This window comes from Pseudorasbora parva, chromosome 2, assembly GCF_024679245.1.
Source record: "Pseudorasbora parva isolate DD20220531a chromosome 2, ASM2467924v1, whole genome shotgun sequence".
NCBI classification, from domain to species: Eukaryota; Metazoa; Chordata; class Actinopteri; order Cypriniformes; family Gobionidae; genus Pseudorasbora; species Pseudorasbora parva.
Genome location: NC_090173.1, coordinates 27,630,136 through 27,874,805, shown reverse-complemented (window position 1 = coordinate 27,874,805; position 244,670 = coordinate 27,630,136). Strand labels below are relative to the sequence as shown.

The following is a 244,670-nucleotide window of genomic DNA, read 5'->3' as shown; positions in this document are numbered from 1 at the left end:
CTTCGTTTCCTTTCATACGCATATTGTGAATGCAGGAGACAGGAAATACAAGCTCATGGGAATTTTACTATGGTTGAAAGTTTAGTCAATTCTGCCCTGCAAATTTGTTTCAGTTAAAGACATGCACCCATTATAAAATTGATACTTCATGCCGTGACCTGATTTTAAAAGAACACAAACTTTACATCTCTAGGATTTCAGCAGTGCAGTGAAGTGGAGTAGATTGTATATTTTTACATTTTGGATGTATTATGTTCAATTGTGTTTTTAAAGAGGCCATATAATGCCAATTGGTATATTAATATAATTCCATAAGTTAATATGATTATTTAGTGTTTTAATGAAGACTTTTTAAAATACTTTAATAAATAAATTCTCAGTAGTATTGTAAAAAAAAAAAAAAAACACTCATTTACCTGGTCAAAAACAGCTCTGTTTTCACCAAGCCATTTGTGGTCTTGAGACTTTAATGAGCTTTGCTCACTCCGCCCCTCTGTTCTGTGGGGCAGTTTTTTAACCAAACTACGTGGAGTTCTGCCTTGACAACAGTTGAGGGAATATTTTGGAGAATGTCAACGGGAGTCTCTGTGGACTCGAACAGGACGTTTCTGAATGGTTGGTTAACATAATGTCACTTTGTATGTACTGGAAGGGTAACCAAAAGGGTCTTCTTTGTCGCATCTTCCTCTTTATTATGTGCCAAATGTTTTCTATGGGTGAAAGATCTGGACTGTAGGCTGGCCATTTCGGTACCCAGATACTTCTTATACGCAGCCATGATTTTGTAATTGATGCAGTATGGTCTTTCATGTTGGAAATGCAAAGTCTTCCCTAAAAGAGGCGACGTCTAGATTGGAGCATTTGTTCTAGAATTTGGATATACCTTTCAGCATTGATCGTGCCTTTCCAGATGCGTAAGCTGCCCATAATGCAACCCCATACCATCTGTGGCACACACACTCATGCAACCCTATACCATCAGAGATGCAGGCTTCTGAACTGAGCGCTGATAACAACTTGGGCTGTCCTCTTTAGTCCGGATGACATGGCATCCCAGTTTTCCAAAAAGAACTTTAAATTTTGATTCGTCTGACCACAGAACAGTTTTCCACTTTGCCACAATCCATTTTAAATGAGCCTTGGCCCAGAGTAAATGCCTGCGCTTCGGGATCATGTTTAGATATGGTTTCTTTTTTGACCTATGCAGTTTTAGCTGGCAATGGCGAATGGCACAGTGGATTGTGTTCACCGACTATGTTTTCTGGAAGTATTGCTGAGCCCATGTTGTGATTTCCATTACAGTAGCATTCCTGTATGTGATGCAGTGCCGTTTAAGGACCCGAAGATCACGGGCATCCAGTACGGGTTTCCGGCCTTGACCCTTACGCACAGAGATTGTTCCAGAATTTCTGAATCTTTGGATGATATTCTTCACTGCAGATTATAAGAACTTCAAGCTCATAGCAATTTTTCTCTGAGAAACTCTTTTCTTATATTGCTCCACTTTTTTTCGCCGTAGCATTGGAGGATTTGGTGATCCTCTGCCCATCTTGACTTCTGAGAGACACTGCCACTCTGAGAGGCTTTCATGAAATCCAAAATGAGCCAATATTTGGTAAGACATTTCAAAATACCTCACTTTCAATGTTTGATATGTTATCTTTATTCTGTTCTGAATAAAATATACATTTATGAAATTTGTAAATTACTGTATTCCTTTTTTTATATTCACAATTTGTACAGTGTCCCAACTTTTTTGGAATCTGGGTTTGTATTTCAGTTTGTATTTGGATGCAAATCATTATCAGATGAGCCACTAGCACAGCTTACCCCGAAGCATCTGCCACACTTTATCTCACAGCTGCTGTTTTGGGTGAAATAATTGGCATTCATGAATTTAATCACTTTTCATTTGCTTCGTTACATCCCAATTATTTTACTCATTTTATTGGGCTCTTTACACCAATCACTGAACTGCACACACAGGATTGTGGTGTGTCGTATTTGATGAACAACATATTTACTTTATGATGATGTCATAAACTGACCACAGTAGATCGATGTTAAACAAATATTGGATTTGCCTGTGTGTTGGTGCTTTCCTACCCCCATATAATCGAATAAAGGCTCCTTATTGGCTTTGATGGTTCTATGAAGAATCTTTTCATTGGGGAAAAGTTCAAATATTCAGAACAGTTCTTTGGGGAACCAAAATGGTTCTACTTTGGCATCGCTATGCAAAAAAACCTTATGGAGCCTTTATGTTTGAGAGTTAATACTGCCTGCTATATCTTAGATGTATATACAATATATATTTAGCAAATGGAAGAAAGGAAAACATTGTACTGTATGTGGAAGCAATTTTTTTTATTGTATTAGTGAGGGTTACAATCTGGCATGTATACATTCAATCTCTTCCATATAATTTCCTAGTAACAAAAGAGAAGTGAGATGGAGATGTGGTCTCTTGATTTGTCCATGCACAGCACATCAGCAACATTTGTTTTCTTGTGGAAAAAGTACATGCGAAACTGGCCTCACCTGACCTGGATAAAACTGGTTGTCCTTAAACACACCAGACAAATGAGGTTTTTATTTGGCTGAGTTTATGGCTGAGTTTTTTGTTTTTTGTTTTTTTTTAAATCCAGGAACAAAAGTACAGATCATTTTGGCATTAGTATAGGAAGGAGGAAATAAATCATTGAAATGAGAGTATCTCTCAGCTGCTGTCCAGTCATGGTTCCCTTTGAGGATGTGCTGTTTCAGGTGAGAAAAGCTTTACAGGTTAGCCCTGGCCTACGACACAATCTTCTCAGAGAGCTGCACGAGGCCAACGTCTTCTCTGCCCAGTATTACCAGTCTCTCTACAAGAATGGCGAAGTTGAAGAGCAGTGCTTGTGTGAAGTCGTCTGCAATGATGGAGAAGATCTGGCCAGGAGACTTTCTTTGCCTATCTGGCAAAACTGGGACATTAGCCAAGGCATCTTGGATTCAACACTCAGAAAACAGGAGGATTTGGTTCCTTTTGGTAAGTTAGCATTTTTAATTGCTTTTATTTTGCCCTTTCTGTATCTGGTCACTGTTTATTTCTAATATTTATATAATTTATATGGAAATGTTCCATTGCACAAAACTTTCTAAAGGTTTGGTAACCCTTTACAATATGGGTGCGCTGATTCATACTTATATGCACAGATAATCATGAGTTCATGTATGAATCACTAAACCATTCATTAATGATTGCCACATCACCATTGCCTCTTTTGCCTTTGGCTCTTGGCTTACTTTGTTGGGGACACTAAATATTATGTAACTATAATATAACTGATCCGCCAGCTTTGACACTATATGAGAACTAAAGCTGGACGATGACATTACGGTTTTCTCCAGAGTGGCTGTACAGCCGAATCCAATTCTGCTGCATTATTTTCCTGTTACCACTTTGAAGCTACTTTGAAACAATCTGCATTGTAAAAAGCGCTATATAAATAAAGGTTACTTGACATCAGCAACTCATAAATTGTCATCATGGATTCATTCCCTATCAAATTCTACTATTAACCAATACAGTAAATAAATGTTAATTACGGCAATGGATCAAAGCCATGTATTTGAACCTCCACTTGTTTGAATGAATCATTCTCATTAGCTAATGATTTGCAAAGATATCATGCTATGATTTTACTTGTTGAGGCACATGACTATTAACTTATGGTAATGTCTCATTATGGTTGTGGGTTTTTGTCATCCTGGGACAGTTGCACAGTGAATGTGATGTCAAAAAATGTGTTTGAAGGACTATTGTCAAATCCTGTCGCACCACTTGCACCTGAAGTAGACACAGTATTACAAAATAACAGTTTCTCTGCGGCGCATGTTCTAAGAGCCCCAACTTTTGAACCCTGGACCTCATGCTTCACCCAGAATTATTCCGGTGCCATAAACAAGAAGTCACAAGTGTGGATGTCAAAACCATACTGACATATTACTTAATAATGTTAAGTAAATAGTCATGTCATAGTCAATAGTCATGTGTCTCAACAAGTTATGTCACAACAAAATATTAGCTAATAATTTATTTAAAAAAAAAACACCTAGAAGCTGAAATAAATGACTTTGGCCCATTGTGGTAATTAACACATTTATGTACACTAAGTTTCTAAATGAATCCATGAAGGCACATTTAAATAATATCAATTAATTTATGGCTTAACCCTTTCACACGTGTTATTGTACGCTTCAGGGACAGACATGACTGATCACACCGGTGTGATCGTACATGCAAAAGGATTAATCTTTTAATCAGAAAGACTCTTTATTGGTTGCTGATGCGACAATCATTAGCAAATAGTTCATTCTTATAAACTCAAGATTATCTGTGCATTAAGCATGCATTAATTAGTGCTCCCATATTGTTAAGCGTTTCTTAAGATTAATAAAATGTTCTTTACAGTAAGACAAAACGGTTCACTGAAAAATGGTTTGTCTGTGGCATCGCTGCGCAAAAAAGTCCCCATGAAATCAAAAAAAGACTTTCTTTCTTTTTTCTTTCTTTTTTCTTTTTTTTAAAGAATGATGAAATGATTATAATAAGTTTTATTTGTGCAAAAAAAAAATTTAATACATCTTCAAAATCTTTTTTTTAAAGAAAGTTAACCTCCTCTCCCCGTCTGAATGATACCTGTTCTCTTAATGACGTGTTTTGGCAGAGGCTGGGAAAAAATATTCTCCACAACTGACTAAAAACTTGCATTCAGATCTGCCTCCATTTAGTTAGCAACACCCAACTCCTAAGATCCGATGAATTCCAATGGGACGATATCAAGTTCCACACTCCCAAAGCTATTTCACTCAGATATATGTGTCATAACAGGAAAGAAAATACTAACTTAAAAAGAACATATATGAAACTAATATGAATCTTCCATTCAGTGCCGACTTTAAGATGTGCCACTTTTAACATAGACTGTCCTCTAGGGAAGGAGAAGTACATGTTTTCTAGTGATAAATTATTGTTAACAAGCTGTTTAATTCATACAATTTAATTAAATGTAAAATATTATTTTAAATGAATCCATAACATTATCCCATGATAGTAGGTTCTAGTAAGTGCCCTTTAAAGGACAACTCCGGTGAAAATGACCGTACACTGTAAAAAATTATTTAGAAAAAAAGTTACCTGGTTGCCTTAAAAAATTTAATTGATTGAAATTAAAATTTTGAGTTTATACAATGAACATTTTTTGAGATTCGAAAAGCTTTATTAAAAGATTATTAAAAGATTTTTTAAGCTTATTGGGTAATTGTGTGTGTTTTATTTCTTTCCCAAGACGGCTCCTGTCTGTAAACGTGTAATACACTGTCTTTATAAAATATCTTTTTATTAAACTGTTTGTACACTTACAAAGTTCTCAATGCTTCGGTTTGCATGTACACTGTAAAAAAATATTTAGAAAAAAAGTTACTTGGTTGCCTTAACATTTTGAGTTCATTGGAATTAAAATTTTAAGTTAATACAATGATTTTTTTTCTTTGTAAATGATTGATTTCTAAAATATTATTAAAAGATTTTGTAAGCATATTGGATATAATTGTGTTTTATTTCTGATGACGTAGTGAAACATGCCAAATAGTGCTATTTTCATGATATATCAAATTTTTTATGTGGTTCAGATACAATAATATTTTGAGTTTCTATTTATTAAACAAATTTCCTTCACTGATTCAACTAATTTTTTTATTTCAACGAACTCAAAATTTTAAGGCAACCAGGTTACTTACTTTTTTAAGTTAAACCAACAAAAAACAACACATTTATTTTACAGTGTAGGGACCCTCATTATGCTACCGTGTTAGTGTGAGGCTATTTTGAGCTTTGTTAGTGGTATTAACTAACTATTAACTTAAGAGATTTAATTTCATTTACTCTGTGCCCCATAGACAAGCGTTATAAGCTAAACTGTTTTTAGAGATAAAACTCTTTACATTCGATTTTCATGAAAACGCATCCCAGAGAACGATCTACTCGGTAACCATCTGTTAATTACCCCTAGGGTCATTTCTCACCGGAGTTGTCCTTTAATTTCAGATGTAATTACATGCAGGTAAATTTTAAAATGTGAGTACAATGTAAAAACATAATAATAATAAAAAAACTGCTGCTAGTGTTGTAACTTTTTTATATTAATTACATTCAAAGAAAATATTTAAATCTCAAAATCAATCACATAATACAGTAATTTCATTGGAAATTAATTTAAATGGCTAGCTCATTAAAACTTCTTTTACTAACCCTAATATAATTACAAAACCCATATGATTTATTTTCTTTCATAATAAACATGTCAAATTATTCTATATATTCAAATATGGGGCATGTCACATCAGGTTTAACATCAAAACACAAAATGCTATTACATAATGCGCATTCCATGTGCCTGTCGCTCCAGCGCTCGTTCAGTGAAGTTTGCAGCTAAATACAGACTGTAAGGACGCACTTTCAAGCAAAATGGAAATACTTGTGTGAATTAGTAACATTAACAGATAAGGATAAAACCACTGTTCTTTATATAGATCAGTGCATATAACCATGAATGTTTTGCACTGAGGACGCACACACATCTTTCAAAGCGCATGACGGTATGATAAACACTAAATGCATTAGCTTGAAGCTTAAAATTAAGAATTCTCATGTTATTCATCCATCAAGTCGTTTAAGAATCATTGAACACTGTGGATCATTATGAGAAAATGAAACTTTTTTTGACATTTGATGCATGTAAACCTCTTGTTGTAGACCTCCAAAACTAAACTAGGAATCTTTAAAGGACAACTCTGGTGGAAAATGAACCTAGGGGTATGAACACAAGATTACCGAGTAGCTCATTCTCTGGGATGCGTTTACAGTAAAATCGAATGTCTCGACGAGTCAAGCTACGAACGCTGTGCTAAGTGAGCTGGTCGATAGGAATTAAGTTTGCGAAATCTAATTACATGGAAAAAATGTTTTTATTTATTTATTTTCTCTGTTGCGTTCAGTGTTTTCTTCCAGAAACAACGGACCATATGAGATTCCAAGTCACAGTTCATCACTTAGCACTGCGTTCGTGGCTCGACTTGTCGAGACTTTTTTCCAAGATGGCTCCTGTCTGTATAGAGGGAATGCACGTGACGTCACCGTCAGCTGGAGCGACTGGAGTGATTACGCCCCGCTGAGTGGCAGAAAGACTGAGAGGCAGCACTGGTTTACAGCGTGAATGCAGCAAAAACACACAAAACCAGGCCCGGCGCCAGAGAAGGGGGGTAGGGGGAGGCTTGTCCACGGACCCCATGGACATTGCTGTTTTGAGCTTTGTTAGTATTAATTAGTGATTTAATTTCATATATTTTATGCCCCATATACTAGCATTATACGCTAATCTGTTTTTAGAGATAAGACTCTTTACATTCGATTTTCATGCAAACGCATCCCAGAGAACGAGTCTGTTCAATACCCCTAGGTTCATTTCTCACCGGAGTTGTCCTTTAAGGTTCTATAGAGTCAATTACATGGGTGCGTTGCTACTCCCAAAAGGCAGTAATACTCCCTGACAGGATGCACCTGTAACTAGATCTCTTGCATAAACTAGAGTTGCTTTCTAACCACGCTTTTATGTGTGGTATGGATTCTGAAGTTTTTTTTTCTTTCATGGGGGTCGCAGATTAAAAAACAAAAGAACACCGGAAGATGTTATGGTTCAACTCAAAATAAACCTCTGTAACATCTACAGTGTATTAAGTATTCACAGTGCTTTTTCCACATTTTGTTGTTGCTTCCTCATTCCAAAATGTATTAAATTCATTATTTTCCTCAAAATTTGACAAACTATACCCCATAAGGACAATGTAAAAGAATTTTGATGCTATAAGCTTAGCACACCTAGCCTGACGTGGTCATACTCATTTCTAGTCATAGTATGAGTCTGAAACTGCTCCATTGGGCTGTGCTTATGGGGCGTGTTTCAACCGAACCAGGAAAGACATCAATTGGACAGAGCTACAACCAATCAGAGCAACGAAGCGACGCATTGTCAAATGTCAACAGAGCTCATCTGCAATGTGTTGCCCATGGTGTTGCCAAGTCCGTGTTTTTTTTTCCGCGGGTTGTTTTCTATGTCCGCGGTTTGAAGCGACTATTATGTGATATATAGACCCATGAGTGCAAATTTTAGCAGGCAACCTTGTCAAAATAACACACATTTTACCCCCAAAACACAGTTTTTTTTCCGGAGAACCCCCCGAGAAGCTATTGTTTAGGGCTAGTAATTGGCGGGTTTTGTTGTAAAAACTTGGCAACCCTGTCTGCACGCGTGCTGGAATCATGCTGGAATAGAGGGAATGCACGTGACGTCACCGTCAGCTGGAGCGACTGTGATTACGCCCCGCTGAGTGGCAGAAAGACTGAGAGGTAGCATTGGTTTACAGCGCGAATGCAGCAAAAACACACAAAACCAAGCCCGGCGCCAGAGAAGGGGGTAGGGGGAGGCTTGTCCACGGACCCCATGGACATCGCTGTTCCGAGCTTGAAACAGACTTGATAATAGCATGCAATTTTCTCACTCATCAAACCACCAACCTGCTGCTGCTGCTGCTTCTGCTTTAAGACGAAAACGCTGCCCATAACTGCTTGTCTAGGATGTAATCCTTCGTAAGAATTCGTAATAATAGTATATTATTAGCGAAAAGGAGCTAGCAAATGATCCAGTGTGTATCTGTATTTGCACTCGTCAAATGATTACATTTCCAACGTGTTTTTGCCTCGGTGAGTAATGTAGCCAATCACAGACATGTTTGTAGATTTCTACAACGCAGTTGGCCAATCAGAGGAGTTGAACTTGGAATCCACTCACTGCTCGAGTGTTTGTTTGTCCGGGTGCTGAGTTCAGTTAACATGCGTGTCTCTGTAAGTGCAGACATTGTGAAAATAAGAGCTTCATTGTATACCAGCTTCACTGCGGAAATCTGTGAGATTGCGTTTATTGAATGAGTGACAGCTTTTAGTGATTATAAAGGGAGCACTTTATAGCACGCTTCATTTTAAGCTTTACAGCATGCTGTCTGGGCAATATAATTATTATTTATTTTTTATTAATAGGTCTTATATTCAGAATTTGAATAAAACTTTTGTTTTTCATTCGTGACAAGCTGACCCATCCACATATACAAGCGAAATTCACTCGAAAAATGTGATGACTGATCAGTTATAAATAATCATGTCGAAATCAGGCTCATAAAAATGTCAGGAAAACACGATTCCTGGCTGCATGTCGTTATCCATGGATCACTGAATCTGTGCTAGTTGTAAGAACCCCTATAACGAGCCCAACCTTTAGTTTAAACTGATAATTGTTTGCTATACTCGCGTTTTCCTCTAATAGCTGCGGTCACGCAGCAGCTCTTCTGCCACTCGGCCCCGGCTGAGGGGGCGTGTTCCGGCCGGAAAGTGGCATCGATGATCGATGCATTCCCTCTATACACGATCTTTCCCGGTGTTGTAAAAAAATAACATAATTTAATGATACACAGAGTACTTACCCAACATGATCATCATTTCTGAGAGAAATAGTGAAGGTGAATGCATATACAAACAAGCTCTCTGTTTAGAATATAATCCAAGCTCCTTTGATGACGTGCATGATTACGTTACTGTTGATCATCTGTCCGTCATCGTCTAAAGTTGTTTCTGTTTGGGGATAATTACTCCTCTATAGAGCAAGGCCAGACCGAACTGCCCGACCAAAAAACTTTGTGGGCGGGGCTGAGTTCAGCTGGCATCCAGGCTATAGCACACCTATTTTTGTCAGTTTCTCCCATTTTTCCTTCCAGGACCTCTCAAGCTCCATCAGGTTGGATGGGTAGCATCGGTGCACAGCCATTTTTTTTTTTAGATCTCTCCAGAGCTGTTCAATCAGGTTTAAATCTGGGCTCTGGCTGGGCCACTCAAGGACATTCAAAGAGTTGTAGCCACTGCTTTGTTATCTTGGCCCTGTCTAAGGTCCAGCACACTCTGGAGCAGGTTTTCATCAAGGATGTTTCTGTACAGTGCGGTGCCTGGTTTCCTTCAGACATGACAGTTGCCATTCACGCCATAGAGTTTAATCTTTATTTCATCAGACCAGATCATTTTTTGAGAGTCCTTCAGGTGCCTTTTAGCAAACTCCAGGCAGGCTGTCGTGTGCCTTTCACTGAGGACTGGCTTCCGTTCGGCCACTCTACCATACAGGCCTGATTGGTGGAGTTCTGCAGAGATGGTTGTTCTTCTGGAAGGTTCTCCTCTCTCTACAGAGAAATGCTGGAGCTCTGTCAGAGTGACCATCAGGTTCTTGGTCACCTCCCTGACTAAGGCCCTTCTCCACCAATCGCTCAGTTTGGCCGGGCGACCAGCTCTAGGAAGAGTCCTGGTGGTTCCAAACTTCTTTCAGTTACAGATGATGAAGGCCACTGTGCTCATTGGGACCTTCAATGCTGCAGATTGTTTTCTGTACCCTTCCCCTGATCTGTGCTTCGATACAATCCTGTCTCTGAGGTCTACAGACAATTACTTGGACTTCATGGCTTAGATTGTGCTCTGACATGCACTGTTAACTGTGGGACCTTACATAGACAGGTGTGTGCCTTTCCAAATCATGTCCAATCAGTTGAATTTACCACAGGTGGACTCGAAATAAAGTTGAAGAAACATCTCAAAGATGATCAGTGGAAACAGGATCCACCATGGCAAAGGCAAAGGCTACTTATGTACATGTAATTTGTTTTTGTTTTTTGTTTTTTTAATTGCAAAGATTTCAAACAAACTTATCACATGCCATTATGGGGTATTGTTTGTAGAATTTTGAGGGAAATAATATAATTTAATACATTTTTGAATATGGCTGATACATAGCAAAATGTGCAAAAAGTAATGCGCTGTAAATACTTTCCGGATGCGCTGTAACTGTAGTCCTTCACTGTAAAAAAAAAAAATTCAAATCTCCAATAGAAAATTTTCTAGTGACTGATAACAACTAAATTTTTCAGTTGGCCAAATTGAATTTCTGTCAATTCAATTTAATCAATTCACAGAAATTCTATATATCCACCTGAAAAATGTAGATGTGATAAAAAAAAATGTTTACAGTGTTTTTAAATATATAATATGAGTTGACGGTTTATATTTTACTGTAAATCAGGGTTTATGTCAACAAACCAGCCTGCGAGATGGTTTCTATGGGCAGTGCTGTTACAAAAGGAAAGCAAAAAAAAGCACCAAAAAAAAGTCGGCCTACTTGTCATGCATACCAGTCTGTGATTGTGCTTTTGTTTCACTTTAGAAGGTTGGCATGAGATATTTTTTGTTTTGGAGATGCAACTTCACTGTAAATGGCTGGATTTACAGAGGGGTTTTTGTTGTTAAAAGATATTTAATATGTTTTCAAATGTGAAGTCGTAACCGCTGTTTTATAAGACCTGTGTGTGTGTGTGTGTGTGTGTGTGTGTGTGTGTGTGTGTGTGTGTGTGTGTGTGTGTGTGTGTGTGTGTGTGTGTGTGTGTGTGTGTGTGTGTGTGTGTGTGTGTGGAAAAAAAGGTCACAACTGACAATGGAAAATACCTGCCACTCCAGGGTGGAGCAAATTCCTTATTGTATACGTCCTTAAATTATGTAATGCTGATATATAAACCAATTTGAGCTTTAAACGTGTTTGTTACTGTAAAGTGTTTTAATATTAACACAGTTGGTACAGTGGAAGATCACGATCAGGGTAAAACACAACAGTAAAATAATTCCTATATCATCATCATTATCATCATCATCATCATCATCATTATTAACTCAGTCATTGGGATTAGGCTATTTTATCAATATCATCTCCATCTGCACCATGCATAGAACAGATTTACTATGCGACAGGGGAAGGTGAGTTTGGTGTACGGCTAACCAACCCAACCTTGTTTCACATAGTGAAAGTAAAAGTAGAGGCACAGTCAGAGAAAGTGCAGGCTGTTTTGGTGTTTGCCAGACAATGCCTCACCCAGTGTAATCTGAGGACACGCCGCGCGCTACAAAGCAGTTTTGCGTCAAAAACTTAATGTAATGGAATAATATTTATCAGTAAACATGGAATATCCCTATGAAACAGGTAAAGTACAAAGATTTTAATTTATTATATAGTTGTTGTTTTTTTAATGCGTTTTGCGTCGAACTTATTTTACTTTGCTCATTATGTATAATATGCAATTATATTATAATTTGACACAGGATAATTTGAATTGTCAGACAAATATTTAAGAAACGGGCTTTTCTTCCCGAGTTATTTAGCCTACAACATGTTGCGGGTTGCGCGCCCACGATATGCGTTTTACTCAGGAAATTTTAACGGCATAGGCTATTTATGTCATGATTAAAAACATATGTAATATAATGTGTCACTATTTTACAACAGATGCTGAATTGCAAAATATTGTCCCAGACCCAATGTCTGAACTCTTACCTGGTGAGTAAGTAGCCTATATAGCCTAGTAGATGCACAATTATTTTAACTTGGTAAACAAATGTAGTTCCAATTTGGACAAACAAATGCAGAAACAAATCCAGTTTGTCATTTTTTGAGTTGAGTTTTCAAATGAGATTTGCCTTTTGTTTTCACAGACAATGTCATCTTAGAATATCTCGAATCCATTCAGAGTGAATCTGAAGAAGCTTTTGGTCAGTTTCAATAATTGCTCTATTTAAGTGTGCAATTCGTTACATAAAAACATGTATAGGCACCATGAAGGCTAAAAATAATTTTCTTCCTTGTGTCTTGGCAGATCCCAACTTCCTTGATAACCTCAGTTTTCTATGTAAGATTCTCTAACATAATATTATTTGAACAGAATTACATTTTTCTATATTTGGGGGGGAAATGAACAACCAATGACTGTTCATTGATGCATTTGCATCACTGCATTAAAAATAAAGTGACATTTTGTAATATCTTTCACAAATGCTTTACAAACAACAGATGACACAGACACAACTTGCACACAAACTGGCCAAGCACTAGGCCATGAAAATGCCTCTTTGACAAACAAAAGGTCAAGAAAGCGAAAAGGTAATGTTATTTTCTCTTAGGTGTCCTCTTATGAAATATCTGTATTGAATCCAGTAAGTAAAAGGTGTGCTTTCTATTGATAGTTGACCGACCTTCAAACAAAACCTGCATAGATACTGTTGGCAAACCCTTGTACAAACGCAACAAAAAAGGTATTTCAAACACACAATCAATGCAAACTCTCCCAAACAGTAGTTTTAAAAAGTTTTTTTGTTGTTGTTGAAAGTTTTAGAACTGTCTACTTATTATTAAAAGGAACAAAACATATTTTGATAACTGTATGCATAACTGTAGCTCTCATAATATTGCAAACCAAAAGCATGTTTCTATTTTAGCAACAGCCTGCCTTGAAAGCCCCTCAAGAGGTTCAGCTCTCATTACATCTGAGGGTAGTTTCCAGTTGAGTTCAAACACTCTCCAGAATATTGTACGTATTCCCTTCAGCCACCATCCTCTGCCCTCTAGTGGTGAGTTGTTTTTTGTGGGTATTTTTCATACTGAATATGCATTTTATAAGATACTATAGGCCTTGTCTTTGAATATTGACCACGAGTCTTTGCATCTTTTAGGTGGTTCAGCACTACAGTTCTTCCAGAGCATCTGCCCTTTTACACCGCCTCTGATTAGCACTGTGGTTCCGACATGGCCCACATATGTGCTTGGTGAGTGAACAATAAAAGCATTTTTAAACACTTTTAAACACACCACTGCGTGTGCCTGCATGTTTTGTTTTAAAAAAAATCTTTTGTCCACTTTATCTGTACTTTCACATTTAATCTCGGCAGTGTCGCCCCAGCATGTGAGTCCAGGCACACAGATACTTCCTCTTTCACCTGGTAAGTTAAGCCTCTCAGGCAGAGTTGTCAAGTATGCAGTTTTCCTTATGAAGTTAGGCTACTTTTTAGACTTTTGATGTGGATAAACTTTTATAAACTATATTTGACTGAAACACTAGTAGGGAGCTTTGAGTGATCCTTTATGTAAACAGACTGTTTATGATTACTATGTGAAAACTATTGATTTGTATGTTATAATATTGTATACAGACTGTTTATGATTACTACGGATTTATATTCTATTTATGAATTTTTTTGAGTTTTGATATTTGAGATAGGGTCATTGTGGTAACTATAGTTTTGGGCTATTTTTGATCGGATATTGATTTCAATTTGGTATGCAGACCTGGCATTCCTAGTTTCAGCAATACTGTGGTGTGTGATAACAGAATTCTTCCTTTTCCAGCTGATGGCACAGTTGCCCCACCAGAGCTTACGGTTTCTGTACTCCCAGTCGGCTCATCCTCAGACCGTGCATGCAAGAGTTTGCCATCAGTATCTGTAGACACAGTTTCCCCTATAAAAGGTGAGTTCAGGGTTTGAGGGAGCTCGATCTCATGAAAATGCGTATAAATAGTACGAGCGTATTATACGCACGAACCACACACCCCACCACTCCCATCCTACCCAAGAGTGTGTCATACACGCCATAAAGTGCGTATTATATGCATGCGAAAAACTGCGTACCATAGACACGCCAAAACTCATCTTGGCGTATACATTCCACGAGATTGCACACTTTATTGATGCGCATGATACGATGTGATCGTGTTGGTTTGAGGACAGGAGGACATATGTGTCTGTGCTTGGTTTCATTCAAGTTTAGATAAAGAGAAACAAACTAAACAAAAAAAGTCTATAGAATCGTTTCGATTTAAAAAATAATTTAATTCTTAATTTAATATGATGATATTTTGATTTAAAGTCATGTTTAATTTTGATAGAGACATTCTGGCAATATCAGAGCCTCCAGGGTTAAAGCATGTAATTTCTGCAGCACTAGCATCCCCAGTCGGAAAAGTAAAAATAATGACAGATTTGTGTTGAAGGGGGGGAAAAAATATGAGCTTGGAGGAAAAAAGTTTTATTTCAATGCTTTTGCATTTGTTGGCAAACGTATTGTGTTTATTAGCAAAATTATTGTTCTCTCGAAGATTATGTTCCCGCATCAACATTGTTTCCCCCAAGAAACTGCATTTGCTCCCAACAGTATTTTACTCTCCACCTCATATTATGTCCATCACAAAAACAAACAAAAAAATGTAGCCTGCGGTGGATATCCAACTCCGCCCACATCCAAGTGTGACGTCAGAAATCCCCCCTGCAGCTAATTACACTGGTTACAGTGATGGGTAGGTTTAGGGATAAGAATTTGATGAAGGCAATTAGTATTTATTTTATTTCATTGGCAGGTAGGTTTATTGGCCTGGCCTCTGACAGCACACTTGGATGTAGGCAGGGTTGGACGGGACGTCCAGCTGCAGGCTGCAGCGAACCCTATTGGAGAAAAGGGGAAATCATTCTATAAATGAGGAAAAGAAGAAAAACCTTCTGCTGGCACACATCACAGTTAAATAATTATTCGGGATTATACACATCCTGACATGATTTTGCAAAACGTTTAGAGTAGTCAAGAGAGTAGTATTCAGATCATAATATGTCGGTCACATTTTTTTGAATTTTTTTTTGTTTTGTGGAACAGCTTTCTCTTGTGAGTAAACATAATTTCTATTTGTTTAATTTTTTAATATATTTTTTACTCTAAGGTATTATCATATTTTACAACAAAACTGGTCCATTTGTTACCAAGGTGAAGGTGTTATTAAAGAAGTACTATTATTTATACGCGTAAACTTAAAAAAATTCACTGTGCTCCTTTAAAGCTGCAGCCTGTAACTTTTTGCTCTCTAGTGGTTAATAAACAGAACTGCATGCATCTTGCGGAAGAACATTGCAGCCGGAGCTACTTCTCTCTGTTTATGTCTATGGCGGATCACGCAGGGACTCTGCTCCTCCGACGTGGTACCTACCAGTCTGGCCTGAAATAGTCCCAATTTAAATACTTATTATAAGTGTACCGTAATGATTCAGGGCAAGACAAAAACACAGTTTGGAAAATGGATTCATGTTGTACCTTCTCATTATATCATATTTGTAAATCTTGAACACAAAAAAAGTTACGGACAGCAGCTTTAAAGGTGGGGTAAGTCTTATTTCAAAACCGCTTTAGAAAAAGGACACGGGCCGAGTGGAATACCAAACTTGTAGCCAATCAGCAGGTAAGGGGCGTGTCTACTATTGATGGTGAGAAGAGCGCTCGCTCTCGCTCTGTGCACGTTATTATTCAAAACACACGAGTCACACATGACGGACATTAGCCGAGAACTAGTCTAATATAGGCTGCTTGAATATGCTCGTGTGTCATGTTCACTTGTTAGTCCATTTGCGATCGTATTGTGTCTCACTTCAGCGATGATAAAGACCCGTTCATTTCTACACCGTATGGAGCATCTAAATCTCCTCACTGTGTGCTTCAAGCATCAGCTCACACAATGTCTCCGACAAGTAAGATACTATACTCCTAATTTATGTTTGCTTACTCTTTTCATGATCTATAACCCTTATCCAGTCATAATTGTAATATGTCGTTAGCTGGACTGTCGTGCTTGTGTTCTATAGAGTTGTTCATGAGAACAGTTTGATCGCTATCTCTAATCTTGTCATAATTGTAATATGTCGTTAGTGGAACTGTCGGCTCGTGCTATAGAGTTGTTCATGAGAACAGTTTGTGATTTTGTGATCGCTATCTCTAATCTTGTCATTATTGTAATATGTCGTTAGCTGGACTGTCGGCTCATGCTATAGAGTTGTTCATGAGAACAGTTTGTGTTTTGTGATCGCTATGACTCTAATCTTGTCATAATTGTAATTTGTCGTTAGCTGGACTGTGTGCTTATGTACTATCGAGTTGTTCATGATAACGGTTTGTGTGTGTTTTTGTGATTGCTGTAACTCTAATCTTGTCATAATTATAATATGTCCGTTAGTTGGACTGTCGGCTCGTGTACTATCGAGTTGTTCACATGAACGGTTTGTGTTTTTGTGATAGAAGGGATGACTTTTTCATTGAATATTCGACCTGGATTAGATACACACAGATTCTGCCATAGCCGTTGATGCCTCTGGGTTACGTATGTGTGGGGCGGCGCTATTAAAATAGGGGCGAGACCCTTTTGGGGGTAGGGGCGTGTTTGTTTTGGTGATTTGAAATATCAACAACGGTTACCAGAAAGCACTTTCCCCACCTTTAAGTAGATTAAACAAGACAATTTAAATAACATTTCTTTACACAAACTGTGCAGTTTATTGCTCATTTAGAGTTGTAGAGGGGATGGTTAACCTTTTATTTGAGGAGAGATTCAGTCTGTGATTGCTTTAGGAAAAAAAAGGAAAATTAATATTCCCTGTAAGCAGAGAAAGGGTTTAATTTTTATAAGAATTTGTTTCTTTTTTGTATGGTAGGACTGTGCATGTACTAACAATTCTGTTTTGTTGACAAAGGACTCAGTGGTGACAGAATGGTCTGCTTGTTTGTTTCACTAATTACAGAAGGAAACCCACAAAAGAACACAAATTCCCCCCCACCTTCCAAAGCCGAAAGGAAAATCCGCTCAGAAGCACCAGGTAATAAACCAGTTTAATCATAAATAGCCTGAAGGACTTTATTAGACTATAGGAAACATGATGCATGTTTGTTTTACAGAATGTGTTAAAGACTACATAAATCACGTCAAGTCCCGTGTGAAAGATGTCTGCTGCACTATGTGTGGGGGATTGGGAATCGAATCGCACTATGTGGATGTGCAGCCGATCCAGAGGAAACTCCTTATCAAATCTGGCAAGAATGCAAACAAGTGTCTTGAAAAAGAGCTGGTAGTCCTCAGTGATTCAGAGCGTCAGAAAGCAAGGCTGGACAGAAATCAGTTGTTTCATAACAGTGATTCCAGACCAAAACAGTCTGTCGCCCTTCTCGGAAAAGCCGGAGTGGGAAAAACCACGTTCATTCAGCGTTTATGCTTGGACTGGGCGAGCGGCAGCCTGCCTCAATTTCAGTTTGTTTTTTTGCTGAACTGTAAAATGTTAGACCTCACACAATCAAACTATAGCTTGAAAGGCTTGCTGTTCGATTTGTCTATGTCCCCTCGCTGTGAGGACTCAGATTCTGTGTTCAAACACATTCTGTCCTGTCCTGATGAAGTTCTCATTATCTTTGACAGCTTTGATCACATAAAAGACTTTGAGGGGCTTCTTCAGTCCCCTGCTAAATCACACACAGACACTAAATACACTGTCAAGCAGCTGTTTTCGGGTTTGTTCCAAAAGGAAATCCTCTCCGGCTGCACCATTCTCATTGCCACGAGGCCTAAAGACGTTTTGAATCAGGTGCTGCGAAAAATCGACAGCCTTTTGGAACTTTGTGGCTTCTCTACGGAAGACATTGAGCTGTACGCATCAAAATATTTTGAGGATGCTTCCCTGCAAGAGAGTGCACTAAAAAAGATTAAGAAACAAAGCTACATATTCAGTTTATGCTCCAACCCGCTAATTTGTTGGACTACCTGCTTCCTACTTGAGCACCAAGACAGTTGCGGTGACGGTTTGCCTTCAACCCTCACAGACTTGTACCAAAGAGTGACCTCCAAGCATCTGCAATTGGCTATTCTTGGAAACAGCTCATTATGTAAGAAGAAACAGCCAGACATCTTACAATTGTGCAAAATGGCTTGGGATGGATTCAAGAATCACAATACATGCGTAAACCCTGGCAGTTTAACAGAGCTGCTGGGCTGCGCTCTTAAAAGCGGCATACTTGTATCCTATGAAACATCTGAGCGCCAAGAGAACCACTTTGCAGACCTCTTCACTCAGAACCTCCTGAGCGCTTTGCACTTGGTGCAGTCTAAACAGGTGAATGAAAAAATGGTGGTGGCAAACAGCATCGTCCAGCAGAAGAAACGAAAGGTTCAGGGGGAGTCGCAGGACTTGCTGCAGAGGTTTGTCACGGGATTGGTCTTCCAGAAGGCATCTGATGGAGTAAGCATTCTGGAAAGCAGTGTCAACATAAAGGCCAAAAGAAAAGCTGTCGAAGCCCATCTGGAGAGAATGAAGCCTAATGGTTTGGTTCCTGCCAGGTTATTAGAACTGTTTCATTGTGTTTATGAGACCAACAGAGCCAAATTTGCCAAACTGCTGCTAAAAAACCTGCCTGACAATCTTTCATTCTGTGGGGCGCAGCTTTGCCCTTCAGACGTGTATGTCATATGCCATCTCCTCCAACATCCCAGCGCAATGAAGCGGACCTTCTCCATTAACTTGCAAGATACATGCATTCCCATCAGTGGCCTGAAAGAGCTTGTGGGACTCAAATGCATTCAATCATTCTGGTGAGAAATTGTGCATCGCTAAAAGAAGAGTTCACCTAAAAAGTTCACCCTCTCTTCTGTGAAATACAAAAAGAGAAAAGTTACAATTACAATGATGGGAAATGTAAAAGTACCGTACAAGTAGTCTGTATGATTCATGCTTCATACAAAATATTGAGAATTCATTAATTTGGAAAATGGCACACACATTGCATTGACCAACCATTGATTTTGATATCAAATAAAAACTTTTCTGCCTTTGTATTCTACAGAAGCAAGGATGTTTGGAAGAACCAGGAAGATTTGATGAACTAGTGCTTTAAGCAAAAGGTTTTCACTTGCATTTATTTTTCCATTAGGGCACATACAGCAGACACCATTGGCTTATGGGAGGACTTGCATCAAAGCAATGATGAACTGAATCTGAAAAAAGCCATCGAGAAATTCACCTTGAACCCGTTCAAGGCAACACAAGGTTATCACATAGAGAGCCTGCCTGGCCTTGTCCGAATTCACAGAGAGAAGAAGTTACCAATGAGGTACAGCATCAAATTTGTGTTTGATACTAGGATGTCCAATGACTGTTGTTGTTTGTCTATGTTTTTCTATTCAAATTGTAGCAGACAATGGTGATGTTGATAAGAAGTATGGCTGTATTTTCAGTGAATTTGTGTCTGCGCTGGATAATGGTGTACCAGCCCTTCGGCATCTTCAGAGACTAGAATTTGAGTAAGCGAATCTTATCTTTTCCTGCTTCTGTTTTCCAGCTTGTTTGCTTTTATCTTGTATCTGTTCAGCGTTGGTTATATCTGGTGGTGCTCTGTATTTCAGGCTTGGAGTCCAGAATGGTCCTGAACATTTCCCTAATCTCATAGAGGTCCTGCCTTCTCTGCAGTCTCTCCAACATCTGGAGTGAGTATTTAGTGGTAGATTTCATGATTATGTGGACCGGAAAAGAGTGTTTAAGTGTTTTTTTTTTTGTGTTTTTAAGATTTATCTTTTTTTTTTTTGTCTTTCAGTCTTGAGAAAAACCAAATAGGAGACTCTGGAGCTGAGAAGCTATCTGGCGTTTTACATTTTTTGGCATGTCTGAAATTGCTCAAGTAAGTTTTGAAACGTTTATGCCCTTAAAAAATAACAAAAGCAGTGTCTGGAAGACTGCATTTTCCAAATGATTATAACTTGTAGAAGAATTGTGTCACAACTGAACTGTCCGATGTTCCAATCACCCAGTCTGTCTCAAAACTTCATTGGAGATGCCGGTGTGGAGAAGCTGGCTAAAGCTCTGGCATCAATTCCTTCTCTTCAGAGCCTCAGGTATTAGTCATTCCCAGAAATAGCTACATTTACATTTACATTTAATCATTTACCAGACGCTTTTATCTAAAGCGACTTACAAATGAGGAGAGCAAAAGAAGCAACTAAACAAACAAAGGCAACAGCATTGAAGTGCTTTAACAAGTCTCAGTTAATCAATTTTTTTTAAAATAAACAAACAAACAGTTCACGAGTTCAGACTTACATCAATTAAATAGAGTAAAGATTATGCATATTTGGCTTGCTGTCCGGGGAGGGCTCCGGGCTTGGAAATTTTGCCCGAACCCAGAGTAGAGATAGGCAGGTAGTTCCACCGGGTGGGAACGGTCCAAGAAAAAGTTTGTAAAAGTGATTTCATTCCTATTTGGGATGGAACCACGAGGCGTTGTACACATAGAATAGAATAGAATAGAATAGAATAGAACAGAATAGAATAGAATAGAATAGAATAGAATAGAATAGAATAGAATAGAATAGAATAGAATAGAATAGAATAGAATAGAATAGAATTTATTGTCCCATTACTGGGAAATTTGTCTTAGACATCATGACGCGGCCAGTATACAATACAACATACATACATATAAAATACAGCATTATATCTCAGACATAAGATTCTATATTTAAGATTTTGACCGCAGTTGGCACAAAATTAATTTTTGTAACGATTTGACTTATACTTTAAAACCCTAAATCGTGTCCCTGATGGTAACAAATTAAAATACATATGCAAAATATGTGTCATCAGCAACAATTTTTTTTAGCTTGCTTAAAAATAGATGCCTCGTACAGCTCTTGTATAATTTGTTTATCTTTTAACCCTATAATTTTTTGAGCAGTATGTAATAGTGATTCCATACCTTATTCAACTCTCAAATACAGATTGATAACAGTACACCTAAATATTGGATTGAAGAAACCTGTTCAATAATATTACCATGTATAACAGATTATAGTCCAGATTACACATTGGTTCTGCAGATGACTCAAACCTAAGAAAGAAATCATTCAGGTCATCTGCTTTTTCCTGGGCATTGCTGGTTATAAGCTTTTTAAAAGCTATACACTGTAAAAAAATTATTTAGCTAAAAAGTTACCTGGTTGCCTTAAAATTTTGAGTTAATACAATGAACATTTCTTGAGATTCGACAACCTTTATTAAAATATTATTAAACGATTTTGTAAGCATATTTGGTAATTGTGTGTGTTTTATTCATGATTTATCACATTTTTTATGTGGTTCAGATACAATAATATTTTGAGTTTCTATTTATTAAACAAATTTCCTTCATTGTATCAACTCACATTTTTTATTTCAATAAACTCAAAATTTTAAGGCAACCAGGTTACTTACTTTTTTAAGTTAAACCAAAAAAAAACAACATTTTTTTTTACAGTGTAGTGGGTGCCATATTGGTAACAATCTTCATAGCATCCCACAGTTTTCTAGGGTCCCCATAATTAAAGTTTTGTTCTATAGTATCCCTATGTTTTTTAACAAATTGAATTCCTTTTGGACTAATTTTAACTCAATTTTGTCTTGACTAATAAAAGCCCACTTCTTCCTGTTTAAGCACTTTTTTTAACATCTTTTGTTATATAACTTTTGTTATTAGTAAATGCATTCTTCTTCTCTACAACTGTGTCTAAATGTTGACATAAATTAATATAATCTGTCATGGTTTCTGTGGCAACCTTAATGTCCATTTCATGAAAGAGTTCCCAGTACGTCAAAGCAAAACAACCTTTTTAAGTTTCAATGCTGTCATCAGAACAAACAGAAACTGTCTTTGTCTGAGTGTTAATCCTTTTTAAAATGGTCTTATAAGTTGGCATCAAGTGAATCGTGTTATGATCACAGTTCGATGTAGGGGGTTTAGCCTTGGCAACATATGTGTCCTTCACATTACCATAGCATTTATCTTAAATCTTGTTGCCTCAAGTTACACACTTGATGTACTGTTCATAGCCTGGAAGTGAAAGTTCCAGTCTGCAATGATTAAAATCTCCAAGAATAAAAATCAGCGCTCCTGAAGTACACTTTAATTGCTTATTGACACAGTCAGATATGCAGCTGGCCGATCTAATGGCGTTCCCACTTGGTGGAACATACACTGTGCAGATAAAAATGTTTCCAAATTCTTGCAGAAGATAAAAAGGCCTCAGTGATAAGCACACTTCCACATCCGAAATGCACACTGTTTCTCTCACCGTATATTGGCTGCACCATCTGTCATTTATATTGGCACAAATGCCACCGCCTCCTGAGTTTTCAGCCCTGTCTGCTCAAACAAGGCAAAACCCCTTAAGTTCAACCATTGAGCTAGGGACATCACTGTGGAGCCAAGTCTCTGTAAAGACCATCAAACACGAGTCTCGATACTCATGGCAAATCCTTGATTTTATACGGAGCTCCTCTTTTTTGTTCCTTAAAGACCGCACATTGCTCAAAATCATGGACCGCATGCAGCGGTGCTGGATCAGTTACAAGGGTTTGATAGTGCATGCTGGAAGTCCAGCTACAAGAGCATCACAGTAGTCCAGTCTGGAGAGAACAAGAGCTTGAACCAGGAGTTGTGTGGCCTGTTCTGATAGGAAGGGTCTAATCTTTCTAATGTTGTATAAGGCAAATCTGCAGGACTGGGCTGTTGCAGTAATGTGGTCAGTGAAGTTTAACTGGTCATCAGTCACAACTCCAAGGTTCCTGGTTGTCTTGGACGGAGTGAACTGAGCTCAATGGAGACATTTTGCAGAAGTGCTGGCTTGTTTGAGACCACAAGTAGTTCTGTCTTTGCAAGATTGAGTTGAAGGTGATGCTCCTTCATCCAGCCTTCACCTCACATGTCTGTCAGGTTGGCAGCGATATGAACACTGACTGTAGGGTCATCTGGTTGAAATGATCAGTAGAGTTGAGTGTCATCAGAATAGCAGTGATAGGAAAAGCCGTGTTTGAGAAGAGAAGTGGTCCAAGCACTGAGCCCTGGGGAACCCCAGTAGCTAGATGATGTGACTTAGACACTTCACCTCTCCATGACGTACCTGAGGTAGGACCTACCTGAGAGGTAAGACTTGAACCACTGGAGTGCAGTTCCTGAGATGCCCATCTTCTTAAGTGTTGACAGGAGGATCTGGTGGTTAACTGTGTCAAAAGCTGCAGACAGATCCAGCAAGATGAGTATTTAGGATTTGGAAGCTGCTTTTGCCAGTCTCCGTGCTTCAGTAACCGAGAGCAGGGCAGTCTCAGTCGAGTGGCTGCTTTTGAAGCCAGATTGGTTGTTATCCAGGAGATTTTTCTGTTCAAGAAACATGGTTGAACACAACTCACTCAAGTGTCTTTGCAATGAAAGGGAGAAGGGATTACCTGGATGATGCGATGGCACTCATATTGTGCCAGAATGCCTACCACACACCAGCTGATTGGTGGAGAGGAGAAGCCAATCAGTATATGGGCATGATTAGGAGGCCATGATGGACAGAGGCCAATGGGCAGATTTGGCCAGGATGCCGGGGTCCTACTCTTTATCGAAGGACATCCTGGGATTTTGAATGATCAGAGAGAGCCAGGACCTCGGTTTAATGTAAAATGGCTGCTGGTTGTAGCACTGTTAGTGTCCAGAACAGAGAAGGTGAAGGGAGTGAAGATGAAACCATTGTGGATATGCGAGAGGGAGAGAGCAGGTGCAGTTTACGCTGAAAAGTAATCTGCGGAGGAGTTTGTGTTGTGTCAGGAGTTTAAGAGTGATAAGAAAATGGTCTGAGGTGTGCAATGGAGTAACTAAAGTGTTGTCCGTGGAGCAGTAGTGTGTTTAGACAAGGTCTAATTGTTTTATTTTTAAAGCTGTATCATTTTATTAAATAAAACATGAATTTTGGAACTGTTTAGAAAAACAGCACTGTTTTGACACAATTATTCCATTTCCTCACTTCTAGTCTCTATGGAAATGCAATTGCTGACAGTGGAGCTGAACACCTGGCCTTGGTTTTACCAGACATGAAATTCCTGCAGGACTTGGAGTTAGTACTTATCCAAACTAAGTTAAAGTAGATTTACACAAGAAAAAATTATTTCAGTCATTTAAGTATCAAAGTCATTTTTGACATTTGGTTTATCTTCTATTCTAATGATTGTTTTCAGTTTAAATAAAATGTAAGGAATATTATTTATTTTATTACATTATATTATAAACATGCATTTCTTGTTATTTACTTTCAGTGTAAAGTTCAACAAGTTCACAGACATTGGAGCTACAAAGCTCAGTGCTGCTCTGAAAAACTGCTCTGGAATGAAGTTTTTGGAGTGAGTCACTAATCTTTAACATCATTTGGGACTTATTTTAATGTAGTGGTCTGATAGGCCAGTGTATTAACTTTTACTTGCATAATGTTTTTCTTGTATTAGGTCTAGCATCGCTCACATAGCACATTTGAACTAGTTGATACACATAAAATCTCGCAAATCTACAGTCCGGTTGACAGACAGAAGTTAATATCTAAAATCTGACCATAGCCACTAAGATTATGCAATACGTCCATTATTAAAAGCTTAAATGCTTTTCATGATATGCAAATTATGTTGTTTTTTTGTCCTCCCTCATTAGGCTTTGGAATGACTGTATTCCATGTGGAGTTTTTGAACACCTTCGTCTTCAAGATCCACGGATAAGACCACTTTGACATATTTTAAAATGGCCACACATTGGACACTGTTGCAATAAGCAAGGATTTTTTTTGTTTTTGTTTTTTTTACAAAAGCGTTATTCACTATGCAATTCAATACTTCATCGATATTTGCCAAGGAGGACACTAAACTGCAAAAAGTTTTCCACTTTCTCACTGAAATTACTGTACATGTGACACTTGCACATTCTGACATTTCTGTGGATACTGTTTCTCAGCACTAATCGTACTTATTGTTTGTTTGTTTGTTTGTTTACAATAAACATGAGTTCTATAAGTCTGGTTTTTATGTTTGTGACTGTCAGATAAATCAAACAATTATAATTTGTTATTACTGTTCAGTTGTGGTTTTATCTATCTATCTATCTATCTATCTATCTATCTATCTATCTATCTATCCATCCATCCATCCATCCATCCATCCATCCATCCATCCATCCATCCATCCATCCATCCATCCATCCATCCATCCATCCATCTCTTATATAATAATAATGGTCATTTATCTGCAATGATAACTACAAACATATGCTAAACAAGCTATCATATGTAACATGTTAATATATTTTATATTAAATTAAAAATAAAATATCTAATTTCTATGGCTGAAATGGGAATCACTGATACAGAATGCTTAAGTGAATGCTATTTTTAAAGCATTTATCAATTTCATACAATTTATAAGATAACTAATTATGTTAACTACATTTAGAAGACAACTCTGAAATTAAAAAACTAAAATGTGAGATCTTTTGCAAAAACTCAAAAGAAATGCTAATACTTTGTTTATAAACACTTTAATTAGAGAACTTTAAAAAAATGTTAAGCATGTTAATGAAATAAATTAATTTTAAGATAAATCACGGTCGCACCGCATTACATTTTTTAAGGCCACGGCCAATTCATCTAGATGAAAAAACAGTAAAATCACTTAATTTGAAACTTTTAAATTAATTTATGTGTACACAACATTCGTAATGTTTGAACAATTGCAATAGATATTGTTTTTTGTATTTTAAAACTGGCCAGTTGAACATCATTGTTCGTCACTGACCCACATATCACATTTCTAAGAATTTGACACGTGTTTTAAAGCTAGGATAGGTTTCAGAGAGGCTAGAGAAGTATGCTGTGTTTTTGTAATATGGAAACCGATATTTGAAAGTCAAATGTGACACCATGGCAACACAAATTCAAATGAATCATTTATTAAATATATAGAGTGGGTAACTGAAACTCAAATATATCATTTTCAGGCTGTCACAAATCTGTGGTTCCAAAGAGAGTCTTATATAAAAAAACTCAGAACACCCTGTTTGCCTCATGACGTATTGCTCATTTGAATATGATTAAAGGGAATGAAACCATGCTGAGGCAAACCATGTATACATAAGGGAGTTGCCTAAAGGTAATAACAAGCCATTGCATGGCTGACACAGAATCCTGCTTGAGTGCTGAATGCCAAACTAAAAATAAATAGGCTAATGTAATATTTATATCCACAGTAGTGATTGGTGCCCGAATTTGATCTCTGAAGAGACACTAACTGGCGGCTCCATGGAAAACCACATAGTCCATTCGGTTTATCTGTTCCAGGCAAATATTCCATGTGGCACGATGGCTTGTTTGCAGGTCAGTTGCCTGAACCTGGACAACCTGTGGGGACACGACAGTTAATGCATTTATTTTTTGCCTAAAAACCTAAAAACCATAACCTAAAAATTGACCTTAACATTACTTACTTATTCATGAAAGTCTTTTTTATATATATATAATTTGACCAATTGCATCCTTTTATGTCTGCAGAGATGATATATAGCTCCCTTTGACAATGGTTCTCCTCCAGTAACCAAATTACACCTTCCCCACAAAAGCTTCGACTAGGATTGCCAGTCATATTAATTTATTCCAGATATCCCTCAAAAACATCCAGCTCAGTGTCTGTGTCATAGGGAATAGAAGCTGGGTCAGAGAGAACACCCAAATCCACCAGTGCCTGGTCCATATCCTCTGGCAAAAACACTATCCCTACATTAAGCACTATGTATTCCATTAAAAAGGCATAATAAAGAATCAAGACATTGACAAAAAATAGCCCGAGATAAAACATATATGGAAGCTCGTTGATTAGCGATTCCACTGAATCTAACCGAGAGTAAATTGAATGTGTCATAGACTCCAAAACATATGATCCAGTCTCTTTGAACAGACTGAAAGAATGAAACGCATTTGATCAGACTTTATATGAGACAGGACAGTGTTTCTCTATCCATGTCAATCCAAATCGCAGTGATGCAACTCCCTTTTCAGCAGTATCCCCCTTACAATCCGTTCAACACATGTATGTTTCCACTATACAGCAAATAAGTTAGTGAAGAACAGCATCTTTGAATATTCCAAGGCCGCGCGCTGTTCTTTGACATAAGGACAAAAATATCTCAAATCCCTCGTAAAAGGCAGGCGATGCATACAATTCAGAAATAAAAATCATCCAGAGGCTCGGTGAAGCTTTAAAACGCGTGAAAAACAAAACAAACGGCGCTTTCTCATGACTTCACCAAAACCCTTGCATTCGCACGGAACCATGGGACATTGAGTCTGCCATATTCTAGTGACGCGATGAAGTCTCATAAAAGGACTTCAATAATAAACTACAAATCCCATAATGACATAAAGCTGAAGTTGGGGCTGTCATGAGCCATAGGGCGACAGGTATGTTTTCATGTGAGGTTTCTGGGCCTTCACTGCTGCGGATATGGATCGATTTGCCTAGCAAATTGTGTTAAAAACATACCGTTTTGGGAAATAAAAACACCTAAAAATGTTTGGCCGTTCAAGGAGCTGGGTCGGAGGACAGGGGAAGTCCAAAAACATCCATTCTTTGGATCATTTGAAGTAAGTTTTTATGGACCCTTTGCAGCTAATTTGCTAGCGCAGCTCGTGCAGTTTTAGCTGTTTAATTCAGCCAGGTATTGTCATTACTGTCGAAAGTCACCAATAGTCTATTTAGAACATGTATAAATGTATATTTCGCCTGACAGAATTTATTTACGATTTTAAACTGATCGCATAGGAGCAAAACTGTGTGTAGCTGGCGTAGACTTGGTGTCAAATCTAGTGAGCTGCCTACCAATACATAATTTTGTGACATTGGAGATGCACACATGTTGCCTAAAAAGCTTTCTATGTAAACAACAACTCACTATATTCTGTGCCACAGCTGTAGTTAACATACGGTAACGTTAATATCAAGATTTGTTGGGATAAAATATTAAAATAGTTACAATAAGTCTTATTGAATATAACGTTATCATTAAAAGTATTTTTATATTATGCAGAAATGGTTTATGGACGTTACTTTCTCAAATACGTTACAAATAAGTTAGACGGTCATAATATGAAATATATTGTGGCATTTAAGTAGTATTTCTTTTATTATTATTGTTAATTTTTCTTTAGGTATATGTACCATGTCCTAACAAAGAACACAACCGTGACTGATAACAACAGAAATCTGCTGGTGGAAACTATACGCTCCATTACCGAGATTCTCATCTGGGGTGATCAGAATGACAGCTCTGTCTTTGAGTGAGTTTCACATCACTTTGTTATTTTTGATTTGAAGTGTGTCCACATGCTAGATTTGCAAATAATATGACAGCATATCTAAAATACAAAATCATATTTTTCATAACTGTAAGCATCATCCTCTCTTTGTAGCTTCTTTTTGGAGAAGAACATGTTTGCATTTTTCCTCAACATACTACGGCAGAAATCCGGACGGTATGTGTGTGTCCAGCTTTTGCAGACACTCAACATCCTTTTCGAGAACATCAGTCATGAGACTTCTCTCTGTGAGTAAACCCCCAGACAAAGTTAAAATTGTATGCATTTTTTAATGTCCTTAATGTTTGATATGTTGTTTCTTTTCTTTTTAGATTACTTGCTGTCCAATAATCATGTTAATTCCATAATTGTGCATAAATTTGACTTTTCTGACGAGGAAATTATGGCCTACTATATCTCCTTTTTGAAGACTTTGTCTCTGAAACTCAACAACCACACAGTACACTTCTTCTACAATGAGGTAAGGTGCATTTGCTGGGACAATTGTCATTTTTCAAATGATGGTTTATATACTGAAAACAGAAAGGGGCTTTTATTTTTGGGTTTGCAAGCATTTTTTGTGTAACAGACCACTTCCAGGAAGACTTAACGGTTCATAGTGACTTTGTAAAACCATGTTTCCTGTGTGTTCATGCAACTTGAGCAATTACGTTCTTTCATTTTGGACAAATGCAGGCCAGCTCTACGTTTACAAGTTACAACTGTTTGATGTGGATCGGAAGCTGACAAATGTTTCAGGGCTCCTTTGTATAGGGGGAAGTTATTGGTGTACTGTAAATGGTTGTATTTTACCTCAATGTGTTCTTTATTCCGGGGCACCTTTGATACTGTTAATCATTGGTGTCAGGAATAAAGAGGGCCTGCATGGAAGGATTCGCTCTATGAGAGATCTGATGCTGCGATGATTATAAAGACCTTCTCCTAATGTAAAACTGAAGTAGAGATTGCTAAAGTATCATGTAAACCAATGCATGTTACACACCACTTACAGAAAAATATCAAGACTGCCATCTGTTAAAGACCAATGAAGCTTATAGAATCAGCTTGAATGAAGAATATAAACCCAGATCAGTGTAATGTATCTGAATGACATTAACAAAGCAAAGTTTTGGGAGTGACAACTGCATTTAGTTGCTTGAGGAGCCACATAAGTCTCTATTGAACTCCTTAAGGTTGTGATAGTGATAACCATAGCAACATTTTGGCATCTCATGGTAAACAAGATAAATGGAAAAAGTTGAACTAGTATTGCTCACCAAACTTATGAAGCAAACTGAGATATATTAGTAAACAAATTATCACAGTATAAAATTATATCACTGTATGAAAGAATAAACAAATATAGTATTCTAAATTCATGATTTTCTCTTTTTATTACTTTTTAGTAATTTAGAATTTAGAACTTGATGGACACTAAGAAAAGAAAAAAACATTTATATGATAGATAAGTCTGGCACCAGTATTAAAATACATTGGGGTTTAAAAACAAAATTAAACTAGTGCCACGCCAGCTCTAAATTTGAACTGAAGGAGCCCCATTATAAATTATGTAGTTTACCTGTCACCGCACATCAGTTGATTGCAAACATAGACACAAAAAACATTCTAAATGCCATTTCTTGGCTAGTTTGCATGTTGTCTGTATTTTCTTTTCTTTTTTTAAACCTAGGCACTGACAGCCATATATTATTAGGGGTGTCCCCGACTAAAGATTTACACATTCGAATCAGCAGGAGGTTAAAACTATTTTTATTTTCATTTACACACTGCAGCAACATCTTTTAATAAAGTAATTAAAACTACCTGCCAACTGACAGACTGACAATGGCTTTACCTGCCTAGAGAGGAAAATAACTGCGTTTACATGCACATTCTTAAGCCGATTGTGCCTAAAGGGACGCACACCGGACACAAAGCTCAGCACCGCGTCTCGGGTATCTTGCACCAGAGGTGCGAACTCAATTTTGAATCAACTTCTGACAGAAGAGCTGCACGATGGGTGTATCTTGTAGCACAGGATGAAATCAGTACCTTGACGATTTGTTCAATTCTATGTGTTCGAATTTTAAAGGCGCGGTGTGTATATATATAATGTGTGTGTGTGTGTGCACACGATGCCATTAAATAAACCGTTCCACCACATCCCACAGATGCTCTATTGGGTTGAGATCTGTTGACTGTGGGGGCATTTTAGTACAGTGAACTCATTGTCATGTTCAAGAAACCCATTTGAAATGATTCGAGCTTTGTGACGTGGTGCATTATCCTGCTGGAAGTAGCCATCAGAGGATGGGTACATGGTGCTCCTATTAATCCTTTAGGTGAGTGTATATACAAACCCGATTCCAAAAAAGTTGGGACACTGTACAAATTGTGAATACAAACAGAATGCAATATTGTGGAAGTTTCACATTTCAATATTTTATACAGAATACAACATAAATGACATATATCAAATTTTTAAACTGAGAAAATGTATAATTTTAAGGGAAAAATAAGTTGTACATTTTTATTTCATGGTATCAACACATCTCAAAAAAGTTTGGACAAGGCCAAGTTTACCACTGTGTGTATCCCCTCTTCTTTTTATAACAGTCTGCAAAAGTCTGGGGACTGAGGAAAAAGTTGTTTTAGTTTAGGAATAGGAATGTTGTCCCATTCTTGTCAGATACAGGCGTCTAGTTGCTCAAAGATCTTTTTTTTGTCGCATCTTCCTCTTTATGATGCACCAAATGTTTTCTATGGGTGAAAGATCTGGACTGCAGGCTGGCCATTTCAGTCCCTGGATCCTCCTTCTACGCAGCCATGATTTTGTAATTGATGCAGTATGTGGTCTGGCATTTCATGTTGGAAAATGCAAAGTCTTCCCTGAAAGAGACGACATCTGGATGGGAGCATATGTTGTTCTAGATATACCTTTCAGCCTTTTCAGATGTGTAAGCTGCCCATGCCACACGCACTCATCCAACTCCATGCTATCAGAGACGCAGGCTACTGAACTGAGCGCTGATAACAACTTGGGTTGTCTCTTTAGTCCGGAAGACATAAAGAGCGTCCCAGTTTTCCAAAAAGAACTTCAAATTTTGATTCTTCTGACCACAGAGCAGTTACACATTCGTATTTTCCAACTACACAGTCCATTTTAATTTAAATGAACCTTGGCCCAGAAAATACGCCTGCGCTTCTGGATCATGCTTAGATATTTTTTACCTATATAGTTTTAGCCATTAACGGCGAATGGCACAGTGGGATGTGTTCACTGACAATGTTTTCTAGAAGTATTTTTCCTGAGCCCATGTTGTGATATCCATTACAATAGTGTTCTGGTATGTGATCTAAAAGCCCGAATATCACAGGCATCCTGTATGGGTTTCCGGCCTTGACCCTTACACACATATTGTTCCAGATTCTCTGAATCTTTGGATGATATTCTGCATGATGATAACTTCAAACTTTTTGCAATTTTTCTCTGAGAAACTCCTCTTATATTCTTATAGAAACTTATATTCCTCCACTATTTTTCACTAGGGCTGTGACGGTGGCAGTTTTTTTTTTTACCACCGCGGTGGTTATTGATCAACCACAGGCGGTGGCACTGTGTTTGTGGGGTTCGGGGTGGGGGCTGAAACTGAAACAATTAACTAAAACACTGCCCTATAGCCTACTTATCACACAAATAGGAAATATATGTTTAAAGAAAGCTTGAATGTCTGCTTTTAAATAAAACAATTCACATTTTAAAAATATATATACAGGTCCTTCTCAAAAGATACGCATATTGTAAAAAAAAGTTAATTACTTTCCATAATGTAATGATAGAAATTAAACTTTCATATATTTTAGATTCATTGCTCAGCAACTGAAATATTTCAGGTCTTTTATTGTTTTAAATACTGATGATTTTGGCATACAGCTCATGAAAACCCAAAATTCCTGTCTCAAAAAATTAGCATATTTCATCCGACCAATAAACGAAAAGTGTTTTTACTACAAAAAAGTCTCCGGATGTTTCTACTCCAGACTCAGTCCACTGCTTCCGCAGGTCCCCCAAGGTCTGGAATCGGTCCTTCTCCACAATCTTCCTCAGGGTCCGGTCACCTCTTCTCGTTGTGCAGCGTTTTTTGCCGCACTTTTTTTCTCCCACAGACTTCCCACTGAGGTGTCTTGATACAGCACTCTGGGAACAGCCTATTCGTTCAGAAATTTCTTTCTGTGTCTTACCCTCTCGCTTGAGGGTGTCAATGATGGCCTTCTGGACAGGGTCGGGTCGGCAGTCTTACCCATGAATGCGGTTTTGAGTGTTTTTTGCGGTTATGAACCAGGCTGGGAGTTTTTAAAAGCCTCAGAAATCTTTTGCAGGTGTTTAGAGTTAATTAGTTGATTCAGAAGATTAGGTTAATAGCTCGTTTAGAGAACCTTTTCATGATATGCTAATTTTTTGAGATTTTTTGAGGGTTTTCATGAGCTGTATGCCAAAATCATCAGTATTAAAACAATAAAAGACCTGAAATATTTCAGTTGGTGTGCAATGAATCTAAAATATATGAAAGTTGAATTTTTATCATTACATTATGGAAAATAATGAACTTTATCACAATATGCAATTTTTTTAGAAGGACCTGTGTATTGTGAGATTTAAAAAATGAGGCTCAAACATCTGTAAACAAACATGCGTGTGAAACATAGTCTGCTAACATTGAAATAAATTAAATAAATATCAGAGATAATAAAGTGAAATAAACGGGTAAATAAGAAAGTTACATATAAAACTATAAATCGTTGCAACTTTCAAACAGAATTCGTAACATGCAGGGGAATAAAAACTGCGGAGCGGCGCGTTCTCCACCACCAAATACGTTGCCACGTCTCTAGTCAGCATTTTCCACTTGTCACTCTCTCGTTTGTATTTGGCTTGCTTGGCGAAAGCCTCTCCAATACCAACCTGACCACCAACCAAACGGGCGTTTGCGTTCACAGGACATAACTTGTAAAAACCTAGATGGATGACAAGATTGGAGAGATGGCTCTTGAGATTTGATGTGTTCGCCCATTTAACACATATTTAGTTTTTACAAATCTGGCAAAAGGCTTCATCCTTATTTAAAGGTTCACCTTTTTTGTTTGGCACAAATCCAAAATGATCCCAGATCGGTGATGTAGTAATTGGTCCATTGCTCAACACAAAATTAATTTGCGGAATGAAGAAAAAAATGGATTTGACCGGGCTCAAACTATGGAAACGCCATATATGGCATGAGGTAGAATTAGTGAATAAGCTATTTTAAACGCTAGTCTAAAAATGCATACAGATAAAAGGTACAGCTTATAAATAGCAACTGGTATTGCAAATTTTATATTCTATTTTTTTTAATATTCTATTCTATTCTATTTTATATTATATTTATGTGCATATGCCTTTAATGCTAATGAGCTTTGCAGATCTCGCTCTGTTCTGTGGATCTGAGAAACACAAGTGTAGCTGTTGCCCTTGACAACAGTAGAGCCTAAAGAGGGAGTCTCTGAGGACAGATCTGAGCAACTTTATCAATTTGAACCGGAGTTGGACCCAGGTCAAGATGACAGCACCAACGAAATTTGACAATTAAGGCTAAACAGGACGATTCCGACTGGTTGGTTAATGTAATGTCACTTTGATCTGTCTTTATGTACTGGCAGGGCAGCCTTAGCGTAGTGAGATATAAATGTTATGTGTTTACTGATGTATAAGGTAGTTTATTGACAGATTGATGCTACACCTAATGCCAATAAAAACTTTTTTTCTGTTAATGTCAGTTTATCAGTGATGCGTAAAGTTATCTATGCATTGTAATAACTGTTACAACATGATTTTTTTTTTTTGACAATAAATAACAGGCACCGTTATAAACCATCTAACGTTACATAATGAAGCTTAGTGTAATGTTACCACGTCCACGTTAACTTTAAAAGCAGTGTACACCATAACGCGTTGTTCATTATAAACATGGGATTATGAATTATATTGAGAACGTCATAGATAGAAAGCATGCCGTAATTTAACTTACCCACTTAAGCCGCATTCATCGTGAAGCGTTTCAAACTACACTTTTCTGGAGGGGCAGCAGGAACACACATAGCTGGTGAAAATGATGGTTGTGTACAGGCACTGCCAACACGCATTTCCATACAATCAGCTTATAAAAGTACATGTACCATTATATGACCCCTTTAAGGGATGCAAGTTATTTTACCTTTGAACACCATAGTTGACTCATCTCCTTTTATGGCGGGCTCTTATGCAATTCTCAAAATGTCCACAAGATGGCGGCATTTATCGGTGACTCCAATATTACATTATATAACCGATTATTGGAAAATGCTTAAATATCAACTGATATATCGGTCGATCACTAATGTGTAATCATTTCATGCTGTGATGAAATCCAAAATGAGCCAAAATTTGGCATGACATTTAAAAATATCTCACTCTTGACAGTTAATATGTTATATATATATATATATATATATATATATATATATATATATATATATATATATATATATATATATATATATATTCTATTTTGAATTAAATATAAGTTTGAGATTTTTTTATTGCATTCCTTTTTTCTTCACAATTTGTATAGTGTCCCAACTTTTTGGGAATCGTGTGTGTGTGTGTGTGTGTGTGTGTGTGTGTGTGTGTGTGTGTGTGTGTGTGTGTATAAATGTGTATATAATATTTTAATTGATAAAAAAAGACGATAAAAAAATTACACTTTCTAATTTTTTCCATCAAAGAATCATAAAATAAATGTAGGTAAATCTTTATTCGTGTATCCTTATTGCATGTTACGTGTACTCACTGTAGTAATAAAAAGTAAATGATGCATAATTACTTGCAACTTACTCTTCATACTTAAATGTATAGTTACACTGTAAGAAGGACAATAAAGTGTAGCCGAACTGTATCATGGTTTCACAAGAAATATTACTTTGTAATAATAAGAAATGTTTCCTGAGCAGCAAATCAGCATATTAGACTTAGATTTCTAAAGGATCATGTGACACTGAAGACTGGAGTAATGATGCTAAAAATTCAGCTTAACCATAAAATTAATACAAAAATGTAATGCTACATTAGGAAACTTATTTATGTTAAAAGATTTGGTATTTATACAAAGTGGATTTAATGTATATGCACTTGTCACTTCCTACATTTTTCGGTATTAAAAAAAAGAGGAGTCACATCTTTATTGAGGTGCAGTGTGTGTGGACTATATATAACACAAATTGGATTAGATGCATTTTAAACTTATTTAGCAGTCAGTAGCATTGCATTCAGGGACGCTTTTCAGTTTGTGATGTTATGCACATATTTCATCTGCTCTTAGAGACATCCTGGATTCACATAAGAGAATAAAAGTACAGGTTTTGTGTATTTGTCACCAGTTGCAGTTCTCCTCTCTCTGAGCTAATCCTCCTTGCTGATGGCCTCACTCTCTGTCTCCCATGCTTCTAGCACACTAATGATTTTGCCCTGTACACGGAGGCCATTAAGTTTTTCAACCACCCAGAGAGCATGGTCAGGATTGCGGTCAGGACTATCACACTCAATGTGTACAAAGGTGAGTAGAGCCCTGACTCAGCTGCTGCTGCCGCACGATCCTTCTCTCTGCTGTCAATCGCTCTGTCATGCCTCTGATGCATGGGCATGCTGACGCTGCTCTCCGCCATCTGTGAGTAACGCACACTTACATTTAGCGACCGCTGCTGACCCTACACTCATGCACGGGCATACTGGGGTTTCACTTGGATATGTATGAAGACAAAAGGGCTTTCGCTGATCCGTTTCTCTGGCTTGAGCTTTACATAAATCTTTCTTTTCTTCTTGAATAACTGACATTTCTTACTATCTGCTTAGCTTTTAACCTTGGAGATTGGTTTAGCTTATAAGCAATCAGTGCCTGTGGAGATTGTTGAAGTCTTTAGGTCAAACTGCCATTGGTGCATGTTATTAAAGTTAATGCGCGTACTGTGACCCCAAATAATATTTGGAGATGTAGCCAACACTTACAAATGTTTGAATGCATTACATTAAATAAACAACTTTGTTTCTTTAAAGTAAATGTCTGTTATTGTTATATTTTATGCATCAAATACAGCTGCAAAAACTACCCTACTGGTTAAAAACAAATCTTACAGAATAAAGATTTTGTTTTATTTAAAAAGTAGGTAAGCAAGAACAAATCTTATGATCATGATCATTTGGTTGTAATTTATGGCTAAAAAAAAAAAATTAATTAACTACTGTTAAAAAGTTTGGGATAAGTACAATTTTGAGTGAAGGTGAAGGAAGTGTGACACAGGCTTTGACAAATTCAGCTATGACATCACAGGAATAAAATATGAAAACAGAAACCATAAATATTTGAAATTGTATTTAAAAAATTTGTTTGCTGTATTTTTGACAACCATAGTGTAATAATATGCAACCATAGTGAGCATAAGAGACTTATTTCATAAACATAAATTAACTGACCCCAAACTTCTGAACAGAAGATATAATATGCATATTTTTTGTTTTATGTAATGCAATGACATTCCTTCATTTTTAAGTGTCGCTTAAAGGGTTAGTTCACCCAAAAAAGAAATTGATGTCATTAATGACTCACCATAATGTCGTTCCACACCCGTAAGACCTCCCTTTATCTTCAGAACACAGTTTAAGATATTTTAGATTTAGTCAGAGAGCGTATCCAGATGTGACATGTGACAACTGATATGTGACATCGGTTAGTTAATTAGAATCTAAGCATCGAAAATACATTTTGGTCCAAAAATAACAAAAACTACGACTTTATTCAGCATTGTCTTCTCTTCCGCGTTTGTTTTCAAACCTCAAATAAAGATTCAAATGGTCATGAATCAGCGGATTGATTCATGATTCTGATTGTGTGTCAAACTGCAAATCACGTGACATTGGTGATCCGAAATCATTAATCAATCCGCTGATTCATGACCGTTTGAATCTTTATTTGAGGATTGAAAACAAACGCGGAAGAGAAGACAATGAATAAAGTGGTAGTTTTTGCTATTTTTGGATCAACATGTATTTTCGATGCTTAGATTCTAATTACTTTAACTACTCTGATGATGTTTTTATTCCCTTTCTGGACATGGACAGTATAGTGTGCATACACTTAGATACGATGTCGGACTAAATATAAAATAAACGGAGGTCTTACGGGTGTGGAACGACATTAGGGTCATTAATGACATAAATTTCATTTTTGGGTGAACTAACCCTTTAAGTGTTACTCTGCGACCACATGGGGTACAATTGACGTTATTGATATGGTAGCTCAGATGTATAATTATTTTATAAATGCACTGAATTGATTGCAAAAAAGCAGTTAAAATCCCTGATTGTGTAAATGTGCAGTGTGGTGGTATGGTTTACCTTTGCTTTTTAACATGTCCTGGCACCTTCATGTGGCTGGTTGATATGTCTGGTGTTTTTAGGCTGTTCTTGGCTCCAGATGTTCTTTTGTGCAGGTTTAGTGCTGGCCACTAGGTGGTGCGATGGTTTCATCTTTTGGCCTCTAGTCTAGGGCCCAGAGCTCCACTAGCTCAGTCCATTCATCCTGTTTAACCCTTTGTCTGTTCTTCCCCTCTCCCTCTATGGTGAATCCTGTGTGCCTTATTCCAGTGTCATGTAAGTTGGTCAAATTCAGAACTTTTTGTGCCATGTGTATTGCATGTTCTTTTGAAATGTTTTCACACAGTTGCTTCTTTTGTCTGTATACACAGAAGGTTTGCAATTCACACACTAATAATAGTTAGAAAAATACACTTATTTTGCACTGTCACACATTGGTGCTTTTTTTTAAACTCTTTTTTTGGCTTCAGTGGTGATTTTTGTAAGTTGTATTTGTTTTATTTGTTTTAATATGCTTGATGTTTATTGAGCATCCTCTAGTCCTCTTACTGATCATTATAGCATCTATAAACCTGTATCAACCTACATTATGATCCATCCACCAACTCTTAAATTATTCCAAACCTCACAAGACAAAGATAAACAGGTCCATTTTATATTTACATTTTATTAGTGGACTTAGCTGCACTCACCCAGAACCCTATTCCTTTTCTACATATTTTACTGCATACCATGAATTACACTCCCCTACATGCTTAGAAACATTTTGAACATCTAAAACTCTCAGCATGCTTAGTACAGGACTTATTGCATAAGATTATACATAGTCCAACTTAGCTTATTTTAGTGAATCTGCATGTAAAATGCCATTTGACATAACCCTCACATCACACCAATGACATTGCACATTGCTCTGTAATTAACCTTCATTCACTTTTCCATCACTTTGTCTGCCACTGTTGTGTTATTGGTTATACTAAACCTCACAACTAAACCTCCTTTCCTGCGAGCGTTACTGTGGCTGTTATCTGATCCCTCTCCCTTTTCCTGAGTAACAATGTTCTTTTTGTCCTGCCCCGCAGTGGACAACCAGCACATGCTACACTACATCCGGGACAAAACGGCCGTGCCGTACTTCTCCAATTTGGTCTGGTTCATCGGAAGCCACGTCATCGAGCTGGACAAGTGTGTGCAGACTGATGAAGAGTAAGGTTTTCATGACACTTTTTTTTATGTGGTTCATCTCGGCACCACAAGGTGTCACTATAGACCACAGTTGATCACTGTAATTTACTAAACCATCTGAATTCAAAACATTGCCTGCTCATTAACATACACTCCTGAACAAAATCTTAAAACCAGGGGATGCATTGCAAGTTTTACACATTTCGCACTTGTGGATCATAACCAGCTGATGAACGGCCTGTTTGAGTTTAAATGCAGTTTTCAATAAACTGCCTACTCTCTATTTTTTGTCTCTTGCTCCTGTTTCTTCTTTTGGCATTTTGAAGCAGCGCTTACAACCCGGTTATGATCCACAAGTGCGAAATGTGTAAAACTTGCAATGCATCCCCTGGTCTTAAGATTTTGTTCAGGAGAGTATATGATTAAAAATCAAAAAATGAATTCTTTATCTATTCTCATCAGACATAAAAATAGAGGAAAACTCAGCGATCTGGTAGCCGAGCACCTGGATCATCTCCACTATCTGAACGACATTCTCATCATCAATTGTGAGTTTCTCAATGACGTGCTGACGGACCACCTGCTTAACCGCCTGTTCCTGCCCCTCTACGTGTACTCTCTGGTCAGCCAAGAGCAGGTGAGGACACAACTACGCGTGTCTGAAAACCAACTAGCATACGTCTAGTAGGCCTGTGTTTTTTCCAAGCTAACTTTGCAAAATTAAGACACTACAGCAGCAGCCGGGAATTTATGGCTTGCCCAGGTCTCTCACACTTTACCAACAAATATTCAATAAAAATTAGACATATCAACCTTACTGCAGAAAAAGCCGCCTTCACAATTCCTTTGTTGTACCGAAGTTAATAAATAATTAACTTTAATTAAATGTAGAATAATAATATATCAGTGCTGTTCACAAGTGTCATGACAGAAATCAATGGCAACCCACTTATGTTTCTATGGTAACCTACATTACGATTCAAGCAACTATGTAACGTGTGCATTGCAATGGCAAAAATAATGATTTTTAGAACAGCGAACATTTAATCTGTATATAAAAAAGTACAAACCTTAAACATAACCTTTTACTGAAACTGGTTCTCTGCTGTGCCAAGAGAAATTTCGAAACATTTCAAAGAGTACTTTCGCTTTGGTGGCGGAGGCCTTAATGTCCTTGTGTCTTATTTATGTCAATATGATAATTCACACAGCTTTCAGTGGACGGGACCATCTTAAGTTATTAATAAAGATGAATGACAAAGTAAAGAGTGGGGTGTGCTTGATATTAAAAATAAATATTAAAAGTTCAATAAGCAAACAAGAACTAAATCCACTCCTAACAGGATGCTTTCTGTGCGTGCACTCTGAGTCGAACACAGACAAATATAGTAGCCTTTGTCTTTGGTTGCACCTCTTATGTCAAAATGCCAAGATGTTTTAGCCTAGAAATTTAGACGCACCCTAGTGGCAGCAAATCTAATCTGCCACTAGTGTCGTCTAGCAACACTCAATACACTTCTGGCCAAACTCTGGTTGTGCCAATCACATCGTGTATAGAGTCGGTGGACGGGGCTTAACATAATGACGGCAGAGTTGCACTTGCGTGCTACTAGTAAACACAGAAGCTGGGCGAACAGCGGTCTTTCGAATCCGCTTTGACCGCGACTCTGGAAGACTTGGAGTTAAGCTTTTCTCTGAGAAAAGAACAAAGAACGGCACTGAAGTCATTCTTAAGAAGGCATGATGTGTTCTGAGTTTTGCTGACCAGATACAGCGAAAGTTTAATCTGTCAATGAGCTCCGCTTCACGTTGCTCTGGTTGGTTGTAGCACTATCCTATTGCGTGCAGAGGGAGTTTGTAAGCAACCGTTTATCCCACCCCTCGGATTGAGCCGTCAATGGTGAGTTTCCAGACCAAACATCTTGATGTGGGTCTGGCTTGTCAGGCTAAATGTTGATGTTTAGTATTTGCGTAAACAGTCGATTTAATTGAATATGGATCTAAGAATCATATTTTATATATATATATATATATATATATATATATATATATATATATATTAGGGGTGTAACGGTACGCGTATTCGTATTGAACCGTTCGGTACGAGGCTTTCGGTTCGGTACGCGGTACGCATTATGTACCGAACGGTTCTTGGATTAATTAAATTTGGAAAATAAAAAAGTGTGTGAAATATAATAATATGCGTTCAACAAGGTAGCCCAATAACCAAAACGACGTAACAGCCAATGCCCCTGACACCGCCGAAGTGAAAGAAAAAAAAAACACCAAATATGTTTTAGGCTGCTCAGTCAGGTGCTCGCTTACTCAGTAGGCTACGCGCTGAATGCTCGTGGCAAAATGGCTATTGCGTTTAACAAACCAGAAATAGAAGATCCTCCAATAACCAACAGGTCTGGTGTTTGGGTGAACTTTGGATTCTTTGTTATGATGGTGTTGGCAAGAGTGATGGATTAAAAAAAACAATGGTATGTCGCCTTTGCTGATGGTAGCCTACAGCAGCAGGAATAATTAATGTCATGTCAATCATCTCATTTACGCCGACAACAAGACTATAAAAAGGAGAAACAGCCACAAACTATCCCCGCAGCATTTAGACAGACATTCCAACTTATTCAAATGGCAAATCACCGCGGCGAGTGGTCCATTTATTGCCGCGGATATGAGACCTAACGCCCGTTTCACACATACTCCGTCTGCATCGCGTGTGCGGTGCGTATTTTTTTTTCCGTACCCATGTTAACGGATGACAGCGTTCACACAGATGCTGTCCGTCAGTCCGTTCCAGGAGCTTTGCGTCTGCAGCAGTGCACGGATCGTTTTCGTACCGAGTCTATTTTTTGCTGCGCTGCACTGCTGCATTAAAGTGATAGAACATTGTTCGCATTAAAATAAACATGTACTGACGCGAAAATCTAGTAATTTCACCACAGATGCATATCATTTAAAATATACTCTTGTTTCAAAGTCAATACATTGCTTTTTTTTCTCATGTAAAGCAACAAAACGACACCTTACCTGGCATTTAGGTTAAAAAAAAAATGCCATACTGGAGAGCACTCATACTTTCTTGGAGGTGAAAAGCAAAGTTCTTTTTGACCTGCAGGATTTCTTTTAAAAGTGTGTAAAAACGAAAGAAAAGACGAGAGTCGGCTGTTTTTGAATAGACTATTGTAAGTTTCTAATTTAAAATGTTTGTGATTTAAGGCTATAAACTATGTTTAAATGTTTTGCCACTTGTATGAGCTAAATCTAAAGTATATAAATATGAATAAATGAATTTAATAAAATGTTGTTTAAATGTAGTAGGCTACATAACCTAACTTCTATTAAAGAGTAAACAAAGATAATTGGAATTCTGACGAGGCATGTTCAGTAAAAACTTTTGGATTTTAAATAAAAAATAATGAATCAATGCTGTGTTTGTGGTGTGCAACAGCTAATCAGTTGCGGACTGCAAACGCAGCATATGTGAAAGCAGGGTGTGGGGCTCCTGCAACGCACACGCAACGCAACACGCACCGCACATGCTAATGTAAAGAGCTAATGTCTTATTCCTGTAACTACATAGAAGATGGGTAAAGTATAGCTCCATCATTGTTCAATGTAAAAAAAAAAATCATACTTTGTTAGTTTTAATAAAAAAATAATAAAAAAAGGTAATTTATCTGCCATTTTTTTCTTTTTGCTGTAGGCCTATCTAAAACATACCGAACCGTACCGAACCGAACCGTGACACCAGTGTATCGTATCGAACCGAACCGTGAATTTTGTGAACCGTTACACCCCTAATATATATATATATATATATATATATATATATATATATATATATATATATATATATATATATATATATATATATATATATATATATATATATAATATATACAGCACAAAAAACACCAAAATAAACGGATTTAAAAAAACATGCACTATAATATTGCAAACTGCAATATAGGTTCACTATATTTAGTTAATTATTTTACTTATTCCTGTTGAACATTTATGGCTCTAGTGAAACCATAAAAGTGAATGGCTTCCAATAAACTTTTACTTTCTCTTTTAGAAGTGTTGGGTACAACAATCTTAATAACTATTCACTTAATCTTTACAGCATTACAGAGAAGTTGAGGCTTCATATGGTCTGTGCAGTTTACTTATGATAAGAGACATCCTTACTACACTGCAAATATAAACATAAAAATTTATAAACTAGTACCATTAAAAAGTTGAGGATTTTTTTATGTTTCTCAATAAAGAAGTCTTATCTTCTCCAACGCTGCCTTTATTGGATTTAAAATACAGTGCCATACTTCAGTGTCACATGATCCTTTAGAGATCATTCTAATATGCTGATTTGATGCTCAAGAAACATTTCCTATTATTATCAATGTTGAACAGTAGTGTATAGTAGCATGGTTATCCAAGCATGGTGATTATGTATGTGATGATGATGCATTTCTGGCTATTTCCATGCCATACCAACTTTTTTACATGCGACATGATGACAATCTTTTTTTTTTTAGTCCGAAGACCGCAAGATCAACCCTCAGGTGTCACTCTACCTGCTGTCACAGGTACAGAAACATACTTTAGTTTTGTTGAGACTTGCAATGTCTAGAATAGCCACGATACACACAGTGTGAGCTGCACTCATGTGGTCAAGTGACAACATATGATGCCCCACTGTCATAGGTGTTCCTGATCATCCACTACCAGCCACTCGTCCACTCCCTGGCCGATGTTATTCTGAATGGAGACTTGTCGGTCTTCACCGTGCAGACAGAGCAGAGCACTCACAAGAGTTCAGTGAGTACATCTGCCCATAAGCATCTTCATTTAGAAGTTTAAGAGGTAACCAGATGGATGCGGGATTTATCCCTATAAAATCCCATTTTATGAAAGTGATTCCTACTCGATTAAAAATGTTTTTTTAAAAACAATTTTTTTTTTTTATACAGTCTTTTAATTGACTTTGGCACTGTATTATGAACAGTTAAACACTTAAAACAGTAACAAACTCGAATGATATTACTGAATTTGCAATCACTGTTTTTACAAATATCTTCACACACTTCTGGCTAGGGCTGAGCGCTATCATATCAAGATCACAATAAAATGTATGACAATAACAATCATGAGCTCTAGACAGTTTTACTACAGGGTGTCCTTGGGGTCTTAAAAAGTATTAAAAGTTGATAAATCCATTTTGGGAAAATTAAGACCCTTGAAAGGTATTAAAAAGTCTTAATCACAATTTTATGAGGGATTAAATTTTGTTCAAGCTTCGTCAAAAGAGTTTGACTCCAAAAAGTATTCATGAATATATTTATTTTTATCCCAATAAGTATTAAAAAACAACAGGGTGCTAAGTCTGAGAGCTTGGAGCATGCGCGCCAGCGATGGAAATTAGCACCCGCCACCAGCCAAATGCGATTTTGAGTTGTGGTGAGTAAACTCGCTTCACCTACCGAGCATACTGTTTCACCTCTTTGTAAACTTTGTTTAATGCATGCGAGTGCTGCCGTATGTTCGCATATGCCAGTCGCTTTCCCCGTAATCACCCGCATGAAGACGCAAATAAAGACTTGTCTCTGTGCATCATCTCACAGCACGCATCTATTGAGTTCTCTTTGAAGTCTTGCGATTAAATGGACAAACTCTCACAAGAAGTATGTCAACATGTCCATCTTGATGAGTATCCAAGCTGACATAGGCTGCGTCCGAAAACCTAGGCTGCTGACTCGTTGCCTCGCTGCCTCATCAGACAATGACTTGTAAGGCAGTGTTTTGTGCATGAAGGCATCTCATGAAACTAATTTTGGACAGACTTCTAAGGCAATGTAACAGTTTAATGATCTACAGCAAAATAGAGAGAGCTTTGGTGAGAACTAAACACATACTGTGCCTTGCCATTTCTGGCTTCCAACATAATGATATGAAACTGTAATTTTTTGTGAAGAATCAACAACAAGTGGGACACAATCATGAAGTGGAACGAAATTGATTTGGATATTTCAAACTTTTTTAACAAATCAAAAACTGAAAAATTGACCGTGCAAAATTATTCGGCCCCCTTAAGTTAATACTTTGTAGGCGCCACCTTTTGGACTTTGACTTGGCCATTCTAACACCTGGATATGTTTATTTTTGAACCATTCCATTGTAGATTTTGCTTTATGTTTTGGATCATTGTCTTGTTGCAAGACAAATCTCCATCCCAGTCTCAGGTCTTTTGCAGACTCCATCAGGTTTTCTTCCAGAATGGTCCTGTATTTGGCTCCATCAATTTTAACCATCTTCCCTGTCCCTGCTAAAGAAAAGCAGGCCCACACCATGATGCTGCCACCACCATGTTTGACAGTGGGGATGGTGTGTTCAGGGTGATGAGCTGTGTTGCTTTTACGCCAAACATAACGTTTTGCATTGTTGCCAAAAAGTTCAATTTGGTTTCATCTGACCAGAGCACCTTCTTCCACATGTTTGGTGTGTCTCCCAGGTGGCTTGTGGCAAACTTTAAACAACACTTTTTTTCTTCTTGCCACTCTTCCAGAAAGGCCAGATTTGTGTGGTATACGACTGATTGGTGTCTTATGGACAAAGTCTCCCACCTCAGCTGTAGATCTCTGCAGTTCATCGAGTGGTTCATCTAGGTCTTGGTAGATTTGCAGTGGTCTGATACTCCTTCTATTTCAATATTATCGCTTGCACAGTGCTCCTTGGGATGTTTAAAGCTTGGGAAGTCTTTTTATATCCAAATCCGGCTTTAACCTTCTCCACAACAGTATCTCGGACCTGCCTGGTGTGTTCCTTGTTCTTCATGATGCTCTCTGCGCTTTAAACGGACCTCTGAGACTATAGGTGCATCTCAATCAGCTTCCTAGTTCAGTAGTCAGGGCACTAATCAGGGAGTCAGCCCATTGACTTGTGTCCTAATCAGTGCCCTGACTACTGAACTAGGGAGCTGATTGAGGCGCACCCTATCACAGTGCAGGTGCATTTATACGGAGACTTGATTACACACAGGTGGATTCTATTTATCATCATTAGTCATTTAGGTCAACATTGGATCATTCAGAGATCCTCACTGAACTTCTGGAGAGAGTTTGCTGCACTGAAAGTAAAGGGGCCGAATAATTTTGCACGCTCAATTTTTCAGTTTTTGATTTGTTAAAAAAGTTTGAAATATCCAATTTCAATATTACTACAGTAGTGATTTCTCGCTAGAAATGACATCAGAAGTATAATATGTTGGTAAAAATCGTACATTTACACACAAACTTACCCGCAAACGCAACTTCTGGACGCCATCTTTTTTCCCAGCTCAACTGTCACTGAATGGAAAGCACAGGATTGTGGGATATCAAAGGCAGCGAAGGACACATACGCTTTAGAAATCGATCAGATGAAGGTATCTCAGGAGACAGGAGACATTAGATTCGAACGCAGTTTGATGCCTTCCTGCCTTCAAATGTGTCCTCCGAAGGTAGCATTTTACAGGTTTCGGACGCAGCCATAGTCTAAATATGCCTTAAGAGAACTGTATAGAGTCGAGAAAGTCAACGCATATCCTTCCATTAGGTCTTAAAGGGGTAGTAGCCTTTACTGCTGTTTGTTTAATGTCAAACAAAAGATAAGGACATCACTCACTGCTCTTGATTGAATAGATTTTGTAAGTTTAATAAGGATTAATCTTTTATTAAACAGTTAAATATGCAGTTATTTTACATTTTATTACTTTATTCAATTTCTGTACCTTTCTGCAGGCCAGTAGGCCTGTGCATTATTTTTGAATGTACACATGAGTGAGGTCAAGTTAAACATTTTAGTTTGAACTTTATTTTATACTGTGCATTGTTGTGTGCTAAATTATGTGCTAAATAAATATTTGCATAATTTGTAATTTAAGTTACACAGTCATAGCATTAGCCATAAATGCAATGGTACTTAGAATTGTCATAATTTCTTTCGGTGTTTCGGTTTTCGGCCTTGGTTTCTTCTTTATTGGTTTTGGCCAAGAATTTTGATTTAGGTGCATCTCATTCCCTTCTGACAATGTTCTGCTCGGTATGTCGTCAACACACTTCAGAAGATGCCAAAACAAATAGTTTTATTGTTGGGACTAAAAACCATAAAAATGAAAGCCATAAAAGACCAAAAATCTTTCAAATGCCACATCCAGGTAAAAAAGAGCGCGCAGAGCACAGAGCCCTACTCATCTAATGAAATGTATATCAGTTCATGGTTTGAGTGTTTATAAGAGAAAATGTCACCATTTCATTGAGACTTGAGATTAAATAAACTTCTTAAGTATTGTAGAGCCTGTAGTATTAATTTTCACGTGCAGTTACACATTGTCGGTTAAAAACCAAAAAGTGTCTGGTAAAAACATTGAGTGGTAGATTTTGAAAAATGTTCATTTCCATCCCTGGCGCACGCCGTCTACGGGTGATGTCACGTATTTTTCGAAATGCTCGGTTAGGTGATGTGTCGCCCCATACGTTGCGAAACAGATATGCAATATAAACGATACAAAATTGGCCTACGATAGAGATTTTAAGTCTACATTCTACTACAACTAAGAAATAAGCTATTTTCTACACTGGTTTTGAGGCTCTCTCCTGAACACGGGTTTTTGATGGGCGTGCTGCACTGGAGACTGTAAATGCCCACGGCTAGGATTGGATAAGATTTGCATATTTAATGAGCTTCAGCTCCCCTTTGAGTTCAGTTCACATGAGGGAAAGATTGTTTTGAAAGCGGCAACCGGGATGATTCTCTCACAGGGCTGGTAAATGTCTTTATCTAACAAACACAATGTTTTGTTTCTCATCCACCTGCGATTGATTGGAATATTATTTCTGTATTACGTGGCCCCACAATCTGTGGATATAAGCGCGAAGACACACAAGTGTGCAGTTTAAGAAATAAATATTATTTTTGCCGACACGATGTATGTTTTGGTAGCCTGTCTGGAAAACACATAGCCCTGGGACTTACATATAAAAAATATGTTTTACTCACATTGTTAACGCAATCTAGCTATCGTATCTGCATGCACAGGTTCACCTCATGTAAATCCCCGCCCAATCTCTCTGAAGGCTGTTGAAATTATAATGGATGGACACTGTTTTGACACAAAAGCTATTAAGTCTAAGTTTTCGTTATTTTGGGGCCCTTTAGAAGTTTTGACATGCTCTGACATTTGTGCTTTTTCAGTTGCTAATAAAAACATTAATGGCAAAGTCTAATTACACTGTATTCAACACAAACTGTACTACCATAATATGTGAGCAACATGTATGTACAAGCTTGTATTTTTGAGAGAATAATGTTTATGCATGGGTTTTGAAAAAAATAAAAAAATGTTTTAAAATTAAGGCCCCAAACACAGATATGCGGCCACAGTATTTTAGAATAATGGATGTGGTTGCCTATAGTTTGTGCTTCAAACTGATGCGGGAATCATTGAGCCAGCTAATTCACATAAAACAATACATTGAGTCAAATTTTCTTAGACACGTTTTCTTCACAAAGGCTGTATGCAAAGAGGCGTAAACGATCATGAATATATATAGGTATCACACCTGAGACCCAAAGGAATGCATAATGAGCTGCATAATGAATGAGCTTCAGGTATGTGACTGAGAGCTAAACAGGACAAAGGAAATATATTAAGTTGTAGTTTATATAGAATATAGTCAACAAAGCCACATTACAAAGGTCTTTTATATTTTAAATTATCAAAAGATTTGACTGCAGTGAAAAAATGCTCTTATGTGGCATTTGTTTCTTGTTTTCAGTCCAAATATCAAAAATGTAATCTAGATAAGTACAATTTTACTAGATAAGTAAAATGACATGATATTTATTCTTGTTTTCTATAAATCTAAATTTAGTGTCATTTTGCTTAAAACAGGCAAAATGATCTGCCAATGGGGGATGAAAAATAATCTTATTTCTGTTTGGGACAGAAACGAGACAATATTTCAATCAGAAACAAGAGCCCCGTTTCCACCAAAATTACCCGGAACAATTTGTACCAGGAACTTTTTTACAGGAACTTTTCTCCCCCCAGACCTGCAGCTGTCTGCGTTTCGACCGCGATCTAAAGTTCCGAGAAGATTAGGCAAATTAGTCCAGTGATGTAGGACTGCGCGACTGAGACGTTATCTAAACCGATCTGGTGTTTACATGTGATGACTTTCAATCACAATCATTTGGTCACATGCAGTTTGTCTGCCGCATCAAAAATGTCAACGCTGTTTTCTCCAGCAGCTGGAATGTGTTAACTGAGGCCATAGCAACTCTTAATGGCATTATATAAGCTATTTATTTGTTGTAAAGTGTAATAATCATGTCAGAAAAAAAAAATCTTCTGTCAGGCGCAGTTAAAGTAAAAACTGCCTGGGGCAATATACACTGTGTCATTACTCCAACATTATCTTCATAACTTACGAAATAAAAAGTTTACCCCTCAGAAAAATTTGCTTTCCTTTCTTGTCAACATGAGCACGGCGCGCGCTGTCACGTCATGTAAGGACGCACACTTAAAAGTAATCGGTCAGGTCGTTTACATGGTGAAAAAAAATTTATAACGAGTATGGAAGAGATTCAAGCTGTGCTGCTTTTGCTGGTTATGTATAGGTTTACTAAGAGGTAATTAACAACGACAGAAAAGAGCACTAATATGCAGATTCAGCAGCATATTCAGAAAGCTTGTAAAGCTAGATTTAAAATGACAATGTATATTATCAGCTATTACGGACATTGAACGTGAGATGGCTTAGACGAACGCGCGCCATCAGACAGAGAGCAAGACTGATATTTACTGAACGTAGACCGAACCTCGGAAAAGACTTTTAAAAATGCCTGTTGAAATAAAAGGCTGCATGAGCTAAGCCAATCAGCATGTTCAGCGCCCAAGTCCCGCCCTCGAAAGTTCCTGAACTTTGAAAAAGTACTACCCCGCGAGCAGGGCCGTTTGGAGGGGGAAATATTTACCCGGAACTTCATTTAGACCCTGGTTCCTGTGGTCTAAACACATCGAGTACCACCCAAAGTTCCTGGTTCCTGGGTAAAGTTCCTGTGGTGGAAACACGGCTAAGATTGTTTTTCTTATCCCATAGGCAGATCATTTAGCTTGTTTTAAGCAAACACTCGCTTAATTTGGTTTTTGTTTCAACAAAGCAAAACAAAAACACGTAAGTCATTTTACTTATTTAATAAATTCATCTTGATCTAAGAATTTTTAGGTATTTAGACTAAACAAGACAAAAATATTAAGAAGAGCATTTTTTCAGTGTACTTTTTTCAAATATTTTTCAAAGAAGTCTCATGCTAAAAAACAGTAGGCTTAATATTGTGACGTTGAACACAAGTTATTTTTTTTTAGTAAATACAAATAACTGAATAATTGGGTATGATGAATGTTATAAATAAAATATTTGTGATTTAAAAGTAAAACATCATAATGTAATACAAGAGTATAGGGTGAATTGGGACACTTTTTTCCCCAGTCATTTCAGTGACAACATTCTTCTGAATCGTTTGATTTTGTAATCTATGCGATACACACAATACTCAAATATCATTTCGAGTTTTGCTTTATTTATGAGATGCGGGCAATGCATGATCGCACCAGTGCTAAGGCTATACCATCTGCTATATTTGCTTATTAAAATAAGAAGCAAATATATTAAAAACATTGCTTAAAATTAAGATACAATTTATACAAAATGAAATATACAAATTCACATCAGTATGGAACAAAATGCGTTTGACTAGTAGGTCCTATATATAGCCTCTGAGCAAAAATTTGCAAACAAAAGCTTTATTGATATTTTACAATAAACACTAACTAATATGTCCAAAACAGGCCAAATAAATCTTGTCTAAACAGTCTTGTGTTTCGTGTTGCAGTAGGATTTATTTTTTTACTTTTTGCGTTTGATTCACAGACAGACACTAACAGAATGCTCTTACCTCACAATCATTGTTGCTCTTAGAAAAAAACAGCTTTTTCTGAGGTAAATTATTCCACAATCGTTCCTCACCACGTCTCAAACAGATAGAAAGTGTTGATGTGTTTATTTGATTTTATGTTGAGGGCATCACTGTGCTATCGCATGGAGCGTGTCAGTATTTGAATCAAAAGAACACGCACTCCGTGGGCGTGGCACATTAGCGATAATGAGGCACTCAAGAACGACTGATTTCTCTCCCTTTTCAAACAGATTACATAAACACAGAATATTTGTTTTTGATTTTATTTACATTATTTAAAACCTGACATTTCAACGTTTCTTTAGACATGTCTTATGTTTGTGTAATAAGTTTTCACTAACTTGGTTTAGTGTTTGATTAGATGTCTTTGACAGAGAGGCTGCAGATCGCGCATCATGTTTTTCTTCTTAATTTAGCAAGCACAACAATCTGATTTATTGAGACTTCATTCAAAAAATAATAGAAACTTAACAGATTATAATGATGTATAACACTTGCCTGAAGGAGTCTCTTTAGCACTGATAAGAAAAAACGTGAGCCTATTGCGCCGACGTACCTATTTTAACTGCGTCGGAATAAAACATTTCCTTGTTTTGTCATACAAGAATAATGTTGGGTAGAATAAGTACCCTATTTGAGATTGGTTGTATATAAATAAATCACAAAAATCCTGTACTAAATGGGCACTGCCTATTGATTGAGGTAAAGCTAATGTTGTTTTACACTCTGATTAAGTCCTATTACAGACCTAATTTAAGTATTTTGCGGGAAACATAAATCCGATCAGTTATCCAGATACAGCGACCACTTGATGTGAACAAATGTGAATACGCTGTGTCCTGATTGACTGATTATCCAAACTGCTTGATGGGATCACAGTGATCGCATGTTAATGCCACGTGTAATTGCAGCCTTACGCAGCAGAAATAAACACAACAACAAAGAGTCGGTCTGCAGGGAGCTGGCAAGTGAAAGTGAAATGAAAGTGAAAGTGAAACCTAACTTGTGCTACCCTCCAGAGCTGAGGAAATTGTTGAAAAAAGGTAACACAACCATAATTATATGGAAGTCGTTTAGGTTTCTTAAAAACACAGGTTAACGGGATAATTCACCTAAAAACAGACAGTTGACGGCACCGATTGACTTTAGTAGGAACATAAATGCTATAAGGGCCATCACCTGTCTAGTTACCAACATCATCTTTTGTGTTCAACTAAAGATAGAAACGTATACATGTTTGAAACAAGGTAAGGGTGAATAAATGATGACAGAATTTAAATTTTTAGGTGAATTATCCCTGGTTCACAAAACATGCTACAGTCAAAAATGCAAGACGAACATTTTACCAGTTTTTTTTAATAACATTTTTATAACTTGAGCGCTGCATTTTTAGAACACCATAAAATACATGAGATGCTACAAAAGAGGGACAGGGATAACTGCAAGTCATAATGGGCGTGCCGGAATATTCTAAAATTCAATGCGCAGAAATTCAGATCTTACAGAAAGTAAGCCAGTGGTCATCATCAGGGAAGAGTAAAGGATTTCAGAAAAGTTGAAAGGAGTACCATCTGATCATTTCATTTCCTATTTGTAATGGAATAAAGAGAAAAGATCAAACGGCCCTTTTATAATTTTTTATTTAGTTTAGAAATATCGGCTAGATTTCTCATTTTTCGTGCATGGTATACAAATCGCTGATTAGTGAAGATCATTTTGTCATATTTTCATATTTTGTCATTTTTTTTTAACATTATTATATTTTTCCTCAAATGTAATCAATTAACCCTCTGGTTTCTCTGGGCTAAAGTCACTGTCAGGATATTCTTCAAACTGGCAGCATTATCAAATTGTATATCATGATAAATCTCTATATCAATCAATATGAAAAAAAGTATCGTGATCATGTTTTTTTATTCATAGCAACTTTGCAATGCTTTATGTGAAGGTCAAAGCGGCACATGATGCTTAGTGCATTAAGCCCTCATGTGAGTCATATCAAAGGACATTTTGTTTAAAGGCCAGTTATTTCTGTTCTTCAATTGCAGGCACTTGTTAGTTCTGTCTTTCTCTCATAAGCTGTGAGGGTTTATCAGGCTGGGTTTACACTGCCAGTCTTAATGCACAGATCTGATCTTTTGACCATATCTAAAATAAAAAAATGATCCCGCATGTTTACATTCACTTTAGACATAACTGTTATCTGATATCTGTGTTTGCATTAATCCATGACAAAAATTATTCTGTTGGGGATCACTTTATACGCGTCATAGTAGGCCTGTATTAATCGATTAATCATCTAACGTTATGTTTTCATAATATGTGTGTGCAGAGCTGGGTAGTAACAGATTACATGTAATCTGGATTACATACCAGATTCCAAAAATTAAGTACATGCTATTAGATTATATTACGTTTTAAAATACTCATTATTCAGACCAGTTACTTTCTTATTGATGGCATGTTATTCTCACAATGGCAGTAAATTATTCATAATTCATTTATTCTCCCTACTACTTTTATTATCTCTTGAAATTTCCTTTATAAAAATGAAATACTGCTTGCATATTTTCAGAAGGTCTTCCAGGTTTGTGCAATTGCACACACAGACCTGACATTAGTCATGTGACTATAAATGTAAACTGAGCCCCATGCAGCATTTGATCACTGGATTTACAGAAATCATTTCAAAATCTGGCTAAACATTTATAGACCGGAAAAAACTACGGCTCGTTAGAGCTAGAATTATGAATTGGAATAAAGTGAGAGAGTGAGAGAGAGAGAGAGAGAGAGAGAGAGAGAGAGAGAGAGAGAGAGAGAGAGAGAGAGATTTAAATAAAGAGTTTTTATGTTTTTTGTGTGCCATTGTAATCTTAAGTAGTGTAAGCCTCACCCTCTTTTTGATATTTACTTGATTTTACCTCAAGGAAAGTTAAATCGATCTGTCAGTTTTAAAGTGATGAGTCAAATTAGCTTGCTAAATGTTATCACGTCTCTTGATCGCTTAAAAGATGTCAGTCAGGTACTATAGTCTCAATGTGCCCTTTTTTAAATATAAGATGCATATCAGACCCCAAAATAAACTTCTCAGAAAATAGGTAGTTTTTAAACGCCATTGCTCCAGTCTGTGGATGAGATGGGTGAAGAGGAGAAGAGAATTTTTTGCGGTTTGCATCTGCTCTTGTTATTTTCATGAGGGTATTTACACTGAGGTAAGGCAGGCAGATAAGATAACAGTGGTGTTAATGGGCTGCTTTGAAGTCTTCTGCACAGCAGACATCACTGCAGCATGTAGGTGGATGTGAGACTGATTGTGTAGTGCAGCCTGTAGCACATAACTTGTTTTTTCATTTTTATTTTTTTTTATTGTCTGGATATCAGAATCCGGGCCACACCGTGCATATTCACATATGCAAATATGTGCAATAAAAGCGTCCCGAATGTTTGCCTGGTTGAGTCGTTCTCTTGTACCTGACAAAAACAAAAAGCACTTAAATGTCAGATTGACCAAGTGAGGAGAGTGTCATGAGAGAATGTCAAGATTTCCACTAATCACGGTGTTATGTTAGTAGCATTTCACTGAGGAGTGTTTAAATATGTTTGCAGTGATATAGAAATGAGGCAATAAAAGCCACCGGTAATAATTATTCATTTTTGCTATTGCTCATACTTGGGTTTGGGGATTTGAGAAAACTTTGATGAATTCAACACTCTATCAACCTCTCAATGCACTAAAATGCACGCAGAGGATCTTAGCAACACATTCAAGTCAAGTCAAAATGTATTTCTATAGGAAATATAAGTGCTGAACAGTAAAACAATGAGCATATTAAAAGAAAGCACGAAAAGAAACAATGCAGGATACAAAATATAAACACATTATTCCCAATATGATAAAACAAAAAACAAAAACATAATCCTTTTGTAATCTAATCAAAAGCCAAAGAACAAATAAGAGCTGTAGGCATTGTGTTAAATCCACAAATAGCGCGTCAGTTGGATAAGACACTCTGTGATTGGTTCCCGCAAAAATATAACTGAAGCAGCAGAAATGAATAATGAAACGTAAAACAATATTGATAATAAAACACAATTCTATATTCTTCTATATAGACCAGAGGAATGGTGCAACACACTTATGTGAGTAAAACGTGTTTTTTATATGTAATAGTATTGCATTGTTATAGATCGTTTTGTTTATGTGTGTCTAACAGACTGAACATACCTTTAGCACGCTGGACGGGCTACCAAAACATTAGCCTGTTGGCAGTCCGATTAATCTCATATTATTCCTTTCTTGTTCTGCTATTCTCTATCTCTTGACTTGACACTTGAAGGGTGCGTGCGCACGTGTGTGTGTGTGTGTGTGTGTGTGTGTGTGTGTGTGTGTGTGTACACGGTTTGCGCTTATAACAAACGATCATGTGGGCTATATAATACAACAATAATAGTCCAATCAATCGCGGGTGGATGAGAAATAAATCATTGTGTTTGTTTGATAGAGACGTTCTTGTCTCCAGTGCGGCACAGCGTTTTGAAGAGAGCCTCAAAACCAGTGTAGAAAATACCATATTACCCTATTACTTATTAGTTATGATGTTTTTAATTAAAAAAACACACAAATGTCATTAGTTGACCTCAGACAGCAGTATAAAAAATTAAAAAGCCAGTTCATGACACCTTTAAATCAACCCTGTTGGTTCGGGGGCCCTAAGCTCAGGATTTTTTTGAATGACCAAGATCGGTCTTGCTTGTTGGTCCAGTTATGTCGTCCCATCCTACAGTCTATGGTCCCATCACAAAGTCATGAGACTTTGTTTTTTTTGTTTTTTTTATGCGCATCGAGGAATTAACTTAGTACAGGTGTTTTATATAGTCCCCGTCCACACAAAGCCAGAGCTTTCCCTATCCAATCTTTTTTCTTTCCGTTTCAAGAAATATCTGCTTACACACAAGATCACTGAAACGTATGTTCTACGTGGGGACACTACGTGATGTAGTATACATGCCAGGTCAGTATGTAGCTCTGTAATTCTGCCACTAAAAACAGAGAAGAAGAGTTATGGATAAAAGGGGTAAAGCAATGCAGACTGATCTCATGAAATGGCGTATATATGACACGCCAATATGTATGCCATTTTGCCGTGCTATCAAGACGCACAATCGTGTTTTAGCATGTTTATCAACGCCGTTTCATTCTATCCCCCTACACTGTTCCTACCCCTAAGCCTACCCATCACACACACACACACACACACACACACACACACACACACACACACACACACACACTGCCCCTAAACCTACCCATCACAAGAAACATTCTCCCATTTCAAATGGGATTATGGACACACACACAATGGTTCGTTTCGGCGTAGACATACACGCGGAGTCACAAGGCATAGACATACAAGCGGATAGCTCAAAATCCGTACAGATAACATGCCACTTGGCTTTAGAAAGTGGCATGTATGTTTACACAAAGTCATGATGTCATGTTGAGCAATGAAAGGAAGCGAGGCAAAATCTCACGATAAAATAACTATAAATATATTTGCTAATATATGTGTTTTATCAATGCCTATACCTACCCCAACCCTAAACCTACCCTTAAAATATTGCAAATACAGTAATTAAGTGACACATTATAGATGTGCGCATGCCCAGTGCCTGTACTTGTATCCCTTTAGTAAATGGAATGGAAATGGACTGCATTTATATAGCGCTTTTATCCAAAGCTTTTTATCCAAAATAACAAAATATTTATTGAAATCAAATGCGTTTCTGATGTGTTTATGGTTCTGTCGATTGCATGGTGATAAAGTTTCGCTAGTTGTTACATTGTTTTAACTGCTTGACCACTAATTTGACCTGCTAATGTTAGCGTCCTGTCAGCCTCAATGACAAAGTACATGCATACAACTGCTGTTCTTTCCACTGCTAAAGCATCTAGTCAACAAATAAAATACTTTATAATGATTTGGCAACATGTACTAAAGTTTCCTGTATTCACGCTGTATTCATTCCCTTTTAGTGTTTTAAACGTGAATCAGATGTGTCAGCACGCTCCGTGCAGCATTCAGTGATGCGTGCAGCCTCACTTGTTATTGTAAAAAACGTCCGTGATAGTTTTTTATTTGCATTATATAGCATGCTCACATACTAAATAATGCCAGCAGACCCATCTCAGAGCTCTTGTAGGCTGTGTAATGACAGCGCACCCCGCAAACAGGAAAATCTATCGGTATTCATTTTTGCCGATAACCGATTATTCCAGCTATCAGTGCCGATTAATTGGCAAAACCGATGAGTTGGTTGACCTCTATAAAATATCAATTGAGTGCTTTTTTATGCTTATTTTGCTGTTTTCATCCAGCTTATTTAAATTTGTATGCAATATCCCAAAATGCGCAAAAAAATAGGCTGATGGAAACATAGCTATTGATAATACCTGCATGTTTCATTTGCAAAAATGTATATATTTTTTTGACATTATAGTTCTCAATCACATTGTGATAACTTGATCTTTCTATGAAGCATCAAGACTTCTCTCGGGTGACCATTGACGTATACCGAACTTCTCCACTCATTTAGTACACTTAAACTCCGCCCCTCCACATTCAACCACAAGCGGTGGCCGTGCTAAAGAACCACAGTACTTTTTCATTCATTCATAGATTAAATAAGCCATTTGAAGCCAGTAGGTTATATAGTCTGTTGTTTTGAGGGACTTCTGCGGTTTTCTTAGACTTGTCAAACTAGTCTGTTACAAAATGTTAACGTTTATGGAAATTAGTTGTGGCCCACATCCCTAGTCCTCACCTTATTTTCATTTTTTGATAATGTTTCACTCGGATGCACACAAAACACAATACAAAAGAAAAGATCTTGCGCTACTTCTGCTTGATTGCGACTTGTAATGTAGAGTAAAAAATATAGTCTTACATATATTAAATAAAAAAAAGGTTGGTATTTTTGAAAGCTAGCATAGAGTTTGAATTGAAAAAAAAATATTTTGGCTGACAGTGATATGGTCACATATCTGCATTCCTAGAATGGTTATTAACAAGTGTATCTGCTAATAGTAGACGTTCATTAGTACTCCATCCTGTATTATTCTGATAAATGTATGTTTATCATCAGCAAAAAAAAAATTAAAGAAGACAGTCAAGCTGCCTTTTCAGAGAAACAGTCTCTCTTCTCATTTGTGTCAGTATTATCAAAAGCTATTTCCCCTTTCCCATTCTCTGCCCCTTTTTGCGGTCTATTTCTGTGTCTCACCTCTCAGGCTTAACCACAGCCTGCTCTACTTGACTCTTTTTTTTTCTTTTTCTTTTTCAAGCTGACGGTAATCTGTCAACCCCTGCTTCCCTAAACCTGTGCGACCTGTGTGACTGAAATTTCAGAGCGGTTGAAGGAAAAGAGGCATTTTAAAACAAAAATAATAATTGATCAGTTAAAAAAATATTTTGCAGGATTTGTTCAGTATATCAACACACATTTCTGATCTTCCAGACAGGTTTTTGTATTGTACAGTTAAATAAAAAAGTGAATAAACGGCACATTTCTGAAAGTAAATGGATCACGACATCACGACAGTAACATTAAGTTTGCGTGACTTCTGTGAAATGAAGTAATTTTGCTGACTTCTACATTTTGTTTTGGTTTGCAAAACCTCTTGACACCATACATATATGTGCTGCCATGTACTGTAAACAATACTCTTTCTGCATCTGCAAAACGTTTCCTGATTTTATTACCTGACCCAGCTGACAATAAAGTTGCTGTTCAGCACAGATTGGTTAAATGTTATTTAAACGCATTAGATTTGACATTGCTACTTTTGCTTTCTTTAATTTATCTATAAATCAACTCCACATGGGATGTTTATTAAAAGTAATGGGCACTCTTTGAATTAGCAACGCTCAACAAACATTGTATTTTTGTACAAAAAACATCAGATAAACAGCAGCAAAAAAGTCTCTCTGTGCAAAAACTGCATTCTGTAGGACAAATGTTAAATGTATGCTCTTTTATTGTCCTTGTACTGATGACAAGAGATTTTTTGTTTTCCACAGTGCACTTATATTTGGCTATGTGAGACAGCATTTCCATATATTTTGTTACATTTTCTCTAGAAAGATGAATCATCTGAGATGAATCATGAATTACTGATATTAAATTAAGCTCTGCAAGTTTAATTTTATCTTTCCATTTCTTACCAAAGGTCTCCTTTTAAGCCAAAGCTTTTTTATATTTTCATATTTTATTTTATTTTATTTTTTTATTTATCAGACCATCAATGTTTCGATTAGATAATACACAATCTGTTGTGGGACTGTGGCATGTTGTGAAGAGCTCGGTTGAGGAAGCCGGTGGGAATCCTTATGTAAATGCAGAGTTTTGGTCTGTCTTTTGCTGGGGCTCTCGTTGCTCTGATGTACAGCGATTTGCCTTACACCATCACCGCACTGCCTCTAACCTACTTTTCCTTTCCCGTAAGGCCTGCTAGTACCTGTGTGTTACCAGCAACCCTCTGACAGCCAAACACACACACACACACACACACGCACATCACATGACCTTCCTTTACCACAAGCCACAGGCAGAGGATGAGTATAGAAGAGACCAAACAGAGATGTCGGATGTGTATAGGATTTCTAACAGGTCCTTGTGCAGATGACAGGAAGTATGAAGTTATGTAGTGCAGAGATGAAGGGCAAAGCAGCTACCGTATTAGAAGCTTCCCTTGTTTTCTCATTATATGATTTACATACTGCACAGCGAGCAGGATGCCTGTGTAAGCAAAGTCACACCTGCTATGCAGTTTGCTGGAAGTGCACCTGTAGCCTAGTGGCATGCTTTAGCAACCCGTTTCTGGAAGTTCAACAAGTGGTTGTCACAATTCAGCGTTCTGGCGAATGCAACTTTTCGGTTGGCTTTTTCGGTCATTTCGGTTGGCTGAGGTGAACAGGACTCTCGCATCAGTCAGATGTCACAGACCTGTTGTTTAGATTCTTAAAGTGATGTCACACATATATGAGGGGATGCAACACGTCAGACGACCACACTTTCGCCTTTAGTAAACTCTAGATGTGTGTTTTTAGTATATATATATATTCAGCTTGTATTGACAGCAGTTGCACAAAGAGTGAGGACATCAGCTGCCTTTTATCTGATCAGTCTTTTCTCGTAAATGAACATCTCGTCTTGATGTTCATTGCACTTTGAATAGAATTTACTCATTAAGTCTGTGACCACAGGCAGACCACAGTTGACTGTTTTTTGCAAGTGTGGCGCCATACTGAGCGTTCCACTTCTCAGCTGCGAGGCACATGTTCTTTGTACCGTGTCACTGTGACCTGTTGTCTGTTTTTTTTTTTTATATGTGTTTAATTTGTATGCTACCCTAAAAGCTGCTTTTTCTCAAACTTGAAGAGAAACTGTAAATGGAGAAGCTCATCTTGCATTTTGAAACTGTAGAGGTGGGTTCTTTGAATCCTCGCAGGCATTCTTTGAAGAGAAGACCGAGTGCTTTCTGTGAGACCACGAGCAGGTGATTGTTCACTGTGTTTTCCTGCCGTTCTAGGAATGAATGTCTTATCTTTTGTGTGGTCGTCATGAATGATGTTGGGAGGTCCTTCAGTTTGCTGTCCAACAGCAACTGCCTAGTGCTTCATTTCACATGAGTTATTGGAGATCCTCGGAAACATCACTGCTGTCCGTACTGCACTTACCAAATGTGTCCTAGACTGTTTGGCAGCTGCTTCCTGTCTCAGCGCGGGTTCTTGTTTCTCAGAAGCCAGAGACTGTTTTCCTTTCACTGCCTCTAAGTTCTGCAGACGTTGTAAAAGCATCTATTGCTGTTATTCGAGATGGTTAATGTGTGAATATTTTGTGCAGAGATCAAGCAGCAAAAGGTTTATTTTGTAAATGTTTGAAAAAACAAATGTTTTTATATTTAAATGTTCCTAATAAAGTTTATTAATGTTAGAAAGACAATGCAGGTCTGTTTATTGGAAATCCTCCAAACTTATATATAAAAAATATATAATTCATATATATATAAAAAAATTAAAAAAAAAGTGTGTGTATGTACATGCATATGTGTGTGTATACATACATATGCATATACAAACACAAACATTTTTCATTATTTTATTATGAAAAGAGAACTTTTCATGAGCTTTAAAAATTGGACATATTAGTCATATGCTTCATCGACCTGTCATTTCATTTTAGAGCAATGCCGGTGTTCGTCGCTTCACCAAGCCCCTCGAAAGTCTGGAGCGTTCCCTGGAGATGAGTCGTCAGCGTGGGAGGAAGAGGGCCCAGAAAAGACCAAACTACAAGAATGTGGGCGAGGAAGAGGAGGAGGAGCGAGGATCAGAGGAAGGGCCGGAAGAAGAGAAGGAAAAGGCTAAAGGTACAGAGGCTAGTTCAAAGGCCAGCAGGACAAGTGGGGACAAGGAAGGTGAGTAGCACTAGATGAATGTCCCAGCATGACTGACTGACCCTCCATTCTTTGGATCACACCACACTTCGGCTGTGGCTCTGCTCTCAAAACTGACCTAACAGCTTTATCAATTTGAGTTCTTAAGACCCACTGTCCCACAAATATATTGTAAAACTTACAGGGAAAGCTCTCCCAAAAATGAGTATTGTGTAATTTACTCACCCTCATGTTTTTCCAAACTTATACAACTGACTTTCTTACATTAAATTTAAAATAAAACCTTTTTATTGTGATTGACCCAAGTAGGATATGGGTTGGAGCAATAATCGTATCAACCAATCAGATTTTAACTGTCTTGGTTTTTTGAATTTAACAATACTATAATTATTTCCCAATGATTTTAGGTAAAGGATAGGGTTTGGTCTTTGATTGTTTCATAGGAATGTTGCTCCATGACCAGCAAAGTGTTAATCCACAAACACGTCCTTCTTGGCTATATCAAGTTTTGCCAGTTGAGAGAGCACTCCACCTTCTCACGTCATTTCTGTGTTTTGACACGGTCACTTTGGTCCACATTCATTCTGTGCTCTCCACCTTTCCGATTGGGCAAAACCTCACCCCACCCTCTCCCCATCTTAATCTTGTAATCTTGTCATAATTGAGAGGGAAAGTGAGCTAAGCTCCATCTCCTGTCGTATTCACTCCTCTGTGTGATGATTCATTCATTAAGTCGTCTTTCCCCACTCCCCACATCTGACACACAGCCAGGTATAACTCATGATAAAGTTCATTGAAGTAACTGAAAATTTAGGAGTGAGAGTTGTCTTTGTAAACAACTTTTTTACATCCTTTTACCAGGTTTGCAAGTTAGTTAAGTGTTGAGAAAATTAAGTACTTTTTTTGTTGTTGCAAACTTTCAACCTGTGGGGTCCAGTGGTGTATACTGTGTGTATAATTCAAATAATATAATATAAAATTATTATTATAATATAATAACAAATAATTCTTCAAGCACAGAATTCTACCATAATGCCTGTTTTGTCTAATATACTCATAAGAGCAGTTTTAAATTAGTTAAATAACGTCTTAAATTAACTTAAAGGGTTGTGGAGAAAATGAGAAATGCGCGTGACAGCACATCAGATCCGCGTCATGTTTGTAACACAAAAAATTGTAGCTTTAATAAAGATTCATCTATATTTAATTTATAATCTATGCGGTGCATAAATACTGCAACACACATCGCCACAAATGAGTAAAGCAAGCCAACGCAAATGTCCATAAATTAAACTTAAAATAAAATAAAAAATTTCAAATTATCATCTTCAATAAAAATGAATGAGACTAAATGATCTTAAATTGTTTTATATCTGTGGATTTTATTATAGGCAAGACAAGTCAAGAGTTGATTTGAGAGGCTAAATTGATTAAACATGCAGTTAACTCACTGACGGCCGCTAGTCGCTTGGTTGTCACTTAAAAAAAAAAAACTTTAACATTTAACAAACAAAAAAATGCTCTAAACATTTTATTTTTCTAAATTAACTTAATAAAGAAACGAAATGAGATATAACTACTTTGACATTAAAAACAAAACTGAACTATTTTAATGGCTACAACAATTGAAAAAACAAAACAAAACAAAAACACGGGCTTCAGTCGGACTGGGGCCGAGAATTTTGATAAGCTGTCTGACACGGGCCGGGCTAGGGCCTCAGCGTCTCAGGCCAGGGCCGGGCTAGGGCCTAGATTTGAGACCTGTGCAGGGCTCTATATCACGGTTCAAAAGTTCTTGAAAGTGCTCCTTCAAAGTTTTATTCAAAGTTTGTATATATATATATATATATATATATATATATATATATATATATATATATATATATATATATATATATATATATATATATATATATATATATATATATATATATATACATACATACAAACCCGATTACGAAAAAGTTTGGACACTGTACAATATTTTATTTATACTAAAACATGGATGACATATCACGTTTATACTGAGAAAATATATACCGTATTTTCCGGACTATAAGTCACACTTTTTTTCATAGTTTGGCTGGTCCTGCAACTTATAGTCAGGTGCAACTTATATATCAAATTTAATTCATACTGACTGACAAGAATAAACATATAGCTGCGAGAATGTGCTCTATGCTGCTCCTGTAGCCTAATATTTACTTATAGACAACAACTTAGAAAGACTGAACACAAACAAAATGCCCCCATAAAGAAAATCTTATTCTGCAAAATACAAACAGCATGTAGTAAAATATGCAGCGGAGAACGATTCACACAGCGTTCGTCTCGCGCGGCTGAGCCTCTCCCGGCAGAGAGTTAAAGCGTCTGTGGACTCGTTCCTTCAGCTCTGGCCATCTTGCTTACAGTCCGCAAGTAGATTTCTTTTTCTTCTTCATCACAATTAAAGTAACCTCTGCTTTTCGCCAGTCCCTTACAAGTTTCTCACTCACTTCAAACTTTCTTTCTTCTGCTCGGGTTATGCAGTGAAGCGGGCACGAGCGAGTGCACGCGGGCGGGTGCTCGCATGCGCGCGCGGGGCTCCAGCTCTGTCCTAATGCGACTTATAGTCCAGTGCGACTTATATATGTTTTTTTCCGCGTCATGACGCATTTTTTGACTGATGCGACTTATACTCCGGAGCGACTTTATTAATTACTTATAGTAATATAGTCCGGAAAATACGGTAATTTAAAGGAAAAAATAAGTAGATTTTAAATTTCAGGGCATCAACACATCTCAGACAAGGCCATGACAAGGCCTTGTTTACCACTGTGTGACTTTTTATAACAGTCTGCAAACGTCTGGGGACTGAGAAGAAAAGTTGCTGAAGTTTAGGAAAAGGAATGTTGTCCCATTCTTGTCAGATACAGGCATCTAGTTGCTCAAAGGTCTTCTTTGTCTCATCTTCCTCTTTATGATGCACCAAATGTTTTCTATGGGTGAAAGATCTGGACTGCAGGCTGGCCATTTCAGTCCCTGGATCCTCCTTCTACGCAGCCATGATTTTGTAATTGATGCAGTATGTGTTCTGGCATTGTCATGTTGGAAAGTGCAATGTCTTCCCTGAAAGAGACGACGTCTGGATGAGATCATATGTTGTTCTAGAACTTGGATATATCTTTCAGCCTAGATGGTGCCTTTCCAGATGTGTAAGCTGCCCATGCCACACACACTCATGCAACTCCATACCAGCATCAAAATGCTTCTGAGCTGAGCGCTGATAACAACTTGGGTTGTCCTCTTTAGTCCGGATGACATGGCATCCCAGTTTTTAAAAAAGAACTTCAAACTTTTATTCGTCTGACCACAGAGCAGTTTTCCACTTTCCCACAGTCCATCTTAAATGAACCTTGGCCCAGAGAAAACGCCTGCGCTTCGGGATCATGTTTAGATTCTTTTTCTGGCTTCTTTTTTGGCCTATGCAGTTTTAGCTGGGAACAGCGAATGGCACAGTGGATTGTGTTCACCGACAATGTTTTCTGGAAGTATTTCCGAGCCCATGTTGTGGTTTCCATTACAGTAGCATTCCTGGTGCTACTGTAAGGGATCCCCTGGTGTTGAGACTTGTATGGCTTAATATAACATAAATGATGTCTCTTACTGAATTATGTAGTAGAAAACCCATGAAAGATCTACATTTTTTTAAAAATCGATTTTATATTTGGACCATGGGCGGCGCCATTTTGTTTGCGTTCTAGGTTGATGACGTAGAGTGGTTGCACTCCTCAATCAGCTGGCGTTACCCGTAGCTATTTTTACCACAACGCAACTCGAAAATTATTTCAGAGTTAAACAAAACCAATTAATTGCTTTGTAATTGTACTTAAAACACACTCAAACATACATGTGCACACAAACTCGCCTACACAAGTCACAAACAGATAGGCGGGCGGGCACACACACCTGACAGACTGCGCTGTCTCAATCGAGATGTTGGGCTGCTCAGTCTCCACGACAGGGGCTGAATCCGAAATCGACCCCTATACCCTGAAATAGGGCATTATTTGAAGGGACGGCCATTTGTAGTGTTGTCCGACATCATAGTGGACATGTTCGAGTGCAGTCATTCAGTCTCACGTTGCACCGCAATAACGAGTGTACAGCCGATTTACAAACAGCTGTCTTTGATCCCCTTATTTGATCAAACACACAATTTTAAATAAGACATTTTTGAATATATTTTAAAATGTACTTTAATCCTGTGATGGTAAAGCTGAATTTTGAGCATCAGTACTTCAGTTTTAAAGGAAGTGTATATAAGATTGTGGCCAAAACTGGTACTGCAATTACTTTCAAAGTACTGTAGAGCAGTACAACCTCTCGTTTATCCCCTCCGGTGTATTAACAAGATTTCCTAATGTATAGTGACATACCAAGGCCATTTTAGGATTCATTGAAATACATTTCTTGTATACAGTTCCTTTAAGTGTCACTTGATCCTTCAGAACTTCAGTTTAAACTGATCAATTTTTAATGTTCCTAGTGTTGAAAACAGTTGTTGCCTTGTATTTTAAAGGTGTCATGATTGTTGTCTGAGGTCAACTAATGATGTATGTGTGGTTTTTACATTTAAAAACATCATAACCAATAAGTAATAGGCTATTTTTCACACTTGTTTTGAGGCTCTCTCCAAAACGCTGGGTTTTGATTGGCGTGCCGCACTGGAGACTTGGAAGTAAATGCCCACGGCAAGGATTGTATAAGATTTGCATATTTAATGAGCTTAAGCTCCCCTGTCAGTTCACGTGAGAGAGAGGAGAGAATGTTTTGAAAGCGGCAACCGGAATGATTTTCTCAGTCACAGGGCTCATAAACGTCTTAATCAAACAAACACAATGATTTATTTCTCATTCACCCATGATTGATTTGGCTATTATTTTTATATTGCACACAGCCCGTACGATCGGTCGATATAAGCGCGAACACACACACACACATGCACGCGCGCCGCCCTTCAAATGCAACGGTGATTTAAAAAAAAAAATATATATATATATATATATATATATATATATTTATATATCAGATCTGCACATTATACAGAACTATGCAATCAATGCATATGCTATCGAAAACATACCCTTGTGGCTTAAAGCAATTAAACCAAGTGGCTTCCCTATTTGAAAGAAAGATCTTTGACATTAAATAATTTCAAGGGAATCCATTAGTGTAACTTTAAACAGCTCAGATAAGTTTGGGTGGAGATCTTCCATGGCCAATATCTGACAGACATAATGCCATAATCCAGCGCTGCGCTGCTGTTATAATCTGTGCTGTTTGTGTTTCTGTTTTGCAGAAATTGAGATGGTGGTGATGGAAAAATGTAGGATCTCTGATGTTTCCACATTAACAGAACAAAACATTACAGACGAGGAGAAGAGTGCTGCTGCAGCAGCACGAACTGAAGGCCAGAAGAGCAGGTACACAGCCAACCAACTTTTTTAGACTCAGAAAATACATTTATGAAGAACTTAACCATTTTAAGAGCATCCACAAACAATTTTTTGGTCAGATTAAGCTAACCTCAAGTTTCAATTTTCTTTAAGGGTCAGTAAATCTGCTGCTCTAACTTTTAATTGAAGGGGAACTTAAGAAGCAACAGTTCGATCTATCCATTAAACCACTGCATTGTAGTACAAAATAGTGCTCTGAGTTTTAACAATGTTAACGGGTATTAACTTTGAACTGATGACCCTGCAATTGGCTTATGCTCCATTCCATTGAAGTGCAGCAAAGCTCCCCTGTTTAGATTGCCGTGCTCCAAGGAAAGAGAGCCTAGGACATGTTTAGACTATTCACAAGCCTTTCAAAGTGATATTTATGTCTTTTATCTAAACCAAAGCATGCCTTTGAAAAAGCAATATTCTTAGGTATACTCTGCTTGGACATGATTTAATACTTAAGAAGAAAAGTTTACACTTTTTATAGATATATATATAACTATTCTTAGTGTAAGGGATGGTAACTAGCATTTAGTCTGGATATGAGTGCGCCTCACAGCCAAACTAATTTCAACATGTTTTATAGACAAAAGCTTTCCTAGTAAAATGCCTTTCATGTTTGCAACACTCAAACGATACACTATGTCTTTACAAACTGTGCTTTGCCTATTGTACACATTGTGCTGTTGTGCAAACTTCAGACACAATGAAATGTTGATGTTGTTGTTGTAGGCCCTTTCTGGACATGTTCTATAACGCACTGGACTGTGACACAGAGGATTACCAGGCTCTGTTTGTGCTTTGTCTCCTGTATGCAGTGTCTCACAGTAAAGGTATATGATCTGTCTCTTCTCTCAAACAAAGTATGCAAATACATTGATAATCATGGGAATAAATGTAAAAGAGACTATATCAAATATCAAAAGTATTTGTAAGTATTATTCATGTATAGATTATTATTTTTTTAAAGAAAGAAATAACCCATTAAATTGAGAGTAAAGACATTTTATAATTTTACAAAAGATTTCTATTTCAATACAATGCTTTTATTGAATTTAAATTATGAAAATAATATTAATACATTATATTTATAATATTTCTTAATATAACATTTTTTTGTAGGGATGGCAATATGACCAAATTCTTATTTCATGATAACAATATATATCACACTATGGTTATTTTGTGTTATCTTATCTAATTGTGTTAATAAATAAGAAAATTGCAAGGAATAGGACTAATACAATATAACAAATATATTAATAAAATCAGTTAAGTTTTTCATGTACATTAAAGCTAAAAACCAGGCAGTCGTTTTCTCTTTTGTTTGATTCACATTAATAAAACAACAAAATAACAAAACAAAATCTTTAACAATAGACATATTATACCTTGATAACAATATACTATGTATTGTCATACCGCCCAGCCTAAACGTTGGTAATAATGAGAAATATTTCTTGCACTAAATCAGCATATAATGATTTTTTGAGCCTACCCAGCCTACCCCCTTTTTTCCAGTATTTGACAGAGAGATCTTTTCAATCTTTTCACTCTGCCACAAGGATCAGTTGGGGTCCTCTGGATGATGCATTATCATGTTTACTGTTATTACCTGCATTCATAATAAAAGAAGTCATGTTTGCAGTTGTGCCACCCTGACATTTGAGAATATGCTCAAGTTTTTCTACTATCTCAACAGCTTTAAATCTACTAATATTTGTACAATTTGTTTATAATAAATGTTTCAAACCTAAAATGGTGCCATAGTATTAGTTTTTAATGATTTGTTCAGTAGTTTTTGGCAAACAGTAAAAATTTTAGGGGTTTAAGATAAAATAATATGTATTATTTAAATCTACTGACAATGAATGTGTGTGTAATATTCAACCAATCACAATATTTATAACTTGGCATGTTTGCTTGCTACAGTAATCAATACTACAGTTCAATACACATGCATGATTTTAGACCGCTTTATAGTACCAACATCATGCTTCAACATTCTGCTCTTTATACCTTGTTTATGTGTGAATTTGAGTACAGGTATAAACCCAGAGCTCTTGGAGAGGATCCAGCTACCTGTACCAAATCAAGAGAGGAGCTCTTACAGTCTGGTGCTGGTGGAGAGAGTGATCCGTATCATGAGTCAGGCTGCTCTGCCAGGTACGTGGAGAGAGACACATGCACACAAACACATTCTCCATGTCTCACCTGCACGTTCTTACTCCACTGTTTTTTTGACTGACTCCAAATATAATCCTTCACTTGCTTGGACATGCTTATTAAATATTACACGATGCAGATTCCATCGATGTGCCTGAACTTGACTGTGCAGATCAAAACATTCACTGTCTATTCGGTGTAGACCTTTTACTGATATTTCAATCCAGTGGTTGTGCAACATTTTATGTATACACAGCTTAAGTAAAACTTATTATGTGTGTCATGTTTAGTAAATATCAGCTGTGATACAAGCATCAAACTTGTTTGTTGACTAAACTTAATAGATTTATAGACTTAATAAATGTATCTGGTTTTAATGTGCATTTCTTTTTCTTATCACCTGTAATAACTTTATCTGCCTTTGGAACGGTGTTAATTTTAGTATTATTTATATACTTTATATCATGGAATTTATTTGTATTTTGAATTAGCTTTTATTTTTTTATGTATCTATTTAACTTTAATTTGTATTTCAGTTTTAGTTACCAAGTAAATTTAGTGACTTAATTTTACCTATAAATATAGTTAATTTTTTGATTCAGTTAGTTGCTAAAGCAACATTTCAAATTGTTCGTATCTAATATCTATTTTTTTATTTAATTTCAGTTTATTTCAGTAATTGGAAATTATTTTTAATAGTTTTAGTTTTAAAAAATACAACACTGCTCTCAAATTAATTTTCTGATTATGTAGCCAAAGCCATAGACAGAGGAAATAATATAAATCGATACAAATAAAAAACATTAATTCGAGAGAAATGGCAGAGAGTTTATTCCAGCGCATGTCAGAATAACACTGCTTCAATTTTACCACTTTATGAGCACATTTTACATCGTACTGTTTACAGAAATCTCCAGGTTATTCCTATGGGATGTTCTGAAAAGCTTCCGTGAGTGTGAGCAAGAGGGCCAAAGCTTAGTGAAGTATCAGTTGTTATTTGAATGCCATTTTGCCTAATGCACATTTCTTTAGCTTTCTTGACCACAACCTTGAGTAACACAAACTGCTACCAATTTCCTCTAACCGTTGATCTCTTTCACCTTTGTGAAGAAGAATTGTAGCCAGTTTCTCCTTTCGGGGCTCCTGTAATTATTGTGACATTTAAATGTTGACTTGCTTCACATTCACATTACATTTACAGTACACGCATGATGGTAAATTGAGTTTTCTGAAAGCCCATCATTGCAACTCGGCTATACTTAGGATTAAATTGTATAACTGACTGAGTCCACAATTTACACATGATGAGCTATTGTCCTCATGTTGTATGATTCATGCCCTTTGTGCTTTTGACATTACCATTCTATGTCCATTGTGACACTAGCATGACAAGAAGCTAATCTCCTCTCTTCCTAAAAATCACAGAGATATTTTTTTTTAAGCAACACGTTTGTTTGCCAACATGGTTGTTTGGCTGTTGCTGTGGTTACACACATTATATCTGAGCTTTTCTGATACCCCACACTTCCTTTTTTAAGACATGTTTGCTAGATTTTCTTGCTTAATAATTGCATAATAGAAAATGCCACGTGTTTGGTCTGCTGTGATAATGGCACTTTTCAAATTCTAAATTTAGAAACATTAAGATGCGTTTGATTTTCCTTTATCAAAACTGTGTGTGTGTGTGTGTGTGTGTGTGTGTGTGTGTGTGTGTGTGTGTGTGTGTGTGTGTGTGTGTGTGTGTGTGTGTGTGTGTGTGTGTGTGTGTGTGTGTGTGTGTGTGTGTGTGTGTGTGTGTGTGTGTGTGTGTTTCAGATGGGAAGGTGCGTCTTGCCACCCTGGAGTTAAGCTGTCTCCTGTTGAAACAGTCTGTGCTGTCTGGCTCTCAATGTATTATAAAGGACATCCATTTGGCGTGTTTGGAGGTAAGTGTTTTAACAAAAAAAAACATCTTTTACCTTCCAAGCACTTAACTTTACTATCACATAATTTTGTTTTTGTAATTGATGCACAGAATGGGAAGCATACTAAACAGAGATATGATGATAAAAAAAATAAGTAGACAAATAATGATTAAAAAAATCAAATATATTATCGATGTCAGAGTATGTGAACGGAGTGGAATGGCAGCAGTTTCCCCTCCATGCTCTAAGCATTCAATAATCGCTACCCTCCGGGTTCACCATTTCCTGCTCCCTGCTCCACTCTTTGCTCACTGATATCAGAAAAACGCTTCGTCTTCACTCCAAGGAAATTTGCGGCTAAAGTAGGTTAAAGTAGGTGAACTGGCTTTTTACATTTTTTTATACTGTTGTCTGAGGTCAACTAATGACGTTTGTGTGGTTTTTACATTGAAAAACATCATAATGAATAAGTAATAGGCTGTATTCTACACTGGTTTTGAGACTCTCCAAAACACTGGGTTTTGATGGACGTGCTGCACTGGAGACTTGGAAGTAAAGGCCCACGGCTAGGATTGAATATGATTTGCATATTTAATGACCTTCTGCTCACAAATGCCCATCGCCGTCGTCATAAATTTTACATTCTTTCTGATTTGAGTGAGCCTTCTGCATCAAGCTAGTTTAAATGTGTTTAACATTTTATATTTTTTCTAAAAAAAATGCAGTTATATTATGGACCGTTGGCATAAATTGTACTCGTGATGAAGCGGTAGTAGAGTGCACTTGAAGTGAGTAAATGGTCACTCCATTCAAAATCATCCCACTCCCACTCCACTCCGCTCACATACTCTGATCGATGTCAACGAATGTGATTAAATTGTATAAACTACTATATTTTTGTAATTTACTCCCATAAAAAGATAGAAATTATTTTTAATCTTCCATGGCATTTCTTGTAGTTGTCTTGGTCTCAATTGTTGATCTCAGTCATCAGCTATTTTCTAAATGCATATTGGGGATTCATTAACACAACAGTTAGTTAATGGATTTTCCCTTACACCTAGCCTAGAGGTATAAGAGGGGTAATTATATCTGCAAATGTATGTGAGACAAAAAAAAAAACACCATTAAACTTATTTATCATTCTAAATCACATTAGTGAATCAGATTGCTTTTATTGGCAAATACATGACATGCTGTTTTGGAGACTGTTTTAGCAATGGATACAAATATTCCCAATGGCCTGCTTTGTGATTGTAGATAAAGACTGACAAAACACATGTATTTATCTTTTACAATAATTGAAAAAGATGCCTCTGAAATTCATTATTAAATTACAAATGGAGTCACAGTTTGCTAAATTGCTTTATCAACCTCTGCAAACAAGATTATTCAAGACTGATTGCAACATAATCTAATTTATTGGTTGATCCTTAACACATATGGTATGAACACTTTGGGTTTTCCCAGTCATTTTTCTTTTACATTGCGTAACAGTTTCTTTCATTCTTATTTTGAAAGCATGAAAGCAATTTACAATAAGTAGGATCATTTACTTGTTTATATTGTGTAACTCAATCATACCATGACTATGATGTTTTTGTTGTTGTTGTTTTAGGGTGCCCGAGAAGAGAGTCTTCACCTTCTGAGGCAATTTTATAAGGCAAGATGTTCTTATATTTTATTTCAGATCTAAAAACGTCACTTACTTACTGAAACTCAGGTAGCAACAGACATTCATCCTAATAATCCTCATTTACATTTATTAATTTAGCAGACACTTTTGTCCAAATGAGGAGAGCAATAGAAGCAACTAAAAAAACAAGGCCAACAGCATTCAAGTGCTGTAACACGTCTTAGTTAATCGAGCTGAGTACACACAGTACAGTACCGATACACTTTTTTTTCCTTGTAATTGTTTTTTTTTATTCTTGTAATAATCCCTTAGTCATCCCACTTGCAGTTGGTTTCCTTTAAAGTCTGAGGAAGAATTAAACTTAAACAGCTCTTCCTTAAGACTTTGGTGTTTTGATATTTAGGAAAATCCCAAAAGCTTTCTGTTGAGACATGTCAGCACTCTTGGTGGCTTATTCACATTGAGACATTTCTGTGAAAGCCAGCTACTATTAAACAGAACAGAGTACTTGATTTCCTGCAAGATTACACTAATGAGTTCAGCTTTTGTTTTAGCCACTCTGCTGTTTGTCTCAAGGGTGATTGATGTGTTTTCCAACTAATACTAAAGCACACTTTTTCTTTACCTTTTTATATTCCCTGAAGACATTTTCACTCTGGAGATTTGAGTGGCATGGCATGATCCGGTTCAACATGCATGAGAACAGCAGACAGTTTTACTTTCACAATTCAAAGAAATAATGCATTATTCAGGCTGCACATTCCAACCGTCGTTACCCAAAATGAATATTACGAGTGAGGACTGTAAACAATCGCAGCACTGAATGTTCTATTCTGGGATTATGAAGATTCCTGGGAGGGAATGTTTTGGTACCTCACATGTTTCTTGTGTGTGTTATTAATGGATCAGCGTGTTCCAGCTTTTCCATTTCTATTGTTCACACTACAGCATAATAGTAAAGTCAAAACTATACAATAACAGAAGTGAAAGCATCAAAATTATGCGGGGACCATAATTGACTCATACTGTATATGTAAAAGAGTCTGACTGTTCTGAATAATTTCTTTTTAATTCTGTATCTGCAGTCCATTCTATTTTCATCATGTCCCTCCCTTTGTCTTTCCCATGGGTCTTTTCATAGAACTGAGCATTGTGATTCATGTTTTCAAGTGCTCTTTGTATACCAATTACATAAAATAATTCATTTTCTTTTAATGAATTTGATATAATACTATAGTCATCCTAGAATAAGAAATATTTGTTTATGCAAGTTAAAAGGGTCAAGGATGAGGGTTAATGTTACTCAAGAGTTTAATTTGTATTTTAGCTTGCAAGTAATCTTTATATTTCCTTGAGGGGCAGTGAGATTTATTTATTTACTTATATTTTATATTTATATATATACTCACGGCGAAGTTTGTTTTTTGCATAGCAGTTGGAAATACTTTTGCAGCAATATACTGTTAAAGAACATTCAGATGCTGTCCATGCTGCTGAGAACGACGTTTAGATGAATATGTAAATGTGCGCTGCATGCTTTCCTCAATAACATAATAAGCACAACAAAATTGACAGAGAGAAAACAACAGTTAAGAAAGCATCTGTTTATAGCGTCAGCATCATGTCAACAGATGAGGTTATTTGAGACTATAATGATCTGGCTATGTGAGACTATAGATTGAACAAATCCCTTCTCTTTGCATGACATATTGACAATACAGAATAGTTATTTCAGCATTACCTGGCATGTTGTATTGGAATATTGTATTGTCATTGAACAGGAACTGACACATACTTTGGATTTCTTCACATAAAAACTGTCTACAAGCCTTCATATGCAAACTAGGGACTCAAGAAAGGTCTTGTTTTTAAAATTTGTTAAAAGCTGATCACACATTGGCAATACATAGAAATTCTTACATAGCCCCTTTAAAATGTAATTTATTCCTGTGGTGGGAAAGCTGAAATTTCCGCATCATGTCAGTCTTCAGTGTCACATGATCCTTCAGAAATCATTCTAATATGTTGTTTTGCTGCTCAAGCAACTTTTCCTATTATCATAAATGTTGAAAACAGTTGTGCTGCTTAACGTTTTTGTGGAAACATTTTTTTTAATGAAAATAAAACTTAAAGGTAGGGCAGGCAACTTCAGAGAGGCTAGCTTTGAAAGCACACGATTCCACTCTACCATTCAAAGAGCTCTCTAAAGCCTCCTTCACTACACATGAACGCACACAGCTGTGTCTGCAAAGCGACACAAGGCAAGCGATGGCATTAAATTACCTCGTGTTACAAAACACATAACATTACAGTAATAATGAAGGTAAACAACTTGCAGAGCTCTTACTTGTACTACCAGACTGCTGCAGATTAATTTAGACGTTGATAGTGTTGACAGAAACACATAAATCCGAGTCTGAGGACGTGAATAGCTACCGTGTAGAAAGTCATGGGTTGCCATCTCTTAATTATGGTTACAACATGGCGGGAACACAGCATAAGCTCTGGTGCAATTGTTCTGGTGCAGAAACTGTAAAATGTGGCTGCTGTTTGTGGCGCTGATGACATGTTTCTGCACGAGCAGGGTACAGGGAGGTATGGAAATGCATATATTGACAGGCAGGTAGGACATAATATTGGTCTAAATGCAATGATTGGACAAAACTGTTTTGTTCTTCTGCAGAAGATATATGTACATGTTTTTATATATAGACCTCTTCCAATTGATTGCTGTCAGGATGTGAAGAGTGTTTTAACCAGTTTAACAAAAAGTGTTTATTTAAAAGATTAAATGTTTATAAAATTGTTTTTTTTTATATTTGTAAAACCCCTACCTTTAAATAAAAGCATTTATTTGAAATAGAAATCTTTTGAAAAATTATATTTGCTTGAATTTAATGCATCCATGCCCTAATACAAGTATTCATTTTTTTCAACAACAACAAAAAAATACTGACCCCAATCATTTGAACTGTAGAATGTTCATTTTATGGGAATTTTTCTCACTAACGTTCCTCTTCCTGCAGGGGGAGGAAATCTTCCTGGACATGTTTGAGGATGAGTACAGGAGCATGATGGTAAGCCGCCTTTCTGATCAGTGTTCATATAAATGTCTTATTTTCAACACACTGTCTGTCATAACCTGATAATAAAGCAATACATCCTGCTTCTGAGGTGAGAGGAAACATTTGTTATCTGACATTTACTGGATTAGGAGTGGCTAATACACCCTACATTTATACTGCTTACTCTTACAAAACATTTGTTTCCTGGTTTTTCCTTGTTCCTTTAAGAAAAAAAGTTTTTTCTTAAAGAATTAGCTCACTAATTTTTCACTCATAGAGACAGAGCCACACACATCATAATATGAAAGCCAAGCCCACCGGGGGGGAAACAAACCACTGGAAACATCTCCATTGACTTTCTATTGCAGGAAGCGGCCTCCTTGTTATTTTTGACTTTTAACACAAAAAAAACTAACAATGTCTAAAAGCTGATATGTGACGAAGTGTACAGAAAGCAAGCTAAGAAACCCAGAACCAAAAACACAGAAGTGTTTATAAGCTGCTGACCCATGCAATAGAGACAGAGCGCAATTTGTTATATTACACTGAGAACTAGGTCCACTGGAGGGGATAATAATCAACGACAGGAAATATAATATGTAAAACCGACATTTGGATATTGGACAAAATGTTTACTGCACACACCGATATACTGAGTGTCAGGATCCCAAAATTGACCCATTCTTCCTGCTAAAGCTTCATTTTTGTCTCCTTAAACACTCTTTTTTGGGGTCGACCGCTTATATAAACATAGTTCTGTTTTTTAGCTTGTTTGCTGCACACCTTATCAGCTATCAGCTTTCAGACATTGTTCTGTTTTTTTGTAATAAGTCAGAAATGACAAGGAGGCAGCCTCACGCAATACAAAGTCAATGGAGAGCGCTGGATTGTTCTCCCGCCCCCCGCTGTGGGCGTGGCCTAAATACGCTCTGTCTCTAAGCTTGTTTCTTCCTTACATGAAACACAAAAGAATAAAAAATAAAATGCAGTTGTTTGCTCATTTTTCTGCAGTTAAAATAATGTTAAATGGAACTTTTAACATAAATATGTCATATAACTTCCGGATGACGTCCTCTACATTATGTAGTTTGACCATATGGACCATGAAATAGAATGGAATTTAAGGCATATAGTCCACTTTTATGATACTTTTATGAAGGTTTTTATATATATTGTTTCACAGAAAAAAAGTTTTGTAATGATGACGATTTAAACATGAAGTTGGATGTTGAATTTAAATGTTGTGAAAATGACTCATTTTCACACTGAACCAACAGATCAACCAGTGTTGGATATTTGTCCAGCAAAACTCAACAACTGCTAGAATTTGATTTTTGTTGGTCTAGAATCAACTAGCCCATTGAGTGATGTATTTGCTCTTTTTGCTCTTATTCTTTGTTTATGTGTTCTCTGTGTGTAGAGTAAACCCCTAAATGTGGAGTATCTTATGATGGATGCATCCATTTTACTTCCTCCCACTGGCACCCCCCTTACCGGCATTGACTTTGTGAAGCGGTTGCCCTGTGGAGATGTCGAGAGGACGCGCAGGGTCAGTGATGAACATATATACTCATGCTGAAGGTCTGAGATTTAATTTTATGGGTGGGTTTTGTCAAATATTTTGGCTTCATCCAGAAACTCCCTGAACCTTTACTCACGATCTTGAAAAGTATGTGTTTCTTGGCCAATGTTTGCACTTTTTGTATCCTGGGAAACATTCCAAAGCATTTTTGGAAATGGAGTTTGTGTTTTTTAGAAATCTAACAATGCCAGGCTTTTTGCAGTATTTGTAATATAGATTAATGACTTAATTTGGTTCCCATGCACAGGGCCGTGTTAAGTCTTTGCGAGGCCCTGGGCTAAGTTTTTGCTTATTAATTTACAAAGCATGACAAACAATACAGATTATTGTCAGCATTACAATACACCCGTTTAAACAACATTTTATTCAAACAATCACTTTATATTTACTTTATATTTATTATATATTAGCCTACGTTGCTCATGCAAGTGGCAAAATCTTTACCTATGTTAAAATCAAAAACTTTTTACATTAAAACTTACAATAGACAAAAAATCTAGTCTTTAATTTCTTTAATTTTTAAATCTTTTAAGAAATCCTGCAGTTCATAAAGAACTTTATTTCTCCACCTTCAAGAAAGGAAGAGAGCTCTCCATTATGTCTCCCTATTTACCTAAATGTTTTCTTGCTTTACCCAAGGCAAAAAGTTATTGAAACAGATTAGACTTTAAATTACATGAATCTGTGGTGATATAACCAGATTTTCACTTCAATGCATGTTTGTTTTAATGCGAATAACGTTCTATCACTTTAATTCAGCGCGTCCAGCACAAAATAGACTCGGTGTAGAAACGATCGATGCGCTGCTTGCAGACGCACCGCTCCTGGAAAGCACTCCACAGAAATCTGAAATCCGTTAACTTTGGGATGTAGGCTATAACAGGCGATCTATTAGTGATCAAACAATTTGCGTTGCAGATCTAAGCAGTTCATAGGAGTCATTTGTTGGACTAGCTACTACACAATAACATAGACGTGTTTTATTGCTAGTATCTCATCACATTTGAAGCGCCGCTAATGTAAATCGGTAGAGGAACAATTTATAATTTATGCATAGGGAATTTGGGATACACCCACAGCTGCCTGCTGGGGTGGCAATGGTCTTTCTGTTAGGTTGGCAGTTGAAACCCCGGTAGATCCGCCCCTGCCACTGTCATATTTTCTTACATTTTTGTTCGACATGTTGTGGTGACGATGTACTGGGTGTCCGCTGTGACTCGATTCGGGTGTGTGACAACGATGGTCAACGTACGCATAATTTCCTCGATCCAAAAAAAAAAAAAAGGATAACGCAAAAGAGAATTGTCTTGGGGGCCCCCTGGTGTTCGGGGCCTTGGGCTGCAGCCCATGTTGCCCATTAGGATAACTCAGCCCTGCCCATGCATTGTCGGAATGGCAATCAAACTTTGATATGACAACTCCAGATGAAAAACTCACAGAAAAAAATTGTTGAAATAATAAGTTGAAATTTGGATATGGATGTGTTCTTTGTTTGAGATACATTGATAATATTCAAATATTTGAGATATATATTATATTTAAATAATATTTCAAAAGATATTTTAAAAGTACAGTTGGTACTCAGGTAGGACATCCATTCCAGGAAGACTATAAATCTCGATAATTTAGGGATGCACTGATTATTATTCCGATTGCTTTTTTTTTTTTTTTTATACAAGAAATAAGGTCAGCACTGCATTTAAACCACAATTCAAACAATGATGCTACTCAAATGTAGCATTAGCAGTTCCTTTCATTTAAATTAAAGAATTAAATCAAAAACAAAATGCTCTGATATTAGCTTTGTAAAATTATTTTACATGAAACAGGCCTATCTGCACAAATCAAAAACAGCAGATGGCCTGAATGACAGTAGGTGGCACTTAAAGGATTAGATATCTTCAAAATGAAAATTTCCTATAAATTCCATGTCTTTCAATGCAGTTTCAGAAGCAAAGGGCTTCAGAGGCTCTGCACAATCCCAGCCAAGAAATAGGGTCTTATCGCGAAACCATCAGTTATTTAAAAAAAAAAAAAAAAAAAATATATATATATATATATAAATATATATATATATATATATATATATATATATAATATTAGGGGTGTAACGATACGCGTATTCGTATTGAACCGTTCGGTACGAGGCTTTCGGTTCGGTACGCGGTACGCATTATGTACCGAACGGTTCTTGGACTAATTAATTAGATTTGGAAAATAAAAAAGTGTGTGAAATATAATAATATGGGTTCAACAAGGTAGCCCAATAACCAAAACAACATAACAGCCAATGCCCCTGACACCACCGAAGTGAAAGAAAAAAAAAAAAAACATATATGTTTTAGGCTGCTCAGTCAGGTGCTCGCTTATAGTAGGCTACGCGCTGAATGCTCGTGGCAAAATGGCTATTGCGTTTAACAAACCAGAAATAGAAGATCCTCCAATAACCAACAGGTCTGGTGTTTGGGTGAACTCTGGATTCTTTGTAAGCTATGATGGTGTTGGCAAGAGTGATGGATTAAAAAACAACGGTATGTCGCATTTGCTGATGGTACAGCAGCGGGAATAATTCATGTCATGTCAATCAACTCATTTACGCCGACAACAAGACGATAAAAAGAAGAAACAGCCACAAACTATCCCACAAACTATCCCCGCAGCATTTAGACAGACATTTCCAACGGATGACAGTTTTCACACTGCACGCGGATGCTGTCCGTCAGTCCGTTCCAGGAGCGTTGCGTCTGCAGCAGTGCACGGATCGTTTTCGTACCGAGGCTATTTTTTGCTGCGCTGCGTTGCTGCATTAAAGCGACAGAAGATCGTTCGCATTAAAATAAACATGTACTGACGCGAAAATCTAGTCATTTCACCACAGATGCATATCATTTAAAATATACTCTTGTTTCAAAGTCAACACATGGCTTTTTTTTCTCATGTAAAGCAACAAAACGACACCTTACCTGGCATTTAGGTTAAAAAAAAGTGCCATAATGGATAGCACTCATACTTTCTTGGAGGTGAAAAGCAAAGTTCTTTTTGACCTGCAGGATTTCTTTTAAAAGGGTGTAAAAACGAAAGAAAAGACGAGAGTCGGCTGTTTTTGAATAGACTATTGTAAGTTTCTAATTTAAAATGTTTGTGATTTAAGGCTATAACCTATGTTTAAATGTTTTGCCACTTGTGTGAGCTAAATCTAAAATATATAAATATGAATAAATTAATTTAATAAAATGTTGTTTAAATGTAGTAGGCTACGTAACCTGACTTCTATTAAAGAGTAAACAAAGAGAATTGGAATTCTGACGAGGCATGTTCAGTAAAAACTTTTGGATTTTAAATAAAAAATAATGAATCAATGCTGTGTTTGTGGTATGCAACAGCGGATCAGTTTTATTAGTTTTAATAAAAAAATAATAAAAAAAGGTAATTTATCTGCCAATTTTTTCTTTTTGCTGTATCTAAAACATACCGTACCGTACCGAACCGAACCGTGACACCAGTGTATCGAACCGAACCGTGAATTTTGTGAACCGTTACACCCCTAATATATATATATATATATATATATATATATATATATATATATATATATATATTTAATTATATAATTTTTATTATATAATTATATATATATTATATATTATATATATAATTTTTTTTTTTTTTTAACCTCAAATGCGTGACTTCTGTGTTCTACTTTTACACAACGTATTATGCCAAAAGAGAAGCATAACACCAAAGTCACACATTTGAGGTTAAAAAAAAAAAGTTCTTTTTTTTTAAGATGGTTTCGCTAGATAAGACCCTATTTTTCAGCTGGGATTGTGCTCAGCCTCTTTTGAAACTGCATTGATTTGGACCTTTAGCCAGTTTTTGTTTTCCTGAAAAAACGTCATTTCTTTTCAAATGAAGACAGAAAAACATGAACATCCTGGAAGAGATGGGGCTGAGTAAATTATCAGGAATTGTTCATTTTGAAGTGAACTAATCCTTTAAGGAACAGCCATGATATGTTGTTTCCTATTTTATTTTATAAACACTACTTTGATAGGCATTACACGGGGGTAAGAGGTAAAGAAAATGCCATCTGAATACAGTTCATTTCCTTTCAGAGATGCATTCATATAAACTCCATCCCCAATTTAATATTTATAGATTTTTTCCAGTATTTCGAGTTTCACAAACCATGAGCTTGCTGCGCCTGGTACAGAATTTTCTCTTCTTGTTGTGTCCGTCTTCAGCGTGTCCCCATCTCTGGCCTGCGTTAACGTCCTGTTTACAGACTTTATAATATTTCTAAACAAACAACATTTTGGGAAATTAATGCAATGCAGTCCAGAACAGAGATCAGGCAAAATATAACAAAAACAACTGAACAGCCAATCGTGTGTTTGGAGTAAAAATCATCTGGCTCTGATTGATGGTTCCATTTAATCTCTAAAATAATTGATGCTCCTTAATGATTAATGAATTATTATAGCAGCTTTAAATTTTTTTTGTGCTTCCCTGCAGGCTATCCGTGTGTTCTTCATGCTGCGCTCGCTGTCCCTACAGCTGCAGGGTGAGCCAGAAACTCAACTTCCTCTCACCCGACCGGAGGATCTCATCAAGACTGATGATGTGCTTGACCTCAGTAAGGCCTTTAGAATCACACAAACCTGATGATACACTGTACTAATGAGTCGGTTTTGCAACTTGAGATTTTTATTGGCCCTGCCAATATTGTTTTCTACTTGCCTGACTTCAAAGAATATTTAAGGACAGTTATATATGTTTTAGCAGTATACAGTGTATATATTTTTTATTATTTGATTTTATTATAATTTATATTATTATATGATATAATATTGTTTATAAAATATTCTTATTTGATTTATTATATAAATTCCAGATTTAATGACTGCATCACCCACTATGACATTGTTGAGTCCTGGTTTTCTTAGCATGTATGCAGTATCAAATCTGATTTTATTCTTTTATAGCTGAAATCTTATGAATCCTACATCACTTATAACATCCTGTCTTATCTTTAAAAGTGTCACCGGCTCGTTTTCATGTGAATCTCATTTCATGCGATAACTTGTTAACTAACTTAAACAGAATTGTGTGCCATCTCTTCTTTTTTTTCAGTGGTATCAGATAAGATCCTTTTAGATACAGATAAAATGGCAGCACTTTGCTTGATTTTTTTTTTTTTTTTTTTTTCTTGTGAACTGTAACCATCTTGGTTTTGAGTTCCATGTTATGACCTTCCTCATTATATCTCACACTCAGTCACAAAGTGTTTACCACACATGATGAAATCACACTCTCGTCGCCTATGCACCTCTTTCATGCAATCTGTGGGTTTGTACTGTTAACTGATTCTCATTTCACCCCTGATGTGTTGCATGGAAGCCCCTTGTCTCAGCTCCTCTAGCTCAGTTCTTGTGTCCAGGTGTTCTGGTTAACTCAGGCCCTCTCACTTTGACAGGTAAGAGGGGGTGTGTGCAAGCAAACTGACTCAGACCTTCCACTGTTACAGAGGCCTTTGCTAGAGCTGGTGCAGCCACTGTGGGCAGCAGCCTTGAGCTCTTCCAGTATATCTCGCTTCTAACAGTAAGGCTGCTTGAGAAGCACCTACAGGCTGGGTCAGAGAGTGGGCAGAATGGGCCCTGGAAGTGTGAGCAGGTGGGAGGAAGCTCAGATTTGGCTGCCAAATCAACCCACCACTGCTTCCTGTCACAGCCATTTGTGCATAAAAGGGTTAATGCACAAGCTGTGACATCTGGATGACTGTTTTTGTGCTAGGTTTGAACCAGTTGATTAACTAGAATTCATTTGGTAGAGCAATATTCAAAGAAAATATTGGTCAAAGGATTCAAAAAATGTGAAATTTAAATGTGCAATGGATAAAGTTCTTTGTTTTTGAAAATGTCAAAATCCTAAAAAATTAATCATTTTGGTTCAGAATGAATCTAATGAATCGTTCAGATTTCTTTTTGAACTTTTTTTAAAATCCTTAAAGCAAAAAAATGTGTTTAATCTAATGAATCATTTAGATTAATTTGTTAATCATTTCTGTTTTGAAAAATTCAGTTTCCTTATAAATGAATAGGTTAGATTCAGACCAAATCTAATAAATCGTTTCAATGTAATATATATATATATATATATATATATATATATATATATATATATATATATATATATATAATATTTGAAAATTAAAAAAAAGTTCAAGATTAATCATTTGGATTCAGAAGGAATTCAATGAATTATTCAGACAAATTGGTAAACTTTTTTTTTTTGGTAAAAAAAAAAATCGTAAAACCTTATATAAGGCCTGCTACAGACTGTGATTTTGTCAATGCTATAAGATCATAACAAGTCACACTGTACAACATGAATCTAATAAAATTGGGTACGATATGTATTTAGACTGTACAATGATGACACATTGAATTGTAGGCTATGACGCAAGTAAATATAGAAGAAGAAAAGGTCATCAGCATACACTAGGGGTGAGCAAATAGAGCAAGTTGAACCACACTTTGGCTATTTGTAATGAGCGCTGGACAAAAAAGAGGAAGCAAAAGAGGAGAACATGGTTGTGGTCATGGCTAGGCAAAAAAGGCCAGGTTGGCCTGCCAATTTTATAAATGTAACTTGAGGTTAATATTTTTAAGTTTTAGCATCATGTTGTGTTGATGGCGCATTTTTATTGGCTAGTCAGTAGACTTAGGTTGTAGCAGCAAACACGCTGTAAAAATAATTATGTTAAATTTCTGACATGTCAATTATCGCTAGCTATCATTAGTCACAAGACCATGACAACAGCCACCACCGTTTAGGAGCCACGATGACAGAAATCATCTGGGACCACCATATTTCGTCTGGGACAGACCAAAATTGTACAATGTGTACGTGGTTTATTTTGCACTCCCATTCGTAGGTTTGAGATCCGAGTTTTTGAGAGCGCGAGTTTATTTTGTTTGTATCTGAGAGCTCTGAATAAAAACGAGTGAACTTTGCAACGTTATTTCTCTCACAAAATGCTTTCACCACAGCTAACAACAAACACGACATCGACATGATACAGTAAGAGCTTCTGTTGAGCATAATGAGCAGCGTCATTCGAACGTGTGATTGACCGATCCGCACATTATAAAGAGTGTTCTTTGATTGCTCTCTGTAGTTTAATCATTTAAATAACAGAATTGTTTCATGCTGCTAACAGAAATGACGGGAAGTTGATGGTTTTAGTCACTGGCTTGATTCACTAATGCTTTAAGACGGCCAGCTGCAAGACTTACAGTTTTAAACGATTTACAGGGTATCCGCGGGGTCTTGAAAAGTCTTAAAAGGTGATAAATCAATTTTGGGAAAATTAAGACCCTTATAAAGTATTAAAAAGTCTTATCACGGCTTTATAAAGTCTTAAATTTTGAAAGTATTTTGTTCAAGCTTTGTCAAAAGAGTTTGACTCCAAAAAGTATTTATGAATATATTTCTTTTCATCCCCATAAGTATTAAAAAACAACGGGGCGCTCAGTCTGAGATCGGCTCGGAGCGCGCGCGCCAGGGATGGAAATTAGCACCGCCACCAGCCAAATGCGGCTGATTTTGAGTTGTGGGGGGTAAACTCACTTCACCTACCGAGCTGTTTCACCTCTTTGTAAACTTTGTTCAATGCATGCGAGTGCTGTCGTATGTGCGCATATAACCAGTCGTTTTCTCCGTCATCACTCGCGTGAAGACTCGGTGTGAAACTCGCGCGCGCTGAGAGAAGATCTGACGCTGTGCATCATCCGAGAGCGCGCGCTTGTCACACAGCGCGCAAATATTGAGTTCTCTTTCTAGTCTTGTGCTTAAACGGACAAACTCACACAAGAAGTATGTCAACATGTCCATCTTGATGAGTATCCTAGCAGACATAGTCTGAATATGCCTTAAGTGAACTGTATAGTATGCACAGTCGAGAAAGACGAGCATATCCCTGAATTAGGTCTTAAAGGGGCAGTAGCCTTTACTGCTACCTGAGTGATGTCCTTATATTTAGTTTGACATTAAACAATGCTCTTGATTGAATAGCTTTTGTAAGTTTAATAAGGATTAATCTTTCATTTAAACAGTTAAATATGCAGTTATTTTACATATGATTACTTTATTCAATTTCTACCTTTCTGCAGGCCAGTAGGCATGTCCATTATTATTTAATATACACATGAGTGGGGTTGAGTTAAACATTCTAGTTTGAATTTTATTTTTCAGTTTTCAGCTTTGGTTTCTTCTTTTTTTCGTTTCGGCCAAGAATTGTGATTTCGGTGCATCCCTACTGACAATGTTCTGCTCAATGTTGTCAACACGCTTCAAAGATGCCAGAACGAATAGTTTCATTCTTGGGACTAAAAACCATAAAACTGGAAGCCATAAAAGACCACAAATCTTTGTTAAAATGTCAGTATTTCATTGAGACTTGAGATTAAATAAACTGCTTAAGTATTGTAGAGCTTGTAGTATTAATTTGTTAAAAACAAAAAAAGTGGCTGGTAAAAACATTGAGTGGTAGACTTTGAAAAAAGTTAATTTCCATCCCTGGCGAGCGCTGTCTATGGGTGACGTCATGTATTTTGTGAAATGCGCAGTTAGGTGATGTGTCGCCATACGTTGTAAAACAGATATGCAATATAAACAATACAAATTTGGCCTACGATAGAGATTTTACGTCCACATTCGACTACAACTGTTTATTAAAGGTTTGTTGCCGATTAGAACTTGAAGTGCGATGAGGTCTTAAAATATTTTGAGAAGGTCTTTAAAAAGTCTTAAAAAGGTCTTGAAATTAACTTCAGGATTCCTGCATATACCCTGATTTAGAAAGAAAGTCTGTGTGAACTTGAATGATTAGCTACACATCAGAACTCACTGATCCCAGATCAGGCATTAATGAACACTGTTTCTCACTGTTTGTGGCGGTGCTGTTGAGTCCATATGGTAAAGCCTGTGCTGCTGACATCACGACTGATAAACTGACTCCTTTCTCTACTAATTCTCTGGGCGGGCAAAGCAGGGGAAGGGGCGGTAACCTTTCCTGGTGTGACGTCATAACAGGAGAAGTCAAAATCAGCTCGTCTGAGCTCTCAGTTTCTCAAAGGCAGAGAAAGACAGCCTGAACTCGTTTTATACTGATCAAAATTTCTAGCGACTTGGGGACAACATTCAGGCTAGGGGAACTCATATTAATGTTGAAAACCCTCATAAAATAAAAATTTCAAAAGCCATGGGACTATTTTTAAATAGCGTAAAAATGAATGAATGACGAAGCAATATGTGGCGGCGGTTGTTGATTTTGTGGCGGACAGCCTCCAGTTAGTCTGTGTGGGAAAATGCTTTTTGAATCATTCTCAAATCTTTAGAGTTTATGCGGCTCAAGTACTCTTAATAAAGCAAAAGCAGGACAAACCAAAAACTAGTGTTTGCTTTTTAAAGTCAATTGTCTCTCAAATTAGTATGCTGATAATATAACTTGTAATGAAAAAATATACTTGAAATAAAAAAGCGAAATGGATCATTTTCTCTAGTGGTTTCAAACTTTTGAGCCCCCATCTATAAAGCACTTTGCCACGTAAAAAAAAAAAAAAAAACACCTCTAATTTTCCTATCTGGAAATACTCTTTTACAGCCCCTACTTAACAGTAACCGCTGTTTACAGCTGACATGTCTTGCAACCTCATGATTTGTGATAACACTGGCCTTTTGATGTCCTTTTTAATATGAATCCCGGAATGGCTCATCAGTGAGTGGATGGAACAAGCATCTCGCTCACAAAGGATGAAGGAGATTGTCAGACAGCTAGACAGACAGATCGACCTGACGTGCCACTGATCTGTGTTATTTTTATACTGGCAGGAAATGATTCATGGACACAACACAGTAGAAGCATCACAGTACATTATGTGAACTTGCATGAATTCTTACTGAATATTTTCCACTCATTGCATTTTTTTAATTGTTTTTATTTTTTTTAAGAACACATTATCGGCAACCATGTTTTTGTGTATTTTTGCTCTTCTACCTTCCTTTTTTGCACTCGTATACATAATGATTAATAGACATGACATGTGAAAACTTCCTGATGAAGTTCTCAGAAAAAGATTCACACCTTGAACACTTAGTCACATGGCAGTTTTGTATGTAACACCTCACCCCCACTTTGGGTACGTGCAGAAATCTTTTCTATTAATGGGATTTTGATAAAATATACATGCACATTACATTTTCTCTTGAAATTAAACAGGATGTAACCTGGGCCGCATTAATGCACAGGCTTACCTGGGCTTAAGCCCAGGGCCCTGGGCCCCGGGCTGGGGGAGGGCCCCTATGATGCCGGAAAATATTATAACCGGATTTTATAATATGTTGGCTGTCCCTTTAAAATTACGCTTTATCGCGTTGAATGTACATGCAGGCTTTGCAAGTCTGCTCGAGAAATTTCAGTCAAACCCTCTCACTCAATGAACCCTGCAATCAACAGTCACATTTGGAGTTTAGAGCTCAAAAAATCAAGCCCGACTCTACCGAGCCCCTTATTTTGTCCGGGCCCGGCCCGACACATTAGCTGTAATTATGAGCCTGATTTAAACCCGACCATTTTTCGATACATGGGTGTTCTAAAGAGAAAGATCGAGCCTGTAATGAGCGAAGCAGACCGGTGTGACTCCGCACAATAATCCGCAATAATCATGAACCCTCACCGGTAAAATTATGTTCACTCAAAAGACGTATGTGCAAACGTGTGACACTTCTGTTAGATTCCGAGAGAAGAGGACTCTTGAATATCACGCGAAAATGTGCCGCGCTGTGTATATCACTTCAAATAAAGCACAAAAGAAACTACCAACATGCAAAATCGTAGTATTTCAGTAATCAGTAATCAAAACTGCAAACTATAATAAAACTAAAATATTCTGCCATGTAATAGCAATATAGCCGAAGGCATAAACTGATATGATTTTTTTTAATGCACAAAACATGTGAGCACTGCAGTTATACTGAAATATAGGCGCTTATTTTGCTTTAACTTGTAAAGTAGTCTATACAAACAACAATGGATAATATTTAAATGCATCAAATAAAATGTTGACTTCTGTCCTTATTATATAATTTAAATAGATTCATATTCTTGCATAGGGATTCAATAGAGAACACACTTTTTTTCTTTTACTGAGTTTAATTTTTGACAGAACTGTTGCAATTATTTATTTTGCCAACTAAAGTCTTTACTTTACTAACATTCAGTCTTTACTTTCACAGTTGCAAGGTTTAGAAACAGTCCTTACAGACTAACTCAGAACTGTTGAAGAGTTAATTGATTATATAAAATTTAAAGAAGAATGAATAATTTAGGCTGACTGAGCAGGTTAACCTTTAGCTATAATGTAAGCCCATTGCCTGGAGGTGGGGAATCAAGGAACAAGAAAAAAAATTCCTAATTCACTCAATATTCCATGATCTAATTCACTATACTATCTCAATTACAATTAAGTACAAATTAACTGTATTCATTTGTGTTGTATGCACAAAAACAGTGCAGTATATAATAGTCATACTAATTTTTATGTTGAAATAACAAAGGTTTCTGTGCCACCGCAGAATGGTTGCTGGCCCCTGCCCGGCCACCCCTATAAAAAAAACTGACATTGTGTGACAGCAATGTCTCGTAATATAAAAGTAGTGCGCAAAACAGAAAAACAGCACAAGATAAAGTAGAACGTCAGAACAGTGACGGTGAAGGGGAAAAGGAATCACCACCGTGTATGGGTAGGTTGTGATATACTAGCAGGCTAGCAGCAGTAGCTAGATATGATAGTCTATCAAAATAATTAACTCCTTTTAAACTTAACAACTTAGTTAAGCTCCCAGTAGTTAACTAGCCACCACACTAGAGCTGTGGAATATAATTTTTTTTATGTATGGCAACGTTGATACAAAAGATTCTGCAGCTACATGTAATTAAATAGGCCTTATCATACATAATCCTATAATCTTAAGGACATTTTGAGACACCATGAATATGAACTAAAATGTGTTTTTAACATACTATCTCTGTATTTTAAAAAATATATATATTAAAAGCACATTTTAGTTCCTATTCATGGTGTCTTTAAGTACCTTATGGAAATTCACTTTTGTCACTTATATTTGTGTATTTTATATAATAATAATAATATAATAATAATATATTTTATTTGTAAAGCCCTTTTCATAGTTAAAAACAATCCCAGAGTGCTATATAACAGACCTATAGATTTGGATGTTTTTAAATACCATTTATTCCCATAAAATAAAAGGCTTTGTGATTAAAAAGATTGAATAAAATTGAGAATGATTCAATGACAAATGCATATGCGTCACTTGTTGCCACCTGGTGGGGTAAAAGGGGTGGGACCATGACTTTTAACGATTAATTAAGCAGGTCCAATGGATGAAGGGCCCCTCAAGAAGTAAAAGCCCAGGGGCCCCTTATAGTCTTAATGCGGCCCTGGATGTAACTATCCTGAGTCTATTGATGATTCAGTTTGGGTGGTCGGATTTTATTAACACATATGCAAGTATAGAGTAAGCGATTTGTTTTGCAGGAAACTACAATCATCATGTGCTGTAGTTTTTTTCTTCTTCACATTTTATTCCACTGCACTACTTTTCCATTGCTTTTTAATGTAAAAACACGCTGTTGCGGTCACATCTTAATGCAACATCTCGTTCAAGAGACGGCCTCCTAAACGCAGCTTTCAAGCTAAACGTTTCATCTTGAAATCTTGCATTTTCCCCAAATTCCACTGGCAGCGTGTCATGTTTTTCCCAAGCAAAAACATGTTCTGTGTAAATTGCCCCTTATTATTTTACTTTTATTATATTTCCCATGAAAGATCATGAAAGACCTAAAAATATCATGTTATTTAAAGGCACAATATGTAAGTTTTGGCGCTAGGAGTCGCTTAATCAAAACAAAGATGTAGCTTAATGATGTAGGTGTAGGTAACGCAGTGCTGAAAAATATATATATTTTATAATATATTTTATTGTATAAAATATGTTGTATGTTGGGGAAAGCTCTCTTAAAGGCGTACTTCAGCACTGGGAAGAGAATGTGTATATTAAACTGGGTCATTAATATAGTAGAAATGTGAAATTATTTTTTAATTTGGTGCCTTCTAGCCTGAGAAAAGCCAGAAAATGTATTTTTTGCTTATGTGGATGAAAGACAACAACTCCCTGAATGCTCTTGCTTCTCTGCCCTACGAGGCCACTTCCAAAGCCACCGCTTCTGGTTTAATACTTCACTTGCCCACCATGGCACCACCCCTACTGTTGTTAATTTAGTTCATTTAGAGAACAGACACTACAATTAAAAACTGAACGTGTCTGTTCAATATAATCTGAGTGAGCCGAGCGAGCCAGGAGTCGGATTACATTCATCACAAGAGCGAAGAGCTGAGGTAATCGTGGCCGCAGCATACATTCACTGGTCATGTTCAGTCTGATGCGTTTTCAGTTCATGCCTTTGGAAGCTTAACTTTCATAGGTATTCATTTGAAAAGTTGAAACACTCCGCGGTGTGCTCCGCACCGCTCCATTTTACATGAATGCCCGCAGCTCCCCAAGCCGAGTGCTATGAGTGAGATCCCATCCCCCATGGACGGGGTGAAAACATGGGAAAACAGCTCCTTCTACTGCCTGTAGTCTTTGAATGTCCTTGAGTGGCCCAGTCAAAGACCCAGACCTAAACCCGATTGAACATCTCTGGAGAGATCTGAAAATGGCTGTGCACCAACACTCCCCATCCAACCTGATGGAGCTTTAGAGGTCCTGCAAAGAAGAAAGGGAGGAACTGTCCCAAAATAGTTGTGCCAAGCATTTAGCATCATACTCAAAAAGACTTGAGGCTGCAATTGATGCCAAACGTGCTTCATCAAAGTATTGAGCAACGGCTGTGAATACTTGTGTATATGTGAATTTTTATTTAATTTTTTTATACATTTACAAAAATTTAAAATGAACTTTTCACGTTGTCATTATGGCGTATTGTTTGTAGAATTCTGAGGGAAATAACAAATTTAATCCATTTTTGATTAAGGCTGTAACATAATAAAATGTGGAAAAATGAAAGCGTTTTGAATACTTTCTGTATGCACTTTATTTTAAAGCTTTACGTCTTTATTGTTTCCATGGTTTGTACTGAAAACAAGAGTACGGCGACACTAGGACAAAGTCCTGAATGTATCATTATTATATTTGTTGAATCAAATATATAACAATATCACTTTATAAGTTATAACAATTATCTATTATAACTTTTACTAATCAACATTTTTAGAAGGGTCAATAAATGTACAGAATGTAGTAGATATCATTGTTTTGCTTTAACTTTTGTTAGCTATTCCCTATTGATGTCATTAGTGAGCAAATTCTTTTCTTAAAATTCCTTTTAATGTATTAGTCAAACTGGTTTCCAAATATTTCTGAATGAATTATTAAACTCAATCTGAATCAGAATGTTTTTATTTTTATTTTAATGAACTTACCCGGTTTCTGCCATTTATAAGCATTGAAGTACATTATCTCTGTTCTTTTTCCTATTTTAAAGTAAAACTTTGTTTTGAATCCGCCAATATGACCACATTCAACCACCCATGTAGTGCATCCTGAGTGCCCTTAGGATATGAGATTCCACAGAGCTGGTGTGCATTTGTGGCTTTAAAAATGCAGAAGTACTGTGCCTCATCTGTCTGATTAACAAGTCGTACTGTAACTACATGTGAGAGAGTATTCCTTGGTACAACAGCAAATCATTTTCCCCAGAGGCAACGTAATTCTTTGTCATTACAGTTGGCTACGCTTTAAAAGGAAGTGCTCTTTCAGTTCTGAAGTAATTCCTCAACCCATCAGTGTGACTTCTAAGGAAGTGCAGAGCACAAAAAGAAACTGGTATCAAGTCATAGTACCTCAGTTGTGACGATGCTGTTTCAGTTATTAATAGTTCAGTTGGTCTACCTGAAACCAACTTCAAACATTCATGACCTTCCTCCCTTATTTACCCCTCCCCTTCTTCCCCCGCCTCCTTCTCCGCCCACCCTAGATGCAATATACTGTGTAGGTCATGACTCATTGGAGTGTTTATGAAAATCCCGCATGAGCGCAGTTTGATTTCATGCCAGGTCTCTTTAATATGATTGAATTCACCTGGCACTGGCATTTTCTTAACACTTTGGAATAGGAAATGCATGACTGTAGTTAAAAGTGCAAGTCTTGATGCAAGCAAGATAAATTAAATGGTTGAATTAAATTTGAATGATTAAGTTTCTGAAGCATGTGATCAGAGGCTTCTAATACAATGTGGAATTGTGAGTGTGTTTTGAATGCTTGAAGTGACCACAGTGTTCCCATTTATAGACTGAACTTTGACCTTTATGACTTGTTTTACTGAAGTATGCAAGTTTGTCAAAGGACCCTTGGAATGAACTATCCATTATTCAGCCGTGAATTGTTTTTTGTCCTTTTTACCTTGTAGATAACAGCGACCTTATTGCTTGCATGGTGGTGAGTAAAGATGGGGTTCAAGCTCAGCGCTTTCTGGCTGTAGACGTGTACCAGATGAGTCTTGTGGAACCGGATTCAAAGCGTCTTGGCTGGGGTGTTGTCAAGTTTGCCGGCCTTCTGCAGGTATGCTTCATTGCCACTCCTACACTGCAAACATGATGCTCGAACAAAAAAAATACACTTTCGGCCCTTTTACACAGTCCCCCTCCTCAATCTATATAGCTTGAGTTTAAAAAATATTTGCAAATGTTAATATTCACATGTAATAATAAATAAAATACAGACATTTCTCTGCAAGAAGTTAGTGCAAAGATGTAGTCAACAAATAGTAATAATGTCCGTTTTAAATGTGAATATTAACATTTGCAAATGTTTTAACTCAAGCTATATCATTGAGAAGGGGGTGGGCCCAAAGGTCTGGAGCGACTATAAGGGTTACAATTTACCAAACAACGAGAATAGTTTTTGTGCGCAAAATTTTTTTTAAATAACGACTTTATCCACTAATTTATTGACGTGAACTCGACGCATTTGTCATCATTTACTCCCCCTTAAGTTGTTCCTAGACCGTATGAGTTTCTTCTGCTGAACACAAAAGAAGATATTTGGAAGAATGTTTCTAACAAAGCAAATAGAGCAACCACTGGCTACCATAGTATTTTTTCTACTATGGTAGCCAATGATTGCTCTTTCTGCTTGGTCAATTGTTGTCTGTTGGGGTAGTGTGAACATGAGTAATTTTTTATAAAATTCTAAATCCAACTGCCATCTTGTTTGTTGGTTTTTGTCTGTGCAGTGTGAACTGGCCTTTAGAAAACAAAGTTCCTGCATATTTTAATCATGCAAATTTTCACAGGACATGCAGGTTTCAGGAGTAGAAGACGACAGCAGGGCTCTGAACATCATCATACATAAGCCCACATCTAACCCTCACGCCAAGCCTGTGCCCATCCTGCAGGCTAATTTCATCTTTGCAGACCATATTCGCTGCATCATCGCCAAACAGCGACTAGCCAAGGGCCGCATCCAGGCCAGACGCATGAAAATGCAGAGGATAGCAGGTCAGGACTTGGCTGCTTACTAACTATAAACTACCTTGAAGCAAATGCCATAAACTATGTTTTTATCTTCTGTTTATAAATGATTTTTTCTCAGTCCTCCCAGCTGTTATGCAACATTTGGGTGTTGGAGTGGGGTCATTTGAGTGGAACTTTAGTTATACTTTAACATGCCTGAATAACATTTCAAATGAATAGATTGCAGGTTTATTAAGGTTAATCGCACCGATTCCCAGAGACATGGAATTTCCCTTTATCTTAGATTTTTATTGTAGCTGGAGAAAAAATGTTCAACAAAACGAAAGCCGCTTTTCCACTGTCAGGCCAGGGCTAACAACAGGCTGAACAGGGCCAATAGCCTGTCCTTGAGCATCGTGGCCAAACTCAAGCTGCGTTTACACTGTTGAACCAGTAGCACCACACCACTACCCTAACACGCCTCCCTGTAGCAAACATCACACAACCCCACCATAACACCAGCAAGGGGAATGAAGACTAGCTAGATCGCCAAAAGAACATAGCAGAAGCGTATGTTAGCTCATTACATACAGTCTTTATACTCCAGCATCGATATCTGACCTTTGATTAATGATTTCAAAAAAAGTTATGACAGTAATTTATTATGTCAGTACTGCACCCCTATTGAACTGCTTGCGTTTATTTGTGATCACTGGAATGCGCACAGACACTCCATTAGAGCTTTTAAGGTTGATTTCACACTAACACTTTTTGTGCGCACCTGGGTTTAATTGACTTGTCTTCCGAACTCGAGTGCGCACCCGCGAACTGGGGCTGTCATTTTTTTTTTTTTTTATCTAATTCGAACGAATATCAAATATCAAGCAATGTATTCGAATATATTCGAATATCTACGACAGTGTCATTATACCAACATTATCTTCATACCTTCTTACAAAATAAAAATTTTATTTTTATCTCTCAGAAAAATGTACTTTCCTCTCTTGTCAACATGCTTGGTGCATGTGAGCGCGGCGTGTGCTCTTCAGTGGTGAAGGCGCGCGCTGTGTACGTCATATAAGGACGCACACTCAAAAGTATTCCAGTCAGGTCGTTTACATCGTGAAATGTTTCGTTTGATCGATTCATGAAAAGGTTTATCCCACTCATCTTAAAACGATTACAATTTTATTCAGTTTGGGCATTTTTATTACGATTGAGGTGTTTATATGGAGCATTTTCATTCAGATATTGGACTTTTAAACCAATTCCAGTGCTTTATGTAAACGCACCCGACTGTTAAAAATTGCGGTACATGGCACTTTAAAAACCGGATAGTTTATTTATAGTTTGATTACGGATATTTCACGTCATGTTTGAATGCATATTCAAATATCGAATATAAAGTGACAGCCTTACTGCGAACTGTACCCGAGTCCACTTAAACAAACCTTTTAAGATATGATATGTTTGTCACATTTCTTTAGAAATATTTTTTTTTTTATTCGTTTGTGATCTGGTGATGTTTAAGTTCTGTTTTTCGTCTCACTATACTGCTATTCTTTTAACCAGAGCAATAGAGGAACTAGAGTCATATAAGTTAATGGGAGTTTATGTGATTTAACACTTATGTGGATGCAGAGATACAAATGCACAGGGAAAAGATATATTTTGAAACTAAATAAATACACTATTATAATTATATATGATTTATCTGTGGTCCCTGGTATTTTCATAAGCATAATGTATGTTTATTATGGCAATGTTTTGCATAAGTAGCCTTTAGTGTCACATATGAATGTTTTACTGCCTCATACGGTGATCAGAATCCCCATCGGATCACAAATCGGAAGTTATTTCAGACCCATTCTTGTTTGTTTTGAGCTGAAACTTGTTTTAAATGTCTTAAATGTTGAGATTAGCTGGCCCTCTGCTGAATCGGATAAATTCTGCCTTAATACCCACTCCTCAAGCCCCAGTTGACCCGCTTTAAAACCAAGGTATTCAGTGGGCCAAAAACCCCTTTCCATTGGCCCCAATGATGCCCAGAGGAGGCTCGATCAAGCCCAGGAAGTGACAGTGTGACTGGCCCTGACACGCACTCTTTTGGTCCAATACTGGAAATGTGTCACTTTTTCTTTATTTTGCTCATGTTCTCTTTCTTTCCTCTTTCTTCCACAAATATTCATCCTTAAGCTCTGCTGGACCTTCCTGTTCAGCCTTCCACAGAGGTCCTGGGCTTCAGCCAACCATCTGTTTCATCATCTCTGCCTTTCCGCTTCTATGACCAGTCCAGATGTGGCCCAGCCTTCGCCTCTGTAGATAAAGTTCCAGGTAAATATGTGTACAATAAAAGAGGACATCACATAAGATTAAGAGGCCAGCTGTTATCCACAATTCCATATTTTCGGTGGATTTTAGCAAGATAAGTAAAATTGCATCAGATTGATATTTAATAATTTAACAGCCTCTATTATTTCAAATAAAAGCTGTACTTTTACATTTTTAGCAAGTAAAGAATGCTTGTTACAACTGTTTTTAACATTGATAATAAGAAAAGTTTCTTAAGCACCAAATAGCATATTAAATGCATATTGAAATGATTTCTGGAGGATCCGATTTTTTATTATTTTAAAATGTTTACAAATATAAAGTAAATTTATGAGTTACTTCAACAGCTGTGCTCTGGTGTATATTATTACTGAAGTGAATTAAAAAAAATCTTGTATTTAATTGTAGTTTTTTAGCAAGCTGCTGCATAACTTAAATCTATCAAAAATGCATTCAGATATTCTGTATTTCTGTCATTTTTCTGGTTGACATGGTGGTAGATGAGTTGGGTCTTAATGTGAAATGTATATGTTTTAGGAAAGTGCTCACAACATCAGAAGTTCCTGCTTGTTAAGCTATATTTAATGTTGTGAAACATTCCCCTCTTTTGCATTTTTGTTTCTAAATGCTCACTCTCTTTGTGGAGATTTGCACAGAAATGTAAATCATTTTCTGAAAAATTGCACATCCTAATTTAGTTTTCCCCAGAATTTCTCTAGTGCTTCTCCAAGTTACAGTTCTGTTTTGTATGAGGTTTCTAGGTAACACTTCCTCTCCGCCAGCTGTGATTTTGAGCTGACAGTATACAGCCCTTATTTAGACTTTTGGTTCCAGACCAATTGGTAATTCACAAAGTGATGTGATGACATACATGACATATATAATCGCATGATTTTCTGTGATTAATCGCAGTATGCGCAAAATTCAATAATGAATACAAAAGTGCTGCTAAATGAACAAAAGTGCAATAACATATGATTTGCAAACACTTTAAACAAATAAGGTGCTTTTTACAGCAGTTAAAAGTTAGTAACAGTTACAATATTTCTTGTAAATATCAACTTAAACATTAATTTAATCAAATTAAATTAAATTGGTGGTATACATATTGATTCTGTAGTAATATTCTCATCAGTGTTCTGTCAGCTTTAACATAGGCTGACTGAAATCTGCATATTTGTGATATTCACCCCAGGGTGTTATTGAATTTTATAAAGGCCATTTTTTTAAATCTTGTATCTAAATGTATGCATCATCTTTCAATTCAATTCTTACATTTGATTAATAAATTCTGTTATAATAGTAAAGACACTATAGGCTGTTACCAATCAAATTAAATAATTTAAACTGCAAAAAATACAGCTGCAATAAATAATGTTATAAGATTGATGTTCTAAATAAAACATGCAATCATACTTTTAAAAGTAACCGCCAATAGAAGGCAGCAAGTGATTGTCTTCATGAGCGAGTCATTGAGTCGTTTATTCAAAAGATTCATTCACATCGCTGAATCATTTATTTACAAAACACTGCGCTGAGTGTTGCTTTCTTTTGGAACTATTTTTGTCTGTGAAATCATGGGTGAAATGGAACAAAAAAGTTGTTTGGATCTAAAATGTAAGTAATTTAATATTAATTAGGCTACTTGTTTATTGAACTAGGCTACACCATTCATGCTACACAATTCACGATTGCAAAGTCGACTTGTGTTATGAACAATATCATAAATCATAAATATCAACAACTACAAAAAACTCAGTTTTACCCCAGTATGTTTCTTCTGTGAGTTTATATTGCTGCTCAATTGTTTTGATTTCTCCACAAATGTCTCTCACAAAGAGACAGGCAGCGCGAGCCTCAACGCTCATCAATCGCTGTTTACATTCAATATAATAAAAACAACAAAAAAATCTGAATCGAATTCTCGCGTTTCTGGTTATTTTAACATTTTATTTGTCCCATTTGTCCCAGACAAAAAATGTCAAGCCCTTGGCTTAGGCTACAGACAGCACTGTATTCTCCTGTGACCAATGGTTTGTCTCTATGTGTTTTCAGAGGCAGTGAGCAACGGCCTTACAATATAATAATAAATAACAACATTAATGCGCGATAAAATAATTGTCGGCGCTAATTAAATCAGCACTAGGTAACTTTTCAACCTTCATCATATATTTTTTAAGACTCTTGTGATGATAAATCGACTTACAATAGGTTGAATGACACGTCTGCCATAGCCTGATGGGGTCTGTATCGTTTTTAATCGTACTTTTAAACTTCGGGTTTCGGGTAGTAACCCGAGAACAAAAAGAACTACAAAATTCGACTGCTTTACGGCATATACGTCACTTCCACCAACACCCACACTTCCTTAAATTCGGAGGTGCGAGCCCAACTTTGTTCGTCGGATAATATAGTCATGTCCGAAGCAGCAGAGACAAATAAGAAAGAAAAGGTTTTGTTGGAGGAAAGCAATAAGAGGAAACGAAAAAGTGATGGGATTAAAGGCAGGACGAGGATCAACATTGGACCAGCGTTTGCTCGTTGGCGTGAGCTGAAGGAGGCGTGCCCGACCGATGCTGTCATGCTTGTTACGGTGAGCTACCACTCAAACATTGAATTGAAGTATCATATAGATTCTGTAAAACGGTAACCAATAGACTACTATAATGACGCTGGCTTGTAAACGTGAGCATCGTGATTATTTGGCGTTTGAAAAAAATAAAACCCATGAAATTATATTCATATGACATGCTGAAACATGCCACTGACTGTAACGTTACCTGGGATGAAGACATTTTTCTCATGCGACGCCATGAGGAACTCCTCTTGCAGTGTTCAGGGGAACTGTTAGTGCTGCACCAACCCGCGGGACGCTTTTATGAAGTTATTTGGCCCGCACCGCACCACTGTATATATTTTTACAACCCGCCGCGCACCCGCGACCATTAAATAGACATACGGGTTCCGCGGGTTATGAGAAGACCCGCATCACTAGTTCAGGGCTATCAGGGTTGTCATGTCAACAAATGCACGCGCGATGGCATCCCCTGTTGTAGGATGACAGATCTTACGACAGTAGTTAACCACCTAAACTGTAGGGGGACCCCGAGAGCAAAAGTAGCCAAGTGCGGCTTTAATAAATGCGTTAACGCGATAATAACGCATTAACTTGCCCAGCCCTAGTGTGTGTGTGTGTGTGTGTATGTGTGTACATACTGACTTCAACCAAGAGCAGGGCTATTCAAATCTTGCCCTGGAGGGCCAATGCGCTGCAGAGTTTAGCTCCAAACCTGTTTAAACACACACACCTGTGATTTTCTAATGACCCTGAAGGCATAGGCTGCGGCCGAAAACCTAGGCACCTGATTCGTTGTTGCCTCGCTGCCTTATCAGACAATGACTTGTAAGGCAGCGTTTTGTGCATGATGGCACCTCACGAAACTAATTTCGGACAGACTTCTAAGGCAGTGTAACAGTTTAATGATCTACAGCAAAATAGAGCGAGCTTTGGTGAGAACTAAACACATATTTAATTACTACATTAATAATTTCTCGCTAGATATGACATCAGAGGTGGAAAATATTGGTAAAAAACAAACATTAGCACACAAACCAGTATGGTGATTTTGCTATTTTGGACTGCTGCCTTGAACTTGAGAACGCATTTACCATATGATGCGACCGGTGTGAGATGAGCCTGGTTGTGAGATGTCAGAGGCGCTACAATTCCCGTATGCTTTGCAACTGGTTAACGCTCTGTCAGAGCTCTAGGAGACAGTAAAGAGGCCACTTTTTTCAACCCATTCTCATAAATTCTGCATGTCTAGTGCCCTAGCGTCTTTATTGCTACCTGCAAGTATACTCATAGCAATTATAAGTGTCACAGAGAATTTTCCATTTTATTTAAATGGTATTTACAAAAAGTGATTGACTGTCATAAAATTTAAAAGTAATACAATGATTCCGAATTTAGTTGAATAATAAATATATTTAAATGTAAGTAATGACTTTGATCATTTAAATAAGTTTATTTTTGTTTTAGTTAGTAAAAGTTCTGAATGGCTGGTAACTTGAAAATTGTGTAGCCAAATTTGCTGGTGAGTGAAAAAGTTAATTTGAAATCCCATTTAAATTGGTTGGACAATGAAATTGAAGCACTGGCCAATATAGCGTTGAAGGTTTCACACCTATACATGTGCAGCCTGCTGGCCAGTCTTCACTGAATTTACATTCCATCAATAAAAGCAGAATGCAAAGGTTGGATTAGCAGGCCAAAAGCACAGCTCAGTTCAAAAGAGGACAAATTGTCTTTTCACTGGCTCATCTATAACCAGGACAGCAAGTCTTTGTAGTCTATGGAGAGCTATAGTATTCAGGTTAATGCGTACCACCATGTAGGGCGAACCATATCCAACAGGATTAACTGTCAACGCTGTCTAAAAGGGATGTCCAGTTAATAACCCAGATTGTATCCAAAAAACATAAAACCACTGCTGCCCAACTAACTGTAGATTTTCCAGTTTCTCCAGATCTAAATGTTTTTAAGCCATTTATTTTGAAAGGAGCAAGTCAGAAAATGTTTTTCTCCACCAGCATCACATAGTTACCTGGCTACTGTACTGTACTGTACTGTACTGTTCTTTTCTGTTCTGTAGTATCTGGCACCAAGATGTACTGTAGGTTGCCAGCTGGATCGGACTTGTTTGTTCAGCACATCCCACAGATTCTTGATTGGATTGAGATTTGGTTAATTTGGAGGCAAAGGTGTTGTGCTCTTTAAACCATTCCTGAACAATTGTTTCAGGGTACATTGTCCTGCAGAAAGAGGCCACAGCCACTAGGAAATAGCATTTCCTTGAAAGGGTGTACATGGTCTGCAACAATGCTTAGGTAGGTGGTATGTGTCAAAGTAACATCCACATGGATAGCAGGATGCAAGTTTTCCCAGCAGAAAATTGTCCAACACATCACACTGCCAACGTGCATCCTGTTGCCATGTGTTCCCTTGGCACGAACCTAGCCATCCACGTGATTCTTCCCTGAAGAAAATGTGATTAATCAGACCAGGCCAACTTCTTCCTTTGCTCCGTGGGCCAGTTCTGATGCTCACATCAGTGCAATGCACTGAGTATTCTGACACCTTAATTTTAAGGGGAAAATAAGTTTTTAAATTTCATGGCATCAAAACAACTCAAAAAAGTAGGGACAAGGACATGTTTACCACTGTGTGGCATCCCCTCTTCTTTTTATAACAGTCTGCAAACGTCTGGGGACTGAGGAGACAAGTTGCTCAAGTTTAGGAATAGGAATGTTGTCCCATTATTGTCTAATACAGGCTCTTAGTTGCTCAACTGTCTTAGGTCTTCTTTGGCGCATCTTCCTCTTTATGATGCGCAAAATGTTTTCTATGGGTGAAAGATCTGGACTGCAGGCTGGCCATTTAAGTACCTGGATCCTCCTACGCAGCCATGATGTTGTAATTGATGCAGTATGTGGTCTGGCATTGTCATGTTGGAAAGTTCATGGTCTTCCCTGAAAGAGACGACGTCTGGATGAGAGCATATGTTGTTCTAGAACTTGGATATACCTTTCAGCATTTATGCCTTTCCAGATGTGTAAGCTGCCCATGCCACACACACTCATGCAACCCTATACCATCAGAGATGCAGGCTTCTGAACTGAGCGCTGATAACAACTTGGGCTGTCCTCTTTAGTCGGGATGACATGGCGTCCCAGTTTTCCAAAAATAACTTCAAATTTTGATTCGTCTGACCAGAGAACAGTTTTCCACTTTGCTACAGTCCATTTTAAATGAGCTTTGGCCCAGAGTAAATACCTGCGCTTCTGGATCATGTGTAGATATGGCTTTTTTTTTTGACCTACAGAGTTTTAGCCAGCAACAGTGAATGGCAGAGTGGATTGTGTTCACCGACTATGTTTTCTGGAAGTATTGCTGAGCCCATGTTGTGATTTCCATTACAGTAGCATTCCTGTATGTGATGCAGTGCCGTTTAAGGACCCAAAGATCACAGGCATCCAGTATGGTTTTCCAGCCTTGACCCTTACGCACAGAGATTGTTCCAGAATTTCTGAATCTTTGGATGATATTCTGCACCGTAAATGAGGATAACTTCAAACTCTTTGCAATTTTTCTCTGCGAAACTCCTTTCTGATATTTCTTCACTATTTTTTCAACATTTGATATGTTATTTATCTTCTATTGTGAATAAAATAGATCTATAAAATAGATCCTTTTTTATTCACAATTTGTACAGTGTCACAACTTTTTTGGAATCATGTTTGTAGAGACTGTCCACTCCAGATCAGGAACACCCCACAAGAGCTACAGTTTTGGAGATGCTCTGACCCAGTCATCTAGCATCACAGTTTGTCCCTTGTTAAGCTCGCTCAAGTCCTAACACTTGCCCATTCCTGCTTCTAACACATCAATTTTGAGGACAAAATGTTCACTTGCTGCCCAATATATCCCACCCACTAACTTGCCATGAAAAAATAATCAATGTTATTCACTTCACCATAATGTCATAATGTGATGGATGGATGGACGGACGGACGGACGGACGGACGGACGGATGGATAGATGGATAGATAGATAGATAGATAGATGGATAGATGGATAGATGGACGGACAGACAGATAGATAGATAGATAGATAGATAGATAGATAGATAGATAGATAGATAGATAGATAGATAGATAGATAGATAGATAGATAGATAGATAGATAGATAGATAGATAGATCTCAGTATTTACAAAATGTATTGATGCAGATTTGGGTAGGATTGTGAGGTTTAATTTCACAAAAGTGAGTTCTCTGTTTAGGGAAACGGATGACTAATAGCTGTCTCTCAGTCCCTTTTGATGACGTTGTTGTTGGTTCATGTAAAATATATTGTGGTTCCCAGAACTCTTGGTGTGATGCCAAGTGTGTAACAAAGCCTGACATGTTCATTGCCTGTCACTTGATCACTTTACAATCATTAAGATTGTTCTCATTTGTCCCTAAATTTAAGAATCTGATTAGTGTTTCAGTTATCAGCAAGTAATTGTGTGTTTTTTGTATATATAATCTCTTTTTCATTTAGCTTTTTTTGGTTTTGAAAAATGATTTTTTTTGGAAGAGAGGGGGGAAATCGCCAGACTCAAACCCACACCTGTTCTATTAATAAGCCACAGTTCCTGCTTATTTTTTTGTTAGTAAATCCAGTTTAATATTATTATGGCAGGCAGGGCCTTCACTGGTTGTCAGTGTCTATATGTGACCATGTGTTGATCTATATGTGTCCAGGTTTTGCAGTTGCCCACGTTGCCCAGCACAACCCCACCTCACCACCTTCTAGTGGCCCCACCGGCCCCTGTGACTCGGCCACAACCAGCAGCGCATCCACACAGAGCCAAACAGGTAACACACACAATCATAAATGCCACTCCCTTTTGTACTTTTGCTCAACCACCCCATTTTACTATCAACTGCTTTCACTGAAAAACCAAAACACTTCACTCATGCTACGACAGAAACACATCCTCCTCTGAATCTAAGCACTTGCACATGTATATCAGGTTTGCAAAGAAGCAGATTGCACAATCTTTTTTTCAGACATAAATGATATCCTGGCTCCAAAATGATTTTCCAATCTATTTATTTTATTGTTTAAATAAAAAACAAATATGTTTTTGTTGGCCATGAAAACGACTTCTATTTTCCTTTGTATATTTGCAGCAAACAAGGCAGGTGATTTTCTAACATCATAATGTCTTTCTGTCAGTTGTGTTCTGCAAGTTTAACACTAGGTATGCATTTACACAAATCCTGAATAAGATTAGTGTTCTTAAGTTTTAACAATAACTCCATTGCAATTTACATTTATTCATTCTAGGTAGACATTTTATAATTGTCTGCGTTCCCTGAGAATTAAACGCATGACATTGCTATGCTTTACTGCTTGAGCTACAGGAATTTTGCATCGCAATTTATTGTTGTTTTGCAATCCCTAAAAAACTCACAACACTATTGGATTTATTGCGGCTTGACAATGAAGTTGCAATAGTCTTTTCTTTCATATTGTGATATATATCAGAATATATGTAAGTGAAATCGATTCTGGAATGAAGTAAAAAAAAATGTAGGGCGGGACTTGCCACTTTGTCCCAGTTTACAGTGTAACTTTCGTCATAGTCACAGCCTTGTAAATTAAGATTTTAACGGCCACTGCAGTATTATAGCTGTAGGATTAAATGCACATTCATCCCAAGAACAATAACTATAATGATAACTATAAATATAAAGTTTTAATAATCTTTCTTGAAAATAGAGAAGTCCACACCACATCTATAATGATAATGACAGAGGAATGATATTATTGGAATCACATGCAAAGTTTTTTTTTTTCTCCAGCTGATGAATGATAAAAACATTGACAGACAATCAGATTCAACGTTAAAGAGCACAAGCATTTAAAGTGGCACACAATAAAGTGCGTTGGTGTGTGGACACTAATATATTCGTTGTTCTTGGTGTGAATGGACCTTAAGGGTCATGTTTCTATACTCAAACCTCATACACTATAATTATTTGCTAATTCAAATGCATGGACGCATGATTGAATGTGTATATACATGCAATTACAGGAACTCTTGACTTCATCCTTTTGAGCACTTGTCAGCCAGACAGTTTTTTTTTTCTCATATTTAGAAAGAAATTCTATGGTATGCATCTATGGTCTAGTAGATCTTTAAGTGGAAGACTATTTTATGACTACCAGTTAAATGATCTCTCAAAGGGCCTCTCACGAGTTGATGTGTTTGCTGAGTAGAACAAGGGTCCCTGAGGGACTTTGTTCACCTCTAAGGTTCTGTGTAGCAACTGGCGGCTTCATCTCACTTTCTGCACTTCACCTCCCACACTGCACTTCTGGTGGTCGGGTGTGGTTTTGGAAAAACCTGAAAGCTCAAAAAAAACTTCACACCACAAGAGCCCAGGAACCAACCTGGTGGCTGATTCTCTGAACAGAGGAGTGGAGAATTGTGGCCTCTGTGAAGTCTCCTACAGATTTCTGTCTTGTGGCTTGGGGCGTTTAACTAATACGGTCATGGGCTTTTTATTGTTTCTTTCACTATGTATCTGTTCCTTTTATTCTCTGAATCACTATGATGATCTATTTTGAAATACAGTGACCTTTTGGAGTTTGTCTGAAGTGAAACTGTCCATATCATTTAATAGTCTCTAAAAAATTGACAAATAATCTTCTGAAGTCACATGAATACGTTTTTTTGAATAAGGGCCGCTGTCACAAACAGCAGTGTGAGCTGACCACATTCACTGTTAGTTAATGCCTTGTGGGGCGGGCGGTACATCTTTGAAGAGAAGTTCTTAGAAACAGCAGTGGCGGTATCAGATGACGTTTTGTTTTGAAGGTGTGGATTTGTGGTGAGACTCACATCCATTTCTCCTTCTGTCTCTGTCATAACAGACATGTACCGTGTAGTGTAAGTGTGGTTGCATGTATGCAACCTGCATAGAGTTAAAGTCAACAGGAAATCCAAATTGACCTTTTTTACCTTCTTAAAACATCGTCTTCCTGGTTTCTTTGTAGTGTATCAAAATGAAAAAAACAATGTTTTGCTTTAGATGTGCATTGGCATATTATAGAAAAATGGATTGTGAAGGGTGATTTAAGCTGAGTAAATGTTACTTTTTTATAAGACAGCTAGATAATGAAGAGTCACAATAAATAATTGGGAGAGAGAGGAGGAATAGGATCAATAGGACATTTTTCTTGCTGGACTCAAACCCAGTTCATATGCATGAGCACCAAGACTAAACATGTTTTGAGCTAGATTGCTAACCAATGAGCTATAGTTTTAAAGTCAAGCTGTCACCATAATCATACTTTGTTTCCCTATGTAGGTATAAAATAGGGTGCTTTGCATGTGATGCTAATTGATAAACTCCTTTGGCTGTAGGTTTTGCTCCATGCACCCTTCAGATTCTATGCTAAAGTAATATGTCTTTAGGATGCGTTCTGATCTGTCCCTCTGTTCTCTAGTCAGGTCGGACAGGGAAGGCCGGAGGTGCGTGTTTTCTCTGTCAGAGGATGACAGGCACGGTGGAGAATGGGTTTAGAGCTCCATGCAGACGTAACAGGCATGTCCGTGTGATGCTTTTACGTAGATTGACTATGCAGAGCTGCTTCCTTAGTTTCCAGTGACGGGGATTGTGCTGCTAAAATTGTGTGTGTGTGTGTGTGTGTGTGTGTGTGTGTGTAGATGTTTTTCTAGCTTGGTGGGGACTTCAACCTGAATGCACACTGACTCATGGGGACTCGTGTCACTGTGGGGACCTAAATTGAGGTCCCCATGGGTACAAAAGCTTATAAATCATTAGAGTTCTTTCGAAAATGTAAAAATGCTGAAAGTTTTGTGTGATGGGTAGGAGTAGTGGGGGATAGAAAGGTTTGTACAGTATAAAAAGCATTGAGTCTATAACGAGACCCCAGGTGTGTGTGTGTGAGTGTGTGTGCGCCTGCGTGTTAATGTTTTTCTATCCTGGTGGAGACTTCAACCTGAATGCACACTGACTCATGGGGACTCTAAATTGATGAATCAAATTTATAAATCATACAGAATGAGTTTGTTTTTCTTTTTCGATAGGTAGGTTTAGGGCTCGGGTTAGTGTAAGGGGAGTGTATCTATCTGTCTGTCTGGCTATCTATCTATCTATCTATCTATCTATCTATCTATCTATCTATCTGTCTGTCTGTCTGTCTGTCTGTCTGTCTGTCTGTCTGTCTGTCTGTCTGTCTATCTGTCTATCTATCTATCTATCTATCTATCTATCTATCTATCTATCTATCTATCTATCTATCTATCTATCTATCTATCTATCTGTCTGTCTGTCTGTCTGTCTGTCTGTCTGTCTGTCTGTCTGTCTGTCTGTCTGTCTGTCTGTCTGTCTGTCAATGTATCTAGCCATCTATCAATCCGTCCTGTCTGTCAAACATCTCAGCAAAACTTGCAATCTCACACATTTATCTATCACTGCACACACATTACAAAGAACCCTACAACGCTAACTTTCTCCTCCTCTGCACTGTGTGCATTACTCCCTTTGCCTTGTTTGTCTTTTCAGTATGAATAGATGTTTCTGCATGTGTGTAAGGTGAGGCATGTGCGGGATTAACCGGCCCTGTTCTCCCTGTTTCAGGACTTTCCCTGGCGCCTAGCCTCACCCCGGCACCGCAACCCACCATCTCCCTCCTGTCTAACAATGACGCCGAAACGCTGAGTGTGGACTCCTTGACCCTGCTGCCCCCCGCTGACCCGCCTCGTCTGCGCTCCTTCAGCGCCCAGTCCTCTGTCCAGGATGACGCGTCTGCAGACGGGGATGAGATGATAGTTGCTAGCCAAACAGAAGACGACCACACGGAAGCCACAGATGCACAGTCTCACGACGACAGGAAGGATATTCCGGCCATACCAGAGGAAGATGAGGCATCTCAGGATTCTGGCCCATTGCTTAGTGAAGAAACTGAGGATTTGACGCAGGTTCAGAGGGAGGAACCTATGACTCATCCCGAAACAGACTCTGAGGACAACCCAGACCTGGAGGAGGAGACCGCAATAGACTGATATGTCTAGTGTTACTAAAATGTAATAAAGAAATTAGGGCCAGGTTACTAAAGCAAGAAATGCATTGCACCATGCTTTCAGCTTTAGTGATTCAGGCCCTCAATAGTATTCGTGTAGTTGCCGACTGTGTCGTCACGGCGGTCAACAATACTTCTCTTTACATCAAGACCATGATGCATTTCAGAGGAAAACGGCACTCTCAGAACAATGACATTATTGTTCATCACGAGTGCTGCTTAAAGCACAGTGTTTTTTTGTGTCGTGTGTTATCCTTTCTGCTCTGGTGCTGAGGTGCTCCAGCTGTTTCTCTGCATGTGTGACTGTTTTGTGATTGTGTGCGACTGTTCGAGTGTGCGCGCGTATGGTTTTATGATGCCGAGCAGACGGAGAAAATAGCGTGTTCGTCTAAATACGAATCTTGAGTGGGTTCGTGGGGAATGCCCGCTTGATTTTACCAGTCTTAACACTGAGGAATGTACAAAGACTTCTGGGTCTATCCAGCGGTGCTCTTTTCTGTAGGTATATTTCATTTTGGTTGAATATTCATTTGCATTTCAACAGTGTTTTTTTTTTTTTTTTTTTTTTTTAAAGCCCTTTTGTGTCATTCTTTGGAGATTGTAAGGAACAGATACAGTGCTTAAAGTGACCTGTTTTAATTCATGAGTGCGTTTGAGATCTTTCAACCCATGAACTTTTGCTCAGTTTTGGCAGCATAGGAGGTTCCTCCAACCTTCCACTCTTGCTCCACCAAGCCTTTTTGTATAAAAAAAATGCTGACTCACTTTATGTCAGTTACATTCGAAAGTGAGTTTTTTTTTCATCAGGTGAATGAGCCTATTGTAATCGACTTTCATTATTGAGCGTTTATGTCACTGCCAGTCCTTCATGCGTTTGCTTGCTGTCTGGAACATTCGCCTGACAAAGGAAGATTTTGTTTTCTTTCACTTCGAGGCTGAGGCGACTTTTCCTGTTTTGTTTTGTCTTTTCCTTGTTTTAATGTTCTTTAACACTTAATGTTCTAGAGGTCATAAGGAGCTTGTGCTGGACACACTTAATCAAAGCCGGGTGTGATGTATTTGTGGTTTTGTTTTACTTTGGTGTGCGATAACTAATTCAAGACTCATTTATTTCACTTACAGATTCAAGTAGTTGGATTATCATCAATAATGGACTGAAACGGAAAATGAGTTTTCGGTTCATAGACAGCAGCACATAGAAGAGACCGCACGTTCTTGAGGTGTGGCACGTGTGGTAACTCTCTAAAGAAACGCACTCAGATTTAAGCTTTATCAACAGAGTTTGTAAAATATTACCTTGAAAGCAATACAGTTCATTCTGCATATATCAGTATTTTGAGGTTCAATTAATTGTAGAAAAGTGAGCGCAGAGAGCATCATAGTTTGTACACAGTGTAAAGATTTGTTTTGATCTAATGTTATAATTAATTACCAAGTCATGCAATAAATTATTCTGATTTACGTTTTGGTTGTCTTACATTTTTTTTATCTTTAAATCAGGTTTTATGTTGACCTGACAATTCATTAAACTTTAATCTGCCTTAAAATCTGTCCCCTATCAATAACACTGTTTATACTTACAGATATCCTGTTCTGGTGAAATAACAACAAGTCTGTAAAGTTTCCCATAGTCATTGTTTCCTAGAATAGGTGGGCTTCTCTTCTCTGTGCTTGGGTCTCTTGAGAATTCTGGTTGGAATCCAGTTCTTGTGATTTAGGTTACAACCTCAGTTTCGATTTAGAATTTAAAATGAACACATATAAATAAACTATATACATATATAAATACCATTTTTGGAGCTAAGCATATGTGTATTTTATTACTGTGATGACATTAAGTGAAATTCACATTCCTGTGGGAGGGGAAATTGCCAATATGGAAATAAAAAGTGAGGTTATTTTCTTTCTTACTGTGTAAAGTGGGCTGCTTATTAGGATGACTTTTGTCTTAGTTCATTTTCCATGCAATCGTACTAAACACTCCCGGAATATGGAGTGTGTGGTGGGGGGGGGGGGGGGGGGGGGTCATTGTTTGTCCGGAAACCAGTGATGAATTTGTGCAATACTGAGGAAAAATACAATTAATGTTTATTCTTTTTCCAAGATTTCGCATTAAATTAACCCCTGCGCTCACTTCCTACATTTCAACAGGTTTTTTTTTGTGTTTTTTTAAGCATAGATGTTTACAATTAGTGAACAAACTACATAATTCAATAGTCCCACTTCTGTTTATCAGTAGACTTCTTGGACTGAAAATGAATGTCATGCTCTAATACGCCGTGAACCGCTTTCAGTTCACTATTGATAAGTGTTTCTGTGAAAAAGTGCGCTCATATCTTGGTTTTTCATAAAAGCATCCATTGAATGAATAAACATGTCATTTGCCTTCAGTGCGGTTCCTCTGGTCTGAGAAACATGTTGAATTGAAACTTATTAAGAGCAGCTATAAATGTCTGCGTGCAGGCGGTCTCATGAGAGTCTTATTGGTGAGTTCTCTAGAGGTCTTGTTCCAGGAGCTTGTGCTGATAGTGTCTCATGCTTTCTACTGAAGGCAGCCTCACAGGGGTGTTATTTCTAAAGAACACACTCACTAACTTGTGGTTTGCAATACACGGCATTTGCCTGAGAGCAGTCATATGACTTGCCACAATACAACAACCTATATTTCACTGTTAAATAGATGAGATGGCAAGATTTTTGAGCGTGTTATGTTGCCAAGCCATCAGAATTGTAATTGTTTAATTAGTTGTGTGCCTGCAGGGTTTTTTTCCTACCTACTTGATTTGAATGTGGAAGGGAAAATTAAACATAGCAAATTAAACGTAACCACTAATAAACCTGTAGGAATTTCTTTCTTTGGCTGAACACAAAAAAACGGATATTTTGAATGTGTGTAACCAAACAGTTAATAGGCCCCATTGACTTATGTGCGCATTGATTTTCAATGGGGTCCATTAACTTTTCTTTCTGACATTCTTTATGATATATTTTTTTGTTTTCAACAGAATAAATAAATGTATACAGGTTTGGACAACTTGAGGGTGAGTAAATGATGACTGCATTTTCATTTTTGGGTGAACTATCCCTTTAAAGCAGAGGTCTTCTTCCTTGACAACACCTCGAATACAAAGGATACTTCAGCCTGTGACAGCATCGTAAGTTATCGTTAATTATGTTTATTTAGACACATAATCATTATAAAGCAATCTGTAACAAGTCAATACCATCACATATAAAAACCTTTTCTTTCTTATTTTGCTCAGGTAAGTGTGTTGCATCATTTGAATCCAATACAGAAGGCACAGCCTATTTTTTTAATTTTATCCTGTCTGCAAATCCAGTCTCGACTGGTGTCTTGTTTACAAACGAATCCACAGTTAAAATGAAACGAACAAACGCGCAATGTCTTACCCATTTGAGCTGGATCTTCATTAAAAATAAAGTTCAGCCTTGCATTGCTAATACTCGAATCCGAAGGCAGCCTGTTTATTGCTTGGAAGTTCGATCCGGTTTAGCTCCCTTTATTATTTAGCTATAACATGTCAATGCGCAAGTCGGTGGGCAGGGCTACAGAATCTGGTTTATTCTGTTACGCCGGTGTTTCACTGCACTCTGACGTCACAGGGAAGAACATTCATAGATCGATCGTTTGCTGAGCCAGCTGTCGGAAAAAGCGTACATGGAGCCACATATGATGTCGGATTTAGCTTAAGTGTTTTGAACTGCAAGAGGAGTTACACTTTCTTCATAAGTTGAATGCGGAAGGTGGTCTGGCGGTAGCTAGATATTTTACATTATGTTTTAAATATGGATATGTTTATTCCAACACTCACTAAAGATTTGCTTCAGAAGGCCTTTATTAACCCTTGGAGCCGTGTGGAGTATGTTTATGATGGATGCACCTTTTTGAGCTTCAAACTCAAGTTCACTGCCATTATAAAGCATGGAAATGTCAGGATATGTATTAATAGAATCAGAATGAAGTAACTCATATACACATTGGATGTCTTGAGGGTGGGTAAATCATGTAATTTTCTATTCTTTTTTTATACAGATAATCATCCAATGATTTAAAAACCAATTGTTTGTGTATTAAAAGGGGGTGATGATTACACAAAGGTGGTCTGTGTGTTCTGTCAGGGTGAAACAAATGTATCTCTGTGAATCAGTGAATTGGAAGTCCTGCCCACATATTCTCAGTGGAGGTCATGGGGACCTTCTACCTTGATGTGGGATGGCAAGATTTGAGTGTTGTCATAGTAACCAGTATGTGGGTAGCCATATCACTTGCCTTCCTGGAATTTAGTTTTGTGGTCTGAAACATTGTCAATTTACAAAAACCGCTCCCAGGGGTCTTTAGCATCATAACCATAAATAGATTTTTAAAAATTACAGTTTGATCTTGTTTCCTGAGTTGCCAGAGCAACATCTATCTAGTCGGTGAGTAGGTTTTGATGACATGCACTGCAGATAAGCCACTTGCCTTTTTGTTACGCCGGATAATGCCACAAATATAAACCTTCATTTATTTTATTTTCAAAAATATATTATTTGCTTCAAAAAATAAAATAAAAATTCCATTTAAAGTTCCAAATTTTGTGTCATTAAGGAAAGCATTTTGACTTTTATCAGTTGAAGTTCATGTGTTCTCTGTTCATGTGCACCCAAAAGCTCAAACCACGGACGTTTCTATGTACAGATTACCCACACAAGTGTGTGTGTGTGTATAGGTGTGTGCCCTTGTTTATATTACATTGTGGGGACCAAATGTCCCCATAAGGATAGTAAAACCGGAGATCACCTACATTGTGAGAACCAGCCAACGGTCCCCACTTTTCAAAATGCTTATAAATCATACAGGATGGTTTTTTTTGAGAAAGTAAAAATGCAGAATGTTTCCTGTGATGGGAAGGTTTAGGGGCAGGGACAGTGTAGGGGGATAGAAAATACGGTTTGTACAGTATAAAAACCATTACATCTATGGAGAATCCACACAAAGATAGTGAGCCAGACGTGTATGTGTGTGTGTGTGTGTGTGCGTGTGTGTGTTCTTGTTTATATTACACTGTGGGGACCAAATGTCCACAGTAAGGATAGTAAAACCTGTAATCACCTACACTGTGTCATTGCTCTCTTCAGCTTCATTCACAATGTAAATACATTCATAAACATACTAAATTATGTTTGTTTTTTGTTTTTTAAAGTAAAAATGCAAAATGTTTCCTGTTATGGGTAGGTTTAGGGGCAGTGTAGGGGGTTAGAATGGACAGTTTGTATGTTATAAAAACTATTAAGTCTATAGAGAGTCCCCACAAAGATAGTGAGCCGTGTGTGTGTGTGTGTGTGTGTGTCAGTCTTTGCATTTTGGAGGGTAGCGTTGTGGTTCCAAAAGGAAATACAACACTCAGGAGCCACGTGTGTGAGTGTGTATGTATGTTTGTGTAAATTGAGGCCAGATGAAGTTGAGATTAGGGGCTCTTCAAGGAAACACAACTGACTCTTTTCCTGGAAGTGACTTGCGCTTTCAAGTGTATTAATCACTACAGATGAGCGAGAGAAGACAGACTGATTAACCCTGTACCGCATCACCGAAATCAACCTCAGCAACCTAAACCTTATCAAACGAGGCTTCTGCCTTCGATTTCTTTAGGTAGTTTCCTATTTGTGGCAAATTCGCCTGTGAAATAAATATACAAAGTTAATTGGTAATCTGAGGGAAATCCCTCGATAAAGTAGCCAATTGGGCACACCAAATGATTTCCCCCTCACTTCCATAGTATGCTATCATGATTTCATCAGAATCAGGAAAAGTTTCTCCTCAGAGATTAGCTTCCATGCAATAAATCTTCTGACCTTTGACCTGTCATCCGCTGTCTTTGCTAATGATTGATTTGAGTCACAACCACGTCTGGTTCGAAAGAGGCTCACTTCCATTGTTCTACTTAGCAAGATCACTTTGCTTGAAAGAAGTCTGTCACAAAATAAAACACAGTCAGAGTGTTAACCTCTCGTCATGTCTTATCTGATGACTGTGCAGTACAGCTCACTTTTTTTTCAGCCTCGATAGGAATTCCAAGCAGTGATCTCTAAAGTTTACATGAACCCCTGATGCCGAGTATTGTTTTGTTCTTAGTCACTTTTCTGCGTAAGCCTGTCAGATGTGTCGCAAATTTGTATTGATACCATGTACTGTCGCCTCTGGAGAACAGGCTCCGCCCCATCACACTCCATCAGTCCTCACAACCCACTTCATTTCTTGTAAATGTCTGTCTGAGCCATGAGCAGTTTACGATCACCACAGCTCCGCCTCTCAACCACGCTACTACCTAGATTAATCAGCCTGCTTCAGTACAAAACTGTCAGGCCTAAACTTCCTATAAGTCCTCAGCTTCATGTCATTTCAGGAATCTAGGTACGCTAAGCCTGTAATCTAGTAAAAATATACCATAGTTTAAACGTGACATCATATTCTGAGAAAAAGGCAGGTTTCATGGCCATGGATTAAGTCAAGATAGGAATCTTGAATCTTGCTAGGCAAGGGTGAGGCTCGACCAATATGTAGGAAACTTAAAAGTTCTCACCTACGTAGCTTGATTCTAAAAAAATATATAAATTAATAAATAACTAATGTTGTTTATATCATCTTACTCATTTTTTTAAACTAATTTTTAGTTATCAAGCAGTGTTCACTAAGCCTTCCATTGAAATGTAATAGTTTAAAACAGTTAAGTAGATATATATTTTTTTAATGAAGGTCGATTATTATTTTTGTGTTTAATAAAAACCTGTATTCAAGCGTTTCCATTCGGGCCTCAGAGTGTATGAATCCCCCAGCAAATAAAGTAAAAATTGAGATGTTTTAAATTGTTTACAAATATATTTATTCTTTTTATAAAAATGATCTTGAAATATTTCTTTCTGCATGGCAGAAACGTGATAAAAGGAAAACAATATTCCTGTATAGTGTAAACATTCACAGACAATGTAAACTTTCATTGTGCAGTGTTCAAGACTGATATTCCAAAATGTGCTACGGTGTGATTCCTGCATCCTAAAACAGAGCAGGACCACGAGGAGGAGTCCATCAAGTATCTCCAGAATATTCCAGCAGCTCTTTAATGCAATGAGTCTCGTCTTCATAGCGGATGAGGGAAGGCATGGAGGAAGTTTTTGAGGATTGGGTGCACAGGAATGCGGTCGATGTCTTTTCCGTCGCATGTTTCGATAATCCGTCTGCGGCACAGCTGCTGCAGGGACTGCACTGGTTCTTTCCTGTAGGGCCTGACGAGACCCTTCTTCGGGGAACTGATGTAGTGTTCCAGCAGTTTGAAAAGACAGTCAAAAGATTCCTTGCTGCCGATCAGATTGAATTTGGAGTTCTTGAAGTTAATCCGGACGCTCATGGGACCGTTCGATCCTTTGTAACTCAGTGTAAAAAACACATCGCTCTGACGACTGTCCCGGATGAGGAAAGTTCCGACTGGCTCTTTCTTCAGTTTCTGATGTGCCTCCTCCACAGTCATGGGACCCCAATAAAAGCCACTCTCCTCTAGCATCGAGGTGGTCTTTGCGATGATCTTGAAGTCTCTCGCATAGTTGAAGGGTCTGAAATGGGTCTGGATAACAGCTGCCAGCTGGCTGGACTTTGACCTTTGGGATTGGGAGAACTCTGGGGAGGCTTCTGTGCTTACTTGGGGTTCTTCTGTGCCTTGATTCCCTTCCACTGTACTGTGCGCCACCATCCTACAGGAAAGACCAACCGGTGTGGTCTTCCATACCGTACCACAGGAAGGTCATCTAGATGAGACTCGTCTGTCTGTTGAAGAGCAAGTGAGGAACAAAGTTAATCAGCAGCCCCCTTCAAACCAAATCACATGTTGTGCTGAACATCACATAGGCCACTACAATAAACTTGCTTGTTTCATAACAACAGAAAGTAATACTTTTCACTCTGATGTACAGCTGGGTTTATTTGTACAATAACAAATCCCTTTCACGTCATTGTAGAGTTATAGGTGAGTTTAAGTTGATTTGGAGTATATTTTAGCATTGCTACATTATAGAAAGCATTTTTTTCTATTTTAAATGAGAAACTTTATGACATACAACCAGCAATTCATTTTTAATAGCGCTTTTTAAACATTTAAAGGGAAAACAAACCGTTAAAACCGTTCTTAAGAGTAAAGATAGCTCCGCCTAAATCTTACCGTTTTAGCAAATATGAACTCCTGGAGTAGTCAATACAACTTTGCCTTTGACAAACTCTCGTCGCCGCTTCCAAAATCAGTGTTTTTTTAACTCCCATTGATTTATTCCACCGTTATATCTCGATAGAGATTTTGCTCAGCGCACGACAGAAACTCTATTATCATCAGACTGAACTGACAGGCGCTTCTGAAAGCATTCATATAGAGCGCACAGCTCCGCCCATTTCCAGGAATTCTTACTTCACTTTCAGGTTTTTTTCTGTGAAATCAATTCAGGATTTAGCCCCTCCTACCTAAAGCGATAAGTATTCTTTCACTTCTCTTTTAAACATTTATGCGTTTCCAAAGGAAAAGAAGGGGGGAAAAATCCATTTATACCAAACATTCAAAAGAAGTCAAGTCACCTTTATTTATAAAGCGCTATTTAAAATACAAATGGTTTCAACGCAGCTTTACAGTGAAAATAATGCAACAAACTTTGTCAGTGTTGATTCATTTCCGTTGTATCGTCATTTATTTATTTAGCTCATTTATACAGCAGTTCTGGGGAAATCAGTGGTCATCTTCCAGCTCATTTCAGTTCTATTTCAGTGGTTGGGCAGATCTATAGCTAATATTAGTGAATATTGAGGGAATATTAAAGATACTTATGATCAACCTTAATGTAAAACGTCACGTGAATATTCTAATTCAATGTGTGTTTCTAGGCCTATTTCGAGGTCTATTCCCTCTGACTATAATATAACAATATTATAAATCTATAAAAATATAAGGCAGAATTTAAAAACAAAAAAACAAAAACAAAAAACAACAGCCTTAAAGGGATAATTCACCCATAAATGAAAATTAGCCCATTCACTGCCATTACACAGTTGAATTAGCCAGGACATTTTTTAATATAACTCTGATTCATCTGAAAGAAGAATGTCATACATAGGATGGTTTAAGGGTAAGTAAATTATGGGGTAATTTTTATTTTGGGTAAACTAGCCTATCACTTTAAGAAGTGTGTGTGTGTGTGTGTGTGTGTGTGTGTGTGTGTGTGTGTGTGTGTGTGTGTGTGTGTGTGTGTGTGTGTGTGTGTGTGTGTGTGTGTGTGTGTGTGTGTGTGTGAGAGAGACATGAGGACACAAATGTATGCATGTCTGCCTTTGTCCTGGTAATGTGACCCTGTGTCAGTTGACATATCAGCTGAGATCCCACAGTGGGTTAGTTCTGTAGCATTAAGCCGTAAATGAAACTCACGTTCGGCCCGTAAATCCACAGCTGCGGACCAGGCAAACATTTGATCCATAAGTTTCATTTCTTACAAACAGAGATGTTGCATGGCATGCGTATATGTATATATAGACACTCAGATGTATATATAGACACTCAGATATAGTAAACACTGCACAACTTACTACACAGGAAATATTCTGCTTTTTAAACATCATTAGGCTACATGCCTCCAGATTTTGTTTCATAGTTTTGCATGCAGTTTTTGGGGGCGTCAAAAATGCACATCAGATTCATTCAATATCTGCATGTGCTTAAACTCATTATGGCTCAGTAAAAGAGACCTGCATGTGACTTGAGAGCCCGTTTATCAAGAAGAATGACATCAGCTTTCATCAAAATACTTACTAAATACTAAAAACAGGTAACTTATTCAAATGAACTGTCCTGACTATGATTCGTTTGAATGATATCATTGTGAAACTGAAATTCCAGTCATGCAAATTGGGTGTATTTTCTTTACAATGACATGTTTGCTTTAGAGTAGAATTACTGGTTGTACTTTCGTTTCTCTTTTATTTCTCAGAAAGACACAAATTTACAGTTGGGCCACTAGCGGAAGATAACGTACTTGCACTTCCAGATACAAGGATCATAAAGAGGAATATAGTAAACATACAGGCATGTGTGAATTATCAGAGCTTTTCCCTGAAACAAATCTCCCCATCGGATGGAGGAACTGCTTGCACGTTAGGCACATTTTTATTCAATGACATTTAATAGCATCATCATCATCATCATCATCATCATCATCATCATCGTCGTCTCCATCAATCATCTCCCTGAGTTTATGCTATTTCCAGGTTTCTCTTCAGATATTGACAGTATTGTTGATGGGCCTGTATTTTTATGCACAAATGCATAGGTAGGTAGCCTACCTCCATAAGTCCAAATTACATGAGGACTGTGTGGAGGATGCAGGCCCCCAGAGATCAATTACATATTTGCGCAAATTCGCTTTGTGTCATGCAGATTAATCATATGCGACTAAATCACGTCTTTTTTACAGATCAAATTCACAGGCTACAGGAGAAATCTGCGAAATGATAGCAGCATACAATCCGTTTACACAATTGCATACACAAAAATGTCTACTTACCAAGTTCCTTTATGTTGAAAAGCAGTGTTTGCTATTCAAATTTTTATGTCTGGTCTGTTTCATCTTGCAGCATATTCTAGTGCCTTACGGGAAAATGAAAGTGAAAGCTATACGGCGTTCCGACATAATTTCCTATAGATGGCGCTGTTTCTCCTAAACTGAAATCACGAGAGCCGCTTTGTGCTATAAATGGAAAACAGGGAACGGGTTACGTCTGTAAATAGTGCTAGGCTGCTATCCAGGTTGAGCATTGCACAATGGTCGTTATATGGGCTATATATCTTTTTAATTTTAGGAATGGCCAACATTACGATAAAAATCAATCAGAGCATATAATGACGGGTAGACCCCCCCCCCCCCATGTAGTAGAGATGCTCTGAAAATCATTTTCACATCTTTATCTTGCAGGCTACTGCGTCATAATGTCTCGGAAAGTACATTATCACAAAAGCAATGCTGTCGTAATTCAGATATCAGATAAAGAACATAAACTGGTCACTTTCATTTTGAACTTTTCTTAAGTCACGTGATCAAAACCACTTGTACGCTTTCCCTGAAGAGTAGCCAATGTTTAGAAACGCTCCTTGCGTTGTTGTTAGCCCACCCGCTGTTAGCGTGACCTCGTTTCAGATATATGCTCTGCAACTGTCTGCTTTGGAACGGTTGCATTCAAATTTGATGGTTGATTTTCCTCTGACGAAAAAAAAAAACATTTCACCTACAACTTGGCACATGCGACTTTTCAAAATAGGAGCAGGCTTTGACCTCATCAAACAAAAAGGGCAGCTATAGGCTACTTATAAAGCTTCGGTGTTTGTTTATGAGCCAAATAATACAAGATATTACTAATAGCTTGTATTACTTGGCTTAGAACACCGAAGGTATAGCCTATTAGACTGTCTACATAATGATAAAACTGTTCAATGCAAATGTTTAATTGGCAATCCATAAAATGCTTATCGGGTGACTGGCACCATGCTTACCGATCTTTACATGAAAACACCATCTTTACTGTAAGTGCAGTGCAAAAAAAGATGCGTGTATATAGGTCACGGGTGTACTGTTACATTATCAGGAGGCAGACCGTTTGGACATGTATCCAGGCATCTGTCCAAGTTATGTTTTGTCTCCAAACCTTTGTAAACCCCTGTATTGAATTTTAGTTTAATTGCAGTCCAGTAAATTCTTTCTGTTATTCATTAAATGTTGAATTGAATTTTCAAACTGGATATATTTCATACATTCTCGACATCGTTCTTGAATATTCTGGAAAACATTAATGAATCTCTAGCGCCATCTTGTGGGAATCAGGGGAGAGCGGGGCACAACCACGCTTTTTTACTTTCTCAGTTTGTGCAAATCCAGTTGGGGTTCAGAGAAGCCTATTATTATTTTTTTCCCACATTAATTGTGCACGTGTAGTACAACTATGTGGTTTTGTTTCAGTGATACAGTACTTTTTTTCTTGATTTACCCTGGAAGAATAGCCCCATAGGTGAGGTTCAATGTAACATGAGGGGCCACCACATGACAGCTTAAAATGTTATATGTTATCTGATATAATCATATACTGTCTCTACCAAGACCTGGCCGTCCCTCTAAACTTTCAGCTCATACAAGGAGAAGACTGATCAGAGATGCAGCCAAGAGGCCCATGATCACTCTGGATGAACTGCAGAGATCTACAGCTGAGGTGGGAGACTCTGTCCATAGGACAACAGTCAGTCGTATACTGCACAAATCTGGCCTTTCTGGAAAAGCCGCAAGAAGAAAAAAGTGTAGTTTAAAGTTTGCCACAAGCCACCTGGGAGACACACCAAACATGTGGAAGAAGGTGCTCTGGTCAGATGAAACCAAAATTGAACTTTTTGGCAACAATGCAAAACGTTATGTTTGGCGTAAAAGCAACACAGCTCATCACCCTGAAAACACCATCCCCACTGTCAAACATGGTGGTGGCAGCATCATGGTGTGGGCCTGCTTTTCTTCAGCAGGGACAGGGAAGATGGTTAAAATTGATGGGAAGATGGATGGAGCCAAATACAGGACCATTCTGGAAGAAAACCTGATGGAGTCTGCAAAAGACCTGAGACTGGGACGGAGATTTGTCTTCCAACAAGACAATGATCCAACACATAAAGCAAAATCTACAATGGAATGGTTCAAAAATAAACATATCCAGGTGTTAGAATGGCCAAGTCAAAGTCCAGACTTGAATCCAATCGAGAGTCTGTGGAACTGAAAACTGCTGTTCATAAACGTTCTCCATCCAACCTCACTGAGCTCGAGCTGTACTGCAAAAAATTTCAGTCTCTCGATGTGCAAAACTGATAGAGACATACCCCAAGCGACTTACAGCTGTAATCGCAGCAAAAGGTGGCGCTACAAAGTATTAACTTAAGGGGGCCGAATAATTTTGCACACCCAATTTTTCAGTCTTTGATTTGTTAAAAAAGTTTGAAATATCCAAATCAATTTCGTTCCACTTCATGATTGTGTCCCACTTGTTGTTGATTCTTCACAAAAAATTACAGTTTCATATCATTATGTTGGAAGCCTAAAATGTGGCAAAAGGTCGCAAAGGTCAAGGGGGCCGGATACTTTCGCAAGGCACTGTATATATATATATATATATATATATATATATATATATATATTTAGTAAAACTAAAATATTTTGTAAATAAAATACACTTATTACCTTTATATATATTATCTAATATATATTTTAATTTTTGTGTATTTTTTTTCTTCTATATATAGTGTTCATATGGCAGCTATTAAATATACTAATTTTCATCATGCTGGCATGTGTGGAAAGTTTTAACACATCTGTATTTCAACTAACCCAGCGTTAGGTTGTGCCCCGCTCACCCCTACACTTTGTTCACATATCAACTTACACGTCATTTTTAGTTAATTTAGAAAACTGAAATAGTATTATAAGTGATGGACGTAGAAGTGCTGGACTTACCAAGCACACCAAAAGTAGCTTGAAGGCATGCATGTACATTTTATTTAATTATCGTTTAAGTAGGCTAGTTACAGTTGTCCTTTAATTTAATTGTATTTAATTGTATATAGTACCATCTGCACCAATATGTTTAATGACCCTTGGCAAATGAGAAAAACCTTCAACTTAACCCTCTATGGCATGACTTTTTATTATTTGGGGTAAAAAATATTTCACCCCATTTTTGGGGAGCTTGGGCTTGGGGGTCCCTGATAATAAATCCATCATAAAAACTTTTTAACTCTTTCACACTTTCACAAAGCACAAATTGTTCAGGAATGGTTTGAGGAGCACAACAACGAGTTTGAGGTGTTGACTTGGACTCCAGATTCCCCAGATCTCAATTCAATTGAGCATCTCTGGGATTTGCTGAACAAACAAGTCCGATCAGTGGAGGCCCCACCTCACAAGTTACAGGACTTAAAGGATGTACTGCTAACATCTTGTGCCAGATACCACAGCACACCTTCAGGGGTCAAGTGGAGTCCATGCCTCGATGGGTCAGGGCTGTTTTGGCAGCAAAACGGGGATCAACACAATATTAGGGAGGTGGTCATAATGTTATGCCTGATCGGTGTTAATAATGATTTTAAAAAAAACACATAAAAGTTACACATAATGCACATTCTTTGAGCTTTCTGAACTTGTAAAAGCAAACTTTCCAGGAGCACTTGAATGCACCATATTGTCCTAACCCTATAATGCCTGAACAAAAGTGGTCTAACACTGCACAGTGTTGCCCTGAGGCAACAAACAAAAAAACAGTTTAAGTATATAAATAAAAACAAAATAAATATTTAAACAATCAAACATACTTCTTTACATACTGAGGCACATGCATCCCATGCGGCTTTGCTTCATGAAAGGAGTGCTCCACACCCAAACAAAAAGTCACACCCACTTCAGCCCCTCATTTTATTGAACAGACATGTCAGGTGATATTATATTAAAAAAACTTTTTTTTAAAAAGTTAAAGAGGCGGTGTGAGGACCAAAAAGGTAATTTGTTGCCATAGCTTTTGTTCAATTTTGCTTCAGTTCCCTCCTAAAATTCAAGTCTTATCATGAATGAAGCTGTTATCAGGAAAGAAAAGATGTCTTTAGCAGGCCCCATTGTCTTGACTGTTAAGATAGCTAACGTTTCCCATACGATTCCCATTCAAACACATTCACCGGTCGACAGTTCATGTAAGTAGACACTTTTAGGTTTTTGGCATGAGGCTAAACATGTTTATTTATATTACTAATTTCATAATGTCTATTCAATGTGCTTAAACAAGCTTAACATATGCATTAAAAATGATTTACTGTTGATTTAAAATGTATTAAAAACAAATGAGAATAAAACAGTGCAATCAGCAGGACTCATTTAGTATACGTATATAGCCTACAGATACACATCTGTGTTTTCAGGGTTTAAATGTGGTTCGTATTGATCTGTTTAGCCTACATATAACCCTGTGAAATAAAGGAGATATTATGCTGAGAGAGGAGATCGCTGAGATAAACAAAAATTACAATGGCAATCATTAGGTTTTGAGGGGAAAAAAGATCACAAAAATACTATGATTGTTATTAACGATTATGTCCTTCACCATGGATGGATTTTACATTGTACAAACTGGTCATTTACACTGTCCCTAAACCTATCCATCACAGGAAACCTTCGGCAATTTTTACATTTTCAAAAAAAAAAAAAAAAAAAAAAGGTTGAAGGCCGAACGTGAGGTTGAAAAAAAATTGAGTACATTTATGAATCCATTTACATTGTGGCTGATCCCCACAACGTAGGTGTTCTCAGGATTATATTACATTGTACACACACACACACACACACACACACACACACACACACACACACACACACACACACACACACACACACACACATGTTGGTCTATGTGGTTTACAGGGACTCTCCATAGGCGTAATGGTTTTTATACAGTACAAACCGTATTTTCTATCCCCTTACACTGCCCCTATCCCTAAACCTACCCATCACAGGAAACATTCTGCATTTTTACTTTCTCAAAAAAACATCATTTAGTGTGTTTTTAAGGCCATTTGAATTATGAGGACATTTGATATGTCCTCATAAACCACATTTATAGTGTAATACCAGTGTAATACCCATGTAGTTATACAAATTTGTGTCCTCATAAACCACATAAACAGGCTCACACAGACACACACACAGACACACACACACACACACTCACTCACACATACACTCTGTGTGTGTTTGTGACATATGAGGACACAATTGTGTATAATGACATGGGTATGACATAAAGGAGAGGGTGAAATATGAGGACATTGGCCATGTCCTCACTTATCAAAATGCTTATAAATCATACAGGATGAGGTTTTTTTTTAGAAAGTAAAAATGCAGAATGTTTCCTGTGATGGGTAGGTTTAGGGGTAGGGGCAGTGTAAGGGGATATAAAATACGGTTTGTACAGTATAAAAACCATTACACCAATGGAATGTCCCCATATGTCACTAAAACAAACAAACACACACACGCACACGCGCGCGCGCGGTTTATTAGACTAAATGTAAATGTACATTTGTATTCATTTATCACATTGTGGAGAACATGATAATTTATAAGTAAGTAACAGAGATACTCAAATGCTCCTTGAACCCATAGATATGTGAACCCATTTGGGTAGGAACTAAATAATATCCATTCAGTTCACTCGGCGGAATTTTAATGACGGACTATCAACAGTACGTACGCATGTACGTACGTTATGATCTGTTTACTCCTATGGAAAAACTCTGTCTTCAGTTAGTTTAACAAGGGTCTTGACTGGACTGTAATCTCTTGCACTATTTTCCTATGATTTTCCGTAAAAAATATTTGAGAGCATGCCAACGTTGGTTAACGCACATAGTAGAGTTACCTTTCTCGTTGTCAGTAATAAGATAAAATCAACTTCTCGGAAGTCCTCGACCTTCAAAATCCACAAGGTAACTTTTTGACTACTTTACTACTTATTACAGCAGCACGTCCCTGCATTTGATTATGGTAAAATCGCAAATGAAATCGATCAGTTTTGCCCCGGAGCTTGTGGTTTCCATAGAAACGACCCGAGCGTTCAATACATTTGAAGGGTACGAGTGCACAACGGTCCTCTCTCGATCTGCGGATGCTGTTAAGCGAACTAAGCGTTTGTTTTTTACTTGAAAACTCAAAACTATACACTAGAACTACGATATGCATAATAAAATGATATGCTTGATTCCTGTCTTTTAACTGTGCCTTTTGCCTAAACAGGACTGCATCCTTCACTGTTGCTGGACTGCATAACCATCCACAATGGTGCTGAAGATCTTCTTTCCCCAATGCTGCAATACTGCTGACAGCGGCCTGCTGATTGGGCACTGGATCCCTGGTCACGATTCTGCTGTGGTACTGGCCGTCATTCACTATCCGTTCATACCGGGTCAGGTGAAGAAGTACTTGAGTCAGATGCAGAGCCAGTCTCAAGTGGACCTCACCGTCGTAGGTTCCTGGAGTATGCCCAAAGAAGGTAAAGAAGGAATGGACAGCTTCCTAAAAGACCTAAGTACCATCTTTCCACAGAAATGTTGGCTGCAGTTGAGCCGTGAAATTGGCAAAAGAGGCTTTACCTGCCAGGTGGTCCAAAATAATGGGAAACTTCTACAGGACCAGGAGCAGAAGAACGGTGATGACAGCAGCGAGGAAGACAAGATCATCTTCGTTCATTACGACCAGAGGAAGGTTATGCTGTCCCAGCTTCACCCAGTACAGGAGGTCAGCCAGAAGTCTGACATTGAGCCATCAGAGTTACGCTTGGTCTTCCAGACAGTGGCTCAAAGTCAGCCTCTCTTTTTCCTGGACAAATATGATGATGGGCCTCTCAAACTCACCCACTGGCAGTCTGAAGGCAGAGAGGCTAGTATTATTGTAGAGCTTCTAAAACAAGCATCTGTTCCGATATGCATCTTCTTAACGTGGTTGCTGTCTCTGTGGCACTGGTTTTGCAGCTTCAGGTGAGTTAATGTGCGTCCGCTTGAACCTGTAGTCAATCCTGTAAAGTGATGGAGAAAAGCAAGCTTCAAATATTTTGGTATTTTACAGGATTTTACATTTTCGTCCGGTGCTGTTCGTCTCGAGCAAGCTGTCCACCTGTGTTCAGTCAGGGTACAGGGCAGTTCATTTCAAGAATGTCTTCTCCCCCCAAAAAGCTGCTACACACATGGATTTTATGAGGTATGATACTTGGGTCAATGGTATTTAAGAGCGTCATTAGCAAAAAGAAAAGTGTTTTAAAATTGTAGCTTAAAGGGGTAAATTCACCCCAAAAATTAAATTCTGCAATTATATAGCTCCCCTCGTCATTACAAGACTTTAGTTTGTGTTTGAAAAACTTATGATGAAATCTGAGAGCTTACTGTCCATCTATTGACAGTCCAAGCAAACTACCTTTGTCATGATAAACAAAAGCTCAAGGCATGTTAGCTTGATGTGAGAGAACCAGTGTTACGTGTGTGATTGTTCTCGCACTTCAAGCAAATATGGTACAACTTGTGTTTATATGAATTTGCTGATCAATGTTTATATGTGAATAAAAGCCTAAATTTAATCTGTTCATCATCTAAAGCGATCTTGTCTCTTCAGGAAATTTGGATGAAACAACTCGATTCATAGTTTTTATAGGATTCGTTTTACAATCTCTATGAACTTTTTGAAATGTCAAACAAAGTGGTAGTCTCTCAGGCTTCATATATTAGTTTGTTTCAGAGATGAACAAAAGTCTTGAGTGATTGAGACGACATGAGGGTGAGTTATTTTTTTTTAACTTGATTTTTTAAAACACGTGCCTCAAAGTTCTTAAAAATGTGCTGCTTGTATTTGTTGATTTCATGCGGTTTTGAAAAAAGTTTATACCAATTTCAAGTTCAGTTAAATTACTCTAAAATGTTTTGTCCTGTAACATCAAGTTAAAAGTTTCCTTGAATACATTTGAGTGTAAACATCTCTATTATTAATTTGTTTACAATTATCATGAATTATATATTTTAGGGAGTTGTAGCACATGGCACTTTTACTAACCTTGCATTGTCATAAAAAGGTATTCTGATTTTCTGATATTATATATTTTTATATATTATATCTTATTGACCTGTCCTGAAGAATGTTTGTTAAATGTTTTTGTTGTATAAAAAAAATTGCATCAGGAGAGTTCAATTTTGCTCAAAGTTTCATTTAAAAATAATTGCCAGTTCCTTGATCTATGTATCTTGTTGCACCATTATTATATTATTCAAGAAAATATATTCTCACACCCTTCTTTTTTCACTTTACAGAAAAGCAAACATTTTTGTGTCATTTCTTGTGGACATAGCACTCGGTTTGCTGCTTGTCTCGTGGCTTTATAGGGAGAATCGTATCAGCAAATTAGCGGATACTCTGGTACCTGTGGCAGATGTAAGTAAGACACATATTACATCACATTTGTGGATCTAATTAAAAATGTAAGTAAAAAAGTTCAAAGGATATGATATTTAATATTAATGTTTTTGAAAGAAGCCTCGTAGGACTATTTATTTAATGAAAATAGATTAAAAACAACGATACTGTGAAATATTACTGAACTAAAAAAAAAAAGATTTCCTATTTCAGTATATTTTAAAATATAACTTTAAGTCAACTGATCCCTCAGAAATCATTCTGATTTGCTGCTTAAGACTTTTATTGTTGTGAAACATTGTTGTGCTGCTTAATATTTTATTGATTTGAATCTCTGATGAACAAAAAGTTTTTGTAATATTATAAATGACTTTTGATCAATTTAACACATCCTTGCTGAATAAAAGTATTAATGTCCTTCCATTTCTTTTCTTTTCTTATCTTTTAGCGAGTGGCTAAAGAGCTCCAGGAGCTGTTAGAATGGCTGATGGGAGCTCCTGCTGGACTGAAGATGAACAGAGCTCTCGACCAGGTGCTGGGGAGATTCTTTCTCTACCACATCCATCTGTGGATCAGTAAGTTCATCCTCAGTTGAGGCGTCCTCATGGTGTTTAAAGTTTATTGCAGACGCTCATGTATGTCTTGTGATTGTGTCGGCAGGTTACATCCACCTGATGTCTCCTTTCATTGAGAGGATCCTGTGGTATGTTGGACTCTCAGCCTGCTTGGGATTGACCTTTGCTCTTTCCATACTGTCCGACATTGTGGCCCTTCTGACTTTTCACATCTACTGTTTTTATGTGTATGGGGCAAGGTAAGGTTCAATTATGTAGTTCTGCATGTAGTTTTCTAACTCATTGTCATGTTCATGCACTTCCAGTGTTTTCCAGTAGAGAACAGTGTCAACTGTTCATACCTTTTATAATAACATTTGGCCTCTAAAGGAGTAGTTCACTTCAAAATGAAAATTTCCTGATCATTTATTCACCCCCACAGCATACATGGTCATGTCTTTTTTTCTTCGGTCAAAAAGAAATTAAGATTTATAAGGAACATTCCCAAAATACCAAAATTAGTGCTGGGAAAGAATTAATCGTGATTAATCACATCCAAAATAAAAAATTGTGTTTACATTTTATATAGTACAGTGTATAATTATTGTACACACATGTATGTACACATGCAAAATATACATTTTTAATGACAAAATAAAATGTTTCTTAAATATATTCATGCAAAATATTCATATACAAGACTTAAAAAGACTTAAAAATATACATACACACACACACACAGTGTATATATGCATGTGTGTGTGTTTATATATACATAGTTATGCACAATACACTAGACAACCATATATTATGTAAACATAAACCTTATCATAAAACTAATCATGATTAGTTTTTCCCAAACACTAATGAAAATGTGAAGCTGCATTGAAACTGCAGTTTGGACCTTTAAACTGACATGAACATGTTAGATGTTGTGGCGGTGAGTAAGTGATCAGGAAACTCCTTTAAAGGGACCGTTGACACTGACATCGCCATTCCCTTCCATTGTTGGAATAAAAGTTAATTTTATATTTCACGCAAAAAAAAAAGTCAAACAGGTCTTGGGAAGACATGAGGGATGTAATTCATGACATGATTTTTGGGTGTACTGTCTCTTTAAGGTTTTTATCTCAGATCTGTCTGGTCAGTTATTGCCATCTATATTTACAGTATAGAGGATTTTATTTTCATATTACCCCTGATGCAACATTCCAAGGCTTTTAATCTTTTCTGAGAATTGCACAGTTTCTTTGTTGTGAATTTGTACTTTCTTATCTCTCTTGTCAGACTGTACTGTCTGAAGATCTATGGTCTCTCCTCCCTGTGGCGGCTCTTCAGGGGAAAGAAGTGGAATGTACTAAGGCAGAGGGTTGACTCATGCTCATACGACCTGGACCAGGTACATGTCCTTTTGCTCAATTTCTATATCCCTCATTCATGTACAAGCTATTCAACACATCCTTGCAGAACATGACTGACTCTGCTCTTGTTTCCTTTGCAGTTGTTCATTGGCACTTTGCTCTTTACCATTCTGCTGTTCCTGCTTCCCACCACTGCTCTGTATTACCTAGTCTTTACCCTGGTGAGTCACTCTGACATGAGTTTAAACTTCATCCTTATTCCAGCCCAACTGGAGCATCTGATGCAGTTCTCTGCTATTTTCAGTTTTAAGCTCTTTAGCTTTTGATCTGAGGCCTTTCTGTCCTTTGAATGTAAGTGTATGCCCACTCATCAAAGTAGTCCATATGTGTTTTTTCGATGCTTCAAAAGAGTCTAACTAACCAACTGATGTCCCATATGGACTACTCTGATGATGTTTTCATTACCTTCTGGATGTGGACAGCAAGTGGGCATACACTTACATTCAAAGGACAGAAAGCCCTCAGACTAAATTCAAATATCTTAAACTGTGTTCAGAGGATGAACAGAGGTCTTACGGGTCTGGAACGACATTGGGGTGAGTCATTAATGAAGAAATTTCATTTTTGGGTGAACTAACCCTTTAAGGCAGTTCTGAAGGCGTAAGGGGGTCAAACACAGTATTAGTGTGGTGTTCCTAATAATCCTTTAGGTGAGTGTACATACATACATAAAATCTGGTTTCGATCCATGACAGGACGAGACATTAATACAATATGATTTTATAATTACATTAATCAATACATTTAAGAACTTACATCAACACATAACACCTTAAACTACTTTTAAATGACAGCTTATTACAAGGCTGACAACCTTCAATGGGAATGTTATTCCAGATGACACTAGCTCTATAAAAGATAAAATTCTTTTTTGGATAGGGGGTCATTATATGATCATTGTTTGCCTTTCTGGTGTTATGATTGTACACAGAGTTATAGTACACTATTTGATTAAACAGAAAAATAGGCATTTCATTGTCAAAGTGTTATGGTGCTCAAAGTAATTCTTATTTTTTGGTTTAAAGTGAGCCATGAAAGAGTAGAGGTCATCTGCTCTTTGCTTGTTTTAATTGAGCAGCCCAGAATAAGTCTTGTTGCTTTATTTTGCACAATTTGTATTCTTGCCAAGTCCTTTTTAGAAGCAGAACACCACACCTCGGTGCAGTATGACAAGTGACATAATAGTAATGACTCTGTTACTATTTTTAAAGTGTCCTGGTTCACATAATGACAACATTTCTCTTCTGTTAACTTAACAATAGTATTTATGTGTTCTGTCCAAGAAAGACTATCAATCAATAAGCAAACCCAACAGTTTAGCCTTTTCTACTTGTTGTATTCATTGCCTGGCTAAATGTAAATTTAATTCTGATCCAAACTCTGTTTTGACCCCCTATTCATACTTTTAGTTTTGGATATATTTAATATTTTATATCCCACTTATACACCGAATCCAATTCTCTAGACAGAACAGGATTAAGTTTTTCACGTGAGTCTGCAGCATAGTAAACAGTTGAGTCATCTGCAAACATTGTCATTGATGCTTTATTGACAGTTAAGGGCAAATCATTAATAAAAACAGAAAACAAAAGAAAGCTAACAATGTAAGTCGTTTCCGTCAGTTTAATGCATCCTTGCTGAATCAAAGTATTAATTTCTTCCAAAAAAAATCAACTTTTCAACAGTAGTGTACGTAACGGGGTTTTACTGGTTTGTTAGATAATACAAGTCTCCTCAAATGTATTGGTTCAGGGCTGTGTCATAGTGCTTGATACTCTACTAATGCATAAAGCATATAGCAGAGAAATCAGGGGTTGAAATTCAATTTTAGATGTAAAAAGTCTCTAGTATGAGTAATATGAATGAATGAATATTTTATGATATATATAGAAATCTCATAGCTGGGTTGTTGTTGCTAACGTGTAAGTCGTTTCTCTGTCTGTTTCTAGCTGCGGTTGGTGGTGGTGTTGTTTCAGGGAGTGATTCACCTCAGTGTCGACTTCATCAACTCCTTCCCCCTGTTTGCCATTGGCCTGCGTATCTGCAGACCGTACAGGCTGGCAGGTGAGCCATACTGTATCACATCGAAGAAAATATCTTTCATAACTTTGAACTTTTTCTTATGTGATGATAAAGATGAAATTATGCATGTACTTCTGGGCCTTGTACTTGCCAATTATGTGTAATGATCAATTAGTAGAGGCACTTAATGAATCTCTTTGGATTCCAGAGGGGGTTAAATTCAAGGTGCTTTGTCAGGAACCAGGAACTCCTCTTCACCTGATGATGGAGGTATGTTTGTTGGTGATTGGTTAAACAGCATGTCATCCTGTAGTTTATTTCTGTTTAGGCTTCACTTAAGGTTTGGGTTTCACCTGTTGATTTTGGGTTATTGAATAGCTCTGTTTGACTGTGCAGATTTTGTGTAATTCATAATCAGCGCAAACACTGGATGTGCTTTCCTTGTCTCTGAGATTTGATAATTAATCATGTTCCAGATGAGCAAACATAAATGAAAACTGTCTTTTTTTCTTTAGATCAATCCATTAAAGTGCAGCTCTGTACTGCAGTGTTACCGGACGCCCACTTATAGCTGTTACCCTAAGGATTCCTGGGCCGCATTGTGCAAGAAACTGTTTGTAGGAGAACTCATTTACCCCTGGAAGCAGAAGACTACTAAGACGGACTAACTTTAGGAGGAACATGCAAGACCACTTAGAAGACAGCAGCTACACACGTGCACACTGGGAGACTGTGCTGTGTTCGTCAGATTTTGCTGACTTTCAATATAGTCTTAATTAGCTTTTTAATGGAAATATTCCTACATTGTTGATTTAAATCATAATCTTTCCTTTTCCAGACACTGGCTAGAATCTTTGATTAAAACTGTGATCATGTTTTGTATTTATTCTTCTACTACTTTTATATAACATTGAAGATGTGCCATTTAAAAATATATATATTAATTGTAATTTTAAAATTTAAAACTAGTCACTATATCGAAACCATAATTTCACCAGGATCAATTGAACTGGAATTAAAACTTGATTTCTCTTTAGTTTTTTGCTGTGATAGAAAGGTCAAATTCATGTGTTTAGAGTTTTCTGAGTAAAATTGCTGACTCATGTGAACTGGCTCTCAGTGTTAAGTTTAAATATAGATTTGTGTATTAAATTATTTGACCATGAACCACTTATGTCAGTGTTGCCAAATCAATGTTGTTTTGTAGTTATTATTATTAATATAAATGATTTAATAAAAACATGATTTGTATAAATTCAGATGATCATGATCAAAATATACATTTGTAATGTTCATTTTTAAACCCTTAATTTACCTCAATAAAATGTATTTAATCATTTTATACATCACAGTATCTTTGTGCGTCTTACATCATTCCTATATGAGTTATGCTTGCACTATAAACAATTGGTACTCAATGTTTACCCATTTTCAGAAACATGCTAGTATAACTAGTCTTGGATCTTTTGTTTGGGTGTACAGCATGTGAAGAATGTGCTCGGACTAGACTTGACAGCACTACACAACAATGACTGCTGTGGCAACTGAATATTCAATGACACATGAAAAACACAAGAGCTGGGGATTCACCTGCATGTTTGTGTTGAGGGAATATTACCTTTGTGTGTATCTGACACAAACATGGGTAGTCAAATATTGAAATATCTGCATGCTATTCTAGACACAGGCTATTTCGTGTCATAGATAGATTGATAAAGTATATTAATCTAATAATATGTGCTAATGTATATAATTATTTATTGGAAAACTGAGAAGCTCTATACATAAATGTACAAAGGAAATTGATAGAATTCTATTCAGCTTTCTCAAATCTCATCCTGGCGGCATTATGTATATTTTGGGGGAGGGAGCGTTTATGTTTTTAATGGCCGGTATAGAATTTGATACTTGGTCCAGATGTCCCCTTGTCTCCCTTGAGACCCTCATGTAGCTCTAATCGTGATGGGCAGACACAAAGACTTCATACCGCTATTTGCATTTTAATCTATTCAAGGGGAGGGGGATTATGTTCTTTTGATGATTCCCTGAAAGTCCCGAGACCTTTGGCTTGTCCCGGTCTCATTAACCCTCCTGCATCTGTCACAGAGCACAGAAACCTGTAATAGAAGTGGGGACTGGAAACGGACAGTAGAAACAACCCATTTTTATTTTCATATGGTACCAAAAATAATGTTCTGTCATTTACTCATGTAGAATATTAGGCACTGAGACAGCCCCAGTCATATTTGGAATTAGTACTGAACTGTCCCTCAGGCTAAACTGGTAGTACATAACCATATAAGAAAGAGATTTGGACATATAGCCTACATCACCGACAAATGAATTCAGACAGTGGCAGGTGTGTACTGTTTAAATGGCTTTGTCTATCTATCTATCTATCTATCTATCTATCTATCTATCTATCTATCTATCTATCTATCTATCTATCTATCTATCTATCTATCTATCTATCTATCTATCTATCTATCTATCTATCTATCTATCTATCTATCTATCTATCTATCTATCTATCTATCTATCTATCTATCTGTCTGTCTGACTGTCTGTCTGTCTTTCTATAAGGTATTTGTATTAATGCATTAATGGTATATATGTGTGTGTGTGTGTGTGTGTGTGTGTGTGTGTGTGTGTGTGTGTGTGTGTGTGTGTGTGTGTGTGTGTGTGTGTGTGTGTGTGTGTGTGTGTGTGTGTGTGTGTGTGTGTGTGTGTGTGTGTGTGTGTGTGTAGGGGGAGGTACCGTACAGTCAGTCAGACAGACTCAGAGCGCTGTAGTACGCAGAGGTGAAAGCTCAGCGTGATAGTGTGTGTGATCTCTCCTGTGTGATAAAACATATTTGGATATCTGAGAGCATTTACGGCACAAGGCAATAATATCCAGCGGGTCGGATGATCTTTAATCCCTCACCTTCCGCGCCTCGCCCCAGAAGGGCCTGATAACGCGCAGAGAACCCGAGACGAGCATCGCGAACTTACATGAATCTTTGTTATTCAGAGAAAAACAGAAATGGAGTCATGATTTCTACCAGACGCGCTAGCATCGGCTGCTCAAGCTAACTGGAGCGCGAATGTGGATACCCTTCTTTCTTTTGTCAGGCTAACGTTTTTACTTCAACTTGCAGCAGGAGTATATTGTAATTGTGAGAAATGTATTCCCTAATTTATGATATAAAATCAATGTTGTGCGCTTGTTTTCACGCGCTAGGCTCATAGCTAACGTTGGTAGCGTTAGCCGATGCTGTGTTACTCCATCCGAACAACGGCTCGGCTTTAAAGTATTTTAATTCGTTTTGCGAAAAACAAATGTGCATTTTTATTGTTAATATTGTCATAACCGTGCAGGTGATTACTAGATAAAATTGAGATGATATTATTTCTTTGTGTTGACAGCTTGGCAGGCGCAGGCTAACAATGCACTAGCTTGATAGCTTCATTGATTTTCTATTATAGCAATAATTTGCCATGATAAAAATAGATGTTTTGGTAAATGGTTGAGACTTTTACATGTATTATTTTAAATTTCGTTTCAGTAACGATGAGTTGAGCTTGTTGGAAGAAATGTAAACATCCTAACTGTTAGCTGTTCAGTTTACCAGCCACAACATATTTATGCACTGATGACTCCTGTTATTTTACAAAATTTAGACTGGACGAGTGAATACGGCTGGACATTTTAAAGGCTGTACACTTTAATCTCCATTTCCGGATCTGGACGGGTGGGAAATGGTTTAATTTGGTCTGTCTGCTGATTTGGCCACACACCCATTCAAAGATAGACCTGACACAAGAGACTCATAGACTCCTAGAGCTCTGGAGGAATCAGGGTCCATCTTTGGCATCAGAGAGGCACACACACGGTTGTCTCCAATCCTTTGCTATCACTCTGGCTCTGATGTGAGCAATTATGGGCACCCAGGGAAGCCCTGTGAAGAGCTACGACTACCTGCTTAAATTCCTCCTGGTGGGAGACAGCGATGTGGGGAAAGGAGAGATCCTGGACAGCCTTCAAGATGGATCTGCTGAGTCTCCATATGCCTACAGCAGCGGTGAGTTAGTCAACACATCCCACGCATCTTCACGCAGAATTTGAGTAACACAGATCAAGGCTGTCACTTACAGTGAGCCATTCAGATAATAGTGGTATTAATAGGTTTACCAAATAAGCTGGTCAATATTATTTTTGTGTTTATGGTGAGTCATTCTGTGGGTGCCATATTGCAGTGTCAGTGACTTACAGGAGGTGGAAACGCATGTGATTGATACTAGTTTATTATTCTGTTTATCTCTTGGGGGATTGTGTAATGCCCACATTTGCCCAATCAGATTTGTTATATAAAAGCTGCACACTTTCTGCCCAGTGGTTGTATAACATACACTTCATGTTTTTTAGTGGAGGTCTGATAATCGGTTTGAGCAATAGTTTTAACCAGTATTTATTGGTCAGTCATTGGTCAATGGATAAAATACATTTATTTGGATGATTGCGCGTGGTATGTGATTGTTCATCATGTGGATATAAAAGTTGTTGATACTTCGCATTATAAAAACCATTTGTGAACAAAGCTTTGCAATGTAATAAACTTCTTTTGGAGCAGAAATAGAAATAAATGGCACCAAATGGTGTAATTTTTACAAAACAGTTTAACATAAAAAGTGTGGAATGAATATTGGTCATACCCATTATCTGTAATTTTGAGACCCTATCAAAAAGAATCTATATTATTAGTTAATTTCTTTTATTTATAGTCAAGATTGCATATTAATTTTTCGGTGAGTGTTACAACAGAGATTTCCCTCAGGATACCAAACGCATAAGGAAACATGACTAATACGTTTAAAGTGTCTGCTTTCATTGAGCTGGCCAGTACAGCACAGCACACCATCAAGACCAGTTTTAAGTACAAGCTCTTAAAAAAAATAATAATAATACTAATTTCACAGCTCTCCATCGGCTCTAATGAGATCATCCACGCTCTGTCATTAGGCTGAAGCCAGTGGGGTGTTAGATTTTCAAATGAGCCTCATGTGAGCTGGGGTGCTGTTCTGTCCCTTTTCATACATATGGGCTGCTGCTTATCTTGTTGGTTGAACATATTAGGGAGCAGTGTGTTTTCTGGGTTTGAGAGATCTCACAGTGATGGCTGTTTTCTGAAAGTGTCCAAGGGGAGCTTGCTGGTCCAGCTTCAAAAGTGCTGCCTTGCACAATCATTTAAAATCAACACAGATGGCCCCACAAGCTAGTGATTTACGCTGCTGGCTTGGATATGTCCCTGAGGGAGATGGCATCCTAAGACAGGCTCAGATGCTTTTAATGTTGAAAGGCTTTTTTAATGAATTATACATAGGGTATGTGAAGGTATTAGCTGTGAGCAAAGTGAAATTATTAAGCAGAGAAAAGCTTTCCTTTATGGTTTCAACTTCATATCATTATATAAATCTACAAAGGCTGGTCCGTATACCATTATTTGAGCTTCGATAGTAATCAACACTGAATATTTGAAGCTTCGGAGGGAGGGGGCTGAACATATTATTCTCTCTTATAAAGGCCGGAATCTCGAGATTCATGGACACTGCACTAGACAAAACACACAGGTGTGTTACGTCTTGGTAACAAGCTTCTATATTTCGCAGTAGATTCATTTAGATTGATAATAACGGGTAATAGGCCTGCTGCCATAGTCTGTGTTTGTTGTTCAGGCATAACAGCGCTTATATCACTTTCCCACCACGACACCACCACCCTTGTTTTGATATTTTATAGTAATCATTTTTAGTTTAGTTATAGAACAGATTAACTACAATTAAAAACTGAATGTGCAGCGTAGATTTGGTGTTGTTGATCTGGACTTGTAACCGAAAGGTCATTCTGAAACCCTAAAAGAGGAGATGCCCTTGAACATGGAACTTAACTCCAGTTCGCCTCAAGAAGATTGTACTCTAACTTGCTGTAGATAAATGCATCAGCTTGATTTTAGATTTTCTTAGGGCCCTTTGAAATCCATTATATTTTTGTCCAAATTACGTTTACATTTTTATGGACTCCAATTAAAGGTGGGGAAAGTGCTTTCTGGTAACTGTTGTTGTTATTTCAAATCATCAAAACAATCACGCCCCTACCCCCAAAAGGGTCTTTCTTGCCCTTATTTTGATAGCTCCGGCCCTATACGTAACCCAGGCAAACTAATTGTTACTAATCCAGGTCGAATATTCAATGAAAAAGTCACCCCTCCTATCAAAAAAACACAAACCGTTCTCCTGAACTCGATAGAACACGAGCCGACAGTCCAGCTAACGACATGTTACAATTATGACTGAATAAGAGTTATATAGATCATGAAAAGAGGAAACAAACATATATCAGGAGTATAGTATCTTACTTGTCGGACACCCATTATGAGCTGACTTGAAACAGACAGCGAGGAGATTTAGTTGCTCCATACAATGTTGTGAAGTGAGCCACAATACTAGCCTAGTCTAGACGCACCCTAGCGGCAGCAAATCTAATCTGCCCGCGAGTATCATCTAGCAACTCTCAATACCCTTCTGAGCTGTAACCGCCAAACTCTTGCCGGGCCAATCACATCGTGTATAGAGTCGGTGGGCGGGGTCATAATGACGACGGCCGAGTTGCGTTTGCGTGCTTCTAGTAAACACAGAAACTGCTGAACGGCGGCGGTCTTTCGAATCAGTTTTGACCGTGACTCTGAAAGACTTTGAGTTAAGCTTTTCTCTGAGAAAAGAACAAAGAACGGCACTGAAGTCATTCTTAAAAAAGGAAGATGTGTTCGGAGTTTAGCCGACCGCATACGGCGAAAGTTTAATCTATCAACAAGCTCTGTTTCACCTTCGTTGCTCTGGTTGGTGTAGCGCTATCCTATCGCGTGCAGAGGGAGTTTGAAAGACAACCGTTTATCCCGCCCCTCGGATTGAGCCCGGCCAATCGTGAGTTTTCAGACCAAACATCTTGATGTGGGTCTGGCTTGTCAGGCTACCACAATACGATCGCAAAAGGACAAACAAGCGAACATGAAACACGAGCATATTCAAGCAAAAGCCAGCATATATTAGTTCTCGGCTAATGTCCGTGTTTTTAATAATATAGATGTACACCGACTGCTCTCTTCTCACCGCCATTAGTAGACACGACTAGGACTGGGACGGTTACCGTTTTACCGCAATACTGCGGCCACGTGATGCCTACTGCGGGTTTGAGATCGTCACCACCATCACCGCAAAAAAAAAAAAGGTTTATATTCTAGCCTTCATATTTTTTGCTGGAAAAACTAGCATGGTCACTTTATCGTGATTTTTTTTGTTGTATAAAAATATATAATTTACTATAGGCTACTCATTTTATCTCTTTACAGAAATATATTTTCTACTTAAAAAATACATTTTGTTATTTTACTAACCCGAATAAGGACTCATCTGCGCTAGTTTGCACGTGAGGGGAAACATTTGCTTGCTTCCACTTAGGAGGAGTTGTGCACTTTTTATTTTAATATCTCCTTTCATACTATTTTCTACTTAATTAAAACTATAATTTCGAACTATAATATTGACCTATTGTGAACGCTGTTTTACGTGATTTTTACCACAGGGGTGAAGCACTAAGCTTTTACAAGGGAAATAGCTACAATTGCAGATGTTACATCGCAGCCATGAAAACAGGGTATGGATTCCTGACGACTGCGAGAGGGAGGCTGAGCCCAATTTAAGATTCGCCAGCTTTTTAATTCTGTTTTGCAATCTGGTCATCCGATATTTCGATTTCCGGGAATTTTAACAATAGGCCTAACGTTAGTCCATTTTATCCCACGGGACATCTTGTTTCTTTTCCCAAATCTTAACTCGTGGCGCACTCATGTTTGCATGGAATTATAAACATTTCTTCCTTTCGTTTGCTTTCGTTTTTGTCTATTCCACCCGTTTACATCTTTTACTGGGGTAAAGTAGAAAGACACTGTAGGACGAAATATTATTTAACACAGTTTGTGCTTGTTATTAGACTTGAGGTGCGTTCACGTGCACCCAGCCGTTTTACTTTCGTTTTCTCTAGCAGTGAATAATCAAACAGCCTAAATGTCTTGACCCTGTGGAAGATAAAATTCACTCATTTTACAACATCAGGAGAAAACATGAAGACGAAGATAATTCAGAAAACATGAAGACGAAGATGAAGATAATGATAATTCTGTCCAGCTCATGTCCCATATTCATCTCAAAGCGCCGAGGGGCATGACGCATCTTTGCGGGACAATAGGTTATAAAACAAATATTTTTTTAAACAAATATTTAATTTTCTTATATTCTTAAGATTACCATTATTTACTTATTATTATTTAAAATTAGGGCTGGGATAAACGATTATTTTTTAAACGATTAATCTAGCAATTATTTTTTCGCTGCATCGATTAATCTAACGATTAATTTTCCTGTCCGATTCGGTTTCGATTCTATGCGATTATCGATTATCTCCCCATTAATTGCCTAATAGCAATTTATACATGTTGATTTAATTATCTGAATGAAAAAAACAAATTCCTTAACATTGCAATATATGTTTGTTCAAAGTAAAAGATTAAACAAGAGCAATGTATTCAATAAAACATAAAGTACAGACACACACACAAATAAATAAGAATAAAACAACAACAAAGAAACACAATATACGACTTTTCCATGTATGCAACTCAGCCTACAGGTTATGCCCATCGATTAAATATCAACAAGTTGGCTAATCAAATCCCGGTACACACTGAAGCGTGCCGTGAGCGTCTCGGCTGCGTGGCGTGTCCGTTTTTGTTTCGGCTCCCATGTTAACAGGTTGGAGTTTGCACACTGCCTGTGACACGTGGAAAACGCGTGCATGCTAGAAATAGAAGAGCGCCTATTTTTCACGCGACACGCGAGCGTGTTGGAAACGTCTCCAGGCAAAATAGAATAGGAAAGATGTTTATATATCATTTTGACACGAATACATATTATTAAATGACATTTTCATGTTTGAAAGTCTGACATAATGCCGTAACATAACATAAATGCAGATATAGGCCTAATTGTAATTATAAAAAAACGACAATTATCGATTTTGAAATATTGCAACTGTCAATACAGAACAAAATATTCTGTAGCTTATTTTGCCGTCAATACCATAGATTTATGGTCAGTAGGCTACTGCAGACGTTGTCTTTGCTGTATCAGTAGTAATAAATTTATATCAGCTGTATAAATAGTCACTATTTATGTTTGACATTAAGAATAGGGCTTCCTCCTCAGTCCGCATCAATAGCAGCAGCAGTGCCGCGTCAGACACGCTTCTAGTGTGCAAAGGCAGAGAAAACGCCATGCAGCTGTGGCTGACACGCCACATTAATGCCACGCGCAGTCGCGGCATGACAGTGTAGAGTTTAAAAACCAGAATAGCTCTGGGATGAAACTGTGCTCACTTAGAGGATGGATACCCTCGGTCACATCAGCGCGATTAGACATTGAACATTTTAAATTTAAAACAGCTTATTATATAGGTAGCCAATGTGCCCGATGCTTTCACTTGATGCAAACATTTGTTTTTGTGATTAAAATACATAAAAGATTACCAAAACATCTGTATTCCTGTGTGCAGAAATTTGTTTATGTAGCCATGACAACAAAACGCGTGCATGCGCGCCTGTGTTAAGAGAGCTTGCTCCGTGCGCCAACCCGCAAGCCTTGCACTTCTGAAAGTCTGAGGAGCCACTCGTGTTGCTACCATAGATATACATAATAAATAATATACTTAATTACATAATACACTTTATTATATATTATGTATATCTATGGTTGCTACTTCTCTCCGGCGCTGCCATCTTTATTTTGAGTCTGACAAATCGACGCGTATATTTTGCATCAACGTATTTTTTGCGTTGTCCCAGCCCTATTAAAAATGTTTTACAGGCTGTAGCCTATGTGTTGTTTCACTGATGGAAAATAAACACCCATGTTTATGAAATGGATGCTTGCGCGTTTATTATTGTAAAATGTAGGCTATATAAATAAAATAGCATATATGCATTAGTTATAATCTCAATTTAATTTACAGAGCAAACTATAGAAAAAGATTAATGTGTGGCAATCACAACAAGACTTGCAAGAGGGGGCGTGGCGCAACACCTTTTGCACGTCTTTTTTCCCTTTTTTTTACTATATCACGGGTTTAAAAGCGGTCTCTTCTTTTCTCGCGCTCTCTCTCTCACACTCTCTCTCACTCTCTTCGACCTTATGTATTGAACGAGTTTTGTTGCATTTTGCCGCATTTAGTGTGGCATAACAGTTAAGACCAGAGCAGTTGGATAACAGAGGCTTTCATCTCACGGCAGCGCACGTGGACACGGCGCTCTCAATAGTTCTAAACAAATCAGAACTATATGCCGGGACGCACTTGCACTACACTTTGCTTCATCTCACATCTGATGACTCATCTTTAATATGGATTGTAACTTGAAAATAATGCTTTATGTATGTTTCTGTCGATGGATGCTTGACTTTAAACCGGCGCTACTGAACGCGGATATCAGCCGATATATTAAAAAATGACAAATATCGGCCCGATATACCGGCCAACCGATATATCGGTCGACCTCTAATTCCATCTGTTTTTTCCGCATTGCAGAAATCATAATTTAACTTGATTGCCGCGTTTTTAGATTGCAGAGCGCAACTGCCATGTGCGTCCTTTTAGCCCGTGTAAACAGTAAAGTAGTGCAGTGATATGGCAAACCGCGGTCTGTGTGAGGGGCCCCTTAAACTGCCTTATGCTGTTGGTTTTAGATTTTGCAGTCTGCATTCTTATAAATTGGTTCTGTGGTGTTTACTCTCATTGATTTGTCTTTGCACTGGCTTTGAGTGGACATCTGTAAATATTTAGAGTCTAAAGTTGCAGATGCAGACATCTTGGTTGGCCTGCTGGTGATTGATGGGTTGGCTCAGACAAGCACAGCGATAGCAATATAACCATGATAGAGTGTTTTTTCCTTTGAGTACTTCTAATTGTCTATCTGTTATGTTTTGATAGAAATACAGTGTGATAGATGTGACCACTGAAGGGGGAATAGGAGGCTACTAGTAGCAGGCTACTGCAAACTTTTATGGGTTTATTTCCAAAGCGTAAGGTTAGAAAAAGCAAAGCTATGGCAACCCAACTGAGAAAAACCAAAGTACAAAAAAGGAAAATGGAAAAAATAAAGACACTTATACTATAAATATGGGTCACTGCACACAGAGTTCTAGGGACTACAGAACCAGTTATATCGTATAACTACAACACAGCTAGTGAATTTATACAGGCCAGCAAAAATTAAGACAAATATGAAAATATACCCATATATATATATATATATATATATATATATATATATATATATATATATATATATTCAAACAACACCTTGCCTAATTGCGAACATTTATAAGTTTACTTTCTCTAGAAAACTGAAAGAAGAGAAATAGTCCCTTGAGTGAGTACCTTCAGCAAAAACAGGAATGGTAGTGTCTATACCATTAATGTCCAAAGTTACCGCGTGAACCCTTTGGTGATGGTGCACCAGCTCTTGGTTTCAGCCATAACAAATAAGCAAAAAAAAAATGGTTAGAAAGTGTGTGCATTTAACAAAAGTTTATATAGAGGGTAGAGATGAAACAACTAATCGTTTTAATCGATTATTAAAATAGTGGTCAACTAATTTAGTCATCGATTAGTTGGTAAATAACTTTTATTTTGTGTATATTTTAAATCTGTGGTGACCAAAGTATGGCAGTAATGAGCCACTGGATGCTTTACTCAGCCAGTACAGCAGGAGAAGTAGCGAATATCCAATAGCTGGTCTCGTTTTATGTCACGTGGTTCCTGCACAGTGTCTCTATGCAGCATTCACAAGCATTCGGCGTCATGTTCTTGTCGTGTGTGTGCGTCTGGTTCCTCAGCGCAATTCCTCGGTCATTTTACAGGTTATCCACTGATCTATATAGAGGACAGTAGTTATATCGTCATCTGTAAATGCTACTAATTCACGCGAGTATTTCCATTTTGCATTAAAACGCATTCTGACAGTGTTAAACTTCACTGAACGAACGCCGTTGTGGTGGGCGCGCGCGCATGCGCATCAAACAGACAGAACGCAATTGAGAGAGACCATTAATATTCAGCGGAAAAACATTAATTTATCTGAAATATCTGCTGTTGAATGCTAAATTTATGTTTAAAAGTTAACATGTTATGACAGTAGTAACTGTAAAGGGATTACAGCGTGAAATAGCCTGACAAGCCAGACCCACATCAAGATGTTTGGTCTGGAAACTCACCAATGGCTGGGCTCAATCCGAGGGGCGGGATAAACGGTTGTCTTTTAAACTCCTTCTGCACCCAATAGGATAGCGCTACACCAACCAGAGCAACGAAGGTGAAGCGGAGCTAGTTGACAGATTAAACTTTCGCTGTATCCGGACAGCAAAACTCAGAACCCATCTTCCCTTTTTAAGAATGACTTCAGTGCCGTTCTTTGTTCTTTTCTCAGAGAAAAGCTTAACTCAAAGTCTTTCAGAGTCGTGGTCAAAGCTGATTCGACAGACTGCTGTTCGCCAGTTTCTGTGTTTACTAGTAGCATGCAAGCGCAACTCTGCCATCATTATGTCTAGCCTCGCCCACCGACTCTTCACACGATGTGATTGGCCTGACCAAAGTTTGGTTTTTACAGCTCAGATGTGCATTGAGAGTTGCTAGACGACACTCGCGGCAGATTAGATTTGCTGCCGCTAGGGTGCATCTAGATTGCTAGGCTAAGCGTAAAATTGATACATGTAAGATGTGTCTACAGGATAAAGAAATGACAGTAACACAGGGAACTACACTAACCTTTTCCACTGGTGGCACTTGCGCTACTAACTTTTTCAGTTACTGGCACAAAACATGATTTGGTCGCACAAATTATTTATAGTAAGCCACTCTGGATAATAATGAACAATAATGAAACTGTATTGCATACCGATGTGCTTTTTTTTTCGCGGGGTTGAAGCCAACTTGATGTGTTGAATGCTCAGAGCACGTTATAAAACGTTTTCTTAAAATACACATTTCTGTATTAATAAATGCTCATAGTAAATCATAGTATATTGCCTAAAACATAAGGTAGGTACAAAAATAATCAGTGATACATTTGCGACCCCATAGAAATTCGGGTCGCAATGGCATTTCAAAAGGTCGCATATGCGACCATTTTGGTGGCAGTGTAGTTCCCTGTAACAGTTACTGTGTCCATAGAGAGAGAGTGTGCGTGTGTGTTCCTGCAGAACCTCCTCCCTGGTAGCACTGAATTTGTGTTTGTGTTTATCTTTAATATAATTTTAATGTAGGGATTTACTTATGCTTAGTAATTTTTTTGCAAATAATGTAGGTTACAGCACAGATACACCCACAGAAATTAACCATGGTTATATTAGATAGTAAAACCAGGTTTTTATTATAATAAAACCATGCTTTTGCCGTATTGATTACCGTTTGTATAATCACACACATACAATATATTAAAACTATGGATTTGAAGCAAAACATTGGTTAATTTGTGGTTACCAATGAATAACAACAATAGCCCTGTTATTTATTTATTTATTTATTAATATTATGTTTATTTATTAATATTATGTTTGTTTGTTTTGTTAATTGTAAAACCATGGTTGATTTTTGTAATGGTGATATATTCACTATTTGTGTGTTCATAGCACTCCGCTGACAAGTTTGTTTGAAGGACAGCATTGGACAGGATGTGGAATAGTGTTTTGTCAATAAAAATATAAAATAGCCTCTTTATCCGATTAATCGGAAAAATAACCGACCAACTAATCGATTATCAAAATAATCGTTAGTTGCAGCACTAACAGAGGGTATACATCGACGTCACTTTCCCACCAGAACAGCTGGGACTGAGTGGCTGAAGAGCTGCTGGATGACTGGAATTAGTAGAGAAAAACAAACCGTTTAAAGCAGTTTAAATTAAAGGTTGGACTCTATATAAACTCACCTAAAGGATTATTAGGAACACCTGTTCAATTTCTCATTAATGCAATTATCTAATCAACCAATCACATGGCAGTTGCTTCAATGCATTTAGGAGTGTGGTCCTGGTCAAGACAATCTCCTGAAGTCCAAACTGAATGTCAGAATGGGAAAGAAAGGTGATTTAAGCAATTTTGAGCATGGCATGGTTGTTGGTGCCAGACGGGCCGGTCTGAGTATTTCACAATCTGCTCAGTTACTGGGATTTTCGCGCACAACCATTTCTAAGGTTTACAAAGATTGGTGTGAAAAGGGAAAAACATCCAGTATGCGGCAGTCCTGTGGGCGAAAATGCCTTGTTGATGCTAGAGGTCAGAGGAGAATGGGAGCTCACCAAAATTGGACAGTTGAAGACTGGAAAAATTTTGCCTGGTCTGATGAGTCTCAATTTCTGTTGTGGCATTCAGATGGTAGAGTCAGAATTTGGCATAAACATAATGAGATCCATCATGCCTTGTTACATGATGTGCACTGGTGGTGGTGTAATGGTGTGGGGGATGTTTTCTTGCCACACTTAAGGCCCGTTAGTGCCAATTGGGCATCTTTTAAATGCCATAGCCTACCTGAGCATTGTTTCTGAAAATTTACCTCAAGCAGTTAAAGCGATTTAACAACTAGTGATGTAAGAAACCAAACTCAGTGGCGATTTCTTTAAGACTCCAAGGGAAGCTCGGCTTCCCTTATAATGTCACAAAATTAATGGTCAAATATGTACTATTATATTAACATTGTATTGACTAAAAATGCGTTAGAAAACGTTCATCTCAAAGACGAGTTCGTTTAGAATCAGTTACATATAGCAGGTTGGCTGACTCGATTTCCTTCTCATACATTCCCGCAGCATCACATTGCATTTCCCTATTGAAGCCCAGCGTCCATTGACTTCAATGGGGCTGCTTTGAATGGTTTTTTTCAGCGCTTCGAAACTAGACGGTCATTGGATAAACGCTGCGATTATGTCCCGCCCACGGACGCTCAGCGTCTCTGGGAGTGAATGGGGAGTGGGCTGGCCCGGACTCCGAGCTTCTGCGTGATGATTGGAGGGTCTGCATCTCCTTTTGACTGACAGCGATTCTGTACTATAAGGAATCACTGAAGCTATTCGCTCTCAGTCCCAACGCGGATTTCTCAAGTTCAGTCGAAATAAAAACTGCTGCAACCTATTTCTTTGATATTTGCTTGGCGAAATTGCTTCATTTTCATCATACATTTCACACAATTATACACCACATTCCTTGTTTCAGTTTTAGAGAGTTTAATTTTTTTTAGATCGTTCATTCATTCACAGGGTAAAAGACCATTTTCTTGAAAAGGAACGTAGGGCAGAATTTACTTTTAAATAAATAAAAGAAGTTTTTAAATAAATTTAAAGACAATTGGCCGAAAATGAGCTTCCCCTCTTTGACAGACCAGTAGCCGCCACTGACCAAACTGTATGGTCATGCATCTGACAGAAATATAAACACATCAGAAACGCATTTGATTTCAATACATATTTTATTTTGATAAAAAAAACGTCAGGTGTTCTAAAAAAGCAAACTGTTTGGATTTATATGAAATAACACTTAATATAATACAGTAATCCATTATAATACATTATATCCAATATTCCATTTGTAACATTAAGTAAAGTTAATAAATGTTGTAGAAGTATTAGTCATTGTTATTGTAATCTGTTAACCTTTTTTATGCACTATCAAACTAACATGAATGATTAAGATACAACTGTATTGCTCAACTATTATTACACGGTGTAAAATGTATATTGCATATCATTCATGTAAGCTAGCTAAATAAGCTAACACAAATGGGACTTGCAGTCTGTTACCTGACATTCACTTACATGTTTCTAGGTTATAGCTAAAGAAACATTTATTTGTAATATTTTAATGTTTTAGTTATTTTCTGTAGATTTTTTTATGTTAGAACTTGTCATTTTAATATATTCATATTTACATGTGCAATTTAGAACATTTTCATGGTTCAGTGCTGTGTTTTATTTCTTATAATAAAGTTCAGCACTATTTTGTGTGTTTTTTTTTAATTAATTATTATTATTATTATTATTATTATTATTATTATTATTATTATTTTAATCTAGTATCATTTTAAAAACTATCGGTTGATTAATCGGTTATCGGCAAGCGTGGTCGAACATAGCTATCGATATCGGTAAAATCCCCTATCGGTCGACTTCTAGTTATTATGGATATAGTTGGGAGAAAATGTAGTGCATCTCAAAAATTACCGATAAGAATACCGTTAAAGTAACGGACCGATAAGCAGTATCGGTAAGAGTAGTACTACCGTTAAAATCTTAACGATACCCGTCCCTAATCCCTACCAATTAGTTGTCCAGTCCATTTTGAAAATATGTAGCATTTCTGGAGCCCTGGTAAAAATTCCCTTCTATAGAATTTTCCTCTTGTCATAAAAAAAAAATATTTTTTAGTTCTTTGACCAAAATGAGGCCTAAAGTCAGATTTGCAGCTAATCTCCAGTTATTCTGAAAATGTTGTTTTGGAGCAAACCTTTAAAAACATAATGAAGACACTGCTTTCATTGTTTGAATTTTTAGAAGAAAGAGAGTATCTGCAGTTCTTCTGATGAATGATAAAGTGATGATTAGATATGGAAGTCAGTGTCTGTCACATTGTGCTGTTACTGTTGGAACGCAGGCTCTCAGTGAAACCAGCTTTTCTACCTTTCTCAGCCTCAGGCATGTTTGTTTCATTACTCTCATGTGCTCGCAGTCTTTGAAATGACTCTCAAACTCAGACGCACCCTGATCTAGCTCCTCAGCGTAGCTCTGCACATTGCAATTCAGACGGAATATGTTATGAGCAAACACAACATTGAGACACAGAGACATGCCCAGAAAGCAAAGGCCTCCTGCTATGAAAAAATGTAACACGTCTTCTACATTCTCCAGTTGTAAGAAATTTTGTTTTGCACCATCCATTAATAATAGGAAGTTTAAATTGAATTAAACATGCCCGCACATGTCACCGTCCACTCGATTCCTCTCAGGTGTCCTCAAGTCCTGCTGGATCTTTCATTTCCAGGCTCAAACTAGCCTCTTCAGGCTGTCTTCCCTCAGTGGGGCTGGGAAGTCTTGGCCTGCGGCCCGAATCTGGAACCTGAGATGATAATTACACCGTACTGCCCTTGTCAGGCCGCGTTGCTGAGCCATCTGCCCATACAATTACCTAGAACGAAGGAGGAGGGATGCTAGAGGAAGGAAGTGTGATGTGCCTTTGGCTTGATGTGCTGCCCTGCTTAAGAGCAAAGCTTTTGAAGGATGGAGAGCAGCAGGATATCAGCCCCAGGTTCTTTTTAAGTGCGAGTAATTTCCCTCTTGTTACATTCTCTTATAGATGTTTAATAATGGAGGGTGGACTCAGTATGGGCTCAGAATCAGCTGACATTTGCCTGTCGACATTGAGCTTTTATAGTGCCAAAAGAGAAACTTTTAGGGGCTCCCTGCTCCCCGCCAAAATAAAAACTCAGTGACATGGTTTGATATTTGAAAATCAAGAAATTAAGACCACTGTAAATATTAGTATTATAATTGTATATTCCTTATATATATATTCCTTGTATATTCCTAAAATAAAAATACTAGATGCACTAATTTTCTTGGTCGATTCCGATTTCCATTAATTAATTAATTTATGTAAAAGCACAAGTAGAACATCAAATTGCATATACCAGCACAAATAAATGCAATAAAATAGAGACTAATGAAGTAAACAAATGTTTCAGGTTGGTCTAACAGTATTATTCAGGTAAAAAATACTTCAAAAATTACAATAATCATACGTACAATACCACTTGATAATAGGGGTGTAACAATTCCCTAATGTCACGATTTGATACATATCACGATACTGAACTGAAAACAATAAGACATTATTGCAACGCACACATGGTAAAAGGTTACACAAAATGTACTGTTGATTAAAATGCTAAATTTGGTATTACATTGTAGGGTGGAAATTAATAGGCTTGCACTTGGTGCTGGTAACGCAATGCACAGGACAATGGTGACACCAGAATAAATAAATTCATGATTCTGAAGTTAAAAATACAGAATTATTTAAGTTGAGAATGTTTGCACTCTGTCACTGACTAGAGACAAGATATATTTAAAGGTCCCGTTCTTCGCAATTCCATCTTTCAAAGTTTAGTTAAGGCTGGAATACACTACACGATTTTTTAAATCTGAACAGATTTCAAAAACACTAGGCATCATACACTTGCCGACTTTGTAAATGGTTACAGAGAAAAGCTGGGCCTCATACACTACCAGACTTTAAAAACGTCTGGAACACAAACTGAAACAAGCGCCTGGTTGCTAGGAGACGCACGCATGACAGACATAACCACAAGCATGAGATGTGCAGGAGATGACGAGCGCGGTATAGTTGAAGCGACTATCTGTGCGCTGAGCAAAAAGTCAACAAAAAGAGCCAAAATGCACTAGACGTGGCCAGTAATGGTCAGATTACAGCGGGAGTTAGTGTTTTTAGAAAAGTGTTTTTCTGTGCTGATGAGTCAAAATATTGAGTCTAATCTGTAAACGTGTTCTGTTCGTTTATTGTTATTTTATTTTATTGCAACACATGTATAGAGGACAGCTTCGGATTCATCAATAAATAAATAATTAAATCATTTATTTATAACATTGAGTTTTTCATTAAAGAAACACTGTTGTTCGAAGAAACACACATGCTCTGGTGTGGCTTTGTTTGGAACTACTTTCGTTGACAATATTGAAGTTACTTATACAATAGTTTAGCTGTTTTGATTCCTACACGAGTCTCACACAGAAGATGCGTAATGCGACCTTCTTTACGTTATTAAATAATCTGTTAACATTGTTAATGTTAATAATGACAATGTTAAGTGACAATGAATAAATTAAGACAAATGTTTACCTCAGAATTTGGTTTGCGTAATATTATTAGTATAATTATTTGTCTTTGCTGTGTCAATAGACAATATATTATTTAACATGAAGTATATGGCTTCCCTGTAAATGTACAGCAGCGGCTCCGGTTTCAGTAGCGATGTGTCATGTGTTCTAAAATCGGCTCAAAATATCAAACATGTTTGATATCCTCCGACTGGATGGAATCAAAATCTGAAGCTAAAAAATCGGAGTCTATGGCCATGATACACTACGCGATTTTTAATGGAATCTGTCGACTCAAATCTGCAGACTGGCTCTGACTTTTGTCAACTAGCGTCAACTTGTTCAGATTCTAAATAGGGGGAAAATCGGGGCAAAAATCGGGTAGTGTATTCCAGCCTTTAGTGTATAATGTTGCTGTTAGAGCATAAATAATACCTGTAAAATTATAAAGCTCAAAGTTAAATGCCAAGCAAGATATTTTGTTTAACAGAAGTTCCTTTTCAAAGACTACAGTGAATGGCTGGTTTGGACTACAGCCCTGCACTTCCTTCATGAATGACGTCACACAAGAACACGCAAAATAGGGGGCGTCGTTTTGTTGCTCTCCCACGTGGAGAAGAGCGCGCATTCAGCGCCTGCATCTCTGTACAGCGCTGTACAGATTTTTGTTTTTTGAAGAATGGGACCTTTAAAATAATGAAGGCCGCTTTTTACTGGAAACAAGACATTTGGGACATCAAGACATCAGGACCCACACATATTCCCCCATTGCATTATTATACAATATATTCGTCATTATGTATTGTAGTCTAATGTAGTACTTGCACTAAAACTCTAAACTAAAAAAAAAAAAAATCTTGCATAATATTTTTCATTTTGGGTGAACTATTCACAATACATATTATCACTATCCAGGATGTTACACCCCTACTAGATAGTACTCTGTTATAAATAATAATAATTGTATTGATTTAATTTTTAAAGAGGTGATGAATTGAGAAATCAACTTTCCCTTGAGCTTTTGATATATAAAAGGTCATGGTAATATAAGATTATCCTGTACGTTTCAGAGCTGAAAACTTGCTTGTTAGTCAAAGAAAAGCTTTTATAGACACCAGGCCCAGAAAACGACGGTGAGCTTCATCCATTCGTATGCCCGTCGACAGAAATTCTTTCTTGATCTGGTTGCACCCGCGTGCGTGTGGGGGGGTTCGCACATATCGACCGATCGTGCGGGCCATGTAATACAGAAATATTCCAATCAATCGTGGGTGGATGAGAAATAAATAATTGTGTTTGTTTGATAAAGAAGTTTAACAGCCCTGTGATCGAGAGAATATTTGCAGTTGCCGCTTTCAAAACAATCTCATAGCCAATCATAGACCTATTGGATGAGTGCGTGAGCACAATGGCCAGTCAGAGGTGTTTACGATTCCGCTCAACATTGCTCAAAGCGCTATATTTTTAACATTTTAGTACCGATTTGGTATTGCGGTCGGTACTTTTGACAACACTAATATTTATATATATATATATATATATATATATATATATATATATATATATATATTAGTCTGCTGTCACTTTAAGAGTTTATGCACAGATCCAATATACTGTTACGCACCATGCGCTATCTTTCTCAACTATTTACATTCCAAAACTGTTTAACTGAATACTCGCCAAGAGGGGCATTTTGTATATATTTGCCCATTTAAGAGCAGTAAGACAAGCTAGACTGAGAAGCAGTTTGTGTGCTCCTCTTATATAGATCAGAGGTATGAGCGTGAAACCTGCAGGAATGAGCAAAATTATGAGGGTGTGTGTCACTTCGCCGTCGGCGAGAAGAGAGTGAGAATGCGCAGCTGATATTATTCCCTGTGCCGCTGGCAACAATACAGGCTGGATCGGAATCAGAAAGACTTTAGACTGACCGGCCGGACAGCGATCTGGCCTGATTATGTGGAAAATCGGCCGAGTCCAGTCCCTGGCTGGTCAATCAGTGCATCTCTATAATGATTAAAAAAAAAAAAAAAGTAATATTTCTTATTTGATTTTAATTTAGTGAGAATGCTAGTTATTTTATTATTATTATTATTATGAGTTTGTAGTATAACAGCTGCAGTATAGGATATAGCATGTGTAATAACAAAAGTTTTGGCCAGCACTGCACACTTGCACACCTAACTAAATTTTTATCAGAAATATTGCAGTTTGTTTTTTTTCCTCCCTCTTTTCATCATGCAGCCCTACTCGGCTGTGTTTCCAATTTTCTCTTTGCAGGAAGTAAAAAGCTGATGTCAAATTGGACTACAAAAGGGTGCGACTTTGTTTTTGCCTCCGATCAGAGAGAAACAAAGTTGATTTCCTTTCTAGAACTTTGACAAATAAAGTCTCCCAGAAGAATCCAGGCAGGAGTAGTCCATGTTCGTGTTGTCAGCATTACAGATAATCAGATTTTGGACAAAAAGGCTTCACTGAGCTCTTGGCATGGTGAATATTACAGACACTGGCCTGAGACGCAGTGAGCCTGTGTTAGAGACAGAGCTGTCTATGAAAATGCAAAACAGGTTTGAATGCTGACCTGCTGTGAGGCTAGCGAAAATGCAGATATTGCCATTCAGTTTAATGGCTGTGTTCATATTACCATTTTATGAATGATAAATGTAGATGAACAAGTCAGGATAATCGCCTTATGGGAAGCGTCCTGGTCACATTTCAGCTATGATAGCATTAAGTAATGGTAGATTGGTTGCAGCTGTCAGGCTCTCCTCTGAATGTGCACAGTCACTGTCAAGATGTTCATCTCAGCTTTAGTGCCTTCTAATGAAAGGAAGGATTGGCTGGGAATTAAATTAGGTACTACACCTAATGCAATCTCTTTGGTGGCTTAAGCTTTTCAAGTTCGTGATCCTCTAGAGTATTTTGTTTTTCAGTAGACGAGCATACACAGGTGAGGTCTTATCTAAGTGTTCGCTGTCTCTTGTTTTGCAGGAATCGACTACAAGACCACCACGATCCTGTTGGACGGGCGGAGAGTGAAACTAGAGCTTTGGTAAGTGGATCACAACTCTTTCCTGTCTTCGTGTTCCCCTGATGACAGAATGATGCATCACCTGCTAAAAGCAAATGTAGTCTTTCAAGTTAAGAGTCAGTGTGGCTTCATTCTACAGACAGCAGGCCTTTCTTCTCATTGCACTGAAAATAAAACTGAGACTGAAGTAATGATCATCACAGGAATACATTTGTAAATGTATTAAAATAGAAAAAAGTTATTTTAAATTGTAATCATATTTCACAACAAAAGTAATGTTTTTACTAGAGGTGTAACGGCACACAAAACTGACTGTTCGATATACGTGCCTCGGTTTTGAAGTCACTGTTCGGCACAGCAGGGGGGAGAACACATAAAATTGCTTTTTTATTATACAGTGGTTTACTGAACAAATTGTGTATCTGTCTTTAAATTAATTCATTTGGAATTAAAAGTTTCTTAGGGGAAAATGATCTCTTATAATGCTGTAAACTATATAGGGAGCCATTCTTTGCTCATTACTGTAATATTAAACCTTAACCACAGAGCCCAAACTATTAGCCTAAATTCAGTTGCTATTTATTTATTTTTATAATATAATAAACAACACTCAAATAACACATTGTATGCAAACATGTAAACTGCTGAACAGTTTTTGCATTAACTTCTAAATATAATTATTAAATTAAGGTTTTACTCTATTGCATGTTGAAATATAAAATTGTCACAGTGGCTGTCGTTTTCATGATATATATTTATTTACGTACATTAAATAATGAAGAAAAACATCACAAACAGGTTAATGAATATATAGGCTAATATAGTGCATATATTTAGCGAAAGAGTTAATTTCTCTTGTGAACGAACCAGCTGTGGACTTGCCTGACGTAAATGTGCTATATAACATTGTTCTCAAGCTCTTTTCGCCGTTGAAACACTGAGCATGAGATGTTTACGTTTCAAGTTGTACTGTATCTTTCAGCATTCCCTTAGATGTTCATTCCTGTTGATTCTGTAACTAGTATTAAAGAGGAAGAGATGACCGCGTTACCTCGCACTCCGTGCTGCCGCTTGAACTGAAGTGATCCGTCACGCCACATTAACAAGCGACAAAACAAAATTTCATGATAATATGGACAGAATTTGAAATGACACCTTTTTTAAAATCCAAAATATCAAAATGTGGAGCTTATTGCGATTATTGGTGGTAAGGCTACAACACTGTATTCATAGTGTACACATAAGACTTGAATAATAAAATGTTAAAAAATTACAGTTAAGCCTTGTTTATACTCGATGTGTCCGCATGAGGGTCCACGCGGCAAAGATTACGTCAAAGCGGAGTAAGTGGTCGTGCGCGTTGGGTCGCAAGACCCCATTTCGCCTGATGGTGTGCTGCACATTTTTTGTAACAGCAAAAACAAAACAAAAATGTTTAGTGAAATTAGGAAATATTTAAGAGACCATTAATTTAGTTGCATACATATATTTTGTTCTCATGTCACAAGTAATAATATCAAGGTTTACTGAGTGTTACACGATTCTTTTGTTGTGTGTTTTTTGGTGAAATGTACTAAAATAAATATCATCACCTGTGTAAATTAGCCCACTTCTTCTCGACGCCTTTTCTTGATGATTTATAGAACAATTACTTGAGTCGCCCTCTGTCGTCTCAAAGAATAGCACAAGGGAGAGCGTGTCAAGTATAAACACCTCGTCCGTTTGGGGAGGAGCGCTCGTCAGTCAGCAGAGGCTCGCGCTGCGGAGCCAGGCGAGAGTATAAACTAGGCTTTACACCTCTAATTTCTTTTTATTCAAGTCCAAGAAGAACAATTTGTTTTGTGACAAGAGGGCCAAAAAAAAGTGATAAATTGGGCCAGAGCAGTAGGGAGCATCATGTTTTTTTCGGTTCAGTTTGAATATTGTTTTACCCCTAGTTTTTACTGTATTTTTGATTAAATAAATACAGTCTTGGCATAAGAGACTACTTAAAATAAAATAAACTTTTTACATCAGATTTTTTATACACAAACAATCAAAAATACAAACAAAATACCTGATTGCAAGGCACCTCATAAATCATAAATAAAGTTCCATTAACTGAAAGAGGGTTAGAAATCAATGTTACACATCCATAGAGGCATTTAGCCACTTCCCCAGGGAGTAAGAGAAGTTTGCTAATCAGGAAGGCATTGGATTGTAAGACAGCAGAATTACACATTATGAAGACAAACAACAAGCTCATTAGCGTTTACACAGAGTGTGGTAAGTGCCTGAGGAGCAATTCTCCAAACCCTCGAGGAGATTTCCATGGTCTGCTGTAATGTGCTGTGCTATATAATGTAATGTTTTATAGTAATTGGGCTTCTTACTGCATATTCTCATAGTCTCTCCACAGGGCTTTAATCTCGCCCTACATCTATCTTTGCTAACGCACTTTTCAGAGCTCCTAGGTAAATCTGATGAGCTCGCTGATGTCAATGTGGAAGTGCAGCACTAAACGGTGTTCTCAAAAGTGGGTTCAGTTCCACTACTAAAACGGCAACTGCCACTCTGACTTTTTAATGCAGGTATAATTTAACACTTTCCAGCCCATTAAGGCCAGTTTAACTGCGTGGGAATGTTCTCACAGATAGAGTGTATGTAGCTGGAAAGGTTATTTGGGTGCGGACGTGCCACAGTGGAAAACTCGTTTTTCTAGGCTGTGACGCCAACACAAGTGTCTGAGTCATCTTGTTTTTGGGTTACTCTAAACTCGGTGCAGCGTCCAAAACAGTTCAATATTGATAGCTTTGTTCCAAAACGAAGTGAGCTGCTTTTCTATTTACTGCCTACATTGGTAGCTGCCTTTTAAGGGAGCATCCTAACTGAAATAGAACCTCTTAAGTGACTGATTTGGAACACTTTTTTATAGGCATCAAGTCTGAGTGCCACATAAATAGACTTGAGTTGGATGTTAGCATGTTAATGCTATACTCTGAAATGCATAGCACAAAAATAACTTTTTAATTGTGATTTAAAATATAGATGCATTCATCTGCCATATTGGGTGAATTTTGTCAGTGCATTCTGCTATTGCCGCCTACGCTAAGAATTAGGTAGTGGCCAAAAGAAGGTAACTTAAAAGGCAGCATTTGTTGCCTACATTTTAGAACAATTTTCGCATCAGAAATGGGCTTATGATGCCTTAAAATACTCTCTATGAAAGCAGCTCACTGTGTTTTGAAGCTCATGTGTCAGGCTTAACTGACATGGTATTTACAGTCTGTTTGCTCTGCGATTTTTGTCTTGACTTGTCTCTGTTTGCTTTTTTTAGGGACACCTCGGGACAAGGCAGGTTCTGCACCATTTTCAGGTCGTACTCCAGGGGAGCGCAGGTAAACTGTCACTTATTGTTCTTGGTCAGAAGACTGATGTTGTACTAAGTGCCCTGCCAAAAAGGCAAACCTTTTTAACTTACTATTACCACGTTTACATAATCCACAAGGACCCGTATGTTTTTCAGGTGGGTTCAAAAGTCTGAATTGAACAAGACAATTTTTTTACTGGTGGACTTGGGAGTGTGTTGAAATGTTTTCCCGAGCACAGTTCATGTCCTGCTAGTGTGTTAACGTCCCTCCTCACTGCATGAACAGGATACCGGCTAACAATGCAATGTTTGTTTGGCCTCTACAGGGGATCCTGTTGGTGTATGACATCACCAACCGCTGGTCGTTTGATGGGATAGACCGTTGGATCAGGGAGATTGATGAGGTAAGATTTAGCTGCTCTTTATGATAACAGGAAGTGAGATCACAATTATACCCGTAGTCCTGTTAGCCAGGGGTTTTCAAATTGCGGGTCACGACCCATTTGTGGGTCGAGAGTGGGAAGAGGTCACTTGGCTGCAGTTAAATTAAAGTTTCAGTGAATGACACGCACACACACACACACAACAAACAAAGTATAATCTGGGGTTGCCAAATATACCAACGTTAAATATAAATCACTATATTACTTGGCCGATGCGATTTTCAAAGTGCAAAGGCTGCAATTTAGTTAATAAATATAATAAATGTATCAGTATTGTGTTTCATGAAGTGCACGTGCCTGACTTGTTGTGACCACAGTTTTCAGCGTCTCAGAGCAGCTTTATTATTTGAAATTAACACCCGCCAACCCACCAAATGGTAAAAATCAATTGTGGAGGGTCAAATCATTAGCCAAGTTATCGGGTCACTTACTATGTTTACTCACTTATTTGAGCGGAGCGCCGTCTGTGAATGTGGGACTCCTGTCCGTGAGAGAGCGTGCCAGAATCGAGTTCTCTTACGCTCTTGAACAAACAATAACACACAGAATTATGCCAAAGTATCTGTTTTGTGGAGTATCATCATAAGAGCAGTCGTAAATTAGTTAAAGGTCCCATTCTTCGCGTGTTTTCGAAGCTTTGATTATGTTTACAGTGTGCAATATAACATGAGTTCATGTTTCGCGTGTAAAAAAAACACAGTATTTTTCACACAACTGACTTACCTGTACAGCGCTGTTTTCTCTGTCCTAAAAACGGCCTGATGATTTCCTTGTTCTATGAAGTCCCTCCTTCAGAAATACATAACGAGTTCTGATTAGGCCAGCGCTTCCCGCGCTGTGATTGGACAGCAGCTTAGCATGTTGCCCGGAAAGGTCCCGCCTCTTATCATAACGTGTAGATACGCGCGCTCAATGTTATTGCAAACATGTCTATATTGCCTTATCAATTTGAGTCGGAATCAGACCCAGAGAATAACGAAGAGGATCGATTACAACCTGCTCAGGAAAGACTTTTGCTGGATGTTTCAGAATGGTAAGCTGTCTATTCAGTAGTTTAAACTGATCATTACAAACACCAACAATCGATGGTGTCTGAATGAATTACTACACTTTTATATGCTAAGTTTTTCGGATTAGTTTTAATTACCATCTAACGTTAGTTAACAAAGCTAAAGAGCGTTGCACTTTGTGTCATGAGTTACATAAACTGTTAAACGGACCGACTTAAATAATAAAATACACTTACCGGGTGTGGTCCATATAAACAACGCCTTCTCCAGACAAAGAGGGAACTGCGTCATCTTTCAAGAATAATCTTTCTGCGAATCCGGCATTAAACTTGATTGAGATTGAGCAAGCAGTCCTCAGCAAAATGTGCTGCACATAGTTTTAAATTGTGATTATAATTTTCCGGAACCGAGTTAACCATAAACTGTAGCCATTGATCTCTACGTACATCGTCCGTGGGAAGGCCAAACAAAGGTGATTTGACTCCGGGATGAAAATAACAGCCTTTCAATGGCATGGCGACAAACACACTCTACAAAAACAACGCTTCCTATTCTCGACCAGCGAGAGCAAAAGGACAACGCCCCCGAATTTGCGTGTTCTTGTGGGCGGAGGGTTCGTCAACAAAGGTTTTAGTTGCGTTATTAAAGCAGGAAGTGCAGAGGTGTAATCCAAACCGGCCATTCGCTGTAGGCTTTGAAAGGGAACTTCTGTTAAATAAAATATCTTGCTTGGCATTGAACTTTGAGCTTTATAATTTTACAGGTATTGTTTATGCTCTAACAACAACATTACACACTAACTAAAGTTTGAAAGATGGAATCGCAAAGAATGGGACCATTAAATAACGTCTTAGCTAAACTTAAAGAGTTGAGAGAAAATTAGATGCACCTGACAGCGCATCAGATCCACATTCGACAGTGGCAGGTCTTAACTAATGCTGTTTGTCATTAATGTTCATCACAGAACAAAGGGAACAGAGAAAACGGTATCTTTCTATTTGTATTCTATTTTTTTTTTTTACTTTTTATGCAGACTGTTTGATAACTTCAATTTCTGTTGTATTTCCTTCCTGTTAACAGGCCACAGGTAATATGACGTTTATTATAATGGGTTTGTGTATTAAATAATTTATTATAATGAGGTTAAGTTCAATTAAATGTAAAAATAAATATTAAAAGCCTAATAGCTTTCAGTTATACTGTAATGTTCAATGTCTCTCATTAAACAGCACTAGGTAACTTTTGCTCTCGGGGTTCCCCCTACAGTTGGGGGAAAATATTGTCCTCTACTACTGTCGTAAACTCTGTCATCATAACATGAGGGGATGCGCCTGAACAGGTGAATTTGTTAACATGACAACCATAGCCCTGAACTAGTGATGAGCAGGTCGTCTCATAACTCGCAGACCCCGTATGTCTATTTAAAGGGGTACTTCAGCGCCGGGAAGATTAATCTGTATTTTAACTTGGTCATTAATGTAGTAGAAATGTGAAATTATTTTTGAATTTGGTGCTTTCTAGACTGAGAAAAGACAGAAAATGTATTTTTGTCTCATGGGGATGAAAGACTACAATTCCCAGAATGCTTCGCTGCCCTGTGAGGCCATTCACAAAGCCACCGCTACTGGATTACTGTGACCGAGTTCAGAAAGTACAATTAAATACTGAATGTGTGTGTTCAATATAATGATCGAGTTGCCGCGTGAGTTTCACAGCACTTACTCAGATTAGGAGTCAGATTACATTTAACGTCATAAATGAGCCTGATGAGCTCTCGTGATGACAGCTGACAGATTCTGCTTTTCCAGTCACGAGTAATGGGTCCTGCACACTGTGCGATTTTTCAAAATCCTTTGCGAATGTCCCTTGTCAGACTGTACGAACATGATCCCCGTGTCACACTGTAAGATCTCAGTTGACATTAATGTCAGACTGCACGATAGTGAAAACGGACGCGCGCAAGAAATCTCACCCGGAGTTTTATATCATCAATGAATGACGCGTTCAGTGACAGTGAGCTGCATTACGCGCGGGACCGAAATGCTGGCTACAAATACATTTCTAGCTCTCGTTTTGGTCATAGTCTTGAGTCTTGAAAAAACGAGATATTTGACTGTCGTCATAGGAGAAGTCACACTGCAGGATTCTGTGCCAAATCTTCTGAAAATTTGATCGCAGAGCTCATTAATCGGCGGCCGGTGAACATGTCAAACTAACAACCAAAGACGTCAGATTTTAGCCGAGATCTGAGGAATCTTTTAGGATTTCCTAAATTTGTCTCAGACGGCCAAATCGTGGCCAAAATCGCACAGTGTGCACCCGGCTTAAGAGGTAACATATTTCTGTTTATCATATTAAATACATTTAAGTGTGTTTAAAATTATGTTATGATGTTACTCTGTGCGTTCGCTCAGCGGCTGCTGTCACAATTGTTCACACTGCTAAGAGTAAAGCGATTCTGCCAAATAAAACCAGAAACCGAGGGTAACGCAGATATGACGCCATTGACAGGCGACTCCCTCAGACGCTATGCTCAGACGTCCCGGCTCCTTGGTTAAAATAACAATTTGCAATTTGAAATGTACAAATAGTTGGAAACATTTTGAGTATTGTAAGTACTCAACTGAACAAAATATATAACACTGGCCATCATGTTTGGATGTTTTACTGCAAAAATACTACATAGTGCACCTTTAAACTTGTATGTCATTCATAATCTGACACGGAAGATAAAAACTAAAGGGATTAAAGGGTGGTCTAAAGGGAATTAATGCCTCGCACCCTCACCCCGCATTCATTTAAAATTATTTTGGTTGGTCTTGAGATTATACTTATCTAGGTGGGTCCTGGGATGGAAAAGTTTGGGAACCCCTGCTGTAGGCTATCCTTTTTTCTTTTTTTTATGTAAGCGCGGATGCATGTATAATTTGAATGTGTCAGGCTTCCTGTGTCGTCGGCTTCTAGTTATTTTTAGCTTTACAAAACAGCTTATTATTCTGCTTAATACTGCAAACTGATATTTCTTATCAGATTATTTTTTTATGAACACACTGGTTTGTAGCAAAAATAATTTATCTATAATGGCTAATGAAGTCTCGCACATTCACAGAAAATAACTTACTGCTTCTTTGCAAAATAAGGTGGATAAGCTTGCATGTATACCTGTACACACACACACACACACACACACACACACACACACACACATTAAAGAGTATTGTTCTGTTACAGCAAGATGAACCCAGAATAACATACATTAGCTACGTTTCTATCCATAAATTTTGGAATATTAAAAAAACCACGATACACATAAAATCTAAAATTGCACATAAAACAGAAGGCAGTAATTTTTGTGTCCAATCTCAAATGTTGATTTGGTCATTTCGAAATGCCTGAGCAAGTCACACAATTGCATTCCTTTCCATTGTGAATATGTCTGGCACGCAAGTAAATTATGATGTATGAAAAGTGGGGTACCCGTTTGCTGCAACTTTGATTTTATACATTATATTGATATTACATATAGATATTTCCTACTGTTCATGTTGCTGGCCCTGTGCTTAATATCCAGAGAGGATGTCCTTTCTTACTACAGCCCCTTCCTCGTAGGCTACTGTTACAGTCTCTTCCTTCCTTTCTTGTTTAAAAATTGTATGTTGTGTTTATTTAAGTGGATGCATGTCAGCATATTTGTGCTGCACAAACCGCACATATGGCAGAAAGAAAGAGGGTTGTATTAGGTGAAACTTAACCTTGAGAACTTTTGACCTGCTTTTGTAAATACTTGAGGCTCTGCTTTGACTTTGCTGCAGTTACTTGAGTCAGACTTGAAATGACTCATTATGAATCATCAGCTCAACACAGAATGAGCTTTGACCTTGCTAAACTTTGAAAGGGTGCATGTGCAGGGATTTACTCAGTAAGCATCAAATTATTATACGGAGGACATTTTAAGGTATTGGCAGTCAGCTAATAAACATATATAACATTTGAATGTACACTTATATATATATATTCTTTTTTTTTTAATGAATACATTATAAAGTATAATGTATTCCTGTAATGTCGAAGCTGAATGTTCAGCATCATTACTCCAGTCTTCAGTGTCACATGATGCTTCAGAAATCATTTTAAAATGATGATTTGATCTCAAGAAACATTTTTTTATTATTATCAGTGTTGTGCTTTATTGGGGAAATTGTGATGCATTTTTTTTTCAAGATTCGTTAAATAGAAGGCTCAAAAGAACAGCATTTATTTAAAGCATTAATCTCATCTAGCATCTAAATATAACAATAGAGGAAATGAATGCACAATTGAATGTTCAGTATTGAGCGTTACAAATTTTTTTTAATCTCTAATGTTTGCTGATACGGTAACCTATAGTACTGATATATTTAGCATGACGCATGTCATTTGCAGCATGAATCAAAGACTTGATTCATAGAAAAAGATTTGAGACTTGACTGGTTTGATTTAAATCCACTCGCGGCTGCTCCATACAGCTCTTAAAGGTGTGCGAGTGCTCTTTTCTCTGTGGACTTGAGAAGGGCACAGATATGACAGGCCTTATTGAATAAATAAATGAGACAGGCCAGCTGTGACACTGTTTGAGATTCACTCAGCCTGACAAGGCTGTGTATCTCCCTCGTCCTCATCTCTCCGATCCTCCCATCCCCCTTTTGTAACCCACTTTCTTGTCTCTTTGTCTTTCCTCAGCATGCACCTGGTGTGCCCCGTATACTTGTGGGTAACCGGCTGCACCTGGCGTTCAAGCGACAGGTCCCCACGGAACAGGCACGGGCGTACGCAGAAAAAAACGGCATGACGTTTTTTGAAGTGAGTCCCCTCTGCAACTTCAACGTCATCGAGTCTTTTACAGAGCTCTCACGCATTGTGCTCATGAGGCATGGCATGGAGAAGTTCTGGAGGCCCAACAGAGGTGAGTTTTCTCCCTAAGCATTCAGAGCAATAATGGAACTAGTGATAGACTGATACAACAGCATCTCCTTACTTGGAAATCCTTTAAAAGTAACAAAAAATGCCTATTCCTTCTGATATTTTATACCCTAATGCCATTAATACAGTGGAAATCTTTGGTTTTAACCTTCTGGGGGAAGCAGGAGGACTGGCACGATCAGCATAGCTTTCTATTAGCATAGAAAACCACACTATGTTTCGTCCACAGCTGCATAATTAGAGGCAGAAGCCTTTCAGTGAAGCACTTCTTTCTCTGTCTGTTTCCACTGTTATGTGGGATTTTCCCATGAGACCTCGCAGTGCCCCAGATGAGCTGTTTAGCAGAAGCTGCATCCTGCATTTCAGAGAACGGGAAGCGCTTTCAACATGCCTTTCAAAATGTCAGCCATTTACACGCTGTTGCTCTCCTTAACATAATCCTGCTCCTGCATTAACAGCCATATTATATGTAGTGTTATGTGTTATATGTTATGTTGGTTGCACTTTAGTTTAGAGTTCAATTCTAAGTATTAACTAATTCAATGTGCTTAGTAAGGTAGTTGTTAAGTTTAGGTATTGAGTAGGATTAAAGGGATGTAGAATATGGATGGTCATGCAGAGTAAGGCATTAAAGGGTTAGTTCACCCCAAAAAAAAAATTCTGTCATTAATTACGTAATTAATTACCTCATGTCGTCGACACCCGTAAGGCCTCCGTTCGTCTTCAGAACACAAATGAAGATATTTCTGTTGAAATCCAATGGCTAAGACAGGCGTCCATTGGCCACAATGTAATTTCCTCTCTCAAGACCCATAAAAGGCACTAAAGACGTCGTTTCAAAGCCCATTCGTTTGCGTCAAAGCAGCAGCTGTTTACCTGGTTGCTTAGTAACAACAGCGAGTGTGAAGATGGCGAAATGCATAACGTTGCTCCCATCACTTCTATATTTTTGTTTCTGAACTGTTGGTTTTGTTACTAAAGCTTTATGGCACTTGCGTCTATCTGCCGCGAATGCACTTCAAACGCTTTATAGAACGCTGAAAACGAGCAGAAATTAGATCTACAGCCCTCTGCTTGCAGTATTTCAGTGACGCTCATCAGGTAAATAAGTCAAACACACATTTTTATCAACTCATATGTCATTAATAGTGGTTCGCTTCTGCGATTTAGTACGATTGCGTTCACATCAGCTGTGAACCGCACCGTTACTATATACGGTGCACTTTCAGATTTAAAACTTATTTTAAAAAAATAAATAATTTTATTCACTTAACTATGTTACACACTACATGAAAGGTAATTAAAAAAAAAAATCCGTAATAGGGGCATTTTAAGATATTAAAATATCTGTTATTTGTGTTGTGTTATGTTATATTATGTTTTTTAACAAGTTATCACATATTGCTTTTTTCTTCATTATCGTGCAGCCTCATATAATATAATTATATTATATCATGAATAAAATTAAATATTAAAGATAAAAGATTCATATGTTGGTTTAGAAAGCGCTGTTGGTTCTTTTAGAATAAAGGCGTTACCACTATTTGTTTTTTACACTGTTGCTATGGTTACAGATATCATTCATGACTTGCAAGTATAGAACTCCCTATAAACTATAGCATGAACAAACAATTCAAGAGTTACAGTTCTAAATAAATAAGAAGCCTTGCTAACAGCACTGTTGTTTTATCTAAACATCAGTTTTTTTTAAATGAAATTACATTCTTAAACCTAACTAATATCCCCATGTCAGGCTTCCCATGTTAATCTCACTATTTGCATTGACTCTGTCTGAAAAGAAATGTATGCAGCATGTTAACAACTGCTGTTGAATCATTTAAAGCATTCTCATTACCTCTGTAAAGAGAAATGATCTCGGCATGCAGATGCACTGAGGCGGATATACTGTGGAATCCCTGGAGTATCACATGCTTTTTTTAATGGTTTGATTATGTAACCCTTCCACCACCTGATCGCCTTTGTCTTGTTACTCAAATATATGTGTGTTTTGTCTTTTGTGTCGTTGCAGTATTCAGTCTGCAGGACTTGTGCTGCCGTGCCATTGTTTCCTGTACCCCTGTGCACCTAATCGATAAGCTGCCGCTTCCTGTAGCCATCAAGAGCCACTTGAAGTCATTCTCCATGGCGAATGGCATGAACGCCGTCATGATGCACGGTCGGTCCTACTCGCTGGCCAATGCCGCCGGAGGCAGCAAAGGCAACAGTCTCAAACGCTCCAAATCCATCCGGCCGCCTCAGAGTCCGCCACAGAACTGCACCAGGAGCAACTGTAAGATCTCCTAGCCTTCGGGCATAGGGGTGGGCGGCCCCCCTCTCCCTTCCCTTATATAACACTCAGGTGCACGCACATGGAACAACACACAAGGAAACCGACACAGGGCTGGGTCGATGACGCAACAGAGGTGTGGCGCCTCCCAGCATAGGGAGAGCAGGATGTGAATAAACGCCTCGTGGCGCTACAAACCACTCCATTTCTCCCCTCACATTTCACACCCACAGGCCGTGAATAAAAACGAGTCCTTCATCATGACCACCAACAGCATGTTTCCTACTTCGCTAGTGCCCTCTGCTGGAGGATTCATGCAGATTAAACCCTGCAGTGGCTGACAGGCCTCATTTTGAAGTTGTTTTATGGGGTTATTACGCTTTGGTTGTGTTCTCATTTGCTCATAATCATAATCCTCTGTGCTCTGCATATGGTGTTCCTTTTTTTGGCTCTGTGCAGGGGACTGTTCTCCCTGAAGTACCTCAAACGGTCACATGGTCTTGCATGCTTGCCAACAAAGAGGGCTGATTCGAAATGACCTGTAGTGCTTGTGTATGAACTGATGTATTAAAAATGTGATTTGCACTGCAAATTGGTGGTCTTTGAGTTTGCCGGCCGTTTGCACAATGACTTAATCAACAGCGTGACTGTGTTGTTGGATTTGGACTGTGGGACCACTCAGTCGAGAGAGACGGCACAAGAATTTCCAGGCACCTTCTGTCCGCCATCAATCCTCGCTGGCAAGTCCTTGAAGATCCGGAAAATGGTGTTTGATGAAATGTTCCTCTTTAGATCGGAACTGTCTTCTCCTTAATCATGGATTACAGGAAATTTCTCCTCAGGGGACAGTATTGGCAAAGGTTTTTGTTTTGTTTTGTTTTTTACTCTCAGCTCCTCTTGACTTTTGCTTTTTTTCCTGCATGTTTTGTGGGATTATTCATCCTATTTACAATATTTTAACACTGTAATTACCTCTCCGAATGTCCAGAGTTCAATACCACAACTGCCTGATTTTCTCATTTATGACCCTGCGTTCGCCGCACATTTACACGCTTCCACTCTTGTCTGGCTAAAATGCACAACGATTTCAAATCCCATGTGTTCTACCAGTTTTCAGTGTTTTCGCATGAGTTCAAAAGTCAGGTCTTTGCTTGAAGCCCTTTTAATCTGCACACACAGCATGGTTTCTCTATAGATATATGTCAGAATGAAGGATAATAAACCCGTTCAAGCTTGCTCCTAAGTATCAAGCACAAATTAATTGGTGACGTCACAAGTGAAATCTACAGCACTTCCTTCGGCTTTCCCCGGCGGTATCGATGCAATTCTTCCCGGGTCTGATGAGCCGTGGTTGGCGAATAATAGATGATGCTCATTTTTTCAAACTACCCTGTTTCTCCTCCACCCCCTTCATCTCAGGGACGAGCCTCGTCCTCCAGTGACAGACCTGCCCAATGAAGCCTGTTTAAACCAGGCTGAGCGACAGGCTGCCAGAAGGAGGCCTTTAAACTTCCTCTAGAGGGCTGCAAGCTCTGTGTTTGACCTATAAGCTATTTGCTACAGGCCTTTTGCAGTCACTATAGCTGAACCTGGCACGCGTCGGTCTTGCGTTTAGAGCAGTTGTGCGTATTGTGCATATCCATCTGTTGGGTGACATAAATGCTAAAGGGTCCAAAGAATGTTACTGGCCTGCACCCCTTAATCTTTGAATCCTGAAAGCCTGTGGTAATAGAAATACTACAAAGAAGTGTTCTTTTATTCCTTTTTGGGCATCTTCAGAATCCGTAGGTATTAGTTTGAGGCTCTCAGCCGAGAGCACTGGTTGTTCTTCTCTGTAATATGCACATCATATGGTGCAAAGAAATTCTGTGACTTAGTTAGAGCGTTCCATTTCAACTTTTTTTGTATCGTAAAGTGTTTTTCCTCTTTGTAACTGAAACCTCTGATTATATATATAAAAAACACGCTCATAGTTTTAAGTGTAACGTCGGGCAGTATGACGGGATCCTCCTGGTGTTTCCAAAGGAATGGTCTCTTCTGTGTGAACGGGATAAAGGGAAATGTGATTTGTTGGAGCAGTAGGAACACACAATTGTAAACACTATTTTCCTTTGGTTGAAGCTAAAAGCTGCTGAAATACCTGCATAATTATCAGAAGTTCTTGCAACAATAACAATGAAAAGTTTTTTTTTAAATTATTGATTGTACAGTTCTTAGTGTATGAAAAGCAACGACTTTTTCACAATAAAATTGATAATGTTATCAGAAAAACACAGCCTTGAAGTTCTTTGCATACACCATTGCTCATCACAGATGACACTTGTTTACATATTAAAATATTTATTTGTTGATATTTACAAAGATATCAGAATAAATTATTAGGATGTTTCAGGATATGTACTGGGGGTGAAACTCAAATGACTAGGGGTAAAATGTGGGTGTGTTACCTTTTAACTATTAATCATGAGGAAGGTATGGACTCCATTCCCATGACTTATTAACTTGTTCTCTTGTTTTAGTTCAGTTGTAGCCATTATTTAACTAAATTAAAATGAGAGAACAAATTAAGGTGCGGGAGCACATGGTTTCCGAACCATTCCTCTTCCTATCCAATAGGTTAGAATATCCTGAATAACTTACAGATGAATGCACTATTTGCAGAAAAAGGCATGCACATCAAATAGAATATATTTTCACATATCCAAAGGCAGAGTATTAATCCAGTTTGGGTTGAAATGTGGTGTCTGGTCGAAGTCCTACATAACAGAAAGTAAGATAAAAATGATGAGAGTGCTTTTAAATGAGCAAAAACTTAAGCAGAACAGCTCAAATACACAACTGCTTTTACAGGTCGGCAGAAAGAGTGCGACAGAAACACATTTAACATAAACATTGATCTTATTTTGATCCCTGCTACATGACAGAAGGCTACCGGTGTGAGCTCCCTGTCTGTTAAGATGTTTGAAGCAACACTGGCGTTAGTTTATCTTCAGTAGGCTATTCTGGGGATTCTCTGAAGCATGCTAAGGACAGTAGTACCCTGAGTTCTGTTATGTTAGGCTGAAATCTCCATAATCAGAGATTCTCTTTCTGTTGTGCACAGTATTTTACCAACGATAACTAGAAGGAAGAAGGATGTATGTTAGACCAGATAGAACACATGAGAAACACCCACCTGAGGTCTGTAAGATGCCATTTCCCTTCTCTGCTTCTGTATATTTTGCAGTTTATTCAAGAGAAATGCTTTGTCCTTTCCTTCCTGACAGGGAGACAGAAGAATAGAAACCTTAGTCACTAAGGTTAAAACCTATCTAATATAGCAGTGGATGCTAAAGTGAGGCCCGTATGATCTCAGCACTCACATTCACAATCTGCTCTCGCAGAGTCTTGATGAGCTGTTTCCGCCCCTGAGTGATTTGCCAGAGAAAGAACGTGATGACTCTGAAAGAAGAGAGCGAGGAATGAAGAAGGATCCAGAGAAAAGGTTTCCTTTTGTGTTAGGCGTTCACAAAACAACCAGCTTGTGGACTTACAGGATGATGAGGCTTATCAGATAGTAGAAGAGTTCACTTCTCAGTACGTTCTCAAATATCCACCAGACCCAGTTACTTTCAGGATGGTCCTGAATTGAATCAATCCAATTGAAAATGGCGTAGAAGGGGGTGTCGAGACCCTGGAAGGGCCCACACTGATCTGAGGGCTGCAACCTGCAAGACGAGCGGAAAAGATACAGTAAAAGCCGGTTCGCACAATGTTACTGTATCTTATGCAACAATGCTAACGTAGGCAGATCTGAATATTGATGTTACACATACAGAATGGGATCGTATTTGTGAAAACATTAGGAGGCTCTCAAGAGACATCAGAATCAGACTAATACAATTCAAGATTCTTAAGCAACTCAAGATTCGCTTTTACTGGACTCCGACACATTTGTTTAGGCTAAAGCTGAAGAATAATGCAGATTGCTGGAAATATAGCAGTTCGGAAGGAGCTCTTCTTCATTTACTATGGGAATGTATGATTCAGAATTATTGGCTAAAGTTTCATGACTGTATTGAAAACATTACCCAGACGAGTTTGGAGTTTTGTCCGAGCTTGTATGTTCTGAATGATCCACAAATAACAATGAACTGTAATGCAGCGGACTTCATTCAGACCAGTATAATGATTGGCAAACAAATAATAATGAGAAACTGGAATTAACCAGGAGAGCCTTCTCTCCAGGAATGGAGCACTGAGTTAGCAAAGATGGCATAATATGAAAAATTGTCTTTCAACATAAATGATAGGGTGGAAAAATATGTGACGAAATATGTGCAATATAATTGGGAACTTGGTGCCTATTGTTAAATTGTACATGTGTTCCATGTGTTCTTTGTCCCTTTTTTTTCTCCTCACAATGTTATTGTGTTGTTTTATCTTTTTCAGTTGTTTTCATTATATATCATCACTAAACGATATAGATTTTGAGGTCAAGTGTGATATTGACCTCATGATGACTTCAATGTTTTAGTGATGTATAAAAATCAATAAAATACTAATTACAAAAAAAGAAACTCCACCTCCACACTGTGAACGCTACCATGGACAGTGCGCCTAAATAAGAGGGGAAGAAGAGCAGGGCGATGAAGACCGTCTGTATCTGTGCGGCTCTGCCAGTGTGTTTGGGAGGCTGACAGTTCATGCTCAGGCTGATCTGAAACAAGAATCATGAGACTAAGAACATGCAATATAATCTGGACTGCAAGTGATGCCATAATGGTGCTTACCTTTTTCAAGTAAAAGATGATAAACAATTTAAGGACTTGCATTACAGGAAGTAGGGGGGAGAAGTAAATTCCAATCCTGGGCAGACAGGAAGAGATAAAAGAGTGCAATCAGCTGGAAGGAATATCAAAGTATAGACCTGAAGAGATGCAGATATTGACTTACCAAGCCAGAGTCTGGGCATAGATCAGATCAAGTACATTCCTCGCAATGTCAAACTCTGGGACGCCAAGACTCTGGATGCACATGGTTCCGATTACACTGTAGCGATTTTGAAAAAACGATATGAAAGTGAATCTATTGATTCTGTGTCATTTGTAATCAGTAATTACTCTTCATATGGAAGGGTCCACAGTATACTCATGAATAGAACTGTAATGTAAACCATTTCCTTAGATTTATTTATTTATCAGTCTGTAAAAACACAGTTTATTGTACAAAGTATAAGGCAAATATATTATTTACACTATACACTGTTCAAAAGTTTGGGGTCGATAAGATATATATATAAAAAAAGAGAAATTAATAACTTTACTCTGCAAGGATGTATTTAATTTGTCTAATGTTACATTAGAGACATTTATAATGTCTATTTCAAATAAATGCAGTTCTTTTATTTGAAAAGAAAATGATTTCCGAAGGGTCATGTGACACTGAAGAATGGAGTAATGTTGCTGAAAATACAGCTTTGACATCACAGGAATACATTACATTTTAAAAAATATTTAATTTTAAATTGCAGTAATATTTTATAATATTGATGTTTTACTGCGTTGATCAAATTAAATGCAGCCTTGGTGAATATACGAGAGTGAAAAACTGTACCAACCCCAAACTTTTGTTTTGCATGTTAAAGTGGTGGAAATCATCTACTAGTACTAAATTTCCACCTGTGAACAGCTGGTTTTTGCAGACTTCAGCAGCTAAGATGTATTTGACTCACTTGCGTAGGAATTCCCCAAAGAAAATGCCAAGTAAACAGAATATGAAGTCGATTATCAGCAGTCGATACACACTCTGCCCCACAAAGGACTCCCAACACTTGAATATAAAAAAGATTACAACTGTGTAACGAGACATAATCATGCTTTGCTAGCAATAAATAATAAATAATAAATTACACTTAAGGTGCACTTACTGAGATTTTGCTGGGCACAAAATCCAGCCAGTAAAAGCAAAGAATTCCAAGAAGGGACATCTTCAAAATAATATTTCTAGGAACAAAACAGACAGTTAAGGTAAGGTCACTTGAGATTGTTAACAAAGGAAATCTGATGCTTCTGTTAACAAAACATTGATCAGACAGACCTCATGATGCCAATGTAGATCTGTGCGCGTGGATTGGAGTAGCTCTCCATTTTGCTGATGAGGGAGTAGAGGAGAGGCACGATCAGATTGATGAGTGACACGACCACAGGCAGAAGTAGAGTAGATGCCTCCGCTTTTAAATCGTTTGGATTGTGATCAAAACTGAAGGTCTGCAGCAAAACATAAGTAAACTAGCGTGAAATGCAAGCAATATGCAATGCATATTTTTTGTGATATTATAAGACTGTGAATGAAGTTACCAGCTTATCTGTTCCCAGGAAGTAGATGCCCGCACTGGAGCCTAGGGCGAGTCCTAAAGAGAGCAGCCAGGCCAGTAGGTGGAGGGACAGACGCTTTATTCTGTCAGACAGAGAGATTTTGTTTTTCTCCTGTAACCTTTCTGATAAGGACTCCTGGAAGACACAGGCAAAGTGAGCCAATGGAAACAGAAAAGGGATGACACGTACAAGAAGGTAAACCGGTATGAACCTTCAGCTGAATGCCGAGGTTGTTCTTGTTGTATTGTATGGCTTTTTCATTGACAACACTGAAGTCCCAACTGCACAAGAGACGCCATGCTCCTCCAAAGGCGGGCCCTGTCTCTAGCACAAAGTTCTTCTGAAAGGATCTGGACATGCTGAGGAGGAGGAAAGGAAAACCAATCTTTCTGTATTCCCTTCTGGCATTAGACTATTATACTATAGACATGATATCTTGTTGCATCATTCCTTACTTTTTTTCACATGGTGACCTTTGAGTCACCATATGCAAATTTTCAAAGCTTAACACATGTCAGGGAAACAATCATAGCCATTGACAGTAACCTTATATTTCCATATGGCTTTCAAATAGCAAATATTTCATATGTAAAGTCTGGGAAAATATGCACATGCTAAACAGTGAGCAGAAAGTAATCTTGCTACAAAACAAGTTTTGTACTACATGTGCGCTGTAAAGGCCATACAAACCTACTGTACTGCTAAATATGTTACCTGTAGATAAGAGAGACCCCACACAGCACCATATATGCAGCTATGGTGAAAAAATAAGCCAACTGCATGTTGTAGGCTGGTGTGGATACAATCACTTCACCATTATAACCACCATAGAATAAGACCGTCTGGTTGAAATAACCCTGTCGACAAAGATAATGTCACTCCATATTCTACAGATCGAGAAAACTTGAAAAACGTTTTGTATGATAAACACAAGGCTCTATTCATTAAGGTTAGCTAATGCATTAATCACAAACTATTAACATCATGTTTTACAGCATTTATTCAAATCTCTAAAACATTTTTTTAAACTTAAAAAGATGTAAAAAATATATATATATATTGCTTTATGATTAATAATTTATCATTTATTTTTTATAAGTAAACATAATGATTATTTATACATAAACTGAAATTCAGTAATAAAACTTAGTTATTGTTAGGGAATGCTACACTTTTAAAGGTGCACTGTGTAAATTGTAGTGGAATCTAGTAATGAGGTTGCAAAAATTGCAACGGCCACCGCTCACCCCTACCTTTTTTGGGCATAGTTTGATGATGGCAAGTTTGAGCTCAGAATCTTGGGACGTGGTCTTCACCTCACAGTCGGTGGAAAATAGGAGTCGGGCAGAAATCATGTTGATGGATGCGGTTATTAACGTTACTGTTGTAAGAAGCAGAGCAGGACCGAGTGTTGTGGAGCTGAGCAAGGCCGCTGGAGCGATTGTTGCACAACACAACTCGCGAGCAACGGGACTTTTATTATGACGGGACACAGTTGCCGGCGCCATGTCCACTTTTTCCGATCATGAGTGTGAGGTAACGTATCTCTGTTTATCATATTAGATACATTTAAGTGTGTTTAAAATTATGTTATGACGTTACTCTGTGCATTCGCTCAGCAGCTGCTTTGACACATTCACACCGCTAAGAGTAAAGCGCTTCTGCCAAATAAAACCGAGGGTGACACAGATATGACGCAATTGACAGGCGACTCCTTCAGACATCCCGGCTCCTTGGTTAAAATAGTAATTTTCTCACCATTTACAAATAGTTGGAAACATTTGGGGTATTGTAAGAATTCAACCGAACAAAATATATAACATTGGCCTATTGTTTTTTGGATATTTTAGTGCAAAAATACTACATAGTGCACCTTTAACAGCAGCAATTGTCCACAAGAACTAAAGTGCATAGGGAGTGTGCCATTTGGGACAGGGCCAAAAAATCTATGGTGGCCGACACAGGACAAAGATGCCATCGTCTGAGACAGCAGAGAGTGGCTATAGTGCTCTGTAGAGCGATTAGTCCATCTACTGTAGAAACATGACAGCACAAAATGGAGACTTCACTGTAAGGGGACCCATGCTGTATGTAGACAGAAATGGCTTATTCTAAGGTAATAAAAATATAGCGGTTCTTATGTAAGGTCTTTATACACCACTGAAAACATAGTTATGTATTATATTGCATTTCTGTAAATTGATCCTCATAACTACTATACACTGCACCAATGTAAAGTGTTAATGAATATAAAATTTGGACTCAAAACTCACCACCCCTGTGAGGAGCTCAAGTCCTCTGAACCTTGTTACATTGCTGATATTGGGCGCATGCACAATTTGTGGAATTGTGATGAAGCAGAAGTTGATGAGGAGGGAGAAGAGGTTGAACTTCAGCAGCCATTTAAGGAACAAGAAGTAGGAGAGGACAGAAGTGCCAAACCTGCCCCCGATCTCCTTCAGGGTGTCTTGCCATACAACCAAATGCTGCCTGGCTGATGCCAAGCTGGCACGGAATCTGCGGAAAGACTGAAGAGCCGGCTTAGTAGTCTTATAATAGACTGTAATACCATGCAGCACTTAAATGGGAATGACAATAACAATGAATATAGCTTTAAAAATTGCATTTATCTTTTTACCCGAGACACCTGTTGACGGCAGTCTCCCGGGAGAATGGTCTTTGAGACTTTGACTAAGTTCACTCTGTTCCTGTTGAAGGGAATGCAAGTTCAAGCTTAGATAAAATTTAGGATTGGAAATACTGCAAAAATGTTTCATCAAAATATATGTTAACCTGATTGTTTTTCTCTCATTAAATGACATAGGTAATGAACGAATTGCTTGAAATCTGGCTCCGGCTGACAGGTTAACCAGGTCTGTTACCAGTTCAGATGTATCTGGGACCACAGACATTCAGTTATTTCACATCTGACATGTCTTTCTTACTGTATTAGACAAAGTACCATAATATTTGTAACATTATTGCGTGTGTGTGTGTGTGTGTGTGTGTGTGTGTGTGTTATATTTATTGTAGTATTTTCAGTTTTCCAGACAAATAAACTGGGCAGGACCAAAACACACATACACACACACACACACACACACACACACACACACACACACACACACACACACACACACACACACACAAAAACATACAAGACAATAATAAGAAAATAATAAGAAAATATTCTAGAGCAGCAAATCAGTATATTAGACGGATCATATGATATTATGACACTGCTGAAAATTCAGCTTTTTCATCACATGAATAAATTACATTTTAAAGTATATACAAACAAGAAATTGTCATTTTAATTTGTAATATTATTTTAAAATACTACTGTATTTTCGATCAAATAAATGTAGCCTGGGTGAGACTATGACTTAGCTAACCATATTTTATATATGGATATAGTTATAGATATAAATATCAAGCCGATTCCGTCAAACATGACTTACTGTTTTCAATTTCCTGTCGGATTTCGTTTGCAGTAAGTCCCAGGGTTCCCAGAGCTGTGCCATGCTGTGGGAATACACTCATCCTCCTCATCCTGCTGTTTTGATCATAAAATTGTCTTTAAAGAGAATAAATAAATAACCTTTAAACGTTACATGTATGTATATATATATATATATATTCCAAGAATAACAGACTGCTGGGTTTGCTGACCTCATTTAAGGAACAAGGAAGTTGTGTTTTAATTGTAGGATACAAGGTGCAAGTGGGCTGTACCTCATTTTATCTTTGTGCCCTGTTGTCCGGGTGACAGGTTTCAACCAACCAATACCATTCAGGAGGAACTCTGTTGTCAGGTATTGCATTACATTTAAAAAGGTATTCATTAGTTATTCATTAACTGTCTTTTGGTCAACAGCAATATAATGACGACATATACTGAACAATTGCTGCTGTTTACTTTTTGAATGATTAAAACAATTCCTGAACCTTGGCAGAAAGATGTGATTGTTGTTGTTATTTAACAGATTGTTAAATCGCTCAGCCGGTTACGAGATGTACAACAAATGGGACTTACAGCTAAACCAATGAGCTGTCATTTGATCTGTTCTAATACCCGTTCCCCCATTACAGGGTTAAATTGTTCAACTTGTGTTTATTTTTGAGAATTTTAAGGAATTGATTGATTGAGTTTTTCTACCGAAAGAAAGTGAAGAGCAAGTCAAGTCAGAAAAATGTAATAATAATAAGTCCATGCAATTGTTTTATTTGGCAAATTTCACTCATGGTTTTTGACACAGAATGTGTCACAAGTGCAATTGTGTGTATATATATAAAATAAATAAAAACATGATTACAATGATTCAGCACTCCCAAATGGTGATTTAAATCAAGAGATAAGATAAAAAGATCTTATCTACTTTTTGTTGTTATTTAGGCCTATGTATTTAACAAATGCATGACCAGGCCTCAATCGTTTGGTGTTTTGTTCGTTAAGGAATCATTTTTAACCCCTTAACTCTCACCCCCTTTTGAGAATAGAAGTAAAAATGCAAAATCCAATCCAAATCCAAACTAAAATTATATGTGTGTGTGTGTGTGTGTGTGTGTGTGTGTGTGTGTGTGTGTGATAAAAGTTCATTATTTTCCATAATGTGATAAAATTTAAACATTTAAACTTTCATATATTTTAGATTCATTGCACACAATATTTCAGGTCTTTTATTGTTTTAATACTGATGAATTTGGCATACAGCTCATGAAAACCCAAAATTCGAGTCCAGGGGTTGTCATGTGACAAAATGGAAAACAAATAAAAAAACGAACAGATTTGCTTTGTTTCAATTTATATGGAAAACGCGTATAAATGCTTAAACTTTGTGGAGTCTTCTTGTAAATATGCTTACCTACATTTATGATTCGGTGACTCGTAAAATACAAAAATTCACTTATCATGGTGAGTAACGTAACGATGTGGCCTGAAAAAACCGTCGCTGCAAACGTAAGTCACTGTGATGAATCAAAATCCCTACCACCACATTTTTTTTCTTTGTCACAAGTCTAGAATATGACCTGTTTTACCTTAATCCACAGTGATGGTAGCAGCTGACATCGCCCGTCAGGTAAGTTAAACCCTATCCTGTTGCTTTTGGTCTGTTTTGGCGTTTGTGTTTGCTGCCTTCAAACCTTTTTTACAGTCTGCTTCAAACACATGGGGAAAAGGGACAGTTTACTTATTACGTTCTTATCACCATTAAAAATAAACAGTTAACACTTCTCACAAAACTACCATGTAGCCTACGTCATCGTCAGTTATTTACTTTCATTCTAAAAGAGTTTTACAGCTGTTTCAATCCGATTATATGTGAAATTAAAGTGATAAAAATAAACGTTACATTTTACGATGGGTGGTAGGAAACGTGTTTTGAAATTGGTAAGCGTCTTGAATACTGATTGATTTTACATTTACAATGCTCACATCAAGCAGTAGATGGCAGTATTGGAGCATTCGTCTTTTTTTTCTGGTTCTCCCTCTTTTCTCTGTTGTAATAAAATATATAGTAGAAGACATATATAAAAAATAAAGTATCTTTTTGATTTGAATAAGTTTGAAAGTTGTCACATACAAGAGATGAATATGAAATTCTCAGTGCATGAATGCTTTTAGTTGAGGTCACTTTTACAGGGAGTTTTTGACACTGCCAGAACAATTATACTGTTGAAAGTGATAATGGGGTCAAAATAAAAATGTTCACTCTTTTATGAAACCAGCCAAGATAATCTATTCCTTTTCTTCCTTGTAGCATGGTTGGGAAAAAGAGACAAGGACTGATAAACATGGTTAATGGAATGCTTTGCATAATTGATGCAAATATGAAGCCTTCGTTGAGATTTTTTTAAAATATACTTGGAATTATATGATATTATTAAAGCCCTATCCTGAATTCTATTCTGAATGAAGTATAACATGCATTGGTCGATTTTTCCAATAAGGACATCAGACGGACTTGATAGTGGTCATTACTTTTAATGCTTTTTGTTCAAATTAAACATTCACTGAAATACTTTAATGTAATATCAGATCTGGAATATGATTATAAGAATCGTGTTATTGTAATTGCATCATTACTTTTGCCCAGAATACTTCAATATTCATTCCACACCCATCTCACCCTCTCTCTTGCAGGGTGGCTGTGTATAGTTGCAGCTGAAAGTATTTGTCTGACATATGATTCGCAGGCTTGAGCAAGGGCCAATTAACTGGTGTGAACCTTTCAGCTGCAAATCCAGGCCCTGCCAGAATCCAGACTGCAGCTGCGTGATGTGTCTGACCTGAGTAGCATGCCTGTCCAAGGGCAAGCCATTTTAACCAACACATGACGGCTTTTCACACTGATCAACTTGCCCTGAAGGATGTGCTGCTCAACATGCTTTCAGTAAGCTCTCATGTCGCACAGCATCATATGCAAGGTGTATAGCATACGGGCTGGTAGATCCATGGCACCGGCCAGGGCAAAGCAACAAATCCCAGAGATTCCCCTCAGCTAAATGTCATGCGAGTTAGTTCAGTATCACTATAGGACTGAATCACGGTGACCCTGCTGCACTCAGACATATTTGTAGAAATAGCTGCATGGGCTTGACACAATACCACAGTGCTCCTTCAACACACTTTCAGTCGATTGTTGCGGCAAGAGGTCACGCCATGACAAATGTCATTTGCTTCTGGAAGGCGGTGGAAATGTGCCAGCGCAGTGACCGTTCGGGGCAGGGGTGAAGCTGGGGGCAGACAAGGCCACAGGCCATGTGCCACTTAGTAACCAGTAACATTTTGTTGATGAAGACGTAAACAATCCTAGACAGCGTCAGGGGTTGATAAGAATAGGGGGTCGTTATGGTGACAGGAAAAAAAACATCATTGGATTAATATGAGGCCTCAGTAACTCCTTTATTCTGTCAAAATGATTCATGAAATATTTATGGCAATAATGGGGAGGATTATTCTAGTGCAGTGAAACCCGATCAGAATGGGTAATTGTATCCACTGCCTCTTTGCTGGCTAGCAGAGGGTGCGGGGCGAGAGGAGAGACGTGACTCTAAATCAGAACCGAATAGTACTCTGTGTCAGTCAGAATGAAGGCGAGGAAACACACTCTGTCACCGCAATGAGATTTGAGTCAGGAATAGATATCTCGGCATAATTAAATGATCGTGGCCTCTTCCTTTGCCTGGGCGCTTCTTTGATTCATTGTTTATTGTGCGTCAGTTCTCTTATTTAGCACAGGGAATCTCACGTGACCCCTGTTCAGAGAACAGTGCTGATCGCTGAACAGCATTTGTTTTTTGGTAACTGGTAATATAGTTTTAAAATAAATATATGTAAATATAAGATGAAAAATGTTATGCCTTGAAATATTGCCTTGGCAGCTAACTAAAATAAGTTTAAGTTTAGGGACAAAAAGGTATAAAAAACTGAAATAGAAATCAATTAAATCTAAGTGGCAATATTTAAAGGGGTGATGAATTGAGAAATCAATTTTCCCTTAAGCCTTTGCTATATAAAAGGTCATGATAATATAAGAATATCCTGTAAGTTTCAGAGCTGAAAACTTGCTTTTTAGGCAAAGAAAAGCTTTTATAGACACCAGGCCCAGAAAACAATGTGCGCATCTTTACGTCGTCGCGCGACGAAACACCGCCTCTACAGAATAATAAGCATGTCTAATTCAGTAGCCCCGCCCACTGACTCATGGAGCTGTTCGGATCATGCTAGCCAGCAGCAATAAACATGGCAAAGAAGATAGCAAGATATTGTGGAAGAACACAGTCCCTGCAAGCTTCTTTCGCATCCTAATATTAGGAATGTGTGATACTTTTATTACATAAATGTTTATAAATAAATTTATTTTAATGAAGTTCCAGCTGACGTGGGGAAGACCGTACGTGTGTTCGCTTCATTTCACCGCTGAATCATTTGTAAACAAGTCTCAGGTGCTGGATTTGCAGATACACTGTTTTGCCTTCTATATTGGATCCGACAGGAATGGTGCAACAAACTTGTAAGTAAAACGTCTTTTTTATATATGTAATAGTATACCCAGGGCTATATATATATATATATATATATATATATATATAGAGAGAGAGAGAGAGAGAGAGAGAGAGAGAGAGAGAGAGAGAGAGAGAGAGAGAGAGAGAGAGAGAGAGAGAGAATATATATTAATAAATACTAAAATAGTAATGTATATAAACAATACTGAAAAACACAGATACAGTTTCAGAACTTGCCAAGACTGAAGAATACATTTTATTATATTATTTTATATTACAATATGCAGTGCATCCGGAAAGTATTCACAACTTTTTCCAAAAACCTATGTTACAGCCTTGTAATTGAGCCTTGAGTTGTTACAACTCAAAAATGGTTTCAAATCATATTTTTTCACCTCAATTCTACAAACAATATCCCAAAATTACAACTTGAAAGAATTTAGTTTGAAAATCACATGTACATTCACAAGTATTCACAGCCTTTACAATGACACTGATAATTGAGCTCAGGCAAATTATGTTTCCACTGATCATCCTTGTTTCTACAACTTGATTGGTGTAAACGTGTGGTAAATTCAACTGATTGGACATGATTTGGAAAGGCACACACCTGTCAATGTAAGGTCCCACAGTTAACAGTGCATGTCAGAGCACAATCTAAGCCATGAAGTCCAAGTAATTGTCTGTAGACCTAAGAGACAGGATTGTATCGAAGCACAGATCAGGGGAAGGGTACAGAAAACAATCTGCAGCATTGAAGGTCCCAATGAGCACAGTGGCCTTCATCATCTGTAAATGAAAGAAGTTTGGAACCACCAGGACTCTTCCTAGAGCTCGTCGCCCGGCCAAACTGAGCGATTGGTGGAGAAGGGCCTTAGTCAGGGAGGTGACTAAGAACCTGATGGTCACTCTGACAGAGCTCCAACATTTCTCTGTGGAGAGAGGAGAACCTTCCAGAAGAACAACCATCTCTGCAGAACTCCACCAATCAGGCCTGTATGGTAGAGTGGCCAGATGGCATATGATAGCCTGCATGGAGTTTGCCAAAAGACACCTGAAGGACTCTCAGACCATTAGAAACAAAATTCTCTGGTCAGATGAAACAAAGATTCAAATAACTCTTTGGCCTGAATGGCAATCACCATGTCTAAAGGAAACCAGGAACTGCTTATCATCTGGCCAATACCATCCCTACAGTGAAGCATGTTGGTGGCAGCATCATGCTGTGGGGATTTTTATCAACTACAGTAACTGGGAGACTAGTCAGGATTGAGGGAAAGCTAAATACAGCAATGTACAGACTGAGATATCCTTGATGAAAACCTGCTCCAGAGTGCTCTGAACCTCAGACTGGGGTGAAGGTTCATCTTCCACCAGGCCAAAGACCCTAGCACACAGCCAAGATAACAAAGGAGGGGCTACATGACATGAATGTGAATGTCCTTGAGTGGCCCAGCCAGAGCCCAGACTTGAACACGATTGAAAATCTCTGGAGAGATCTGAAAACGTATGTGCGCCGATGATCCCTGTCCAACCTGATGAAGCTTGAGAGGTCCTGCAAAGAAGAATGGGATAAACTGCCCAAAAATAGGTATGCCAAGCTTGTAGCATCATACTCAAAAAGACTTTAGGCTGTAATTGGTGCCAAAGTTGCTTCAACAAAGTATTGAGGAAAGGCTGTGAATACCTACTGTGAATGTACATGTGAATTTTTTTTTTGTTTTTGTTTTTTGTTGCATTTTTTATTTGTATTGAATTTGCAAAGATTTCAAACTGACTTCTTTTACATTGTCATTATGGGGTATTTATTGTTGAATTGAAGTTTTTTTTTTTTTTAAATCCATTTTGGAATAAAGCTGTAACATTTCAAAATGTGAAAAAAGTGAAGCACTGTGATATATTATAGATTTATTATATTTGTCTTTCTCTACTAAACTGCAGTGGGTACCTAATTAGTTTGTTTCCTTTATTTTCCTTTATTTTACAGTACTGTATAGAGCAGATGGGTTTGATTGGGATCTGGACATGACGGAGACCGAACTTGTTAGTCAACAGCATTTTTACCTATGTTAAAAACTTGTACAACCCATTGGGCTATGGCTCTGACATAAAATGTTTAGATACATTTTAGAAGATACAGTTAGAATAATTGAGATGTAGAATTAGCACTTATGTAAAACATATATGTTTACATTGTAACTGGATCTTAAATTAAGTCTCAATCACACTAAAATGGAACTGTTCACCCAGTGAATCATTGGCATAGATCAAGGAAAGGAAGCACCATAACAATTTTCTGCAATAATAAAAAAGCAATATTCTCTTAGCATTCAAGTATTTCATTATATTATAGAAGCTTTTACCAGTGACAGATAATATTTGGTTGACTCTTAAAGGTGTGAAATTGACTTATTTTTCCCCTCTCTGCTGCTTTCCACATTATAACTCAGGTTGCTTGTGAAGTGTGCATGCTTCTGGTGCCATCAGCCTCCTCATACATCATTTTCATCCAGAATGATTAGTCACATGACATATTCAGCAGGGGGTCTAGATGAGCAGCTGGCATTGAGGAGTGGGAATGTTAACGGATAAATCTCTTCAGGTACTCTTCAACATAGATAAAGTACCAAAGTCACCCCTGGTTATCTGGTTTTCAAACTGGTTATTCTTAACCCTTTAGGCCTGGTAATGCTGGTCCAACCTCTAAACCTTGATAGCAGTATTATGCTGCCGTGGGGCTTAAAAGACGGAAGCTGGGTGACCAGACTTGTCCTTTAAAAATGTCCAGGTAAGTGTGTTCCTCTGTTGCACCAGTGGCTGAAATCAGCATCGGTTAAGAACTCAGGAAATTCAACAGGGTTTAAGTAGCTTTGGATTACTTTTTTCAGCCTATCACCATGAAGGAAAGGTAGATTGCAAGCCTGCCAGAATGTCCCATAGCTTCTGCCTGCTATAAACCACCACCTGTGCTTTAAAGAAAAAATGCTTTCCTCTCTCGTCCTTTAAAGGATGAATATTTTACATTTATCAGGGCTGACAAGATTTCAGTGACATAATTTATTTGCTCCTCCGCCTGAATTTTAAATGCTCAGTGTTTCAAGTATAAACCTTCTGTCTGAACATGTGGCTAGGGGAGGTACTTATATCTGTGTTCATATGAATTTGCATTTGTTCTGCATTGGAAAACATTAAGTTTGTGCCTCAGCATAGGGAGTTTTGGACGGCCTTCCAGCTGCACGTTGTCACCATAAATATGCATTTTCCTGGAAAACATTAGATGCATCAGCAAGATGTGCTGGTTTTGTTAGCTGTGAGCCTCACAGTTTCATCTCAGAGTGAAGGAACCTCTTTGGCTCCCCTGATCCTTCACATTGCATAATCGAAACGGCCACGGTTTCGCAGGCTAATGACATGGTTCATGGGAGGGGGGTTCTTACTCGCTCAGCCAACGTCTGTGCCAGAATCGGCATCGAAAATGCGTAATTTGAAATTCTGGAGCAGCATAATTTGTCAGGCTGGGTACTCTGTCATTACTCACTGTGTCAGGTCAGGAAAATATTTATTGGGTGCCTTCAATAATAAATGGAACATTGGAGCATCTGTCACTTTGGGTTTGGGAGATGAGTAATAAGTCCATATTCAAGGGGCCGTACGGAAGATGTCCTCTGTGCTCGGTAAAGCTCCACTGATACAAGCCCCCCCGCACTCCATCAGCTAACCGCCGCCATGGGGCATTAGTCATGAATGAGCTCCAAAATAATATCAAAGCTCGTAATGAGGTGAATTAATAAGGTTACAGTATAAGCAATGTGCCTCGGTATTTAAAATGCATCAGTGTTCAATGTACCCTGAATTCCCTCATCTCATCTTTGCACATTTATATTTGCCTGGTTTTTCACTCTAAAAGGGGAACTAATGGCTGCAAATACGGAGCCCGGGAAGGCGCATGGTTTACGGCAGCCAATCTTCCGCTCTCAAACGTCTAATGTGGCAGGATGGGTTGTTATGATAATACTTCTGCCAGCAGTACAACAGTCGGTTTTACTTTAAGACCCGTCTGTCATACAAGCCCCACAAGTGTTTGTTTCCCTGCCCAGACTACTGAGTGAAATCCTACAAAATATATGTGGAGTCTTCTCCACAATATTAAAATTCAGCTTCTTTTTCCAGGATCGCTAAAACGCCAAATGTTCTGATTCATGCGCACTGTGAATAAGTGCATAAATGTCAACTAGATTGTAAACAGCCTCCTGTATTATTGTACGGTGGGAGTTCAACCTAGATATGGTTCATTTAATTCTGACCAGGTGGTACCTGACTCTACAGGGCTTCAAAACAAACATTCATCATGCGAGTGAGAGCGCTCAACCGCTGGCTTAATATCTATCCCGTCGTGTGCATGTGACCACATGTGAAGCCAGGGCTGCTCTTCTGAGCAGAGAGTCCACAGGCCAAATTCGGCATTCCGAATTCATTATATATATCTTTTTTTTTTCATCCGTTAAAGCAGAGTGCCTTCAAAAAACAGCCCTCGCTGATACAGTAGGTTCGTCGTAGCTTTTTGCTGCCCCATTTGTCACACGTCAGGAAATGTTTCCCCTTCGCTAACACAAATACCAACATTATGCATATGCAAGTTAAGTCATGTTCATTCATTATGCCGTCATTACTGTAATTAATTCTCATAACAAGCACTGTTGCCTGCGGAAAGAAAAGCCTTGCCCCACAGTTTTGTGCCACTGGTGAGAATTGCTCAGATGCCGTGGAAGGATGCATGGTTTTTTTTTTCAAGCAGGCAGCTCATTATCATCTGCGCAGGGCATGTAATACTCACAGCAAGCAGGTTGAGTACAAAGTAGCAGATGGAGGGATAGTTAGGGCCACTTGATTAGATCAGTGCCTAGGATGGTTTCATGATACTGTGTGCGGTAATGTTGTTAAAGTCAGAGCCTATTGAGGATAGGATTTGTGACATTGAGATCTGGGATCTGACAGTTAAACACAAAACAAGACTTGTTCCTGTGTTGCGCCAATTTCAGCATGTTCTAATGGGCGGAATGTGCCTTAATTGAATCCAACTAATTTGTACAGATGGTGACTTGCAACGGCATAACCTAAAATGCAATTGCAATTTTATGGCTAATTTGTATTTATATTCTTCTCCTGAAACAAATAGAGGTGGTGTAGATGTTCCATGGGATTGCAAGCTCATTTAGCAGGCAGAATTGATCTTTTCAGCAGCAGGAACGCGGAAGGAGCTCCTCCTGGGAAGGGGTGAAGAGAAGCCAGAGACGTTTCACTTAATTGAAGCTTAAACTTGGCTGCCTCTTTTGCCCTGCTCGTACAATAAAGGCACCTCTGAGCATTGCTGGGAAAAAATTAGGCTATTTGTTTGGTTGGGGATATTCAGATTCTTCCAGGCCATTAATCTAATTTCTTTTCCAATCCAGATCCCTATTAACGATAACCTTCTTGGCACACGGCTGAATCAGATTTGCACATCATTTGCAAAATTTGAAGATTAAATAAAGCAGAAGTCACGCTCTAGACACGCGGATACACACTGCACTCTTGCTCATTTTAGCTCTCGGTCAGCGGTGTGTGAGATACAGTATTGACTGACTGCATGCATTATTCATTCATCTAATTATAGAGATATGCATATCTGATTTTGTCTGTTTTATGTCTTGTTGCACCTAGACAAACCTTGCTGGTGCTGAATCTAGGCTATATATATTTTTTTAAGATCCTCTTGCCTTTTCTACTGCTACTATCAGGTCTTTTGATCTTCTGCCAAGATCGGTGATTCGTGTTTGCAGTAAAAAGTAGCTTTTATTTACATGAATATCAGTAAATAGTGATATGGACAGTGATATGGTTGAATTGTTTCTTTATTAGACATAAATGGACAAAAAAGTGGATAAATAATCATGGCTGGATAGGTGGACAGAGACAGACAGACAGACAGACAGACAGACAGACAGACAGACAGACAGACAGACAGACAGACAGACAGACAGACAGACAGACAGACAGACAGACAGACAGACAGATAGATAGATAGATAGATAGATAGATAGATAGATAGATAGATAGATAGATAGATAGATAGATAGATAGATAGATAGATCTTTTTATATTATATTTATAATATAATGCCATATTCATTGCATGTCCTCTCTTAGAAGCTGCACATTCTGTTATTCTAAGCCAATCAAATAAGAAGTAACAATCACCATTGGACCTGCATTGACCTGACCTTTGGGGTTACCTTTCCTTAAATGTCTTTTATAATTAAGTGTTTTTGTTCCCTCTGGAAATGTTCGATATTTTATTTCTTTCCTCTTACAGGAAACAACTTCTGCTTTAAAACTAAAGTTCCTGCTGTGCTCTTGTATTTGTGAGTGAGCATGCAGGCTGTAATGGATGATAAACTTTATACTAGCTGCTGTTAATGTGGGCGCAGCTCCCATTGTTCACCATTATGTGAATATCGGTGTAGGAGTTTGTTCAGAGCTTCACAACACGCCACATCGTGCATGCATCAAATTAAGCCAACCTGATCCCCGGCAGCACTGAACTCAGTTAATATGAGCAGCAAAAATGGGGAAAATTTGTCAATACTCACATGCTCAATCTGTCTCCATTTTCCATTTGTGGGAAATGTTTGCCTCAATGAGTGTAATGGCTGCTGATTTATCCACATCAGACGAGTAATGGAAGGTTTTCCTTTTAGCTAATGGGAACGTAAACATCATCCATTCGAGTTTATATAAATACACACAGTCAAATTGTAAGAAACTCAAATTGATTTTTGCTATTAATAGTTGTTAGTTATTTAGAGGTGCACAAAAATCCTATTTCCTAGGTGTGTGGATCAGATTTTGCATTTATTTTGGGGACCAAAGTAAATTGGACAGTTGAAGACTGGAAAAAGGTTGCCTGGTCTGATGAGTCTTGATTTCTGTTGAGACATTCAGATGGTAGAGTCAGAATTTGGCGTAAACATAATGAGAGCATGGATCCATCATGCCTTGTTACCACTGTGCAGGCTGGTGGTGGTGGTGTAATGGTGTGGGGGATGTTTTCTTTACACACTTTAGGCCCCTTAGTGCCAATTGGGCATTGTTTAAATGCCACGGCCTACCTGAGCATTGTTTCTGACCATGTCCATCCCTTTATGACCACCATGTACCCATCCTCTGATAGCTACTTTCAGCAGGATGATGCACCATGTCACAAAGCTCGAATCCTTTCAAATTGGTTTCTTGAACATGACAATGAGTTCCCTGTACTAAAATGGCCCCCATAGTCACCAGATCTCAACCCAACAGAGCATCTTTGGGATGTGGTGGAACGGGAGCTTCATGCCCTGGATGTGATCAATAGGGACAACATTTCTAAAGAATGCTTTCAGCACCTTGCTGAATCAATGCCAGGGAGTGTGTGTGTGTGTGTGTGTGTGTATATATATATATATATATATATATATATATATATATATATATATATATATATATATATATATATATATATATATATATATATATATATATATATATATATATATATATAGTGATAATTACACACACAAACATTTATCTTTTATTTTTAATCTGCAATGTAGATTATATATATACAGTTTAGCAGTTAATTAATGAATGCCTAGTTCATATTTACTGTATGTATGTGCTCACAGTGAGCAGGGTGTTGCACAGGTGTCACCGCAGGTCTTCCTGTCAGTGCTGACAGCTGTTCAATAAGGCCTGATGTGCCGGGCTGCCAGTGCCACATTTATCTTCTGCTCGCATCTTATCTGCAGTGTCTCAGCACTGGGAAAGTGTCAACCATTAATCAGTTTCATCAGTAGTTAATGCTGCCCTCTGTCCCCCCGCTAAACACACACACTCACACTGCTCACCTGGCCTTGTGTTCTTCCTGTGTCTGGCAGTCTGCAAAGAGGTGGGAGTTTTTCATTAGCTCCTTGTCAAGGTTTAGTGTAATCCAGGCAGTGGGTTTGCAGCTGCAGTGTTGTCCTGTCTGTCAATCAAAGCAGCTTCATAACTTTGGAGAGGGATATATATGTTTAAGTCTTGGAGCCGAAAAGCATCTCTTTTATTTACTAATACATTTAGAAATTCCCCTTTGATAATGCCACAATGTATCATGCATTTCTGCTTTAACTTAAATTGTATATAATTAATGAATTGAGGGAGTAAAAGGTTTCTCAGGAATTATATATATATATATATATATATATATATATATATATATATATATATATATATATATATATATATATATTTCGGGTTTTATATATATATATATAAAACCCGAAAGTTGCACCCACATCAAGATGTTTGGTCTGGAAACTCACCATTATATATATAAACCCGAAAGTTGCGGGTTTGATTCTGAATATATTCAGAATCAAACCCGCAACTTTCGGGTTACCAGCATGACTTCCTAACCATTAGGCCGCGTGTCCACCAAAGTGTTTTTAGCCAGCTGAAAATGCCTCATTGGGCGCTTGAGAGCATTTTGGCAGCGCAGCATTTTTTTCAGTTGAGACTCTTTGCTTGTTATGAAATATCTGCCGAATTGTTACTAGTATCTCATTTCACAGACAGTTTGTTTCTGTATTGATTCTATATAAAAAAAATACCGATATAATGTAAAGCATTTGCTCTGGCTCTTGTTTTAAATATCTATTATGCTCGTTGTTTTCATCTGTTGACGTTGTACAAGCAGAATGTAGAGGTTGGTCTGTGTTGTATTTGTCCCGCCCCTCCTCCCTCCTCCACTCTGATTGGACGGCTGGGTGAAAAGTGACAGTGATGAGCGGCTGCAACGAACATTCAGCGCCAATGGCTGAGCATTTGAACGTGAAATACTCGCTCAGCACCTCGTTACACTCAGGGAGTTCTAAAAACGTGGCGCTCCCATTGAAAACTATTGAATACGCTATTGAATACTTTGGCTAGGACTGTTCCCTAATTTAACACTTAGATTAGAAATTTAAACATTCGTCTTTATTTTTGGGGGGTTTTAAATTGTTTGTTTTGCAAGCCAATAGCTCAACGTAACTCAGCACACTGATTAGGCTACATGCAATAGGTCAGTAATATGTTTTATACTTCTTTTTTTAATAAGACAAACGGCTATCCCTTGGTGTCCTTAGAGGTCTCAGCAGGCAGATGGAATTGTTCATGACACCAGCTGATGACACAAGAGTGCACGTTATCCGTCATGCTGTGCGTTTGGCTATGTGTGTTTGTGTTGTTGGCATTCTTATGTGAGTAGGCTTCTGGCTTAAAGCATTGAAACGCTCTTTGACTTTTATGGATCAATGTAAATTCTCTTTAGGGACAGCACCATTTCACCTACTGTTGGTTATTGTTGGGGTTTTTTGTGTGTGTTTTTTCCCCTCTCTTGATTTCAATCACAGATAGTTTTAGAATTTTACCTTGCCATTTTTATCTCAGTTGCTGCATATTGTGACAGTGATTGAAAGCTCAAAATGTTTTAAACAGGGTGGAAGGCCCCTAGTGCAGTTCAGATTAATGTCGCCACCCGGCAATGAAAAATATTTGCTTGAATTATTCATTGCACTTCCATCCTTTCTCCTCATTCATTTATTCCTTCATTTTATTCTGGAGCAATTACTGTAGCCCATGTCCTGTTCATCAGTCTAGGGACTATTATTAAATCCTTTCTCCTTGTTTTTTACCCTTTTGTAGTGAATATACAGAGCAGAGCAGAGGTTGTGCCCACCTGCTTGATTTAAGACTCATTCTGCCTCCTCTGAACAATTAATGACCATGTCACATTATCACAAACAGCAAGAACAGAAGCTGGAGGATTTGTAGAGTGTTTTGCAGTATGCGAAAATGGGCACTGCAGAATAAATTAGCTCAGTATTGACTTGTATTATGCTATTTCCTGCCAAATGCTAGAAAACATAAAACCCTCCCTGCAGTTAAACAGTCTCAGATCCAGGGCGGAAAAGCTGCCCTGGAGGGACTGGTTTCCTAATGCTTCATATTCTTACAGGGGGCATGCTTTGAAAAGATGTTCAATGCCACAGGTAGCAAGAAAAGCATGAAAGCAAATGATCTTTTGTCTATTTTTTTTTTGGATGCAAAATTGTGTTATCTCAGCTTGATGGCTTAGAGATTAGGTTTGTGCCTTGTGACAAACCACACTGGATTATTTAGGACAAATATACAGTTGGGATTACATTGGCAGGCTCATACAGGGTACATCTTTGCTTTATAATCTTTAATTTGCCCCGGCTGGATATTTCTGCCTCTTTTACGTTTGTGAATTAATTTGAAGTGCTAGGCAACTGAAGCATTTCAGAGAAGAGAGAAACAGTGTTAATCCTCAATGACTTTATGCAGCATGCTGTTCCATCTTTATAAATTGAGTCGCTCACCTATGCTTTCTTTTAAAATGCTGTTCCTACACTTTTGTGCTGCCTTGTCTCAATTTTCATACACGTAACATTTATTTTGAGCTCAGCGCGACAGCAACAATAATTGGTAAGAAAGCACTGCTGGTCTTTAGTTTCTTTTTCGATTATTGTTTCTCTTTGGAGAGAATTTATTTGTTTTTTGTCTGCTCCCAGCACCTGATTCATCAGAGCTGTGTACCTGAAGATAACAATATTAAGAGACACTTTCTGTCAAAACTTAAGCATTTTGAATTGTTGTTAGTGCATTTGGCTTTGTAGTTGCTAGGGTGTTTTAAATAGTTTCTAGGGTGTTTGGGTGATTGTTGGGTGTGTAAGTGCAGAAACTACATAGCAACCATCCAGATTTAAATAGTACATTCCCATGGTATGGATGGTTGACAGGGCATTGCTTTACTGTTGCTAAGGTTTTCTAAATGGATATATATGTGTTGCGATCTGTTTGTTAAGATGTTTGGGGAAGTTGCTAGGTAGGTTGGTAAGTACTAAGTCCAAAGACACTATCTTCAAATCCTTTATGAGGTAACATAAAACATTTTTGGTCCTTCCATCAGTGTTGGAATGTGAGTTTTTCTACCCATCTTAATCAGAATTGTACTTCATAATGCATACAATTGTCCATCGCTTGTCATTAAGCTGCACAGTTTGAGATCCCATTCATGCCCATAACAAATGATGTGTGTCAAGTTATTCACTGAAGTATTAAGTAATACACAAGTATGAGCAATAGCAATTTTTAATGTATGATAAAATAGTGTTGTCAATTGCGTTACATATTAGGCATTAATGTGTTATGGTGAGATGAATGGAAATGAATCATCCAAATAATACCGCTATGAACTTAGTGATGCATGCGTTCTGTTTCATTAGGTTGACACACATATTGCTTGAAATTCAGAAGTGACACATTTATATCACTAATGAAATGTCAGGATGGTAAAAGTGAGTGTGTATTTTGAAAAGTGTTAACAATCACTTTACATTTGGTGAATATAATACAAGCTAAAAATATAAACCCTGGGGAAATGGGGAAAACCTGGAAAAAATTAATCTTATATTATGTTCAGGTGAGCTACTGAGCAAGTTTACTTCATTAGAAAAGCTATAACCATGGAGCCAAAATATATATTTGTTAACAAATCATGCACTACGTTTATAGTGAAATAAAGATGAAAATGCATCTTTTAATAAAAATGCTTCCCTATAATCATAATTTGTATGAAAAGGAATAAAAGTAGTTCATGTCACCTGAAAACTGACTTATATTTATATATATGAATTTGGAGTTTTGCAATAATATACAGTGTATCTGGAAAGTATTCACAGCTCTTCACCTTTTCCACATTTGTATTATGTTACAGACTTATTCCAAAATGGATTAAATTTATTATTTACCTCAAAAATACAAACTACAAACAATAACCCATAATGACAATGTGAAAGAAGTTTGTTTGAAATCTTTGCAAATTCATTAAAAATAAAAAGCACAAGGACTGTATTCAAAGCCTTTGTCATTACACTTAAAACCGAGCTCAGGTCCATTGATCATCCTTGAGATTTTTCTACAACCTGTTTGGAGTCCACCTGTGGTAAATTCAGCTGATTGGACATGATTTGGAAAGGTAGCAGTTGTCTATGTAAGGTCCCACAGTTAATAGTGCATGTCAGAGCACAATCTAAGCCATGAAGTCCAAGTAATTGTCTGTAGAGCACAGATCAGGGGAAGGGTACAGAAAACAATCTGCAGCATTGAAGGTCCCAATGAGCACAGTGGCCTTCATGATCTGTAAATGAAAGAAGTTTGGAACCACCAGGACTCTTCCTAGAGCTGGTCGCCCGGCCAAACTGAGCGATTGGTGGAGAAGGGCCTTAGTCAGGGAGGTGACCAAGAACCTGATGGTCACTCTGACAGAGCTTCAGTGTTTTTCAACAGGCCAACAATCAGTCCTGTATAGTAGAATGGCCAGATAGAAGCCAGTCCTCAGTGAAAGGTACATGACAGCCTGCCTTGAGTTTGCCAAGCAGCCTCTGAAGGTCTCTTAGATCATGAGAAACCAAATTCTCTGGTTTAATGAAACAAAGATTGAACTCTTTGGCCTGAGGGGCAAGCATCATGTCTGGAGGAAACCAAGCACCACTCATTACCTGGCAGCATCATGCTGGGGGGATGTTTTTCAGCAGGTAGGAACTGGGAGACTAGTCAGGATCGAGGCAAAGATGAATGCAGCAATGTACAGAGACATCCTTGATAAAAACCTGCTCCAGAGTGCTCTGAACCTCAGACTGGGGTGAAGGGTTATCTTCCAACAGGACAACCACCCTAAGCACACAGCCAAGATAACAAAGGAGTGGCTACGGGACAACTATGTGAATGTCCTTGAGTGGCCCAGCCAGAGCCCAGACTTGAACCCGATTGAACATCTCTGGAGAGATCCGACAATGGCTGTGCGCCGATGCTCCCTGTCCAACCTGATGAAGCTTGAGAGGTCCTGCAAAGAAGAATGGGAGAAACTGCCCAAAAATAGGTATGCCAAGCTTATAGCATAATAGTCAAAAGGACTTAAGGCTGTATTGGTGCCAAAAGTTCTTTAACAAAGTATTGTGAATATTTATGTACATTTTTATTAATGTTTTTATTATGTTTATTTATGTTATTATGCAATGTTTTTTAATTAATATTTTGAATAAACTTGCAAAGATAAAATACTTTCTGGATGCACTGTAGGTAGATGCATGTTCATCCAATGAGGCTAAGTTAGGCAAAATATAAGTAATTCTGTCATGAAAAGAACCTCTCATGATTGATATTTTTATGGTGAATTTTTTAATGTACTAATTGGTGAATTAAGCACTAAAACGTTGATGTGGTGTCCATCATTGCTTTTTTCCATCTGCTAAAAGCTGATATGGGTTTCAAAGGTATAAGGAATATAATTACTGTTCAGAGAGAATAATTAGTGAAGTAACACCCATTATAATTTAGAGAAATTATTGAAGCAACTTCTGAGTATAAAACATACATAATTTTGTCTAAATTATCTCATTTTAATATAATTTAAATAACATAATTATTGAATTGCTAACATAGTTGTGGAGTGTCAGGAACTGAAGCTTTCTGGATAGAAACGATTTTGCCACCTCTTTGCTTAGATCACCAACACACTCAAACTAGATAAACACTTCACATCATACGGATGTCTGACAATCTTCTCACCTTCCAATGTGAGAAAGTGTGTCAGAAATGCCTTCCATCTGCTGCCACGCTTCTTTCTCTCTGGTTCTGTTAAGGAGCAGCAGGTCCATTATCCTCTTATTTGTCTGACATTGTTGCTCATGTTGGTTTAATGATTGGAAACAGCACGACTCTTCATTGGCAGGCTTGTCATTGTGTCACAATTGATGAGGTTCTGTAATTAATGCCGTGAAATTAGACAAGCTCCGTGGAACATGGTCCCCGGAGGTTAAAGCTGCAATGCTCACCTTGCAAAAAGCCAGCCAGTCCTTGAGTTTAGGATGGGACCGTCTTGATTCGCTTGACTCCAATATGTGTTATCAATCAAATTGCCTGTGTTTTTTAAAGGTTTAGTATGTAACTTTATTTTGGGCTCAAAATTAAAACATTTTAAATAATGGATCATTACACCATCAGTCCAATTAAATTTTTTTTTTGCCAATTTGATTGATCATTTTTGCTTTTATAATTAATCTAATATATATATATATATATATATATATATATATATATATATATATATATATATATATATATATATATATATATATATATATATATATATATATACTTTTTTTTCCATTAATATATTAATTTATTTATTTTTCAACAAGCAAACCCTGGTCTTGTATATAGTTATTTGTGGTTGCACATGTGAACCATGTTCAGCTTTGTAATAAATAAATAAATAATCCAAAAAAAAAAGAAGAAGTTTTTGTCTTACCGTGATTCACTATGGTAAGCCCGTTATAAGTTTTTATATTGTAGACAAGCGGGATGCTTTTCAGGCGAAATTGCTGACTTGCCTCACTTGTCTCATCATATCTGTAAACAGTTGCTCTGGCTCCTTGGATGTGTGTATGATGTGGGAATGCCGTAGGTTAGTTGCCACAATGAGTGAGAAAGTTTGACATGGAGCAGCTAAATCTTGAACCTCTAAGAGATTACCCTTTTAAACAGAAAACACAGAAAAGAGCAGTCTGCTGGCAAAAAGAGAAGCGACAGAGCTCGTAATAAAACAAGAACCACCAGTGGCTTGGCTTTTTGGAGATGGTGAGAACTGAGGGATTTTAAATTTTAAGAAGGTGATGCAAAGATGGCGTTTTTATTACTCAGCAGGTGAGTAAGTTATTTTATTAAATAGATAAACTTAAAAAGAGAAGTCGTATGAAGCTCTCTAACATGATCTATTGTGAAGGGTCTTTTCATTTTGGTTGTTCTAGTGCTGTGCCGGACTTCTTTTCGTCTAGAAAGTACCATGTTTATTAATGTTTAAATCTAAAGTAACATCTTCATCTAGTCAGCTTGAGATCTATTCCATCTAAACTTCTCTACTCTTAAGCCTAGTAGTGAATGTTTTATGAGCAGTAGGATAACCATATTCATTCACAAAGTCATGCAAAGTCGAAGCACAACTAAAACAATGTTCTTCTGCAAAATGCATGCAGTTTTGTTACAAGTTGTTTGTTAACCTTACATAAGCATGGTTTTCACCTAAATTACCCAGAAAAGTTTGTCCCAGGAACTTTATTCAACAGGTCTAAAGTACTGTGAAGATTGGTACTGTGATGTAGGACTGCGCACAACTTTCCAGTTCACGCTGGATTTCATCCTCTGCTTATAAGCTTAATGGGCTACATATAATAATACATTAAATTAGCTCAATAGGGAATTATGGGTATGTATACTTATTTATTTATAATTAATCGTAACTGGTTATGATCAAACTATAAATCTTCGAATCACCCGAAAGGAAAAACCTAACCTATAGGTATTAAAGCAATATAAATATGGTTAACAACAATGGATTGCAATTAACAAATATATATATTAGATCATTGCAGAATAATATTCAAAGAATTAATTCAAAACTCATCTGATCCGTTCGTTTAAGTTGATCTTTTATCAACTCTTATTCTTTCTACCAAATCTTTGGGAAGGTTACTCTTCTGGCCACAAAGAATAAACTTTCCAAGCTATTGGGATATTAGTTAAAATATTCAAAGATACTTATGAGAGCTGTAGCTATAGATCTGAACATTAAAGGGACTTATGTTTTGTGAGCAGTAACAATGACAATTAAACATGGATACAATGGTTTTAATAATTGATACTACGAATACATACAACTAAATAAAGTATGCATGTATATACAGAGTAACAACCAAAAGGAAAAGAGAAAGGAGAGAAAGGAAGGGTTCAGAACGGCATTTTACAAACATTACTACAGAGAGCCAGCAAAGAACAATATCACCGTAAACAGGGTTACTAGTCTTAAAATGCATCTAAATTTCGATGGAATTTATACTTGTGTGGGTTGCTTTGTGTTGAGTATAAAAGAATGCGTGTGTCCTCGCAGAGTGTTCTGTGAGCTGGAGCACTCTCTCTCAGTTCTACAAGTGATCGTGTCTCCGATCTGCGGGAAGTTTGAAGGTAATTTGAAAGCAAATTTTGCCAAAAGGAGAGGAAGGTCTCCTTCAAAGTTGTGGAAGTTCCTTGACCGTTGAGATGGTACTCAGTGCCTGTCCGCCTTTGTCCGAGGACTTAGTAGCGGAGCGCGCCGTCTTCATGGGAAAAAACCAATGTGACTGCACCTCCAAGCCAGGGCCGAAGCCGCATGGCAAGGGGTGAGCCGGCTTCAGAGGACGGGAGGAAAGGTCCGAGGACGAATAGAGAAGACCTAAAGAAATGTTTCCACTAGGGGTGTCCCCGACTAAGGATTTACACATTCGAATCGAATCTCTCTATGGTCGACCGATAGTCGAATCATCTATGTGTGTGTAAACCATATACCGGAAAAAAATAAACAGTATAAACGGGTTGGGAAGGGCAGGACACTAGTCAGCAGGAGGCTAAGACTATTTTTATTTTACTTTACACACGGCACACAGCCACCACTTTTAATAAAGTGATCAAAACTAGGCTACACTACATTCGTAAATTAACCGTTCTCTCATAACATTTAAAAGCCGCCATCGAAACACAGAACATCACACAAATATATAAAAGAACATTTTGATAAATAAACCTAAAAAAATACCTGCCTAGAGAGGAAAAGAACACTTTGAGCGCGTTTATATGCATGTTCTTAAGCTGATTGTGCCTAACGGGGGTCGCACACCGGACTGAAGCTCAGCGCCGTGTCTCAGGTATCTCACACCAGGCAGACGTGAACATTATATACGCGCGAGCTCAATTTTGAATCGACTTCTTTACGGAACTGCATGATGAGTGTATCTTGTAGCACAGGGTGAAATCAGTATGTACATTCACGATTTGAGGGAAATATACATTTAATCGCCGCGGACAGGTGTCGAATGCCGCCGTCGGTGTATATGTGTTCGAATTTTAAAGGCGCGGCACGTCCGGTGCGAAGCTCAGTGCCCTTAAAGGGGCGATCGCTCAGCGCCGCGACACGTCTTCATAACACTAATATTGAGCACCCCCATATTGCCAAAATGGTATGATCCTCGTTTCATAACACCCGCGAAGATTCGACCATGAGATCAGTGGTCAAATCCGGTCCTGCATATCGATGCATCGAATCTTCGACTATTAGGGGTCATCCCTAGTTTCCACTGTCTTTTAAGACAATTAATCCACACCTCTCCTGGGTTAGCTTGACCAATCCAGAGGGTGAATTCTGAGCGGGGAATATTGTCTTTGTCTCTGTTTACGACCCACTTTGCATGTTTTGTCAGGTGTCGTAAAGGGTGTCGAGTTTATGCAGATTTACTCTTCCAAGTTTGCTAAACGTACTAATGATACATTTCATAATCCTATTCTGTGCATGGTTGATTAAGACAAAGAAAGAGGAATATATTTAGATATCAAACAGATATCAAACAGGAGATATTAAAGCAGAGATATATTCTTATACAGGAATACAAGCATTTAAAAGGAACTTACATTGTTTATACATCATGACTATATGGTATGACATAGGGAGCATACATACACACAGGGATATATCGTATACATTCTGGAATAGTTTAATTGAAGGCTGCCTCAGCTAGGTCACAAAGCCTTCGAAGATGTCAACTCCCCCAGACTCATCGGTATCGGGCCCCTAATTTATATGCGACTAAAAGCTGCACCATAAACGTCAGAATTGACTCATCTTTGATCCTGGTGAAAGAGACTCCAGACGCTACATTAATAAAGCCTGAACCTTGACGTCGGTCCCTAGGTCACATTTTTTAAACTTCGTTGTTGATTTGAATACCAAACAATTCTGACTGCAAGCACTGCAACAGACTTTTAAAAATGGTAGTTAAAATAAAATGCTGCATGAACTCAACCATGTTCAATGCTCAAATCCCACCCGAAAGTTCCTGAACTTTGAAAAAGTACTACTTCGCAAGCAGGGCCGTTACTCTGCAAGAGGAAGAAATATTTACCCAGAACTTAATTTAGTTGTTGCCGTTGAAACACACAGTACATAAAGTCTCTAGTTCCTGGGGTGGAAACACCTATAGTGCACCTTTTAATGAAGTCTGCGCCCATTCTCGTGGCACTGGCAGTTATTTAAAACCACATTCTTGACTTTTGTAAAATGATCTAGGAAGACAGATATTGCAATCATTTAATATATATTATATATATTTTTTCTCAACCCATGATATTATACAGGCAGCCTAGACAAAACTAATCAAAGCACTGATGATATTGAACCCGAAACAGGCAACAAGGGCAAGGGAGTGTTTTGGCTATTCTTAGCCAGTGAGACGAGGCGTTGTTCGGGTATTTGGGTTGACACTAAGGAGTGTGCATTTGTGTAGGGCAGATTGTCCTGTCTGAATGAGGCATGGTTTGTTCATTTCCTTGTTGAGGAATGTTCCCCATGGCTTGCAAAAGGCTCTCCCGTTTCTGACAATTCAAAGTGAGGTCATTTCCTCTGGCCCCTGGCTGTACTCGCTGTTTCTTTGTTCTGACGGACACAGAATCTAAACAGCTCTGCCTGTTAGCAAAACTGTTTATCTCTCTGTTTCTCTCTCTCTTTCTCCACCTTTAATTTGTCAGTAGTTTCCCCAACCATTCAGCTCATGTTTGCAGCTACAAAACCAAACCTTTTTGTTCCCCTCTGGTTAGAATTCACATCACTCTGTTAATTGGCTATATTAACTGTGTCTGATTGAAGCACATTTGCAGAGGCGAAAAGAGAAAAATGCACAGATAGCCAACTTGGGGGACAATTATCCTTTAAAATTGAAGGGACGTCTCCATTACCAGTCAGATGCTTTGTAGTTTAAATGATTTGCTGTAACACAAGGCTCTGTAGTGGGATGTTTATCTTATTTTATTTTATGTAAAAAAACACAATTCCAGTACATGCATTCATACTATAATAAGGTTTCATTAGTTAACATTAGTTAATGTATTAACTAACATGAACTAACCATGAGCAGTTAATTTGCTCATATTTGTTAAAGGGGTCATATAATTTCATTTTTTTACAAGTTAATATGATTCTTTAGTGTCTAAATGAAAACTTTATAATATACTTTAATTAAAAATTCTCATTAGTATTGTAAGAAATCAAAAATTTTATCTGATCAAAAAAAGCTCTGTTTTCACCAAGCCATTTCAGTGCATATGGCTTTAAATGATAAATGACCCACCCCTCTTTTCTGTGGGCCAGCACATGGAGTTGTAGCCCTAGACAACAGTAGAGGCGAAAGAATGGCTACAGGAATCTCTGAGATGCATCTGTGCAACTTTATCAATTTGAACCGGAGTCGAACCCGGGACAAGATTACAGCTTCAACGAAATTCGACAATTAAGGCTAAACAGGACGTTTCTGAATGGTTGGTTAACATTATGTTACTTTGATCTGTCTTTATGTACTGGCAGGGTAATGTTAGCGTAGTGAGATACATTCACGAGTTCACACTTACATCAATTAAATAGAGTAAAGATTATGCGTATTTGGTGTGCTGTCCGGGGAGGGCTCCGGGCTCGGAAACTTTGCCCGAACCCAGAGTATCCCCCCAAAAAGCAAAGAGACTAGGACAGCCACCAGAGACCCCCCAAATACGCATAGAAATGGTGGGCTGCCTGGTTACCTGGCCAGGAGGGCCCGTGCTGCCTTTGATGGGAGCCACTCATGGCATTGGGCGGACAAGCCCTACTGGCTGAAAAATTGGAAGCAGTCTTAGTTTAGAACACCTGGCCGAGAGGGCTCTTTCAACATCCGATGGGAGGCCAATGCTCACTGTATCAGATGGAAAAACCCTACCGGCCGATAACTGAAAAACAGGATGGTTTAGAACACCTGACCGGGAGGGCTCTTTCAACATCCAATGGGAGGCCAATGCTCACTGTATCACATGGAAAAACCCTAGCAGCCAATAACTGAGAAGCAGGGTGGTTTGGAACTACCTGGCCGGGAGGACCCGTGTTGCCTCTGGCGGGAGTTCACAGCGCCTGGCGGGACGGGCCCTACTGGCTAAATATGGAGCGGTCAGAATTTAGGGTGACCGATCGGGAAGGCCTTTTTCAACATCCGATGGGAGGCCAATGCTCACTGTATCAGATGGAAAAAACCCTACCGGTCGAAAGAAAGGGGAGCACATTATTTAGTCCGTCCAGCTCAGCCGGGAGCGTCAATTAAAAGATATGACTGACCGAGGGGGTCCACCCAGCCTCTGCCAGGAGGAGTGGGTGAGTGGGTCCTATCGGCCAACGGTATGTGGAGGAGATGTGGAACACCCGGCCAGGAAGCTCTCGCCAACATCTGATGGGAGGTCAATACTCGCTGTATCTGATGGGTAAGCTTCGCTGGCAGATGGGTGGAAGGTAAAGCTTAAATGATCGTCCAGGAGAGGTCTTGCAAGCATCCGAAAGGAGATCAATACTCACGGTATCGGGTAAGCCTCGCTGGACAGCGAAAAGAGAAGGGATAGGCATAGATCTGGAGAGCTCTGTGGTGTCCGAAATGAGATCAAGACTCACTGTATCGGACGAGTGAGCCTCGCTGGATGAAAAAAGAAAAAGATTGATAGCAACCTAGTGGCATCTGTTGGGAGAACAATTCTCAAGGCATAAGAAAGGGAATTCTTTACCGGTCAGAGAAAGAGAAGGAAGAGTGCTTCACAGCATCCGACGGGAGAGCAAGCTTAAGGCGCCGGATATGTGAGCCTCGCCAGACGAAGAAGGAAGGAAAAAAAAGGGACATTAGCCATTGTCGAGGAGTACTCTTGCGGAATGCAACAGGAGATCAAACTCGCTGTATTGAATGGGTGAGCTTGGATGGAAAAAAGAGAATAGATAGATAGAGATTTTTTTTTCTTTCTCTCCTTTCAATGAGGTTTGTTAATTTATAAGGGTTTGGTGAGCTCTCTTGATGTGATACCGGTCGGTCCTGATGTAGCTTTGGAAAGCTTGAGAAGACAAACTGACAACAACTGCTGTTGATGCTTAACTTCTCAAGGAGTGGCTTGAGAAGTTTTGCGCTGAAGTGCCTGATAGGTGGAGAACAGATTTGAGCTGTTTTTGGAACCAGAAGCGTGTAATGGGTTTGTTAGAGGCGTCTATGAAAAGAGGTTCAGAAAGAGATTTAGCCTGACACTTCCTCATTTGGAGGTATGCAAGGACAGTTTGGAATGGTTGAATTGGGGAATAGATGTTGAAAATGTAGATTAAATGGCCTGTTTTTAGCTTGGTCGGTCTTGCTTTGTTTGATTCGGTATGATATGGTTTCACCGTCGAGAACTGATAGGTCTGAGATGGTGTGGTCGAATTTGGAGGTAATTGTGATTTCTGAGCATCTAAGGAAGCTGAAAAAAAGCTAAGATGAACATTGTATCGAGTGTGCTGGCTATATTAAGGGGCTGGTAGTTTGTACGAAGGGTGTGAATGCATTTTGTGAGTATAGTGTTATGGGTTGTCTACTGTCAGGGCGAGTGGGCTGTGATCGCTGAATCCCTTTGATCAATAGGGAGGTTTGTGAGTTATTTATCTCTGGAGATGGAGTGCCATAAATTAATTTGTGGAAGAATTGAATACCGCTCAGGTAGCCTTTGATGGACCCCACTTGTAAGGTCTTAATATTATTGAGATAGGAGATGAAAGAGGTCATTGAGAGGAGAGAAAAATCGGGGAACTGCAAGCTATATGAGGAGTGAAAAGACTTAACATCTCCAAGCTGTCATAAGATTGGATTGTTCTGGGGGAAACTGCTTGAAGGATACTGTTGAGCGATGCGTCAAGAAGGGGTTTTAGCGGTTGGTTTATGGAAATATCAGTTCTGAATAGTGAGGAACTGGAGTTGGATTCAGGAGCTTCAGGAGCCAATGTCCTGAATTTCTGAAACAAAAAACGAGACAGAGAGTCAGCAATCAAGTTTTCAGACCCTGGGACATGTTTTACAGTAATGATAAATTGATTGCAAGCTGAGATCCAGGTGAGACGTCTTAGAAAAGGCATAAGAGCAGGTGAATGAGAGCGGCCTTTGTTAATGCACTGGACTGTTGCTTCATTGTCACAATGCACTAATATGCTACGAGACGTGCATTCTTTCCCCCACAGGAAAGCTACGACTACGAGAGGGTAAAGCTCGCACAGTGCTGAGGACTGCAGCATGTCCTGCAGCTGCGGTGGCCACAGAGACGGAAACCAGCGTCATTGATTAAATCCTCCAAAGCCGATTGAAGGGGCTGCATCTGTGAAAAGTTGGATGTCAACAGGGGAAGAAACGAGATTGTTATAGAAAAAAGACACGCCGTTCCATTGGTTTAGGAATGTTATCCATAGCTTAAGTTCGTCGCGACAAGCCATGTTTATTTGAATTTGGTCCTCCAGCGTGTGAACCAAAGATGCAAGTGAAAGGAGATACGAGATGAAAGGGTGGCCTTGCGGAATGATGCGCATTGCAAAGTTTAGATGACCTAGCAGTGATAGGAATTCACGTTTGGAACTGTGGGAGTTTTCTAAAAAAGTTGACGGGACGAGAATTATCCTATCAATTTTTTCTTTTGATAGTGAAGCTTGGAAATTTATGGAATATAAATTAATGCCATGAAACTCGATGTAAGTGGCGGGACCCATGGTTTTTTCCTGAGCGATGGGGATTCCGAGTTCGGAAAAAACTTTTTGAACAGTGAGAATGTGTGCGTCTGGCGAGAGCAGATTGGGAGAAGCCACGGTGTGAGGTAGTCCCTCGTTTGGAAGGAGGTGGGGCCTTGTTGCCGTGAAGTCGGGGGCACTTCCTAGGCTTGCTGAAGGCCTGTTGTTGCGGCACGTCGTTTGGATCGAGCTGGATCTTGTGCGGCGAGGAGAAGTTGTCGAGGGAGACGACTGAACTGCACTTCAGAGTTTGCCAGCGCTTGCCTTAGGCCTGCCACCATCCACTTCCCGATGTCTGGGATCGTCGGGACAGCCGAGCTGTAAGAAGACGCCGGGGAGGAAGTTGGCCATCTCGCTGGTGGAGGCGAGAGCTGGCCTCGGCGTCTTGGTGAGCGTGGGGCTAGTCCAGTAGGCCGACGGCCACGCTGAGAAGCCTGGGATTCGGGTGCAATGTCCGGCGGCGGAGGAGTGGGCCTAGGCCCGGCAGATTGCAGCGGAGAGTCCCGGGGAGAGCTGGTATCACTGATAGGAGAGTCTTGGAGTTCGGACATTATAGCAGACGGTCAAAACCACAATGCTGAGAAACTGTCAATGACAGGAAGGTAAATCGGCTGTCTATATACACCTCCTATCATTGATTAACTGATTAGTTTAATGTGCTCCTCTTGTGTTCCAATTAGGTTTAATTATCTGAGCCTGCTCCACCTGTGTTTAGTTAGATTTAACTGTCTGTGAGTGCTTCTCCCGAAATTAGTTTATGAAACTTCAAAATGTGTTTTTTGATGTATACGTTGTTGGTTACAACTAAAGCCAATAAAAAAGTTTGTTCTGTTAATGTCGGTTTGTCAGTGATGCGTAACGTTATCTATGCATGGTGTTATATAATGAGTTATTGTACCTTTAAGGAAGGTTTTAGTTTATGTTATGTGGCCCCTTTAAGAGTGTTCGCACACCAGTATAGAGAGGAAGTGACTGCAGAACACTGTACGTGTTCGTTGTTGCTATGCTGAAGAAAGGCACAGAGTAAAGCTTTCACAGTTCTGTTAAACACTGCCTGGCCTCCATTTTTACATATTTGTCGACGAGGATAAACAACGCACTTCTGCTGACGAATCGTATGGGTTGGCATGAGTGAGAAGCTCTTCAGGCGCCTGGAGCATTTTTTTCGCTGCGAATGAGATCACAGACCAGGATAAGAAGCGCTGTATATTGTTGAGTGTATGCGGTGCAAAGACTTCTTTGAGCTCATGAGGAATTTGGCAACCCCGCGGAAGCCGGGAGAGTTGGCTTATAAAGATTTAATTGACTTTATTCAGAACCACCACAGCCCGAAACCTTCAGCGTTTTAAATTCCACAGCCATTTTCGTAAGTCTGGAGACACTATTTCAAAGTTTGTGGCTGAGCTGCGCCAGTTGTCTGAATATTGCGAGTTTGGGGCTGTATTGGAGGACATGCTGCGTGATTGTCTTGTGTGCGGAATTAATGATGATGTAATTCAGCGCAGATTGCTAGGGCAAGCGAAGTTCTCTTTTACAAAAGCAATGGAAATCGCACAAGGTATGGAGTCGGCAGCACTACATGCAAAATACATTCAAAGAGCAAGTGGCAGTGCGAAGAGTGATGTGTTTCATGTGACTAAAGCGGTTAAAGTGAAAGCAGTGGAATGTTACAGATGTGGGGAAGCTCATCATGCAAATGATTGTAAATTCAAAGACACAGTGTGCCATAATTGTGGCAAGAAGGGACATTTGGCAAAGAAATGCAGAGGCAGCAAATCTAAAATGAGAAACTCAAAGGATGGTGGTAAACCTCACTCAAGAGCACATCACATTGTGGAGGCTGAACCAGAGGAGACCTGTTCTTATTCAATGTTTAACTTGAGTGAAACTCGTTCAGACCCACTTAATGCAACAATTCAAGTTAAAGGAGCAAGCCTTAAGATGGAAATAGATACTGGCGCTTCAGCATCAATCATCAGTTAGGAAACTTATGGGAAGTTATGGACTAATGATCACACACCAACATTATGTGAGTCTTCTGTTAATCTGAGAATGTATACTGGAGAAATTATTCCGGTAGTGGGTGCAGTGGAAGTGAACATCGCCTATGGCAGTCAGGCGGCTGAAGCTCGCTTGCTTGTAGTCAAAGGAAAAGGCCCAAGCCTACTGGGACGTGATTGGCTCAGTAAAATTCAGTAAAACTGGGATGAGATTAGGCTCATTAAAGGAATTTGTGCAAGGGATGTGGCTGTGAGGTATCCAGAAGTGTTTAAGGATGAACTGGGCACCCTGAGGGGCACCACGGTGAGACTGTGCGGAGCCAAATGCGACACCCCAATTTTTTTAAACCCCGGTCTGTCCCATATGCAATGAAGTGTAAAGTGGAAAAGGAGCTTGAAAGGCTACAGCAGCTGGGTGTCATAGAGTCAATTCAGTTTTTTAATTGGGTAGCCCCAATCGTTCCTGTGCTGAAAGAGGATGGTACAGTCCGCATTTGTGGAGACTATAAGCTGACAATCAATCAAGCAGCAAAGGTGGAGACATACCCCATTCCAAGGGTGGAAGACTTGTTTTCGATGCTCGCTGAGGGCAAAACTTTCACTAAGCTTGATATGAGTCACGCTTATCAGCAGTTGTTACTGGTTGAGGAGTCAAAACAATATGTCTTGATCAACACGCACAAAGGACTGTTTAAATATAACAGGCTGGTGTTTGGAGTGGCGTCCAGCCCGGCCATTTTTCAAAGAACAATGGAAAACCTGTTGCAGGGGATTCCACATGTGGCAGTGTATCTCGACAACATTCTAGTCACAGGGAAAACAGAAGAGGAGCACCTCAGTAACCTGGACCAGGTGCTCAAGAGGATGTCGGATGCAGGGCTGCGGCTAAAACAACGTAAATGTACATTCCAGGCAGAGAGTGTAACTTACCTTGGACATCAAATATCCGCCCAGGGCCTCTATCCGGTGCCAGAAAAAGTAAGAGCCATCAATGATGCCCCCAAGCCAGGAAATGTGTCAGAGCTTAAGTCATTCCTGGGTATGGTGACTTATTATGGGAAGTTCTTACCTGATCTATCAACTGGGCTAGCTCCGCTGTACCAGTTACTGCATCATAATTGCCAGTGGAAGTGGGCAGCGGCAAACAGCTGCTTTCACCAAAGTCAAAAATCTGCTGCAGTCAGCCAGTGTGTTAGTCCATTTTGACCCTGAAAAAGAGCTTACAGTGTCATGTGATGCCTCTCCTTATGGCATTGGGGCAGTTCTTTCACATGTGATGGAGGAGGGCTCAGAGAAACCCATTGCATTTGCATCCTGGACACTTACAAAAGCAGAAAAGGGGTATTCTCAGCTAGACAAGGAAGGTTTGCCCATTATATTTGCTGTGAAGCGTTTTCACCAATATCTGTATGGCCGACTCTTCACAATTTTCATGGACCATAAGCCATTGATGAGCCTGTTCAGTGAGCTTAAGAGCATTCCTTAGTGTTGTAGTACTCGAGATCGGTCTTGGTCTCGAGACCGGTCTCGAGACCACTTTTTAAAGGTCTTGGTCTCGTCTCGGTATCGACCGCATTTTTACTCGGTCTCGTCTCGGTCTCGGGCGAAGATGACTCGGGATTTTGTCTCAAGACCGGTCAAGACCACAGCTGAAGGCATATAAAGAGCAGAGAACTCCACCCTGCGCACTCTCTCTGTCTTCAAAATAAGCACATACGCTCTCTCTGATACTTCACATATTAAGCTAAATCAAAAGTTCAGAAAACCGAATCCATGTTGAACGTTGCGCGTTCGGACAACTGTTTTGAAGTACCGCTCGGTGTGAATTGCGCTCAAAAAACGTTTGACCAGCTAAACAGCTGACATAAATCATACATTAAATAAACAGGAAACAATTTCTATCCAGTTATGAAGTGTTTTCAGTGTGACAAACCTTCCGCGATGTTCTGACAGCCGTGATTCACACACAACGGGTCTGCTAATGTCCGATTCACGACCAAATGACTCATTTGAACCGAATCATTTTAACGACGGTAATAAGAACTGATCTGTTCAACAATGAACTGAACGAATCAGTTTAATCATTTACTCAGAACACCTCAGAAATGAGAACACAAGTGTGCTTAGCTGCTTACCCAATTTAGCAAGAGTGGAGAGTAAGATTTATTAGTTTTAACTATCCACAGTATTTCAGCTTATGTATGTTGAATGTGTAGTAAAATAAATAGTCTAAAATCATTTAGTTTAGACTGGAGTGAGGTGAAAACAGAACAAAGTTGTTTGTTAGCTAGCTGATTATTTTATTAAATTGTATATGGCAGAAAATGTGGCTATTTGTAAACAGTTAATGCTATTTCTAATATTGATATGATTATATACCAAAACAATTCAACCTGTTGGAACAAAAGAAACATCAAGATAAGAGATCATACATAATATGAGATATAAACATAATATAATAAAAATGATTGTTTCGTTGCAATTTTAAAAAAATGGTGTGTGTGTGTGGGGGGTGGGGGGTCTGTCAGCCACCACCAAAGACAATTTTTGACCCAGGAAAAACCCTGCACATGTGAGATATTTGTTAAATCAAACTGTAGTTAATCAAAAAATGCAAGTACAGGGTTTCTTTTCCTTGTTGTTGCACAATAAAGCTGCACAATAACATTTTCAATTTGTAAATAAAAAATATGTACATATGTAAAATAATTTGCTTAAGCAGCATACTAATGCATATCTGTATGATACAAATTCCACCTCCTGTTATTCACATTCATTTAAGACATAATGGACTGTGTCTGAGATTAATACCTCATCCAGATTAGCATTCTCAGGGAACTTTGAGTTTTAAAATGGGATTGAGTGCTTTTCACAAAACAAAACACAAAACGCTGTCAGTGTCAGTTTGGTGTTTGTGTCCACCATAGACTGTAAACAATATGGACACGTCTTCTTCAGTGCCTCCCATTGACGGAAAGTTAAGTGTTATTTGCTTATAGAAGAAAAAGATTAATTCCCACAAAGCTGCAGTGCCTTTTGATTATTTGATCAAAACTTCTCTCATGGTACACTTACACACCCACACATACGAGAGAAGTGCCAATCATATGCATATTCCACATTTTATCATAAGTGTGGGGACATGCATTGGTCTCGGTCTTGACTCGGTCTCGGCCTGTCTTGGTCTTGGTCTTGACTCGGTCTCGGCCCTTCAAAGTCTTGGTCTTGTCTTGGTCTCGGTCCTTCAAAGTCTTGGTCTTGTCTTGGTCTCGGTTTAGGTGGTCTTGACTACAACACTAGCATTCCTTCCATGGCATCGGCCCGTATCCAGAGGTGGGCACTGACATTGTCTGCCTATCAATATCGCATAGAATACAGAGCAGGGAAGGAAAATGCCAATGCGGACGCATTAAGCCGGTTGCCATTTCCAGACACCCTGGTTGTATCTTGTGGGGTTCAAGAGTGGTAGTACCTCAGCCAGGACGGGCTAAAGTGTTACAGGAAGTCCACATACCCCATCATGGGGTATCACGCATGAAAAGCTTAGCAAGAGCATATGTATGGTGGCCTAATATGGATCGAGATCTCGAAAACAAGGTCCAACACTGCAAGGAGTGCCAAGAAAACCAAAAAATGCTCACCAATGTCGCTTCAGCCCTGGGAGTGGTCTAACAGGCCTTGGTCCAGGTTGCACTTGGATTTTGCAAGTCCATTCATGGGTCAGATGTTCTTGGTCATGGTGGATGCCTGCTCAAAGTGGCTGGAAGCACACATTTCGAAAAACATCACAGCGGTCGTTACAATTGATACACTGCGTCAAGTGTTTCCATACATGGGCTGCCAGATGTAGTCATAACTGATAATGGACCGACCTTTACGGGAAAGCTGTATCAAGAATTTGTAAAGCGGAATGGAATCAGACATATAATCCAGTACCTGGCCTGTAGACCCGTTCGCAATTTGGTGTTGGGGGAATTTCTCATTTGAACTGAGTTAGTGGGTCCCTAGACATGAAAAATCACAGAGGTGCTCGTCCGCCATAGTGCCACGAATGACGTAGTGGTCAAATCAAATATGGCCGCCGATGGATGATGATGAAAATCCAACTTCTATGTTTCTGAATGTATATACACATGTAATACCTCCATTTAGACTTCCTATTGTATGTGGAATTAATTTCTGATATTGTTATGACCATAATGGTTGAATTTTGACCTTTAACAGGCATGGTCAAGGTAATTTTCCCAATTCAGAAGACCTTGGCCATAACTTGGCCATTATTAGGAATAAAAGCCAGATGCAATAAGTTTAATTCTACTAAATCTGACATTTAACATTCATTGCTAATATTTTTTTAACATTAAGGATCATCTTGTCATTGAAATATCAAGGTCAACATATTTTTTTATAAAAAAAATGTTTTTTCTTTATAGTCACTTATTATTGTTTCCTTCAATTATTTGTTTTAATTATAACAAGACATGAAGAGAAGAAATGTAACAATTATAAACATCCTCTTTGAAGTTTTAGTTTAATTGGGTGTTAGTACAATGATATAAAATAAAACAATTGGGTGCAAATAAAACTATGTAGTAATAGCCTGACAAGATGTTGGGCCTGGGAACTTCCCATTGGCAGGGCTCAATCTGAGAGGCGGGATAAACGGTTGTCTTTCAAATTCACTCTGCACGCGATAGGATAGAGCTACAACCAACCAGAGCAACGAAGAAGGTGAAGTGGAACTAGTTGATAGATTAAACTTTCGCTGTATCCGGTCGGCAAAACTCCGAACACATCTTCCTTTCTTAAGAATGATTTCAGTACCGTTCTTTTCTCAAAGAAAAGCTTAACTCTGAGTCTTCCAGAGTCGCGGACAAAGCCAATTTGAAAGAACGCTGTTTGCCAGCTTCTTTGTTTACAAGTAGCACGCGGAACCTCCGCAACTCTGCTGTCATTATATTAAGCCCGCCCACCGACTCTATACACAATTTGATTGGCCTGAACAGAGTTTTTTTTTTACAGCTCACAATTCAACGAAGAGTTGCTAGACTACCCTGGCTGCAAATTAGCTTTGCTGCCGCTAGGGTGTGTCTAGATTTCTAAGCTAAAGAAGCAATAAAACTGATACAAATTATATCATTTCAAATGAACTAAAAGTGCACCATATAGTCTGATTTCTCTCAAAGTGTACTGTATGTGTTCATGCATGTTAGTGGGATGGGTTTTTACAGGATGATTTTTCCATGGCAGAATATGGTGCATGAACTTCAGCAGCACAAAAACCACATCGGCGATTGTCACACTTGCCTGCACACTTACTTAAGCCCCTTTCACACTGCACGTCGGACCCGCAATATTCCCGAAACATTGCCGGGTCGCCTTCTGTGTGAAAGCAACCACGTCCCGGGATTGATTATCGAATTCGACCCGGGTCGGGGACCTAGTAATATTGCGGTATTCGACCCGGGACGTGCGCTGTGTGAACAAAAGCCAAAACTAATGCTGCAACGTGTACGTAGTTATCGTGCGACTCCTAGAGCTTGTTTTTTCAATAACACAACCCTGCAGTGCCAGAAGAGCTCGTCTGTGTTTTAAACGCAGAGAGTGTTCGTATACAAAAGAAACTAAAATTAAACAAGCAGAAATGAGCGCAAACTGGACACAAGTCCTTACTATCCGTGCTGAAGCTGAGATCGCTCGCCGTTATACGTCACATCAGGATGTCATGTGTCAACTCGACCCGGGACCGTTAAGCGTTGTGTGTGAAAGCGCACATATTACGGCATTTCGCTGGCAGTGTGAATGGGCCAAATCTAGCGGCCCGGGAACAAATGCCGGGTCGCATTATCCGTGTATTTGCCAGAATCGCAGTGTGAAATGGGCTTTACTGTGAGCAGACTTGGTGGTATGGGCTTCAGACATTTTGATGGCAGGGGTGTGCCAAAGTTGCAAGCAAGTGGCATGTCGTATGAACCAGAAAAGCCCCTCGTTGGATGTGGCCTCTGATCCCACTACTTGTGGAAGGGAGAGCATCAATTCCAGAACTTCCTCTGGTGTAGATTTCTATCCTGAAATCATCAAATGTCTTAGCTGCATCTTGCTCTGTCAAGGTGTCTGCCTCTTCAAAGTTGGCTAAGTATTGCACTGGGTCAGAAACCATAGCAGCATGTTTAGTCCCCATGTTGCTCATACAGTCATCTCCAGTCAGAATATGTCCTTTAACCACTGTCTTTGTCAGTGACGCATCAAGATGATAGCATGCTCACTGTTGATCAATTGGTGCGATGCTCAATAGTGAGATGAAGTGAGAAGTATCTTTTGATACTCCTGGTAAAATACAAGAAAAGTTAAATCTTGTCCTCTTATTTTTGTGAACTCTGTCTAGGATTGTATACACAATACACAGTATAAGGGCAGACTATAAATTTAGTTAGTTCGCATGTACATGTCTTTTGAGATTCTTCAAAATAGGAAAATGACTATGACCATGCCATGGGGGGGGGGGGGGGGTGAAATGCTGTTTTATGCATACTGAGCTTTTTACACTGTTAAAGACTTGGATTCCCATCCTAAACATAGACAAAGTTTCAAAAACTAATGTTGGACGTTTGATGGAGTATTTCTGTGTCAAAAATACTCCTTCCGGTTTCTCACAAGTTTCGGAGAGTTTTTTTCGAGTATGGGTCGACTTGACGTTGATAGAGCGGAAGGTCCTTGTATGGGCCGTACGGGCTTTTCTCCCGGTAGGGTGAGCGCGCGAGTAGAGCGAGAGAGGAAATGCACGGCCATAAACACTCCACGCCGCGCTCCACTTTATTCCTATGAGTGACGTCGAGCGACTTCAACGCTTCAGCACAGCATTCCGGGAAGGCAGCGCTGCATTTGAACCGATTTGAACGCAGAAATGACGGGAAGCTTCACAACATCGCTTCAGTCGCGTCGCAAAGTGGATCTCCACCGTTCACTGCTGTCAGGACTTCACCAAATCATACCAAAGAAGTGTGTTTTTGACGGAGCGGTCCCAGCGATAAAGGTTCGGTCCTGCTTTGGAAGCAGCCGGTGAGTAAAACTGCTTCAGATCTCTGTGCTGTTGGCTACCGTCGCATGAGTAAACATCAGTAAACGACACGATCGCGTGCTTCGTCATTCAAATGTGCTAACGGTTACTCCATTGTTGTTCTATGTATAACGTTACACTAGTCTGACGTGCAAAACCGTTTTGCTTGCTACTGCTAAGGTTTAGTCGCATACAATAGTCCATAAACCGAATCAAACTGCGAGTAAACACACACAAATCCTGCTGTTAATTTTTCTCCTGTTCAATTTATTTCAGCCTCTGAATCTGATTCTGGATCATATATCTATTAGCTGAGATAGCCAAGGGTTTCTCCACGCTTGAGGACATCACCGCTTTGTCCGCTCTCGTCATTCTTCAGCTCCGCCCACATGATTCGCCTCCAGGCGCTCGTTTTTTTCCGGAAAGACTCGGTACAGCCCATATTTCTTTTATAAATATAATAAAACTAAAGACTTTTCGGAGATATGAAGGATGCAATACTACTCTATAGGTACTCAAGATTGACATGAGATTGACTGAAACTGAGTGTCTCCCCCCCCCCCCCTTTAAGGTCAAAATCACCCAATATGGTCATATCAATAGCAGAAATGAATTCCACATACCATAATTAGTCAAAATAGAGGTATTACATGTGTATAAACATTCAGAAACAAATATGTTGGATTTTCATCGTCATCCGATGGCGGCCATATTTGATTTGACCACTACGTCATTCGTGGCACTATGGCGGACGAGCACCTCTGTGATTTTTCATGTCTAGGGACCCACTAACTCAGTTCAAATGAAAAATTCCCCCAACACCAAATTGCGAACGGGTCTACAGGCCAGGTCCAGGATTCGCCTTTCCATTTGGCATCGAACGGGTTCCTGTAAGATGGACGTGATGTCCGTTGTCATCAAGATCATGTGAGGAGTCGTCACGTGTCAGAGCCATAGGGGTTGTCTCGATCAAGCTGGAGGAGCTGAGGAAAGGGGGAGGGTGGTAACGTTGATTCTCGGAGGGGGAGGGGGGGATGTTATATAATTTATATAATTAATAGAGTTATTTTACCTTTAAGGAAGGTTTTAGTTTATGTTACATGGCCCCTTTAAGAGTGTTCGCACACCAGTATAGAGAGGAAGTGACTGCAGAACAATGTATGTGCACTTGATGGATTTTTATCATTAGAGGATGGTTGTGTACAGGCACTGCCAACATACATTTCCATAAAATCAGATTGTCAAAGTGCATGTACCATTATATGACCCCTTTAACAGTAGGTTAAAAAGTCAAGCTGTTCATGGTTTGTTCGTGTTGGTTCACAGTGCTTTTAACTGTTTTAATAAAGTATTAGTAAATGTTGAAATTAACATTAACAAAGAGAAATAAATGCTTTAAAAGTGCAGTTCAATATTAGTTTATGTTAAAGGGAGTGTATGTAAGATTGTGGCCAAAACTGGTACTGCAATCACTTTCAAATGACTGTAGAGCGGTGTATTCCCTCTCCCCTCCCCCTGACTCGATATTGCCAGGTAGGTTGCAGGATCAGCAGGAACATTTGTAGATCTGCAGCTGTGGTAACTAGAGCAGAGCTGGCAACCTGGATGCCCAAACACTACTGACTTTGTGATTGGTAGATAGGCGGATGGTGGAGCTTCAGGCCAAAACACAACACATCAACATCAGTTGAGGGCTGCAACAACAACTTTATAATGACAATATCCTGGCCGGACTAATGTTTTCAGCGATATAAGTATTTGAAATTAACATGATTTCTTAATGTCTATAGTGACATATCAGGGCCATTTTATGATTCATTGAAATACATTTTTTACATACAGTTCCTTTAACTAATGTAGTTAACTGATGTTAACTAATGAACCTTATTGAAAGTGTTTGTTAAACCTATAATTATGTCCTGACAGTAGAATATGAGACAGATAATCTGTGAAAAAATCAAGCTCCTCTGGCTCCTCTCAGTGGTCCTATTGCAATTTGCAGAAATACACCGCTCCCTTTAAGAAACAACCAATCAGAACCAGGAGGAGTGTTTTAGCAGTGTCAATCAAGCTCGTGTGCTCGCTGATCACACCCCTCTCATGCACAACCAGTACAGGCGTTCAAATTCAAGATTACGGGATTACGTGTGGTGTGCCGCAGTTAGCCACATTTCTGCTTGACAAGTAAGTATCCCAGCTTGATTTGTTTCATTCCTCGAAGTCGCTGTGGGTGTGAATTCCTTGCCAGTGCCCATTGACTCAGTGTCAAAACTCTAGATGCATAACACAGATAAAATAATTACTTGCATACTGTAGCGTTACTTACCGTTATATTATCTTACTAGCTATTTATTACTTATAGAAATAGTGTAACATCATATAGTAACATTACATGTATTGCAAAATACATCAAGTTTGTAGTCAAAGTGTGGGCAGGCCAAAGTGTATGTAAAATGTTTTGTCCGTACCAGTGAATGTGCCATAACTGTTTATCTGCCGTCATCGGTGGCCCTGTACTAGCCTGCGAGTTCACAGCCGGCTCCGTTGTGATGAGGGAGGAGCTGTGGAGGGAGGGCTGTAGCGCAGCAGAGAGCAAGGGGGAGTGACCTGTGAGTTGTGCTTGTTTAAATTTTCAGGCTAAGTCAACGTTTTCTATAAACTCCCTACTGCAGCTTTAAGTATTTTTGTAACAGTATCAAACTCAGCACACAACTAGTTTACAACTAAGTTTTTTATTTTTACTGCAACTATACTACAGGTGAACTTATAGTTTACTAGTCAAATACTTTTTACACTGCTCAAAAAACGCACACTGCTCAAATTTATGAATCAGAGAATAGCACCAAGTCAGTTAAACTCCTGAGATATTGATCTGGTCAGTTAAGTAACAGAGGGGGTTGGTAATCAGTTTCAGCAGCTTTAGTGTTAATGAAATTAACAACAGTTCTGTCAATACCACTATCGTCAAATTTGATTGATTGCCTATTCAAAGAATAGCATCCATCAAACATGAACGAAAGGCTGGAAACAAGGATCAAAAATATAGAATTAGGGGACGATACAGTTTTCACCAAAACTGAACCTCGAGTTTGAACTGGCAAAACATCTCACTCAACAACAGTCTCATTTAGGACTGTAGCTACAGCATCATTTTAATTATATACAAATTACATATCATCATATTATATATATATATATATATATATATATATATATATATATATATATATATATATATATATATATATATATATATATATATATATATATATTAGGGCCGGGACTTTAACGCGTCAATTAAGATTAATTAATTACGTGACTTATACGCGTTAATTAATTAAATTAAAAAAAAATAACCACACGTATTTTTGCACCGCGGAACGTTTTTCAATGAATGAGTTTCGACGGACCGATTATACTGGAACACCAACTAGCGCTCCGGAGTCACGACAACAACAAACCATGAGTGAACGTGAACGAAGAAGCTGATGAGACCGCTTAGCTTGCCCCCGTGGATGGGAAATTTTGTTTTAAAAAACGAAAGAATGGAAGCGTCGTCAAGAGCATGGTTGTGTGCAAGCTATACAACAAGGAATTTGCATATCACCGCAGCACATCGAGCCTCAAATATCACAAATATGCTTTTGCTACACTTAATGGCAAACATTGCGCTGGTCTGCTGGACTGAAATAAATAAACAATATTTTGTTGATTAAGCTTATGTATTCAGTCATTATTCAATGGTATACTAAAAATACATGTGAAATATATATATATATATATATATATATATATATATATATATATATATATATATATATATATATATATATATATATATATATATATTCACTCACCTAAAGGTTTAATAATAAATAATAATAATAGATTTTATTTATCATGCACTTTTCATTCCGAAGAATCTCAAAGTGCAACAAAGAAAAGAAGAAAAAAAAGAATAACAAGTAAATAGAGTAATACACACAATCAACCAACGCATAACAGTTAAAAACTTTTTTTAAAAACAGAGCTGATGGTGATTGGTATTACATTTCTCCCAGCGCTAGAGGCTCTGTTGCTACATATTCCCAATTCGGCAGTGTCCTGATGAAGTCGTCGAGGCATGACAGCTGAAGACCAGATGATGATGGGGATCGCAGCAGCACCATGCAGAAGGCAAAAAAAGTTTTCCGGATACTTCTGTGGACACACACCGGGGGCGGCGCAGATTATTAGGCACACCTGTTTCATTTCTCATTAATGCAATTATCTAATCAACCAATCACATGGCAGTTGCTTCAATGCATTTAGGGATGTGGTCCTGGTCAAGACAATCTCCTGAAGTCCAAACTGAATGTCAGATTGGGAAAGAAAGGTGATTTAAGCAATTTTAAGTATGGCATGGTTGTTGGTGCCAGACGGGCCGGTCTGAGTATTTCATAATCTGCTCAGTTACTGGGATTTTCACACACAACCATTTCTAGAGTTTACAAAGAATGGTGTGAAAAGGGAAAAACATCCAGTATGTGGCAGTCCTGTGGGCAAAAATGCCTTGTTGATACAAGAGGTCAGAGGAGAATGGGCCAAATGATTCAAGCTGATAGAAGAGCAACTTTGACTGAAATAACCACTCGTTATAACCGAGGTATGCAGCAAAGCATTTGTGAAGCCACAACACACACAACCTTGAGGTGGATGGACTACAACAGCAGAAGACCCCACCGGGTACCTCTCATCTCCACTACAAATAGGGAAAAGAGGCTACAATTTGCACAAGCTCACCAAAATTGGACAGTTGAAGACTGGAAAAATGTTGCCTGTCTGATGAGTCGTTTAAATGCCACAGCCTACCTGAGCATTGTTTCTGACCATATTCATCCCTTTATGACCACCATGTACCCATCCTCTGATAGCTACTTTCAGCAGGATAATGCACCATGTCACAAAGCTTGAATCATTTAAAATTGGTTTCTTGAACATGACAATGAGTTCACTGTACTAAAATGGCCCCCACAGTCACCAGATCTCAACCCAATAGAGCAGCTTTGAGATGTGGTGGAACGGGAGCTTCGTGCTCTGGATGTGAATCCCACAAATCTCCATCAACTGCAAGATGCTATCCTATCAATATGGGCCAACATTTCTAAAGAATGCTTTCAGCACCTTGTTGGATCAATGCCATGTAGAATTAAGGCAGTTATATATATATATATATATATATATATATATATATATATATATATATATATATATATATATATATTAAAATATGTTAACATGGAAAATATTTTTTGTAATATTTCACAATATTAATCAATTTGATTTCACCCTGCAGCTCAGTCTGGAAAACTGTATATTCATTTCTGCTTTCTGTATCTGCTTCTGTTACATGGTAACAAATCACAGACTGGCTTATCCACTTAGCGCACTATTGGCGGTTTAACACAATGAAGGATGAAGAAGGGATCAATGCCTGTTGATCACGCGTGGCCTGATTGGTTGAAGGACTCCAATTGCATACAGAGTCATTTAAATTATGCTCGTTGATCACACCTTTTGTGCAGGAGAAAATACAGAGCAATCTCCCCAGACTAATGTTCAATCTTAAAAGATTGAGCTTGTACTGGTGATAGCCAGACAACTTTTTTAAATGTATTTTCGATCAAATACATGCAGCCTTGCTGAGGATAAGAAACCTCTTTCAAAAACATAGAAAGAGGTTTTGAAAGAGGAAACAGAGCAGCATAATTCAACTGGGGGGAAAAACATTTCATTATCATAAATATACTATTTCATAGAAAAGAGCAATATATTCTACAAAACTCAGCCTTTTGTCTTCTTTAGAAGAAAGTTAAATGGATTTGGTACAACATGAGAGTGACTAAACGATGATTATTGATTTTGAGCACTTATCCTTTTAAGATTTTTGTTATTCAATTAAAAAAATTATTTGAGGATGATGCATGCAAAAAATGTTGCAAGAAGGAAACAGTTTGTCGTTGCATAATTTACCAGTTTTTCTGATGTCTTCAGTCAGGTGTTGGAGTGCTTGGGTGTCGGGGGCTTTCAGGCCTGCTGCTATAACTGTGAGGGTTATGACACTTGTCGTTGTTTAATTGCTTGCAACACTGTGGCGCCAAACTCCTGCAAACTTTTCTTAATTAGGACCACTGCCAGCTCTGACGAGCACACAGGAGCTGGAGACGCAGGAGAGGATAAGCAAAGCTATTTTGGCAATTAAGAAGCACGATGGTCTTCTTCAGCGGGGGAAAAAAGGAAAACGCTTTTAACTATCTCTTCATGAAACTCTTTTTTGAGATCATGTCTTGTAAAAGTAAAAAACACATCAGTGACAGCTGATGCATGAAGGATCAGTAGACAATGACAAGAGTTTGATAACGATTAATGAATTTAATTAACTGGTTATATGGCCATGTACAGGAAATCAAAAGATGGGATATGTCATAAATGATGTATGTGTTATGAGCAAAAGAGCAAAGACAAGAGTATAAAATATTATGGAGGAATTCACTAAGAATGAATCATGCCTGCTGATAGTGTTGATATTCACGTTGTCTGTTTTGATTTAGTACTCAAATTCCCATACTATTTTGCAAATCAGTTAATTATTACTGTAAATTATTGTTCTCATAGTAAATAATTTTGATTTATTTTCTACAGAATGTGATGTTCCTCTGCAGAACCGTGCAAAGTAAGAGCGAAAATATGGTTAAGCGGGATCATCGTATCAGTTTTTTATAGAATATCATTCATTGTTTCATACATAATTATATTTAAGGGGACATATTATACCCCTTTTCACAAGATGTAATATAAATCTCTGTTGTCCCCAGAGAAGTTTCTCAAAATACCCCCCAGATCATTTATTATAGATTGTCAAATTCGCTGCTTGGGTGTAAGCTAAAACGCGCCATTTTGTGTCACTTTAAATGCAAATGAGCTGCTGCTACCCTCCAGAAGATGGATTCTTTACACACGCTACGGATACTCCATCAACAACAAAACAGACAATTCTCACTCAGCCAAAATGTCAGAAATAACCAGGTGTGGAGTGCAGGCTTACATGTTTGAACTGGAGTCGCAACTTTTAGACTTCACCTGGACCTTTCTGAATGGTTAATGAATACAATTATGTAATGTCAGTTGTTGTGGGGTTATGTTGATTCAACTCATGTACCATCATGTTAACCTATAAATTGTTGTATTGGCGCTCTTGTGGGAACGTATGGTTCCGTCATCTGACTATACAATAATAAATGTATCTAAATATAAATAAATATAATAAATTATATGAATTATTTAAACGGTGAGCGTTTCATGATAAAACAAATGGCATAGCTCTAATCTCTGTGAATACAGTCAGAGATAAATGTAAATTAAGCCATATTAGCCATACAGCATTCTAGAAAGCTCATTTAGAAGGAAATTTGCAAACATTCACAAAATATGAAGTCCCGTCTGAAGTTAGAGCACGAAGTGTTGGCATTGACGCATCCTTCAAAAAACACTATTTTTTTGCAAATGCAGTGTTGTACTGATCCTCAGGCAGTCATGCGTAAAATGATTTGCACAAATATCCCCAAATTCTGAGAGTCATCCAACAACAGAACATTTGTAATTTGGTGCAGACATTGAAATACTGTAGCTAGCAGATACAGCAAGTAAACCGAAGTGGCGGTCTCTGTGCTTCTCACTTGGGGTGTGTCTCTGCTTAAACTAGGGCAGATCATCGACAGTCATGGGTGGGGTTTCCTTACTCCTATGTGTGTGTGTGTGTGTGTGTGTGGGGGGGGGGGGGGGGGGGGGTGAATAGGCGTGTTATGAAAGATTGATAATGATTGATGGGGATTATAAAAAAATATTGGGTGGATTTTTACCATTATAGGCTGTTTTTTACACATACTGTGGACACGCATCTGAGTTCACACTGCAAAAAAAGGCTCTTCTTGCTTAGTATTTTTGTCTTGTTTGCATCTACTTTGCAAGATGCATTTACTAGATAAGTTAAATTACATGACATTTATCTAGTTTTCACATCATTTAGACCCCCCCCCCCCAAAAAAAAATCAAAATAAGAGCTTTTTTTGCATTGTAATGTGAATTTTGCATAATAGGTCCACTTAAGTAGTTACTTTCAAATATTATATGATATCGAACAGCACTTATTACCACTTAAGGAGAAGGAAATCTTGATCAAACTGGTTCAAAACCATAAAAAATATTTCTGTCATGAAGTGCAGTAAATTATTAATTCAGCAGCAGTGCGTTTATTCTGTATTGCTTACTGTAGCTAACAGTGTTTACATGGTTACTTTGAAAAAGTAATCTGATTACTCCTTTAAAAAGTAACTACGTTACTTTAAAAGATTACATGATTTTAAAAGTAACTAAGTAAGATTAGAAGTTACTTTATTAGTTACATTCAGCAGTTGCCGGCCGACAATACCCCTGCCGCCTCAATTGCAACCGTTATTGCCGACACTCAACAATAACATCAACAATGCATCTTCTGTCATTTTAAGTTGAAATTAAAAAATATTTCCTGAAAAAATACTCTCCCCGAGATGCAAGAAGAAAGCAAAAATATATATATTTAAATTTTTTTAACTAAGGAACATGACTAAAATAGTAACTCACAGTAACTTGGATAAATTAAGTTCATTTGATTACTGGTTTGGAAATAGTAACGCATTAGATTACTCGTCACTGGAACAAAGTAGTCAGATTAGAGTAACGCCTTACTAAGTATAACGCGTTACTGGCAGTACTGGTCGCTAATACATGCTGAGACAAACCTGGAATATAAAAACACAGAGGGTGAAGTTCTTTCATTAACAGCTGCTCAGTAGTGTGAGGAGCTGTAAAAAAAAAAAAAAATACACGCTGTTGTCATGACAACTAATTCAGTAAAAAGCACTTCATTTGAGTTAAAACGTTTGTTTTGTGCTCTTCGGCAACCTGCTTTTTGTGACACAAACGCTAGTCATTTGTGGCTGGTTAGCATGGAAACAGAAAAGATATTATGGTAACTGCTAACCACCAGGACAAAGTAAAAAACCTTCAAAATATGACGTATTTGGATGTATTATAGATAATGTGGTACACATTCTTACTTCATACCAACACCACCATGTTTATGAAGTAGTAGAGTTAAGGAGAATCAGAAATAGGAACCAAATCACACTTGGACTGTAATTATTGTATTTATCCTCTGACCTTCAAAATCCTTGGCCCAACAGTTGCAGATGTAGTCAAACTGTCAAATTAAATATGCCTCAAGTTCATTTCATACTTGAATTGGTGGATGAGAGTGGTTCAAATAAATTTATATTGTTTTATGTCAAAAAACAGATATTGATGTTTACATTTCAGATATCAAAAATATCAAATATCTCTGGAACAATAGAAAAAGAATAAGAGCTATATTGTTTGTGCGCATTACAGCCAACAAGTCTGTGCACTGTATAAAATGACCCCCATGTTAGGTGTCAGTATGATCTCAGAAGAGAAAGCTTCCACCATCTGTGATGCTTTCACTTATCGTTCACACACTTTGCCCAACTCTCATCACCTCATCAAACCTGCAGTGTTCCTTCACATCATCTCACTTCTGTATGCAGAAGTTTGGAGCAAGGCGGAGGAGAGTCTGATGTGTTTTGACTAAATTCCCAGGAGGCAAAAGGGGTGATTGGGGGGGGCTGCGAGCAGATGCCCAGCACTCTGAGAGTGGGTGGGTGTATCGCGTAATTGGATTTGTCAGACATGAGCCGTGTGGTGTGGAAAGAGACAGAATGAAATCTTTGATTAAGCTTGTCGCCCTCTCTTCCCTATAATGCTTATGGATGAAGCAGATATCCCAAATGCCATCACACAGAGCTAGTGCCCCAGCTCCATTTTCAACTTGGTAATTTTTTACTCTTATTCTTCTGTGGTTAAAACACACACACACACACACACACACACACACACACACACACACACACACACACACACACACACACACACACACACACACACACACTCTCTAGATTTATACAGATTTTGTGTGTGATGAACCCTTTTATATGAGATCATTTTAGAATATCAATATAGTGGCCATATCTGCCTAAATAATTGTTCATATGTCTAAATATTCCTTCTTCCCAACTATATAGTATGTGAAAAATATTTTAAACAATACATCTTACTGAAGTACTTTTATATAAGTTGTTTAGCTTAAAACATTGTTGTTTGATTTAATATTAAATGTTAAAAAACGCATAATATACGTGATTATATATATATATATATATATATATATATATATATATATATATATATATATATATATATATATATATACATATATATATATATATACTGTATATACACTCACCTAAAGGATTATTAGGAGCTTATCAATACAATTATTAATAAAAGTATTATTTAGATATTATAGATTTAGTTTGATAGCTTTTCGGTTCCTTCAGTGAAAGTGTATGCACAGCATACTGTCCATGCCCAGAAAGGTAAGTAATAAAAACATCATCAGAGTAGTCCATATGTGACATTAGTTAGTTAATTAGAATCTCTTGAAGCATCGAAAATACATTTTGGTCCAAAAATTACAAAAACTTTTACTTTATTCAGCATTGTCTTCTCTTCCGGGTTTGTTCTTAATCCTCAAACAAAGATTAGAGCGGTTATGAATCCGCGTATTGATTCATGATTCGGATCGCCAATGTCACGTGATTTTAGCAGTTTGGCAGTTTGACACACAATCCGAATCATGAATTAATAGGCTGATTCATAACTTTAATAATAGAATCTTTGATTGTGCCCTTCCTGCTTTCCTGCTTTCACCAACTTTAAACACACAAGGAGAAACATCATGAGACAGGAGAGACTAAGCTACTGAACGCTGAATGGGCCATTCATGTGGATTTGGATAAAACAGTTAATCGCTTTGATGTTGTGCTTGTGAACAGTGGAGTAGTGGACGGGCACGCAAGGCATATTCAGTTATTATTATGATTAGGCCACTTTTGTAAATACAATTAATTTGCTCTGTAATATTTCACAGTGCATCAACATATAACCAATGTGCCATGAGGATATAAAGCTAGTTAGATTAGCTTAATTACTGCTCGTTTCAAAAACAACTTGTTTCATTTATTTATTTGATTAATCTCTCACCGTCTCTATATCTAGCATCTTGAAATTAATGAAAGATGAAAGATTAATCAAATATATTTGCTTAATATTTCACTTGTGGCACATTGCGTAAAAAAGTATTTAGTATTTAACAAGTTGTTTTTTAAATGAACAGTAATTAAGCTAATATATATACTACAAATACACTTACATCCAAATGCTTTTTGGGGCCATGGTATATACGCAAGAAGGGAAAGCTGCTTAATCTTTTTGGGGTTGGATTGAAGCTTGGATGAATTATACTTTAGCTGAGACCCTTATTTCCTCATTAAAAATGTATTATTAGTGCCAATATTCTGACAAATGCTGACTAATTAATGTCCTGTGCCCGCAGAATAAAAATGAAAGAATGAAGATTCAGCTACAGAGATTGTCAAGCTGTAACAAAGCAGGACAGCAGACAGCTGGCCAGGTGGGGAACTGTCCCCAACAATAAAACCACATTGGCCCAGTAATGTTTTAGTCTCAAAATTGCCCTTGATCTTATGACCTTTTTAAAATGACGTTATGGACAGTGACTGCCAGCCATGCAGGGTTAATGCGGCCCATCTGTTCGAATCTGTAGAAAGCGGGCTAGTCTAATGGCAGGGGACACATACAATTGGCCAGTGCCCTGCCTTAATTGCCTTCAATAAAGAGCTCACTGCTGCACCTTGATGGGTGTATTTCACAGGAACGACATCTCACTTGTGCATCAGGGCTGTTGTACTTCTATACATTACCCTTGACTGTCAAAGTTAAATGGCTTTGTGTGTGTGTGTACGTAGAGAGACTCATCTGTCGAAGTAAACTACGTCGGATACACTGGAGAAGGTTGGCGCCTGTTTGACAAACGGCACAGGAACATTTATATGGGCCTGAAGGCATTTGCATAAAGATGAAAATCAATACAGATATGTGTAATGCTCAGTCTAGACTACACCATGCACAATTCAAAGTAGCTCTTGCTTGTGTATAAATCAGACTCCTCTGTAAATTAGAGACAAAGGACTAATGAAGGGAAAACCTGAGTATAGCGCTGACTCTAGTGTGTGTATGTGTGTGAGAGAGAGAGAGAGAGAGAGAGAGAGAGAGAGAGAGAGAGAGAGAGAGAGAGAGAGAGAGAGAGAGCGAGAGAGAATTGTACACAGTGGCCTGTGGATTTGAGATGGAGGTAATTTGTGGGATGTTTACACTCTATTACATGCACAACTCTTGTTTGTTGATAGGATGACAAAAAGTTACATTTTTAGGCTAGTCAAAAAATGTCAGTGCTCTTCAGTATAAGAAAATAATAAAATGTGTTTTTGTTTTAATAGGATACTCCTCCCTTCTACCCAAAATTGGTTTAGTCCACCCAATGGCATGCTTATGGCCTGCTGGCGTGCAGGTTTCTGATCACAAATGCGATGTATCCAATAAGATGTCAGTCTACATTGACAAGGAATTTGTTGTCCTGCTGCTAAAAAACTGTAAAAACATTTGAATTTTTTTTTATGTCAGCAGTGCACAATGCATCATACACTCACCTAAATGATTATTAACACCATATTAATACAGTGTTTGATCCCCTTTTGCCTTCAGAACTGCCTTAATTCTATTTGGCATTGATTCAACAAGGTGCTGAAAGCATTCTTTAGAAATGTTGACCCATATTGATAGGATAGCATCTTGCAGTTGATGGAGATTTGTGGGATGCACATCCAGGGCACAAAGCTCCCGTTCCACCACATCTCAAAGCTGCTCTATTGGGTTGAGATCTGGTGACTATGGGGGTCATTTTAGTACAGTGAACTCATTGTTATGTTCAAGAAAACAATTTGAAATGATTTGAGCTTTGTGACATGGTGCATTATCCTGCTGAAAGTAGCTATCAGAGGATGGGTACATGGTGGTCATAAAGGGATGGACATGGTCAGAAACAATGCTCAAGTAGGCCGTGGCATTTAAACAATGCCCAATTGGCACTAAGGGGCCTAAAGTGTACTAAGAAAACATCTCCCCCACACCATTACACCACCACCACCAGCCTGCACAGTGGTAACAAGGCATGATGGATCCATGTTCTCATTCTGTTTACGCCAAATTCTGACTCTACCATCTGAATGTCTCAACAGAAATCGAGACTCATCAGACCAGGCAACATTTTTCAACTGTCCAATATTGGTGAGCTTGTGCAAATTGTAGCCTCTTTTTCCTATTTGTAGTGGAGATGAGGGGTTCCCGGTGGGGTCTTCTGTTGTTGTAGCTCAGCCGCCTCAAGGTTGTGCATGTTTTGTCTTCACAAATGCTTTGCTGCATACCTCGGTTGTAACGAGTGGTTATTTCAGTCAAAGTTGCTCTTCTATCAGCTTGAATCAGTCGGCCCATTCTCCTCTGACCTCTAGCATCAACAAGGCATTTTTGCCCACAGGACTGCCGCATACTGGATGTTTTTCCTTTTTCACACCATTCTTTGTAAACCCTAGAAATGGTTGTGCGTGAAAATCCCACTAACTGAGCAGATTGTGAAATACTCAGGCCGGCCCGTCTGGCACCAACAACCATGCCACGCTCAAAATTGTTTAAATCTTTCCAATTCTGACATTCAGTTTGGAGTTCAGGAGATTGTCTTGACCAGGACCACATCCCTAAATGCATTTAAGCAACTTCCATGTGATTGGTTGATTAGATAATTGCATTAATGAGAAATTGAACTGGTGTTCCTAATAATCCTTTAGGCTCATGAGTCAAACTCACTTGGAATGCTGACACGCATGATTTTTTATAGTCAGTGTTGACTATGCAGTGTTTCTATTGGCTTTGTTCTATTGGCTAGGATAACTTATCATGGGTACTGTATTTGCTGCTTAAACATTATAGAATATGTTTAATGTGTTTTAAATTTAAAAATATATTATTGAAAGTAAAAAATGGTCAGTAAACTGTTCCCTTTGCTAGAAAAAAACATGCTACATTTTTGATCTTTTAGTAGAGGGGAAATAATCTTGCATGACAATAGTCACTTCGTCACTGCAGATCACCGTGTGTGCAGTTCTCAAGATGGTCTTTTTATTAGTGCAGTGTGATTGCGTTTGGGTGTTAGAGCCATGTGAATTGGCTAAAAAGGTCACAATTCTTCTTTAAAAGTCCAGTTCGTAAGATTCAGTTCATGCTGCATTAGGTGAATGTGGTTATAAATTTGTGGTGGGAGCACATTACAATTCACGCTTGTATTTCTCCATTGAGCTGAACTCACCTCAGGATCCCGTCATTGATATTGATGCCTGCTTTGTGTGCTTCCCTCCCTGAGCTGTTTGTTTCTAAAGCCTCTTTATCTTCATCTGGCTCATCCAAATGCACACATGCTGTCTGCTTGTCTGACCGTCCTTTAGATACTTTCTAGGCCTACCCAGCACAGCTTTTATCAGAGGCTGTAATGTGTGCTGCAATGTGTGAGATTATGATAATTTTTACTGTGTATAGTTCATAATATATTATGAACAGAGGTGGGTAGAGTAGCCAAAATCTGTACCCAAGTAAAAGTAAAAGTACTTACGGAAATATTTACTCAAGTAAAAGTAACAATCGTAATAGTTACGTGAGTAAGAGTAAAAAAGTATTCGAGTACTTAGGTACTAGTTACTTTCGATCTGATTAATAAGAAGCGAAAACCCTGAATTTCAGACTATATGTGTGTGTGTGTGTGTGTGTGTGTGTGTGTGTGTGTGTGTGTGTGTGTGTGTGTGTGTGTGTGTGTGTGTTTGTGTTTGTGTGTGTGTGTGTGTGTGTGTGTGTGTGTGTGTGTGTGTGTGTTGTGTGTGTTTAATGGTTAAACAGTGTAATTAATGGTGTGCTGGGCAAACCAGAGCTCTTTTTAAAACATACGTTATTCTTATATTTTTATATGCATTCTTTAGGTATAATAAAATACAATCCCATTTATATTTGTAGGCTATGTAGACACTTTCAGACTGTTGTCTATCTAGATTTGTGTATAAATGCAAGACGTTGAATTAGGCTATCTATTTGTTTTGTTTTTAGCATGGTCTCATAGGAAAAACGTAGCTGTTGCAACGGTTTTGCAAACCACAAAATATGTACCAATACGTACATATCGTGACAGTTTTTTCCCCCGGAACAGATGTGCGTGAATCTGGCATTTGTTACGTTGGGTTTTTTAAAGTCCACCCACACTGAACCCTAAACCTACCCGATATTGTTAACAAAAGCAAATGTGACAAATAAAATTGTATCCATGTAATTTTAGCTTGTGTTTTGAACTCGTCTTTGAGCTCTTTTATCATCGTTCTTCACGGGGTTCGTTCCCAATTTTTTCACATTGCAAATACAAGTATCAGCTGAGCTATCAAGCTTAACAGGTAAGAAAAGACGAACATCCAAAATGTATTCGTTTACAAATCATGGACTATGGTTAAACGAAGCGATACAAAAATGCTGTTTTTCTGCCTCTAGTGTTCATTATTGTTGGAAACACTCAGACATTGTTGGACAGTTTGTGAAATAGTAGGCTATTACAATAAGGGAAAAGTGCCCATATTACCAAATTACCATTAATAGTGTTCAAATATAAGCAACATTGTTACACTTACCGCTACATGTTTTTTTCAGGTTGGAGCTGCAGTTCTTGTATGCTGAGATGTGATGTCAGTTTGTTTTGGTGCACACAGTAGGCTATAGCATTATGAAACTATACTTATTGACATCTAGGAGTGAAAACATGAACTAGAGGGAACGGGTGATCTGCCTCCCATAGCCCACACACACATCTTGGTGATCTTCCTCTGCTTTGGCCATCATGGCATCATCTGACTAAACGCGCGCTAATTATATGTGGGTGATGCCTACACCTCTCGCGAAGCAGCCTCTCCAACGTTTCGCGAGACTTGCGAACAAGTCATATTAACTTGTTTTAAAATATATAATTCATTACATTGACAGTAGCGGAGGAACGCCACCGATTGTAACGAAGTAAAAGTAAAAAAAATTCACAAAAAATGTAGGCCTACTTGAGTAAAAGTAAAAGTACCCATTTTTAAATATACTCTAAAAGTACAAGTTACCCAAAAAATGTACTCGAGTAAATGTAACGAAGTAAGTGGAATTCGTTACTACCCACCTCTGATTATGAACTATAAACTGTAAAAAATTATCAGTATAGTTGTATCAGTATAGTGTAGCCTACCAGTATACACACACACACATATATATGTATGTGAACATATGACTATATTCATAATATAACTAATGATCAGTATAGTTGATAATATATGATGAACTATAAACAGTAAAAAAATGTAAAAGACTGTAAAATACTACGGTAAAAACTAGGGTATACTTTGAAAAACTGTAATAAATCTAGCGTGACATTTCAGTAAAATACTGTTATATTTAGTTACATTTAAAATGTAGTTTTTGGAAGTAAAAAATAACATCATCTTCATCTTATAATTTACATTAAAAAAAAATGATATTGTCAGAATTCCATGTGTGAAACTTCACATTTAATGTTTGTTTTTTCATTCATAAAAACCATTAGCTTTTCCTAATGAGTTTTGTACATTATGGTTACATCTTATGATGTTTAGATGAAGGTTTACTGCCTTATTTTAGTGTCGGTTTTAACATGATGGCGTTTTGTGTTTATGTGACACTGTGCATACCTTTTCATATATAAGTATGCTATGGACAGAAGCTGCTTGTGATGAATGGTGATGAATGTGTTTTATGGTGGTTGTCACAGTATAATGGTACAAAACAGATTTTAGTCCTTCAATAGGTTGTTATAACATTATGTCGGTTTAAATATGATATAATAGGAAATATATGTCTGTATAGTTCAGTCTGTAAATTGTTGCTAGTTCTGGCAACCGCAGCTGCCGATATATTTTAACCTTACAGGTTATGAGTTTTTTTGTTGTCGTTTTTTACAGTGGTGTGTGATTGGAGCTATTGATGCTTCGAGATCTGATGTTGATTTGATTTTACAAAAGCATTTGAGAGTAAATGTGTAAAGGGCATATTTTAATCTCTATAGTGGTTTACTAGCAGCTTTTATATTTTGTGTTGAACTTGTGTTTAATGTATACAAAATAACTTAACTACTTAATTCCAAAAGCACATTAGGTATCTCCAGTGAATTAAGTGTTCAGTGCTTTAACAGCTGGCTTTGCGGTCAGCGCCTTAATTTGATCTTGTTAGCCCGCCAAACATGTAGCCTAATTGTCAGTGGCAAAGCATATAGGCTAAGGCAAAGATATAATTGGATAAAAGAAGTCTCCCACTGTTGTCTGTATCCATCCCTAAGGTGAGACACATGTTGAATTAGGAGGTTAATCTGCATGCATTTGATACAGTACTATCATAGACTTGGCCATAGTGGCCTGTAGTCAATCATTCACATTGTCGATATCTGTAGATTTTTACTTCTTTTCCTTTTTACTTCTTAAGGCCATAAGGTAACCTGCCTCAGTTTGAATCGACGGTAATACATATGGATACATTCAATTACGCGGGGCACAAACGCACCCCTTCAACTGGATCAAATTGGGACTGCAATGAAATTGATTGAAAAGAAATTGTAGCCATTCATCTCGTTATAATATGATTACTGCCTGCGAGTCACTGCCTAATCTTTCAGCGGTGGGTACTTGTGAGTTTGTGAACGCTGCACGCTTCCTCCGAATCTCTTGAGACTGATGTATAGAGCACACTGTGGGACACTGTAATTTCAGAGGCCATGGAATCTTATGCTATGATTCGCCCACAGCAAAATCTTTATGAAATCTTTAAAACAGTAAAGACTTCCCTTGTGTGGCAAATTGGTGTTTGGTGGTGGGCCGAGGTCTTCTCTGGGTGGATTTACTTAAACTTTCTTTTAAAGAATCTTCATGGTTCAAATGTGATTAAATAAGGCTTGAAAACCAAAGCAGACAGATTGTTGAGAACAAAGACTTGAGCATTAAAATATAAATGAGGGGGTTGGGGTGGGGAAGATATTTTCTAAGAAATTCTAAAATGATGTCTTGCTTTTTTTTGCTTGAAACTCAATAATGCAGTTGGTACAGTACTACTTTTTATATTTAAATATTTTAGGATTGTGTAAAAAAATACAGGAACTTCTTCTCGTGAGATTAAGTCACATGTGAGATATAAAGACAATTTAAATAAATATAGAGTCACAATTAACTGTGACAATTAACACAATTCCCCTGGGTCTTAAAGGGGCAGTAGCCTTTTTAATTTGGGTCCATATTCGTTTGTTTTTTGGGTGCCTTTAATCCCACTCTTTTAACTCCCAAATAAAACAATTTCGCTTTTTTCCACTTCCCTTGTAATTGTCTCAATGAGCGCGTCTCAATCATCTCACTAGTTCAGTAGTCAGAGCACTGATCAGGGAGTCAGCCCATTGACTTATGTCCTAATCAGTGCCCTGACTAGTGGACTAGTAAGATGATTGAGACGCGCCCGATCGGTTTATTAATGTTTATTCACCACATTACCTTTTATTTATTTAGGCTATTTAAACCTAAATAAGAAAGCCATTGTCAGTTCGTCTGTCAGTTGGCAGGCAGTTTTGGTCGCTTTATTAACAGTTGTTGCTGTGTGCAGTGTGTAAAGGGAAATAAAAATAGTTTTACCCTTCTGCTGACAGCGTCATGCCCCTCCCAACCCATTCACACACACAGATGATTCGACTATCAGTCGACCATAGAGAGATTCGACAATTCTGATTCGATTATCTAAATCCTTAGTCGAGGACAGCCCTAGAAAAATTACTGCATATTTAACTGTTTAAATTAAATATTAATCCTTATTAAACTTACAAAAGCTATTCAATCAATAGCAGTGAGTGATTCCTTATCTTCTTTGACATTAAACAGACAGCAGTAAAGGCTACTGCCCCTTTAAGACCCAAGGGTATTGCTTTCTCGACTGTATGTTCACTTAAGGCATCATCAAGATACTCATCAAGATGGACATGTTGACATCGGTTACTTCTTGTGTGAGTTTGTCCGTTCAAGCGCAAGACTTGAAAGAGAACTCATAGTTGCATGCTGAGACGTGCATGTGCGCTTTCGGATGACTACACAGAGACAAATCTTCTCACATCGCGATCGCACGTGAGTTCTCAATCGCGTCTTCTGGCTCTTCACCCATATTCATATCCGAAGATACTGAACGAGGCCTCGTTTGTCCGATGAACCACGATGCAAAGTCCGTTTTACGACCTTTACCAACCTTTTACGCGGCACCCTGCGGTCCCCGGTTGGGAAAAACTGCATTAATCTGATGCACCACCATCCACAACATGTTTTATATTGACACATAGCAGGCCTAATATGACTTTAAATTAAGATGGTTATTATTGGCACAATGTTGAGCTACAAAACAAAGAAGAAAATATTAAAATATTGGCGATGACACGAAAATATCTCGCCAGACATCTGAACCCGGCTTAAGTCGCAATGACCTGATTGCCGCTCGTGCTGTTTGATATTAATGTCTTTCTCTTCCTAATGGTTAAAAAATACGTTCCTGAACTGATCTATCATACGAATCAGCTGGTGTTGTTGTGATGAAAACCCCCTGAGATGATTAAAATCGACGTTTAGGGAGCCCGCATCCGAAATTTTTTTTGTGCAAAAGTTTTTTTGTAAGTAAGTATTGTGTCAATAAAATCACTAATTTCAGTATTTATAATGCTATGAATAAAAAATTGAGTATTGTATCTCAAACCCCTTGGTATAATTTATCATTTACAGCAATAAACAAATTACCTATTTTCGTCATTTTTATGGCTATGGCCCTTTGACGATCAAAATCTCATAATTAAATTTTGCGACTTTAGCCGGGGTTTCACAGACGTGGTCACATATGTAAACTTAAGATTTCAAGTTGTATGAACTCAAAATCATAATTAATTAAAATAGCTCACTCTGGTCTTGCTTTGATGTGATTGGCCATGCAAGGAGTTCTGTCTGGCAACAAGATAACTAATTCACTGATTGGAGGACATTTACAAAAGGCATTCCTGTTCACCTCGTCTGTTGCTGATTCAAATTAAGATTTTTAGCAGGCAACTGAATGAGAAAGTTCGACAAGTCCGTGGCCAGGGGACACATTGCCCATTACACACGCTCCAATTATTTCGGAGGTAATGTGTTATTTTAAGTTAACGCTGTGAGCTAAATGCTGCTGAAGAAATGTATTAATGGAATATGTGAATGGCCAAATCCACAGAATTGTTTTTTGCTCTCAATATTAAGTTTGCTGAATGACGATATGATTAGGGGTGCACATTGTGTCATCTGGGGGGGACCCGTGGCAACGGGCCTGCTTGGTGAGCAGAGACTTCTTTCAAAACCCATAAAAAAACAACCCCCAAACTTGAGCGCTAGTGTGTGTTTGTCCTACTTGTTAAAACTTTGGTTGTTGTTCTTCAAATGGCTTGAAGTTGGTGTTTTTAACATTCTAGTTGCTGCCTCATTTGCTATCATGCTAAAGACATTGCATTTACACTTGTGAGCATAGCATCAGATACATTTATGTTCCAAAACAAAAAGTAAGCAATTGTAAAGCTTATCTTCTTGACAAAGTTGCAATTGTGTATTAGAATAAAACACTTTCACATATCATTCTCATGCTAATATAAGCTCTCGAAGTATCATCAGCAAATGCAGGTCTTCAGATGCATTTGTTTTAATCAGAGCTAAATTGTGATTCTGATTACTCACAATTATGCAGAGATGTAGCAATCATTACTGTCCACGACTTTCAGATATTTCATCATCCCCATTTTTTGGGTAGTAATCATTATATTTAAACATCTTTGTTTTGCTATGTTGCAAAGGAAAAAAAACCAACAACTTTAAGACCAAGCAGAAGCTTCTGCTAAGCAGTTACATCAGCCAAAGGCAATATGCAATTTATGTCTAAATAGTAAGATCTAATCCTAATAGCAAGCACCCACTTACCTGCCATTCAGCAAATAAAATAATGTTATGTAACCTAATTAATATTCATAAGCCAAGTAGATAAGGTTTATAATGTGTCCACTTACTTTTCAGATAATTTCCTTGCCCTCACTATTATGAACCTGTCAGACACAGATGGTAAGTGCAAGTGTAGATTTATTAAACAGAGGTAACAGACACAGGTTTAACTCAAAGGTGAATCTTGACACGTAGACAGGTAACACAATGATAACAGACTTTCCTTTGTGACGACAGATCGGTGGACGGTGACCACAAGGATGATGATGGGGATGACGAAGACTGTCTGTACTGTGCTAATTAACTGAGATTTCTTACAGCTCTTACAGGTTGTTGGCCTTGTTTGTTTCATTGCTTCTTTTGCTCTCCCCTTTTTTGTAAGTCGCTTTGGATAAAAGCGTCTGCTAAATGATTAAATGTAAATGTAAATGTAAGACGAAGATGGGGATGATGGGGATGACGAGGAAGACGAGCAGGTAAGCTTCAGGTAAGTAGACGGTGGTAGTAGTGTTGATCGTTGCAAGACCAGACGATGAGTGAAGGGATGAGGAGTGTTTACTGGGAGTGCAGAATTATTAGGCATTATGCATGTTGTCTTATTTCAAGCTGTATAGGCTGGAAAGCCTACTACCAATTAAGCATATTAGGTGATGTGCATCTCTGTAATGAGAAGGGGTGTGGTCTAATGACATCAACACCCTATATCAGGTGTGCATAATTATTAGGCAACTTCCTTTCCTTTGGCAAAATGGGTCAAAAGAAGGACTTGACAGGCTCAGAAAAGTCAGAAATAGTTAGATATATTGCAGAGGGATGCAGCAGTCTTAAAATAGCCAAGCTTCCTTAAGCGTGATCATTGAACAATCAAGCGTTTCATTCAAAATAGTCAACAGGGTCGCAAGAAGCGTGAGGAAAAACCAAGGCGCAAAATAACTGCCCGTGAACTGAGAAAAGTCAAGCGTGCAGCTGCCAAGATGCCACTTGCCACCAGTTTGGCCATATTTCAGAGCTGCAACATCACTGGAGTGCCCAAAAGCACAAGGTGTGCAATACTCAGAGACATGGCCAAGGTAAGAAAGGCAGAAAGTCGACCACCACTGAACAAGACACACAAGCTGAAACGTCAAGACTGGGCCAAGAACTATCTCAAGACTGATTTTTCTAAGGTTTTATGGACTGATGAAATGAGAGTGAGTCTTGATGGGCCAGATGGATGGGCCCGTGGCTGGATTGGTAAAGGGCAGAGAGCTCCAGTCCGACTCAGACGCCAGCAAGGTGGAGGTGGAGTACTGGTTTGGGCTGCTATCATCAAAGATGAGCTTGTGGGGCCTTTTCGGGTTGAGGATGGAGTCAAGCTCAACTCCGAGTCCTACTGCCAGTTTCTGGAAGACACCTTCTTCAAGCAGTGGTACAGGAAGAAGTCTGCATCCTTCAAGAAAAACATGATTTTCATGCAGAACAATGCTCCATTACACGTGTCCAAGTACTCCACAGTGTGGCTGGCAAGAAAGGGTATAAAAGAAGAAAATCTAATGAAATGGCCTCCTTGTTCACCTGATCTGAACCCCATTGAGAACCTGTGGTCCATCATCAAATGTGCGATTTACAAGGAGGTAAAACAGTACACCTCTCTGAACAGTGTCTGGGAGGCTGTGGTTGCTGCTGCACGCAATGTTGATGGTGAACAGATCAAAACACTGACAGAATCCATGGATGGCAGGCTTTTGAGTGTCCTTGCAAAGAAAGGTGGCTATATTGGTCACTGATTTGTTTTTGTTTGGTTTTTGAATGTCAGAAATGTATATTTGTGAATGTTGAGCTGTTATATTGGTTTCACTGGTAAAAATAAATAATTGAAATGGGTATACATTTGTTTTTTAAGTTGCCTAATAATTATGCACAGTAATAATCACCTGCACACACAGATATCCCCCTAAAATAGCTAAAACTAAAAACTAAAACTTCCAAAAATATTCAGCTTTGATATTAATGAGTTTTTTGTGTTCATTGAGAACATGGTTGTTGTTCAATAATAAAATTAATCCTCAAAAATACAAATTGGCTAATAATTCTGCACTCCCTGTATGAAGGGTAGGCTACTGGTGATGGCACACAGGTGATCAGAATTCGGGTGATTGGGAACGAGTTGTCGTGGCGTTAGTGTCTGTAGCCGTGTCTCAATTCGTTAAATTTCGAAGGCTGCGTCCTCCGGAGGACCCGTCCTGTGTAGGATGCAGTATACGGAGTGTCCTCAATCAGAATAAAACGAGACGTCCTTCGTAGGATACACAGGCAGGAAGTATCACGTTTCTATGCCAACACATTCAGCCTCGTTGCGCTCTCACGCCAGTTTACATGAATGAAAATTATTCATAACTTTAAAATGACTATGAAATGTTTCTTGTCTTGACAGCAGTGTACTGTTCTAAACGTTTAAAAATCACTAAAGCGTTGTAATCCTGTCAACCAGAACTATCTGTTTGAGGTAATGGAGCTTAAAAAACAAAAACAAGCTTGAACTTACATTTTAAACACCACACCTACGCTTGCATGCATATCTGGCAGTGGTGCAGTTTTTTTCATATAATGTAAAAAAATATATATGACGGTTGTTAACGGTGACGCAAAGAATTGTGGGTTATCTCCAGCCATGAAGGATACTCCTTGTGCACACTCCGAATTCCTGTGAAAGAAGGACTCATTCGAAGGTCGCATTTGGAGTGTCCTTCTCACTTTTTTGAAATGAGACGGCCTTATGACGTATGCACCCTTCAAATGCGACCTCCGGAGGACGCAGCCTTCTGAAATGAGACACAGCTTGTGTCTGAAGGTGGTGGCTGTGCGGTTGTGACAGAACCTTAACAGGACATAACCATGTCTGAATATTGGTGGATTCAATCACATTTAAATGTAGCTGTTGTGGTTGGCGCCCAAGTTCAGTTAATTAAAAAAGTATTTACAAAGTGTATTTGAGCGGAAAATTATTAATTACATACTTTCCACATTACTTTATGAAGGTTTCTTGATACCACAATGGGTGTCATTTTATTTTTACCAAACGTTTTTTACATTTTATCTATCATGTCCCTGACTAAAACACAGACCTTTTTGTCAAATCCAGTGATTACTTCTCTGTTTTGATTTTTCTCTGAACGGTAACAGACATGCAGTCGTCCTTTCATCCTGCGCTGGTGATAAACTGTTATATTTTTGCAGATATAATTTCTCCTGCAGCAGGATATGCCTGGGAAGAAGAACACAGGCAGTTGAATCCAAAGGAACATGGTGCTTCAAAGAGTATACTGTGAAGGCCTTTTATACTTGGTTTTTTTCAGTGACTTTTGGAGGCTATAATTGATCTCCAACATGAAATTGGCAAATTGAAGAGGAGCAAAAGTAGAGAAAGCTTGCATCTATTCTCGACATCTCCACTCAATCACCTCATACATTTTAAAGCTAATGTATTTGTGAAGATTATACTGTGATTTTCATGATGCTTCTTCTCTTCCCCACCCCTCATCCTCTTACATTTAGCCTGTTAGCTAAGAACATTTCTCCAGCTGTCATGGAAACTGGAACACTATGCAGTCTGCAACAAACACTTTTTAAATTTGTTTTGATTTCAGTTATTTTCTGCAGTATGGCATCTTTAATTGCTGAGCCAAATGTCCTTCAAATGTCCTGTGTCTTTGCAATATCACTTAGATATCCATCTTTTTCAATTTTCAAAATAAAAACAAAACATACAAGCAGGAGGCATTTTGATTTGATGTTCTATTCAGTGAGTTAACTGAAGTGCGTCATCATGTGTAAAGACTTTGTAGAGTGCATTCTCTTACAAGGATCATGCATTTTTGGAACTGGCATTTGAAGTACCTTGGACTACCACGTGTATACCATGGAATAGAATTGTAATAATTAACAACCATATTTTCAAATCCCTATTCACCTCCATTCAAAAGTTTGAGGTCAAACTTTTTTTGAAGGAAATCAATACTTTTATTCAGCAAGGATGCAATAAATTGATCAAAAGTGGAAGTAAAGATATTTATAATGTTACAAAATGTTTCTTTTAACTTTCTATTCATCAAAGAATCCTGAAAAAAATCACGTTCAACAAAAATATTAAGCAGCACAACTGTTGATCAACATCGATTGAGAATGATTTCTGAAGAATTATGTGACACTGAAGACTGGAGTGATGATGCATGTTATTCAAAACAGTTATTTTAAATTTTAAAATTGGAATAACATTTCACAATACTATAGTTTTTAAGTTTTTTGATTTATTCATTCTTTTTTGTAAAGATAAATGCAGCTTTGGTGAGCATTAAAGACTTCTTTTAAAAACATTAAAAAAATTAACCAACTGCAAACTTTTGAATGGTTAAAATAAGACTTAAGATTTTGAGTAAAAAGTTTGACTGAAACATTAACATGAATATCTGTTTTTTTTTCTTCTACTTCTACTGATGCATATGGGAGGGGTGCAAGTTAGTGCACTGTAAAAAAAATATTTAGAAAAAAGTTACCTGGTTGCCTTAAAATTTTGAGTTCATTGAAATTAAAATTTTGAGTTAATACAATGAACATTTTTTGAGATTCGACAACCTTTATTAAAATATTATTAAAAGATTTTGTAAGCATATTGGGTAATTGTGTGTTTTATTTCTGACGACGAAGTGAAACATGCCAAATTGTACTATTTTCATGATTTATCACTTTTTTTATGTGGTTCAGATATAATAATATTTTGAGTTTCTATTTATTAAACAAATTTCCTTTATTGTATCAACTCAATTTTTATAATTTCAATAAACTCAAAATTTTTAAGGCAACCAGGTTACTTACTTTTTTTTTTTTAAATCAACCAAATTTTTTTACAGTGTGGTCATAATGAGTGAGAAATGTTGACACGGAGCAGATAAATCTCAAACTTCTAGGGGATTACCCATTTTAAAAAGGAAACATTGAACAGAGGAGAGTTTGCTGGCAAAAGGAGAACACGACAGAGCTTGTAATAAAACAAGAATCAACACTGGCTTTGGAGATGGCGAGAACTGAGGGATTCGAAATGTTGTAAAAGCAACACCGATATTTCACCGATGGCATTTTTATTACTCAGCAGATGAGTAAGGTATTTTATTGAACATATTGCCATGTAGCTTTCTAACAGAGTTCACTGCAATTTATATAATGAAGGGTCATTTGATATTTTGGTATCGTTTATGATGAATTAATATTTGTGGACTAGTTTGGCTCAGATATCTTTTTGGATGTACTCCATATTTATGGTTGTTGTAGCACTGTGCTGGAACACTTTTTTAAGTACCATGGCTTCTTGAGATCCTTTCCATCTAAACTGGTTTTATCTCTTAAGCCTAGTATTGAATGTTTTATGAGCAGTACGATAATCATATTCAGTCACACAAAGCTGAAAAACAATCAAAACAATGTACTTCAGCAAAATTTGTTTATTTGATGAGTGAACTAGAAATACAGCAGAATCTAAAATATATTGTGTTCATTTTATGTAATATGATTTTTTTTTCTTTGTTTCAGAAATGTAAATCTTTTGTTATTTATTTATTTTTTTAATATAAATTAGATATTGACATCTATTTTCATTGTGATCTCAAACTTTTACACCTCACTTTACAGGATCTCAAAGTACCATAGCCTTACAATCTGGTACCTCCACTGTTCCATGCTACCACCAAAGTAGTTTGTGCCACTTACTATTAAGTTAGGCCTGGCATTGAAAATCATGTTCTGTTATTATTCTCTTAAGCTCAATCAGACCACTGCATTTTTTTCCGACTTGGCAATCACTTTTTGAAACCATGCCATTAATCCGCTCCCATTTCTCACCCATGTCTGTGCCATGTGTGTTTTCGGTATGTCAGGCCAGCGGGGTCCGACTGACAACAGAAATAACGTTACATAGAAATTATCCTTGCATGCAATCAATATAATGCAATCAACGGTATGTAATGCGGCCAATGGTGCGGTGATTGCAGAGTGACAGCCTCCCACATAGGCCTTTGTTCCCGCAGCAGCACAGCAGGTCGAGGGGCTGACGGAAGCTGACAGTTCTCTGGGGCTCAGGTGATTGCTGAGTCTTGTGGACCTTTTCATCGACGTTGCAGAGCGAATGATATGAGAGCCGCGAGCTTCGCCGCTGACTCAGAATGCTGGTGAGTCTGATTGATACAGAGTTGATGGAAAGATTAAAAACTTAGCTTTTACTCTCAGGCTCTGACAGAAACGTTCCCACACATAAACTAAGTCATACGCATGCAAAACACAATCCTCTACTTTTTAAGTGGACTGCCTGGCATGGATTTCATCCGTCAGTCTGTCAGCTTGTCTGTGTAATCGAGGCAACAGCCTTCAATCATCGTCTCAGAAATGACACAGCATGTGCGGTCATAATTAAAGTGGTAGTGATTTCAATGAATAATGTGTAATTCTGATTGCGACCATGGAGGTTTGCCTTTACCGAGTGGTTGCAAATAGCTTCATGGTAATTAGAGCATCTAAACCCAGCATAGGCAGAGGAGGAGTAGGCCTATGTTTCTGCAGTGATTGTCGGTTGGCTTGATTGTGGATGGTTTTTCTAAATTTAGTGGCGCTCTATATCTTTAAACAGCTACGTGCAAAATTAGCATATCCTCCTACACTTCACACTGAAGTATTTTGTTCCAAGCACCGAAGTTCTCTCAGTATTTTTGCCAGGTATTCATGTCTGTGTTATTGGCACTCAATAGCTAATTCCTTGGGCTGAACTTAATTTAGTTGTGGCTTTATTTAACATTAAACTTGACTATAAACTCTATTCAGACACACTGCAGTGGGAATGAGTACATTTCAAACGTCAAATTAAAGCTCAATTGAATAATTTTCATTTAATTATTAACCATCCTAGTGAGGTGATATAGTGATGATGATGGTATCATTTTAAAACGATTTCAAACCTATTTCATGGTTTCTCGTGCCACCGAGTGCTGTTGCCATCCGGATAGCGTCCGGAACGCATTGGGGTTTTCTGTTTTACTTGAGGAAGGTGTTGTTTAGGTGGCGACAAATTCAATAACTAATCAGTTTTTACAACCGAAATGAATCAATCAAAAACTTACTTTAGATTTTCATCTAAAACTAAATTAATTTCCTATTATAACTGTAAAGCTGCTTTGAAGCAATCTATGTTGTAAAAGGCACTATATAAATGAAGGTGACTTACATTTACATTTAATCATTTAGCAGACGCTTTTATCCAAAGCGACTTACTTAAAAAAGGGGAGAGCAATAGAAGCAACGAAACAAACAAGGCCAACAACCTGTAAGAGCTGTAAGAAATCTCAATTAATTAGCAGAGTACACAATTTATTTATTTATTTTTTATAGCCAGCTACAACAAAAACTCACGTACGCAAAATACAGAACACTGGATTTTGATAGCTATGATAACAACCCATTAGGACTAAGGCTGATGCCCCAGCTGTTGTCGTTAATGCAGATTCAGTGGCCCAATGGGTTGGTTTTGTACGGCATTCTAGCTAAACGTGCAGCAATAGCCATCGACAACAAAAACTCACATACGCAAAATACAGAACACTGGATTATGATAGCTATGATAACTATGTAACATACCCGCCTGAAGGCACAAATCCGGATGAGAGACGTAGATATGATCCAGGAGTTTGCGCTTTTTGGTCGTTGCTGTGGTGATCAGTAAGTGCTATTCTGTATTGATTGGTGCAATTGGAAAAGATGTGTCTTAAGATGTTTTTTAAAAATGGCTACAGACTCGGCAGCACGAATTGAGATCGGCAGGTCATTCCACCAGGTGGGAACGGTCCAGGAAAATGTCCGTGAGAGCGATTTCATGCCTCTTTGGGATGGAACCACGAGGCGTCGCTCACTCGCAGAATGCAAGCTTTTGGAGGGTGTGTAAGTCTGAACAAGTGAGTTTAGGTATATTGGTGCAGAGCCAGTGGTTGTTTTGTAGGCGAGAACTAGCGCCTTGAATTTGATGCGAGCAGCCATTGGCAACCATTGCAGTCTGATGAAGAGAGGCGTAACATGCGCTCTCTTCGGCTCATTAAAGACCACTCTCGCCACTGCATTCTGGATCAGCTGCAAGGGTTTGATAGTGCATGCTGGAAGGCCAGCCAGAAGAGCATTACAATAGTCCAGTCTGGAGAGAACAAGAGCTTGAACCAGGAGTTGTGCAGCCTGTTCTGATAGGAAGGGTCTAATCTTTCTAATGTTGTATAAAGCAAATCTGCAGGACCGGGCTGTTGCAGTAATGTGGTCAGTGAAGTTTAACTGGTCATCAATCACAATGACCAAACATCAAACATGACTTGACTTGAATGTTAATGTTGACTTGGTGTAATGTTATCTGGAATTGCAGAGAATAAGAACAAATTCCACTCGAAATCACAATTGATGCGCCGCCCCTAGTTACGGTTGCTAACTGAGACGCCCTTTACAGATCCTAGTGATAGGTTGTTCATGAACAATGTGTTCATTGAGTCTGTCATGTGAAAAATGAATGAGAGAAAACTCATTCAAAACTTCAGAATTGAGAAAAACTTTGTCAGTTTTACAATAAAAAAGCCTAATTTGAAACAGATTACAGGGGGGGGGGGGTGGATTCGGAAGGGAACAAAACGTTTACTCAACTATTCCACAATTGTACTGTAAGCTATTATTTGCTATTGAACTGAATCAGTATGTTAATGATATTCCCCCTAATGTAGTCACAATGCGACTTCATGAAGTATTTGTAATTTATTATTTCAAATGTATTGCACATGATAAAATCAAGAATTGCATTAGCCTAAGTAAATTGAGCAGAAATACATGTTCTGAATGCCTGCTCATGGAGTATTTTCCTCTATTTGCAGTAGTCCCAGGTCGAATTGTCCCACGGTCCTCCATGCAGCAAGCAATTTGTCTATCACTGTAAGGGTCATCCAGTCAGACACCCAGAGGTCACTGATGACAGCCGGGTTCCCTGGCAGAGAATGAGTCAGTACTCGGGCACTTGAGCTCTCCAACCGCTCTCAGACTCGTCTGGCCGCGGGCTCCACTCGTTTATGATGGATGAATGTTTGTGGGCTAGTTTGGCTCTGATACCTTTATGGATGTGCTCCTCTTGGGGTAGCAGAAGTGCTTTCTGTTGGACAAGTGGATGGATTTATCATCCGTCACGCTGAACAGGCTGCATCAAGCTGCGTACCGCACTCCCCATGCCCTGCTGTAACCCATTATGATGTCAGAGCTAGAAAGTAAGTTACTATTAGGTCTGTCAGAAACATTTCTGTTAGAGCAGTGCTGTAATGCCATTAAAAATGTCAAGGAATTCAAAGGATACTGCCAGAACAGCTGTTGAGATCTCTTAAATGAAAGTTTAATGTGCGGTCCGACAGGGAGGGGTGTGTTTGACTCATGTCCCGATGGCAGACCCCCTTCAGGAGTACATTCTGCCACACGTCAGTAGCAGCAGTTTTTGTGTCCTCAGCTGCTTCTGTGCAGGGACATCTGTTCCACGGATGCTTCAAGGTGCCTCCGACATTCCCCAAAGGCCCGAAATGGAGAACCCGGCGCTCTGGAAACAAATGAGTTCTTGGATCCTTGTTGTCCCTGCTGACCCTCCTGTCGCTGTAACTGACGTTTGCTATGGAAAGATAGTACCGCTCGTAGACGGAGTCACATCACTACGGGTTGAAAATAGTGCAACTGTGCAACACATAGCTCTGATCATCTTGGCATTTTGTTGTTTACAACGCTTTTGTCATCTATTAAACAGGCTTGGGTAAAAGGACATTCATGATAGTAAGGGATAGCTCACCCAAAAATGAAATTCTGACTTTGTTTACTCACCCTCATGCTGTTACTAACCTGTAAGCATTTCCTTATTCTGTGGGGAAAACAATACATTTTGAAACATCTTAGCATTCTCTGTACATACATTACCAATCAAAGGTAATACAAAAAATATTTTTTTAAGAAAATAAACGTTTTGTTTTGTTTTATCCCGTGAAAATGCATTAAAATTATTTATAATGTTACAAGAGATTTCCATTTTAAATGAATGCTGTGTTGTTAAAGGTGTCATAAACTGGCTGAACTTCATGAAAAAAATGTATACTGTTGTCTGAGGTCAACTAATGACGTTTGTGTGGTTTTTACATCCAAAAACATCATAACTAATAAGTAATAGGCTATTTTCTACACTTGTTTTGAGGCTGTCTCCTGAATGCTGGGTTTTGATGGGCGTGGAGACTTGGAAGTAAACGCCCACGGCTAGGATTGGATAAGATCTGCATATTTAATGAGCTTCAGCTCCCCTGTCAGTTCACGTGAGAGAGGAGAGATTGAGGGAGAAGAGGTAACCAGAATGATTTTTTCGATCACAGGGCTCGTAAATGTTTTTAACAAACAAACACAATGATTTATTTCTCATCGACCCGCGATTGATTGGACTATTATTTTTATATTACACATAGCCTGCAAGATCGGATGATATAAGCGCGAATCACGCGTACACACATACGCGTTCGCCGCACGTGCCGCCCTTCAGATGTCAACGAGAGAGAGAGAGAATAGCAGAACAAGAACGGAATATAATGAGATTCATCGGCCTGCCGGGCTTTGCGAGCCCTGGCCCCAGGCTATTCTCACAAAAATGCGTATAAATAGTATGAGTGTGCAATGTCGTGGAATGTATACGCCAAAACTCATTTATCATAGCTATTAAAATCCAGTGTTCGGCATTTTGCGTACGTGAGTTTTTGTTGTAGATGTCTTAAAAAAAAAAAAAGTGTACTGTGCTAATTAATTGAGATTTCTTACAGCTCTTACAGGTTGTTGGCCTTGTCTGTTTCGTTGCTTCTATTGCTCTCCCCTTTTTTGTACGTCGCTTTGGATAAAAGCGTCTGCTAAATGATTAAATGTAAATGTAAATGTCATTTTGGCGTGTCTAAGGCACGCTGTTTTTCGCGTGCATATGACACGCATTATATGGTGTATTATATATACGAACCCCCCACCCCACCACCCTAAACCTACCCAAAAGCGTGTCATATATAAGCCATAAAGTGCGTATCATATGCACGCGAAAAACAGCGTATCATATGCACGCCAAAATGAATTTTGGCGTATACATTCCACGACATTGCACACTCGTACTATTTATACCATAGACCGTAAAAAAATATGGACGACTCGACATCATCCGTTTCCGCTTGCCATATTTGAAGCTTTCAGGCAGCCTTGCACGGCGCGGACATCTTGGGACCGAGTCTGCGCAGTAGCGATTTCGGGACCGGAGTTGCGCAGTAGAGCGCAGGAAGTAGAGCAGGAAGTACAGTCGCGATATCAAAAGCCCGCCCACACTCTCGCAGATGCAGAACAATTAATTATGTTGGTGTGAAATAAACAGTTATGGAAATGTAGAAATTAAAGCTAAAGCTCTAATCTGCTCCCAAAAATTTCGAAAAAAGTCCGTTAGTGCCTCAGTGACAACTTCACTCAGAGAAGCCGTCAGTCTCAGCTGTCAATCATGACGTCACACCCCCCGTTTTTATAGCATCAAATAACTAACTCAAACTAAACTTATTTTTA

At 38.1% G+C, this 244,670-nt stretch overlaps 7 protein-coding genes and 1 long non-coding RNA gene across 13 annotated transcripts; 5 read left to right on the top strand and 3 right to left on the bottom strand.

Annotated features, from left to right (window-relative positions):
- Positions 1 to 2,606: 2,606 nt before the first annotated feature.
- On the top strand, positions 2,607 to 25,681 carry ciita (class II, major histocompatibility complex, transactivator). Of its 2 annotated transcripts, none has more exons than XM_067414621.1 (20): positions 2,607 to 3,028; positions 12,459 to 12,509; positions 12,665 to 12,721; positions 12,826 to 12,858; positions 13,020 to 13,109; positions 13,193 to 13,261; positions 13,445 to 13,576; positions 13,679 to 13,771; positions 13,895 to 13,945; positions 14,352 to 14,471; positions 17,555 to 17,629; positions 17,709 to 19,389; positions 19,728 to 19,907; positions 20,032 to 20,097; positions 20,200 to 20,280; positions 20,388 to 20,471; positions 20,602 to 20,685; positions 24,616 to 24,699; positions 24,899 to 24,982; positions 25,284 to 25,681. In XM_067414621.1, exons 1-20 carry the CDS (start codon positions 2,707 to 2,709, stop codon positions 25,357 to 25,359), a joined length of 3,513 nt encoding a protein of 1,170 aa, XP_067270722.1. In that variant the 5' UTR covers positions 2,607 to 2,706; the 3' UTR covers positions 25,360 to 25,681. The 2 variants fall into 2 exon arrangements, with proteins under 2 accessions (XP_067270722.1, XP_067270731.1); XM_067414630.1 differs by lacking the exon at positions 2,607 to 3,028 and adding an exon at positions 11,792 to 12,155 and having other exon boundaries at positions 25,284 to 25,679.
- An 873-nt stretch (positions 25,682 to 26,554) lies between these two features.
- On the bottom strand, positions 26,555 to 27,932 carry dexi (Dexi homolog (mouse)). The gene is made up of 2 exons (XM_067428917.1): positions 27,105 to 27,932; positions 26,555 to 27,018 (listed from the first exon to the last, which is right to left on the bottom strand). Exon 1 carries the CDS (start codon positions 27,533 to 27,535, stop codon positions 27,266 to 27,268), a length of 270 nt encoding a protein of 89 aa, XP_067285018.1. The 5' UTR covers positions 27,536 to 27,932; the 3' UTR covers positions 26,555 to 27,018; positions 27,105 to 27,265.
- A 127-nt stretch (positions 27,933 to 28,059) lies between these two features.
- Positions 28,060 to 109,974, top strand: clec16a (C-type lectin domain containing 16A). Its single transcript, XM_067414608.1, has 24 exons — positions 28,060 to 28,257; positions 28,822 to 28,950; positions 29,083 to 29,216; positions 29,301 to 29,449; positions 36,491 to 36,596; positions 38,681 to 38,686; positions 39,493 to 39,616; positions 40,058 to 40,232; positions 44,143 to 44,193; positions 44,312 to 44,425; positions 61,865 to 62,096; positions 67,417 to 67,540; positions 68,294 to 68,394; positions 69,608 to 69,727; positions 71,543 to 71,652; positions 73,250 to 73,294; positions 76,294 to 76,344; positions 77,753 to 77,881; positions 82,430 to 82,550; positions 93,471 to 93,622; positions 94,356 to 94,560; positions 96,712 to 96,849; positions 104,157 to 104,270; positions 108,072 to 109,974. Exons 1-24 carry the CDS (start codon positions 28,184 to 28,186, stop codon positions 108,494 to 108,496), a joined length of 3,129 nt encoding a protein of 1,042 aa, XP_067270709.1. The 5' UTR covers positions 28,060 to 28,183; the 3' UTR covers positions 108,497 to 109,974.
- Positions 109,975 to 115,370: 5,396 nt separating this feature from the next.
- Positions 115,371 to 119,230, bottom strand: socs1a (suppressor of cytokine signaling 1a). 2 transcript variants are annotated; one of them, XM_067428916.1, is made up of 2 exons: positions 119,098 to 119,230; positions 115,371 to 116,329 (listed from the first exon to the last, which is right to left on the bottom strand). In XM_067428916.1, exon 2 carries the CDS (start codon positions 116,253 to 116,255, stop codon positions 115,650 to 115,652), a length of 606 nt encoding a protein of 201 aa, XP_067285017.1. In that variant the 5' UTR covers positions 116,256 to 116,329; positions 119,098 to 119,230; the 3' UTR covers positions 115,371 to 115,649. The 2 variants fall into 2 exon arrangements, with proteins under 2 accessions (XP_067285017.1, XP_067285016.1); XM_067428915.1 differs by lacking the exon at positions 119,098 to 119,230 and adding an exon at positions 116,721 to 116,899.
- Positions 119,231 to 124,859: 5,629 nt separating this feature from the next.
- On the top strand, positions 124,860 to 132,897 carry pigq (phosphatidylinositol glycan anchor biosynthesis, class Q). The gene is made up of 11 exons (XM_067428913.1): positions 124,860 to 125,084; positions 125,392 to 126,131; positions 126,220 to 126,351; positions 127,449 to 127,569; positions 128,000 to 128,126; positions 128,212 to 128,365; positions 129,393 to 129,504; positions 129,607 to 129,687; positions 131,476 to 131,590; positions 131,757 to 131,818; positions 132,064 to 132,897. Exons 2-11 carry the CDS (start codon positions 125,434 to 125,436, stop codon positions 132,214 to 132,216), a joined length of 1,755 nt encoding a protein of 584 aa, XP_067285014.1. The 5' UTR covers positions 124,860 to 125,084; positions 125,392 to 125,433; the 3' UTR covers positions 132,217 to 132,897.
- A 1,412-nt stretch (positions 132,898 to 134,309) lies between these two features.
- On the top strand, positions 134,310 to 166,241 carry rab40c (RAB40c, member RAS oncogene family). Of its 2 annotated transcripts, XM_067414587.1 has the most exons (7): positions 134,310 to 134,706; positions 135,212 to 135,612; positions 153,562 to 153,622; positions 156,918 to 156,978; positions 157,277 to 157,354; positions 163,123 to 163,345; positions 165,392 to 166,241. In XM_067414587.1, the coding sequence occupies exons 2-7, from the start codon at positions 135,471 to 135,473 to the stop codon at positions 165,664 to 165,666; spliced, it is 840 nt and encodes a 279-aa protein (XP_067270688.1). In that variant the 5' UTR covers positions 134,310 to 134,706; positions 135,212 to 135,470; the 3' UTR covers positions 165,667 to 166,241. The 2 variants fall into 2 exon arrangements, with proteins under 2 accessions (XP_067270688.1, XP_067270680.1); XM_067414579.1 differs by having other exon boundaries at positions 134,310 to 135,612.
- A 1,728-nt stretch (positions 166,242 to 167,969) lies between these two features.
- tmc5 (transmembrane channel like 5) lies at positions 167,970 to 175,760 on the bottom strand. 3 transcript variants are annotated; one of them, XM_067414549.1, is made up of 18 exons: positions 175,741 to 175,760; positions 175,467 to 175,561; positions 174,799 to 174,901; positions 174,644 to 174,713; positions 174,279 to 174,533; positions 172,720 to 172,862; positions 172,217 to 172,364; positions 171,988 to 172,140; positions 171,728 to 171,897; positions 171,558 to 171,633; positions 171,363 to 171,460; positions 170,585 to 170,680; positions 170,422 to 170,497; positions 170,215 to 170,348; positions 169,183 to 169,356; positions 169,012 to 169,090; positions 168,825 to 168,908; positions 167,970 to 168,405 (listed from the first exon to the last, which is right to left on the bottom strand). In XM_067414549.1, exons 1-18 carry the CDS (start codon positions 175,743 to 175,745, stop codon positions 168,343 to 168,345), a joined length of 2,022 nt encoding a protein of 673 aa, XP_067270650.1. In that variant the 5' UTR covers positions 175,746 to 175,760; the 3' UTR covers positions 167,970 to 168,342. The 3 variants fall into 3 exon arrangements, with proteins under 3 accessions (XP_067270650.1, XP_067270659.1, XP_067270669.1); XM_067414558.1 differs by lacking the exon at positions 175,741 to 175,760 and adding an exon at positions 175,678 to 175,715 and having other exon boundaries at positions 175,467 to 175,582; XM_067414568.1 differs by lacking the exon at positions 175,741 to 175,760 and adding an exon at positions 175,678 to 175,703.
- A 2,023-nt stretch (positions 175,761 to 177,783) lies between these two features.
- On the top strand, positions 177,784 to 242,286 carry LOC137039259 (uncharacterized). Its single transcript, XR_010897608.1, has 6 exons — positions 177,784 to 178,400; positions 179,881 to 180,023; positions 182,003 to 182,058; positions 182,466 to 182,617; positions 182,696 to 182,803; positions 241,949 to 242,286. It is a non-coding gene; the product is annotated as an uncharacterized lncRNA (long non-coding RNA).
- The last annotated feature ends 2,384 nt before the right edge of the window (positions 242,287 to 244,670 follow it).

What these genes read in the sequence shown, in the direction of transcription:
- ciita (XM_067414621.1), top strand. Translation starts at nt 2,707, where the DNA reads ATGAGAGTATCTCTCAGCTGCTGTCCAGTCATGGTTCCCTTTGAGGAT. An exon ending in CAGTCTCTCCAACATCTGGA is followed by an intron (nt 20,281 to 20,387) that starts GTGAGTATTTAG and finishes TTTGTCTTTCAG; the next exon opens with TCTTGAGAAAAACCAAATAG. An exon ending in GCATGTCTGAAATTGCTCAA is followed by an intron (nt 20,472 to 20,601) that starts GTAAGTTTTGAA and finishes CCAATCACCCAG; the next exon opens with TCTGTCTCAAAACTTCATTG.
- tmc5 (XM_067414558.1), bottom strand. An exon ending in CTGATAAGCCTCATCATCCT is followed by an intron (nt 169,091 to 169,182) that starts GTAAGTCCACAA and finishes CTCTTCTTTCAG; the next exon opens with AGTCATCACGTTCTTTCTCT. An exon ending in TGCGAGAGCAGATTGTGAAT is followed by an intron (nt 168,909 to 169,011) that starts GTGAGTGCTGAG and finishes TCTCCCTGTCAG; the next exon opens with GAAGGAAAGGACAAAGCATT.
- clec16a (XM_067414608.1), top strand. Translation starts at nt 28,184, where the DNA reads ATGTTTGGCCGTTCAAGGAGCTGGGTCGGAGGACAGGGGAAGTCCAAA. An exon ending in ATGTCGAGAGGACGCGCAGG is followed by an intron (nt 77,882 to 82,429) that starts GTCAGTGATGAA and finishes GCTTCCCTGCAG; the next exon opens with GCTATCCGTGTGTTCTTCAT. An exon ending in CTCTGTAGATAAAGTTCCAG is followed by an intron (nt 96,850 to 104,156) that starts GTAAATATGTGT and finishes ATATGTGTCCAG; the next exon opens with GTTTTGCAGTTGCCCACGTT.
- dexi (XM_067428917.1), bottom strand. Translation starts at nt 27,535, where the DNA reads ATGACACATTCAATTTACTCTCGGTTAGATTCAGTGGAATCGCTAATC.
- socs1a (XM_067428916.1), bottom strand. Translation starts at nt 116,255, where the DNA reads ATGGTGGCGCACAGTACAGTGGAAGGGAATCAAGGCACAGAAGAACCC.
- rab40c (XM_067414587.1), top strand. Translation starts at nt 135,471, where the DNA reads ATGGGCACCCAGGGAAGCCCTGTGAAGAGCTACGACTACCTGCTTAAA. An exon ending in GGATCAGGGAGATTGATGAG is followed by an intron (nt 157,355 to 163,122) that starts GTAAGATTTAGC and finishes GTCTTTCCTCAG; the next exon opens with CATGCACCTGGTGTGCCCCG. An exon ending in GTTCTGGAGGCCCAACAGAG is followed by an intron (nt 163,346 to 165,391) that starts GTGAGTTTTCTC and finishes GTGTCGTTGCAG; the next exon opens with TATTCAGTCTGCAGGACTTG.
- pigq (XM_067428913.1), top strand. Translation starts at nt 125,434, where the DNA reads ATGGTGCTGAAGATCTTCTTTCCCCAATGCTGCAATACTGCTGACAGC. An exon ending in CCACATCCATCTGTGGATCA is followed by an intron (nt 128,127 to 128,211) that starts GTAAGTTCATCC and finishes TTGTGTCGGCAG; the next exon opens with GTTACATCCACCTGATGTCT. An exon ending in CTCTTCACCTGATGATGGAG is followed by an intron (nt 131,819 to 132,063) that starts GTATGTTTGTTG and finishes TTTTTTCTTTAG; the next exon opens with ATCAATCCATTAAAGTGCAG.